Raw genomic sequence first — 233,677 nt, 5'->3', positions numbered from 1 at the left:
TCACTCTCCCTCTCCCCAGGAAGTCACTCTCCCTCCCTCTCCCCAGGAAGTCACTCTCCCTCTCACTCTCCCCAGGAAGTCACTCTCCCTCTCACTCTCCCCAAGAAGTCACTCTCACTCTCCCTCTCCCCAGGAATTCACTCTCCCCAGGAAGTCACTCTCCCTCTCCCCGGGAAGTCACTCTCCCTCTTCCTCTCCCCAGGAAGTCACTCTCCCTCTTCCTCTCCCCAGGAAGTCACTCTCCCTCTTCCTCTCCCCAGGAAGTCACTCTCCCTCTCCCCAGGAAGTCACTCTCCCTCTTCCTCTCCCCAGGAAGTCACTCTCCCTCTCCCTCTCCCCAGGAAGTCACTCTCCCTCTTCCTCTCCCCAGGAAGTCACTCTCCCTCTTCCTCTCCCCAGGAAGTCCCTCTTCCTCTCCCCAGGAAGTCACTCTCCCTCTCCCCAGGAAGTCACTCTCCCCAGGAAGTCACTCTCCCCCTCCCCAGGAAGTCACTCTTCCTCTCACCAGGAAGTCACCCGCCCTCTCCCCAGGAAGTCACCCTCCCTCTCCCCAGGAAGTCACCCTCCCTCTCCCCAGGAAGTCACTCTCCCTCTCCCCAGGAAGTCCTTTTCCCCAGGAAGTCACTCTCCCTCTCCGCAGGAAGTCACTCTCCCTCTCCCCAGGAAGTCCTTTTCCCCAGGAAGTCACTCTCCCTCTCCCCAGGAAGTCCCTCTCCCCAGGAAAACCCTCTCCCCAGGAAGTCACTCTCACCAGGAAGTCACTCTCCCTCTCCCCAGGAAGTCACTCTCCCTCTCCCCAGGAAGTCACTCTCCCTCTCCCCAGGAAGTCACTCTCCCTCTCCCCAGGAAGTCACTCTCCCTCTCCCCAGGAAGTCACTCTCCCTCCCTCTCCCCAGGAAGTCACTCTCCCTCTCCCCAGGAAGTCACTCTCCCTCCCTCTCCCCAGGAAGTCACTCTCCCTCTCCCCAGGAAGTCACTCTCCCTCTCCCCAGGAAGTCACTCTCCCTCACTCTCCCCAGGAAGTCACTCTCCCTCTCACTCTCCCCAGGAAGTCACTCTCCCTCTCCCCAGGAATTCACTCTCCCTCTCCCCAGGAATTCACTCTCCCTCTCCCCAGGAAGTCACTCTCCCTCTCCCCGGGAAGTCACTCTCCCTCTTCCTCTCCCCAGGAAGTCACTCTCCCTCTCCCCAGGAAGTCACTCTCCCTCTTCCCAGGAAGTCACTCTCCCTCTCACTCTCCGTCTCCCCAGGAAGTCACTCTCCCTCTCCCCAGGAAGTCACTCTCCCCAGGAAGTCACTCTCCCCCTCCCCAGGAAGTCACTCTCCCCCTCCCCAGGAAGTCACTCTCCCCCTCCCCAGGAAGTCACCCGCCCTCTCCCCAGGAAGTCACTCTCCCTCTCCCCAGGAAGTCACCCTCCCTCTCCCCAGGAAGTCACTCTCCCCAGGAAGTCACTCTCCCTCTCCCCAGGAAGTCCTTTTCCCCAGGAAGTCACTCTCCCTCTCCGCAGGAAGTCCCTCTCCCCAGGAAGTCCCTCTCCCCAGGAAGTCCTTTTCCCCAGGAAGTCACTCTCCCTCCGCAGGAAGTCCCTCTCCCCAGGAAGTCACTCTCCCTCTCCCCAGGAAGTCCCTCTCCCCAGGAAGTCCCTCTCCCCAGGAAGTCACTCTCTCACTCTCCCCAGGAAGTCACTCTCACCAGGAAGTCACTCTCCCTCCCTCTCCCCAGGAAGTCACTCTCCCTCCCTCTCCCCAGGAAGTCACTCTCCCTCCCTCTCCCCAGGAAGTCACTCTCCCTCCCTCTCCCCAGGAAGTCACTCTCCCTCCCTCTCCCCAGGAAGTCACTCTCACTCTCCCTCTCCCCAGGAAGTCACTCTCCCTCTCCCTCTCCCCAGGAAGTCACTCTCCCTCTCACTCTCCCCAGGAAGTCACTCTCCCTCTTCCTCTCCCCAGGAAGTCACTCTCCCTCTCCCCAGGAAGTCACTCTCACTCTCCCTCTCCCCAGGAAGTCACTCTCCCTCTCCCTCTCCCCAGGAAGTCACTCTCCCTCTCCCCAGGAAGTCACTCTCCCTCTCCCTCTCCCCAGGAAGTCACTCTCCCTCTCACTCTCCCCAGGAAGTCACTCTCCCTCTTCCTCTCCCCAGGAAGTCACTCTCCCTCTCCCCAGGAAGTCACTCTCCCTCTCCCCAGGAAGTCACTCTCCCTCTCCCCAGGAAGTCACTCTCCCTCTTCCTCTCCCCAGGAAGTCACTCTCCCTCGTCCTCTCCCCAGGAAGTCACTCTCCCTCTTCCTCTCCCCAGGAAGTCACTCTCCCTCTCCCCAGGAAGTCACTCTCCCTCTCCCCAGAAAGTCACTCTCCCTCTCCCCAGAAAGTCACTCTCCCTCTCCCCAGAAAGTCACTCTCCCTCTCCCCAGAAAGTCACTCTCCCTCTCCCCAGAAAGTCACTCTCCCTCTCCCCAGAAAGTCACTCTCCCTCTCCCCAGAAAGTCACTCTCCCTCTCCCCAGAAAGTCACTCTCCCTCTCCCCAGGAAGTCACTCTCCCTCTCCCCAGAAAGTCACTCTCCCTCTCCCCAGAAAGTCACTCTCCCTCTCCCCAGAAAGTCACTCTCCCTCTCCCCAGAAAGTCACTCTCCCTCTCCCCAGAAAGTCACTCTCCCTCTCCCCAAGAAGTCACTCTCCCTCTCCCCAAAAAGTCACTCTCCCTCTCCCCAGGAAGTCACTCTCACTCTGATTACTTCTTCACAAGGTTTCAAACACAATTACCTTGCAGGATAACATTTGAGTTGGTTCGTATTGCCACCTCTTTCACTTAACAGATTTGTGTGATGTAACGTGTAGTGGTACTACAGGTAAATTATTTGTGCCTGCCTCTGGGACGAATGTTGTCAGCCCTCCCTTGTTAAGAGCACAAGTAGATGTCTGCCTATCAAGACCAATGTTAATATATCCCATTCTGGCCATCAGAAGGAAATTCGGCACAAAGTAAGAAAGTATTTCGAAATACATCATTCAGCATTCTCCAGTGTATAGAAGACAACACAGTTCTAATATCTATTAGACGTGAGCATCTTCATCTTACAGGTCCTACAGTTAACTTTGAATCTAATATTTTATAAATAAGAAGATAGTCGTTGCATATTTTCCGACTATTGTGATTACAAATTTAGAACTAAACGGGCTGGGTTCAAAATTAACAAATATTTTTATCCTTTATCTGCAAATTCATCCCTTCCGTCTGCAGCTCTTTGTTTTAGAAAACATTAATCTGCACCGATGGCGAAGCATGGTAATCTCTGATTTTCTGTTACTATGTTACCAGATACAGAATGGAATTTTTAATGAAATGGCAGTTTATATAAAACAATGTCTCTTATTATTTTTCTGCACTTTAGACTTTTATTCCCCCTGAACATATAGATTTTATTTTCAATGTACCTTTCACTTTAGTTACACTGTGCTTTATAAAAGAACTGTTCACAGGATATTGCACCGCTCATAGGCAAACATATATAATAATAACAACAACAATATACCTTAGCATATCAAAGGTCGGCCATCGTCAGACTGAGCTACCTTGAGAATACCATAGAACTACGCAGAACTGGTGCATGCCCTTCTTAATTTAAAGGGTAACTAAACATTCAAAAAACTTCTGTCATGCTCAATAGAAAGTCTAGGAGCCCGTACACCAACTGTTCGGCTTTCCGAGAAAAGCCGATCAGAGACAAAGCGGCTCAAAACTCAGCCAACTGCTTCTGCCGCTTCGTTTTAGCGATCGGTGCTTGAACCCCCATCAATCAAAACTTGTGACATGTCCGAAGTTTTTTTGTACGTTTAGTTACCCTTTAGGGCAGGGGTCTCAAGCACGCGGCCCACGGGCCGCATGCGGCCCCTGGGGCTGTCATCTGCGGCCCGCTGGACACAGAGCCGCTAGACTCTGGAATTCCCTGACATCGCTGTCCACATATGAACAGCGATGTCTGGGGCTTCCCCAGAGCCGGAGTCCCGTGCAGAGGGCTAGTATCGGCTCTGCTCCGGGACTCTGTGGAATTCCCTGACATCGCTGTCCATATATGGACAGTGTGTCAGGGTCTTCCCCAGAGCGGAGTCCCGAGCAGAGCGCTAGTACAGGCTCTGCTCTGGGACTCTGTGGAATTCCCTGACATCGCTTTCCATATATGGACAGTGTGTCAGGGTCTTCCCCAAAGTGGAGTCCCGGTGCAGAGCGCTAGTACAGGCTCTGCTTCGGGACTCTGTGGAATTCCCTGACATCGCTGTCCATATATGGACAGTGTGTCAGGGTCTTCCCCAGAGCGGAGACCCGGGCAGAGCGCTAGTATGGGCTCTGCTCCGGGACTCTGTGGAATTCCCCAGAGCAGGAGTCCCAGTGATGTCAGGACCACAGCTGGAGTCCCAGGAAGAGCCTACTAGCGCTCTGCCCGAGACTCCAGCTCTGGGGTTGCCCCTGACATCTCTGTCCATATATGGACAGTGATGTCAGGAGCAGAGCTGGAATCCCAGACAGAGTGCTAGAAGCGGCTCTGCTCTGGGCAAGCCCCTGACATCACTGTGGCAGCATCTGCGAAGGGCACTGCGGCAGCATCCGCGGAGGGCACTGCGGCAGCATCCGCGGAGGGCACTGCAGCAGCATCCGCGGAGGGCACAGCGGCAGCATCCGCGGAGGGCACTGCGGCACTATCTAAAAAGGGGCTGCCCAATCTTGACATGTGTGTCTGCCAAACGCTGCCAACTGAGCCGCCGGACTGCATTTAGCGACACAAACTGGAAAACTGGATTGTTGAAATAATCATATGGAGAAATATCTCAAATTTTAAACCTAGCGGTATTATTATAGTAATAAAGTATTATTATTATAGTAATATAGTGTTATAGTAGTTCAAATAAGTAATTTGTTAACAAGAATTTTGTGTTGTATCAAATTTGAAAGTAATGTGGCCCGTCAACTTCCCATTTTTTCTATATGCGGCCCACTTACCCTGCAGAGTTTGAGACCCCTGCTTTAGGGTATGTTCACACGCTTAACAAAAAAAGTCTGAAAAATACGGAGCTGATTTCAGAGAAAACAGCCTCTGATTTTCAGGCGTTTTTGAAGCTGAGAATGAAATTTGGAGCTTCTTTTGAGGCTTCTTTTCAGACATTTTTTGAGGTGTTTTTTAAGGCGTTTTTCATAGTGTTCAATGGAAAATAAGCTCCAAAAAACGCCTCAAGAAGTGACATGCTACTTCTTTTTACGGAGCGTCTTTTTACGCTCCGTTTTTTGACAGGGAAGTGTAAAATATAGGCTCGTGGGAACAGAACATTGTAATTCCCATTGAAAGCAATGGGCAGATGTTTGTAGTCATATTAGGGGCGTTTTTTCAGGCGTAATTCGAGGCGTAAAACGCCTCCATTACGTTTGAAAAGAGGTCGTGTGCACATACCCTTAATCTTAAACTCTACTGTATCTCATTGGCCTTTTTGTGGCTGGGGCTCAGTTTCTTGTCAAGGCCTGCTGGAGGATACTCTTGACTTCTTTTCGGCCAGTCCAGCCTTGACCATGTTATAGTATTAAAAAATACATTGAAATGAAAAAATATATTAGGGAACTGTCCTTTAAAAAAAAACACTGAACATAGAAAATACCAAAAAAAATAATCTTATCAATGTCTCTCCTTTTGTTTGATCCTATTCTGTCTGTTTGATCCTATTCTGTCTCATACTGCAATCAAAATGGAGATATACAGTATGTGAAGAATTCTTCTCTATGTGTCCCATTTCCGCCTCCATCCTGTGTCTGGCTATAAGACAATAGATTGCAACCCCCCGCCCACTGCAATTGGAGACAAAGAACATCAAGCCCTAACCCTTGGATAAGCCCGGCCTCCTCAGCCATCTGCAAGACAAAAATTAAAGGGATGAGCAGGAAATTAACCTCCGTTTTCTCCGCAAGATTTCAACATAGCTGAGATCCTTGAAATCCTGCAGACATTGGATAAGTTTATCTGCTTTACTTTTATCATTCATTTCTAGGTTTAGTGTTCCTTTAATATCACATTTTGATTATCTGGGATAATATGCTTGTTTTAAAGGTGTTTTCCGAGTTATTTAAAAAATTGCCAACGGTAGGAAGGATGCAAAAAATTGTTCACCTCACACATTCCTGTCGTTCCAGCGCCGCCACCTCCGGTCCTCCCCGTCGCTGTGTATTGACATAGCTGCAGCGTTGATGTGCATGTATACCAACATGATCGCTCCAGCCAATCACTGGTCTCAGTGTCAATAAACAGCGGCGCTGGAACGAGGGGGATCTGTGAGGCAGGGCCGGACTGAGACAAAAAAACAGCCCTGGCACACAAGCCGCAGTAGCCAACACACTCTGTCCAAAACCGGCCCTGGCCCTAAGCCCCCCAGTGACAGCACACAGCGCACGTCGGTTCATTCAGTCTAAAGTGATTTCTGTTGAATGTCAGATTACCGCCCTTTTTTATGAGCTGAAAATGCGTTCCGGTGGAGCAGCTAGCTCACAGCTTATGTGCTCAACATTCAGCTTTCCCCTTAGGGCAACACCTATGGGGGGATGGAACGTGATACTTGATTGAGTGATATGTATATTGTTGAAATCTGCAATAATGTTCTGTAAAAGAGAACTGGTTCAGCCACATAAGTAACTTTCTTATGCAGCAACCTCCTCACTACACCGCCTCCACCCAGCGAGGTATTCTCACAGACAAGGCTGCCCTTCAGGATTTGAGCCAGGGTCCACACAGAAGACACTGCTTAAGCACCAGACCACCAGCTCAGGCTAATCTCTGAGATTTCTTATTGTCTTCATAAGACCAAATGTAAACGTCACTTCCAGAAGGAATAAGAAAATGTCATCTTTGGAAGAATTTGCTGCCAACGATTGAAAGCAGAGGTAGTGCACTGGTAAAGATTGCTGCTAATAAATTAGAGGTCTGAGGACCATGTGAGTTCTATCTCCAGGGTCTCCAGCCTTAAAAGCAGTTAGGCACCATGCTGTCATGTCCCAGTGTAAACCAAGGTTTTTTTGTGGAAGGTCCGATTACCCGTTTTTAAAACAGGTGAAAAATGTGTCTTTGTAAAGCTGCTGTGCAGCTAGCTCACAGCTTGCGTGATCTGAGATGAGCGCAAGAATCACTTCTGTACAACATGGGCTCTAACCTCCACGTTGTCCTCCTGGTGACCGTGGGCAGCTCCCCTTCCAAAGTGCCACCTATGGAGGAATGGATTATGATACCTGTTTGAGTGATAAGTATATTGCTGAAATCTGCAACAATCCACTATATAAACACAGCTTTCTCAAAAGAGACAGCTGCATAAGTAATTTTCTTTACATAATTAACTTTCTTACGCAGAAACAATCTCATTGCGCCACCTCCACACCACCCAGCAAATTATCATTTTGGACAATTCACACATCAGGATTTGAACCAAGGACTGCACAAAAGATACTCACTGTTTAAACACCGCTTAATCACCACACCACCAGCTCTTGTTGGCATCTCAGCTTTCTTATTGTCCCCCATAAGACCAAATGAAATCATTACTTCCAGCAGGAATAAGAACATGTCATCTATGGAAGAGTAGGTAGGTAGCTAGCTAGCTGGCTAGCTGGCTGGCTGGCTGGCTCTCGACAGCAGAGGTAGCACAATGTTCTCTGCTGGTAAACTAGAAGTGTCAGGGACATGTTGGTTCTATCCCCAGGGTCTCCTCCTTGTGTCTCAGTTTTGAAAGTCTTTCACCAGTGCAGGTTCACAAGACGAGGCATCCTTTTAAAGGAGAAATGCATTGCCCTGTTGAGCGTCCACTGCTTGCCAAAATTGTTGGAAAAGGGTCTTGAGGCAAGAAAAACAAACTCATATAAGTGAGGAGACCACCATCTACCACACAAGCAGGATGCTTTGAACCTAGGGACATAGGCTAACTCCATAACAAATTAGGCCTGGGCACTTAAGCCCCAAGCTGCCATACTGCCCTCCTTCCCCAATGTGATCTAAAGTTTTTCTTGTTGAAGGTTTGATTACCCATTTTTAAAAGATGTGAAAAATGCATCCTTGTAAGGCTGCTGTGCAGCTAGCTCAAAGCTTGCATGGTCTGAGTTGAACACTGGAATCACTTCTATACAATGTGGGTTCCAACCCCCATGTTGTCATCCTCGTGACCTTGGGCAGCTCCCTGTTTCCTAAAGTGCCACCTATTGAGGGAAGGGTTCTGATACCTGTTTGAGTGATGTTTATATTGCTGAAATCTGCTATATAAATACAGCAGTCTCAAAAGAGACAGCTGCATAAATAACTTTCTTAAGCAGCAACAATCTCATTGCACTGCCTCCACACCACTATAAACACCTTCCAGCAAAGTGCCATTTTGGACAATCCACACATCAGGATTTGAACTGAGAACTGCACAGAAGACACTCACTGTTTAAACCACACCTCACACCTCACGCCTCACACCTCACACCACAGCATCTTAGCATCTTAGCTTTCTTATTGTCCCCATAAGACCAAATTAAATCATTACTTCCAGCAGGAATAAGAACATGTCATCTTTGGAAGAGTTTGTGCCCAGCTCTTGACAGCAGAGGTAGCACACTGGTAATGTCCTCTGCTGATAAACTAGAAGTGTCAGGGTCTTGGTTCTATCCCCAGGATCTCCTCCTTGTGTCTCAGTTTTGAAAGTCTTTCACCATTGCACTTTCACAAGGCGAAGCATCGTTTTAAAGGAGAAATGCAATGCCCTGTTGAGCGTCAGCCGCTTGCCAAAATTGTTGGTAAAACATCATCAAGCACAAGCAACAAACTCGTATAAGTAAGGAGACTGCCATCTATCACACAAGGAGCAGAAGGATGCCATGAACCTAGGGACATGGGCTAACTACATAGCAAACCAGGCCTAGGCACTTAAGCCCCAGCCACCACGCTGTCATACTGCCCCCCCCCATCCCCCCTCCCCAATGTGATCTAAAGTTTTTCTTGTTGAAGGTTTGATTACCCATTTTTAAAAGATGTGAAAAACACTTCGTTGTAAAGCTGCTGTGCAGCTAGCTCACAGCTTGTGTGATCCAAGTTGAGTGCAGGAATCACTTCTATACAATGTGGGTTCTAACCCCCATGTTGTCCTCCTGGTGACCATGGGCAGCTCCCCATTTCCCAAAGTGCCACCTATGGAGCAATGGATTATGATACCTGTTTGAGTGATGAAGTCTGCAATAATGTACTATATAAAAACAGCTGTCTCAGAAGACCACCTCCACTATTAACTCCACCCAGCAAACTACCATTTTGGACAATCCACACAGCAGGATTTGAACCAAGGACTGCACAGAAGACACTCACTGTTTAGGCACCACTTAATCACCAAACCACCGGCTTTCATTGACAACTTAGCTTTCTGATTGTCCCCATAAGACCAAATTAAATCATGACTTCCAGCAGGAATAAGAACATGTCATCTTTGGAAGAGTTTATGTGTGGCTCTTGACAGCTGAGGTAGCACACTGGTAATGTTCTCTGCTGATAAACTAGAAGTGTCAGGGATGTGTTGGTTCTATCCCCAGGATCTCCTCCTTGTGTCTCAGTTTTGAAAGTCTTTCACCAGTTTAGGTTCACAAGGTGAGGCATACTTTTAAATGAGAAACGCATTGCCCTGTTGAGTGCCAGGCGCTTGCCAAAATTGTTGGAAAAGAAGTCACCAAGGAACAAACTCATATAAGTGAGGAGACCGCCACCTACCACACAAGCAACATTCAACATGCTTTGAACCTAGGGACACAGGCTAACTCCATAACAAACCAGGCATAGGCACTTAAGCCCAAAGCCACCACACTTCCTTACTGCCACCTCCCACCTCCCACCTCCCTCCTCCCTCCCCAATGTAATCTAAAGTTTTTCTTGTTCAAGGTCCGATTACCCATTTTTAAAGGAGGTGAAAAATGTGTCCTCTTAAGGCTGCTGTGCAGCTAGCTCACAGCTTGTGTGATCTGAGTTGAGCACAGGGGTCACTTCTATACAATGTGGGTTCTAATCTCCATGTTGTTCTCCTCCTGGTGACCTTGGGCTGCTTTCCCAAAGTGCCACCTATGGAGTGATTGATTCTGATACCTGTTTGAGTGATGAGTATATTGCCAAAATATGCAATAATCTACTATATAAATACAGCTGACTCAAAAGAGACAGCTGCATAAGTAATATTCTTCTTATAAGTAAATTTCTTATGCAGCAACATATTTACTGCACTGCCTCCACACCACTATAAGGACAACCAGGTACATCACACTTTTGTAGTAACAACACTACCTGACACAACACAGCCAGGTATTCCTATAGAGAAGGATACACATCAGGATTTGAACCAGGGCCTGCACAGAAAACACACACTGTTTAGACACTACTTAAGCATCAGACCACAAGCTCAGGTTAATAAGTCTGGGGTTTCTTATTGTCCCCATAAGACCAAATGTCAAGGTCACTTCCAGCAGGAATAAGAACATGTCATCTTTGGAAGAGTTTGTGATTGGGTCTCAGCTGCAGAGGTAGTGCACTGGTAATGTTCTCTGCTGATAAACTAGAAGTGTCAGGGATGTGTTGGTTCTATCCCCAGGAGCTCCTCCTTGTGTCTCAGTTTTGAAAGTCTTTCACCAGTTTAGGTTCACAAGGTGAGGCATACTTTTAAATGAGAAACGCATTGTCCTGTTGAGTGCCAGGCTCTTTCCAAAATTGTTGGAAAAGAAGTCACCAAGGAACAAACTCATATAAGTGAGGAGACCGCCACCTACCACACAAGCAGCATGCAACATGCTTTGAACCTAGGGACACAGGCTAACTCCATAACAAACCAGGGATAGGCACTTAAGCCCAAAGCCACCACACTGCTTTACTGCTGCTTCCCTCCCCAATGTAATCTAAAGTTTTTCTTGTTCAAGGTCCGATTACCCGTTTTTAAAAGAGGTGAAAATTATGTCCTCTTAAGGCTGCAGTGCAGCTAGCTCACAGCTTGTGTGATCTGAGTTGAGCGCAGGGATCACTTCTATACAATGTGGGTTCTAATACCCATGTTGTTCTCCTGGTGACCTTGGGCTGCTTCCCCCTTTCCCAAAGTGCCACCTATGGAGTGATTGATTCTGATACCTGTTTGAGTGATGAGTATATTGCCAAAATATGCAATAATCTACTATATAAATACAGCTGTCTCAAAAGAGACAGCTGCATAAGTAACTTTCTTCTTATAAGTAACTTTCTTATGCAGCAACATACTTACTGCACTGCCTCCACACTATAAGGACAACCAGGTACATCACACTTTTGGAGTAACAACACAGCCAGTTATCCCTATAGAGAAGAATACATATCAGGATTTGAACCAGGGCCTGCACAGAAAACACACACTGTTTAGACACTACTTAAGCATCAGACCACAAGCTCAGGTTAATAAGTCTGGGTTTTCTTATTGTCCCCATAAGACCAAATGTCAAGGTCACTTCCAGCAGGAATGAGAACATGTCATCTTTGGAAGAGTTTGAGGTTGGCTCTCAGCTGCAGAGGTAGTGCACTGGTAATGTTCTCTGCTGATAAACTAGAAGTGTCAGGGATGTGTTGGTTCTATCCCCAGGAGCTCCTCCTTGTGTCTCAGTTTTGAAAGTCTTTCACCAGTTTAGGTTCACAAGGTGAGGCATACTTTTAAATGAGAAACGCATTGCCCTGTTGAGTGCCAGGCGCTTTCCAAAATTGTTGGAAAAGAAGTCACCAAGGAACAAACTCATATAAGTGAGGAGACCGCCACCTACCACTCTAGCAGCATGCAACATGCCTTGAACCTAGGGACACAGGCTAACTCCATAACAAACCAGGCATAGGCACTTAAGCCCAAAGCCACCACACTGCTTTACCGCTGCTTCCCTCCCCAATGTAATCTAAAGTTTTTCTTGTTCAAGGTCCGATTACCCGTTTTTAAAAGAGGTGAAAATTATGTCCTCTTAAGGCTGCAGTGCAGCTAGCTCACAGCTTGTGTGATCTGAGTTGAGCGCAGGGGTCACTTCTATACAATGTGGGTTCTAATCCCCATGTTGTTCTCCTGGTGACCTTGGGCTGCTTCCCCCTTTCCCAAAGTGCCACCTATGGAGTGATTGATTCTGATACCTGTTTGAGTGATGAGTATATTGCCAAAATATGCAATAATCTACTATATAAATACAGCTGTCTCAAAAGAGACAGCTGCATAAGTAACATTCTTCTTAAAAGTAACTTTCTTCTTATAAGTAACTTTCTTATGCAGCAACATACTTCCTGCACTGCCTCCACACTATAAGGACAACCAGGTTCATCACACTTTTGGAGTAACAACACTACCTGCCACAACACAGCCCATTATCCCTATAGAGAAGAATACATATCAGGATTTGAACCAGGGCCTGCACAGAAAATACACACTGTTTAGACACTACTTAAGCATCAGACCACAAGCTCAGGTTAATAAGTCTGGGTTTTCTTATTGTCCCCATAAGACCAAATGTCAAGGTCACTTCCAGCAGGAATGAGAACATGTCATCTTTGGAAGAGTTTGAGGTTGGCTCTCAGCTGCAGAGGTAGTGCACTGGTAATGTTCTCTGCTGATAAACTAGAAGTGTCAGGGATGTGTTGGTTCTATCCCAAGGAGCTCCTCCTTGTGTCTCAGTTTTGAAAGTCTTTCACCAGTTTAGGTTCACAAGGTGAGGCATACTTTTAAATGAGAAACGCATTGCCCTGTTGAGTGCCAGGCGCTTTCCAAAATTGTTGGAAAAGAAGTCACCAAGGAACAAACTCATATAAGTGAGGAGACCGCCACCTACCACTCAAGCAGCATGCAACATGCCTTGAACCTAGGGACACAGGCTAACTCCATAACAAACCAGGCATAGGCACTTAAGCCCAAAGCCACCACGCTGCTTTACTGCCACTTTCCTCCCCAATGTAATCTAAAGTTTTTCTTGTTCAAGGTCCGATTACCCGTTTTTAAAAGAGGTGAAAAATACATCCTCTTAAGGCTGCCTTGCAGCTAGCTCACAGCTTGTGTGATCTGAGTTGAGCACAGGGGTCACTTCTATACAATGTGGGTTCTAATCCCCATGTTGTTCTCCTCGTGGTGACCTTGGGCTGCTTTCCCAAAGTGCCACCTATGGAGTGATTGATTCTGATACCTGTTTGAGTGATGAGTATATTGCCAAAATATGCAATAATCTACTATATAAATACAGCTGTCTCAAAAGAGACAGCTGCATAAGTAACATTCTTCTTATAAGTAACTTTCTTATGCAGCAACATACTTACTGCACTGCCTCCACACCACACCACACTAAGAACAACCAGGTAATTCACACTTTTGTAGTAACAACACAGCCAGGTATCCCTATAGAGAAGGATACACATCAAGATTTGAACCAGGGCCTGCACAGAAAACACACACTTTTTAGACACTACTTAAGCACCAGACCACCAGCTCAGGTTAATAAGTCTGGGTTTTCTTATTGTCCCCATAAGACCAAATGTCAAGGTCACTTCCAGCAGGAATAAGAACATGTCATCTTTGGAAGAGTTTGAGGTTGGCTCTCAGCTGCAGAGGTAGTGCACTAGTAATGTTCTCTGCTGATAAACTAGAAGTGTCAGCAATGTGTTGGTTCTATCCCCAGGATCTCCTCCTTGTGTCTTAGTTTTGAAAGTCTTTCACCAGTTTAGGTTCACAAGGCAAGACATCCTTTTAAAGAAGTAATGGATGGCCCTGTTGAGCGTCAGCCACTTGCCAAAATTATTGGTAAAACATCTCCAAGCACAAGCTCATATAAGTGGTGAGCCCACCATCTACCACACAAGCAGCATGGGCTAACTACATTGCAAATCAGGCCTAGGCACTTAAGCCCTAAGCCAGCACACTGTTGTATTGCACCACCTCCCCAATGTGATCTAAAGTTTTTCTTGTTGAAGGTTTGATTACCCGCTTTTAAAAGATGTGAAAAACACATCCTTGTAAAGCTGCCGTGCAGCTAACTCACAGCTTGCGTGATCCGAGTTGAGTGTAGGAATCGCTTCTATACAATGTGGATTCTGACCTCCTGGTGACCTTGGGCAGCTCCCCCTTTCCCAAAGTGCCACCTATGGAGTGGTTGATTCTGATACCTGTTTGAGTGATGAGTATATTGATGAAATCTGTAATAATCTACTATATAAATACAGCTTGTCTCAAAAGAGACAGCTGCATAAGAAACTTTATTTACATAATTAAATTTCTTATGCAGCAACAATCTTAGTGCATTGCCTCCACACCACTATAAACACCACCCAGCAAAGTACCGTTTTGGACAATCCACACATCAGGATTTGAATCAAGCACTGCACAGAAGACACTCACCATACAGACGCCACTTAATCACTACACCACCAGCTCTCATTGGCATCTTAGCTTTCTTATTGTCCCCATAAGACCAAATGCAATCATTACTTCCAGCAGGAATAAGAACATGTCATCTTTGGAAGAGTTTGTGATCAGCTCTCAGCAGCATAGGTAGCACACTGGTAATGTTCTCTGCCAATAAACTAGAGGTGTCAGGGACATGTTGGTTCTATCCCCAGGATCACCTCCTTGTGTCTCAGTTTTGAAAGTCTTTCACCAGTGCAGGTTCACAAGGCGAGGCATCCTTTTAAAGGAAAAATGCATTGCCCTGTTGAGCGTCAGCCGCTTGCCAAAATTGTTGGTAAAACATCACCAAGCACAAGCAACTAACTCATATAAGTGAGAAGACTGCCATCTACTACATAAGCGGCATGGAGGATGCTTTGAACCTAGGGACATGAGCTAACTCCATCGCAAACCAGGCCTAGGCACTTAAGCCCCAAGAGACCACGCTGTCATACTGCTCCCCCTCCCCAATGTGATCTAAAGTTTTTCTTGTTGAAGGTTTGGTTACCTGTTTTTAAAAGATGTGAAAAATGCATCCTCGTAAAGCTGCTGTGCAGTTAGCATGATTCGAGTTGAGCGCAGAAATCACATCTATACAATGTGGGTTCTAACCCCCATGTTTTCATCCAGGTGACCTTGGGCAGCTCCCCATTTCCCAAAGTGACACCTATGGAGGGATAATTTATGATACCTGTTTGAGTGATGTTTGCTGAAATCTGCAATAATCTACTATATAAATAAAGCGGTCTCAAAAGAGACAGCTGCATAAGTAACTTTCTTCACATAAGTAACTTTATTATGCAGCAACAATCTCACTGCACTGCCTCCACACCACTCTGCAGAGCTCCCTTTTAGACAAGAACAAACATGAGGATTTGAACCAGGGTCTGCACAAAAGACATTCACTTTTTAGGGTGCAACTTAAGCACCAGACCACCAGCTCAGGTTGATCTTTGGGGTTTCTTATTGTTCCCAGAAGACCAAATGTAATCGTCACTTCCAGCAGGAATAAGACTATGTAATCTTTGGAAGAATTTGCAGCAGGCTCTTGAGACCAGAAGTAGCACACTGGTAAAGTTCTCTGCTAATAAATTCAGAGTGAGGAATGTGTGGGCTTGATCCCTGGGATCTCCTCCTTGAAGACCATTTGCGAGTGCAGGTTCACAAGGCGAGGCATTCTTTTAAAATAGAAATGATTTGCCCTGTTGAGCATCAGCGCTTGCCAAAATTGTTGTCACTCTTAAGCACAAGCAGCAAACTCATATAAGAAAGGAGAACGCCACCTACCACACAAGCTTTGAACTCAGGCACATTGGCGAAATCCAAAGCAAACCTGGCCTAAGCATTTAAGCTCTAAGCCAAAGCGTGGTTATACCCCAATGTGATCTAAAGTTTCTCTTCATGAAAGTCTGCTCACCTTTTTTTATTTTGTTTATTTATTTATTTTTTCTTCTTTTTTTAACCCCTAGGCCCACAACGACGCAACTGTACGTCCATGTGGCCAGTGTCTTAGCACACGGGGACGTACAGTTACTGCGTGGTTCCTGGTGCACAAGGTCGCCGACAGGGACAGCTGGCTTCCCGGTTCCCAGTGCACACTGACAGCTGACACTCCACTGTATGCCGATCAGCGGCTTATTTTCGCTGATTTCGGCAATTAACTCCTTAATTGCGGTGATCGATTGCAATCACTGCATTTTAGGGGTTTCTAGCACATCGGCAGCCCTCACAATAAAATCGTGAGGTTTGCAGATGGCTAGCATGGCGACCGGAGGCCAAGTAATGGCCTCCGTGTCTGCCATGTACGGAAGTCTATCAGGACCAGCCTCTGATTGAGTCACAGGACGTCACTGTCGTTCGCGATGCACACTGTCGATGACAGTGTCGGTGACAGTGTGCATCGGGAACCGGGACACTCCACTGACACTCCACTGTTGCCGATCAGCGGCTCATTGCCGCTGATTTTGGCAATTAACCTATTAAATGCGGAGCTTGATTGCGATCTCCGCATGTAAGGGTTTTGTAGCACATCAGTAGCCCCCATGCAATTGTGGGGGCTGCTGATGCTTGTGATGGCACCCGGGGGCCAGACAACGGCCTCCGGGTCTGCCATGTATGGAAGCCTATGAGGACCAGCCTTATGACTTTAATCTGGGTTATTATAAAAGCCAGTCTAATCTGGACAACCTGGACAGACAAGCTCTTATCTCATTGATTGAGGATAAAGAACTGGTCATAAAACCGGCTGACAAGGGGGGAGTTCTGGTCATCATGGATAAGACTGACTATGCTGATGAAATTCAGAGGCAATTGCAGGACGACACTGTATATGCACACACTAACCATGACCCCACAAATCGTATTGCTCATACGATAGGGACTACCCTCAACAAATATCTACAGCTTAACGTAATAGACCAAGACACAGTCACCTACCTTACCAACATACATCCCATTACACCAGTTTTTTATATTCTCCCCAAAATCCACAAAAGGTTAGACAAACCCCCAGGGCACCCAATAGTCGCATCTACCGACTCAATATTGTCTCAACTGTCCATATTTTTAGAAAATTGCTGACACCTCGAATCAAGGAAACCACGTCCTTCCTACACAACACTAAATCTTTCCTCAACACCATACGAGGCATACACACCTTACCTCCAGGGACAATTTTGGTCACTTGGGACATCTATAGTTTATATACCTCCATCACACATGAAAAGGGCATCAAAGCAGTACATAAATTCATGAGCAAAAACGGGACAAACACCTCCATCATTGAATTGAGCATCAATCTGTTGAATATTGTCCTCAGCGAGAATTTTTTCCTATTTGAGGACTCGTACTACATTCAAAAACAGGGCACAGCAATAGGCTCTAACATGGCACCCCCTTACGCAAACAGCTATATGACATACTTTGAGGAACATCACCTATACACTAACAATCTTTACAAAAACCACGCACTTGTTTGGAAACGCTATATAGATGACATTTTCTTTCTATGGAATGGCACGCTAGAGACCCTACTGGAGTTTTCCCTCTATATCAACTCGGTATGGTCTGAGTTACAATTCACCCTGAACAATAATCAGAGATCGATCAACTTCCTTGATACCAGAGTCATCCAAAACGAAGATGGCACCTTGAGCACGGACCTCTTTGTAAAAGAGACAGGCAGAAACAACTTGTTACATTTCTCAAGCTGCCACCCACTAACCACAAAAACCGCCCTTCCGAAATCGCAATTCGATAGGGTCAATAGAATAGTGGATAACATTGACAATAGACAAACAAGAAAAGAGGAGATGTCTGATAAATTCAGAAAGAGGGGCTATGAAGAAAGAGTAACACAACAGGCCGAAATCCCAAAGAGACGTAGAACATCGAACAGCAACAGCAAACGCATTCCATTTGTCCACACGTATCACCCCTGCTCATACAAAATACATCACATTATTCGTAAACACTGGTCGCTCCTTCAAGAAGACTATCCCTCCATTGATTAATTCAAGTCCCCTTTTTTACCGTGTCAAGAAACCCCAAATCTTAAGGGACAAATTGGTAAGGGCAGACATAGGCTCCAGCAAAATAGTCTCACAACAGCAATTTCTTAGGACCCCTAAAAAGGGAACTTTCCCATGCCTGTCATGCATGCAATGCTCTAATGTTATTAAAGGTGACAAAATCTATCACCCACACACAGGACGCGGAATTCAAGTCCATGACTACTTTACATGCAACAGCAACTATGTGGTATACATTATTAGATGTCACTGTGGCCTAGCCTATGTGGGAGAAACCACACAACGAATACGTGACTGCATTAAACAGCACAAATCCACCATACGCTGCGGCAATACACTCCTTCCCATTCCTACCCACTTCATTGAACAAAAACACAATATATCTTAATTACATTTCCAGGTACTGGAACACATACCCATCCCCAGGAGAGGGGGAAACAGAATACTTACACTGAAACAGAGAGAGGCATACTGGATCCACACGCTACAGACACTGCACCCCAAGGGAATGTGAAATCAGCAGCTTCTTGTAACATATTTAATACTCGCCGCTAGATATTAATCAATGATTTTATCTACCTTTAGGATCTACTTATATATATGTAGTCTTAGCATCTCATAACATTGAGTCCATAATTATGCAAATGATACTAATTACTGTCATTTTATTACAGACTTAATAACATCATCAAAGGTCTCGGAATCCATTCAGGATAGTCTTCATCACCATGTATCCTTTCTACTTGACATGATTCTCTTCCACATTAGCCCGTTCATTAACCTCCTATCTACGAACGCTATACTCTATATATACCTATTTCTTCATTACGGTCCTTTTACTACCTAAACAAAACGTGTTCTTTCTTACATTCAATAATCACCTAAACAGAACATGTGTTCTTTCTTACATTCAGTAATCACCTATATATTCCCTAGTGCACACACCTCATCTTACCTTTACAACAGAATGTGTCCCCAGCGCTGTGTTTATCCTCACCATCCAATCAACGGCGATATTCTAATTAGCCATGTGCTAGCAGCACTCAGAACAGCCCGATTACCACTTCCAGTCACGTTGCTTTCCAAGCACCACGAGGCAACACATGTGACCCTACATCGGGACATAAATAGAAGACACTAGGGGTTGGGCCCCTATCCGTGCAAAACCCCACCCTTCCACGTATCTGGTGCTGTCTGAACCTATACACAAATTCATATATATATATATATATATATATATATATATATATATATATATATCATATATACACTACCGTTCAAAAGTCTAGGGTTACTTAGAAATTTCCTTATTTTGGCAAGAAAAGCAGTTTTTTTTCAATGAAAAAAGATAACATTAAATTAATCAGAAATACGCTCTATACATTGTTAATGTGCTAAATGACTATTCTAGCTGCAAACGTCTAGTTTTTAATGCAATATCTACATAGGTGTATAGAGGCCCATTTCCAGCAAACATCACTCCAGTGTTCTAATGGTACATTCTGTTTGCTAAATAAAACACTTGAAAACGCTTGTGCAATTATGTTAGCACCGCTGTAAACAGTTTTGCTGTTTAGAGGAGCTATACAACTGACCTTCCTTTGAGCTAGTTGAGAATCTGGAGCATTACATTTGTGGGTTCGATTAAACTCTCAAAATGGCTAGAAAAAGAGAGCTTTCATGTGAAACTCGACAGTCTATTCTTGTTCTTAGAAATGAAGGCTATTCCATGCGAGAAATTGCCAAGAAAGTGAAGATTTCCTACGACGGTGTGTACTACTCCCTTCAGAGGACAGCACAAACAGGCTTTACCAGAGTAGAAAGAGAAGTGGGAGGCCCCACTGCACAACTGAGCAACAAGACAAGTAAATTAGAGTCTCTAGTTTGAGAAATAGACGCCTCACAGGTCCTCAACTGGCAGCTTCATTAAATAGTACCCGCAAAACGCCAGTGTCAACGTCTACAGTGAAGAGGCGACTCCGGGATGCTGGCCTTCAGGGCAGAGTGGCAAAGAAAAAGCCATATCTGAGACTGGCTAATAAAAGGAAAAGATTAATATGGGCAAAAGCACACAGACATTGGACAGAGGAAGATTGGGAAAAAGTGTTATGGACAGACGAATCGAAGTTTGAGGTGTTTGGATCACACAGAAGAACATTTGTGAGACGCAGAACAACTGAAAAGATGCTGGAAGAGTGCCTGACGCCATCTGTCAAGCATGGTGGAGGTAATGTGATGGTCTGGGGTTGCTTTGCTGCTGGTAAAGTTGGAGATTTGTACAAGGTAAAAGGGATTTTGAATAAGGAAGGCTATCACTCCATTTTGCAAAGCCATGCCATACCCTGTGGCCAGCGCTTGATTGGAGCCAATTTCATCCTACAACAGGACAATGACCCAAAGCACACCACCAAATTATGCAAGAACTATTTAGGGAAGAAGCAGGCAGCTGGTATTCTATCTGTAATGGAGTGGCCAGCGCAGTCACCAGATCTCAACCCCATAGAGCTGTTGTGGGAGCAGCTTGACCGTATGGTACGCAAGAAGTGCCCATCAAGCCAATCCAACTTGTGGGAGGGCCTTCTGGAAGCATGGGGTGAAATTTCTCCCGATTACCTCAGCAAATTAACAGCTAGAATGCCAAAGGTCTGCAATGCTGTAATTGCTGCAAATGGAACATTCTTTGACAAAAGCAAAGTTTGAAGGAGAAAATTATTATTTCAAATAAAAATCATTACTTCTAACCTTGTCAATGTCTTGACTATATTTTCTAGTCATTTTGCAACTCATTTGATAAATATAAGTGTGAGTTTTCATGGAAAACACAAAATTGTCTGGGTGACCCCAAACTTTTGAACGGTAGTGTGTGTATATATATATATATATATATATATATATATATATGAGATATATATATATATATATATATGATATATATATGAGATATATATATATATACATATACATATATGAGATATATATATATATATATATATATATATGATATGATATGATATATATATGAGATATATATATATATATATATATATGAATTTGTATATAGGTTCAGACAGCACCAGATACGTGGAATGGTGGGGTTTTGCACGGATAGGGGCCCAACCCAAATATAAAAGAGTATCCGGCACACCAATTTTGAAACAAAGGTATTTTTATTTTATTTTTAATGCCAGTGGCAGAGGGCGACGTTTCGGTCTAAGTGACCTTCATCAGGCACTGGAATAATTAAATACTATGACTTTAGTGTACACACCTGTCACTATACTTACCAGATTCAGTCTGTCTTTGAGTCTATCGTGATGATCCCTAGTGATCGTTTTCTGAGTGCTTCTACAATTGGATCCTTTGATACTTGTACTTCCACTGCCATCTAGTGGATAGTTACACTCATGTCAATATTTTTCCTTAAAGAGGCTCTGTCACCAGATTTTGCAACCCCTATCTGCTATTGCAGCAGATAGGCGCTGCAATGTAGATTTTAGTAACGTTTTTATTTTTAAAAAACGAGCATTTTTGGCCAAGTTATGACCATTTTTGTATTTATGCAAATGAGGCTTGCAAAAGTCCAAGTGGGCGTGTATTATGTGCGTACATCGGGGCGTTTTTACTACTTTTACTAGCTGGGCGTTCTGACGAGAAGTATCATCCACATCTCTTCAGAACGCCCAGCTTCTGGCAGTGCAGACACAGCCGTGTACTCGAGAGATCACGCTGTGACGTCACTCACTTCCTGCCCCAGGTCCTGCATCGTGTCGGCCACATCGGCACCAGAGGCTACAGTTGATTCTGCAGCAGCATCAGCGTTTGCAGGTAAGTAGCTACATCGACTTACCTGCAAACGCCGATGCTGCTGCAGAATCAACTGTAGCCTCTGGTACCGATGTGTCCTCGCTCGTCCGACACGATGCAGGACCTGTGAGTGACGACACAGCGTGATCTCTCGAGAACACGGCTGTGTCTGCACTGCCAGAAGCTGGGCGTTCTGAAGAGAAGTGGATGATACTTCTCGTCAGAACACCCAGCTAGTAAAAGTAGTAAAAACGCCCCGATGTAAGCACATAATACACGCCCACTTGGACTTTTACTTTAAACAGGCCCACTTGGACTTTTGCAAGCCTCATTTGCATAAATACAAAAATGGTCATAACTTGGCCAAAAATGCTCGGTTTTTAAAAATAAAAATGTTACTGTAATCTACATTGCAGCGCCTATCTGCTGCAATAGGAGATAGGGGTTGCAAAATCTGGTGACAGAGCCTCTTTAACCTGTGTCGTCAGATATCACCTCTCAATTGTACTGCTTTGTTCAAGTCCTTTTTTATGTAATTCTTGTTGCGACAATGTAATGCTTTATCCGTATCTGTATTTGGATGTTTTCTACCTACTCCTGATTGTAGTTGTGTTTAATTTTACTCGTTATTTCACTTATTGTTTTCTCTGCCTTTTGGAGTTTGATAAGCCTTAACATCTGTATACACTTGTTCAGCGTAACATGTATTTATGTAGTTATTTTTATACCCTCCCCCCCCCTTCCCTTATATCTTGTGTTGTATGATATACATTCTCATATTGACTACTGTTCTTTAATTATTCCAGTGCCTGATGAAGGTCACTTAGACCGAAACGTCGCACTCTGCCACTGGCATTAAAAACTAAAACAAAATAAAAATACCTTGGTTTCAAAATTGGTGTGCCGGATACTCTTTTATATGTATGGCACATTCTACAGGGGGCACTATAAGGGGGGATGCTTGTGGCATTTGGGGTGGGCCCGGTCAAGAGTTTGCTATGGGGCCCAGTCTTTCCTAGTTATGCCCCTGGACTGGGGGTGTGTCAGTTGTCATGGCAGTTTGACGCTGTTGGGCTAGACAACGATCCTAGTAGATATCAATGGCTTAATATTGTACCAAATATGTGAGACAGTATTGCACTGTCTGCAGACAGTAAAACTCACAAGAAGCTGATATTTATTAGTTTGTTACTTTCATAATTAGAGATATGAGTTGATGAGTGATCAAATATGGAACTACCCACAGCTAGTTATTATATTAATGAATCCCACAGAGGATAATATTGGGTCTTAGTTCATTTATATTTATCTTGTGTTTACAACGCAAAAAAACGCAAACAATAGGCTGAAAATCGGAAAAGGCCTACCTGTAGATAGATAATGATCTAACACTAAAACCAGGTAGAAGGGTAACCTTCCTGCTCTGTGAATGGTGCATAAGAAATTGAATCATTAAGACCGCATGGTTTAACGCTGTTGAGTCGGAACGTCCATTGTGACTCTTTTCGTAGAAGCAAATTATCAAGGCCCCCACCCCAAGGAGATGGGCGAATACTTTCAATACCTTGGAATTTAAGGTATCCAGGGTCTCCTCCATGATGCTGCCAGACGTGCCTGGACAAAGGACGGTCTTCTTTTCTCTGAATATTACCCACATGATCGAAGATGAGTCGTCTTAGTTGACTAATGGTCTTACATAATTCTGGGAACATGGACATGTTACCAAATATACCACACCTGTGGTTTTACAATTGATGAATTCCCAGTTGGAATATTATTTACCAGTTGAACACTGGTAAAGGTTTTGCTTGTTAATATACTGGCATGCTTTGGAAGAATTACACCGATATGTGCCCTTTAGATTAGCACGTCCTAACCAGTTGTTTCCAACACTGGTAGAGGCCAAATGGCTCTTAACAAGTCTGATCCTCAAGTTACGACCTCTCCGAAATACGACAGCGGGTCTAGATGATATTACCTCTTTGATATCAGGGTCCATTTTTAATATCCCCCAGTAGGATTGGAATACTCTCGCGGATGTTGTTCACAAAATCACGGAACCATCAATTCGTCAGTAGTGCCAAGCCAAATGAAGATGTCGTCTATGTATCTTCACCACCTCAGTACATGTCTGAAGTGGTGGGATACATAGATTGACTCTCTCTCCAAGGTTGCCACATGAATGCTGGCATACATCGGTGCCACATTGGCACCCATATCGGTCCCTCTCCGTTGTATATAGAATTGATCCTGAAACACAAAATAATGTCTCAAATCCACCTCTAGTAATGAAAGTAAAAATTTGATGGATTCTGATGTGTACGCCCTATTCGATAGAGCTTTGTAAACAGACGACAGGCCTTTGCTGTGATATATCGATGTGTACAAACTGACTACATCGAACGAGCACAGGAGAGCCATCGTCGGAACTTGAACATCCTTGATTTGTAACAAAAAACCGGAGGTATCTCGTATAAAGGAGGGTACTTCAATGGCATATTGTCGTAATACTTTATCTAGAAAACTCGAGATGTTCCCCAAGATAGACCCGATACTAGATACTATCGGTCTCCCCGGTGGTTTATCAATGGGTTTGTGTATATGTTTGGGAGTACATACAGGATTAGTGTAACGAGATGTTGTACACTTGACGTTTTTTTTAAATTTTCATCAATAATATTGCTTTTAAACATTCTGTGTCATACTCTCTGAATGTCTCTCCCTATGTCAATTTTAAGGTGAATTGTCAACATACCATATACTTGCTGATCCTATAGCTGCCGCTTAATTTCATCCATATAGTCTCTGGCGTTCATTATTACGATCGCGCCCCCTTGTCTGCAGGTTTTATACTGATATTCTTATTCTCCATTAGCTGTGTTAATGCCTCTATTTCTAGTGTAGTCATATTTGGATGTCTGAATTTTAGTGTCTTGTTTCTTCTCTCAAGTTGTCAACATCTAATTTTACAGCTGTCATAAATGTTTCTATTGCTGCCACATTACAGAAAGGGACAAAGTCGCTTTTCAGCGACAGATCAAAATCTCCCAACTTTAATTCACCTGGCAATTCTACCCTAGATGAGTGCTTCTGTTCCGCAAACCAAGTTTTTAACTTAATGTATCTATACAACCTATGTAAATCAATTTCCAATTTAAACCAAACAGTTTTACTAGGACAAAATGACAAACCCTTGTTTAAAGAGGCTCTGTCACCAGATTATCAAATCCCTATCTCCTATTGAATGTGATCGACCCTGCAATGTAGATAACAGCAAAGTTTTTTGTTTTTGTTTTTTAAACGATCATTTCTGCCCAAGTTATGAGCAATTTTATATTTATGCAAATTAGCTTTTCAATGGACAACTGGGCGTGTTTTCTCGTTTTACCAACTGGGAGTTGTGAATAGAAGTGTATGACGCTGACAAATCAGCGTCATACACTTCTCATCGTTCCCACCCAGCTTCTTTCACAGCAGACAGCGTGACGTCACCCACAGGTCCATCAACCTTGGCGTCGGACAGAGAAGATACATGGGCTGCAGCCATCCAAGAGGGTAATATGCCCGTCTCTAGGTAGTTTACTATGCTTTCCTTCCACCCAGAGTGTTGCAGATTCAACTGTACTCTCTCGGACGCCTGGAGCCGATGTGTCTTCTCTCTTCCGACGCCAAGGATGAAGGACCTGTGGGAGACGTCACGCTGTGTGTCTGCAGTGAAAGAAGCTGCGTGGGAACGATGAGGTCACCCACAGGTCCGTCAACCTTGGCGTCGGACGAGAAAATACACATCGTCTCCAGGCATCCGAGAGGGTACAGTTGAGTCTGCAGCAGCATCACCGTGTGCAGGTAAGCATAGTAAACTCCCTAGAGACGAGCATATTACCCTCTCGGACGGCTGGAGCCCATGTATCTTCTCTGTCCGACGCCAAGGTTGAAGGACCTGTGGGAGACGTCACGCTGTGTGTCTGCAGTGAAAGAAGTTGGGTGGGAACGATGAGAAGTGTATGACGCCGATTTGTCAGCATCATACACTTCTATTCACAACGCCCAGTTGGTAAAAACCACAATACATGCCCAGTTGGTAAAACGAGAAAACACGCCCAGTTGTCCATTGAAAAGCTCATTTGCATAAATATAAAATTGCTCATAACTTGGGCAAAAATGATCGTTTTAAAAAAACAAACAAAAAAAAACAAAAAAAAAAACACTTTGCTGTTATCTACATTGCAGCGCCGATCACATTCAATAGGAGATAGGGATTTGATAATCTGGTGACAGCCTCTTTAATACAGATTATTGTACCTCTGTATGGCTGAGTTTACACAGAGGTTTTTGCAGGCAGAAAATCTGCCTCAAAATTCCAAACGGAATTTTGCTCTGCCTGCAAGCCGATTTTCGCCCGCGACTGATGAGACGCGGGGAAAAAACACCGCAAAATATGCTTTCTCTGCCTCCCATTGATGTCAATGGGAGGTCAGAGACGTAAACGCCTGAAAATAGGGCATGTCCCTTGTTCGCGCGAGCCGTTTTTCCACTCGCGGGAAAAAAACTGCTCCGCCTCATATTTAAATCAATGGGAGGCATTTTCGGACATTTTTGGGCACGTTTTCCACGTCAAAAAAACTTTGTGTGGACTTAGCCTATCAGTTTCTTTATCTGTTGACGATCAACTTCTTGTGCAGCAGGAACCACAAAGTTTCCGTTGCTTTGCGGAAACAGCACAGTCGACTGCGCTATGTTGTCAAAAAAATTTAAATCAATGGTAATGCAAACAGAAGCTATGGTTTCCGTTTGCCTTCCCGTTGATGGGTTCCTCGGACAGAAAGGTCTGACTGAACCCAGCAACGGATAACGAACGCTGATGTGAACACAGCCTTATCACAGTTGCGCCAATTAACAGAATCTGACAGTTTGAAGTTGGCTTCATCGGACCAAGTTATTTTTCTAATAATGACATCTTGTGTTTCTTCATTCAAAATCGCCTCACAAATTTGTAATTAGACAGTTTGAAAAATCACCCCCATTATACCTACTTATGCACCACCCTTTCAAGTTTTTATTGATATATACACACTTTAATGTCTCAAATACTTTGTAATGAAAGCAGAGAAAAAATAAATGAATTAAAATAATTTTAATTAACTTTGTTTCAACAAATTAAATCTAGATTTTTGATTGTTCAAAGTAGCCACCTCTAGCTAATATAACAGTTTGCAATTGTAGAAAGAATGCCTTGATTGTGTATTGAGATATTGTTCAGAAATTTCTTCCCAACATTGTTGCAGAAGTTCCCACAAACGTGTTGCACTTGTAGGTTGCTTTGCTTTCACCCTTATGTCCAGTTCATCCCAAACAAGCTCAATGGGGTTACGTCTGGAGACTGTGAAGGCCATTCCATTCCTTGAAACCTGCTGGCTTCTTCTTAGGGAGTTCTGACATAATCTGGAAGTTTATTTTGTATCATTGTCTTGCTGTAATAGGAACCCCTGACCAACTAGGCGCACGCTAGAGGGTATCGCATGGCGCATGAAAATGCTTTGGTAGCCCTTTTTTGTCCAGTGTGCCAGTAACTCTGTGCAAGTTGCCAACTCTTGATCCAGCAAAAGATTGAAATGGAAACGTGTTTATTTTTTGCTGCATTAAGCTAGGCTTGAAGATTTTGTGCTGTGAGGCGCTAATCACGCAAACTGTTGACTCAAAAACTTGTCCTCTGATTTTGTAGTGGCCTTTGATCTGCCAGACCTCTTCCCGTCAGTTTCCATGTGCCTTTTGATGGTATAGGAAACCGTACTGACTGCCACCATGGCAATCTCTCTGTAGCACTGACTTACACTTCTAAGGATTATAATTGTCTGTCATATTTTGTCTATTGCATTTTACTTGCCATTATTATAGCAATGTGCTCTGTCCTTTAGAGCAAAACTGTCCAAATCCTGCCCTACAGGTTGTTGTAATGCAGTCTGTTTCAACACTAGTTATATAGAATCATAGGGTTTGAAAGTAATCTCCATAAGTTGAGACACCTGTAGGAATAGTTAGCATCCAATAACAAATCATAGCTTGCTTTCTCTGCTGCAGAACAGGTTGTCCTTGAGGTCTTCCCTGAAAAAGCCCTTTGGTTAAAATCAGAAATTCAGACTAATTTTGCGTTTTGAGGTTAAAAAATTCATATTTTTATGTTTTTAACTTACTTTTGAACCATTTCACGTTATTTGCTGTACTAGAACTGTGTTCACGTCAAAAATAGCTGGAAAAATTGAGGTGTTCTAAAACTTTTGACCAATATACACACAAACATATACATATACACCCACCAGTCACTCTGCCCAGATTCAAATCCACAAGTTATATCGATATATCAGAGAGAAGTAAGAGACACAGTGACAATGCTCTCTATACCCAAATAAGCCTTCTCGGCTTTATTGATAGAATGTAATTAGTATACTATCAAAGTGGAGTAGGCTCAGCCAATCACTTCCAAATGGGACATTGGCTCTAGCTCAGCCAATCATGTACAATGGGGAGCTGTTCGAGCTAAGCCAATCACGAGCAAGAAAGGCAGATTTCCCCATAACTACCTTCACAAGTACATTGGATATTGTCCAACCAGAGCGGGTCTTCTGCATCACTGAGAGGCTGATGACGTCTCCTCCTCTCTTTACCTTTCCTCAAAATTAGAATATTAGTCGCCAAGCGGAGCAGGGTCATGGCGGGACAATGTGAGGACCAAAAAAAAATATTAAAATTACAGCGCTGGAATCCAGACGACGACGGGAATAAGCGGAGGTACGGGATTTTAAAAACTGATGACAGGTCCTCTTTAAGACAGAAAGACCGCCTTTGTTGTTTTATTACTTTATGGCACAGCAAAGATGTCATCTTTTGGGACAAGAAAACACAACCTATACTTTACAAACTAATTTCTATTTAGATGATTGTACTATAGAGAATCAAACAGATGGACATCTCTAAGTCCTCAAGCCTCCCAGCTATGAATCCTGACAGGCCTACTTTGTAAGACTAAAAATTACTGTCATATTTGTTGTGTGAACATGTCACTAAGTGCAGATCTAAAGTGCGACTGTCCGTTCAACTCTTGAGCATGCATGTTAAATAAACCCTTTGTCTGGTTTGTTCTTAAGTTGTCATTTCTTTTGGTTTCCACAATCGAAAAAATAAATAAAAAAATTGGGTAGAAGGGTTGTTACTTCTGGTCCCATTAAAAGTTAACCAGTAGGGTACCAAGAACTATTAGGCCATGTACACACATCGCTTATTTCTTGCAGATTCTGCAAGGGAATTCTGTAACAAAGTGAATTGGGTTGTAACCAACCCCATTTACAAACCGCATAAAAATTCCACAGGGGATATTGTCCTGTTACGGGTATTTGTCGTATTGCAACGTTCTAAATCAGGCTAGTTCCACAGCACACATTTTAGCAATGTGTGTCAACAGCCACTGTATCACATCTCAGGATAAATCGCTCATTTCTCCATCTAGTGCTGGTAGTTTTAGGGTATGTTCATATGTGGCAGAAATTTCTGCAACTGAAAATCTGTTTCAGGATACGTACAGAAATTCCACAGAGCTTTTGCAAAAGAAATTCCCATGCTGCAAATCAAGAATCTGCCCCGCAGGTCAATCCTAGCCAGTTTATTTGTGCACATTTTTTACGCCGCATGTGGATGAGATTTGTATAATACGCTGCAGAATTTCCTATCGAAAATTCTGTAGCGCTTACGTGTGTCTGTGGACGTACCCTCATACATCTAATTGGGGTTGTTTCTGTACTCTGTGCATGAATTTTTACAAAGTGAATTTAGATGTATGGGGCAGAAATGTACGTAGGCTGTTTAGCTCCCACCGCTACTGCTTAAAAAGACATATGTGATACCTGCTGCCTTACAGAGAGGTTGAAAAAAATAAAAAGACATGACCTTCAAGTTCACCTTTCATATAAAGTGTCTGAAACACCTTTCCTCCTTCAGTCTTGATGTATATCTTTCCATTACAGAGGCATCCAGAAGCTCAACGAGTAAATTAGAAAAAAATGTTTATTTCGGAAACAAAACTAATTACACGTGATTATATTTTTCCTATTTACACCTGAAGGGTTCCTTCTTTCACAATGGCACGAGCCAGGTTTCTTGCCAAAGCCAGTCTAAGCATCTCAACCTTTGTGACTTCGATGCTGCTGTCCTGCAAAAGACATCACAAGCCAAATATTTAATCAGTCAGAATAGAATTCTTGACGTGCATTTTAAGTTTATTATTTTACCACAAAGTGCCCAATGTGATTTACCTGCGATCTCCGGCTCTCCTCTGATTGGATAGGTTCCAGCTTTGCTGCAGTCCTGTCCTCCAAGCAGCTCATTAGCTGATATGTCTGCTCAGCAGAAAAGATCACCTATAAGGGGACAGTCTTGTTAGGCCAAACATAAGCTGGAAGAAGCATGCCAATAGTTTATAGAAAGAGTGCAAATGGCCCGCAGCAACCGGACACATACATGCTGGTCTGTGTCCCAATTGTACAGAAAGACACGGCTGTCAAAACTTAGCTGCATCCTGCTGATGCAGGGGAACAAAATGCGGATCATAAATATCAGTGCATGATGGCTATTCATACGTCGCTTCCACGTCAGAGAGAAGAGTAATAGCATGCAGCACAGGAGAAGGGACAGCTTAGTACTGGGGGACTGTGGCTGGCTTTTAGTAATAAGGGGCACTGTAAACTGCAAGAGTTCTATTTTAAACAACTTTAAAAGAAACCATGTAGGCAAAACTTTTACTGTGTTATGTCTAGTGCAGGACGATGCTAACTAGAAATCTTTCTTTGGCGCTACACTCCTTTCCCCCAAACAGTGCATCAGTATTACCCATAATGTTCCTTTAACCCCTTCCCGACTTTGGACGTATCCATACGCCAAAGTCTGGTAGGGGAAGCATGGAACGGGCCATACGATGCCGGTGTCGGCTGTATGTTACAGCCGACACTTCTGAGTAACGAACGGCATCGTGCTCGAGCGCGATCCCGCTCGCTTAATTCGTTAAATGCTGCGGTCAATAGCGACCGCAGCATTTAAATCATTAGAAAGAGGGGGGCGACCCCCTCTAATAGCTCATCGCGCCCCCCGCAACGCAATCGCGCGGGGGGGGGGGGGGGGGGGGGGAGTTGCTATGGCTACCTTGGGGCCTAATGAAGGCCCCCAGGTCCGCCATCTTTGTACACCTATTAAGCCTTGCCTCCGGCAGGGCTTAGTAGATGCCTGTCAGAATCACGATATACTGCAATACATTAGTATTGCAGTATATCGTGCATGCGATCTAACGATCGCTGGTTGAAGTCCCCTAGGGGGACTAATAAAAAAAAGTAACTAATTTTTACTTTTTTATGTCAAATTTTATTCCAATTAAAAGTTACAAAAAAAACAACTTTTTCCATTTTCCCCCTAGAGCATAGTAAAAAAAATAAAATACATAAACATAATTGGTATCGCCGCGTCCGTAAAAGTCTGAACTATTACAATATATCATTATTTAAGCCGACCGGTGAACGCAGTAAAAAAAAAAAAAAATTGTAAACGCCAGAATCTATTTTTGGTCACCTAATCCCCCACAAAAAGTGAAATAAAAAAAGTGATCAAACCGTCGCATGTACACCAAAATGGTATTATTAAAAACTACAGCTTATCCTGCAAAAAATAAGCCCTTATACCACTTAATTGACGGAACAATGAAAAAGTTACGGCTCTCGGAATTTGGCGACACAAAATAAAATTCTTTTTTACACTTTGGTTTTTACTTGTAAAAGTAGTAAAATATAGAAAAAACTACACATTTGGTATCGCCGTAATCGTATTGACCCGCAGAATAAAGTTAACATGTTGTTTTAATTGCACAGTGAATTCCATAAAAACGACGTGCAAAAAACAATGGAGGAATCGGTTTTTTTTTTCTTAATTTTTTACCCCACAAATAATTTTTTTCCCCGTTTCCTAGTACATTATATGGCACAATAAATGGTGCTACAAAAAAACTACAACTCGTCCCGCAGAAATAAAGCCCTCCTAGCACTATATCGACGGAAAAATAAAGTTATGGCTTTTGGAAGGTGGGGAGGGAAAAAACGAAAATGAACGTCTGAAAAAGGGCTGCGACGGGAAGGGGTTAAAAGGTGTATTCCCATCCGAAAAATTTATTGCATATCCACAGGGTTTTCCATAAATGTCTAAGTAGGGTTTCTATCTCTAGGTTTTAGAAGTAGCAAACCACTCAACTGGTTCGAGAATTACCACAAACTATAATAGAGATTGCAGCGGCACTCAGATTGGAGTACACATAAAATACAAGCAAACGGTTTATCTTCTCTAGGATGCAAAAAAAAATTTTAATAATATATGAAACCTGTCAAAATGAATAATGAGATTAGTTCTGTCAGAACTTTGTCTTTTATCTACAGTATGTCCTCAGAGTAATGACGGATTTTTGGCATTATAGTGTGCATTATTCTTGACTTACCTTTTGCTGTTCAAGCAAAGGCAGTGCATCCAGCAGTAAAGTAAACCAAAAGGAGCAGGGAGCGATGCGAGAAGTCATGAGAGAGAGCAGCAGGCAGGCAGCTTCTTCAAACTGCTGCTCATTGTACATCCTGTGAAACTCTCTGTATTTTCCTTTAAAAAAAAAAAAAAAACACAAAAAAAACCACATGATTTATATCAGACCTACAAAGCATTGCAGAGTACACACTTGTATAGAACTTCAGCTTTTCAGAAATGGACTCACCTAGGAATGTCAGACGATCACTGAGCAACATAGCAGGACCCAGATTGTCAATAAGATCCAAGTCTGAGAATCTGCCCAACTCACAGTAATCCTTCAGGAATCTTAAAAAAAACAAAAAACACACAACTTTGTTACACACAAAGTCAATGGACTCGTCAGATCAGAGGATGCACATGGACTTCAGAATACAGGGATAGTGGAAGTTCAAACTTGTGTGTGTTTTCCCACAATGCACGGTCTTGGCATATCAACTAAAACCCCTACCAATCCAAGAATGCGGGAAACCCAGTCCCCAGTTCAGGCAGAGAAGTGGCCATACATGCATGGTCACATTCTATCAATTCTTTTTACTGCTATAGCTATTCTGTACTCTTATTATAATCCTCAATAACTTCCATATTTTTTCCGGTTTGTTACAAGGGGACGACGAGACAGACCGTGGGTATATGCTGTTGCCATTAGGACTCTGGAAACGATTAAATAAACAAGTAACTGCTTCTACAGGAAATACAGACACTAAGCGAAGACTGAATAGCTCAGAGTCCGTAAGAGTCAAAAAAAATTCTGCAGAGTATCTACCAACAATTTTATGTTTATTTTACTTATTTTTTTCTTTTCATCATGAAGAACTAGGGTCACGTGGTCTACCTGTGTTCTTTCAGCAAGAGCAGTGTCATATGTAAATGCACTGATGTCCATGTTGTCTATGAAGACAAATCGAGACTAGCGTCATCTCCTCTGTCGCCCACCAGTCTAAGGAGCACCCCTATCACCTCTCCCACCAGTGTCCCCTTAGTAAAGGCGGTAACACAGAGGGTGGCACCAATACACCGGCGGCACCATTTTTCTCTTCACTGCACAGGTCGGGGGGGAGTGTCGGGACGTTTACAATATCTTATGCAATGCATACCGACCTCCTAGCCGAATGCCTGCGGCCTCTGCACCTCTACCACCCCCAGTGTTGCTCACCCCTTGTGGGTCTGCCCGCCCGCCGGATTCTTGTTCTGCCAGTCCTCTTATGGACTCCCCGTCCGTGTCTTCACCTTGTGGTCGACCCCGCAAGCGAACAAGAACATCTGGCTTGCCTTTATTTTCACTGTCCTTTTGTGTTTCACCTCCTACATGTGGGCAAGGTATTTCTGGTACTGAAGTCAGGTCTGGTGCCTCATCTCCTCCTAACGACGCTTTGTCCGATGGTGAATTATCAGATTCCTATTCGGATTCATTTGGTAAGGCTTCTAGCTCTAATTAGAGCTGTCTGAGACACGATTTACGTCACCGATTCTGTACTTTCCATGGACTCGATTTCTTTCCTTCAGCCCCAACTTTCTTAGGCTGTTTTTCCAGCCAACTCAGAAGAGGGTATGGTCTTTAAGGAATGGAAGCACCTGGACAAGAAGTTTTCCCACTCTAGCTGTCTGTATGTTTTCTACCCTTTTCAAGAGGGCAATTAATCTGCAGGAGTGCTGACTCCAGCGGTAGATTCTCCGATCTCTTGCTTAGCCAAGGACACTACCTTGCCGATGGCGGATTCCACACTTCCTTCAAGCATCTTCTGGATCGCTGAATGGACTCAAAAACTCCGTCAAGGCCTGCTCTCGGGTCCTCCTCAGGAGGAGCGAGTTGATCTCTCTCACCTAATCACCACCCTGTCCAAGTATATCTGCGTAGCTGCCCTTGATGCTGCCCATCTGGTGGTGCAGGCTTCTGTTCCCTCAGTCACTATTCCCAGGACTACATGGCTCAAGGCTTGGTCTGCTGATTCAGCCTCCAAGCGCTCAGACTGCGCTCCCTTTTTCAGGGTCTCATCTCTTTGCCTAGGTTGGAAGGGATTATCTCGGAAGCCACGGGTGGCAAAGCACCAATCTTTCTCAGAATAGACCTAATCACACTCGTAACACAGAGGCCTCAAAAGGCGGTAAAGGATTTCACAATGGGGGGTGTTTCCTATCCTTGGAAACTACGCCTTCATGTTCAGAATGAGCTAGAAAAACCATCTGAGACAATTGTGGATGAAGGAAGGAAACCGATTCAGGGGAAGGAGGGGCCGTACATGTATGGTGTCACGGACAACCCTAATAAGCACCTCAACAGAAGTAGGGAAGTGGAAAGACCCCTTCTGAATTGGAAAGTTGCTCCTCTAGGGGGATAGGAGGTACTGGACTGCACAAGTGGTCAGGCAGAAGAGGCCTGTGAAATGGAAGGGAGTCGAGAGGGCCTGGCCCGCTTTTGGGGCATGCCACCTGAGAAAGACGTAGACAGAGTTCAGGGGAGGTTGGTCAGAAAGGTGAACAGTCATGTGAATCATGGACTGAGTGATGTGTACCAGGTTACCTATACTTGTGGAAAGGGAATTGGCCCATTCTGGATCTAAATACACCATACCAGGCGTGGCCAATGCTGGGGGGGGGGGGGGGGGGGGGTCAGGGTGCAGGAGCCACAGGTGCTTGGCCAGGACGACGGCATAAATCACAGAGAAGTAGGCTGACCACAAGGAAATGTGGATCTGTAATCGATGTAATGGTTGCCTGGTGAGAAGGTTCTAATTTAGGGTCAGACATTGCAATAGAGAGGGGGGGGGGGGGTCACTACACCACACACAGGAAAAACCTGTGGCGGTAGAGAGACCAATAAACCCACTCAGGAACTGTGAAGCAAAAGACTACTCCGTCAGGAAGTAATGGCTGCCTTTACCTAGGTCTTTAAGGAAAGACGACACTCCTACAGTGAGCAAAGGTACGGAGGCTAGGGCACCTGCAGGACAAAGAAGGCCAAAGGCCAGTCCTACTCAGTTTCATAAGTGCTTTTTGCTTGTCCGAAGGCAAATTATAGCAAGGCACGGTCAGGAGGTCCTGTGTCCCCAGCAGCGTCTATCGGAATGAAGGGGAAGAGTGGGGAAACTAGGCCACAACCCGAACCACTGCGATTGGCCGCCGGCGTAGGGAGAGATACTGGAGGAGTGGGGGCCCGCCCCCTGCCTAAACACACATTGCCGCAAAATGGCGCATCCCGGCTCTATCCGACACAGAATGGCACCATCCTGTAGAGGAAATTAAAGTTGGAGCAGCCGGCTATACGGCCGGCTGGAAATGGCGCCTATTTAAGGAATAAAAACAAACATAAAAAAATGGTTAGTTCAGTGTCTGTAAGAGGCAGACCGTTCACGAAGACTGTAGGTTAGTGTCTGCCTCCTACAGGCACTAAGCTCAGTGTCTGTGGGCATGGTATATCCTGAAGGTGGGGCAACTTTTTTATATCTCTTAGACAGTGCTTTTCCACTAGGAGGCTTGACACTGTGTCCCCAAACGCAACAAACGAGAAATAGCAATGTCAACCACGAAAGCTGCAGACAAATTTCACGGATTTGGTTTTATTTAGCCTCTTCCCTGTCACATTACTACTATTACATCCTTAAGAGTGGAAGGGTTATGGAAGTGAATGAGTGATAGACAAATATATATTAGATCATTAAAAAAGCTGCACCATATAATATAAAACCTACAAAAAAGATTTATTTCACAACAATGTCCTAACAAATAAAGATGGATATTTTTAAGTAATGTAGATTATAAAACATTGATAAAACCAGAGGAACAGTACATACACTGACTAATAGCTACCCGGACCAACATGGATTTTGCTTTTGTTTCTTCTGGCGCACATAAAAAAAACAGAGCCAGAACAGGAGTTGGGCAAGTGATGGACAAACAGATTAAAGTAGCTGTTTATAGTTAAAGAGTTAAAGATTCATTGTCAGGACACTTTGAGTAACGTTAATGTGTGTGTATGTGGCTGCACATAGTGATCTAGTAAGATCACTATGTGCTGTGTAAATGAATGGGGAGAAGTGTATGACGCTGATTGGTCACTGATTGGTCAGCGTCATACACTTCTCTCCACAACGCCCACTTGGTCAAAAAGTAAAAACGCCCAGTTGTCTATTAAGAAACTCATTAGCATAAAGCTAAAATCGTTCATAACTCCGCCAAAAATGATTGTTTTTCTAAATAAAAACACAGCTGTAATCTACATTACAGCGCCAATCACATTATGTACAAGATAGGAAACTTATAATGTGGTGACAGAGCCTCATTAATGCTTATTGATTTTGTATTAATAGGTTAGGTCCATAATCGCGGGTGAATAGGTCCATTTGGAATAAATAAGATAACTTCTCCAAGAAAATGTGGTTAGTGGGGGGGGGGGGGTATTGAGGGAGGAGCTGCCAATCCAGACCTGCAAAACTGTCTTACGGCCGCAGAGATATTATATAGCAGTTTTTTTTATGATGCTTCGGGATTTGAGACAGAGGAGGGCAAGATGCCAAACAATCCCCACTCCAAAGTGAGGGGACATTGTATAGTGAATGGACCCCTTACAGACTGCTGTAAACTTTGCCAAGACATGGCAATCGCAGGACAGTACCAAAAACAATGTAACAGGTCTGCATGTGGCTAAGCTAAGGCTGTTTTGTGCACCGAATCAGTCGTTTTGCCTGAAGCCATAGCGTAATCCACTACGCTACTGCTTCCAGCAAAACGACAGGTCCGATGCACAAGAGGCAAACGGAAACCAGGGGCACCGCCTCAGTCACCATTGAAATCAATGGTGATAGAGACGGAACCCTCTGGTTTCTGTCGGTGTCAGTTTGTGTCTGCTCGGGGTCCCGTTCTGATGGAAACCTCCGTCAGAACAAGACCCCAACACAGATGTGAACAGAGCCTTAGCGCTATGATGCCGATAACTAACAGCCAAATAGGAGGTGCCATATGAAAGATTCAAATCTCATCTTTCATACAACACCAGAATCAGAGCCCGAGATATGGCTGTTTTAATTGATCCCCATCCCTCCAGCCTCAGTCTCTCACACTGTGTGAAGCAGCTTCATGGTAATAGGACAGCATCAGAGGCTGTGAAGCTCCCCCTCAGGAGAATTGCTGGTGTTGACACCCACTTGTCCAGTATAGTCTCATTTGCCTATTTAGAAAAAAAGCTCATAACTTTTAAAATAAACTTTTTGGGACAAAACTTTCACTAGCATTATCGGCGTGACAGTGTCTATTAGATTGGCTAGGAGATTGGGCATTACTAAACTAGTGACAGATCCTCTTTACAAATTGTCCCCACAATTTAGTTCTCCCGCTCCATCTCTCATGGTGTTGAGATGCAGGAGGCACGCTAGGCGGTACAGATGCAGAGGCAAACATACAACGCCCAATATCATTATAGGGACACTCTAATATTGCTATAATAAGTCAGTGTGCACTTACCGATCAGATACGAGTGTGGCGAATGAAGCATCTTTGGCTCGAATACTCCAGGACAGTGCTGATCCCAACCGTCTATTGCGCATGGCTTGCATTGCCATTGTTTTACAGATACTGCGAACTGGAAACGACAAATTATTTGTTCACCCTATAATTCTCAGCAGATCACAAACAAGATAAAAGTTTCCTCTTAAGCAAGCCCTGGGTGTCTTTAACGTTTGAGATTACAACACAAAAACCACATGGGTTTCTGATACACACCTTGCTCAGTCATTTGCCGCTGCTCACAGATGCGCAATGCCTTTAAAGCTTTCCTCTCCGTGCTCAGAGGAATCCTCTCCATGTGAAGCTCTAGGTAAATTCGACCCAGTTCAGGACAGTGATCTAAATAGTCAATCCCAAGCTGCCACAGGCTGCGAAAGAAATTTCCTCATCATATCAATAAGGGTGCGTTCACATATATCAGTTGCATCGGCATCTGTTTTTTTTGTCTCTCAAGTGATTACAACTGATGCAAAAACGTATCAGTTGCCATCAGGCTTTTTCACAATTTTTATGCTTCAGAATTGGGTTCAACTGTATATGCGTCCTGAGGACACACATACAGTTGACAGCGGGACATACCCCCGGCCACCTTGCTGCCTGAAGGTGGATGCAGCAGCACACGGCGTTCATCCGGCCATAGTTAAAATAGATCGGATACGGCGCTGGACCTCCCTGGGAGCTGGACCCAAAAACACTGCAGGTAACGTTTTTTGGATCCGGCTCCTGCACAGGTCCAGCGCCGTACAGAGCCACAACTGATGTCCCCTGTGCCAGGACAGACCCCATAGAAAGCTATGGGATACGTTCTAGCATCAGTTTCCCTCCGGCTGTTCTGCAACAGAACGGATGGAAACGGACAGGAGCAACAGACATATGTGAATAACCGGTTGTTACAAAAAAAAACAAAAAACCTTTGCCATGAAAAGTAATTATGACTGGTCGCTGAACAAAAAGCAAAAAACAAGCGAAGACACATCCGTGATTTGTGTAAAGGGATCTAAAACCAAATAAAATGTTAATCATCATACCTATGATGAGAGAAGAGACCAGAGGCATACTCCAATAGCAAATGTTCTCGCATGTTGGACCCAAAACTGGAAAGTAAATAAAAGGAACAGTTATAGTTGAGACTTAAACAAATGCTGCAAATCATTTTAAGGCTGGATTCACACACAGTTTTGGTGCGTTTTTTCATGGCATTTTTTACTGCGGCCAGATATTACATTGAAGTCTAGAGTAAAATATCAAATGCATTACTTACAACTGCGTTTTGGTTTGTGGCATTTGAGGCAAATTTTTTGGTCAGTTGCGTTTTCAAAACACAGCATGCTCTGGGTATAGCGCTTTAAGGCATTTTCCCCCATAGACTTCTCTGTAGGACTTCAAAAATTCCATAAAAAGACGCATTTACAAAATGACACTAAATGAAAAACGCCACTAAAAATTAGGGCTGGGCAATTATGACCTAAATCAAAAATAACAATTAATTGAATGATTATTTAGGCCACAGCACTTTTTGCATGCCACGCCCACTATATGCATGCCACGCCATTGAATTAATATTTATCCCCTAAGCTTGCTGTATACTACTGTGTATAATATACCCCTGACACTGCCCCCACACAGTACAATGCCCCCATAGTGCTCTCCACACATTACAATGCCCCCATAGTGCTCTCCACACAGTACAATGCCCCCATAGTGCTCTCCACACATTACAATGCCCCCATAGTGCTCTCCACACATTACAATGCCCCTATCACTGCCCTCCCCACAGTATAATGCCCCTATAGTTGCCCTCCACACAGTATAATGCCCCTATAGTTGGCCTCCACACATTATAATGCCCCTATAGTTGCCCTCCACACAGTATAATGCCCCTATAGTTGCCCTCCACACAGTATAATGCCCCTATAGTTGCCCTCCACACAGTATAATGCCCCTATAGTTGCCCTCCACACAGTATAATCCACCACATAACTGTCCTCCACCACATAACTGTCCTCCACCACATAACTGTCCTCCACCACTGTATAATGCTCCCATAACTGTCCTCCACACCGTACCCCCAGTCTCTGCCCCCACAGAATATTGCCCCCATAGTGCTCCCCAAACAGTATTATGTCCCATAGCTTCCACACACAGTATTACCATTGGATTGAACTGTATTCTGCATCCTGAAGATGCGCAGACAGTTTAAACCGATAAAAAATAATTAATAAAATCGAAATTCGCAAGACTACGTCAATTAATTGCGCTGAATTTCGATTAATTGCCCAGCCCTACTAAAAATGCATGTTTCATTTGAAGAACGCTAGCATTTTTAGAAACGTTTTTTTATGCAGTTTTAAATGCAAGACATTTTTCGTGTGTGATGGAGCCCTTAGAGGAGTTTTTAATTGATGGCATATCCTAAAGGTATCCATACACAATAGACAAATCTCAGCACGATCGGCCAATGATGTAATGTATATGGGGGCCACTGGTAGCAATTGTTGAATAGGGAAAAGATAAGCATGTTCAATTTCAATGATCCTCTGTTCCCACAGCCACGGGCAGCGCCTTTTTTTTGCCTCTCCCTATTGAGATAAACATGAACGCTCGGCCGAACATGCATGTTTATGGGGCGAGTCAGGAAAGATCAGTGGGGTCTGACCAAAGGGGTGTTCACTTAGATGGATGGGCCGAGTTGGAAAACCAGGCACAGCCAGCCCGACTTGTACATTGCGGTCTCTAGATAAACAAAGGGGCTGTAAGGTTACGACTCGTGGATCATACATTGATGGCCAATTTTATGGGTAGGCTATCAAAAGACCTCGACCACCCATTTTAGTATTATTGTAACAAAGTTTGTAATAAAGATTCTGAGAATAACCGCAATATAAAATATACCAAAATATCTCAGACATTTTTATTCTGCTTTTGCTCCCGCGCTCAAATCCCTTCCAGCTTACTATAGGTTGTGGGATTGAAAGAGCTGACAGTGATCCAGCAGGTCGGTCAAATGAGCCACAAACCACCAGTTATTTGTCACAATGCTGCAAAACAAGAAGAAGGATATAGAGTTAAAAAACATAACTTAAAGTACACTAAATGTACATTGTTGAGTGTCATAGGATGTTATTTGGTTGGGTACCTGAATTCCTTAATGACTTGATGAATATCGAGCTCAAAAGCTGCAAGCAGAACATTGTCCAGTGCCTCAGAACTGTCTCCAGCATTAAAGATGTCCAGGCAGGACTGGGGGTACGAGAGAACAGAGGGGTAACCATTAAAATAGAAAGTTTTTAATAACAATTCTTACTAGTGGCAGAAAATGAATAGTCTATGATCTTTTTGGAAAATAACAGGAGGTGGTCAGCAGGACTTGGCTTCTGGGTATGAACAGGAGAAAGGTTAGGCTCTGTTCACATCTGCGTTGGGGTCCCGTTTGGATGTTCCGTTTGAGCTTTCCATCAGAACAGGACCCTGAATAGACAGACGGTTCCGGTGCCCATGGTTTCTGTTTGTCTCGGTTGTGCACCGGTCCCGTAGTTTTGGTGGAAGCTATAGCGTAGTCGACTTAGCTATCGCTTCCGGCAAAACAACGGATCCGGTGCACAACAGAGACGAACGGAAACCATGGGCACCGGAACCGTCACCATTGAAATCAATGGTGATGGAAACGGAAACCTCTGGTTTCCATTCGTGTCAGTTTGTTCAGGGTCCCGTTCTGACAGAAAGCTCTGACGGACCGTCAGAACGGGACCCCAACGCAGATGTGAACAGAGCCTAATTAGGACATGTTACAAATATGATAGATATTATTATTACTATTATTTGAGGCCTACTTGTGCTCCCTGTACGGTCAGTATAGAGAGTGCAGCAGGATGTGTGTGCTTTATGGCAGCTGCAATGAAGGGAAACCATAGATAGATAAAGGGCCATAGATTATTACAATCTAAAGGAATTGAAGAAGTACAGCCTCCTCCCGCACAGAGTGATAGCATTCAAAACCTTTTGTGTGTGTATACAGTGTTGCTGCGGTCATTAAGCGGTTTTCACACATTACAATGTGGTCTCCCTTTGATATATATATACTCTGGGAAAAGCTCCCGACATATACTTAAAGCGGATCTGTCACCAGTTTATTAATTCCCCATCTCCTAACTAATCTAATAGGCGCTATGATGCCGATAATTACAGTGTGATTTGTTTTCAAAAACGTTTAGAATTTGCAGAGTTATGAACATTTTTCTAAATATGCTAATTTGGCTATACTTGCCAAATGGGAGGTGACTCTTTCTTTTCACTCGGGGGGGGGGGGGGGGGGGGGGTGTTGTTTTCTGTAGGACGCTGTCCATTGGTTAGACAGCTTCTCCCCCTTCCCTGCCCAGCAACACAGTGCGATCATATAGTATATACAGCTTCCATTCCCAACTGTGTATTCAGCTGGTGATATCTCTGGTTGTGTCACAGCTATAACTGCGATCCTTGTGCCATATGAAAGATTAGACTCTCATCAGAGCTGGGGATATGGCTATTTGAAGTGACCCCCCCCCCCCCCTTCCCTCCATCCTCAGTCTCCCACACTTTATGAAGCAGCTTCATGCTGATAGGACAGCGTCAGAGGCTGTGAAGCTCCCCCTCAGGAGAATCGCTGCTGTTGACACCATATTTGCATATTTAGAAAAAAGCTCATAACTTTTAGAATAATAAATGTTTTGGGACACCATTTTCACCACCATTATCAGTGTGACGCGTATTATATTAGCTAGGAGATTGGACATTACTAAGCTAGTGACGGATCGTCTTTACACGGAGGCTGTGACGAATGTTTAACGGTTAGGCTTCATGCACACGACCGTAGCCGTGTGCACGGCCGTGATTTTCGGGTCGGACGGCCGCGGAGTGTCACCCACGGGCCGCCCGCAAATCGAGGGCCGTGCATTCATTTCTATGAGCCTGGACCCCAAAACACGGCCGTAATAAGACATGCCCGTTCTTTTTGCGGTCCAGGCTCCTGGGCCATGAACGGACAATGGAAACCACGGTCGTGTGTATGGGCCCATTGAAATGAATGGGGCCGCAATTCACCCACAGATTTGCGAGTGAATTGCGGCCGCAAAAATACGTTAGTGTGCATGGGGCCTAAGGCATCCATCACCCATAAACTGTAATAGTCTCCATTTATTTTGTATCTGTTAAATGGATACCATTATATCCTATAGAGTATTAGAAGTTGTTATATAACAATGATTACTTCTGTACATGCTCTATAGGTTGTATCTAACCTGAGCATAGGAGTGGATTTCTGCCAGGGTGACTGTAGGATGCGTAAAAAGCAGCTGTGAAACAAGGAAATGATACCAAGTGCCCATCAGGTCTTTCTTCTCCAGCAAAATGTCCTCTGCGCCCAGTAAAACCTATTAGTAAGTCAAAAGGATCAGTAACAGGGTGATCACAACACACAAGTTAACAAGTCAATGTTAGATATGCTTTGCGACTAAAAAGAGGATATGCTGACATTTGACAGCTAATATTCTGTGGATATGGCATAAATGTCCCGGATGGGAAAACCCCTTTCAATACAGATCAAGAATATAGAAGGAAACACAATCAATATTAACTATTCAGTGAGTCAGCAAGATCGACATTTAACATCGGTGAGCCGAGCATAGATATGTTTCCATCCGCTTGCTGGGGGCAAGTGAAGAGCCAGGATCTAAAAGATGCATCAGAAAACAAATAGATCAATCTTATTAACCCCTTCCCGCAAAATGACGGCTCTGGTATGTCGGCATCGTCCTGTAGATGAAGCGGGTACAGGAGCTGGCTAGCTTCAGCGGGTGTCAGCTGTAATATGCAGCTGACATCACGCTGCAACGGGGGCGATCGCAGTTACTGACGATCACCGCCGTTTAACCCCTTCAATGCGGTGGTCAATGGGGTCCGCCGCATTGAAGTGGTTGACAGAGGGAGGAGACACCCATGGCAGGACCTAATAGGCTGTCAGATGAAGAATGACAGTTACAATACACTGCACTATTGTATTGTACCGGGGATCAGAAGATCAGATCTTCAAGTCCTCTAGTAAGTAAGTAAAAAAAAAAAATTTTTAAGAAATATAAATAAATAAAAGTTTTAACCCCTTCCCCCTGCTTGCATTCTGGGCCCTAATGACCAAACAATTTTTTACGTTTTTCCATCGTCACATTCGAAGAGCTCTAACTTTAATTTTTGCATCGACATAGCTGTATAAGGTCTTGTTTTTTGCGGGACAAGTTGTATTTTTTAATAGCACCATTTTTAGGTACATATTGATTGATTAACTTTTTTTTGGGGGGGGGGGGGGGGGGGGTAGAAAAAAAACCTGCAATTTCGCCACTCTTTCTTGCGTCCTAAATCTACGCCGTTTACCGTGTGGTATAAATAACACAATAACTTTATTCAACGGTTGTTACGATTGCAAAGATACCAAAATTTGTATAGATTTTGTATGTTTTACTACTTACACAGTAAAAACCCTTTTTTTTTCAAAATTAGTTGCTTTTGTATCTCCATATTTGAAGAGCCATAACTGTTTTTTTGCCCATGCAGTTGTATGAATTGTAGTTTTTATTGGTACCATTTTTGATTTGGCACCACATGACCTCTTCAAACCAGACAGGATGCCTAAAATATATTCTAATAAAAAGGAGGCCCCAAAATGCACTAGGTGCTCCTTTGCTTCTGAGGCCTGTCCTTGTATTTTATTGTGCAAAAAGTTATAAAAAAGTGCTATAAATTTGGTATTGCTGGAACCGTACTGACCCGCAGAATAAAGTTAACATGTAGTTTATATTGCATGGTGAACGATGTATAGAAAAACCACCTAAAAAAAACGATGCTAGAATTGCTGTTTTTTGGTCACCTTGCCTACCAAAAAATAGGATAAAAAGTGATCAAAAAGTCGCATGTACCCCAAAATGGTACCAATAATAACTGTAGCTCATCCCGCAGAGAAAAACAGTCCTCCTACCACCAAGTGTATCAAAAAATAAAATTAGTTAAGGCGCCAATAAGCCAGGAAATAAAAAACACGCAGTTGTGCAGGCCCGAGGGGAACATTTCTTCTGTTTCAAGAGGCGAATTATCAAGGCCCTAAAATTAGGGAACCAGGTAGGGGAGGGCCCAAACGTATCTGCTGGAAGCGAGGGCGCCCGTATTATACCAGGACAACACCTTCCCAGCAAAATTCCCCAAACTGATAAGGTGCGGAGTGTGGACCAAAAGAGGGATAAGGAAGGACATTTATCAGTGCGACACCGGCCTGTGCAGAAAGGATTCCTTCAGATCGTAACGAATATCTATGGATTTTTTTTTTTTACCCCATTATTATACCACCTGACTGTGCCCCTGGTATCCTCTAACCAGCAAAAATCTACCCCCACATTATAAACTGAAATACCAGTAAAACTCCAAACAAAACTACTACCAAGCAAAGTCCACGCTCCAAAAGCCAAATGGTGCTCCCTCCCCTCTGAACCCTACAGCGTGCCCAAACAGCAGTTTACTTCAACATATTTGGTATCGCCATACCCGGGAGAACCCTTTTAACAATTTTTGGGGTGTGTGTCGACAGAGGCACAAGTAGGGCACAACATATTTGCCACTGAAATGGCATATCTAGGGAAAAATTCTAATTTTTACTTTGCACCATCCGCAGCGCAATGATTTATGGAAAAGACCATTAATAAATGCCTTGAGGGGTGTAGTTTCCAAAATGGCGTCACTTCTCCGGGGTTTCTTTTATTACTTCACATCTGAGCCTCTGCAATTGTGAACCAATACTTTGTAAACCTCCAAATTAGACCTCAATTTTACATGGTACTCTAACTCCTTAGCCTGGTCGAATGTCCGGGCAAGAGATTAGAGCCACATGTTGGGCGTTTCTAAAAAAAAGAAAACAGCATAATAATTAGAGAGCTGTCCTGTTATGGTGGCACAAGCTGGGCATCACATATTGGCATATCTATGGAAAAAATCCAATTTTCACTATGCAACATCGAGTGCACACTAATTTCAGCAAAACACCTACGGGGTTAACATGCTCACTACAGCCCTTGGTTAATACCTTGAGGCGTGTAATTTCCAAAATGGGGTCACTTCTGGGAGGTTTCCACTGTTTTGTTCCCACAGGGGCTTTGCAAATGCGACATAGTGACCAGAAACCAATCCAGCAAAATCTACACTCCAAAAGCCAAATGCGCTCCTTCCCTTCTGAGCCCTACTGTGTGCCCAAACAGCAGTTTATGACCACAAATGGTGTATTGCCATACTTTGAAGAAATTGCTTTACAGTTGTTGGGGTTCTTTTTTTCCTTTTTCTGTTGAGAAAATGAAAAATTTTGAGCTAAAGCTACATCTTATTAAATCAATGGGATTGTTTTTATTTTCACTGCCCAATTCTAATAAATTCTATGAAACACCTATAGGGTCAAAATGCCCACTACTCCACAAGATGAATTCCTCAATGGGTGTAGTTTCCAAAATGGGTCACTTGTGGGGGGTTTCCACTGTTTTGTCCCCTCAGGGGCCTTGCAAATGTGACATGGCCTCCGCAAACCATTCCTGCTCAATTTGAGCACCAAATGCCAAACGGCGCTCTTTCCCTTCTAAGCTCTGCTGTGTGTGCAAACAGCCGTTTATGACCACATGTGGGGTATTGTTTTACACTGAGAAATTGCTTTTTCCCTTTTAGTCCCCGTGGAAATGAGAAAAAAAAAATTGCTAAACCAACATTTTCTTGGAGAAAGTTTAGATTTTCATTTTCATAGCCTACTTCCAATTATTTCTGCAATAAACCTCTAGATAGTTTCCTTGAGGGGTGCAGTTTCCCAAATGGTGTAACTTTTGGGGGATTTCAACTCTTTTGGCACCGCAAGAGCCCTTCAAACCCGGCATGGTGCCTAAAATATATTCTAATAAAGAGAAGGCCCCAAAATCCAGCAGGTGCTCCTTTGATTCGGAGTCCGATGCTGCAGTCCATTAGCACACTAGGGCCACATGTGGGATATTTCCTAAAACTGCAGAATCAGGGCAATAAATATTGAGTTGCGTTTCTCTGGTAAAACTTTGTTTTATAAAAACAATGGATTAAAAATGAATTTCTGTAACAAAAAAAACCCTTTTGCTTTAATTCCTGTGAAACGTCTAAAGGGTTAAGAAACTTTCTAAATGCTGTTTTGATTACTTTGAGGGGTGAAGTTTTTAAAATGGGGTGACTTATCGGAGGTTTTTAATATATAAGGCCCTAAAATCCACTTCACATCTGAACTGGCCCCTGTAAAAATAGCCTTTTGAAATTTTCTTGAAAATGTGAGAAATTGCTGCTAAAGTTCTAAGCCTTGTAACGTCCTAGAAAAATAAAAGGATGTTCAAAAAAACGATGCCAATCTAAAGTAGACATATGGGAGATGTTGATTAGCACCAATTGTGTGTGGTATAACTGCCTGTCTTACAAGCAGATACATTTAAATTTAGAAAAATGCTAATTTTTGTAACTTTTTTTAGCAAAATTTTGGTGTTTTTCACAATTAAATACTGAATGCATTGAGTAAATTTTAACAGTTACATAAAGTCCAATGTGTCACGCGAAAACAATCTCAGAATCGCTTGGATAGGTAAAAGCATTCCGAAGTTATTACCACGTAAAGTGAGACATGTCAGATTTGAAAAATAAGGCTCTGTCAGGAAGGTCAAAAGTGGCGGGAAGGCAAGTACCTGAGGATAACAACGCACCAGTACTTTGGACGTCGTTAAGGGTTTAAGACTGTTACTCTGAATACGTACAACAGGAAAAAAAAAAAAAAAAAAGATATAAAACACAAAACTACCTAAGGCCAAGAAGCCCTACGGATATTGTTACTGGCTCTTTGTTAACAGATCGCGAAATCTGATACAATCTCCACCCCCTCTTTTTTCTGACATTTATACACACAACCCCATGTGTAGATCTCAAATCAAAATCTTACACAGGATAGAATTCCCTAACAAGTTGTACCCAAGTCCGACCACAGTTAGTATATATTCCACTGGGTTCAGTAGTTCATGCCCTCGGTAAGCCTTTTCCCTCAGGTCTGGTCTGAATTAATAGCCATGGATACCAATGGTAAGAGTCAGCTCAACTGATATGGTAGATGTCCTCAGTTAAAGTGGCCTCTTTACACTAGGCTCTAAAGGATATTCAATTCTTCAAGTGCCTAAATAAAACTATTCATTTATAAGCGTAAACATTACAGTAGAGGTACGCACCTTACAGATGAATTCCATGTGAGGACTGGATGAGAAGGTTCCACACTGCAAATGACGTTCACATTCCTCCCGCCAGTGCTGCCACTTTAATTCAAACTCTGTCAGGGTCTGAGACTATAAAAGAGAAAAGGAACAAATATTTACTGTAGACCTAAAAATATTATTCATGGATATTGGAAGCATCAATAACCAAACTTTGTTAATGATTTAACCCCTTACGGACACAGCCATGTTTAGATTTTTTATTTTAGTTATTCACTTCCTGCTTTCCAAGAGCGCCGTAACGTTTTTCTTTTTCCGTCAATAGAGTGGTGAGGGCTTATATTTTGCAGGTGGAGTTGTAGTATCTATTGGTGGCATTTAAAGTACCACATAACGTACTGGGAAGATGAAAAAAAAATATTTGCGAGCTGAAATTGGAAAAAAACTGATTCCTCTAATGATTTTTTGGGTTCCGTTTTTACGTCTTTCACCGTGTGGTAAAAACAACTTTATTCTGTGGCTCAATACGATTACGGCGATATCAAATTTCTATAGATTTTTTTTATATTTTACTACTTTAAAAAAATAAAAAAAAACTTTGTTAAAAAATAGAAATGGTTTTGTTTCACCACATTCTGGGAGCCATAACTTTTTTTTATATTTCCGTGCATTGAGCAGTGTGAGTTTTTTGCGGGACGAGCTGTAGTTTTTATCGGTACCAATTGCTGGTACATATGACCTTCTGGTCACTTTTTAATAAAAAAATTTTGGGAACTAAAGTGACCAAAAAAACTTTTACATTTATGATATTTTACGGCGTTCACCGTGCACATTAAAGCGTCTCTGTCACCACATTATAAGCGCCCTATCTCCTACATAATGTGATCGGCGCTGTAATGTAGAGAACAGCAGTGTTTTTTATTTTGAAAAACGATCATTTTTGAGCAATTTTAGATTTATGCTAATTAGTTTATTAAAGACCAACGTGGCGTGTTTTTACTTTTGACCAAGTGGGCGTTGTACAGAGAAGTGTATGAGGCTGACCAATCAGTGACCAATCAGTGTCATACACTTCTCATTGTTCCAGCCCAGCTTCTTTCACTGCACAATCACACTGTGCTGTGGATCATGCTGGCAGGGCCTAACAGAGGCAGATTGAAGGCAGTCCTGGGGCCCTTGATTAGGCCCCTGGGCTGCCATCACAACCATCGCTACCTCCCATCTCATTGTGGGGGTGATGAGCTGCCCCCCCTCTTTTCAACATCTCAGATACTGCAGTTGAGATTGACCGCAGCATTTGAGGGGTTAAGCAGCCAGGAACAGCACGATCGGTGCTCCTGGAGGTTATTCCTGGGTGTCAGCTGTGAAACACAGCGGACACCTGCAGCATATGGAGCGCGCGCCATACTTCTCCCCCTGTACAAGGACGTACCGGTGCGTTGAGGGGTTAAATTAGATCAGGGGTCTCAAGCACGCGGGCCGCATACGGCCCCTGAGGCTGCCATCTGCGGCCAACGGGACACAGAGCCGCTAGTACAGGCTCTGCTCCGGGACTTGGTGGAATTCCCTGACATTGCTGTCCGTATATGGACAGTTTGTCAGGGTCTTCCCCAGAGCGGAGTCCCGGGCAGAGCGCCAGTATAGGCTCTGCTCCGGGACTCTGTGGAATCCCCTGACATCGCTGTCCACATATGGATAGTGATGTCTAGGGCTTCCCCAGAGCTGGACAGTGATGTCAGGAGCACAGCTGGAGTACCAGGCAGAGTGCTAGAAGCGGCTCTGCTCCGGTACTCCAGCTCTGGGAAAGCCCCTGACAGCACGGTCCACATATGTATATATTGCGGCAGCCTCTACAGAGGGCTCTGCGGCAGCCTCTACAGAGGGCTCTGCGGCAGCCTCTACAGAGGGCTCTGCGGCAGCCTCTACAGAGGGCTCTGCGGCAGCCTCTACAGAGGGCTCTGCGGCAGCCTCTACAGAGGGCTCTGCGGCAGCCTCTACAGAGGGCTCTGCGGCAGCCTCTACAGAGGGCTCTGCGGCAGCCTCTACAGAGGGCTCTGCGGCAGCCTCTACAGAGGGCTCTGCGGCAGCCTCTACAGAGGGCTCTGCGGCAGCCTCTACAGAGGGCTCTGCGGCAGCCTCTACAGAGGGCTCTGCGGCAGCCTCTACAGAGGGCTCTGCGGCAGCCTCTACAGAGGGCTCTGCGGCAGCCTCTACAGAGGGCTCTGCGGCAGCCTCTACAGAGGGCTCTGCGGCAGCCTCTTAAAAGGGTGCTGCACAAACTTGACGTTTGTGTGTCTGCCAAATGCTGCCACCTGAGCCGCCGGACTGCATATAGCGACACTTAAACTGGAAGACTGGATTGTTGAAATGCGGCCCGTCAACTTATAATTTTTTCTATATGTGGCCCACTTACCCGGCCGAATTTGAGACCCCTGAATTAGATGATCCCATAATCCAAAGACCTAAATTAATATAGAAATAATAAAGCACTAAGGTCCATCTTATAGAGGACTACTGCGATATAGAAAGCGTTTTACAGGAAAGATGTACAGTACTGACTAAAAAGAAAATTAGAAAAATGTGCATTATATTAGAGTGAACACAGATTCATCTAACTCATCGCTACTAAAAGCACAGAACGGTTCAAACTAAAAGTAGCCACCACCAGTTGATCATGGTCACATACATTGAATGTAGGCATTTTCTTGAGGAGATCATCGAGGACTCGGCACATGCTACGGGTGCTTGTGGAAACAGCTGCTTCTTTGGCCAAGAGTTGCCGGGCTTCATCCATACGAGCTTGCAGGACATATCCAGTGATCTGCAGTCAAGGTACAAAAGAAAAAAAGGTTTACAAAAACAAAACCTTAAAGCTAACCGTAGAGGCGCAAGTTTTAAAGATCGAGCCAGAGTAAAAAAAAAAAAAAAGAAAGAGCCAGACCGATCGAGCCAGCCAGCCAGTCAGAGTGTCAGCCAGCCAGCCAGACAGTGTGTCAGCCAGCCAGCCAGACAGTGTGTCAGCCAGCCAGCCAGACAGTGTCAGTAAGGGCATTTTACACCAGCCGATATTGTTCGGTGCTCGTTTGCTCTGGTCACATGGAGCTATGGATGGAGACAAGCGGTCGTTACGCCGATTGCTTGTCCCCATACATTATCATCATGTCTGCAGCGCTTCTCCCTGTTTACACAAGGAGACGTGATGCAGACAACGATAATAATTTACGTTTTTAAAATTATACAACCAGCAGATGATTGCGTTCTATGAACACTCGTCTGCACGATAATCTGCCAGTGTAAAACCCCCTTTACTTTTGGATCATGTTTTGAGAGAGAGAACAGACAGGCAGGCAGGCAGAGAGAACAAGCAGGCAGAGAGAAGAGACAGGCAGAGAGTGAGGAAAATAAAAGAAAAAAAATGCTAACTGCCTGTGTAAGCAAGGCATATGACTAATTTAAAAGGGTTATCCGGGAAAACTTCCATAATAAAATTTTTCTACCCTCAAACCATGCAGAATTTTTTTTATAAAATGTCCCGCATAAAAAAAAAGCCTCATATAGTAACGTCAATTACAAAAAGTCAATGGGAAGAAGGAAAGAGGCTGGCACTACCAAAACCGCACAGTCGGAATAGGAGTCAAAATATGGCTTGCTTACTGTTGGATAATTGCAGGTAAATTGCCACGGAGTTGCTCTTCGAAAGAATAGCACAAAAAGCTGAATATATGTGTAGAGGAATAATCGAGGCACTCACCGGAGCTGGCAAAAAATGGGTTCTTTATTACAAAAAAGGATCTAGGTCAGGATGTGGAATTGCAATTCCACATCCTGACCTAGATCCTTTTTTGTAATAAAGAACCCATTTTTTGCCAGCTCCGGTGAGTGCCTCGATTATTCCTCTACACATATATTCAATTACAAAAAGGCAGAGGCAGAGAGGCAAAAACATTTAGCTGGTCATTAAAGCCTTTTCAGGCCTGGTCAATAAGGGGTTAAGGAGGACTAGATGGTTTATAAAGCTAAGAAAACAGGAATATAAGCCGCAAGGATGGATCAATGCATAAGCAGAAACTCAAAACTTTCTAGTGTCTGACAGCACAGAAACATTTAGTAAAAAATCTTTTGTTTTTAATCTAAAAGAAAAAAATATATAGTTTCACCGAACAACTGCAGAACAGAATAATGGTTACCAACCACACAATGACACAATTAGTTGGCTTCATACTTACCAAATCCCAGAATCTGTCATGCTGCAGGGGGTTTTCACTCTGTAGAACCTCTTTAGCTATGTTGTCTATGTCACTTGAATGCAAACGTATCCAGCCAAGCAATAGCACCAGGAAGGAACCAGCTAAAAGTGCAATTTATAACATTGACTCCAGCATGTAAATAATTCACTTTAGGCTTCGTTCACATCTGCGTCAGGATTCCGTTCAAGGGCTCCGTCTGAGCTTTCAGTCAGGGAAACCCATGACCGGAGGAACCCCGACTGAAACAATATCGCATGAATAGCGCATTCTACTAAGGTATTGATTCAGTCAAAATGATGGAACCCTTGCACAACGGGGAAAAACTTATACCATTTGCACTGGATCTGTTACCATTGAAATCAATGAAATACAAAAAAATACAAATTTTTAACCCATGTACACGGTTTATCGCATTCCGGATCTTTACCGAATAGCGCTACAACTTTGCACATCTTCAATGCAAGTGTATATGGTTTGCTTTAATAGAAAAGCACTTTGGACATTCCGAGGTAGATCTAAGGCTCATTCGAAGGGCGGATTTACACGAACGTGATTTTCGTCCGTGCAACCCGCATGATTTTCATGCGGGTCGCACGGACCTATGCAAGTCTATGGGGCATTGCAGACTGGCCGTGATTTTTGCGCAGCGTGTGTCCGCTGCGTAAAACTCACGACAGGTTCTATATTTAGGCGTTTTTCACGCATCACGCACCCATTGAAGTCAAATCAAATTGAGGTCTATAGTGCAGTCGACTGCGCTATTGATTCCGTCAAAAACAACGCAACCCTGTCACAACGGTGACAAACGGAAACCAATAGCTAGGTTTCCCTCACCATTGAGTTCAATGGTGAGGGAAACGGAAGCCAAGGTTTCCGTTTGCCTTTCCGTTAAGGGGTTAACCCGGCGGAAACCTAAGACGGAACCCCTCAGCGGAAAGGAACGGTGATATGAACACAGTTTACTGCAATGTATTGGGCGATCAGTGAGATCTGTGCAGCTGCTGATGCACTTCGCACACAGAGCATTGCCTAAGTCAGGACTAGATTTACAGCATGTGAATGTAAAGAGTGTTCTTTTTCACTCACAGCAAAATAACATCTTGAAAATGTTAAGACATTGAGACACAAAGTATATTAAATGCATGTACAAGATTCACAGTGAGCAAGTAGAAATGAAGGGGAAGAAGCTCGTACGAACGAGTGCTACATCTCATTCAAAGCAGCTGATCGGCAGGGGGTCCTGGGAGTCGGATCCCGACCCATCAGCTATTGATGGCCTAACCTGAGGATAGGCCATCAATTTTTACTGTCTGGAAAACCCCTTTAACAGAACCCGAGTTGAAATTAGATAGATTAGATTTATAAGATAGATGTATTTCCCAAATATGCTCACCTGTGGCAGCTTCAATGAAGAGTATTTCACAAAGGTTCCAACATAGCTCCATGGCAGACAGGATAGCGAGCTAGAGCCCAGAAGAGACAACTCGATTAGAAAACCGAAAACTACAATCTATTTCTACATAATATAACGATCTACATCACAGGTAGGATTACCTGTACACCTCTATTATAAAGCTGGACACAGAAAACACAGGATCACAGCATTGACAGCAGCTAAATAACACCTCCCCTCCTCCCTGCACAGATCAAAGAGCATGCCCACCACACTCTCCGATGAAAGTCATGGGTCATCTCAGGACTACTGTTTCTATACATCCATGTGGCTGCTGTAAAGCATATCTGTAGTGCCGTTCACAGAGCAGAGGAGGAACTCAGGCAAGATGGCTGCCCCATAATCACGTGCAAAAAAGATTTTAGTATCTGGTTCTAGTTAACCCCTTCCTGCTTTGGCCACTTTTGACCTTCCCGACAGAGCCTCATTTTTCAAACCTGACATGTCTCACTTTATGTGGTAATAACTTCGGAATGCTTTTACCTATCCAAGCGATTCTGAGATTGCTTTCTCGTGACACATTGGACTTTATGTAACTTAAAATTAGCTCGGTACATTTAGTATTTAGTTGTGAAAAACACCAAAATTTGTGAAAAATTGCAAAAATTAGCATTTTTCTAAATTTAAATGTATTTGCTTGTAAGATAAGCAGTTATACCACACACAATTGTTTCTAATTAACATCCCCCATATGTCTACATTATGTTTTTATAGTTTTTTTGAACATCCTTTTAATTTTCTAGGACGTTACAAGGCTTTAGCAGCAATTTCTCACATTTTCAAGAAAATTTCAACAGGCTATTTCCCTACTCTGGAGAAGTTGCTTTACAATTGTTGGGGTGCTTTTTCTCCTTTAGTCTATGTGAAATTGAAATTTTTTTTTAAGCTAAACCTAAAATTTTATTGGAAAAAAGGTTGATTTTTATTTTCACGGCTTAAAAGGAAAATAGTCACAAAATTAGTTCTTTATTTATTTCATGGGTTTTACATTATGGGCCAATTATTTCAATGTGTTCCCATATGTAATTATATATTTTTCTCTTTTTACTCTGGAGCTAAAGCTACATCTTAGGTTATGTTCAAACTGAGTTTTTTGCAGGCTGAAAATTCTGCCTCAAAATTCCGTCTGAAATTTTGAGGCACATTTTTATCTGCCTGCACGCCGTTTGCTGCGTTTTTCGCCCGCGGCCATTGAGTGCTGCGGGTAAAAATGCAGCGAAAAACGCTTTCTCTACCTCCCATTGATGTCAATGGGAGGTCAGAGACGTAAACGCTTGAAGATTGGGCATGACGCTTCTATTACCCTTGCGCCGGCTTTACCGCTCGTGGGTGGGAAAAACCACCTCCGCCTCCCACTGAAATCAATGGGAGGTGTTTGGCAGTTTTTGGGCGCGGTTTCCGCGTAAAAAAACTCAGTGTAAACATGGCCTTACTGTAAAAAACAATGTAATTTTTAATTTTCAATTCCCAATTCTAATAACATCTATGAAACACCTGTGGGGTGAAAATTCTCGCTACACCCCTAGATAATTAGTAAAGTTTCCCAAATAGAGTCACTTTTGGGGGTTTTTCACTGTACTGGTACTTTAGTGGCTTTGCAAATGCGACATGGTGCAGATAAACCAAACAAGCAAAACCTGCGCTTCTTCCCTTCTGAGCCCTGCCATTAGGGTTGGGCAGTTATGACCTAAATCAAAATCACGATCAATTGAACATGTAACCTCGATTACAATTAATAAATTATTTTTAAGGCCACCCCCTTTATGCATGCCACGCCATTGAATCAATCCATATCCCCCAATTCTGCTGTATACTACTATAATATACCCCGACGCTGCCCCACACACATTATAATGCCCCTTTATAGCTCCAATAGTGCCCAATAAAAATTTTTTACAAAAATACATGCACCCCTGACACCGTTTTGACGACGAGTGAAGGAGATCCCTCTGCTCCTCCGGTCTATGTGGCTCAGCGCATTATTTTAAATTCCGCTTGACTTCTGCCACAAACCGGCGTTTCTGGCATACTACTGGTCCACAGTGTCCTCAATGCCCACCGCATTCACTTCTTGTATAGCCACAATGCCCATGCATCACAGCGAGCGGACAGTGCCCGCCACAATGGTATATACACGACTGATGGGGCTACGGCTGTAGCAATTTTTAACTTGATTCTGATAACTTGCTGCAGCGTGATATCACACAACAAAAGCCATCCAAAAGTCATTGAAAAAGTCAACATAAGAGATCTAGCCATTGTTTATTTAATGCGTTAAAAGTCAAGGTAGAGATGGCTACATCTGTATATACAGGGTTGATGGGAGTTACATACAAAGGTGATGGCGAGCTGGTATATACGAGGACGATGAGGGCCCTGTACATAACCCCCATCACCCCAGTCTATAACCCCCAAAACACCGGTCTATAACCCCCATCATCCTTGTATGATGCTGCGATATACAGGGATGATGGGGGTAATATACAGGAATCCCCATAATCCCTGTATATTACCCCATCAATCCTGTATATAACCGCCATCATCCAAGTATATACAATTGGGGCGAGCACCGTTCCCTCCCGGTGGCGCACGGACATTGAGACTAAAGAGGAAGTAAATAGGCCGAGCACTGAGGACACCGTGGACCAATAAGATGCCTGAAACGCCGATATAGGTCAGTGGTCCAGAAGACTCTGAATACATGCGCGCCAAGCCGCCCACGGTTCAGAGTAGACAGGCAGTAACGTCATTACGCCTGTCTGCGCTGAGCCATAAGTGGCTGGCATTACAGACAATAGTAGAGCAGGGAACGGAATGCTCCTTGCTCTGCTATAAGATTCAACTGCATCTGCGTCCTGAGGACACAGATACAGTTAAACTGAAAAAAACGAAATTTGCAAGATGTCTGTAATTTGCGTTTCACTGGATGAATACCAATGGGAATTTTTTGGGTTAGAGCCTAACCTTTAACCCCTTAGTGACCACTAATACGCCTTTTTACCTCGGTCACTAATGGGCTTTAGGCTAGGCTGACGCCTTTTCACGTCAGCCTAGTCTAAGTCCTGCACGGGTCTCCCGTGCAGGCTGGTGCCGGGGCTCTGCTGTCTGATGACAGCTGAGCTCCTGCTCCAACGCCCGCGACCCATCGGGTCTCCGATGGGGTGTCATGGCAGCCGGGGGCTTGATAAAAGCCCCCAGGTCTGCCCTGGACATATTCCTGTTAGGACGCGCCGGAGGCACGTCCTAACAGATTGCCTGTCAGATTTACACTGACAGGCAATAATGCTCTGGTATACGAAGTATACCAGAGCATTATAGCAGCGATCGGAATATCGCACAGTAAAGTCCCCTAGTGGGACTAATAAAATAAATCAAAGTGAAATAAAGATTATTAATAAAAAGTACAGTAAAAAAATAAATAAAACCTTTTTTTCCATAAAAAGTGGTTTTATTTAGTAAAAGTGTAAAAAAAAAAAAAAAGTACACATATGTGGTATCGCCGCGACCGTAATGACTCCATTAATAAAGTTAATATGTAATTTAAACCGCAAAGTGAACACCGTAAAAAAAAAATTTCCATTGCCCCCCAAAAAAGTCATAATAAAAATCAATCAATAAGTCCCATGCACCCCAAAACAGTACCAATCAAAACTACGTCTCGTCCCACAGAAAACAAGCCCAAAAAAATCACTACATTGATGGAAAATAAAAAAATTACAGCTCTTGGAAAGCGACGATGCAAGAACAAATAATTTTAGTTCAAAAGTGTTTTTATTGTGCAAAAGTCGTAAAACATAAAAAAACCTCTACATATGTGGTATCGCCGTAATCGTACCGACCCATAGAATAAAGGTAACATGTTATTTACGTCGCAAAGTGAACGGCGTCAATTTAAAAACGCATAGAACAATGGCGGAATTTCAGTTTTTTTTTATAATCCCCCCCAAAAAGGTTAATAAAAGTTAATATAAAAATTATATGTACCCAAAAATGGTGCCATTAAAAAGCACAACTAATCCCGCAAAAAACAAGTCCTCATACAGCTATGTAGACGAAAAAATAAAAACGTTATAGCTCTTTGAATGAGACTATAGAAAAACGAATAAAATAGCTTGGTCATTAAGGCCTAAAATGGGCTGGTCACTAAGGGGTTAATGTGAGATTTATTTCACTTTTTAGCAATTTAAGATAGTAATACAATTGTATCCATAAAATTCATTCACTAGCGCTTGTGCACTTTACATTGACATATGTAATAAGTTCAGATAGGACAAGGATGAGATTTCAATGGTTAATACCATCACACTCTAGTATTTATAATTTATTTTAGCATTTTCCTGGTTTTTATTTATTTTTATATTTTTTCAAAAAATATTATGTTTAAATATTTTAGTTCCAAGTTGGGACCGGTACCCTCCTTGTCACAAGGTGTGTGCCAGGAACTGATGCAACATGAGCAGCTGCTCTAGGAGTTCCTCTATATGAATCTCTTGTATTTCAGCTACTGCTGCTATAGAGATCTCTGTGCAGCTCTCTTATTAGCAGATCAGCTGCTTTATCAAGCCCTGTAGTGCCAGGAGCTGATACAGCTTCAGCTGCTGCTGTGGATTCCACTGTGAGGATCTCGTGTTTAGCAACACACTAATCCTGCCTATCTGTAGTTATCTAGCCCTACGCGTTTCCTTACTCATAATTAACCCCTTCCCTCTTTAGCCACTTTTGACCTTCCTGACAGAGCCTCATTTTTCAAATCTGACATGTTTCACTTTATGTGGTAATAACTCCGGAATGCTTTACCTATCCAAGCGATTCTGAGATTGTTTTCTCGTGACACATTGGACTTTAAGATAGTGGTAAAATTTGGTCGATATATTCAGTATTTAATTGTGAAAAACACGAAAATATAGTGAAAAATTGCAAAAATTAGCATTTTTCTCAATTTAAATGTATCTGCTTGTAAGACAGGCAGTTATACCACACAAAATTGTTGCTAATTAACATCCCCCATATGTCTACTTTAGATTGGGATCGTTTTTTGAACATCCTTTTATTTTTCTATGACCTCACAAGGCTTAGAACTTTAGCAGCAATTTCTCACATTTTCAAGAAAATTTCAAAAGGCTATTTTTACAGGGGCCAGTTCAGTTGTGAAGTGGTTTTGAGGGCCTTATATATTAGAAACCCCCAAAAAGTCACCCCATTTTAAAAACTTCACCCCTCAAAGTATTCAAAACAGCATTTAGAAAATGTCTTAACCCTTTACACATTTCACAGGAATTAAAGCAAAGTAGAGGTGAAATTTACAAATTTCATATTTTTTTGCAGAAATACATTTTTAGTACAATTTTTTTTATAACACAGAAGGTTTTACCAGAGAAATTCAACTCAATATTTGTTGCCCAGTTTCTGCAGTTTTAGGAAATATCCCACATGTGGCCGTAGCGTGCTACTGGACTGAAGCACCGGCCTCAGAAGCAAAGGAACACCTAGTGGATTTTGGGGCCTTATTTTTGTTAGAATATATTTTAGGCACATGTCAGGTTTGAAGGGCTCTTGCGGTGCCAAAACAGTGAAAATCCACCAAAAGTGACCCCATCTGGGAAACTAGACACCTCAAGGAAATTATCTAGGGGTGTAGTGAGCATTTTGACCACACAGGTTTTTTACAGAAATTATTGGAAGTAGGCCGTGAAAATTAAAATCAACATTTCTTCAAAGAAAATGTAGGTTTAGCGATTTTTTTCTCTCATTTCCACAAGGACTAAAGGAGAAAAAGCATCGCAAAATTTATAAAGCAATTTCTCCCGAGTAAAACACTACCCCACATGTGGTAATAAATGGATATTTGGACACACGGCAGGGCTTAGAAGGGAAAGAGCGCCGTTTGGCTTTTGGAGTTCACATTTAGCAGGAATGGTTTGAGAGGCGATGTCACATTTACAAAGCCCCTGAGGGGACAAAACAGTGGAAACCCCCCACAAGTGACCCCATTTCGGAAACTACACCCATTGAGGAAATTATCTAGGGGTATAGTGAGCGTTTTGACCCCACAGGTTTTTTGCATAAATTATTGGAAGTAGGCTGTGAAAATGATAATCTAAATTTTTTCAAAGAAAATGTAGGTTTAGCTAATTTATTCTCATTTCCACAAGGACTGAAGGAGAAAAAGCACCGTAAAATTTGTAAAGCAATTTCTCCCGAGTAAAACAATACCCCACATGTGGTAATAAACGGTTGTTTGGACACACGGCAGGGCTTAGAAGGGAAACAGCACTATTTGGCTTTTTGAGATCACATTTAGCAGGAATGGTTTGCGGAGGCCAGGTCACATTTGCAAAGCCCCTGAGGGGACAAAACAATGAAAACGCCCAAAAAGGGACTCCATTTAGGAAACTACACCTCTTGAGGAATTCATCTAGGGGTGTAGTAAGCATTTTGACCCCACAGACGTTTCATAGAATTTATTAGAATTAGGCAGTGAAAATAAAAACAGTCCTTTTTCTTCAATAAGACGTAGCTTTAGCGCAAATTTTTTCATTTTCTCAACAAATAAAGGAAAAAAAGAACCCAAAATTTGTAAAGCAATTTCTCCCGAGTACGGCAATAACCCATATGTGGTCATAAACTGCTGTTTGGGCAAACGGCAGGGCTCAGAAGGAAAGGACCGCCATTTGGAGTGCAGATGTTGCTGGATTGGTTTCTGGGCGCCTGTGGGCCCAAAACAGTGGAAACCCCCCAGAAGTGACCCCATTTTGGAAACGACACCCCTCAATGCATTTACCAAGGGGTGTAGTAAGCATTTTAACCCTGCAGGTGTTTTGTAGAAATTAGTGTTCACTCGATGTTGCAGAGTGAAAATGGGATTTTCTTCCATAGATATGCCAATATGTGGTGCCCGGCTTGTGCCACCATAACAAGACAGCCCTCTAATTATTATGCAGTGTTTCCCGGTTTTAGAAACACCCTACATGTGGCCCTAATCTTTTGCCTGGACATATGACAGGGCTCAGGAGTGAAGAGTACCATGCGGAGTGGAGGCCTAATTTGGCGATTTACAAAGTATTGGTTCACAACTGCAGAAGCTCAGATGTGAAATAATAAAAAGAAACCCCTGAGAAGTGACCCCATTATGGAAACTGCACCCCTCAAGGCATTTATTAAGAGGTGTAGTGAGGATTTTCACCCAACAGGTCTTTTCCATAAATGAATGCACTGTGGATGGTGCAAATTAAAAATTTATATTTTTCCCTAGATATGCCATTCAGTGGTAAATATGTCATGCCAAGCTTATGACACTGGAGACACACACCCCAAAAATTGTTAAAAGGGTTCTCCCGGGTATGACGATGCCATATATGTTGAAGGAAACTGCTGTTTGGGCACGCTGTAGGGTTCAGAGCCAAGGGAGCACCATTTGGCTTTTGGAGAGCGGATTTTGCTTGGTACTAAATTTGTTTGAGTATTGCTGGTGTTTTATAATGTGGGGGTACATGTAAGCGGGGCGGAGTATATAAGGGGCATAGTCAGGTGGTATGAAAAAAAAGTAATAATCCATAGATGTGTGTTACGCTGTGAAGCAATCCTTTCTGCACAGGCCGTTGTCGCACTGATAAATGGTGTCATTTCTTATCCCCCTTTTGGTCCACACTCGGCACCTTTGTAGTTTGGGGAATTTTGCTAGGAAGTGTTGTCCTGGTATAATACGGACACCGGCGCTTCCAGCGGATATGTTTGGGCCCTCCCTTTCCTGGTTCCCTAATTTTAGGTCCTTGATAAATCGCCTCTTCAAACAGAAGAAATGTTCCCCTCGGGCACAACTGCATATTTTTTTATTTCCTGACTTATTGGAGCCATAACTAATTTTATTTTTCATAGACGTAGCGGTATGAGGGCTGGTTTGTTGCGGGATGAGCTGTAGTTATTATTGGTACCATTTTGGGGTACATGTGACTTTTTGATCACCTTTTATCCTATTTTTTGGGATGCCAGGTAAACAAAAAAATGCAATTCTGGCACAGCTTTTTTTGTTTTTTTTATACAGCGTTCACCACGCATTATAAACTACATGTTAACTTTATTCTGTGGGTCAGTACGATTCTGCCGATACCTAATTTATAGCATTTTTTTATGTTTTACAACTTTTTTCACAATAAAATTACTTTTGTAAAAAGAATGTATTTTTTTTCTGTCGCAAAGTTGTGAGAACCATAACGTTTTAATTTTTTTGTCGACGGAGGTGTATGAGGGCTTGTTTTTTGCGGGACGAGCTATAGTTTTTATAGGTACCATTTTTGGATACGTGCGACTTTTTGATCACTTTTTATTCTAATATTTGTAGGGCAAAGTGACTGAAAAACAGAAACTCTGGTAACGTTTTTTACGGTTTTTTTTTACGCTGTTCACCGCGTGCAATAAATAATACAATATTTTGATACCTCAGGTCGTTACGGTCGTGGCGATACCAAATATATATGGTTTATTATTATTTCTCAATAATAAAGGACTTGATAAGAGTAAAAGGGGGATTGTGTTTTATTTGATTACTTGAAACTTTTATTGTTTTCAAACTTTTATTTTTTGCACTTTTTTTTACACTTTTTGATACTTTTTTTTACACTTTTCTTCAAGTCCCACTAGGGGACTTGAAGGTCCAATGGTCAGATATTTTTTTTTTCCTAATACATTGCACTACCTATGTAATGCAATGTATTAGATCTGTCAGTCATTCACTGACAGCAAGCCGATTAGGCTTCGCCTCCCGGCGGGGCCTAATAGGCTTCCGTAATGGCAGAGCAGGAGACCATTGTGTCTCCTGTTGCCATAACAGCAGTCGCCAGTCCCGATTGCCTGTCAGGGCTGGCGATCTGCTAGTAACCGCTACGATGCAGCAATCGCTTTCGATTGCTGCATCGAAGGGGTTAATGGCAGGGATCGGAGCTAGCTCCGGTTCCTGCCGTTACAGGTGGATGTCAGCTGTACAGTACAGCTGACATCCACCGCTGATGACGCCGGATCAGCTCCTGACCCGGCGCCATCTTGCCGGCAGCTACGGAAGCTGATCAGGCTCCGCCGCCGGGCGGATCTTGACCGGCTTCGGTGCTAGGCAGACCGGGAGGCGAGTATTAGGCCTCCGGTTGCCATTGCAGCCACCGGAACCCCGGCAATTTCATTTCTGGGGCTCCGATGAGCTGCAAACACCTTAAGTGCAGCGATCGCGTTTGAGCGCTGCACTTAAGGGGTTAATGGCGGGGATCGAAGCTAATTTCGGTCCCCGCCGTTACAGTCGGATGTCAGCTGTAAGATACAGCTGAGATCCGGTGATGATGGCACCGACTTCTGAGCCAGAGTTTCTGAGCCGGTGCCAAACATTTGACGTACATGTACGGCATTTTGCGGGAAGTCAATGCTTTCCATGATGTACATGTACGTCAAATGTCGGGAAGGGGTTAAAGAGGCTCTGTCACCAGATTTTGCAACCCCTATCTGCTATTGCAGCAGATCGGCGCTGCAATGTAGATTACAGTAACGTTTTTATTTTTAAAACAACGAGCATTTTTGGCCAAGTTATGACCATTTTTGTATTTATGCAAATGAGGCTTGCAAAAGTACAACTGGGCGTGTTGAAAAGTAAAAGTCCAACTGGGCGTGTATTATGTGCGTACATCGGGGCGTGTTTACTACTTTTACTAGCTGGGTGTTCTGACGAGAAGTATCATCCACTTCTCTTCAGAACGCCCAGCTTCTGGCAGTGCAGACACAGCGTGTTCTCGAGAGATCACGCTGTGACGTCACTCACTTCCTGCCCCAGGTCCTGTATCGTGTCGGACGAGCGAGGACACATCGGCACCAGAGGCTACAGTTGATTCTGCAGCAGCATCGGCGTTTGCAGGTAAGTCGATGTAGCTACTTACCTGCAAACGCTGATGCTGCTGCAGAATCAACTGTAGCCTCTGGTGCCGACACGATGCAGGACCTGGGGCAGGAAGTGAGTGACGTCACAGCGTGATCTCTCGAGAACTTGCTGTGTGTCTGTGCACTGGGTGTTAACGAACAGAAGTGGATGATGTTGATTCATCATACAGCATCATACACTCCCATTCCTAACGCCCAGCTAGTAAAAGAAGTAAACACGCCCAGATGTACACACACACAATACACGCCCAGTTGTACTTTTACTGTAAACACGCCCAGTTGTACTTTTGCCAGCCTCATTTGCATAAATAAAAAAATGGTCATAACTTTTAAAAATAAAAACGTTACTCTTATCTACATTGCAGCGCCGATCTGCTGCAATAGCAGATAGGGGTTGCAAAATCTGGTGACCGAGCCTCTTTAATTCATCAGGGGCTCACAGAGTTAATAGATTAGACCCTCTGGCATTCCAGAGGTCTGTGTAGACAATGCCCTGATTCTATGATCAAACGTGGACATAGTTGCTAGCCTTGTCCTATCTGAACTTATTACATATGTCAATGTAAAGTGCGCAAGCGCTAGTGAATGAACTTTATGGATACAATTGTATTACTATCTTAAATTGCTAAAAAGTGAAATAAATCTCACATTAAAGGTTAGGCTCTAACCAAAAAAATTCCCATTGGTATTCATCCAGTGAAACACATATATTACTCAAGGGAAAAACCACATATATTTACTATTGCACAGTGAATAAAATGTCTGTAATTTGCGGTTAATTTCTGTTTTGTTTTTTCCGATTAGTTGCCCAGCCTTACCTGCCATGTGCCTAAACAGCCGTTTATGACCACATACAGGGTATTTATGTACTCTGGAGAAGTTGCTTAAGGCCTCGTGCACACTTCCAACACAGTTTTCACGGCCGTTTTTGACGGATCCGTGTTCCCGTTTTAGCGGCCATGTGCACTCCGTGTTTCCGAGCGCCGAGTATGGTACTGTCCAGGGTGCTGAAAGAGTTAATGGGCTGCACTGATCGGCGGTAACTTTCTGCACCCTGGACAGTACCATGCTCGGCGCTCGGAGTTCATACTTACTTTCCTCCTGTCCGGCCTCCAGGGATGTCGTTTCATCCATGTCACCGCTGCAGCCAATCATAGGCTGCAGAAGCGGTCACGCACGTCAGGATGATGTCAGAAGGCCAGCCTCCAGGGATGACGCTTCATCCCACGTGACCGCCTCTGCAGCCAATCACAGGCTGCCGCGTCAGAAAGGAAGGCTGGACTGGAGGAAGAAGAGGGACTCGTCACCAAGACAACGACCGGGTACGTATGAACTGAATTTTATTTTATTTTTGATCAGCAGTGATTGAGAGACAAGTGGCTGCCGATTAGTGTAATATTTCTGCCCGCCCGGCCGTTGCTAGGCAACGGCTCCGTCACACACGGACGGCACACGGATGCCGTCCGTGTGGCTTCAGTTTTTTTGACGGCCCCATTGATTTGCATGGGCCTTGCGGTCACGGAATCTCGGACCAAAGTAGGACATGCTCTACTTTGGATCGGAACGGAGCAACGGGACCGTCAAAAAAACTGAAGTGTGCGTGTGCTAGCTGTCAGAAAAACGGCAAGCACCCTGAAGGAAAAAACTGAAGTGGGCATGGGGCCTAAAGGTTCAGAGCGGACTAAGAAGACAATTCTAGGTTATATAGAAATGATTTTTCACCCACTACCACCAGGTATTGCAAGTTTAATAGGTGAAATGCTGTTGACAGGTTCCCTTTAATTTTGTACCTATAATAAAAAACTTATAGGAAAAAAAGCAGGTTTTTGTTTAGGTAACTTATAACTTTTATAAAGCATTTTTTTAAACTTTTATTTTTTGTCCCACTATGAGACTTGAAGACCTACAGCTCTGATCTCTGCTGGAATACATTACACTACCAATGTAGTGGAATGTATTCCAACTGTCATTGTGACGTGACAGTCCCTCTGACATGACAACCATCGGCAGCCCCCGAAATTGGATGTGGGGCTGCCGATCTTCTCTAAACAACTTAATGTGGCGATGGCATTCGACCGCCGCATCTAAGGGGTTAATTGCCGAATTCAGCGGCGATAGGCCGCTAATCGGCAATCGGGGAGAGCAGGGCAGACACCCTGCAGTTAACCGCCGCTGTGGTGTAGTGCAGTGCTGGCGGTTAACTGTTAATGCGCGGGAGTAACTGCGCGCAAAGGTGCGCGAAGATACTGCTCACCTGGACGTGCATGTGCGCCAAGGTGCGCAAAAAGGTTAAAGGAAAACTATATATCCATCCTCAGTGTCACCCACAAACAGTAAAGGCAGCATAGTACAGTTAACTGATTCACTTTAAAACAAGCAGGCACGATGAAGCATTATCTTTTTTTGTCCAGGATATAGTTATTTTTTTTTATGGTGTTTTTTTTCAAACTAAACTAACACACATTATATTGCCCTACCTGCTCAGAGTACTTGGCGCTTTGACCTCCATCTCGTGTGAAGCCTAAAATAATTGTTTAAAAACATAAGTTACATTTAAATCGTTGGTGAGAGTTGTTTTCACAGGTAGGTCAATTATCAAATATATATTTCAATATACGGCCGGAGAATCACGCACACCACACGCGCACATCTCTCCCTCGCTCCCTTTTACAGAAAGTAAGCTGCTTAATTATGTTTAGAAGATGACATGATATTATCTATGTTCTGTCTTACATATTTACAAGTACTTTCTCAGCACTAAATCTTGTGACGTACAGAACAGTATTTTTATCTGTAATATCTCAGAATGCCATCTGCATCCTTCTGTGTGGTGGATAGAATTTGGTTCTTTTTAGATAGCTTATTTTACTTCATACAAGAGCCCATAATTATTAATGGAGTTATTACAGTTATTTTGATACATTAATAAAAAGTTATAAAATGTTAATCTCAATTACTCTTACATTGTTTTGAATAAAAGTGTGCACAACTGTGAAAAATGGGGCATGCAGAACTACAATATTGCATTTTTGTACGGACCATAAAAACCCTGTTTCAATACATTGGGGGACCCAGCACCATCGATATAGGCCCCTGCCATTAGGAGGCTGAAGTGAAGTAGAAAAAAAAAAAAAGGTGTTGGCTCCGCTCAGGCAGGCCATAGCCTTCCCACAGACACTGGCTATTCAGTTTGTACCGAATCAGTAGGAGAAAAAGAACACCACATATCCATGGTCCTAAAAGAACAAACAACCAGAACTATAGTCCCAGGCCTGGAAAACAAATAAGAGGCCGAAATCTGTGTCCTCCAATGAATTCAACAAGAACAGGATTTTCTTCAGATGAGATGGAGAGGGACAAAAGGAAGGAAGGATGATGTTCTCATTGATGTGGACAGCAGAGACGACTTTCGGGAGATAAACAGGGCGGGTGGAACACTGCTATTTCCTTATGGATGACAAGGGGACTTAAAGAGGTTCTGTCACCAGATTCTCAAACCCCTATTTCATATTGCATGTGATCAGCGCTGCAATGTAGATAACAGTAACGTGTATTTTTTTTTAAAAAACGTTCATTTTTGGCCAAGTTATGAGCTATTTTATATATATATATGCAAATGAGCTTTGAAATGGACAACTGGGCGTGTTTTTTTTTCGTATGTCCAACTGGGCGTGTATTGTGTCTTTAACTGGGCGTGTTTACTTGTTTTACTAACTGGGCGTTGTGGAGAGAAGTGTATGATGCGGACGAATCAGTGACCAATCAGCGTCATGCACTCCTCTCCATTCATTTATACCGCACATAGTGTTCTTACTAGAATGGGCGTCGGATAGCGACCGAATAAGCTGCAGCCCTGGCAGCAAAAACAGACCGACTCAAGGGAGGCCTACCATAAATACTTGGAGACATGTTCTAAGTTGGGAGGTGAGGTTGGTCAGATCCTCCTGTGAAGATCAGTCTAAAATACACTGGTGAAGTTGGTTAGCCCATACAGAACAAGCTTTACTCACAGAGGAAATGGTGCAGGGAACATCCTGCCACGACAAATGCAGAACTGGCCAGGGAATCCAATTTTCCTATGCCACATTTGACATTGAAACAGTGGTACTTTTGGACAGCCACTATACAAATCTATCAAAGAAGAAACAGCCCATTTGGAAAGAGCCTGATGAAGACTCCGGTCCGGCGTTGAAACGAGTAGCCTGTCGTCCCTGTATCCTCACATTAAATTATGAACTTTGCTTAGCCCATTGCCTTTATTAGCAGCGCCCTTTTGGTCCCTTTTTTCTCTCCTTTGTTATATTTACTTGACAACAAACTCGTTTTTGTTGTGTTTGCGGACCCGGCAGCAGCTTTTTTACACTTCTCCCCGATGTGATACCTGCCAGTGTCTACAACTTAACCCCTTAATGACCGGCCTATTTTGGACCTTAATGACCAAGCTATTTTTTACGTTTTTCAATCGTCGCATTCCAAGAGCTATAACCTTCTTATTTTTGCGTCGACATAGCTGTATAAGATCTTGTTTTTTGCGGGACAAGTTGCACTTTTTAATAGCACCATTTTTAGGTACATATTATTTATTGATTAACTTTTATTAACTTTTTTTTGGGGGGGGAATAGAAAAAAATCAGAAATTTCGCCACTCTTTTTTGCGTCCTAAATCTACGCCGTTTACCGTGTGGTATAAATAACACAATAACTTTATTCAGCGGGTTGTTACGATTGCAACGATACCAAATTTGTATCGTTTTTGTATGTTTTACTACTTTTACACAGTAAAAACGCTTTTTTTTCAAAATTATTTGTTTTTGTGTCTCCATATTTGAAGAGCCGTAACGTTTTTATTTTTTCGCCGATGCGGTCATATGAGGGCTTTTTTTTGGCGGGAAGACTTGTAGTTTTTATTGGTACCATTTTGGAGTAGATGCGACTTTTTGATCACTTTTTATTACATTGTTTTAAAGTCAGTATTCACAGAAAACAGCAATTTTTCCATAGTTTTTTATTATTTTTTTTACGGCTTTCACCGTGCGGGTTAAATAATGTAATAGATTTATAGTTCGGGTCGTTACGGACGCGGCGATACCAAATATGTGTAACTTTTTAACTTTATTTTGTTTTTTTAATAGTAAAGCATTTTGTAAGGGGAAAAGCTGGGTTTTTCATTTTTTTTTAAATTAACTTTATTAAACTTTTTTTTCACTTTTTTACTAGTCCCATTAGGGGACTATAATATGCGATTCTGCGATCGCATTTATAATACACTGCAATACTTTTGTATTGCAGTGTATTACTTCCTGTCCGTTTAACACGGACAGGCATCTGCTAGGTCATGCCTGCGGCATGATCTAGCAGGCATTCACTCCAGGCAGCCTGGGGGCCTTTATTAGACCCCCGGCTGCCATTAGAGACACAGACACTCGGCGATCGTATCGCCGGGTGTCGGTGGGGGAGAGAGGGAGCTCCCTCCCTCTCTCCAAAACCACTCAGATGCGGTGCTCGCTATTGAGCACCGCATCTGAGGGGTTAAACGTGTGAGATCGATACTAATATCGATCTCACACGACAGAGCAGGGACGCTCCCAGCCCTCAGCTGCCTCTAGCAGCTGAGAGCAGGGAGATCTGACAGTTCCCTGCTCTGTAAACTTATTCCGATGCCGCGACGTAGAAAGTCTATGGCATCGGAATAAGGCCCGTTAGTGACCGACGTAGAAACACGATGGGCCGGTCACTAACGGGTTAAGGTGAGCACTTTCTATTATATTAGGAGCTCTACTTTAATCTACCGTTTACCTGCACTATGTGGCGCCGTGTCTCCTTTACTCTCTCTTAGTTTACACGGCCAGCACTGACTGGACATGGTCAGCATACATTTTTTAATTTACTGTTTTGAATGGCATAGTTGACTATGCGATTTAACCCCTTAATACCAAAGGTATTTTAAACCTTAATGACCGAGCAATTTGTAGCGTTTTCCATCGTCTCATTCAAAGAGCTATAACTTTTTTATTTTTCCGTTGACATAGCTGTATAAGGACTTTTATTTTGCGGGACAAGTTGTATTTTATAATAGCACCATTTTGGGGTACAAATAATTTATTGATTAACTTTCTATTAACTTTTTTTAGTTGGGTACTGGAAAAAAAACCTGAAATTTTGCATTTTTTTGCACCTTAATTTTACGCCGTTTACCGTGTGGTAGAAGTAACATAATAACTTTATTCAGCGGGTCGTTAGGATTGCGGCGATACCAAATTTTATAGTTTTTTTTATGTTTTCCTACTTTTACACAGTAAAAACAAATTTTTTTCAAAATTATTTGTTTTTGTGCTGCCATATTTTAAGAGCCATAACTTTTTTTTATTTTTTGACCGATGTAGTTGTATGAGGTCTTTTTTTTGAGGGACGACTTGTAGTTTTTATTGGTATCATTTAGGAGTAGATGCGACTGTTTGATCACTTTTTATAAAAAAAATTTGAAGGCAGGATGAATAGAAAACAGCAATTCCGGCGTTATTTTATTTTTTACAGCGTTCACTGTGCGAGATAGATAATGTAACCGTTTTATAGTTGGGTCAGTTACGGACACGGTGATACCAAATATGCGTAACTTTTTTTCATAATTAAAGTATTTTGTAAGGGGAAAACGTGGGTTTTGAATTTTTTTTTTTACTTGGGACATTTCAAACTTTATTTATTTTTTTACTCCCACTAGGGGACTTTACTGTACGATCTTTTGATCGCTTTTATAATACACTGCAATACTTCTGTATAAAACTAACAGGCGATCATGCATGGCTTAACAGGCAATCACTAAAGGCAGACATGGGGGCCTTTGTTAGGTCCCCAGGCTGCCATAGAAACCATTGGCACCCCGCGACGCACGCAGGGATGCCAGTGGGATGAGAGGGAGCCCCTCCCTCTAAAATCACTCAGATGCGGCGCTCGCTATTGAGCGCTGCATCTGAGGGGTTAAATATGATCGGAGACAACTGCTAGTGGTCTCCCATCGTTGCCCTGAAGCCCGAGGCGGTTAGCAACAGCCCGGGCTTCAGTAGATCCCCGCACGATGCGAGAAAAGTTCTCCTGAAGTGCCTATGTGAAAAGGCGGCGCTTCAGAAGAACTACCCCAAACGGCCGACGTAAAAACACTATACGCCAGTCGTTAAGGGGTTAATAGAGACATCCTGCAAGAAAAAAAAAAACAACCACTTTGCTGAACATTTGACTTTTTTTTTATTTTAATAATGGGAGTCAACGGGCAATGTATGTCATATGGCATGACTACAGCCTAACAAAGAATACAGGGGACTCCTAGTTAGGCCGGATTTACACGAGCGTGTGCGTTTTGCGCGCAAAAAAGGTACTTAACAGCTCCGTGTGTGTGATGCGTGGCTGCGTGATTTTCGCGCAGCCGCCATCATTCTGACACTGTATGTTTGTAAACAGAAAAGCACGTGGTGCTTTTCTATTTACATTCATACTTTTTACTGCTGTTGAGCGAATCACGCGCGTCCCACTGAAGTGCTTCCGTGTGCTGCGCGTGATTTTCACTCACCCATTGACTTCAATGGGTGCGTAATGCGCGAACAACGCACAAATATCGGACATGTCGTGAGTTTTACGCAATGGACACACGCTGCGTGAAACTCACGGACAGTCTGCACGGCCCCATAGACTAACATAGGTCCGTGCGAGGCGCGTGAAAATCACGCACGTTGCACGGACGTATTACACGTTCGTCTAAATAAGCCCTAAGTACTCTGCTGTAGTAGCGAGGTGAGCGCTCCCCCACCCCTCTCACCTGTGACTGACAGTTGCCATGTATCTGCATGTATACACGGCGGCCGTCAGTCACTAGTGAGTGGGTCAGGAGGCAGGGAGAGGGCCCCCTTCATGAATATAGCAAACTCAGAATTAGGAGTCTCCTGTATTTTTGGTTAACGGCTCTAGGCCAAACAGAACAATATGCTTTACACTAATAGTAGAGTGGATCTGCCCCCACAAAATGTGACTGGAAACAGATCTGCTTTAAAAGCCATACATTTCTGCAGCACACAGCAACCACGAGTTGCAGCAAACTAAAGAAGTGTTTATGCAGGCTCATTGACTTCAATCAGATTGTATAAATCCATATTCCCTAAAACAGTAAGAGCCTTGTGATGTCCAAGGGTTACTCCGACAACACATATTTATGCATACCCATAGGAACCCGGGAAGTGCATGTGCGTGGCTCTCATTATAGTCTATGGGAATTACAGAAACCGTGGTAAACGCTGGCTAATATACGATATATCTATGGAGAAAAGAAAGCCATGCTTTAATATTTTAATAAAAGGAAGGGGGAGAAGCAGTGAGAATTTTGACACTTACTTGCCACTTTGTGCATTTCCTCCATACAAGCCTGAAGAACGGAGCGATATTGTTTACTAACGTGAACCAAACTGTGAAAGAGAAATACAAACTGCATTAAACACGCTGACAATAAATACATAGACAGTTAAACTAATGCATTTGTCTAAATATTGAATGTGTTAAATGCATATTGCACCAAAGTCCCTAATTTGTGCCCTAATTTATCTAGTTTTTATAGGGGTCATGTCAAGAGTCCCTCCTCCGATGGCCAGAATGAAGGTGCTAGGTCTTCCAGGTGCAGTGCCCCATGTTTTAGCTCCGATCTATAGATCCCTGCGCTTATGCTGATAAATCCCATAAATTTCCATGGGACCATAAAATGTACGTACACTTCCTAAGCTTCTGGGTTCCCATGTATGTTGCCAGGAAGGGGAAGTATGGAGCGGGCTCACGGGCTAAGCGCTCCATTCATATGTTACAAACAACACCTCACAGTAACAGACAGGATCAGAGAGAACTCCGATCCAGGCCATTTAACTACTTAGATACCACGGTCAATAGCGATTGCGGCATCTAAGGTGTTAGAAAGAAGGTGCTTTGTCCATCATTCCATTGATCCCCCATCGATACTATTGCACGGTGCCAATGGTTGTCATGGTAGCCTGGGGGCCTAAGGATGGTTCCCCAGTTCTACCATGTTTGTCCTCCTATTAAACCCTGCCCTTACATAATATGGCACAATAAATGATGGAATTAAAAAATAAAACTGGTCTTGCAAAAAACAAGCCCTCATTATGGCTACGTCGATGGAAAAATAGCAGAGAGGGAATAGGGACACGGAGAGGGAAAAACAAAAATGAAAAAGAAATTAGCTGCGGTGGGAAAATGTTAAAACAGGTACACACTTGTTGGTTATGGAAAAACACCAGGTCTTGTAATTTGATCTAAAACCACTACAAGAACAAATTTTCCAGTAGTGTTCTTGACTCATTCTGTACAATGACAGCTTCATAACATTTGTCACACGGGGGAAAGAGACCCATTGTTTGATATACTAGGTTTTGCTTTAGGCCTTCTGAAGTTTAATTTTTTTTTACTTATTTATTTGAGCTTGTTGAAACAGTGTGACTTTTAGGCCTTGTTCACAAGGCGTGAATAGTCGTGTAAACATGTCAAAAACACTAGCGTTTTTGTAAAGAGCTTTTTAAAACACAGGCGATTTTGTGCTAGTTTTTTTTGGAGCGCAATTAGGACTCATTGATTATGGGAATTAGGCGCGATTTACGCACCAAAGAACTGACCTGACCTCTTTTTTCACCCGACTCAATTTTTAAGCACGCGCTCGTAAAAAAATGCGTCGTACCCACTAACAAGGCGCTTTCCTATTAATGTCAATGGTTACCTTAAATCATTTTTTTTTTTTTTACGCGTCGAAAATCCAGTCAAACGCGTTGAGTAAAAACCAAATCTTCAGGTACATTTTTGGGCGCGTTAAACGTGCCTAATTCCCATAGTCATTGGAAACAGGGCCTAAAAGGTATCAGTTTTAACTCCTTCACCCCATCCGCCATATATATATGGCGCTGTCGGGCCGGGGATCCCGCAAAGCGCAGTACCATTATGTCACGGTGATAGTGCGGGCTCAGGAGCTGTACTTTACAGCTGGCACCCTGATGTAATGGCCAGGACCGGAGCTACCCTTCGATCCGTCGCTTAACCCCTCAGATTTTATGTTCAATAGAGATCGCAGCATCTGAGAAGTTCTTAGCCACCGGCACCCGAGCAATGTGATCGCTGGGTTGCCGGTGGCTGCAATGGCATTCGGAGGCCTGATACTGGCCTCCCGATCTGCCAGCAATGGAAGCATCATATGCCCCGCTCGGAGGCAGGGCCTAAAAGGCTTCCGGTACCAACGGCAAGATGGCGCCTGCTCAGAAGCTGAGCCGGCATCATCGGAAGTAGGTGTCTGCTGCATGTTAAAGCCTCAATCCCGCTGTAACGGCAGGAACCAGAGCTAGCTCCGATCCCTGCCATTAACCCCTTAGATGCAGAGATCGCTGCATTTTAGGCTAAGTTCACACTACCGTTCTTATCCGTTTACCTTTCTTCCATCAGAGGAAGAGAGGATCGATACATTAAACGGAAAGCAACGGTTCCGTTAGAATTACCATTGATTTCAAAGGCAATTCTTTTGTATCGGTTGCTTTCCGTTTGTCCCTGTTCACTAGGTTTCCGTTTTTTTGAACGGAAACAGTCTGCAGAACTTTTGTTTACGTTCAAAAAAACGGAAGCCTTACGAACGGAGACAAACGGAAAGCAACTGAAACAGAATTATCATTGGTTTCAACCGTTGCTTTCAATTTAATGTATCGATCCTCTTTTCCTCTGACACAGGAGTAGTAAACTGATAGTAACGCCAGTGTGAAAGAAGCCTTACTGGTTTGTATCAAATCGGCTGCCCCGCCATGCGATGGCAGGGCTGCCGACTGCTACTATGGCAACAGGAGACCTAACAATGGCCTCCTGCTCTGCCTATACGGAAACCAATGAGGCCCCGCGCGGAGGCGGAGCCTCATCGGCTTGTTGTCAGTTAACAACTGACAGTTCTAATACAGTGTACTACATAGGTAGTGCAATGTATTAGAACAGAAATTATTAAACCGTTGGACCTTCAAGTCCCCTAGTGGGACTAAAAAAACAAAAAAGTGTAGGATAGGCGATAATAGCCTTATCGCTGGGACCCCCCCCCCCCCCCCTGATCGAGAGAACAGGGGTCCTGAATGCGGTTGTTCCTGACGAAATCAGCAGGTTGGGCTGAAGTTTTGTCACCTTTACTGAGACAACCCCTTTAACAATTAATAAATGACCACAAGCAGCCATAACCCTTATACTTATCACATACTGTGATTTACGGGTCCTGCTGGACGCTTCTTCTTCACTCTTCTGCAGGGCCACAAATATACTATGTGACTCATTGAATAGCTTTCTCAAAACTGGCAAGTAGAGATCATCATCATTACGCAGAAAAGCTATGTGGCCTGAGGTTGCCAAATGTACATTGTCTGCAGATACAAAAAAAAAGTTTATTATTGACAGTATTCATAATTTTGGCTGTGGGGCAGATGCAAGAAACAGTCCTAAAAAATTCTAAAGAATGTTCATCAACTGAGCTTCAGGTAATCAGATTTCCAGGTAGCTGCATTGTTGTAGCAGGAGAGTCGGCTAATGAAAGATTTTCTAGTATATCACCCTTCAAACTGGAGCCACATGACAAAGGGGAAATCCAATCAGAAACCTGACAACGGCACAGCTTACATCTGCGTTGTGTTTTCAGTTATTCTGTTCCATCATAGGAACATAAAAAAAAGATTACTTAAGGTTAATCGGTTTTTTCATAACCCTATGACAGCACCCCTGGGGAGACATCCCATTTGCTGGACAGAAAGCCTGATTTAAAAAAAAAAAAAAGGACACCTCTCCACATACCCAGTCTTAATGAAGAACTCAGGATGATATACAGTTCGGTCCAGAATTATTTGGGCAGTGACACAATCTTCATGATTTGGGCTCTGCTGCCACCACATTGGATTTGAAATTAAACAACTGAGATGCAGTTGAAGTTTAGACTTTCAGGTTTAATTCAAGGGGTTGAACAAAAATATTTAAACGTTTAGGAATTGCAACCATTTTTCTACACCGCCTCCTCATTTCAGGGGCTCAAAAGTAATTGGACAAATTAACATTACCATAAATAAAATGTTTTTTTAAAATACTTTGTAGAGAATCCTTTGCAGGCAATGACTGCCTGAAGTCTGGAACCCATAGACATCACCAAACGCTGGGTTTCCTCCTTTGTGATGCTTTGCCAGGCCTTTACTGCAGCGTCTTCAGTTGTTGCTGGTTTGTGGGTCTTTCTGCCTTAAGTTTTGTCCTAAGAAAGTGAAATGCAGCTCGATCGGATTGAGATCCGGCGATTGACTTGGCCATTGCAGAATATTCCACTTCTCTTTGCCTTAAGCACTTAACGACCGCTCACCGTCTTTTGACAGCAGGCGGTGCATGTGCTTAGTCTACAGCGACGTCTTCTGGCACCGCTGTATAAGGGGCTGATGAGCGCTCAGCCTCTAAGCAGGAGCTGTAACTAACCGCTGCTCCTGAGCAGTCTGATGAATACAGCGGAGGTCGGAAAAAATTCCAACCTCAGCTGTTTAACCCTTTGTCCGAGACCGCCGCAAGATCAAAGGGTACTCCCCTCCTTGATCGCGTCACTGGAAACCCGGTGATGTGATCAAAGAGTAGGGAATCCCTCTACAGTAAGCCCATGGGACCTAGAAAGGACCCCAGGGCGGTCTTCAGTTTGCCTGATGTTAGGGCACACATGTGCTGCTTTAACAGCAGCCTGTGTCATAGTGACACAGTATGATGTATCAGCATACAAGAGTATGCTAATACATTACAAGTAAAAAATAAAGTTATAAATAAAAGCTATCCCTTAATGGAATTTAAAAAAAAAAAAAAAAAAAAAATGGACCAAGAGAAAAAGTCATTATTTTGAATAAAATATATTTTATTGCCCTACACTAAATAAAAAACAAAAAACTTACATATATTAGGTAACTAAACGATCGTAATAACCTGAAGAATTAATTGAACAGGTTATTTAGCATGAAACGTGAACGGGACAGAAAACAAAAAAACCGAAAAAAAATAATATCATTTCTTCCACATAACACAAGGCCACATCAATGAAAAAATAAAAAAGTTATGGCTGCTGAAATACAGAGGTAAAAACTGAAAAATGTAGCTCGTAATTAAGACTTTTTCATTAAGGGGTTAAAAAACTCCTGGGTTTCTTTCCCAGTATGTTTTGGGTCATTGTCCATCTGTACTGTGAAGCGACGTCCAATCAACCTTGCTGCATTTGGTTGAATCTGAGCAGAAAGTAAATCCCTGAACATTTCAGAATTCATCCGGCTGCTTCTGTCTTCAGTCACATCATCAATAAACACTAGTGACCAGTGTTCCCTATAAGTTGCTCGGCCACACACCTTCCACAGTCCCCCCGCTTACTGAACTTTAAAGCCTGCACACTGTCACGGGCGGCAGGCGAAAGTTTCTCAATCTCCTCCCTCACTCACCTTCACGGAGCGGCCACCCAATGAGATGTCCCGGAAGGTGAGAGAAGGAGGAGATAGCCCAGAGTATCAGAGACAGCATGCAGGAGCTGTGCGTGGCGCTAGCTACAAGGGGGGAGCTGTGCGTGGCGCTAGCTACAAGGGGGGAGCTGTGCGTGGCGCTAGCTACAAGGGGGGAGCTGTGCGTGGCGCTAGCTACAAGGGGGGAGCTGTGCGTGGCGCTAGCTACAAGGGGGGAGCTGTGCGTGGCGCTAGCTACAAGGGGGGAGCTGTGCGTGGCGCTAGCTACAAGGGGGGAGCTGTGCGTGGCGCTAGCTACAAGGGGGGAGCTGTGCGTGGCGCTAGCTACAAGGGGGGAGCTGTGCGTGGCGCTAGCTACAAGGGGTATAGGTGGGGAGGATGCTGGAAAAGAAACCAACATGTCTATGTTTCAAATTCTGCAGAGATGAGTCGTAGATGGAATAAGTCACCTAAGTTAATGCGGGAAAGCTACAAGCGGAGCCGTGATTGGTGATTCACTCCTAGCACACTGCACAGTGCATAGGCAATGATTTTGTAATGTGTCCGTAAAAATGTTGGTCTATCCGTGAATTTTAGCTCAGCTGTCCAGAAATTACTGAAGTGGAGGTTGGCAACCCTGCTTACAGCACGCCTCTATGCATGCTGTCTCCTCCCAATGTGGCCGTCATTACGTTCCGCAGTACTGGCACAGCATCTGCCTTCGTTAGTTTTCTATTGGCTGGCAGCTTATCATGTCATAAGCTGCCAGCCAAAAGCAGACAGGCAGGGAAGGGTTGGTGGTGGGTGGTTCATTGAATAAGTTAATTTTGGATTGGTGGGAAGTGTTAGGGGCAGGCTTAGCCTATGTCTATTTAAGGGATCTAGTAGCGAGGATCAGACATTTTTTTGCCATTTTGCAAGCGGAGCTGCGTTCTGTGTGTGCAGAAGCGCTGATTCTCAGGGCCCAGGTCATTTAAAATGGTGGATAATGGATCTTATTATTTCTTTTTTTGCACCACACAACCTTCCCTGCTGCACCCTAATGCCTTATTGTAATTGCTGGCAGTTTAATTACTTTTTTTTCTCTCTGAACTGCCCATGACGTCCGTCGCCATGTGCTTTGCTGGCAGTGTTGGCCCTGCCTGGTTGGCAATAAGGCAGCAACAGAGCAAGCAAGGCACATAGCGATGGACAGTACACAAAAAACCCTGTAATTTTTTTTTTTATTTTTTTTTAAGTAATTACACCTTCAGCTCCCTTGATGTGCCTTGAGGGCAAGGAGATGTCCTTTCACCTACAATGAACAACCTCCCTGACGGGCCTGACCCGCAGTCTTAATGAGACACCTCACTTACCCCAAATGTACCTCCTTTGATGGATCAGCACATCCACCCGGCATACACCTTGCGTATCCCTGCTTACCTTTTCTTTTTCCCCCCAGGATAAAATTGCTATCTAAGGCCCTGTTCACACAGACTTTGCTTTGCAAGCAAAAACATTTTCCACAAAAGAGATTTTTACCTGCCTGCACGAGATCACGCTGTGCTGGGAGTAAAAATGGACATGAATGGAGAGAAGTGTATGACGCTGATTGGTCACTGATTGGTCAGCGTCATACACTTCTCTTTACAACGCCCACTTAGTCAAAAGTTAAAAAACGCCCAATTGGGCATTAAGAAACGAATTAGCATAAATCTAAAATGGTTGATAACTGGCTGAAAAAATTATCGTTTTTCAAAATAAAAACCACTGTAATCTACATTACGGCGCCAATCACATTATGTAGGAGATGGGGCACTTTTTGAGGAAGTTGTCAGCCAAATGGCAGAATTAAGTATGGTTTTGCAAAAAAGTAATCTTACAACTCTTGATGCTTATCAGTATGTTAGGACCAAAATATCTAGACCATGTTCAGTTTTTGGGTGAAACGGCACATTGGAGAAAGTATGAAAAATAATGGAAGATAATCAAACTGAAATCAATATGGCTCCAATTATTAAGTTTGTTGAACGCTTATGTTTACATTTGGAGTGTCGTTTTCCAGAAAATGAGCTGATGGAGTGGAGAATTTTTGGGATCAAAATGTTCACTACACCCCTAGATGATTACCCTAGTTTCCAAAATGGAGTCACTTTTCAGAGGTTTCTACTGCACTGGTACCTCAGGGGCTTTGCAAATGCGACATAGCGCCCAAAAAACAAATCAACCAAAATCTACATGCCAAGTAGCGCTCCTGCCATTCTGAGCCCTGCGGTGTGTCCAAACAGCAGTTTATGACCACATATGGGGAATTGCCGTACTCGGGAGAAATTGCTTTACAATTGTTGGGGTGCTTTTTCTCTTTTATTCCTTGCGAAAATTTAAAAAAAAAAAATCTAAATTTTTACTGCCGAATTCCAATAAATTCAGCAAACAGTGGGGTCAAAATTCTCACTACACAACTAGATAAACACCATGAGGGGTGTAGTTTCCCATGGGGTCACTTTTGCGGGGTTTGCACTATTTTGGCCCCTCAGTGGCTTTGCAGATGTGACATGGCGCCGCAAACCATTCCAGCAAAACTTGTGCTCCAAAAGTCAAATGGCGCTCCGTCCCTTCTAAGCCCTGCCGTGTGTCCAAACAGCAGTTTATTACCACATGGGTTATTGCTGTGCTCAGAAGAGTTTGCTTTACAAATGTTGGGGTGCTTTTTCTCCTTTATCTGTTGTAAAAATAAAAAAATGTGAGCGAAAACTACATTTTATTCGAAAATAATTTAGATTTTCAAATTTCACAACATAATTCCCATCAATTCTGCAAAAAATGTGTGGGGTCAAAATGCTAACTATACCCCTAGAAATATTCCTTGAGGGGTGTAGTTTCCAAAATGGGTCACTTTTGGGGGGTTTCGGCGGTTTTGGTCCCTCCAGGGCATTGCAAACGCGACATGGCACTGGAAACTATTCCAGCAAAATCTGCTCTTCAAAATCGAAGTGGTGCTCCTTCCCTTGTGAGCCCTGCCGTGGGTGCAAACAGCAGTTTATTACCACATATGGGGCATTGCCGTAATCGGGAGAAGATGCTTTACAAACGAAAATTCAGAAAAAAAAAAGTAGATTTTCATTTTTACAGACTAATTCCAAAAAGTTTAGTAAAGAAACTGTGGTGTCAAAATGCTAACTATACCCCTACATAAATTTCTTGAGGGGTGGTTTCCAAAATGGGGTAACTTTTGGGGGGTTTCCACTGTTTTGGCACCACAAGACCTCTTCAAACCTGACATTGTGCCTAAAATATATTCTAAAAAAAGGCGGCCCCAAAATCCACTAGGTGCTCCTTTGCTTCTGAGGCCGGTTCTTCAGTCCATTAGCGCACTAGGGCCACACGTGGGAGGTTTCTAAAAACTGCACAATCTGGGCAATAAATATTGAGTAGCATTTCTCTGGTAAAACTTTGTTAAAGAAAAAAATATTACCAATGAATTATGGCAAAAAAAATGAAAATCTTACATTTCCCCTCAAATTTGCTTTAATTTCTGTGAAACGCCTTAAGGGTTAAGAAACTTTCTGAATGCGGTTTTGAATGCTTTGAGGGGTCTAATTTTTACAATGGTGTAATTTATGTGGACTTTCTAATATATAAGGCCCTCAAAGCCACTTCAGAGTTGAACTGGTCTCTGAAAAAATGGGCTTTTGAAATTTTATTGAAAATGTGAGAAATTGCTGCTAAAGTTCTAACCCTTGTAACGTCCGAGAAAAATAAAAGGACTTTTAAAAAACGATGCAAACATAAATTAGACTTATGGAAAAGCTTAACTAGTAACTATTTTGAGTGGTATTACTATCTGTCTTACAAGCAAATACATTTAAATTTAGAAAAATGCCAAATTTTTGTACATTGTCTCAGAATTTTGGGGTTTTTCACAAATAAACACTGAATATATCGACCAAATTTTACCACTAACAAAGTCCAATGTGACACGAGAAATCAATCTCAGAATCGCTTGGATACATAAAAGGGTTCCAGAGTTATTACCACATAAAGTGACACGTCAGATTTGAAAAAATTACCAGCGTCCCACTCTTCAAGTGCCTTCCAGAAGTCCTGCGGCACGGCTAGAAAAAAATCTGAGAGGCCTCCCTAAGACTCTGCTTGGGCAAACACTCAGAAGGGGTGAGAGCAGGGCACATTCTAGCAGCAACATATTGTGTCTCAAGTACAAGACAGATGTCCTTGTATTGACAACAATACACGGCCACACCAGTACCCATGAACGAGGTACCAGTACAGAGACCCCCAAACCAGACTGCATCCTGGACTACAATAGGTACATGGGAGGGGTGGACTTGTGAGATCAAGTTCCGAAGCACTACAGCGCCATGCGGAAATCGAGGGTGTGGTATAAGGAGCTGGCTGTGCACATCACTGTCACGTTGGGTTCGTGGACCCACTGGGCCGCACCTCCTCGACGTTATGGCAGCTGGCCAACAGGACACAGGTCACAGTCTATAGTTCGTATAGTCTACCTGTGGCAGCTCGGACAGCAGCAAGACAGGCTCAGCTGGGACTAGGCAGCAGGCAGACATTTTTGAGGAGGAATTTCAAAAAACTGGATATATTTGTAGAGGAATATAACTTTCATACCTGCGATTGGATACCGGGTCTCATACAGCAGCAATTCCCCTGCTCCCCAATTGAATCCAATTTGTGTGTTCTGCTGTCCAAGTCCTTGTACAACCTAGATTTTAAAATACATATATATTTAATGTTTTAATATGAAAGCGTTACACTAGTAAACTAAAAGCAGATATTAATTCCCAAAGTAGAGTAGGAAACTTCCAATGGCAACCTGGATTCTACCAAGTACAGACTGCCTTAGAATAGGTGCTATAGTTACCTGTTACGCCATGTTCACACGTAGCGTAAATACCTCAGAATTGTCGTGTGCCAATTCCAAAGCAAATTACAGTAGCAGCAAAGTGGATGAGACCCCAACAAATCTCATCCACACGTTGCGTTAGAAATACTCAGAATTGCCAAAATTGACCTGCGGTGCAGATTTTTTATCTGCAGCATGTATTTCTAGGGTGGTGTGACTATTTACTAGGAGTCCCTGCTACTGTATCATTTTGTTCAGTACAGAACAGCAGTTCTATGGGGAAGCATAGACAGAACGTTGTCAGATGGGGCAGACCAGGCAGCGGGACAGATCTTCCTCCTGCAGCATAGAGTGTGAGTGTGAACGGTTCTGGAACCGAAACGTCGTTTACTTGAGGTGGCATAAACAACCTTGTGTTCATCTATACTGCGGTCCTGGTGCCGTTCCTTCTTCTATGGTTTTGTGTGTTTATATTTTTCACATTGCTAACTTTAATTTTTTTTTTGTTTTACAGGTTCCGCTGGACCTATTGGACGACATCGTAGATTCGGTGGACTGCTGCGATGATAGACTCATTATTTTTGTTTGTTTTTTTTTTTTTTATAAAATGGTTAACGAGTGGTTTGTAGGGGGGTTTTTATTTCAATAAAAATATTTTCTTATGTCTGCGTTTTTTAATACTTTATTAGCGCCTGGATAATGGCAGTTATCTGTTTGACAAGGTCCATTATTAAGGCAGGGTTTAGTGTTAACCAGTAAAAAGGCTGCCACTAAACCCCCATTATTACTCCGGTACCCACTGCCACCAGGGGCGCCGGGAAGAGCTGGGTACGATCAGTACCCGACCATCTGTTGTGATGGTCAGGAACTGGGGCTGCCGCAGGCTGGTATCAGGAGGCTGGGAAGGGCCAAAAACTGTGGCCCTTCCCACCCTTGTAATGCTAGGCTGCTGTGTTGTATCTGGCTGCTTATTAAAATAGGGGGGGGGGACCCTTTTTTGTTATAAGATAAATTTGAAAAAAAAAAAAAATAACCAGCCAGATACTACAACAGCAGCAGCCTAGCATTACAATGGTAGGACGGGCCATGGTTATTGGCCCATCCCAGCCTCATAATACCAGCCTGCGGCCAGCCCAGTGCCCGACCATCACAACAGATGGTCGGGTACCGGATCGTACCCGGCTCTTCCCGATACCCCTGCTAGCGGTGGGTACCGAGGTAATAATAGGGGATTAGCGCTGGCCCTTTTTACTGGCTAACACTAAGCACCACCTTAGTAATAGACATCGTCAAGCAGAAAATGCTTGACGAGTATTTAAAGAAAAAACAGACATATAAAATATTTTTATTTAAATAAAAACTCCCCCCACACAACTCTCGTGAACCATTTTATTTAACAGAAAAAACAAAAACTTATATCTCAGTAGTCTACCGAAACTACGACGTAGTCCAATAGGTCCAGCAGAACCTGCAAAAAAAAGTTAGGCCTCAAGCACACCAGTGAAATGCTTCAGTGTGCTACCAGCTTTTTTTTAACAGATAGCTCACTGACCCATTCAGTTCTATAGGGCCATGCACAGTTTTTGTTTTTTTTGCAGTTTTTGAGTGCGCTTTTTGCAAGTTTTTGGGCGCGTAGTTAGGACTCTCACTGACTCTCATTATATGCACCAAAGAATTGTTCCAAAGCTGCTTTTTTACGCAACACTTTTTTTTAAAAAAAAACGCTTGCATTAAAAACTAACCTGTCAGCTGAAAAGTCATTCACCACAGGGTCTCCCTCTTGCCTGTCATTATTCTTAGCCTTTTACCAGTTGCCATTGTAAAATCACTCCCAAAATGGGAGCTGGACATTGCTTAGCAATTTGAAGACACCTTTTCCTAGAATGTATCCAAAAATAGGCTGGGGGGTGAGTCTCCCTCCTACATTTACATCACCTGTAAGTCATATGGACTTACGTGAGCTCACTCCATACTTCTCCCCCTGCACCAGGACATGCCAATACGTCCTGGTGACCCTTGGAGGTGGGGAATCCCTTCTGGTGGTGCTGTCGTGGAGGTGTAGAGGGAAACCTTTGCTTTTATGCTCCTCCCACATGCCACAGATAGGAGCTAGGTGCTTGAAAGTGTGATTATTTGCAGATCTTAGGACCTGTTCACATCAGCGTTGGCTTTCCGTTCCGGGGTTCCGTTGGAGGTTTACGTCGGGTAAACCCCGGAACGGAAAGTCAAATAAACTACAGCTTCTGTCACCATTGATAGCAATGGAACGGAAAGCCAACTCTGATGTGAACAGGCCCTTAATCTGTTAAAACAAGCGCACATAGTACAGATTTGCCAAACGTAATTTCCACGAAAAATCACCGCGGACGATGTGATCTCTGCCGCGGCTCCACACCTGGGCTAGTCCCATTGTAATTCAATTATTCTAATCCGCAGTAATAAAAAATATGCTGCAAATTTCCACACCCCACGTGCCGGACACACAGTGGCCACATACACAGCCCCAACTTCATCCAGAATTTCCCTGAAAGCGGGTGTAAAGATGTATGCAGCCTCGGCATACATACAATATAGCATACATTACGCCGAGCACGATGCGGTCATAGAACACGCGGCTCCCGGAACACAGCGGAGGGCTTCATGCTTAGATTATGATACAGTATGAAGAACAGACCCTGCTGTAGACGAGCACATGTCAGCGGTCTGTGACACCCCACACCCGGTACACGCCGGCGGTCTGTGACACCCGCTCCCCACACCCGGTACACGCCGGCGGTCTGTGACACCCGCTCCCCACACCCGGTACACGCCGGTGGTCTGTGACAGCCGCTCCCCACACCCGGTACACGCCGGCGGTCTGTGACACCCGCTCCCCACACCCGGTACACGCCGGCGGTCTGTGACACCCGCTCCCCACACCCGGTACACGCCGGCGGTCTGTGACACCCGCTCCCCACACCCGGTACACGCCGGCGGTCTGTGACACCCGCTCCCCACACCCGGTACACGCCGGCGGTCTGTGACACTCGGTCCCCACACCCGGTACACGCCGGCGGTCTGTGACACCCGCTCCCCACACCCGGTACACGCCGGCGGTATGTGACACCCGGTACACGCCGGCGGTCTGGAGTACAGGAAGCAGCGTAGAGACGCGACCACAGCTGTGGTGTAAGAACGCGCAGGTTTACCGTCTCTGCAGGCTGCTCGTCCAGCTCCTCCATTATTCTCGTTTACTTCCAGATTCCCGCTTGATGTCAGACCCGTAGCTGTTCACTCACTGCCTGCGCCAAGCCCTGCCCCGACCGGAAGTCCTGAAAATGTCTGCCCGCATTATCACTCATAAATCTCACATAATACTCTAGAGTTGCGAACGTCTAGAAAAATGTACATATTTACCGCCAAATTATATGAGCAGTTCTTTTTATAAGCATTTTACAGAAAGCGATTATTGGGTCTCATAGACTGTCAAACTGTCCTTATTTCCCCTCGCAACCAAACAGGTTTTCCAGAGGAGTTTGAAGGGAACCTGCCAGTAGGTTTGGAGCCACTAAGCCACCAACAGTGGAACCCACGAACGGAATTCATAGCTTTCCGTTAGCATTACCATTGATTTCAATGGTAACGCTTCCGTTGCTAATGATTCCCATTTATCTCAGTTTCGAAAGGTTTCTGTTTTTTTACAGCATCAATAGCGCAGTCGACTACGCTATTGATTCTGTCAAAAAAACTGAAACCTTACGGAACGGAGACAAACAGAAATCATTAGCACTGGAAGGCTGGGTTCACACGAGCATGGACGGAACGTATTTTGGCCGCAAGTCCCAGACCGAACACACTGCAGGGAGCCGGGCTCCTAGCATCATAGTTATGTACGATGCTGGGAGCCCCTGCCTCGCTGCGGGACAACTGTCCCGTACTGTTATCATGTTTTCAGTACGGGACAGTAGTTCCACGGAGAGGCAGGGACTCCTAGCGTCGTACATAACTATGACACTAGGAGCTCGGCTCCCTGCACTGTGTTCGGTCCGGGACTTGCGGCTGAAATACGTTCCGTCCATTACTGACGTAACATGGTCGTGTGAATCCAGCCGAAGCGTTACCATCTAAATCAATGGTAATGCTAACGGGAAGCTTTGGTTTCCCCTGACGGAAAGGTCTGCGGAATCTACGAACGGAACCCCGGCACCAAGGACAATACGCATCCGCAGTGAATGCAGGCACCAAGTTGATTTGGAGCGTGTAACTGGTCTGGAGGAGGCTGAACTCTTAATGGTTGGTAGGGGATCAAATACTTATTTCTCTGTGCACAATGCAAATAAATACATATAATTTTGACTATGTGATTTATTTTTATTTTTTTATATAATCTATCTCTCACTGGTAAAATTAACCTAGCCTAAAAATTCTAGACTGTTCATGTCTTTGACAGTGGACAAACTTACAAAATCAGCAAGGGATCAAATACTTATTTCCTTCACTGTACATCTTCACGCTATGTCTTGCCATCTTCGGCCCCATGCACACGACAGCGCCCGTAATTACGACATTATAAAATGTCCTATTTTTGTCAGAAAGTTTCTACGACACAGAAAGTTTCTATGGTCCGTAATTACGGGTGATTTTACGGTCGTGTACATGGGGTGGTCTTACTCGGCAGGTAAAGGCAGAACTGAAGTCTCCCTTTAAAATGTACCAGGGACTCGCCAATAAAAATACACTTCTCGGGGGTGTGTGCTAGGTCTTAATTTATGGCTTCTTCAGAAGCCCCATGTTCAAGAGCAGTCCCCAGAACTTGCCCAAATCGGCCGTATCTACAGTTGTCCACCTGTGGAATTGGGCATAAAATGATGTGGGGTTCTTGGTGGGGTACTGTTGGGCATATAAATTTGTCTGGTGAACCATTAGGCTCTATAAAGTTATCAGTGAAAAATAACTTGAAAAAGGCAATCTCACTGAGTCTGCAGTGTTAAATTTGATCCCCAGGAGTGCCCGTGTATTCTGGGATTTTGGGCTCATAATTGTCTGATGTGCAGGTTCAAATTGGGTCACTTTGCTAGGGGGTTTCAACTGCGGTGGGGGTCACTTCTCTCAGGAGTTTTAACTGTGGTCATGGTCCTGGGGCGTCTCCTAGGGTGTTCCTCCTCTTCATCACGATGAGGAGGTTGCTAAATAAGAAGTCTGTCTCGGAGGCAAGAAATCAATATGCCTCTTCGGCAAGAAAATTACTTTTGGGACATGTTTACTATGTTGTGCTTAGACACGTATAAAATGTATACTATTATAAAAAAACAAAAAACAAAACAGGTATTGGGAATACAGAAAAAAAAAAACAAAAAAAATAAATAAATATATATATATATATATACTTCCCTAACTATGAGCAAAAGGCTGCTACCTAAACTTTTTTTTTTAATCAAGTTTACTTTCCTGACACTAAACCTCACTAGGACAAGGGGTTCCTAACACTAGACCTAACTAGATTTTTTTTGTGAACTTTCCTGATACTAAGCCTAACTATGGCGACAATTCCTTGTCACTAAACCTAACTAGATTATTTGGTGCGATCTAATGCTAAATCTAACTATGGTGATGGGTGTCTGAAACTAAACCTAACAAGCTTCCATGACGCTAACCCTAACTACGGTGATGGATCCCTAACACTAAACCTAACTACGGTGATGGATCCCTAACACTAAACCTAACTACGGTGATGGATCCCTAACACTAAACCTAACTACGGTGATGGATCCCTAACACTAAACCTAACTACGGTGATGGATCCCTAACACTAAACCTAACTACGGTGATGGATCCCTAACACTAAACCTAACTATGGTGATGGATTCCTGTCGCTAAATTCCCTGATGCTACACCTAACTACGCTTTTTGACGGTTCCCTGACCGTAACTAAGCCTAATACTAAACTAACTAGCTGATAACTATCTAAACTAACTTTTTTTTATTATTTTTTATGGTTTTTTTAGTTTTATAAAGAAAAAAAATCCAAGGGACCAAAAAATGTGGCCCTAAAGACTGGTAAGTGGTCAGTGATAGGAGATCACTGACCAAAAATGTGGGTGTGATGAGGGGGACACAAGGAGCTGTCAAGGAGGAGGGGGACAGAAGTGGGCAGTGGCTTGAGGAAGCACCTAACACCCTCTCTGGACGACTCTCTAATACCTACAGAGAAGTTCTCTGTAACAATGGTCAGTAGTCACTGACTAATCAATAACGGTGTTCGGAGAGGCAGGACCACCGCAATTGGGCTGTAAAAGCCTGCTGTCCGAGATAGCAGTTATCACAGTTCATATACGCGGCGGGGGAAAATGGCACTTGATTAAAGCCACAACGAACGATGCGCTCAACTCGACATTGCACAGGGCGCATCACTCCAGCAGGTGGAAGGGGGTGCTGCACTGGCTCCCCTGCTTGTTTCAGAAGCGCCCAGGCCGGAATTCATCAGCTGCCTTTCCGCCCTGGCGCTTCTATCAGTGGCGTTGCTACCGCTGTAGCAGCCATAGCGGCTGCTAGCGGCGACACGGGCATGAGGGCGCCTGTGCCGCCCGTCGGGACGGGGCGCCACATTCAACAGTATCTGCGTCCTTAGGACGCAAATACTATTGAACATCATAGCAGAGCAGGGACGTATTTTCCTGCTCTGCTATCTACTAGCGCCGCTGTAGCTCCCTGAAGGAGCGGAATCCCCGTGTGGGCGGTTACGTCTTTCCTGACGGCACCGTACACTGAATCCACTGTAGCTTCCAATGTTGTCAGGGGCTTCCCCAGAGCCGAGTCCCGGGCAGAACGCTAGTATAGGCTCTGCTCTGCGACTCTGTGGAATCCCCTGACATTTTACTGCTCTCATTAGAACTGACATAATGGTTAAAAAACCCACTTAATTTGACCCCAGAGCCGGAGTCCCAGAGCAGGGCAGAGCGCTAGTATAGGCTCTGCTCCGGAACTCCGCTCTGGGGAAGCCCCTGACCACACTGTCCATATATGGACAGTGTTGTCAGGGTCTTCCCCAGAGCCGTAGTCCCGGGCAGAGCGCTAGTATAAGTTCCCGTGTATAGCTGGGTGTAGTAGGTGTGATAAGTCCCTGCTGCCAGCGCATTGCATGCTGGCTGGGACACAAGCGGTGCATGCCGGGAATTGTATGACCGGAAGAGCAAGACAACGAACATACAGAGGTAAACAAAGCTCTCAATGTAAACAATAGAGAATAATGGTAAATGAAAAAATAAAAATGTAGATAATGAAATTCAGGGGGGCATTAATAGATAAATTGAGAAGCGTTGCAGTGATTAAAAAAAAAGGTATTGGAAAACCCCTTTAATAGGAGGCAGAAAATACCTGCGGCGCTAGTTTGGAGCTTTTTTGCCTGCGTCTTTTGAATTTACTTAAACAGCTTAAAAAAAGACGCGAAAAAACCCCATCAAATAACGCTCTCAATTCAAAATTCCTGAAGGAATTTTGAGGCAGATTTTTTCTGCCTTACAAAAAACGCTGTGTGAACATACCCCAAGAGTGTAGTGCTTGTTTTTAGCCGTTTTCTGTCTTTCTCGAAACAATTTTTGGTACTGGTGCCCTGAGGACGTTTCTTTTTCCAGGGGTGCCATGAGTCCGAAAAGGTTGGGAAACTCTGTACTAGGCTGCAGGATCACGCTGGCCTATGCAAGGATCCCGTCGTGGAGCAGTTCAGTTTGTCTTGGGAACGGGGCCTAGGTGAGTAAAATTTTTGTTTGGGGGCACTGTCTACAAGGGAAGGTGGGGGCTGTATGGCACTGTCTACATGGGGGAGGTGGGGGGCTGTATGGCACTGTCTACAAGGGGGAGGTGGGGGGCTGTATGGCACTGTCTACATGAGGGAGGTGGGGGGGCTGTATGGCATGATCTACAAGGAGGTGTATAGCACTGTCTACAGGAAGGCTGTATGGCACAATCTACAAGGGGGCACTATCTACAAGGGGGGTTGTGTGTGGCAGCCAGGGGAGGGGGACATTATACTGTGTGGAGGCCACTAAGCGGACATTATACTGTGTGGGGGCACTACAGGGGGCAATATACTGTGTGGGCACAAAATACTGTGTCCTTGAAGGGGTTATAATATATTATATTAAATATTATTATTATACTGTAAGGGGGGCACTAAAGGGGCATTATACTGTGGGGGGGGTCATTATACTTTTTGGCTGATTGGCTGCAGCAGTAACATGTTGTGGCGACACGTCATCGCTGGAGCAGTAAGAACATAAAGCTGCGAGGGACTGGCGGAATAGAGGATTGATAAGGTGAGTATTATTTATTTTGTTATTTTACACCATTGTAAGGATTTTTTTTTTACAAAATTCATGGCGGACAACCCCACCATGGTACCAATAAAAACTATAGCTCGTCCCACAAAAAAGAAGCCCTCATGAAGCCCTGCTGACCAAAAAATGAAAACATTATGGCTCTAAGAAATCAAGGACACAAAAAAAAACAATAATTTTTTTGAAGTGTTTTTATTGTGCAAAGGTATTATTACGTAAAAAAAAGAATTGATAAATTTGGTATTGGCAGAATCGCACTGACCCCCAGAATAAATTTAACATGATATTCATACTGAATGCCGTAAAAATAACACCCCCAAAACTATGGTGGAATTGCTGTTTTTTTTCCATGTCCACCCCCCCCCAAAAAAAAAACGTATAAGTCTTCAAACACATTATATAAAACCCAAAATGGTGCAATTAAAAAAATACAACTTGTCCCGCAAAACACGGTCCCTTATACGGCTAAGGCTACATTCACACGAGCGGGACAGATATCTGGTCCGCGTGCGTTATGCATTAATGTGCTTTGCGAGTGGCGTATGTTTTTCATACCCTCGCAAAGCATTTTTTTTTTCAATGTAATTGATGCGCATATCACGCACAGCAAACGTATGTGCATGTGAATCCGTGTGCTGTGCGTGGTTTTCACGCACCCATTGGACTTCAATGGGTGATTAGGCGCGTGAAAACGCACCAATATTGATATGCAGTGATTTCACGCAACGGACTCTCACTGCATGAAAACTCACGCGTGTGAACAGCCCCATTGAAATCAACGGGTCCGTGTGCTATGAGTGATTTCCACGCGCAGCACACGGACGAGTTTTACGCTGGTCTGAATGAGACCTAAGAGAAAAAAAAATTCACACGTGGTAGGCAGGTGTACATAAACAATTTGGCGCGCACACACCACCCCTACACACACTACTGCGGTCCGAACACGTAATGTAAAGAAAAACCATAGGAATAGGACATGCGCCGTCTTCTAACCACAAGGTCCACAGAGCGGGATTCTGTGACGTTGTGTAGTGGGAGGGGCTAGTCAGGGCCGCGCACGCAAGCACGCAGTATTTCTTAGATTGTACGTGCGCTCTCCCGGCAGACGACCCGCGCGGGTTTAGGCTCTTTGTGAGGAGGCGACGCCACCGGATACCGGCATTATCCCTAGCATGGCGGACGATAAACCAAAGGTGGGGTCGTGTGGGGGTTGCATAAAAGGTGGTCGGCTGCCGTACTGCGGGCTGGATAAAGCAGAATGAGGCCTATAGGTGATGACGCTGGTGCAGACGATAGAGGCCTGGGATGGATAAGTCGCTGGGGGGGGTACTCTCTTCATATTCGGGGATGTAGAAGTTGTGTGGGTTATTTTGTAGCTGGAGGGGTGTCCTGAGCAGCACAGCTGTGGTGAATCCCTATATACAGCTATACTGATGGTTATATGGGGTGATTATAATCCTGCTGTCCGGTAATGAGTGCTACATGATCTGCATGGCGAGGTCGTTCTCAGCCTGTTAATGTTATTATCGTGGCTGGCAGACAGTCCTGTTCGGTGCTTGCTGTTATGTGCTGAGCTTTCCCAGCTTCAGAATTGGAGGTTCGCCGGCACATAAATGGTTTTGTTCATCTTCCCATGTCCGTGGTTATTATTGAATACATTTGTGTAGTATAATAATTGACATCACACCAGGTCAATGTATGTATTTTTCTCATCCAGGAGGGAGGGAGGGGGGGCAATATAACTCCCATGTTAGTGTATGGGATCATGCTTCCCCTGTGCTATGTGGTGTAATAATAAAGTGTATTACTTTGTTGTCTTCAGTCATCTACTATAGACTGTGTGGTGACCTCCAGTGCATGATGATTTGTGACTTGATAGAGGGTTTCTTACTCAGGGCTCTCAATCAATTATCCAAAACTGCTATAAAGAGCATCTCCTGGAGGACCCAGAGCATCCATGTACTACATGAACAGCCTATAGACGGCAAAAATCTGTGTGTAATACCTCCTTTCATCTACAGTGGCGCTGCAGGGGAATTGGACACTTGCTGCCTGGTTCACCTGCAGATTAATGCTGGACACTGATCAGTTTATTTTTCATCCCTTCTAATAAAGGTGCTTGCCCCCAGTGGACAGCCCACTAAGGCACACAAGTATTTAATAGTGTACCTGATATAGATTTACTTATTGCTAACATTTAGTTTTTACGCATTCAAGTTGCTACTGCTGTTAGGAGTCTCCCCTCCTGTAATCTGCTATCAAGCAAAAGCCATGCCTGGTAACCGCTGTGGAGATGGACTGCAGAAAGTGCGGGGTCTCTTCACTTCCTGCCGATAGAAGTCAATGGATAGAGGGAGGAGGGACAAATATGCTGCCCATAGAAGTCTATGAAGAGGGGGAGGAGGGAGCCAGAAATAGTGTTGTTCCTTGTGTATACACACCAGCTTATACTTAAGTCATCTGAAAAATTAGGTATGCTTAATCATTTAGCTTGTAATCTGTTTTTTTTTAAATTTTTTAGGATAAGTCTAACTTCAGCTGCACGTGCTTGGGTGCCACTCGGGCTGTGTTTCACTGCATCTGAGTGGCACCCGAAAGTTTTCGGACCCATTAACTTGAGTGGGTGAATTGGGTCTGTGAAAACTGACCTGATTATCCAATCCGTGGGAAGATGGGATGTGTCCTATCTTTCCACGGATCACTGACTGGACCCGGCTGATGCACTGTCGTGTGCGTGAGCCATTAGTTCTAGTTCTTTGCAGAACAGAAATGTAACTTCTAAGGTTTCTTGATGTTGCAGGAGAGTGTGAAAACTGAAAACAATGACCACATCAACTTGAAGGTAGCTGGCCAGGATGGCTCTGTCGTCCAGTTCAAGATAAAGAAACATACACCACTCAACAAGCTCATGAAGGCTTATTGTGAACGACAGGTGAGTTCTCTCCTATCACGCATACTCCGCACTAGGGATACTCTGCATCCCCAATTGGTTCGATACCGTTATTTCTTGTATTCCGATACTTAGCTGCGCGGCCGCAGAGCTAAGTATAGTAACACATGAATGTATGAGAGCGGGGCTGCGGCTGTGTGATAGTCATTGTCCCGCTCCTGAGTCCTGATAAGTGTGCGCCGTCAGGATGATGCAATCCGGCCAGTGCTGCACTAATGAGTGGCGGCACGGAAGACCGAACATGGCGGGCGCACTACAAAACACCCCCATGTTCTGTCTTCAGTGCCTGAACCGCCGCTCATTAGTGCAGCGCCGGCTGCATCACCTCAGGCTGACCTCGCACACATTTGATGTATTACACAGCTGCAGCCCCGCTCTATAATGGCGGAGGTTCGAGAAACCTCTCATCTCCGCCGCTATTCTACCATATTTCCTGTTAGGGCATACTTAGGTATGTCCTAGCAACTGCCTGTGTACGATCAGTACACAGGCTAATGTACTTGCATATCGATATATACCAGTACATTACTATCAGTATATAGATATACTAGTACATTACTATCAGTATATATAGATATATGCTAGTACATTACTATCAGTATATAGATATACTAGTACATTACTATCAGTATATATAGATATATGCTAGTACATTACTATCAGTATATATAGATATATGCCAGTACATTACTATCAGTATATAGATATATGCCAGTACATTACTATCAGTATATATAGATATATGCCAGTACATTGCTATCAGTATATAGATATATGCCAGTACATTGCTATCAGTATATAGATATATGCCAGTACATTGCTATCAGTATATATAGATATATGCCAGTACATTACTATCAGTATATATAGATATATGCCAGTACATTACTATCAGTATATATAGATATATGCTAGTACATTACTATCAGTATATATAGATATATGCTAGTACATTACTATCAGTATATATAGATATATGCTAGTACATTACTATCAGTATATATAGATATATGCTAGTACATTACTATCAGTATATATAGATATATGCTAGTACATTACTATCAGTATATATAGATATATGCTAGTACATTACTATCAGTATATATAGATATATGCTAGTACATTACTATCAGTATATAGATATACTAGTACATTACTATCAGTATATATAGATATATGCTAGTACATTACTATCAGTATATATAGATATATGCCAGTACATTGCTATCAGTATATAGATATATGCCAGTACATTGCTATCAGTATATAGATATATGCCAGTACATTGCTATCAGTATATATAGATATATGCCAGTACATTACTATCAGTATATATAGATATATGCTAGTACATTACTATCAGTATATATAGATATATGCTAGTACATTACTATCAGTATATATAGATATATGCTAGTACATTACTATCAGTATATATAGATATATGCTAGTACATTACTATCAGTATATATAGATATATGCTAGTACATTACTATCAGTATATATAGATATATGCTAGTACATTACTATCAGTATATATAGATATATGCTAGTACATTACTATCAGTATATATAGATATATGCTAGTACATTACTATCAGTATATATAGATATATGCTAGTACATTACTATCAGTATATATAGATATATGCTAGTACATTACTATCAGTATATATAGATATATGCTAGTACATTACTATCAGTATATAGATATACTAGTACATTACTATCAGTATATATAGATATATGCTAGTACATTACTATCAGTATATATAGATATATGCCAGTACATTGCTATCAGTATATAGATATATGCCAGTACATTGCTATCAGTATATAGATATATGCCAGTACATTGCTATCAGTATATAGATATATGCCAGTACATTGCTATCAGTATATAGATATATGCCAGTACATTACTATCAGTATATATAGATATATGCCAGTACATTACTATCAGTATATATAGATATATGCCAGTACATTACTATCAGTATATATAGATATATGCTAGTACATTACTATCAGTATATATAGATATATGCCAGTACATTACTATCAGTATATAGATATATGCTAGTACATTACTATCAGTATATATAGATATATGCCAGTACATTGCTATCAGTATATATAGATATATGCCAGTACATTGCTATCAGTATATATAGATATATGCCAGTACATTGCTATCAGTATATATAGATATATGCCAGTACATTGCTATCAGTATATAGATATATGCCAGTACATTGCTATCAGTATATAGATATATGCCAGTACATTGCTATCAGTATATAGATATATGCCAGTACATTGCTATCAGTATATAGATATATGCCAGTACATTGCTATCAGTATATAGATATATGCCAGTACATTGCTATCAGTATATAGATATATGCCAGTACATTGCTATCAGTATATAGATATATGCCAGTACATTGCTATCAGTATATAGATATATGCCAGTACATTACTATCAGTATATATAGATATATGCTAGTACATTACTATCAGTATATATAGATATATGCTAGTACATTACTATCAGTATATATAGGTATATGCCAGTACATTACTATCAGTATATAGGTATATGCCAGTACATTACTATCAGTATATAGGTATATGCCAGTACATTGCTATCAGTATATAGATATACTAGTACATTACTATCAGTATATATAGATATATGCTAGTACATTGCTATCAGTATATAGATATATGCCAGTACATTGCTATCAGTATATAGGTATATGCCAGTACATTGCTATCAGTATATAGATATATGCCAGTACATTGCTATCAGTATATAGATATACTAGTACATTACTATCAGTATATATAGGTATATGCCAGTACATTGCTATCAGTATATAGATATACTAGTACATTACTATCAGTATATATAGATATATGCTAGTACATTGCTATCAGTATATAGATATATGCCAGTACATTGCTATCAGTATATAGATATATGCCAGTACATTACTATCAGTATATATAGATATATGCTAGTACATTACTATCAGTATATATAGATATATGCCAGTACATTACTATCAGTATATAGGTATATGCCAGTACATTACTATCAGTATATAGGTATATGCCAGTACATTACTATCAGTATATATAGATATATGCCAGTACATTGCTATCAGTATATAGGTATATGCCAGTACATTACTATCAGTATATAGGTATATGCCAGTACATTGCTATCAGTATATAGATATACTAGTACATTACTATCAGTATATATAGATATATGCTAGTACATTGCTATCAGTATATAGATATATGCCAGTACATTGCTATCAGTATATAGATATATGCCAGTACATTACTATCAGTATATAGATATATGCCAGCACATTAAAGTTTAAAAATAAAGTAAAAACAAACCAATATTACATTTAAAAAAAAAATACACATATACCTTTTTTACAATAAACATCAGTTTTGCCTGGATTGATCCTTTAAGTCTCCGGCTACTCAGGGACCTTGGTTATATTCAGGTTTGAGTTGAAAAGCTGAATTTGTGATTGGTTGTGTCACTCTTGCCTTAAAGGGCTGTTTTAGAATAGACCTTGGTGGAATATTAAGTCCCGATTCTGCATTACTTCTATTATTTCTCTTATGTAGCCTGTATTCCAAAACACTGTACACAGAGAATCCAACTGGGACACACGTGAGCGATTACAATCTGATTATTGTATGTCAGACGCACAATTGGCCCTTATAACCTAATCAGTATGGTTTTGGATTGCTGTCATTGTATCAACCTCAAGAAGCAGGCTAGTGACATGCACTTTGGGGCAGGCTGGCGCATGAGTGCATGTCCATAAGATTAGAATACAATCCTGGGCATCTAGCATATTTTCATTGTAGCCTTGGCCCTCTGGCATCCCTGAGGTGTTTAGTAGCATGGTGTCTATACAGTCTGGAGAATGAGATATTTAACTGCTTGTAAATTATGCTGACTGTTTTATTTTAATTTTTTTCTCCACCCCCTCCTTTTTTAGGGATTGTCAATGAGGCAAATTAGATTTCGGTTTGATGGCCAGCCTATTAATGAGACCGACACACCAGCACAGGTAAGTGATTCTTGATGCAAGGGCATATACTGTGCCTAGATAGTGTAAGGGTCCTTTTACACCGGCCAGTTTTGTTCGTGAACACTAGCGCAGATCAAAGAGACAGCTTGTTGATCGGCGCTAGTTTGCTCCTTTATTTAACGAGGACTATGATCGCTTGTCCCGATGCATTTTCATCATGTCTGAAACACCTCTCAATTTTTACATGGGGTGATGTGCTGCCGACAGCGATAATGTTTTGTCCTGCATAAACTATATGATCAGCAGATGAACGAGCTTTTGCTCGTTCATCGGCTGATCGCTGTCCTGTTTACAGTTGTCCTGTGTAGTTGTTTGCCCGATCATTGACCAGTGTAAAAGGGCCTTAAAGAGGATCTGTCATACAGCTTCTCCTCTTTGCACAGCATGATCTCCGCTTCAATCGTGAGATCATTCTGTTTACACTTCTGGCTGCAGCTCCTTTAACACATTGCCTCAGTGCCCATGCGGGAAGACGGTCCCTGGATTGGCGCTGAGATGTTGAAGAAGCTGCATCAGAAGTGTCAACAAAGCATGATCTCACGATTGAACTGATCACGCTGTGCAGGGAAGGGGAGAAGCTGTATGATGCTGATTGGAAAGTGTGATCTAGACCACACAAACGCCTCCCACGTAGAGCAGCGTTAACGCCCCTTTGACTAGTATAGCCTCATTTGTGTATTTAGAAATAAGCTCAATTCCTAAAATAAACTTTTTGGGTCAGTGCTTGTTAGATTAGTTAGAAGATTGGGCATTATTAACCCTTTCAGGAAGCCGCCATTTTCTATTCATTTTTATTCCTCCCCACCTTCCAAAAGCCGTAACTTTATTATTATTTTTAATAAATTTGTTAACGAGGGCTGTGTGGAGGAGTTTTCTCAATAAAAATATTTCCTTAGGTTTTTTTATTTTATTTTTTATTGGTTAGTGTCTTTAGTAATGGCAGTTCTGTTTTACAGCATCCATTACTAAGGCAGGGCTTCGTGTTAGCCAGTAAAAAGGCTAGCACTAACCCACCTATTACCCTGGTACCTACAACCACCAGGGGTGCCGGGTACGATCCAGTACCGAACCATCTGTAGTAATTTCCGTGCACAGGGGCAGGTGCTGGCTGGTAGTATGAGGCTGGGAAGGGCCAAAAACCTTGGCCCTACTCACCCTTGTAATGCTAGCCTGCTGCAATGTTGTATCTGGCTGATTATAAAAAAAAAAAAAAAAGGGACGTGATACCAGCCTGCGGCTGCCCCAGTGCCTGACCGTTACTACAGATGTCTGGTACTGGATCGTACCCGGCTCTTCCTGGTGGCGGTGGGTATCAGGCTAATAATGGGGGGTTAGTTCTATCCTTTTTACTGGCTAACACGAAGCTCCGCCTTAGTAATGGACGTTGTCAAACAGACAACTGCCATTAGCAAGGAGCTAAAAGTATTAAAGACATAAGAAAATATTTTTATCGCTAACCATTTTATTTAAAAAAACAAAACCTAGATCATCACAGTAGTCCACCGAATCTACGACTAGTCCAATGGGTCCAGCAGAACCTGCAAAAAAAGTTAAGTTAGGCCTCAAGCACACTTCAGTAAAATGCTAAAAAAATAAATAACGGATAGCACACTGACCCATTCATTTCTATGGGGCTATGCACACTTCCGTTTTATGGCGGTTCCGACAAAAATAGATCAGGTCCAATTCCTGTCCGTTTTTTGTGAGACCGTCTCGGCCATTCCATTTACTTGGTCTGTTGAAGCAGAGCGCACACGGAAGCCATCCGTGTGCTGATTGTGTGTCATGGTGGTACGACGAGCAACAGATGTGTGCATGAGGCCTTAGTAATATGAAAAATAAAAATACTTCTACTCCCTACAGCAGACTTCTTCCTGTGCCGCAGTGTAAATCAGTGACCAATGGAAAATAATTCCATTATGGCATGTTCACACGGCACTTAGAAAAAAATGATGTGTGAACGTGTTGAATACACTAGTGGTTCTAGTGAAGCGGTTTTTTAAATACAGGGATTTTGTCTTTTTTTTTTTTTTACACATTTCATTAGTACCCTAAGTTAGAAGCAGGGCTTAACAGGAGATGAAGCAAGGCAGCACTGGGGGTGTCTACATAAGGCCCCTGGGCTGCCATGACAAGAATCTGCAGCCCCTGAACTCCTCATGGGAAGGGGGCAATGAGCTATCAGAAGGGGGCGCTCCCCCCTCTTTCTAATATCTTAGATGCTGCGATCGTGTTAAACGGCTAGGAACCGCGCGATTGCTGTGACCGATCCTCTTAACACAAATTACCATAAGGATATATTCACACGGCAAACTAAAAACGGCTGTAAAATACGGAGCGGTTTTCAAAGGAAAACAGCCTCTGATTTTCAGCCATTTTTTACAGCTGTATTTGGAGCTGGTTTTCTATTGACCCAATGAAAAACTGCTCAAGAAGTGACATGCAGTTTTTATGGGCTGTTTTTTATGCGCCATTTTCTTCAAGCGGCCGCGCAAAAAAACACTGTCGGAACGAAATGCCGATTTTCCCATTGAAATCAATGGGCAGGTGTTTGGAGACTTTCAGCTTCCGTTTTTTCCAGCTGTTTTTCTGGGTTTTTACGGGCTGAAAATAGGCTGTGTGAACTTACCCTCATACTGCCGCTTGCATCAGCAATTCTGAATCCTTTTCTCATTGATAAAAGTGCAGCACTCAGTGCGGGGGGAATTATTAAGCACTCTAGGCCAGTTTTCTGGCATAGTAAAGTCTACATTTTTATTTCAATGGTGGAAATTGATCAAAAATAGAATAACTGGCCTGGTTACCCAGAACGCAGCTTTCATTTTTCAAACTGAAAGGAAAACTGTGCCGTAGTTGGTTGCTATAAGCAATATGGCCTGTTTTTCTGTTGGCCAGGTTTGATAAATGAGGTCAATTAATGTGTTAACTTCTAAGCTTCCCACCGCTCATCCATTGCTACTCACCTTGTACTTGGTGTGTGCCTTTCTTACATTTAGAGGGCTAGTCCACTGGACAGATTTAGAAATCTTACATGTTTTGCCAATAGCAGAGTCATCTTCAAGTTGACTTGATAATCCACTTGTATGATTGGTGAAAGGTCTCCAAGATTTCGAAAGACTTATTTTTTATTTTTAGTAGGTTTTTCACATACCTAAATAAATAAAGGTGCCACATGTAATTAAAGGGAATGTGTTGCCAGCAAAACATGTTTTTTTTTTTTTTTAATTAAACATTTAGTGTGTAGGTGATTAAACATTGTTCAAATTTTTTTTATTTTTTTCACGAGTCAGGAAATATTATAAATTAGATTCTAATTTATAATATTTCCCATTGCTGGTCACTAGATGGAGCTATTCCCAAATTTGCAGCATTGCATGTGGTAAAGCAACCTCATTGCTTTTTGCTGCAAAATTGGGAAAAAAGCACTCGCTCTAGTGAGCTCTGAGAATCCCCCCTCCTTTATCCTGGCTAGTGCCGGGATAAACGAGGAGATTGAACAGTCTAACCTCCTACACTGTGTGTCGCCATTTTTTGAGCTAACACACAGTGTAGTAGGTTTACATACAGTAGTAAACACACACAAACACGAACATACATAGAAATCTCTTACCTGCTCCTGCCGCCGCGGCTCCCTCCGGCCCGTCCGCTCCGTCTGCTGCCGCTGGTCCAAGTGCACAAGTCCGGAAGCCGCGACCGGAAGTAGTAATCTTACTGTCCGGCCGCGACTTCCGGTCCACAGGAAAATGGCGCCGGACGGCGTGCATTTCAAATTGGACTGTGTGGGAGCGGCGCATGCGCAGTTCCCACACAGACGGCGTACACAGAAGTGGATGGGACGGGACCCGGTCGCAGTCCCTATGGGACTGTGGCTGCCGTATTCCATGTCTGTGTCGTTAATCGACGAATACAGAAATGGAAAAAAAATGGCAGCCCCCATAGGGAAGAAAAAGTGAAAAAATAGAAAAAAGTAACACACAAACACACAAATTAATCCAAACGTTTTTAATAAAACACTAACATTAAACTGACATGAAATTTTTTTTTTGTGGTGACACTGTTCCTTTAAGAGTTTACATTAACTTCTCAAATAGGTGATTATCTATTTGGGTTGCCCTTTAGTTCTTAAACCAATGTAATGGTACTGTGGGTCACTAGTAAGGCTATACTAGTGTCGTGGCTTCCTGGAGACTATGCCGGCCACATCTGTTTTGTAACGAATACCAATTAATCCTGACTGACTCCATTGACTTATAATGGGGTCCGTTTGGGGTTCTGGTGTTTTGACAACCAGAATATCGCTGCTGACTGTGCTGTTCTAAAATGCCAGGAATGTATAAAGTCTCTGGCACTCTATATGTAGCCTATTAATGATGGCCTATCCTCCTGAACAATTGATTGTCTTGATGTAGTTGCTCCCATTATACAGTTTCTGTTCTTGGCATAATCATTGTTGCTTTTTCTATAAAGGGAATGCTTCCTAACTTTTTTTTTTTTTCCCCCACTCTTTAGTTGGAAATGGAGGATGAAGATACGATTGATGTTTTCCAGCAGCAGACGGGAGGGAACTTCTAGAACAAGTTTTGTCCAACCCCTCACCCAACTGCCTCCACTGTTCAGTTCCCTATGTTCACCATCATCCCCCTTCCCTTACTGTACATAATATAGGGTGGATGTGTGTTCTAGGAGTTACGTTTTCACTCCTGCCCCTTTTCCCTTTTATCTCTGCTTAATATCCTTTATGATTCGGGACCAAGTTAATTTGAGATGGTGGGTCCTTTGCACCGTCTCCCACCTCATTCTGATATTGTTATGCCCTCTACTTTTATTCCAGTAAATTATTTTGCTTTCTCATTTTACAAGCCCGTCATTTGCTTACAGATAAACAACTACTGTTGCCTGGGGTGCCTTACTCGGCAACTGTGACACCTCGGGTTAGAATACTTAAAGGGAACCTGTCACCAGCATTTCACCTATTGAACTCTATTCACCCCTCGCTGGCCGCTGCTGTCAAAAGTTCATTGCTGTTATCCCCGCTCCTAAACTCCTCCTCCAAGCATTCCGCACCTTTTATAGTATTAATCCGGCGGTCTCTTTTGTTCCCCTTTAAGCCCGCCCGCCACCAAAAAATTACCTGTCCCGAATGCTAAAATCTCATCTGAGACAGCACGCATGCACTTGTCATGTATGGTCTGATACCCTTCCCTGCTTTGTCTAGGCCTTAAATCTAGTCACTGCACATGCACCGCTATGGTGTCCCGTTGTGCGCACGCACCAGGACAAGGATATCGATCCGCAGAATTTCGTGTGTCCTGGGGGCTTGAGGACTGAAGATATGACACTTTTCGAACGAAGATGGCTTTTATATTCATTAGCATACGGCGCAGGGAACACTAAAAAATGGAATACTAGAGGTACAGAGACTACTTAGAAGCTAATAGGTTACATAAAAATAATTTCTCACCCACTTCCACCAGGTATTGCTGGATTAATAGGTGAAATGCTGGTGACCGGTTCCATTTAAGGGAGCAAACCCACCTCTCAATTGTTTTTTTTATTTTGTTTTTTTTTTTTTTTATTTGTTTTTTTTTTTTGTTTGTTTTCTTAAACTGATTACGATTTTATAACTTTTTGTATGTAGCTGGGTGAATAGGAAAAAAATGTAAAAAGCTGAAGAATCTTAGTTAGAAATTCCCTTCCGGCATCTCGTTGTTTAAATAAACCTGGTTTAAAAGAAATTTGTCTTATTTATGATTGTGGATGTGAAATCTTAAGACTGTTTTTTAACCCCTTCCCGCTGCAGCCACTTTTGACCTTCCTGACAGAGCCTCATTTTTTCAAATCTAACGTGTCACTTTGTGGTAATAACTTTGGAATGCTTTTACCTATGCAAGCGATTCTGAAATTGTTTTCTCATGACACATTGTACTTTAAGTTAGTGGCAAAATTTGCAAAAATTAGAGAAATTGAAAAAATTTGCATTTTTATAAATTTAAATGTATCTCCTTGTAAGACATAGTATTACCGCACAAAATACTTGCTAATTAAAATTTCCCATATGTCTTCTTTAGATTGGCATAGTTTTTTGAACATCCTTTTCCTTTTTCTAGGACGTTACAAGGCTTAAAAGTTTATCATCAATTTCTCACATTTTCAAGAAAATGTCAACCAATTTTTTTCTAGGGACCAGTTAATTTGTGACGTGGCTTTGAGGGGCCTATACAATACAAACCCCCATTTAAAAAAAAAAACAAAAAAAACTGCACCCCTCAAAGTATTCAAAACAGCATTTAGAAAGTTTCTTAACCCTTTAGGTGTTGCACAAGAATTAAAGCAAACTAGAGGCATGTGGCCTTAGTGTGCTGATGGACTGAAGCACCGGCCTCAGGTGCAAAGGAGCACCTAGAGGATTTTGGGACCTTCTTTTTTTTATTAGATAATATTTTAGGCACCATGTCAGGTTTGAAGAGGTCTTGTGATGGCAAAACAAAAAAAGACCCCATTTTGGAAGCTACACCCCACAAGGAATTCATCCAGGGGTGTAGCGAATGTTGTGACCCCACAGGTGTATCATAGATTTTATTAGAATTTGGATGTGAAAATAAAAAAAAGTTAAATTTTTCCAATAAGTAATTTTAAAGTATAAAAAATAAGTTTCACGTTAAAAAAACACTAGCCTTTTTTCCCATAAGTCTTTTATTATAGGGAAAGAAACTGAACATTAAAAAAGTACACATATGTGGTATCAACTTGTTCGTAATGACCCGAACTATAAAAATCACGCCATTTTACCCACACGGTGAACACCGTAAAAAACTTCCAGAATCGTATTTTTAGTCACTACCCCTCCCAAAACAGAATAAAAATAAGAATCTAAAAGTTGCATGTACCCCAAAATTATACCATTAAAAACTACAGCCTGTCCTGCAAAAAACAAGCCCTCAGACAGCTTTTTTGACAGAAAAATAACAGTTATGGCCCTCAGAATATGGCGACACAAAAAAACGTATTAATTGAAACAAGTTTATTATGCAGACGCTGTAAAACATAAACTATATACATCTGGTATCGCTGTAATCCTACCGACCTGTAAAATTGTCATTCATAGTGCATGGCGCACACCATAAAAAAAAAAATCAGAATTGCTGGTTTTTGGTCACCTTGCTTGCCAAAAAATGAAATAAAAAGTGAACAAAAAAAAATCGCATGTTCCCCAAAATGGTACCAGTGAAATCTACAGATTGTCCCGTATCAAATAAGCCGTCCCACAAGGAGAAAAAAAATTAAGTTCTGGCTCTCCGAATATGGCGATGCACAATGTGCAGTGTGTTCCAAAAGCGGATAAGATTGGGCACCATTTATCAGTGTGACACCGGCCACATATCTATGAATTAGTATTTACCCCATTATTATACCCACATATATATATATATATATATATATATATATATATATCCGGATGTATCCTGCACAGCTTACATACGCCCCACATTATAAACTGAAATACCAGGAAAACCCCAAACAAAACTACCACTAAGCAAAATCTGCACTCCAAATGGCGCTCCCTCCTTTCTGAGCCCTACAGTGTGCCCAAACTGCAGTTTACGTCCACATATATGACATTGCCATACCCGGGAGAACCCGCTTAACAGTCTGAGGTATTTGTCTTCAGTGGCACGAACTGGGCACAACATATTGTGCACTAAAATGGCATATACCTGTGGAAATTTGCAATTTTCACTTTACACCATCCACTGAGCATTCATTTCTAATAAAAAAAAAAAAAACCTGTGTGGTCAACATGCTCACTACACCCCTTAATAAAATGCCTTGAGGGGTGCAGTTTCCAAAATGGGGGTCACTACTTGGAGGTTTGTTTTACTATTTGACCCCAGAGCCCTGCCATTGTTGGCTAATGCTGCCGAAATCACCAAAATAGGCCTCACATGTGCCTTTCACACCTAAGCCCTGTCATATGTCCAGGCAAATGATAAATGCCTTGAGGGGTGTAGTTTACAAAATAGGGTAACTGCTCAGGGTTTTACACTCTACTCTGGTACCTAAGGGAGCTCTGCAAATGCGACATGGCGCCCGTACACCAGTCCACCAAAATCTGTGCGCTAAAAGCCAAATGGCGCTCCTTCCATTTTAAGATCTGTCATGTGCCCAAACAGCAGTTTAGGGCCACACATGGGTATTGCCTTCCTCGGGAGAAGTTGGTTAACAAATTGTGTGTTGTTTTTTTTTCTCCCATTACCCCTTGTGGAAAAAAATTGGGTGCAAAACTACATATTTTTGGGTAAAAAAAATAACACTTTGTTTTCACTGCCTCATTCTAATACAATCTATGAAACACCTGTGGGATCAAAATGTTCACTACACCCTTAGATGATTACCCTGAGGGGTATAGTTTCCAAAATGGAGTCACTTCTCAGGGGTTTCTACTGCACTGGTACCTCAGGGGCTCCGCAAATGCGACATGGCGCCCAAAAAACAACCAAAATCTACATGCCAAGTAGCACTCCTGCCATTCGGAGCCCTGCCGTGTGTCCAAACGGCAGTTTATGATCACATATGGGGTATTGCCGTACTCAGGAGAAATTTCTTTACAATTGTTGGGGTGCTTTTTTATCCTTTATTCCTTGTGAAAATGAAAAAAATTCAACATTTTAGTTGAAAGAACGTAGATTTTCATTTTCACTGCCTAATTCCAATAAATTCACTTGACAGCTAGATAAATTCCACGAGGGGTGTAGTTTCCCAAATGGGGTCACTTTTGCAGGGTTTGCACTATTTTGGCCCCTCAGTGGCTTTGCAAATGTGACATGGTACCGCAAACCATTACAGAAAAACTTGAGTTTCAAAATGAAAATGTCTCTGTCCATTCTCCGCCCTGCCGTGTGTCCACAAAGCAGTTTATTACCACATATGGGCTATTGCTGTGCTCAGAAGAGTTTGCTTTACAAATGTTGGTGCTTTATCTCCTTTATCTATTGTAAAAATAAAAAAATATGAACTAAGACTACATTTTATTAGAAAAAATTTAGATTTTTCCATTTCACGGCATAATTCCCATAAATTCTGCAAAAAACATGTGGGGTCAAAATGCTAACTATACCCCTAGAAATATTCCTTGAGGGGTGTAGTTTCTAAAATGGGTCACTTTGGGCGGGGGTTTCCGCTGTTTTGGTCCCTCCAGGGCGTTGCAAACACGAAATGGCACTGAAAACTATTCCAGCAAAATCCCTTGTGAGCCCTACCGTGGGTCTAAACAGCAGTTTATTACCACATATGGGGCATTGCTGTAATCGGGAGAAGATGCTTTACAAATGTGTGACATGATGCCTAATAAAAAGGCGGCCTCAAAATCCACTAGGTCCTCCTTTGCTTCGGAGGCCGGTGCTTCAGTCGATTACCGCACTAGGGCCACATGTGGGATATTTCTCAAAACGGCAGAATCTGGGCAATAAGTATCGAGTTGTGTTTCTCTGGTAAAACCTTTTGTGTTATAGAAAAAAAATGGTATAAATAGGATTTTCTGACAAAAAAAAAAATAAAAAGTAAATTTCACCTCTGCTCTAAATTCCTGTGAAACACCGAAAGGGTTAATAAACTTTCTAAATGCTGTTGTGAATACTTTGAGGGGGCCTAGTTTCTAAAATGGGGTGTTTGAGGGGGGGTGTCTAATATATAGGCCCCTCAAAGCAACTTCAGAACTGAACTGGAACCTAAAAAATAAATAAATGAGGCAATACTTCGCTTCTTACATTATACTGATAATGAGCCGTGCCCACCCCGAGATGACCCAAGTTTTGACCGTTTGTATAAATGGAAACCCCTATTAGACCATTTCAGTGCCCGGTTTTCCCAAGCATACACCCCTGAGAATTGTATTTCGATTGAGGAGTCCTTGGTACATTTTAAAGGGAGGCTTCAATTCCGCCAGTACCTGCCGGGTAAGAGGGCAAGGTATGGCGTGAAGATGTATAAGCTGTGCGAGTGCATCAGGATATACCTACAGATTTAGGATAAATGAAGGGAAAGACAGCAGTATTCAGCCCCCAAAATGCCCCCCCTTAGTGGGAGTTAATGCAAAAATTGTGTGGGATTTGGCGCACCCACTGCTGGACCAGGGTTACCACCTCTACCTGGATAATTTTTATATCAGCGTCCAACTCTTAAACTGCCTCGCTTCCAGAAGTCCTGCGGCATGCGGCACTGCTAGAAGAAATCTGAGAGGCCTCCCTAAGACTCTGCTTGGGCAAACAAGAAGGGGTGAGAGCAGGGCACATTCTAGCAGCAACATATTGTGTGTCACGTACAAGAGAGATGTCCTTGTATTGACAACAATACATGCCCACACCAGTACCCATGTACCAGGACGGGGTACCAGTACAGAGACCCCCAAACCAGACTGCATCCTGGACTACAATAGGAACATGGGAGGGGTGGACTTGTCAGATCAAGTCCTGAAGCCCTACAGCGCCATGCCGTGTGGTATAAGAAGCTGGCCGTGCACATCATACCGATGGCGTTGTACAATGTCTACGTGCTACGTCAATGTACAGGCCAGAGGGGAACATTCCTGGAATTTCAAGAGGTGGTTATCAAGGGACCGAGAAGGGGGCACCCAGTACTTCTGGAAGCGAGGCCACACGCATCGTACCAGGAGAAATACTTTCCAGGAGAAGTTCCCCAAACTGGCAAGAAGGGCATAAGTCAAGAGGTGCAAAGTCTGCTATGAGGGGGATAACGGAGTACACAATATATTAATGTGACACGTGTCCCGAAAAACTAAGGCTCTGTATGAAAGAGTGTTTTAAAATGTATCATACATCCCTTGATTTTTAATCTACCCCAGTTTTACTTACCCTGATGCACTCCGCACAGCTTATCCCCCCTCGTCTTTCCCTTCTGAGCCCTGCTGTGTGCCCAGATAGCTGATAACAGCCACATTGAGGGTATTGCCATACCCGTGAGAACCAACATTAGAGTTTATGGGGTGTATGTCTCCGGTCAAAATGCTCACTACACCTCTAGATGAATGCCCTAAAGAGGCTCTGTCACCAGATTTTGCAACCCCTATCTCCTATTGCAGCAGATCGGCGCTGCAATGTAGATAAGAGTAACGGTTTTTGTTTTTTTTTTAAAAACGAGCATTTTTGGCCAAGTTATGACCATTTTTATATTTATGCAAATGAGGCTTTCTAAAGTACAACTGGGCGTGTTTAAAGTTCTGTACAAGTGGGCGTGTATTGTGTATGTACATCGGGGCGTTTTTACTTCGTTTACTAGCTGGGCGTTGTGACTAGAAGTGTATGATGCTGACGAATCGGCATCATCCACTTCTCTTCACAACGCCCAGCTTCTGGCAGTGCACAGACACACAGCGTGTTCTCGAGAGATCACGCTGTGACGTCACTTCCCCAGGTCCCGGCACCAGAGGCTACAGTTGATTCAGCAGCAGCATCAGCGTTTGCAGGTAAGTAGCTACATCGACTTACCTGCAAACGCCGATGCTGCTGCAGAATCAAATGTAGCCTCTGGTGCCGATGTGTCCTCGCTCGTCCGACACGATGCAGGACCTGGGGCAGGAAGTGAGTGACGTCACAGCGTGATCTCTCAAGAACACGCTGTGTGTCTGTGCACTGCCAGAAGCTGGGCGTTGTGAAGAGAAGTGGATGATGCCGATTCGTCAGCATCATACACTTCTATTCACAACGCCCAGCTAGTAAACGAAGTAAAAACGCCCAGATGTACATACACAATACACGCCCACTTGTACATAACTTTAAACACGCCCAGTTGTACTTTAGAAAGCCTCATTTGCATAAATATAAAAATGGTCATAACTTGGTCAAAAATGCTCGTTTATAAAAAAAAACAAAAAAACGTTACTCTTATCTACATTGCAGCGCCGATCTGCTGCAATAGGAGATAGGGGTTGCAAAATCTGGTGACAGAGCCTCTTTAAGGGGTGTAGTTTTTAAAACGGGGTCACTTCTTGGGGCTTTCAACTGTACTGGTACCTCAGGGGCTTCTGCATACATGACTTCGCACCAGAAAATCCCCAGTAGGCCAAATGGTGGTCCTTTCCTTCTGAGCCCTCCCATGGGCCCAAACGGCAGTTTATCACCACAAATGGGGTATTGCCGAAATCAGGACAAATTGGGCAACAAAATGGGGTATTTTATTGCTTTTTTTTAAAATTCCCAGCCCAATTCAAATAAGTTCTGTGAAAAAACTATGGGGTCAAAATGGTCACAACACCCATAAATGAATTCCTTGAGGGGTGTTTTTTCCAAAATGGGGTCACTTCTGGCGGTTTTCCATTGCTTTGATACCTCTGGGGCTCTGCAAATGCAACATGGCACCCGAAAACCAATCCAGCAAAATCTGGACTACAAAGAACAAATAGCGCTCCTTTCCTTCTGTGCCCTCCCATGAGCCCAAACGGAAATTTATCACGACAAATGGGGTATTGCTGCACTCAGGACAAATTGGGCAACACAATGGAGTATTTTATTTCTTGTGAAAATAAGAAATTTTGAGCTAAAACGACATATTATTGGAAAAAATATATATTTTTTAATTCCCAGCCCAATTCAAATAAGTTCTGTGAAAAAACTATGGGATCAAAATGGTCACATTAAAACCACAGAAAAGGCCATACTCACAGATTAGGTGGTGGGTAAAATACCCGTTCCAAACAGGACGCAACCAGGTCAGAGAATGCTGTTAATGGGAAGTGCCCAGGTGTGTTTAAATAATGATAGCCACTCCCACTAACCTTGAGGGGAGTGGTGTGTTGGGCATGGAAGTAAATGTGTAATAATAATAAATAAATAAATAATAAAGTACTGTGTATAGTGCACATGTGAGGTATAGGGAACATGACTAAATGTGATGTGTAGAAATCAGGGCTGTGAGTGAAACAAAAAAAGTGAGTGTAGAGTGTAAAACATGGAGGCATAGTGTTTGGATAGTGAGGCACAGCATATATCGCCGAATAGCAGCCTATTTATAACGCCCATACTGTAAGAGAGCGGGCTGCCCTGCATGGGAGTGGCTATCATTATTTAAACACACCTGGGCACTTCCCATTAACAGCATTCTCTGACCTGGTTGCGTCCTGTTTGGAACGGGTATTTTACCCACCACCTAATCTGTGAGTATGGCCTTTTCTGTGGTTTTAATTACATTCTATGTCCCATTTTTTTGTATATCCAAAATGGTCACATCACCCATAAATTAATTCCTTGAGGGATCACTTCTGGTGGGTTTCCATTGCTTTGATACCTCCTCTGGGGCTCTGCAAATGCGACATGGCACCCAAAAATCGATCCAGCAAAAATCTGCACTCCAAAGAACACATAGGGCTCCTTCCCTTCTGAGGCCTCCCATGGGCCCAAACGGCAGTTTATCGCCACAAATGGGGTATTGCTGCACTCAGGAGAAATTGGGCAACAAAATGCGGTATTTTGTTCTCTGAAAAATAAGAAATTTTGATGAAAAATTACATCTTATTGAAAAAAATATCATTTTTTTAATTTCACAGCCCAATTCAAATACGTGCTGTGTAAAAATTGTGGGGTCAAAATGGTAACAACCATAAATGAATTCTTTGAGGGGTGTAGTTTCCAAAATGGGGTCACTTTTGGGGCATTCCTACTGTTTTGGCACCTCTTAAAACCTGGCATGCTGCCTAAAATAAATTCTAATAAAAAAGAGGCCTCAAAATGCACTAGGTGCTTCTTTGCTTCTGGGGCTTGTGTTTTAGTCCACGAGCGCACTAGGGCCACATGTGGGACATTTCTAAAAACTGCAGAATCTGGATAATACATATTTAGTAGTGTTTCTCTAGTAAAAGCTTCTGTGTTACAGAAAAAAATGTAATACAATTGAAATTCAGCAAGAAAAAGGAAATTTGCAAATTTCACCTCTACTCTGCTTTAATTCCTGTGAAATGCCTAAAGGGTTAAATAAACTTTCTAAATGCTGTTTTGAGTACTTTGAGGGGTCTAGTTTTCAAAATGGCGTGTTTTATGGGGGTTTCTAATACATAGGCCCCTCAAAGCCACTTCGGAACCTAACAGGTACCTTAAAAAAAAGGCTTTTGAAATTTCTTAAAAATATGAGAGATTGCTGTTTATGTTCTAAGCCTTGTAACGTCTAAGAAAAATAAAAGAATTTTCAAAAAACGATGCCAATCTAAAGTAGACATATGGGAAATGTGAACTAATAACTATTTTGGGTGGTATAACCATCTGTTTTACAAACAGGTGCATTTAAATTCTGAAAAATTCTTATTTTCTCTAAATTTTGCAATTTTTCACCACTAAACACTGAATATATCGTCCAAATTTTACCACTAACATAAAGCCCAATGTATCATGAGAAAACAATCTCAGAATCGCTTGTATAGGTTTAAGCATTCCGACGTTATTACCGCATAAAGTGAAATATGTCAGATTTCAAAAATGAGCTCTGAGCCTTAAGGCCCAAACTAGGCTGCGTCCTTAAAGAGGCTCTGTCACCAGATTTTGCAACCCCTATCTGCTATTGCAGCAGATAGGCGCTGCAATGTAGATTACAGTAACGTTTTTATTTTAAAAAAACGAGCATTTTTGGCCAAGTTATGACCATTTTTGTAGTTATGCAAATGAGGCTTGCAAAAGTCCAAGTGGGTGTGTTTAAAAGTACAAGTCCAAGTGGGTGTGTATTATGTGCGTACATCGGGGCGTTTTTAATACTTTCACTAGCTGGGCGCTCTGATGAGAAGTAACATCCTCTTCTCTTCAGAACGCCCAGCTTGTGACAGTGCAGATCTGTGACGTCACTCACAGGTCCTGCATCGTGACGGCCACATCGGCACCAGAGGCTACAGCTGATTCTGCAGCAGCATCAGCGTTTGCAGGTAAGTCGATCTTACCTGCAAACGCTGATGCTGCTGCAGAATCAGCTGTAGCCTCTGGTGCCGATGTGGCCGTCACGATGCAGGACCTGTGAGTGACGTCACAGATCTGCACTGTCACAAGCTGGGCGTTCTGAAGAGAAGAGGATGTTACTTCTCATCAGAGCGCCCAGCTAGTGAAAGTATTAAAAACGCCCCGATGTACGCACATAATACACACCCACTTGGACTTGTACTTTTAAACACACCCACTTGGACTTTTGCAAGCCTCATTTGCATAACTACAAAAATGGTCATAACTTGGCCAAAAATGCTCGTTTTTTTAAAATAAAAACGTTACTGTAATCTACATTGCAGCGCCTATCTGCTGCAATAGCAGATAGGGGTTGCAAAATCTGGTGACAGAGCCTCTTTAAGTGGTTAACCCATTATATGCAGCGATCGCTGCATCTTAGCTGTTGGTAGCAAACCGGCATCCCTGCATGCGATCGCTATGGCAACAGGAGGCCTAACAATGGCCTCCTGCAGATTAGGCCCCACCAGGAGACAAAGCCTAATCGGCTTGCTATCAGTGAACGACAGACAGATACTACATAGGTATTGCAATGTATTAGAAAATAAATCAGACAGTTGGACCTTCAAATCCCCTAGTGGCACTAAAACAAAGTGTAAAAACAAGTGCAAAAAAAGTTGTAAAAATTATAATAAGGGTATGTTCACACGGCAGCGTCCGTTACGGCTGAAATAACGGGGCTGTTTTCAGGAGAAAACAGCTCCGTAATTTCAGGCGTAATGGCATGTTGAGGCGCTTTTTCGCTGCGTCAATTACGGACGTAAATGGAGCTGGTTTTCTATGGAGTCAATGGAAAACGGCTCCATTTAACGTCTGAAGAAGTGACAGGCACTTCTTTGACGCGGGCGTCTATTTACGCCCCGCCTTTTGACAGCGGGGCGTAAAAAAAATGACCGTCGGAACAAAACATCGTAAGACCCATTCAAATGAATGGGCAGATGTTTGCCGACGCTATCGAGCCACATTTTTGGACGTAAATCGAGGCAGAAAACGCCCGAATTACGTCCGTAAATAAGCCGTGTGAACATACCCTAAAAGTTTCAATTAATAAAATAAAACACAATCGCCCTTTTTGCCTTATCAAGTCCTTTATTATTGAAAAAATAAAATAAACCATACATATTTGGTATCACCGCGTCCGTAATTGCCTGAACTATAAAAATATTATGTTATTTATTCCACGCAGTGAACGGCGTAAACAAAACCCGTAAAAAACTTTGCCAGGATTTCTGTTTTTTGAACACTTTGCTCTACCAAAATTGGAATAAAAAGTGATCAAAAAGTCGCATGTATCCAAAAATGGTACCTATGAAAACTATAGCTTGTCTCGCAAAAAACAAGCCCTCATACAGCTTAGTCGAATTTTTTTTTTTAAAAGTTATGGTTCTCACAACATGGTGACAGAAAAACTACATTCTTATTATAAAAGTCATTTTATTGTGCAAAAAGTTGTAAAACATAAAAAAGTGCTAGAAATCTGGTATCACAGGAATTGTACTCACCCGCAGAGTAAAGTTAACATGTCATTTATAACGCATGGTGAACGCTGTATAAAAAAAGTATGCCAGAATTGCTGTTTTTTGGGCACCTTGCCTCCCAAAAAATAGGATAAAAAGTGATCATTAAGTCACAAGTACCCCAAATTGGTACCAATAATAACTACAGCTCATCCCGCAAAAAAACACCCCTCATACCACTACGTCTGTGAAAAAATAAAATTAGTTAAGGCTCCAATAAGTCAGGAAATAAAAAATATGCAATTGAGCAGGCCCCAAGGGGAACATTTCTTCTGTTTCAAAAGGCGATTTATCAAGGCCCAAAATTTAGGGAACCAGGAAGGGTAGGACCCAAACATATCTGCTGGAAGCGAGGGTGCCTGTATTATACCAGGACAACACTTTCCCAGTGTCATGCCCATGGCCGCGAGCCATCAGGCTCACTCATCTCCTGACGGCTGCAGCCATGGGTCTGTGAGCGCTGGCCCCCCATCTCCTCCTCAGGAAACGCCAGCCCTCACTTCCGCTTCTTTCGGCTGGGTCCCGTAGGGTGCGCTTGCACGCACGTGCCCACTCTTAAAGGGCAAGCGAGCACCTGAGTTAAAGTGCCAAATTGGCCCATGAGCACCCTGAACTATAAGAGGGGCCCAGCCCCTTCCTGCTTTGCCTGAGCTTTGTTGTCGTTACCCTAGTCTGTCTATGCAAATGGTCTCCTAATTGTTTTCCAGTGTTACCCGTTCCTGCTACCTGTAACATGTATCCAGTGCTATCCTGGTCACGTGCCGTACTGAGTTGGAGTCATGCTGCGCTGAGTACCACGCCTGTCCTGCTTCAACATGCCTGGTGCCTGCCTGCTGCCTAAGTCCCAGCCGAGCCTATCTTGCTACTGTCTGAGCTACCACAGGTACACCTATACGAACTATAGACTGTGACCTGTGTCCTGTTGGTCAGCTGCCATACCGTCAAGGCTGTACGGCCCAGTGGGTCCACGTACCCAATGTGACAGTAAGCACAGGCCATGGACCCCGCTGGTCGATCCAAGGCCAAGATGACGATACAAGAGATGCGGGCGGATATGCTAGACCTCCGTTTTCGACAGGACCAACTGCTCCAGGCATTGAACATTATTGCACATCAGCTGGAGGTGCAAACTGCCGTTCCTCCTACTACTCCTCCTGGCAGTACAGATCCACCGGCTACACCTCCTGGCAGTGCTGATCCCCAATTTTGTTTGCCACTACCTGACTGCTATGATGGAGACGCGAAGACCTGCCGTGGATTTTTGAACCAGTGCCAGATCCACTTTAGCCTGTATGCAAAGGCATTTTCGACTAATGGTGCAAGGGTCACTTTCATCGTCTCTCTACTCACTGGCAGGGCCCTAGCATGGGCGAACCCTATCTGGGAGAGACAAGGACCTGAGACCCTTGACTTCCAGGGGTTCCTACGGACATTTCGCACAGTGTTTGAGGAGCCTGGACGAGTCTTGTCTGCGGCCACCTCCTTGCTGAATCTACGCCAGGGAGACACTTTCGTGGGCGAGTACGCCATCCACTTCCGCACCCTCGGGGAAGAATTGTCGTGGAACAATGAGGCCTTGGTAGCTACATTCTGGCAGGGACTGGCTCCTGGAGTTAAGGACAAGCTTGCCGCCCGAGATCTACCATCTATCCTGGAAGACCTCATCCTTCTAGCCGCCCGGATTGATATAAGGATCCGAGAACGGTTCCATGAAGCTCGTCGGGAGGGAAAACTCCCTAGCCCGGTTACTACTTTGCAGCAACCCCTGCTGTCCTAAGTTGCTGATCCTCCAAAGGAGTCTGTGAGGACGGACCTGTTTAAGCGGTCTACGCAGGAGAGACTGTCTCAACCGCTGCCTGGTACAGATTAGTTCGGCTCAGCCTCCTCTGCCTCAGTCCTTGGCAGGATTGCCTTGTTATTATTCCACGTTCTCGGATGTCTTCAGCAAGAAGGAGGCGGAGACGCTGCCCCCACACCGGGCGTATAGCTGTCCTAACGAGCTGATTCTTGGTGCATCCATTCCCCATGGTAGGGTATATCCTCTCTCCTTGCCAGAGACTCAGTCCATGTCCGCCTATGTTAAGGAGAACTTAGAGAGGGGCTTCATACGGAAGTCTTCTTCCCCGGCAGGAGCCGGGCTCTTCTTTGTCAAGAAAAAGGATGGTTTTCTGCGTCCTTGCATCGACTACCGGGGTCCCAACCAGATCACGATAAAAAAAATCGATATCCATTGTGTAATGTCCGTGGCTGCGGGCTGTCAGCTCCGTTCCCCTCCTGACAGCCGCAGCCACGAGTCGGCAAGCGCTGGCCCCAGCCTCCTCCTCAGAAGACGCCAGCGCTCGCGTCCACTTACCTCAGCCGGATCCCGTAGGGTGCGCGCGCATGCTCGTGCCCGCTCTTAAAAGGGAAGCGCGCGCACTGGACATTGTGGATGAACTTTGACCAGTGAGTACCCTGGACTATAAGAGGGGTCCAGCCCCATAGTTCGATGCCTGAGCGTTGTTGTGTTCCCTAGTTTGTCTATGTGATGGCCTCCAAGTGTATTACCTGTTCCAGTCCGGGTACCTGTTCCAGTTCCTGTTCCTAGCATTCCACACATTCCTGGTCTAGCACTGAAGTGTGCCAAAGTCGTGCCGTGCTGCATCCACGTCTGACCTGCTTCACCTCACCTGACGTCCGCCTGCTACCTAGTAGCAGTCGAGCCAGCCCTGCTGCTGTCTGAGCTGCCACAGGTACCTATAGAACTATAGACTCTCACCTGCTCCCTGTTGGCCAGCTGCCTTACCGCCAAGGCAGAATGGCCCAGTGGTTCCATAGACCCTTCATGACACGTTGCCATTGATTTCTGAACTGTTTGATCGCATACGAGGAGCCAAGATTTTTTCGAAGCTAGACCTGCGTGGAGCTTACAACCTAATCCGGATTCGACGGGGTGACGAATGGAAACCAGCATTTAACACCCGTGGCGCACACTATGAATATCTAGTAATGCCCTTCGGCCTGTGTAATGCTCCCGCGGTCTTCCAAGAGTTCGTTAATGACATCTTCCGTGACCTCCTCTATGTTTGTGTTGTGGTCTATCTTGATGACATTTTCTCCAGATCCTATGACTCATCAGAGACATGTCTGTCAAGTTTTGCTGCGGTTAAGGGAGAATCGCCTGTACGCCAAGTTGGAGAAGTGCGTGTTTGAGAAAAATGCTCTACCCTTCTTATGCTACATCATCTCAGATCGGGGGCCTCAAGATGGACCCTGAGATGATAAAGGCTGTCCTGGAATGGCCACACCCTCAAGGCTTGAGGTCCATACAGCGCTTCCTGGGATTCTATAATTTCTACTGACTGTTCGTTCCAAACTTCTCCTCACTGACATCTCCTATCTCTACCCTCACCAAGAAGGGCATGAACGCCAAGGTGTGGACTCCTTAGGTGGAATCCGCATTTAATAGCCTGAAGAGTGCCTTCACGTCAGCCTCTATCATCCATCATCCAGATGTGTCTCGACAGTTCTCGTTGGAGGTGGACGCTTCCTGTGTCGGTGCTGGCGCACTCCTGTTCCAGAGAGGTTCCAAGGGAAAGACTATGGAATGTGGCTATTACTCTAGACTCTTTCCTTCCGCAGAACGCAACTACTCGATTTGGGATCGGGATTTACTGGCCATCAAATTGGCCCTGGAGGAGTGGATACATCTAAAAGAGGGCACAGTTCATCCCATCTTGATATTCACGGACCAAAAGAACCTCACCTATCTCCAAACGGCCCAATGACTGAATCCCCGTCAAGCCAGGTGGTCGCTGTTCTTTGCCCGGTTCCAGTTTGAGCTCCACTACCGTCCGGACGACAAGAATGTGAGGGCCGATGCCTTGTCCAGGTCGTTTAAGACAGAGGACACTATGGAGTCTCCACAGAATATCATTGATCCATCCTGCATCATCCCTGTCAACCCTCTGCAAGTTAGAGGCATTCCCCCAGGGAGGACTTTTGTGCATCTGGCAAACAGAAGAAGAATCCTCCGCTGGGGACACAGTTCCAAACTGGCAGGTCACGCGGGTGCCCGTAAGACCCTAGACCTAATTACCCGTCAGTTCTGGTGGCCCACGCTGCCCAAAGACGTCATGGACTTTGTTTCCTCCTGTACGATATGCGCAGCAAATAAAGTTGCCCACTCCAGACCAGCTAACTGTGCCTGATGCCCCCTGGCAACATATTGCAATGGACTTCGTCACAGATCTGCCTCTCTCTGCTGGATGCAGTGTGATCTGGGTGGTGGTGGATCGATTTTCCAAAATGGCTAATTTTGCTCCCCTGACTGGCCTGTCTTCTGCTGCTCGACTGGCCGATCTCTTCGTCCAACACATCTTCCGTCTGCACGGCTTGCCCCTGCATATTGTCTCGGATCGAATGGTCCAGTTCACCTCGAAGTTCTGGAGAGCACTCTGCAGTCTCTTCGGTGTAAATTTGGACTTTTCCTCGGGCTACCATCCCCAGTCCAATGGCCAAGTCGAGAGGGTTAACCAGATTATGGAGAACTATCTGCGGCACTTTGTCTCCAGGCGGCATGATGACTGGGTGCAGCTGCTCCCGTGGGCTGAGTTCTCCTATAGTAAACATACCAGTGAGTCAACCACCTCCAGTCCGTTCTTCAATGTCTACTGCCAGCATCCTCGAATACCTCTTCCTGTCTCTACTATGTCCCAGGTGCTTGCAGCCGACTCTACCTTCAGGGATTTTCTGCAGATATTGCAACAGACCCGATATTCTATTCTGCTGGTGGTGGACCGCATGAAGAGAAAGGCAGACACTAGAAGACGAGAGCCTCCCCAGTTTCTTCCTGGTACGAATATCTGGCTGTCATCCAGGAATATCCGGCTGAGGGTGCCATCTTGCAAATTTGTTCCCAGGTTCCTCGGACTCTTCGAGATTCTGCTAAAAATTAAATTAACTCTGTGTCTTACAAGCTTCGGCTGCCTCCTACCCTCAAGATCCCGAACTTCTTCCATGTCTCCCTGCTGAAGCCCGTGGTTCTGAACCGCTACTCCAGGACTCCTAGTTCCGCAGTGGCTCCTGGCCACCAAGAAAGTGGGAGGAAGGACGTTTTATCTTGTGGATTGGATGGGATTTTCTGCAGAAGAGAGGTCTTGGGAGCCAGAGGAGAACATCGATGATCCTATCCTCGTGTAGAAGTTTCTCTCCCGCTGTGGCCCCAAGAAGAGGGGGCGTAAGAGGGGGGAGCCGCGGCCATGGACATGTGAGTTCTCAGCGGCATCTTCCTCCAGGGAGATGCCGGCACTCACTTCCTGCTTCAGAGACTGTTTCCTGCAGGGTATATGTCTGCTGGCGGAGCCTTATCTTAAGCCTGAATCACCACTACTGTCTACATTGCCACAGGCACCCTTTCTGGACTATAGACATTGTATTGTACCTGGTTGGCCAGCTGCCTATCCGCTACGAGGTACGGCCCAGTGGGTCCCCACCCTGCACTGTGACAGTGGTAAATGTTAACTATCAACTATCTTGTGTTTTATGACGGTCTTACAAGCAGAATAATTGAAATTTTTTAAATTGCTAATTTCCACATAAAGTTACTAATGTCAGATTAGAAAAATAGGATTCCGGTGTTAAGGCAAAAACTGGCAGCGACGGCAAGGGGTTAATAACTACTGTATTAATACAGCAGTTAGTACTCTTTTAGACCAAATGTGACATCTCACCATAACCAGGGAGTTCTCGCGCTCTGTGCCTGTAGGCAGCTGCGGGGGACTGTAAGAGGATGTAGAGGATGCCGGGATTTACCAAACCCCAACGTTCGGACCCGACTCTCGCAGAGAGTCGGGTCATTTTTATATTAAAAAACGAAAAAATTCTTATGATATGCTTTACTAAAAAATTTTTGTTTATTAAGGGGCTCATTTTATTTTAAATAAAACAAGTATATTGGTGGTGATAGGTCCTCTTTAAAGGAGTTATCCGGTTGTGATTTTGTAAGGTTTGGAAATTAAATAAAAAGGAAAACTTTTTTTGCCCCCCGATAATCCAGCGCTGACTGTGGCACTCCCGGTGGTTGTTCACACGCATGCAGCTATGACCTCTGCAGCCAATCAGAGGACTTAGCGGGGCTCATTATGCCAGAAAAACGATTTGTCACAACTGCATGGCAGTTGTTAACTATGGGTTATGTTCTGATTCTAAGTCAAAGGATCCCCCAGAGGAAAAGGACTGATCCTGACAGCAAACAATCTCCCCATTACTGGTCCTAAGTGGCGCCCATCGCAAAGAACATGAGGAGAAGTGGGAACTATCTGGTTTCTAGGGTCGATGCTGGAGTGACATTAATCGGTGCCGCTATTTGGAACGTAGTGTGCTTGCTATGGTACTCTTTAGATAAAGATATGTTACAAAGAAGAGGGACAGACAACTATTAGAGTTTAAGAGAAGAGTTTCCTGCTGGTGGAACTCCACCTAGCACAAAAAAAGAGAGTGATTCTGTGAGGAAAATTTTTCATACACGCTCACCAAAGTGTTCAGGCATAGGCACGCATAGGCAAATCACCTGTTCATTAACCTTTTACATATAGTTTGGGCACTGGTACTCCGCATGCGAATACAGAAAATAGGTTAGGTGACCGGCAGTGAGGGAAGAAGAGTGCAGTGGACCGCCTGGTCTCCTGGCACCCACAGAGGCATGACTCGGCTTGCAATCCAGACTGACAACCAACCAGCAATTAAGGAGAAAAAACTATAGAAATAATACTCAAATTAAAAATTAGCAGCAGACCTGAGAATTAAGTCATGTCTGCCTCCTATGGACACCAGGGTAAAAACTGATTTAGCCATACCTCCCAACTTTCAAGTACTGGAAAGAGGGACAACCGATGCAGCGCTGCAATTTTTTGCCTTTTAAGCCATGCCTCTAACACCGCCCATACACATCCAGTTCAGTCCACACAGTATCATGCTCTAATAGTGCCTCACCACAGTATAATGCTCCATAGAACCCCACACACAGTATAATGTCCCTATAGCTGCCTCAGTGGCGGACACAGACTGCAAAAGGCCCCTGTGCAGATAATGTGCCAGGGCCCCCCCCCCCCCACCCCGCAAACTTCTCATGGCCGACGGTCCGCTTTCAGCTGCATCGCTGGGTCTCCTAAGTGACCCAACAATGCAGCACTAGCAGCCGGGGCGTCACTAAGGCTGGGTTCACACACACACTATTTACGGACGTAATTTGGGCGTTTTAGCATTGAATTACATCCGAAAATGCGGCTCAAAAGCGTCGGAAAACATCTGCCCATTCATTTGAATGGGTCTTACGATGTTCTGTGCCGATGGTCATTTTTTTTTACGCGCCGCTGTCGAAAGGCGGCGCGTAAAAAACTGCCTGTCACTTCTTCAGATGTAAATGGAGCCGTTTTCCATGGACTCCATGGAAAACCAGCTTCAATTACTTCCGTAGTGGACGCAGCAAAAGACGCCTGCACATGCCATTACGGCTGAAATTACGGTGCTGTTTTCTCCTGAAAACAGCACAGTAATTTCAGCCGTAACAGACGCTGCCGTGTGAACATACCCTCAGGGCTTAAAATGTCCGGGAAATAGCCCCAATACATATGTGTCCGCCCCAAAAAAAAGTGTGTGTATAGGAGACAGCATAGCATATCTATAGCACTACGACCCTATAAACTATGGATAGGATTAGATACAGTGGCTGAGCAGACAGTATCACACATGATAGGATTAGATACAGTGGCTCAGAAGGCAGTATCACACATGATAGGATTAGATACACAGCTCAGCAGACAGTATCACACATGATAGGATTAGATACAGTGGCCCAGCAGACAGTATCACACATGATAGGATTAGATACAGTGGCTCAGCAGACAGTACCACACATGATAGGATTAGATACAGTGGCTCAGCAGACAGTACCACACATGATAGGATTAGATACAGTGGCTCAGCAGACAGTATCACACATGATAGGATTAGATACAGTGGCTCAGCAGACAGTACCACACATTATAGGATTAGATACAGTGGCTCAGCAGACAGTATCACACATGATAGGATTAGATACAGTGGCTCAGCAGACAGTATCACACATGATCGGATTAGATATAGGGCCCAGCACAGTATCATACATGATTGGATTAGATACACAGCTCAGCAGACTGTATCACACATGATAGGATTAGATACAGGGCCCAGCTCGCTGACATTGCGGCTCCAGCGCTGGACCCAGGAAAGGTAAGAATAATAATTTTGCTTCTTTATGTGTTACTGATTATTTTTGTGTGTTTGTGTTTTTTTTACAGGTTCGGTTGTTGGACTTCGGATACGAGGACTTCAATGACGGCGTTTTTTTTATTCTCAATAAAATGGTTAATGAGGGTTGTGTTTTTATTTCAATAAAAAAAATTTCTATGTGCTTGTATCTTTTTAAACTTTATTATCACCGCCTTAGTAATGGCCGCTGGCTGATTGACAACCTCCATTACTAAGGCGAGGCTTAATGTTAGCCGGTGCAGAGTCTACACTAACCCCCATTATTACCCCGGTACCCACCGCCACCAGGGGTACTGGGAAGAGCCGGGTACAAACCAGTACCCGACCAGCTGTAGTGACGGGCAGGCACCGGGGTGGCCGCAGGCTGGTAGTATTAGGCTGGGGAAGGCCAAAAACAGTGGCCCTTCCCACCCTTGTAATGCTGCCTGCTGCTGCTGTGTTGTATCTGGCTGGTTATGAAAATTGGGGGGGACCCGACATCGTTCTTTCCAATTATTTTTTAAATGACGTGGCGTCCCCCCCATTTTCATAACCAGCCAGATACAATAAAGCAGCAGCAGCCTAGCATCACCAGGGTAGGAAGGGCCACTGTATCTGGCCTTTCCCCTCCTGATAATACCAGCCTGCGGCCACCCCAGTGGCCGACCATCACTACAGATGGTCAGGTACTGGATCGTACCCGGCTCTTCCCAGCACCCCTGGTGGCGGTGGGTACCGGGGTAATAAAGGGGGTTAGTGTTAGCCTCTGCACCGGCTAACACTAAGCCCTGCCTTAGCAATGGATGCTGTCAATCAGCCGGCGGCCATTACTAAGGCGGTAGTAATATAGTTTAAAAAAAACCACAAAGACATAGAAAAAATATTTTATTGAAATAAAAAAAAAAAACACAACCCTCATTAACCATTTTATTAATAAAAAAAAAAGCTGTCATCGAAGTAGTCCTGGAATCCGCCGTAGTCCAACGACCGAACCTGTAAGAAAACACACAAAAAATGATTAGTAACACATGTGTTAGGGTATGTGCACACACACTAATTACGTCCGGAATTGACGGACGTATTTCGGCCGCAAGTACCGGACCGAACACAGTGCAGGGAGCCGGGCTCCTAGCATCATAGTTATGTACGACGCTAGGAGTCCCTGCCTCGCTGCCGGACAACTGTCCGGTACTGAAAACATGATTACAGTACAGGACAGTTGTCCCACAGCGAGGCAGGGACTCCTAGCGTCGTACATAAGTACGACGCTAGGAGCCCGGCTCCCTGCAGTGTGTTCGGTCCGGTACTTGCGGCCGAAATACATCCGTCACTTACGGACGTAATTAGTGTCTGTGCACATACCCTAAGGCTTAGATACAGGGCCCATGTGTGATACTGTCTGTGGGACCCTGTATCTAAGCCTACCACAAGGTAGGCTTAGATACAGGGTCCAGCAGACAGTAATCTTATACAGTATAAGATTACTGTGTGCTGGGGCCCTGTATCTAAACCTACAGTGTGGTAGGCTTAGATACAGGGCCCAGCAGACAGGATCACGCATGGGCCATGTATCTAAGCCTACCATGTGATTGGCTTAGATACAGGGCCCAGCAGACAGCATCACACAATCTGTGATCCTGTCTCATGGGCCCCCTAAGCCTGCTACATCGTAGGCTTAGGGGTTGTGCAGTCCCTAAACATTGATGGCCTATCCTCAGGATAGGCCATCAATAGCTGATGTGTCGCCCGGGACCCGCAAATCAGCTGTTTTGAAGGGGCCGCAGCACTCGTACGAGAGCTGCTTCCCCTTCATTTCACTACTCGCCCACACTGTGAATCGCCGAAACCGATTCACAGTGTGACCGGAATGAAGTGACAGGAATGAAGGGGAGCAGCTCTCGTACGAGTGCTGCGGCCCCTTCAAAACAGCTGATTGGCGGGTCCCAGGAGTCGGACCCCGCCAGTCAGGGCTATCTTACCTTCCTCTTCGGCCGCGGCGGGAGTTCTGTAGTCTCGATGCTGTGCGCGGCGGCATAGCGCTGTGACGTCATGCGCTGCGCACAGCGCCTGACGTCAGGACCTCCGCTGCGATCCGGAACCAGGAAGGTAAGTAAAGTATGTTACTATAGTAACAGGGGCCCGCGGCCCGAGTTACTATAGTAACTTTTTATTGATGTGGTGCGGGGGGCCGTGGGCCCCCCTGGCTTCGGGGCCCGGTCGCAATTGCGACCGCTGCGACCCCTATAGCTACGCCAGTGGTCCACGGGCCTCTGTCTCAGTCCTCAGCATCGCGCAGCTGAGAACTGAGTCGGCCAGCAGAGGAACGGGCCCCCTTCCCACGCGGGGCCCTTGTGCAGCTGCACCGGCTGCACATGCGGTATGTCCGCCCCTGAGCTGCCTCCCACACAGCATAATGCCCCATAGAACCCCCCACACAGTATAATGCCCCATAGATGCACCCATACAGTATAAAGACAATACAGATGCCCCCATACAGTATAGTGCCCACACAGATGCCCCCATACAGTATAGTGCCCACACAGATGCCCCCACAAATTCCCCCATACAGTATAATGTCCCATAGCTGCCCCCATACAGCATAATGCCCAATAGCTGCCTCTATACAGTATAATCCCCACACAGATGCCCCCATACAGTATAATGCCTACACAGGTGCCCCCATACAGTATAATGCCCCCTAGCCCCCATAGCTGCCCCCATACAGTATAATGCCCCCCGCAGCTGCCCCATACAGTATATTGCCCCTATAGCTGCATCCATACAGTATAATGCCCCCTTAGCTGCCCCACACAGTATAATGCACCAGAGATGCCCCCATACAGTATAATGCCCCCTTAACTGCCCTAGTGCCAGTGTCCACATACAGTATAAAGTGCCAGTGCCCACACAGACAGTGCCCCAGTGCCTATGTAGATAGTGCCACATACAGTGCCCATTGAAGATAGTGCAACCTTCCCTGTATATAGCACCATTGGGGCTCCCGCTTGGAGCGGAATCCCCGGCCAGAAAATATATGGACAGTGACATCAGGGGTTCTCTCTAGGAGCAAAACACCTGGGCAAAGTGCCGGCAACGCTCTGGCAGTGGATTCCGCTCCAGGAGTAGCCCCTGACGCCATAGTCTAAATATGGCTGGTGATGCCAGGGGCTTCTTCAGGAGCAGAATCTCTGGCCAGAGTGTCGGCAACGCACTTGTCGGGGATTCCGCTCCTGGAGGAGCCACTGACGTCACTGTCCACAGCTTCCGTTGCTCGCACAATTATAATCACGGATATGCACGGCGGAATGTGCGAATGGCATGTACGTGATTATGCGCTAAGGTGTTAAAACATCACTTGTAACACCTCCCCCTTTTAGAGATGACATGGGAGATTGATTGTAAAAATGAAAGTAAAAATAATTTATCCCCCAAAGACCGATTTATCACACCTCCTCCCTTCATGATGTGGCATTTGAAACTGATTTTCAGGTCACTTCCCAAGCACATCCCCTGGGCAGGTCCTACTGCTGTGGCTTCTCTAGTGCCATGAGCAATAGCTTTCCTGTGCTGAGAAGTGACATTGTTCTGCTTCAGGGCCACACTCCACTGGAGCAACTAGCCAAGTGTATTGCGATCTGTGCGTACATCTAATCTGGGACTACATACATGATACCGGAGCCACTTCGCATCCATGGATAACGGCTGATTACCTTGATTATTGTCCAGGGATCCTGCCTCCTGGGCCGTGGAAGATAAGTCCATCCAAAGGTCCACCTCTCCCTCTGCAGGTGGATTGCAAACTGGCAGAACATTGGTACCCTGTTCTTGATAAACACATATTACAGGTATCAGGGCATATTTTTAGAGCATTACTGGTTACAAGGCTAGTACCGAGTACCTTAGCAGCATCACACAATTTTATGTCATTACGGGGTTCCACATGGTCACATCTTACATTAACATCATTAGACAATTCTACATGGCAGTGTCCAGGGAGATCAAGAGCTGAACATATTACTATATCATCATCATCATCATCATCATAACCACCAAACATTTCAACAGAGGTTAGAGGGTCATGAGCAACATCTGAAGCAACATACTGACATACTAACCATCCCAGGTCAGTATCTAATAAAACAATGGTGGGAATATTTTCAGACACTCCCACTTCTTTTAAACCCCTCCCTACATCCCGGTCAAGGTACACCCGTGCCATAGGCACAGCGGAAAACTCTCGCTCTACTTGGCGATCTTTTAAATCAAGCTGAATACGCAAATGGGGGTCACACTTACCCACCTGTTTAAGAATTAGTGGCAAACAAGGGTTACACTCTAGAACTGTTGCTACTGGTAACTTATCGGTCAGCCAGTTCCGGAGTGAGATCCATCGCTTGAACCCCATGCGCTGTATAGGTCTCTGGCCCAGCCTTGGTGCTGGGCATCATTGTCTATAAACGCCGGATCAGCATTTTTTTTGCTTTGTCAGTCCCAACAAGACCTCTGTGCTCACAAAGACTGATCAAATCGGCTTTTTCTTGCTTTGTAGAAGTAGCCGCATCTTAACAGATACTTGCCAAATAAAAATAGAAATGAAAAACAAGAAGGGGGAGGAACTGTTTGCAAGTATGTCTTATTAAAAAAAACAGGCACTGAGTTTTTCCTTGTAGACTGGTGAACTCCTCGCAAGGATTCTGCCAGTCCTTAAGTGCAAGGGTTAATGACTTAATTCAGGCACCTAATGCTCTAATGAAAAATGAAATTATCCCACCTCTGCTACTAACACCACTCACTGCACAAGTGACTTGGATGCTACTGTAAAGGGGTACTCCGCTTTTCCACTTTCACTTTTACACATGCCTATCGCAACAGGCTAATAATGTCCATACATCCACAAAAAACGCTGCCACCACTTGCCATAGTAGGCCGACAAGTGCCTACTCCTGGTCAGGGCCGATACTAGCTATTCTGCTGCCAGAAAATGGAAATGACGCCCCCCCCCAGATTTTGATTGACATCCCCCTGGCTGTTCTACATCACTATCAGCCACCTCCAACTCTTTTGGATGCGCCGTTGCCTTGTACTCCCCTGGCATACGCGGTGCAGCGATGAAGCTGGGCAGAGTACACCTCACCGCATGGTGCGTGCTCATGGAGTACAAGGCAATGGTGCATCAGAGCAAGTTGGAGGAGAATGGTAGTGATGTACACTACCGTTCAAAAGTTTAGGGTCACTTAGAAATCTCCTTATTTTTGAAAGAAAAGCACAGTTTTTTTCAATGAGGATAACATTAAATTAATCAGAAATACACTCTATACATTGTTAATGTGCTAAATGACTATTCTAGCTGCAAACGTCTGGTTTTTAATGCAATATCTACATAGGTGTATAGAGGCCCATTTCCAGCAAACATCACTCCAGTGTTCTAATGGTACATTGTGTTTGCTAACTGTGTTAGAAGGCTAAGGCTGGGTTCACACGAGCACATTAACGTCCGTAATGGACGGACGTATTTCGGCCGGAAGTCCCGGACCGAACTCAGTGCAGGGAGCCGGGCTCCTAGCATCATAGTTATGTACGATGCTAGGAGTACCTGCCTCACTGCAGGACAACTGTCCCGTACTGTAAGCATGTTTTCAGTACGGGACAGTTGTCCTGCAGCGAGGCAGGGACTCCTAGCGTCGTACATAAGTATGATGCTAGGAGCCCGGCTCCCTGCAGTGTGTTCGGTCCGGGATTAGCGGCCGAAATACGTTCCGTCCATTACGGACGTAACATGGTCGTGTGAACCCAGCCTTATGGATGATTAGAAAACACTTGAAAACCCTTGTGCAATTATGTTAGCACCGCTGTAAACAGTTTTGCTGTTTAGAGGAGCTATAAAACTGATCTTCCTTTGAGCTAGTTGAGAATCTGGAGCATTACATTTGTGGGTTCGATTAAACTCTCAAAATGGCTAGAAAAAGAGAGCTTTCATGTGAAACTCGACAGTCTATTCTTGTTCTTAGAAATGAAGGGTATTCCATGCGAGAAATTGCCAAGAAACTGAAGATTTCCTACAACGGTGTGTACTACTCCCTTCAGAGGACAGCACAAACAGGCTCTAACCAGAGTAGAAAGAGAAGTGGGAGGCCCCGCTGCACAACTGAGCAACAAGACAAGTACATTAGAGTCTCTAGTTTGAGAAATAGACGCCTCACAGGTCCTCAACTGGCAGCTTCATTAAATAGTACCCACAAAACGCCAGTGTCAACGTCTACAGTGAAGAGTCGCGGGATGCTGGCCTTCAGGGCAGAGTGGCAAAGAAAAAGCCATATCTGAGACTGGCTAATAAAAGGAAAAGATTAATATGGGCAAAAGCACAAAGACGTTGGACAGCGGAAGATTGGAAAAAAGTGTTATGGACAGATGAATCAAAGTTTGAGGTGTTTGGATCACACAGAAGAACATTTGTGAGCCGCAGAACAACTGAAAAGATGCTGGAAGAGTGCCTGACGCCATCTGTCAAGCATGGTGGAGGTAATGTGATGGTCTGGGGTTGCTTTGGTGCTGGTAAAGTGGGAGATTTGTACAAGGTAAAAGGGATTTTGAATAAGGAAGGCTATCACTCCATTTTGCAACGCCACGCCATACCCTGTGGACAGCGCTTGATTGGAGCCAATTTCATCCTACAACAGGACAATGACCCAAAGCACACCTCCAAATTATGCAAGAACTATTTAGGGAAGAAGCAGGCAGCTGGTATTCTATCTGTAATGGAGTGGCCAGCGCAGTCACCAGATCTCAACCCCATAGAGCTGTTGTGGGAGCAGCTTGACCGTATGGTACGCAAGAAGTGCCCATCAAGCCAATCCAACTTGTGGGTGGGGCTTCTGGAAGCATGGGGTGAAATTTCTCCCGATTACCTCAGCAAATTAACAGCTAGAATGCCAAAGGTCTGCAATTCTGTAATTGCTGCAAATGGAGCATTCTTTGACAAAAGCAAAGTTTGAAGGAGAAAATTATTATTTCAAATAAAAATCATTATTTCTAACCTAGTCAATGTCTTGACTATATTTTCTAGTCATTTTGCAACTCATTTGATAAATATAAGTGTGAGTTTTCATGGAAAACACAAAATTTTCTGGGTGACCCCAAACTTTTGAACGGTAGTGCATGTACTGAGCTTGGTTCTGGGGCTTTATTTATGTACTGAGCTTGGTTCTGGTGCTGTATATATGTACTGAGCTTTGTTCTCGGGATGTATATATGTACTAAGCTTGGTTTTGGGGCTGTATTTATGTACTGATCTTGGTTCTGGTATTGTATATATGTCAGAGCTTTGTTCTAGTGCTGTATTTATGTACTGAGGTTGTTTCTGGTGCTGTATATATGTATTGAGCTTGGCTCTCGTGCCGTATATATGTATGAGCTTGGTTCTGTTGCTGTATTTATGTACTGAGCTTGGTTGCGGTACTGTATATATGTATGAGCTTGGTTCTGGAGCTGTATTTATGTACTGATCTTGGTTCTGGTATTGTATATATGTACTGACCTTGGTTCTGGTATTGTATATATGTCAGAGCTTTGTTCTAGTGCTGTATTTATGTACTGAGGTTGTTTCTTGTGCTGTATATATGTATTGAGCTTGGCTCTCGTGCCGTATATATGTATGAGCTTGGTTCTGTTGCTGTATTTATGTACTGAGCTTGGTTGCGGTACTGTATATATGTATGAGCTTTGTTCTGGAGCTGTATTTATGTACTGATCTTGGTTCTGGTATTGTATATATGTACTGACCTTGGTTCTGGTATTGTATATATGTCAGAGCTTTGTTTTAGTGCTGTATTTATGTACTGAGGTTGTTTCTTGTGCTGTATATATGTATTGAGCTTGGCTCTCGTGCCGTATATATGTATGAGCTTGGTTCTGTTGCTGTATTTATGTACTGAGCTTGGTTGCGGTACTGTATATATGTATGAGCTTTGTTCTGGAGCTGTATTTATGTACTGATCTTGGTTCTGGTATTGTATATATATATACTGACCTTGGTTCTGGTATTGTATATATGTACTGAGCTTGGTTTTGGTGCTGTATTTATGTACTGAGGTTGTTTCTGGTGCTGTATATATGTATTGAGCTTGGCTCTCGTTGCCGTATATATGTATGAGCTTGGTTCTGTTGCTGTATTTATGTACTGAGCTTGGTTGTGGTACTGTATATAGGTCAGAGCTCGGTTCTGGAGCTGTAATTATATAGGATATATTTATAATAACAAAACTGCAGGGCAGATGGAATTGTTTTCAATTTATTGTATATTTAATGGGAACCTGTCTGGTAGTTTTAACCATTGAACCGCCACCATGCGGTAATACATAACATGACAATATTTCCAAATATAAGTTTTTTTCAGATGAGGCTAAATCTATAAAATCAACTTTTAAACGGTGCACACTATATGCTAATTACTCATTAAAGGGTCATGGGGCGCTGCCGCTATCCTAAAGAGTCACATAGTTCTGCCTCCAAACCCACCTTTCCATGTTTGATTGACATCCCCCTGGCTGATACAACTTTCTCGGATGCACCATTGCCTTTTGGCACTATACACTAGGGGGGTGGGCTGTGTGGCACTATACACAAGGGGGGGGGGGCTGTGTGGCACTATACACAAGGGGGAGATGTGTGACACTATACACAAGGGGCTGTGTGGCACTACTAAGGGGGGGGGGCTGTGTGGCACTATCTACAAGGGCAGGGCTGTGGCTCTATCTACAGGGGGCTGTGTGTGGCGCAATCTACAGGGGTCTATGTGTGGCACTATCTACTAAAGGGGGGCTGTGTGGCACTATATACAAAGGAGGGGGGCTGTGTGGCACTATACACAAGGGAGGGGGGCTGTGTGGCACTATATACAAGGGAGGGGGGGCTGTGTGGCACTATATACAAGGGAGGGGGGGCTGTGTGGCACTATATACAAGGGAGGGGGGCTGTGTGGCACTATATACAGGGAGGCTTTATAGCGATATCTTCAGGGGGGGTTGGGGGCGCTATCTACAAGCGGGGTGTGACACTGTCTATAGGTGGGGCTGTATAGCACTGTCTACAGAGGGAACTATCTATATGGGGGGCTGTGTGTGGCACCTGGGGGGGCCCTGTCAAATTTGTTATGGGGCCCAGTCTTTCCTAGTTACGCCCCTGATCTGCTTCACTGTTTCCTTGGCCGACCTCTGCGTCTACAGTCCTCAACGTTGCCTGTTTCTTTATGCTTCTTCAAAAGAGCTTGAACAGCACATCTTGAAACCCTAGTCCGCTTTGAAATCTGTACCTGGGAGAGACTATGCTTATGCAGTATAACATCCTTGTGTCTTCTTGCTGTGCTCAGTCTTGCCATGGTGGACAAACCGTCTCCCACAACCTCACCTTTGTAGCAGAGTTTGGCTGTTCCTCACTCTGTTTTAGCCTCCTACACAGCTGTTTCTGTTACAGATAATAACTGTGTTTCAACCCACATATGAAAGTGATCGTTATCACCGGTTTGGCCTAATTGGTTAATATAGTTATGGTCCGTTCACCGTACACTTAAATCCAGGACACCACGTTTGTAGTACATCGGCGCTTCGGACAAAACATTCACGTCGGTAGTAGATAGTAATGCACAAAAGTAAGGTATTGACATGGTTGGAAACACGTTTTGTTTTTACTTGGATTGTGTGGCGGACAATACCTTACTTTTGATAATTGGTTAATCGTATAACTGACTATAATCCTACTAAATTCATGACTTGCAAGTGTACTTAGCAGAATTGATGCTGTTTTGAAGGCAAAGAGTGGTCACACCAAATATTGATTTGATTTTGATTTCTCTTCTGTTCACTTTGTATTTTGTTAATTGATTCAAAAAAAACCTATTAACACTTCAATTTTTTTTAAAGCGTTCTTACTTTGCAGCATTTTTCCACAACCGCCTAAAACTTTGCACAGTACTGTCGCGTGTGATTCCCGACCATGAATTACGGAAACAGCGTAGCACAAGCCGCACCCCAAACCACGCCCTTTTATTGCGGCCTGTATTTTTTAATGAAAACTGTGGCCATCCTAATATTATGGTTGTTACCAAGAATAACGTCACTAACCAATAAACCACCTATGTATTACCTGTGGCGTAACATACGTAGAAAATTGGTAGTGACTATAAAGGTGTTGGTGGGGCATTTTGCCATCTCTGCACTGGGCATTTACGAATTTGGACATTTCCTTTAAATAAACTACGTTTGCTTGTTTTCCTCCCGTGCCTGATGATACATTTATACCCAAACACGGTCGTCACAACTCGGCCGTATGTACCGCATAGCTAACAAATTCCTCATACGAGCCAACATCCGTCTCCAGGCACCACACCCATCCTATTCTTCCTGCGGGATCTCTCCCTCACTGTGACCTCACTGCTGGAGCGCACCAGCATTTACTCACAAAGAAAGACTGGAAAAATGACTGACAGCTCGCGCTAGCCAATAGGAGGACGGAAGGGAGACCGGCTTTTTCTTTGATTCGTGGTTTATTGTCAGCAGGCGGGACTTAACGTCACATTCGCAGACATCAGGCGCTGTTCCTAGACTGACAGCAGTAACGGCCAATAGTCTACGCTCAATAGAGCATCTAGCCAATAAGATGAAGGGTAACGGTTCGAAGCGACTAATGAGAGACCACCAGGGGCGTAGCCCTTCATATAAATGCGGTAACGTTGCACTTGGGCTGACAGTAGCTGCTGGTAGAAAATGACGACGACTTCTACTTTCAAGGGTCTTGACCCCGATGGTCGTAGCAGTTCTAGGTAATTGCAGCCGGCACTGGGAGGACTGACTAGCAGTGATGTATTCTGTGCTGGTCTTTGTGCACATTACGCGGCGTTGTGCGGTACGGATTTTTCTCTTGGCACTGATTTTTATCCTGCGTTTAGCTCATTTGCACGCTTTCTTCGGTCTGCGTCTCTTTACTATGGTTTCCTGTACATGGATGTTGACGGTAATTCGTGTGTAATCTCAGTTGAGCGGATTGTAATCTGGTTTCATCTGTTAATCTTGTTTAGTAGTTAACTCTATCCTATGTGCTATGACAGGTGTCCAGATGAGTGGTGTTTGTGTGTGTGTCCCCCTTCCCTGGCAAAGATGGGGTGCATGGAGTAGTGGCCTGTGCCGCCTTGGTGCGTTTATTATGTTAGTGACCCGGTGGCTCTTCACATGTGGGGCTGTGGAGGATCCGCCGGTTTCTACGTTAGGTCCCCTGTCTCCTATGCCATGGGCACGTGGTATGACTTGCATAACTAAAATGGCCATTTTCTAGTTAAATTGATAGCCACCTGCGTGGTGAATTGCCTTCTTGGTTTACTGCGATCCGCTTTTCCTTCCTGCTAAAATCTGTGCCGGCTGATGCCCAAAAGCCACGTATGTAATATCTGCAATCCCGGCATGTGCTGTGCGCCGGCCCTCGCTGTAATAATGGGGCTTCTCTGAGGAAACCCAAGTCTGAAATGTATGCTGCGTGTTGGCTGGAATCCTAGACAACCGAATACTCAGAATTGTCTGACCCTATTTAGATGGTGCGGTTTGTGCTGTAGAATCCTGGTATTCTGTGTTTGACTTCTATTGTCTGTTATGGTTTGCATTCGTTTTTCTGGGTGTGGTTCTCATTTGGGATTTAGTGCTGCTGTCAGCTGTGGTCCTGATTCCTCCTCCCTTGTTGGGTAGGTGATCGGTCCATATTTGTCCTGTTATGGAGGGTAAAGCATCAGCTGCTCTATCCCCAGATAACATTTAACAAAGGAAATCTGAGTCACGTGTGTTAGCAGCATGGCTGGACCTGCTGCTGGCTCCCTGTTAGGGTGTGTTCACATATATCCGTTGCAGCAGGTTTTTTCTCTTAATTGATTACAACTGATGCAAAAATGTATCCATAGCCGTCAGGCTTTTTCACAATTTTAACTACAGCACCATCAGTTGTCTGAGTTTTTACCACAATGGTCCACCAAAAAGGTCGTCTAGGGTGTGATGTGCCGACTATCAGTGATGCATGGCTTGTGATTGGATACATGATAGATTAGATACTTGTGTACTGTCAGGGATCTCCTCGGCGTCACACTGAAGTCTGACACACACATTGTAATGTCATGTGTCACATCCGATGCAGCACCAGGGCCGGCACTGGAGGGAGCCCAGAACACTGACCTCAAATCCTTGTGAACCTGCTAAGACTCCTAACTTCAGAGTAGTTTTTGGTCCCTTTACAGTTGCTGAATCCCACCTGCATCACCTACCCTACCCACACCACGCTGCGACTGCTGCCCAATCCCACCCGCATCACCTACCCACACCACGCTGCGACTGCTGCCGAATCCCACCCGCATCACCTACCCACACCACGCTGCAACAGCTGCCAAATCCCACCCGCATCACCTACCCTACCCACACCACGCTGCAACTCCTGCCTAATCCCACCCGCATCACCTACCTTACCCACACCATTATGTGATTGCTACCGAATCCCACCCGCATCAACTACCCTAACCACACACAGCTGCCAAATACCACCCGCATCACCTACCCTACCCACACCACGCTGCGACTTTTGCCGAATCCCACCCGCATCACCTACCTACACCACGCTGCAATAGCTGCCGAATCCCACCCGCATCACCTACCCTAACCACACCACGCTGCAATAGCTGCCGAATCCCACCCGCATGACCTACCCTACCCACACCACGCTGCAACAGCTGCGAAATCCCACCCGCATCACCTACCCTAACCACACCACGCTGCGACTGCTGCCGAATCCCACCCGCATCACCTACCCTACCCACACCATGCTGCGACTGCTGCCCAATCCCACCCGCATCACCTACCCTACCCACACTGCAACTGCTGCCGAATCCCACCCGCATCACCTACCCTAACCACACCACGCTGCGACTGCTGCCCAATCCCACCCGCATCACCTACCCTACCCACACCACGCTGCGACTGCTGCCCAATCCCACCCGCATCACCTACCCACACCACGCTGCAACAGCTGCCAAATCCCACCCGCATCACCTACCCTACCCACACCACGCTGCAACTCCTGCCTAATCCCACCCGCATCACCTACCTTACCCACACCATTATGTGATTGCTACCGAATCCCACCCGCATCAACTACCCTAACCACACACAGCTGCCAAATACCACCCGCATCACCTACCCTACCCACACCACGCTGCGACTGCTGCCCAATCCCACCCGCATCACCTACCCACACCACGCTGCGACTGCTGACGAATCCCACCCGCATCACCTACCCACACCACGCTGCAACAGCTGCCAAATCCCACCCGCATCACCTACCCTACCCACACCACGCTGCAACTCCTGCCTAATCCCACCCGCATCACCTACCTTACCCACACCATTATGTGATTGCTACCGAATCCCACCCGCATCAACTACCCTAACCACACACAGCTGCCAAATACCACCCGCATCACCTACCCTACCCACACCACGCTGCGACTTTTGCCGAATCCCACCCGCATCACCTACCTACACCACGCTGCAATAGCTGCCGAATCCCACCCGCATCACCTACCCTAACCACACCACGCTGCAATAGCTGCCGAATCCCACCCGCATGACCTACCCTACCCACACCACGCTGCAACAGCTGCGAAATCCCACCCGCATCACCTACCCTAACCACACCACGCTGCGACTGCTGCCGAATCCCACCCGCATCACCTACCCTACCCACACCATGCTGCGACTGCTGCCCAATCCCACCCGCATCACCTACCCTACCCACACTGCAACTGCTGCCGAATCCCACCCGCATCACCTACCCTAACCACACCACGCTGCGACTGCTGCCCAATCCCACCCGCATCACCTACCCTACCCACACCACGCTGCGACTGCTGCCCAATCCCACCCGCATCACCTACCCACACCACGCTGCAACAGCTGCCAAATCCCACCCGCATCACCTACCCTACCCACACCACGCTGCAACTCCTGCCTAATCCCACCCGCATCACCTACCTTACCCACACCATTATGTGATTGCTACCGAATCCCACCCGCATCAACTACCCTAACCACACACAGCTGCCAAATACCACCCGCATCACCTACCCTACCCACACCACGCTGCGACTGCTGCCGAATCCCACCCGCATCACCTACCCACACCACGCTGCAACAGCTGCCAAATCCCACCCGCATCACCTACCCTACCCACACCACGCTGCAACTCCTGCCTAATCCCACCCTCATCACCTACCTTACCCACACCATTATGTGATTGCTACCGAATCCCACCCGCATAAACTACCCTAACCACACACAGCTGCCAAATACCACCCGCATCACCTACCCTAACCACACCACGCTGCGACTGCTGCCGAATCCCACCCGCATCACCTGCCCTACCCACACCATCCTGTGATTGCTGTTTCTATTCACACAACAAGGTCTGGATGTTGGCTATTAAAAAGTCTGTCTGGTTTTTGACATCCGCTTTGCATCTCTCTTGTATCTTTTTGATGACTTTCATGTGTAGATGGCGCCACCCCCACAGTTTATAGCACTACCCCCCCCCCCTTCCCCCTGTAGTTGGCACCACTGTAGCTCCCTCTAGCAGCAGATTCCCCTGCCCAGGTGTTGCTGTGGCTGGGGATCCCCTCTAGGAGTAGCCCCTAATGCCAAAGTCCATATATGGCCTGTGACATCAGCAGTTACCTCTAAAAGTGGTATCTCTGGCCAGAGTGTTGCTGACGCTCTGCTGGCAGGGGAGTCCACTCCAGGAGTAGCCACTGACATCACTGATCAAATATGGACAGGGGCAACTGCTAAAGCAGTATCCTTGGCCACAACGTTGCTGGGGATTCTGCTCCAGGAAAAGCCTTGGATGGCACTATCCATATATGGACTGTGGCATCGGGCTCTTCCTGGAGGGAATCCCCTGCCACAATATCAGCAATGCTTTGGCCAGGGTGTAGTCTACAGGGAAGGGGGGGCGGTAGCGCTATCTACAGCGGGGCAAGAATGGCACTAAATTCACTACTGCTCCCCAGCCATAGCATCAGCAATGCTCCTGCCGGGGATTCCCACGCTGGGTGCTGCCGCAAGGTGGATGTGGCAGCACCTGGTGTTCATCCGGCTACAGTGTATTAAGATAGGATACGGCACTGGACGTCCCTGGGAGCCAGACTCAAATGCTGCAGGTGACTTTTTTTGGGATCTGGCTCCTGCGCTGTTAGAGTGCTGTACTTATTTCCCATGTGTGGGTGGCAGGATTCTCATCCCAGTGTCCAAGTCAGACATTATTTAATTTGGAATTCTAAATACTTAACACTCAGGGTTCAATAAGAAAGTGATTGAACTGGTTTTCCAGGACTTTTATACTGATGGCCTATCCTTAAGATAGGTCATCAATATAAGATCAGTGGGGGATGATGCCTGACATCTCTGCCGATCAGCTGACTAAAGGGGCTGTGGCGTTAGTCACCATGTCCTTTTCCCTGCTTACAGGCACACTAGGCACAGCCGCTACAGAAGCGTATGGCAATGTTGTAGTTCAGGTACCATTCAAGTGAATAGGACTGAGGTGCAGTACCAGGCACAGCCCACTACAGAAGTGTATGGCGCTGTGCCTGGTAAACACTGAAGAGGCAGCAGCCGGCTGATTGGCAGGCGTCAGACCACCCCCCCCCCCCCCACTGATTTCATATGGACTACCTAGCCTAGGGTATCAATATAGAAGTCCTGGAAAACCTCTCTAAGGTTTTGTTCATACCAAATATTCTGAATGTATCCGTAGACCTGATGTATACCAAGCCTCACACTCCTAAAACTTTTTTTTTTTACTAGGATTCTGAGACCTCCTGGCGGGGGTTCCAGTTTCTCTTTCGGTGTTGAGGCTTCAAAGCAGCAACAACCGGTCAGACGACACAAGATGGCGTCCAACATATTTGGCGTACCAGAGAATGAGCCAGCCCTTTCATCCCACGCTGCCGAGCCAGGTAAATCATTCCGGTGTTCCATTCCTTGTATAAAGCTGCATATATTTCACGGTTATTGGCACCAGTAGCAAATATCTGGGTGGACTGGTTACATAGCTACTGGAATGTACAGCCCTTATCTGTATAATGAGGTGGAATTGTCTGACGATCGACTACGTTGCATATTTTGCATTGTAGAGCAAGTTCCACCTTTTTTCCTGGTTTTAACAGATTCCGTAATTTACCCTATAAGAGGAAGAGGTTTTAAGAAACTTCCCAATGTATGAGGAAATGTATTAACGGATTTGCCCACTGTATGTTTACCGTGGGTGATCCTGGCCCTTAAAGCCCATGCCATAGTAGATCTACAGCACTGATTTAAGCCAGAGACCCTGGACAGAAGGTAGAAGCGGTTTTCACCACTTCTGTCTACTCTATTCTATACAAAGCACTGTATAAAAAAAAAAACGGAGGCCCTGCCTCTTTTGGTCCTGGTGGCCATGTGACTAGTCACATGATCTTTGGGATTCTGGTGGTAGGGGACATCTAACTAGACACAGCTCTAGCAGTGACAGTCACTAACATGGCTGATTTCCCCTGTAACGGGAGCTATTGTGTGGCCCCAGTTACGGTGGATAGTGTGAAAATAAAACCTTGCTGGTATAGTCCCCCAATGGTCTCTTCTGATCATAAGAAAGAGAAGAAAAGCAAAAATGAAATAAAAAAAATGCAATTAAAATATCCCCCCTAAATCAGTTTTGTAAAGCTAGCCCTGACCCGATTACCTTAAAGGGAGTCTGTCACCAGAATGTCAGTTAAACTAGGACGAGGGTAATGTAGAGGAGACTAAGCTGTTTCTAAAGTTTATTGCCTGCTCTGTAGAAAAAAGTTTTACGTTTTTGCTAATGAGCATTTAGGTGTAATGAGGGCGTTACCATTGCATCTAAATGATCTTACTTCGCTCCCCAGTTCAACCCCTCCCCCCTCCCTCCCTCCCTCCCTTCATTCATTGAATGACGGGCCAGGCAGCGTAATCCGCGCATTCATGCCTGGCCCGGTACTATCTGTAACGCGTGTACGTCCCTGCTCTATACTTGGCGCATGTTCAGTACGATCTTTCTGCTCGATGTTCTAATCGGCAGTACTGCGCATGCGCAGCGTCCCTGCTCTTTATTTGCCGATTATAACGTCGAGCAGATAGATCATACTGCGCCAAGTGAAGAGCAGGGACGTGCGTGCATTACAGGTAGTACGGGGCCAGGCATGAAAATACAATAAAAGCAAAATAGGTTTTGTAAGTCTTCTTAAATGTGAGAGATTGCTGCTAAAGTTCTAAGCCTTGTAACGTCCTAGAAAATAAAATGTGAACATAAAGTAGACATATGGGAAATGTTAACTAGTAACTTTTGTGTGCTATTACGATCTGTTACAACTGGATACATATAAATTTAGGGAAAATGCAAATTTTTGCAAACTTTCTAAATATTTAGCTCTTTTCACTAACTTTGTCAACCAAAATTTGTACAAGGTTATTGGAAATGTCACGAACCATCAGAATTGCTTGAATAGGTTAAAGCTTCCCAGTTATTACCACACTTGAAAAAAAATCAACTGTACAACAGGCTTTGTTCTGAATGGGGCTGTACGTATCTGACATTTTAGAGTGCGGTCGGTCTGGGTGCTTGGACCACAACCATCACTGAAAGTGCCAAAGCGCTGGGTTGAGTGCCCCGCACTTTCTATGCCAGCCGTCCTTCCACCTAAAGGGCACCAATCACAGCTGAGTGAGCCAGCCTAACTAGGGACACCGTGCTCAGCTGAGCATTCTGTGACTGTTGGGGTCTCAGGACCAGGACCCCCACCAATCAAAACATCTAGTATGTCTTTACAGAAGTATAGTTACTCTAATTCTATTTTGCAGTGCGTTCCTGTTCCATTTTTGCGATGTCATCCATGCAGCACTGATTAAATATGTCCTTTACCTTCTAGGAGCTTCAGAAAGTGCAGCTTGTGGAGATGATCCCCACAGAACATGTGCACAGGCTGAATACTGTGATGCAGCAGAACACACGGTTAGTATTATCAGGCAATATTGCTTTGACCGTAGACGAATGAAACCATCAAAACTGTGTTCACAATTCTTATTACCTATTTCTCAGTGGCACTTGTAATTGGTAGAGGTCCAACTATCAAACATGGAGCTAGGTGGATTTTTTTTAAATTTTTTTTTAAACACAGCGGACTACCCAATGAGCCCATTGGATCACCGGAAAGTGACTTGTCATTATTTGAAGTAGGGTAGTCACGATACCAGAATTTGGACTTTGATACCGATACTACTTGTAGTGTTGTGAAACTCTAAACCAAAATGATACTTTTGCCAACAATAAAAAAAAATGAATACAATTTTCTGACGTGAGGCACGTGGTAATTTTGAACCTCCATGTGCCTCATGTTTGTAATTAATCCAATGTTCCTCTTTCATAATGGACAACATTGGGTTAATGTGTGAGGTACATGATGGGGTTAATTACTATTAATGTGAGGCACACGAAGGTTCAAAACTCATAATATCTCGTGCCTCACATTAAGTGAATGAAAGCAGTTTTTATTTTATAACCGCAGAAACATAAATGATGCAATAAATGTTACGGTCGCAACGATATCTAATGTGTATTTTATGTATTGAGACTTATTTAAAAAAAAATGTTTGTTGTAAAAAATGTTTTATTTAACATTGCTTTATTTTTTTTACTTATACTTTAATGTACTCATATCTAAATACCAGTACATTAGCCCATGTACTGATAGTACAGGGGCAGTTGTTAGGGCAGACCTCAGTATGCCCCAACAGGAAATATGGTCAGACATCCCTGGGGTCCTTCAATGGACCCTGGGCTGTCTGGCCATATATGGTATGGCCCTCGTTCCATCACAGGGATTCCCTGTGACAAAATCCAAAGGTTATCCCCCTTATTTACCCCTCTAGTTCTGCAGTCAGCTTTGATTGCAGCATTCAAGGGAATAGCGGCAGAGATAGGTTTCTCTGATCTCTGCCATTACAGCGGGACTGCGGCTATCTGATACAGCCATTGCACTGCTCCTGACCATAAGTTCACGGCCAGCATGAGGAGCAGCGGTTCGGGCACTGAAGACAGAACACTGGTGTTTTGTAGTGCGCCCGCCATGTTCGGTCTTTGGGCCGCCAATCAGTGCAGCACTGGTCGCATTGCCTCATGCTGACCGCACGAGCACGTCAGAACTTGGGAGCGGTGCAATGGTTGTATTAGACAACCGCAGCCCCGTGCTGACTACATTCATGTGTTACTATACTTAGCTGTGCGGCCACACAGCTTGGGGGATCAATGGTGAAGCTAAGGTTTCCTTTTGCCTCTCCGTTCAGGGGTTCCCTGACAGAACCCCTCAACTGAAAGACTATGATGTGAACAGGCTATAAATGAAAGGAGGCATTCCTCAGAAAACAATGTTGTGAATACTGATCTCAGCACTCTTGTCCCTTTTGTTGTAATCAAACCTCTCATCCTACAAGTATAAAATGGTCCTACAGAAAAATGTGTTTGACGGTTTTAGAGGCATTCATATTAGCATCCACTATCTTCGAAGCTAAAGAACATGGAGGCGTTACGCCTAGGCTTATCCCTACATACTCACTCGTATCATACCTCTAGTGTCGCTATATTGATTCATCAATTACACTAGTCCTTCTCTATGAACTAGAATATCCTCAAAGGTAATTTATTTCAGCAATTCAATAAGTAAAGCTCATTATATAGATTCATTAGAGGGATCTATTTCCAGCATTTTTCTTTTGTTGATTATGGTAACAGTTAATGAAAATCCCAAATTTTATGTCTCAAAATTAGAATATTAAGCCCAATTTCAAAAGATTTTTAATACCGAAATGTTGGCCTACAGAAAAGTATGTACAGTATATGCCCTCAATACTTGGTCGGGGCTCCTTTTACATGAGTTACTGCTCTAACTGGTAAGATCGATATCCGTATATCTCTCCCGTTTCACCCCTCAGATGCAGCACTCAATGGCATGCTCTGCATCTGAGTAGTTCTGTAGACTCCCTCCCTCATGCCACCGGCACTAATATCGCCGGGTGCCAGTGTCTTCTATGGCAGCCGGGGGGCCTAATAAGGGCCCCCAGGTCTGCCTGTAGTGTATCCCTGCTAGGCCAGAGGCATGGCCTAGCAGTCTGTTTTACATGGACAGGCACTAATACACTGCAATACAGAAGTATTGCAGTGTATTATAAATGCGATCGGAGGATCACATAGTGAAGTCTAAAAATGTAAGCTAAAAAAATTGTAACCTGCAGAACCCACTTTTTTCCCCCTTACCAAATGTGTAATTTTACTTTATTTTGTTTAAGCCGTTTGTATCACTGTATCCGTAACTACCCCAGCTATAAAGTTATTACATTTGTACACAATGCAAAAATTAATTTCTTTGAATCCTGCCCTAAAAATATGTGATCAAAAAGTTGCATCTACTCCAAAATGGCACCAATAAACTACATGTTGTCCCACAAAAAAAGCCCTCATACAACTGCATCGGCGAAAAAACAGTTACGGCCCTTCAAATATGGACACAATAAAAATGTGGAAAAAACTGTTTACTGTGTAAAATTAGTAAAACATAAAAAATCAAAATAAATTTGGTATAGTTTCAATTGCAACAACCCGCTGAATAAGGTCGGTTATTTATACCACACAGTAAATGGCATAAACTTCGGATGCAAAAAAAGTGTCAAAATAGCGTTTGTTTTTTTCGATTTCCCCCCCCCCCCCCTCCCAAAAAAAAAGTTAATAAAAGTTTAGCTAAAGATTCAACAAGCTTCTGACATATCATAGTGACATGTCAGAAGTTTGTATTGGTGGGGGTCCAAGCACTGAGACCCCCACCAATCGCTAGAACGAAGCAGCTGAAACGTTAGTGTGAGCGCTCAGCTGCCTCGTTTCTGTTCGGTATTTTCTGGAAAGCCGATGTATCAGAGTACGGGCTCATAGACTTTGTATTGAGTCCATACACGATACATTTATTTCTGGAAAAAGCCGAACAGACATGAAGCGCTTCAGCTGCTTCGTTCTAGAGATTGGTGGGGGTCTCCGTGCTCGGACCCCCACCAATCCAAACTTCTGACACGTCAGAAGTTTGTCGAACATTTAGCTACACTTAATCAATAAGTTCTATGTTCCCCAAAAGGGTGCTATTAAAAATTAGGACTTTTCCTGCAGAAAACAAGACCTTATACAGCCATGTCGATGCAAAAATAAGTTATAGCTCTTTGAATGAGATGGTGGAAAATTATAAAAAATTTTGCAGGTGTTTTGTTTTATGGTTACACTCTATTCCGCTTAAGTCTACAATTCTTTTTATTTTTTTTTAACCCAAAATTCAAATTTTATGAGACTAAATTTTAGGTTTTCATTAACTGTTAGCCATCAACATTAAAAGAGAAAAAAAAATGCTTTATGTAATCTATATAACGTGAGTTTCACTTCTTGAATTGAATTACTTAAATTAAGTTTTTAATTCATTGAGGACTAGTAAGGCTAGTCATTCATGGATTGTGTATCAAAATAATAAAATTCCCTGAATCATTCCATGTTTCGACACACAAAATGGCATAATCGGGGGAGAATGGTGTCTCTTTAAATACACTTCCCCCTTGTTCCAATCCAAATCAATTGGTTTACCTGATAGGCGGCCAGTTACAGCTGTCACTATAGTCAGGGGTTATCTGACTTGCTGATTGGTTCCTGGTCAGTAGTGTACCTGGAAGTACCAGAGCATCATAGGCCATGGCACTGTATGACTGACTAGAGGGGGTGGGGAGGTAGCGTAGCGCCTCTAAGGAAGGATGCGTCGCTATGTGAAGTAGCAGGAAAAACGGCAGCGCCGACCTCTCACAGGGCACATCGCTCACCCTGTATACATAGAACCAATAGGAGAAGACAGATGGATATTATGGTTGATATATAGACTTAAATAAATTTGTCAGGGTATGTTCACACGGCCGAAAAATCGGAACGCCTCCAAACATCTGCCCATTGATTTCAATGGGAAAAATGGCATTCTGTTCCGATTGGCTTATTAATTTTTTTTGTTTTTAATTTAACAGCGTTACAAATCTACTTTCTAAAGAGGATTATCCTTTGACGCCACACCAGATATGGACAAACTTATGTGGTTAGACCTAATTGCGAGAAAATTGGCTTTACATATTGCACAGACAGCCTAAGAGCTATATTCTTGCTCTTCTATGTTCACACGTTTACTAAACGTCTGAAAATACGGAGCCGGTTTCAAGGGAAAACAGCTCCTGATTTTCAGCAGTTTTTAAGCACATGTTCACAGCATTTTCTATGGCTGTTTTTGGAGTGGTTTTTATAGTCTATGAAAAACTGCTCCCAAAAACCTCTCCAGAAGTGACATGCACGTCTTTTTACACACCATTTTTCTAAACTGCCACGTTAAAAAAAAATTCAGTTGCACAGAATGCTGTTTTTCCTGTTGAAATCAATGGGCAGATGGATGTTTGCAGGCGTTCTGCTTTCTTTTTTTTTACAGCCCGAAAAACAGCTGAAAATAAGCAGTGTGAACATACCCTAAGAAGAAAAAAAAGCCCGCCTTGCATTAGAAGAATTTTTTTATAGAAAATGACGGGCTTTATAGTGTGGAACACCATTTTCTGATTTACATCCAAAATCAACTAACCAGCTTTCAGTCCAGCCAGTAGTATTGACACTTTCATCACAGGAGTAGAAATATATTTAAAAAAAACAACTTAAACCTTCCAAATTCATTAGACGTAACCTTCTAAATGTCAGAGGAAGAAATAAAGTCTTGAAGACCATGATCATAAGGCGGGAACATCCTTCTCATGGATTGCCCCGATTATGGCCAGATGTGTCTAAAAATTGTAATGACGCTACTTATGGTTATCGCTTAATCTTGAGCCCAATTCTCAATAATGCACTACTTAAAGAGGCTCTGTCACCACATTATAAGTGCCCTATCTCCTACATAAGGAGATGGGCGCTATAATTTAGGTGACAGCAGTGCTTTTTATTTAAAAAAACTATCTGTTTTCACCACTTTATTAGCGATTTTAGATTTATGCTAATGAGTTGCTTAATGCCCAAGTGGCCGTGTTTTTACTTTGTACAACGCCCACTTGGTCTAGAGGAGTGTATGACGCTGACCAATCAGGAGTGCATGATGCCGATTGGTCACTTTCTATTCATTTAGGCAGCGCATGGGGATCCTTTTAGATCCTTATGTGCTGTCTTATACTGACACATTAACAATACTGAAGTGTTTACAGTGAATAGACATTCCATGGGATGTCTATTCACAATCTCTGCTCTTCGTTACTGTTTCTGTGGTAGTTACAGCAGAGCACAGCGTAATCTCACGAGATTACATGGTAAATGACTGGTTACAACGAGATCATGCTGTAGATGACAGGTTACAACAAGATCACGCGTCCTCTGCTGTAACTACCACAGACACATTAACCAAGTGTAGAGATTGTGAATAGACATCCCATGGAATGTCTATTCACTGTCTAAACACTACAGTATTGTTAATGTGTTAGTATAAGACAGCACATAGCGATCTAAAAGGATCCCTATGCACTGCCTAAATGAATAGAGTGCATGATGCTGATTGGTCGGCGTCATACACTCCCCTGTACAACGCCCACTTGGTCTAAAGTAAAACACGCCCACTTGGGCATTAAGCAACTCATTAGCATAAATCTAAAATCGCTAAAAGTGGTGAAAATAGATCGTTTTTTTAAATAAAAAGCATTGCTGTCACCTACATTATAGCGCCGATCTACTTATGTAGGAGACAGGGCACTTATAATGTGGTGACAGTCTCTTTAAAAAAATAAAAATAAAAAAAAAATCTCAAATCACTAGAGGAGCACAAAGTTCTCTAACAAACCCAACGATTTCCACATTTTACACACTTCCAAAAATGCACAAGGACAAACCCCACTGCCAGCCAGACCCATAGTACCGGAATAATAGATTCACTGAACAGCGTGATAATTGTCGACATACACACTGATATTTGTCTGGACACAACCATCTTCAGAAATTAAAAGGGATTTCAGTAAACCCCACCCCCCGAGGACAGCAGTTTCTTTTTTTTATTTTATATCCACACGTGGTAGACATCTGAAAGTTTACAATGAATCTTCTAGAATTTGCTTCAAAACATCTTGCCCCCCCCCCCCCCCCCCACCACACACTGACACCTTTTACCACCAGCCAAGGGGACCTCCTGTGCTCCCTCATATGTCTACCTCCTAGGCTGGTGGGAGGACAAGGATGTCTTCAAGGAATATCTTATGTTCTATGCACGTCACATAACCACCTGGGGTTTATCCATCAATGTGACACTCTGGGATTCAAATGTATTCTTAGATTTAAGTTTCTATGCAAACTTTTTGTTTTTTTTTTTTTAACATAATGATTCGCTACATTTCTTGCATTTGACAGCATGGGTTGATTTGATCAAATACAAACCAACTTTTTTCATAATCCAACGTTGACTAATGTATTCGCTTAGATAAGTTGTCACCCAGAAAGATTGAAAAAAGGCCTCCCTGCTAGGCAATATTTAAGAGCTAAGAGAAACTGTTCTAGAGGAGGATTTTGAAATGGTTAGGCCTCATGCACACGACCGTGCTCGTAATTACAAGCACGGGCAGCTGGCCGCTTTTGCGAGCCGTGCTCCCATTATAAAGTATAGGAGCACGGCCCGTAAAATGAAAAAAATAGAACATGTTCTATTTTTTTTAACGGCACGGGCACCTTCCCGTGAGAAAATGGGAAGGTACCCGTGACTAACAGAAGTCTATGGGCCCGCCGTTATTGTGGGTCGTAATTACGACCTGCAATAACAGGTGTTTTTACGGTCGTGTGCATGAGGCCTTAGTAGAGATTTCTACTTGAATTTCCAGTCAAGGGGCTATTCAAGTAAAACTATGGAAAAAAGCATACCATAGGGCAAAAAATATTGATCGGCATAACCATAAATGGCAATGTATGAGATGAGCAAAAGCGGGTTTAGATTTATAGGGGCCTTTGACAAACCAGATTGACAGATAAAAAAAAAAAAAAAAGTTCTAAACATTGGGATACTTTAACCCTTCCTACCCCACTCCAGGTCCTACTGTTAGGTCAGGCGAAGTACAGCCTTCATGCTCCGTGACCTAATAGTAGGTCGTGGGAATAACTGCCCCTCCCGGCACTCTTATGAGCTGTGACAACTGCTGTCTCGTACAGCACTCCTTCAGCAAGGACCGTTCGTGTTGTCCCCGCTGACTAGAAGCGGCGTTCAATAGCAATCGTGACTTAGGAGTTAAAGCACCATTGACGTCCCACGACATGATCGCAGGCGTCTGTGTTTGCTATGGGAGCCGGAGGCTTAACAATCACCTCCGGCTATGCCATTTACAGAAGCCTAACAGTCAGGACCCACTATGCTTTATGTCACCTCCAATACACTGCATGTAGTGCAGTGCATTAGAATAGCTTAGTGCAAACAGGGCTTCATGTTTTATTTTGGTCCCGCTAGGGACATTTATTTATACAAAGTAAAAATCCCACCTTTTCCCTTAGCAGTCCTTTTATTATTTAAAAAAAATAACTATACATAATTGGTATCACTGCATCTAACGGCCTGAACTATGTACCCAAAAATGGTACTGATTGTTGCGTAACGAACTGTAGCTTCAAACAAGTCCTCACAGATTTCTTGATGGAAATATAAAAAAGTTACGGCTCATAGAATATGGCAACCCAAAGTTTTGTGTTTTTAAAAGGTTTTATTGTGCGATTGCCATAAGACCTAAAAAACCCAGCTGTTATCGTCTTATTCATATCCCCATGCAGAATAAAGTGAGTCATTTATAGCGCACGTTCAATGCTGTAAAAAAGGAATTTAAAAAAACAGCAATTCTATATTTTTTTTTTATCACCACGCCTCTTAAATAGAATAAAAGCTGATTTAAAAAGCAGCATGCACCTCATGACAACTACAATGAATTCCTCAAGGAGTCTAGTTTCCAAAATGGGGTCACTTCAAGGTGTTTCCACTGTTTTGGCACCTCTTTAAACCTGACTTGATGCCTAAAATATATTGTAATTAAAAGGAGAAGCAAATGAGCACCTAGTGGATTTTGGGGACTGAGGCCCATTAGCACACTAGGGCCACATGAGATTTCTAAATTGCAGAATCTAGTCAATAGTTTTCTATGGTAAACTTCTGTTGCAGAAAAAATTGTTTACAAATGAAATTTACAAAAAATGTTAGCAAAAGTTATCTACATTGCCTTAATTCCTGTGAAACGCCTAAAGGGTTAAACTTTCTGAATGCTGTTAAAGAGGCTCTGTCACCAGATTTTGCAGCACCTATCTGCTATTGCAGCAGATAGGCGCTGCAATGTAGATTACAGTAACGTTTTTATTTTTAAAAAACGAGCATTTTTGGCCAAGTTATGGCCATTTTTGTATTTATGCAAATGAGGCTTGCAAAAGTCCAACTGGGCGTGTATTATGTGCGTACATCAGGGCGTGTATTATGTGTGTACATCGGGGCGTGTTTACTACTTTTACTAGCTGGGCTTTCTGACGAGAAGTATCATCCACTTCTCTTCAGAACGCCCAGCTTCTGGCAGTGCAGACACAGCGTGTTCTCGAGAGATCACGCTGTGTCGTCACTCACAGGTCCTGCATCGTGTCGGACGAGCGAGGACACATCGGCACCAGAGGCTACAGATTCTGCAGCAGCATCGGCGTTTGCAGGTAAGTAGCTACATCGATTTACCTGCAAACGCCGATGCTGCTGCAGAATCAACTGTAGCCTCTGGTGCCGATGTGTCCTCGCTCGTCTGACACGATGCAGGACCTGGGGAAGTGACGTCACAGCGTGATCTCTCGAACACGGCTGTCTGCACTGCCAGAAGCTGGGCGTTGTGAAGAGAAGTGGATGATACTTCTCGTCAGAAAGCCCAGCTAGTAAAAAGTAAAAACGCCCCCATGTACGCACATAATACACACCCAGTTGTACTTTTGCAAGCCTCATTTGCATTCCAAAATGATTACCACAAAGTAACATGTCAGGTTTGAAAAAGTCTGTCCTTTTAGGGGTGAATGTCAAATTTGTAAAATATATATTTTATTTTTCAGGGTGAAGCAGAAGTACCTGGTGAGTAATACACCATTACTTGTCTATTTTTATTATGTTCACACCAGCATGTTCTGCTAATAGTTTTATATAATGCCACAATCTGTCCTGATTCCTTTGTAGAAATGGAGCCCGCAGAAGAAGCTTCTGGAGAACCTGCACAGACCGCTCCACCTGTAGCTGTACCCAGCAGAAGAAACCCTCCCGGAGGAAAGTCCAGTCTGGTCCTGGGCTAAATTGTTAGTTCTATTTTTTTTTTTATTTTATATTTTTTTGTCTCATCCCTTTATCATGTATGACTGTACATCTTTCCTTGGTTTAAAGCACTTTGTCCTGACTTGTACAAATGGTTATGTATTTTACCTATTCCCTGGAGCTACTGGAAGAGGCATGAATGTGGGTTTTCTAGTAGCAGTGTCTGTTTTATTAATGTTTCACATAATAAAGAATATTTAAGTGTTTCTCATCTTTAATCAGCAGGTGTCGGCTCTCCATTTGTTTGCCTGAAACAGTTTTTGTCTGTTACGTTTCCCCCTTGTTCTATCGGGTTTGGTTACTTTATGCTATAAAGTCTTTGACTGATGAGTACAAGATTCCTACGTTCTAGAAGTGTGTAGAAAAACCATGATTTATACTCCTAAAAAAACAACTCATCATAATAGACGTCTTGGAAGATGCACATTTAAAGAGGCTCTGTCACCACATAATAAGTGCCCTATCTTGTACATGATGTGATCAGCGCTGCAATGTAGATAACAGCAGTGTTTTTTTATTTAGAAACTATCATTTTTGACGGCGTTATGACCTATATTAGCTTTATGCTAATGAGTGGCTCAATGGACAACGGTGTGTTTTACTATATGGCCAAGTGGGTGTTGTACAGAGGAGTGTATGATGCTGACCAATCAGTGACCAATCAGTGACCAATCAGTGACCAATCAGCATCATACACTTCTCCCCATTCATTTACACAGCATATAGCGATAGTGTTTGTGGCTGCACATTGCAGTAACGTTATCGCTGTCCTGATAATGAATATACATTACCTCCAGCTGGGATGTGTAGTCACAATCCTGACGCTTCTATAGCGTCTGATATTTACAGCAAGGAAAGCGTAATCTTGTTTTAAATGACTGGTTACATCGTAATCTCGTGAGATTGCGCTTGCCTTGCTGTAAATCTCAGACACTACAGAAGTGTCATGATTGTGAATAGACGTCATGTCCTGGCTGGAGGCAATGTAAATTCACTGTCAGGACACTTGAGTAACGTTCTAGTGTGTATGTGGCTGCACATGGCGATATAGCTATGTAAATGAATGGGGAGAAGTGTATGACACACTGGTTACTGGTCACTGGTCACTTATTTCCAACGCCCACCTGTTCAAAAAGTAAAACCTGCCCAGTTGTCCATTAAGAAGCTCATTAGCATAAAGCTAAAATAGGACAACTCAGACATTGTTTTTCTAAATAAAAAAACACTGCTGTAATCTACATTACTGGTGTGTTCAGATAGCACCGGTATCCTTGGGTGCTCGAGGTAGGGTCCCAACCCGGATGTAGGTTAAGAATTGTAGTCGGCACACCTTGCTTGTGTTTCAAAAATTATATTTATTGGATTCTCAAGATGGATGCCAGAGGCTATATGTGCACAATTCGTAATCTACATTACAGCGCCGATCACATTATGTACCAGAGGCCACTTATAATGTGGTGACAGCCTCTTTAAGGCCAAGTGCAGGGAATGAGGCTTCAATGACAGACTCAGATGTGAAGATCTGGCATGAAACCAATTCATCGTGGTGTCTTTCATAATTGGTGAAATATATGCATGTCAATGGTGTATTCAACAAGCTGCATAATTTAATAGTACAAGTAAATATAAAACTTTGTGCTATTAGAGGAAAAACGCCTGTCTCCTCTTATCAGGCCCTCCCAACTTACTGGTCACTCACTCTGAACTTACTGCTTTTTCCTGTCAGACTTCTACAGGAAACATGTAACCTAAACCCTCAAAGGGATAGTCTAAGGAGAGGAGGGAGCAGAGACACTGCTGCTCATGGTACGTGTTATCTTGCCCCAGTGCTGGATTCACAGCTACAATTCTCATTACTGCAGTATAATCTCTGAGTTTCTGCAGCTTCTATATGTGTTTAGAGTAGGATTCTGGTCTTCTGTGTGCAGTTTATAATAGACATGCAAAGATACTTCTAAATTTATATCTCTTTGCTCTCAAAGGTTGGGTATGCTTTGAAACCCTATTCATGTACATTGCATATATTAGCTGTGGACTTGGGAAGCAGCTATGCCACTAAAGATCAACCCTTTGTTAACCCCCTTCCCGACATTTTGTCGTAAGTATACGACATGGAAAGCCAGTGCTCCTCGCAAAATGTATATTTATGACAAATGCATGGCACCAGCTCAGAAGCGGAGTCGGTGCAATCACCGGATGTCAGATGTATCTTACAGCTGACAACCTGCTGTAACGGCGGGGACCGAAGTTAGCTTCGATCCCCGCTATTAACCCCTTAAATGCAGAAGTCAAAAGCGATTGCTACATATAAGAGGTTTGCAGCTCATCGACACCCCAGCAATGAAATTGCTGGGGTGTCGGTGGCTGCAATGGCAACCAGAGGCCTAATACTGGCCTCCCGGTCTGCCTAGCAGGGAAAACTTCCAACCCCTGCCTGAAGGCGGGGCCTGAAAGGCTTCCGTAGCCGCCGGCAAGATGGCGCCGGCTCAGGAGATGAGCCGGGCCGGCGTCGTCAACGGTGGATGTCAGCTGTAGGTTACAACTGACATCCACCTGTAACTGCAGGAACCGGAGCTAGCTCCGATCCCTGCCATTAACCCCTCAGATGCAGTGATCGCTGCATCTGTGGTTGCTAGCAGATTTGTCAGCTGTGCCTTGCAATCGCACAATTTCAGACTGCGATTACATCAGGAGACCTCACAATGGCCTGTCTGCCATTACAGAAGCGGATTAGGCCCAGCTCTGAGGCGAAGCCTAATCTGCTTGCCGTCAGTGAATGACTGACCGATCTAATACATTGCACTACGTAGGTAAATACACCGTCAATCAGTGTGACACCGGCCTGTGCAGAAAGGATTGCTTCACAGGGTAAAACATATATGGATTATTTTATAGTTTACCCCATTATTATACTACCTGACTATGCACCTGATGTTCTCTGCCCAGCTAATGTATGCCCCCACATTATAAACGGAAGCACCAGCAATACTCAAACAAAACTACTACCAAGCAAAATCTACGCGTCAAAAGCCAAAGGGCGGTCCCACCCATCTGAACCCTACAGTGTGCCCAAACAGCAGTTTACTTTCACATATATCGCACAGCCATACCAGGGAGAACCCTTAACAATTTTTGGGGTGTCTCCAGTGGCATAAGCTGGGCACCACATACTTGCCATAGCTGGGGAAAAATGTTAATTTTTTCTTTGCACCATACACAGTGCATTTATTTTTGGAAAAGATCTTTGGGGTGAAAATGCTCACTACACCCCCTAATAAATGCCTTGAGGGGTGTAGGTTCTAAAATGGGGTAATTTATGTTTTAATTCCCATCTGAGCTTCTGCAATTGTGAACAAATTCTGTGTAAATTGCAAAATTAGGCCTCAATTTCGCATGGTATTCTCTCACTTCTGAGCCCTGTCAAATGTCCAGGCAAAAGATTAGGGTCACATGTAGGGTGATTATAAAACTGGGAAACAGCATAATAATTAGGGATCTTTCTTGTTATGGTGGCACAAGCTGGGCACCACATTGGCAGATCTATGTTTTGGTCCCACAGTGGTTTTGCAAATGCTACATAGCAACCAGAAACCAATCCAGCAGAATTTGTACTCCGAAAGCCAAATGGTGCTCCTTGCGTTCTGAGCCCTGCTCTGCGCCCAAAAATGAGTTTATAACCACATATGGGTTATTGCCGTACTGTAGAGAAATTGCTTAACAAATGTTGGTTCGTTTTCTTTTGAGAAAATGAAAAATTTTGCGCTAAAGCTACGTCTTATTGAAAAAAAAATTAATTTTTATTTTCACTGCCCAATTCAAATAAAATCTGAAACCGCTGTGGTGTCAAAATGCTCACTACACCCCTAGATTAATTCCTTAAGGGGTGTAGTATCCCAAATGGAGGTCCCTTTTGGGTCGTTTCCACTGTACTGGTACCTTAGAGGCTTTGCAAAAGCAACATGGTGGCAGGAAAGCAAGCCAGCAAAATCTGTGCTCAAATCCAAATCTGTGCTACAAAAAAGGCACACCTTCTCTTCTGATCCTTGCTATGTGACCAAACAGCAGTTTGACCACATATGGGGTATTTCCGTACTCCTGAAGTCGCTTTACAAATGTTGGGGTTCTTTTTTTTTTCCTTCGAGAAAATGAAAAATTTTGAGCTAAAGCTACGTCTTAGTGAAGAAAGGATTGGTTTTCTTTTCACTGCCCAATTCTAATGCTATGAAACACCTGTGTGGTCAAAATGATCACTACACCCCTAGATGAATTCCTCAAGGGGTGTAGTTTCCTAAATGGAGTAACTTTTTGGGTGTTTTCATTGTTTTGTCCCCTCAGGGGCCTTGCAAATGTGACATGGCCTCCGAAAACTATTCCTGCTAAATTTGAGTTCCAAAAGCCAAATGGCGCGCTTTCCCTTCTAAGCCCTGCCGTTTATTACCACATATGGGGTATTGTTTTACTCCGGAGAAATAGCTTTACAAATTTTGCGGTGCTTTTTCTCCATTAGTCCTTGTGGAAATGAGAAAAAAAATTAGCTAAACCTATGTTTTCTTTGAAAGAATGTAGATTTCCATTTTCATGGCCTACGTCCAATAATTTCTGCAAAAAAAAAAAAACACCTGTGGGGTCAAAATGCTCACTATACTCCTAGATAATTTCCTTAAGGGGTGTAGTTTTCCAAATGGGGTCACTTTTGGGGGATTTCAACTGTTTTGGCACTGCAAGAGCCCTTTAAACCTGACATTGTGCCTAAAATATATTCTAATAAAAAGGAGGCCCCAAAATCCACTAGGTGCTCCTTTGCTTCTGCAGGCGGTGCTTCAGTCCATTATCACACTAGGGCCACGTGGGATATTTCCTAAAACTGCAGATCCTAGGCAATAAATATCTTTATTTTTTATCCTTTTTTCAAATTTTATTTTTCTGTTTTCCAACACAAATATAATGATGTAGACATAAGCAGCACTGACATCGGCCCACACAAAGAACAACAACATACAGCTGAAATCGATATTGACAAAAACTCTGTATGCACCCTGAACCCGCAGCCATGAATAATAACCCGTAAGAGAACAGGAAAGAGAGAAGCGAAAGAGAAGAGGGGACAAAAAGGAAGGAGAGAGAACTAACGTTACATATTGGGCCTAGGGATTATGCTCAAGAGGCCATGATGGGCCTATACTCCAGACGATTGAAACCTAATCCAGTGACGCCATGTAAGGAATTTAGCGTGGGACCCTCTCATCGATACCGTGAGGTCCTCCATTCTCATAATCTCCTGAATTTGGCTGATCCACATGCCCACCGACAGAGGGCAAGATTGTCTCCACAGCGCGGGGACGCACGCTCTAGCTGCATTCACCAGATGGTGAACCGCTGAGCGTCGGTACTTAGACAATGGAACATCACACAGATGGAGCAGGAAAAGGGCCGGAGATCGCGGAAGGGGGAAATCCGTAAATTTCGAGGAAATGCGCCACACCCCAGACGAGAAATCGGTCAACTGGGGGCAATCCCAAAAAATGTGTCAAATTGTACCCACATGGTCAGCACATCTTGGCGAGACCACAGGTATCATCGCATGCAATCTGGAAGGCACTCTATAGCATCGCGACAAGATCTTAAATCCCGCCTCCCGAAATTTGCTAGCCATGGAGGATTTATGTGTCATAGTGAACAAGCGATCCTTATGTTCTGTAGTGAATGTTAGACCCAAGTCCCTCTCCCAGCTGAGCAAGTAGGAAGGTGTGGAAAGATTGGATGGAGAGATCAGGAGAGCATAAAGTCTGGACAACGAGTGACGCACCGTGCACATGCAAAGGAGTTCGAAAGGGGAACTATCTCATGAGTATGCCGATGGGTTAGGTAGAGACGCGAGGAAGTGTCTCAACTGGGTGACCTGCCATGTAGTAAAGGAGATAGGGTCTGACAAAGACTCCAACTGTGAGCTAGTCATCCATGTCGCGTCCTGCATAAAGTGGACGGCATGTCCCTTACCCGCCCTCAACCAGAGCTGGAAGGTTTCCCCACCCATATGAATTTGTGGAGTAGGGACAGCAGAGCTTGAAAGAAAGGGTGTGGGATGTGTATCGGCAGCGCCTAGAAGAGATGCAAAATCCGTGGCAAAATATTCATTTTAAATATTGCACACCTACCAAACCAGATAAAGGTGCCCGTCGTCCAAGAATCCAAATTGCTCTTTACACGTTGAAGAAGCGGAGGGTAGTTCACTGCCTAAAGGCGAGACAGATCACGGGGAAGCCGGACCCCAAAATATTTAAGCGAATCTCTAGCCCATTTAAAGTAGAAGGACTCTGACAGATCATCCACCAGGGTCTGTGGCAACGAAATATTGAGAGCCTCCTACTTCTGGTAGTTGATATTGAAGTTGGACAATTTCGAGTATTTACTCAACTCCGCCATCAGGTTGGGCAAGGAGATCCTGGGTGCAGTGAGAAAAAAGAGCAGGTTATCTGCGTAAGCAGTGACCTTATGGGACCTTCCTCCCAAAGCTACACCTGCTATATCTGGATTGGAGCGAATATGGCACAAAAAGGGCTCCAAATATAAAATTAAGGGGGACAAGGGACAGCCTTGCCTCGTACCATTAGAGACAACGAGTGAGGAGAAGTGACCATTGACCTTAACCTGGACCGTTGGGGAGGAGTAGAGACCAGAAATCCATTTCATCATATGCGTGCCCAGTCCCACATACTGTAAAGTAGCCAGCATAATATCCCAGTTGACTCTGTCGAAGGCCTTCTCCGCATCCGTCGACAGAAAGCAAGTCCGAAGGGCCGAGACAGCCGCTTGATACATCAGGTTAATTGCCAGAGTGGTATTATCTCGAACTTCCCTTAGGGGCATGAAGCCCACCTGGTCGTTATGTATCGCAGTATGTAGTAGTGGGGTCATCCTATGGGCTAGAATCTTAGCAAACAGCTTTAGATCGACGTTTAACAGAGATATGGGGCGATAATTTTTGCATATGGATGGGTCCTTCCCCTCTTTGGGTATCACCATGTTGTGGGCCCTCAACGTGTCTTGAGGAAGGGAACTCCCCTCTGTGAGTGAATTGAAGGCGTGTAGGAAATGGGGCGAGAGCATATCTGAGCAGGCCTTATAATATTGTAAAGGTAGTCCATCCAGGCCCGATGCCTTCCCCGCAGGCGAGTCCTTCAGTGCCCACGACAACTCCTCCAATGAAATAGGAGCCTCCAGGGCATCAATAGTCTCCTGGGGGATACATTTGATCCCCGAGGACCGGAGATACGTCTTAATCCTCTCCAAGTGGCTCCCTCCATCCGGAGAAGAAGGTGCTCGAGGGAGATTATAAAGAGTGGTAATAGGCACGGAAGGCCTCAGAGATGTTGTGTGGGAGCTGCAGGCGCCTATTGTGTGAGGTTTGAACATGGGGGACATAGGTGCGAGAACGTGTTTTCCTAAGTGCCTGCGCCAGGGTCCTACCAGGTTTGTTACTGAATTCGTAAAAGTGCCTCCTGCATTTAACTAAGGAGGCCCTAGCCTTGGAAAGACAGAGCGAACGAACCTGCACTCTCAACTGCCCCACCTCTGCCCCCACAACCCGGTCATGGGAAACCTTATTGGACTGTTCCAATCTGTGTATACGGGACAATAGGTCCAGGAGGTGGCCGTCCGCTCCTGCTTTACTTTGAACCGCGCACTACACATTTATGTGCCTCCCAAATGCAAAACGGGTCAACCCCCGGCAAAGCATTTGTGGCAAAGTACTCCACGAGGTCCGTGCGAATGTCCGAAATCACCGTAGAATCCTGCAAGAGCGATTCATTCAAGAGCCACTACCAGGAGCGAGGATGGACCGTTGGAGGAGAGAGAGGGTAAGAGTAATAAGAGCATGGTCAGAGAATGTGATATCGTCTATGGAGGCAGATGTGAGGCTGGGAAGATGTGAATGGCGTAGAAAAAAGTAGTATATTCGGGAATATGAGTTGTGGGGAGCCGAAAAGAATGTGTAGTCTTTGGTCGAGGGGTGCAGGAGCCGCCACATATCGACTAGTTGATGCTCATGCAACAGCCGACGTATACGACGGTGAGCTGGCCTGGATAAAGATGAATGCACTCGTGAGGAATCTAATGTGGGATCTAAGGTGACATTCAAGTCCCAGTATTAGAGTGCCTTCCAGAAAGTCATCCAATTACACCAAGACCCTCTCCAGGAAGGCAACCTGACCAGTGTTAGGGAGATAGTACGATGCCAGTGTGAACAGTGTTAGCCAGCTTACCCTTCATGAAGAGGTACCGTCCCGCTCCATCTGTGCGAGTCTCCACATGTTCCCAATGGAGAGAGTGTGAAATCAGGATGGAGACCCCCTTAGTCTTGGAATCAGGGGACACACTATGATACCCCTCTGTATAATGGGAATCCGTGAGTTTCGGTATGCAGTCAGCCCGAAAATGAGTCTCCCGTAGAAATGCCACTTGGAGGACCTCTTTTCCTGGATATTCAGACCCTGTGCATTCAGGGAGACAATGGTTATGTCAGTCATAATAGGAGATGGAGGAGAAGACAGAGGTGGGAAGGGGAAGAAAGATAGAAAAAGAAAATCCCCTTTACAGGGATAGAAGTACCGGAGCTGCGGAAGATCCCCGTCCCTCTAATAGCGGAGTAAAAAAACCCTCAACAACTCGTCGTGTGCTATGAAGGAAAAATACCTTCTTACCGCGACACAGCAACACGGAACCCTAATGGGGAACGAAGAAAGGCAGCGATGCGACAAACAAACAGTTCCTCAAAAATACAACAATAAACTAGCAATCTCAAATTGAGCTCAGTGAAACCCGGACTCACCTGGTTAACTACAGTGGAAACCTACCCTCCCCCGCTTGACTAAACAGTTGAAAATCCCCACACTGGAGCAACCCCCAGACCAGCATCCTGTACAAATGTCCCATTCAAGAACACCATCAATGCCGTCCTCTGCATCTCTTCAAGAACTCTGCGAAAAAAGGAGGTAAGTGCAAATAATGTTCAACTATAGCCTGTGTCCCAGTGAAAGGCACTAGGCTACACAAGAAGGATGTAGTAGATCAGTCTCTGCGTGGGGATCGCCGCCCTAAGGTCCGGAGCTCGGCTGGCCCGACTCCGGGGTGAGGCGGGATTGGGTGAACAAAATCAGGATATGGGCCTCCTCTGATAAAGAGCGGTGCCGGGGCCTCTGTCCAATCCGGCAGTCACATCGGTGAGATCTCCAAAAACCGGAAGGCCTCCTCTAGGTCATCCGGAGACCGGAGTGCAAACGATTGCACCTGTTTGCGAAGTATCATGTGGAAGGGGTGGCCCCATCTGTAGGTAGCTCCCGCCGCTTTGGTCGCCTCCAGCAAGAGTCGGACAGTCCTACGCATGGAAAGGGTCAGTCTGGAGACATCCGGCAAGACTGTAATCTTGGAACCATCTCTAGTCTGAGGGCTCGCCAGTCTGTGCATCCTGTCCATCTCTATGGCCATATCACGTGGTCTGTCCAGGAGCTTATTAAAGATATGCGTCACTGCATCATATAGGCCATCCAGGGGCACAGATTCCGATATGCCTCTCAGTTTCAAATTGTTCCGTCTCCCCCTGTTCTCGACATCGTCCAGGTGAAAGGAAAAGTCTTGCATTTGCGTAGCTTCAGTGGCCAGGGTCTGGGAAAGGACTGAGATGTCCATGGAGGATATGGAGTTCTGGCGCTCCAATGTCTCCACCCTTGCGGTCAAAGCACGTACCTCCTGTGAAACAGCGCCAATGGCCTCGTCATGCTTCTCCTCCAGCCGGGAGAGGTGCAGATCCAGATCGGATTTGGTGGGCAGCACCCTCACCATTTCCCAAAGTTCCGCCAGGGTCCGTTCCATAGAGAGCGGAGGACCCGGAGAAGGGGCTGACTGGTGTTCCCCCGACCCCGCTGACGGAGTGAGCGGCCCCCTTAAAATTGCAGGCATCCACTGACTCAGCAGCATCCAGTCCGGTGGGGGAGACTGCCGTGGGGCAAGAAAAGATGGCGCCGGGACCGCCCTGCCTGGCGGGACTATGCGGTCCTCACCCTGTCTGGGTACTGACTTGGGCTGGAGGGGGGGAAAGTCCTCTACCAGGGCTGGAGGAGCCGACCCCAGGGAGTCCTCAGTGCACTGACCTCTCTCCGGCGTCGCCATGACAGATCCGGGAGTAGCTGTTGGTACTCACCAGTCCGGAGGAGCAGGAAGACGGCGAGTGCCCACGTGGTGGCGGAGTCTGGCTGCGGCCTGCTGGAGGAATGGAGAAGCACCGCGGCGAGTTTCCGTCCAGCGTGGAACGAAGATACCTGCCGATTGACAAGGAGCCAGGAGTGACCGCGAGGCTCTTGCGACTTCTCCCCTTGGTCATCGTATGCTGTGGTCAGGTAAGTGAGCCCTCTCGGGCGATTTTCTGTGTGGTGAGTCCGGAGCTCCAGAGAAATGCGTCCTCACACCGCCATGCTTAAGCCACGCCCCCGGGGGGGTCTTATCCTAACAAGGAAGGTGCATTGCTGTTTTGAACTGCTGCCTGTGTGGTAAGGATAGCTGTTAATCAGACTAATTTGGTGTGGTGTGTAATACAGTTCCAGGTAAGTAATATGTGCATATAATCTAACACCTGTGCTGGATGCTGGTATACTAAGCCGTTACATAAACTTGAGAATATAGCTAAATACTATGGAGGATACACAGACTTTTCACAATCCACTGAAAAGCACTGATGCAGTTAGGTACCTAATGACTCAGATTAAAACGTCCACTATAAACAAAAATTTGAGGAGTTTTAAAACGATATCGCCCTTGTTCCAACTCATGCAGGGTTATCCGAATGGAGTAGTTTTAGCGGTCACAATGCATGTGTTTTTGTTTCCCCCGCAAAATCAAGTGTATTCAGTGCCTGCTGTCCCATTTTGTCCTGAGACCAATGCAATGCGTTAAAATATAACGGTTTGGGTGTTTTGCCTATTATGATTTAGTGAGTTAATAAAAGAAATACAGCTTGATGGATATCCTGCAAAAAAGTGTTTGCACAACCACCTTATTAACTCTTCGATATGGTGTGCCCAGTCACCACCCCGACCCTCAAGAAAGAAAGCCGAGGCTTTCAGGCCAGATTCATGGGGGATTGAGGTATATAAGGATTCAACATCCAAGCCTACTAATAAGAAGACAGACTCAAAATGTAAGTCATTGTTTTTTCGCAGGAGGTCCCCAGTATCCAGAACAAAATGATGGAAGTTGGGGGACGAATGGTTTGAGTTTTTCATCTACATACTTCCCAAGGTGATCAGTAGGGTCCCCAACCCCGGAGATAATAGGTCACCCCGGTGGTAGATCCTTGTTTTTATGCACCTTGGGAAGTATGTATATTGTGGGCATGCGTGGTTATCTCACCAACAGAAAGTTATATTCGTAGCGATTTATCAAGCCCTCATCTAGTGCAAAGAGTAATTTCCTGTTTGACATATGGGATATATTCTCCATTGGGTTATCCTTCAGAGAAACATAACAATTGGAGTTCAACTGTCTTTGGATCTCGCGGACATCGTATTCCTCCCTGAGAATGACATTACCACCTTTATCACTGGGTTTAATAACCATATACTCAAGTTTACGTAGTTCCATTAAAGATGTTCTCTCTTTACTAAGGTTGTCCATACTCAGGGAGGAAGACCAGTCAATGAGACCCATATATATGCATAGCTTCAATGAAAGCCTGTGTATATCTGTTTAGGTTGACATTGGCCATAGTACTACTCTTTTGACGTAGACTGGTAAATGCTGGGATAAGGTCCTTCCCACTGGTCTCATAGTGTAACTTCATGTCACCAATCTTACCCTCTTTATGTATAGTCTCCCTGAGTCAAAGTTTCCCTTTGATCCAAATCAACATCTGTGTTTTTTTTTAACCAATTCAATTGTCATTTATAGATCCTTATTCCTTGGATTTTGAGTGTTATATTTCATTGAAGGACACGGTATCTATTACACCTTTTAATTAATAAATATTTTTGTATTTCTTTTGATACTAATTTGCCTTACCTAGAGTGTGCTGGTTTTGTCCAATAATCTTTTTTGTTTTGTTTTGTGTCACTTAAAGAGGTTGCCCAGGATTAGAAAACATGGATGCTTTCTTTTAGAAAATGCACTAAACAGACCTCCAGGGGGCGGGGCATCTGGTATGGCCGCTTTTAGATAGAGGTCCAGCCAGACACCACGACATCGGCCGCCATCTGCTAAACGCAAGGTTGTGGCTGGGGAAACCTACATCATACCCGCAGAGCTTAGGAGTCGACATCTTCCCGGAGGCACACTGCTTGGATATCACAATACAGTCAGTCGGGTCGCGGCAGCCATCTTTCGGCCAACTAAACTGCGTGGCCTCTCATCAAGACAGCTTCTCCGCTGCTCCCCCCATCACATTTTCCTGCTTTGCACATACAGCGGATGCCGACCGGGGCTAAATCCTCTGCTGGACTGTGCTGGGAGGTGGCGGATCCCAGACGGAGAGAGGTACGGTCAGCCATCTTTTGGCCTACTCATCCAGAGGTGCTGGGGAGAAGAGTGCTGGAAAGGCGCAAATGCTGGCAACATTGCTACAGCTTCATAGTTGATGGTACGGGTGCATCTTGGAAGGAGCCTCATCTCATCAGTGGTGCATCCCACCACCTAGGGAAAGAGAGGGGAACGGCCGTACTGACTTTTGAGTCAGGAGGTAGCGACAGTGGAGACACTTCAAGGCGGCCACTAACAGGCTGATAAGTTTACTACCATTATTACGTTTTTCCTGGCCTTATTTTGCAGATCTTCTCTGGATTAGAGCTTGAGTTATACATATAACAAGATGCTGAGCCTATCGTTGGCGCAAAGGCCTTTATTTTTTTCTACTCATTTATTACCACAGTCAGTAAGAGCCGTACAAATCTTTACAGATTCTCATTTCTTATACAACAGCGCCACCAGCTCGTTATATTTGGAATGTACTGCCTACATATACTTGGGCTTTCTTTGGTTCAATAACAGTCCAAATCTTTGCAGATTGTCATTTCTTATACAACATCGCCACCTACTGGTCATATATGGAACGAACAGCCTAGTGTTTGAATTTGCCTTCCCCATGGGGTGGACGCTGGCTGTATCTCTCTCCTGGCATTTGACCATGGGTATGGTATATCCTGTGTAAATATACGCTACCTCTATTGTTCATTTATTGATTTCTCTTTCAGTACATATCTGATTGCTTGTATGTTGACCGTATTTGTGATATATACTGTTGCATCTACTTATTTATCAGACATTTGACCATATTTATGGTGTATCTATTTTTTCTTGTGCTCATGCAGTTTACCAGTATTTTTCACAAATGGTTTATTTGTATGCAACCTAGTGGTATATTTACATACGGCCACCTTCCATTATGCTATGGGCTATATTTAGATCCGCAAGTCTAATGTAACATCTCTTCATTCACATATGGTCTCTCTTTACATATCTTGTTGGCTGGAAGTCAAATCACAGATACAAATCTGCAATTTATAAGTATTTGGTAGATACACAGCTCAGTGTCCCTTTTTTAACTGTTGGTCTGTGGATTTTTTCGCTTTTATGCATTGTTCATTGTCTCATATTATGTATGCTAATAAAGTATTTTTCTATTTTGAATACATTACTTGTTTCTTTAGCATCCTTCTTTTCTAGATTATGAATATTTATAGCTGTAGATCGAGCCGCCATAAAGCCAGATTGATCCGAATGAACAATAGTGGATATTACCTTGGATAAACGGATAGCTAAAGCTTAGGCCAAAGTTTTAATATCGGTAGTGAGCAATGAGATGGGCCTCTAAGAGTCCGGTAAAAGAGGGTCTTTAAAAACAACCCACTCTTAATCACGACATGGAGGGCATGGCAGAAAATGGGATCTATTAGATCTCTCCACCCTAATTACTCCTCACTTTGACAGATAACCCAGCGTTCCAGTTTCGCATGTCTCATGTTCATTTTTTTCACTAGTATAAGGAAGGAATTGTAAACATTAGCCGTCTTGTTGGCATACATGCCCACATATGGCTTTCTCTTTTCTTTTCATACTTACATGCGCACAGTTATATCACTAAGATACTTCCACACCTGCATTGGAATAGATCATTGCCTTTAATGCATAATTAACTCGCTCTATTTTGGGTAGGGTGTCACACTTGCAGATGTTACAAGTTTATACATTGTCCCTTAGACGATCAGGAGTCTCAGGTCGCCCTGACTAGATGGACGACTGACATTCTGCAACTTACAATGCAGACGCTTCTCTCTGCCCTTGAACATAGCATCAGATACCTTCCCTCTAGTCCATATACTGAAATGAACTTACAGATCTAGCATAGAGAATACATCTCCCCGTTCGGGGCTTTAATATGACAATATTCTCCACTAACAAATGCTTTAGATTCCAGGCGGATTTGGCAGATACTTATCACTGTCTTTGGAGCTTCCCAAAGGTGCAGACCTTTTGGATGGAGGTGCATCCTCTTGTTGCCACCCGTCTGGTTAATTATGCCCCCTTTGATCCTAGCTGGTCCATTTTTGGCTACATTGATGTGGAGAAAACCCGTGTACCCCGGGGAGTAGGAAATTACTCTATATGACCTCTGCAGTGGGTCTTAAAACTATCTTATATACATGGACCCACCCTATAACCCCTTCCTTTAGAAAAACTATCTTTCCTGATGAAAATGGACTGGGTGAAGGAGTGGGCCAAGAAACCCATGCGCAGCGTTTTTTTGAGAGTTGGGAAAGTTTTATAGCTATATTGCCCATAGGTACTCGACGCTTGATCAGGGACTGTTTTGAGTTGACTTTATGGTTCCAGGAAAGACTCTTATTAGGAGACCCACCAATTGCATTGGAGTAGTAATTATGTATACAGTCACGGTGCTGAGGAGTCCTGCCGGACACATTGGTCCGATGCAGGACAGGTGACACTTTTGGTACAATATGAGAGATTATTTAATTGTTTTGTTTGATGTTCTTATTTCTTCCTTGCTTCTCACAGAGTTGTTATGTGGATAAGTTTATTTGAAATAATACCCATCCCCCCTTCCCCCTTATCCATATCTGCCTGACTGCTTCTTTTTTTATTGTTCTAATATCTTTACCATTAGCATAATTTGATCATACAGAAAACACACAATAAATACAATATCCACCCATCCCCTCCCTGACACCCAAGAAGTTGAGGAAGGAAGAAGAAAGAAAAAAGATACATGGGGCCTTACGGCAATCACTTTATCCCCAGGATCCAAATGATCAATACAAACTCTCCATTTATTACAAAAATATGTGTGCCGTCCCTTTGAGATATAGTAAGCTCTTTCATAAAGTAGCACTCTAAATACTGCCTTCTGCTATTCGATCACTACAGGAGGATTTTTTATAAACCATTTCCTAAGAATTTGTATCACCAAATCACAATCATCCGCCTTCTTTGGACCTGGTAATCTTGAGAGATCTCGCAAGATCATTAAACCCTGAGAATCCTCCAAAGCTATACTACATACAGATTCAATAATGGCAACTACCGATGCAATTCGGGCATCGCCACATCAAATCAGCCTGATCTATATTACACCTAGGGCAAGTGTCATTTTCTCTACATCCCATACTGTATAACAGTTTAGAAGTAAAAATCAAGCGGTGCACCAACATAAATTGGGACAATCTACGTGAAAAATTAACCCCTTTAAACACTTCTCTCCATGTGACTAAATCATCATTCCCCAAATCTTTTCAATATTTCCTATTTAAGTCTGCTCTCACTGGACTATCTCTATTTGCAAACATACTTAATTCATTATACACCAAAGACATTTTATTTTCCCCCTTTTATATCATTTTATAAAAAGTTCCTCTGAACCAATCTTAAAAGATTCTCTATCAGGTGTTGCTTCCCAAGCGTGCGTTACTTGAGAATAGTGCAAAAAGTGGGAACCAGATAAAATGCTGAGCTCCCTCTGTAATGTGTCCAATGTTTTGATTACCCCATTAATAAATAGTTCAACCTTAATCTATTGTCCTCTATCTTAGCAAATTCAGTGAACAGTTCATTCCCCCATAAAGGGTTAAAGGAAAAACACTTAACTCCCAATTTATGTTTCACCGCACTCCAAACTTTATACAGCATGCTAAAGACTTTATACTGTACCTAAGAGGCGTTTTATTAAAGCATCCTGCCTCCAAAGCCTGAAAAATATTCTCCCTCCGTACAGTGCCCCCAGTGCCCAATATAAATCTATTTGCCGTAGAATAATCCCAATCAATAAGATGCTGAATCTGTGAAGATAGAAAATACAGTCTAAGGCCTCATGCACACGAACGTATTTCTTCCCTCCCGTAAATACGGGTCCTTGGTCACACGTATTCGACCCGTATTGCACCAGTATTTAAAGAGGCTCTGTCACCAGATTTTGCAGCCCCTATCTGCTATTGCAGCAGATCGGCGCTGCAATGTAGATTACAGTAACGTTTTTATTTTTAAAAAACGAGCATTTTTGGCCAAGTTATGACCATTTTTGGAGTTATGCAAATGAGGCTTGCAAAAGTCCAAGTGGGTGTGTTTAAAAGTAAAAGTGGGCGTGTATTATGTGCGTACATCGGGGCGTTTTTACTACTTTTACTAGCTGGGATTTTCTGATGAGAAGTATCATCCACTTCTCTTCAGAACGCCCAGCTTCTGGCAGTGCAGACACAGCGTGTTCTCGAGAGATCACGCTGTGACGTCACTCACAGGTCCTGCATCGTGTCAGACGAGCGAGGACACATCGGCACCAGATGATTCTGCAGCAGCATCGGCGTTTGCAGGTAAGTAGCTACATCGACTTACCTGCAAACGCCGATGCTGCTGCAGAATCATCTGTAGCCTCTGGTGCCGATGTGTCCTCGCTCGTCTGACACGATGCAGGACCTGTGAGTGACGACACAGCGTGATCTCTCGAGAACACGCTGTGTGTCTGCACTGCCAGAAGCTGGGCGTTCTGAAGAGAAGTGGATGATACTTCTCGTCAGAACGCCCAGCTAGTAAAAGTAGTAAAAACGCCCCGATGTACGCACATAATACACGCCCAGTTGGACTTTTACTTTTCAACACGCCCAGTTGTACTTTTGCAAGCCTCATTTGCATAACTCCAAAAATGGTCATAACTTGGCCAAAAATGCTCGTTTTTTAAAAATAAAAACGTTACTGTAATCTACATTGCAGCGCCTATCTGCTGCAATAGCAGATAGGGGCTGCAAAATCTGGTGACAGAGCCTCTTTAAGGACCCGTGCACGTAAATACCGGTCCGGTGTCACCCGTATTCCATACGTATTTACGGGCACGTTTTCGCTGCAAAATTGCACTGCAGTAATCGGCAGCCCCTTCTCTCTACCAGTGCAGGATAGAGAGAAGGGGCAGCCCTTTCCGAGGTAAAAGTAAAAGAAATTCATACTTACCCGGCCGTTGTCTTGGTGACGCGTCCCTCTTTCAAAATCCAGCCCGACCTCCCTGGATGACGCAGCAGTCCATGTGACCGCTGCAGCCAGTGATTGGCTGCAGTGGTCACATGGGCTGAAATGTCATCCCGGTAGGCCAGACTGGAGGAAGCAGGGAGTTCTGGGTAAGTATGAACTTCTATTTTTTTACACGTTGATTTATATTGTGATCGGTAGTCACTGTCCGTGGTGCTGAAACAGTTACTACCGATCGCTTAACTCTTTCAGCACCCTGGACAGTGACCATCCCCTGACGTCGCCTAGCAACGCTCCCGTAATTACAGGCGCACACACGTCGTCACCCGTAATTCCGGGAGCCCCATAGACTTCTATCGGCTGCCCGTGCCGTAATTACGGCCTGAAATAGGACATGTTCTATATTTCTCAACGGCCCGGGCACCTTCCCGTAAGAATACAGGGAGGTACCCGTGGCCAATAGAAGTCTATGGGCCCGTAATTATGGACGTTTTTGCGGTCGTGTGCATGGGGCCTTAGGGTTAGCCTTTTCCCCAGCTAACACGAACACCTTATTATCCAGGTACCCACCACCACCAGGAAGAGCTGGGTACAATCCAGTATCCGACTTGTAGCAATGGATGGGCACTGGGAAGTAGACACCCCCTCCCCAACACATACCAGACCCTCGAGCAGTACCCCTCCAAGTCAGACCAGACACCCCCTCCCCAACACAGAACAGGCTCTCGACCACCCCTCCCTGACGCAACACCCAGAGCCGGCCACCCTTCCCAACACAAACCTCCCATCACCCAGAGCAGACCGCCCTCCCCAACACAACACAACCCCAGACGAGCGATTCACAGCGTGTCCCGCTTTCTGCGCGCTCTGGAAGAAAACAGGAAAAAGCATGAAAGCGGTCACGTGAGCGCAGAGACATGTGATCGTGTGACGACACCCTCCTCCAGGAGAGATACTAACGCTCGGAACGTGACCTCACTTCCGCTTAGCTTACAGCTTAGTTACCATTCCCGGTCCTCGGGTTGTAGCAATAGAAGATGAACGGCGGACAGTGCGCAGGTGTAGATCGCTTCCAGTACCTGCAGTCTCTGGTCACTGAGTTCCAGGACACGGATAGTACAGGTGACCACCACACATACTATATATAGAAGCGCCTGACACAATCACTTGTCACCAAGTCATTTACTAACCTCTTAAGTGTTAGCCATTTTTTTTTATCTTTCATTTGCATTGTTGACTCGCTGCCTTCCAAGAGCCATAACCAGGGGCGTAGCTGAGGGAGGGGGGGAGCCGGGCGAAGGTACTATTGAGAACTCCTCCTGGAGTGGAATCTCCCCTGACGTCACTATCCATATATGGACAGTGATGTCGGGCTCCTCCTCCAGAAAGGGAGTCAACTGTATCTGGTCTTCAGGACGCAGTTACAGTTCAACTTAATGCTGTAGCAAGGAACAGTAGGCTCCCTGCTTCAGCAGTAGTTTAGAGTGGAGGAGCAGAGGGTGCTCTTCCGCTTGCCGAAGGCTCCCTGGGAACAGCGCTACTTAGAGCGCTGTGCCCGGGGCAGCCCTTGACGTCACTGTCCATATATGGTCAGTGGCTCCTCTGAAGCGGATTTCTGATGCTATGGCAGGGGATTCCCCAACAGGAGAAGCCCCTGATGTTACTGTCCATATACGGACAGTCACAGTGACGTCCGTGGCTCCTCTGAAGCGGAATCCCCATTGCTAATGCTACAGGACCGTAACGTCAGGGGCTACTCCTGGAGTGGAAACCCCTGCCATAGCGTCGGCAACGGGGATTCCGGTTCAGAGGAGCCACTGACGTCATTACTCCTGGAGCGGAATCCCCTGCCATAGCGCTGGCAACGGGGATTCCGCTACAGAGGAGCCAATGACGTCACTGTGGACAGTGATGTCAGTGGCTCCTCTGAAGCGGAATCCCCGTTGCCGACGCTATGGCAGGGGATTCCGCTCCATGAGTAGCCCCTGACGTTACTGTACATATGTGGACAGTGACGACACTGTCCATATATAAATAGTAGCATCTATGAGTGTAATCCCTGCCCTATGATCTGGCTGGGGGGAGGGGGTAGCGCTATCTTCAAGGGGGTGTGGCACTATCTACGTGGGCACTGGCACTATGTAGGGGCACTATCTACAGGGAATGCTGGCACTATCTACATGGGTACTGTGGGCACTATCTACATTGACACTATCTATGTGGGCACTGGCATTGGGGGCATCTAAGGGGGCATTATACTGTATAGGGCAGTTATTGGGGCATTTTACTGTATGGGGGCATCTAAGGCGTCATACTGTATGGGACAGCTATAGGGGCATTATACTGTATGGGGCAGCAGTGGGGGCATTATACCGTATGGGGCAGCTATAGGGCACTATACTGTATGGGGCAGACCTCTTTATTTATTTTATTTTAATTTATTATGTTTAAGAGGCTCTGTCACCAGATTTTGCAACCCCTATCTGCTATTGCAGCAGATCGGCGCTGCAATGGAGATAACAGTAACGTTTTTTGTTTTTTTTTAAAACGAGCATTTTTGGCCAAGTTATGACCATTTTTATATTTATGTAAATTAGGCTTTCTAAAGTACACCTGGGCGTGTATTATGTGCGTACATCGGGGCGTTTTTACTTCTTTTACTAGCTGGGCGTTGTGACGAGAAGTATCATCCACTTCTCTTCAGAACACCCAGCTTCTGGCAGTGCAGACACAGTGTGTTCTCGAGAGATCACGCTGTGTCGTCACTCACTTCCTGCCCCAGGTCCTGCATCGTGTCGGCCACATCGGCACCAGAGGCTACAGTTGATTCTGCATCAGCATTTGCAGGTAAGTAGCTACATCGACTTACCTGCAAACGCCGATGCTGCTGCAGAATCATCTGTAGCCTCTGGTGCCGATGTGTCCTCGCTCGTCCGACACGATGCAGGACCTGGGGCAGGAAGTGACGTCACAGCGTGATCTCTCGAGAACACGCTGTGTCTGCACTGCCAGAAGCTGGGCGTTGTGAAGAGAAGTGGATGATACTTCTCGTCAGAACGCCCAGCTAGTAAAAGGAGTAAACACGCCCAGATGTACGCAGATAATACACGCCCAGTTGTACTTTAGAAAGCCTCATTTGCATAAATATAAAAATGGTCATAACTTGGCCAAAAATGCTCGTTTAAAAAAAAACAAAAACGTTACTCTTATCTACATTGCAGCGCCGATCTGCTGCAATAGCAGATAGGGGTTGCAAAATCTGGTGACATAGCCTCTTTAACTCACTTTATAGAACTATATTGCTTGTAAAATGTACGAATGGTTTTATTCTCACGTTAGACCTTATTCACATGACAGTGAAAAACAGCCGTGTGATGGCCGTCCTTTGTATCGGCCGTCACACGTCCGTTTTCAGTACAATGATGTTCTATGGGTGTATTCACATGGCCGTTTTTCTAACGGCCCGTGAATAATGGGCGTCAAAAAATAGGACGTTTTATTTTTGGCCTTTTTCACGGCCAGACAGTCTCCGTAGAAGACAATGGATCTGTTTTTAACGGCTGTCAATACATGTAACAACCGTTAAAAACGAATCTGTGACATGGGGATTGGCAAGGGAACTACTAGTTCCCTTGCTGTCTGTCATTGGCATACTCACCGATTCAGCGCTGTCCTCTTCTGGTGTGGTCTCTTGTCTACAGGGAGGTGTGTATCATCGTCTACAGGGAGGTGTGTATCATCGTCTACAGGGAGGTGTGTATCATCGTCTACAGGGAGGTGTGTGTCATCCTCTACAGGGGGTCTGTGTGGCATCATCTACAGGGGGTCTGTGTGGCATCATCTACAGGGGGTCTGTGTGGCATCATCTACAGGGGGTCTGTGTGGCATCTACAGGGGGTCTGTGTGGCATCATCTACAGGGGGTCTGTGTGGCATCATCTACAGGGGGTCTGTGTGGCATCATCTACAGGGGGTCTGTGTGGCATCATCTACAGGGGGTCTGTGAAACAATCATGATAATGACCTTACTTTGAGTGTTTTCAGAGGGTGGGGACAAAAAAAGCCTGACATGAAATGAAGGCTTATTTTTTTGCGGAAGGAGTTGTAGTTTCTATTGGTAGCATTTAAGGTACCGTATAATGTACTGGGAAACTGGAAAAAAAATCTTTGAGGTCTGAAATTGGAAATAAAATTTTTGGGATTTCGTTTTTATGGCTTGCACCGTGCTGAAAAAATTACAACTTAATTTATTCTGTGGCTCGTATTAGTCCCGAGTGTCAGCTGTAAAACGCCCGCAGCGTATGGAGCGCGCTCAGCGTGTAAGCGCGCTCCATACTTCTCCCTGCACCATGATGTACCGGTACGTCCTGGTGTGTGAAGGGGTTTAAGTTTCACAACACTTTTCTATTCAGAAAAAGCACAGTCCAGTAATGTACACAGAGTGATTACGGTGATACCAAATTTATATAGTTTTTTTAAAATATTTTACTACTTTTAATTTTATAAAAAATACTTTTTGTTAAAAAAAATAAATTGTGTTACTACATTCTGAGAGCCATAACTTTAGATTTTTTGGTACATACAACTTTTTGATCACTTGTTATTACATTTTTATTTTTTTTTTAAAGCAAAGTTGACCAAAAAAACTGTGATTTTGGCGTTTACTTGTTTCTTTACGGCGTTCACTGCGTGCATTAAATAACGCTATATTGTAATAATTCAGACTTTTCGACTGCTTCCGATTTTTCGGCCGTTTTTCGGGCCTTTACAGCTTGAAAATGGCCGAAAATAGGCCTTGTGAACATACCCTAAGGGGACACGACAAATTTTGGCCTTGATGATAGAACAATTTATTTTTTTCCTCCTTGCATCCCGTCCATTTCAGGTATGTCCCTCAATCACGTCACACGGATTCCATCCTCATTTTACCCTTTAAATGCCGCAGTCGGCTTTGATTGCGGCGTTCAAGGGAATAAGGGCGGAGATCAGAGATTTCTTCAATCTCCACCGTTAGAGCATGGTCTGCAGCTGTGGCCGTGCGATTAGCGTGATGCGGCCGGCGCTAGATTAATGAGCAGCAGGCACTGATAACAGAGAACATGGGGGCGTTTTGCATTTCACGCGCCATGTTCTCGGTCTTAAGGATCTGCCGCTCATTAGTGCAGTGGCGGCTGCATCACATCATGCTAGTGACTTAATTAATGTATTACAATTCTTAGCTGTGCGGCCGCACAGATAAGTATCAAAATACATGAATTCATGGTGTTGAACCGTTTGCGGGTGCACCCTTGTTTCCAGTGCTAGATCTTCAAAATACAATGCTAGGAACCTGTGATATTATAAGGACACTGGATTTCAAGCATGGGGCAGTCAAGGGAGACCAAATAATCTGTCCATCTCCGGCCATTCCCGTCTGTATTATTCAATGCTTGCTAGGCCTACTCTTACTGATATATATTTGTTTTCTAGATGCCAAAGAACAGGTCCTGGCAAATCTAGCTAACTTTTCCTATGACCCGAAGAACCTCACATATCTTCGACAACTGCAGGTTCCAGATTTGTTTATGGATATGTTGACTGAAGATAATGAAACCTTGGTGGAGTTTGGGATAGGTATGTAGGTACGTACGTACGTACGTACGTACGTACGTATGTATACATTGCACGTTCTGACTGAAAAATGAATATATGAAGTTGAATAATAGTCTTTTTATAGCACAAACATACAGTATTACGCAGCACTTTACTATTCCGAGGGAAAAAAAAATAAATCAGACATTACGTAGCCACAAAACGAATAACTTGAATTGTTAAGCCCTTGAAAAATACACTGGGGACAATCAAACCTATACAGATGAAACTATGCAGTAAATCCTATTTACTGCAGAGTGGACCTCCTATCAATAAAATACAGTTATCATTAGGGTTGTCATGACACCAGGATTTGGACTTCGATACCGATACTTTGTGTAGTATTGCGATACTCGATGCCAAAACGATACTTTGCCAACAATAATGAAAAAAAAAAATTCTTAAATTTTCTGATGTGAGGCGCGTGGTGTGATGAATTTTGAATCTCCATGTGCCGCACATTAATAGTAATTAACCCCATCGTGTTCCTCAGTCATAATGGACAATATTGGGTTAATGTGTGAGGTACATGAATTACTATTAATGTGAGGCAGATGGAGGTACTAAATTCATAATACCTCGTGCCTCACATTAATGAGTGAAAGAAGGCAGTTTTTATTTTATTTATATATTTTAATTATTGAGGCTTATTTAAATTTTTATTGTAAAAAAATGTGTGTATTTTTGTATTTAACATTACCTTTTTATTTTTTAACTTTAATGAACAGGCATATATCTATATGCCAGTACATTAGCCTGTGTACTTATAGTACATAGGCAGTTGTTAGGGCATACTTAGGTATGTCCTAACAGAAAATATGGTCAGACCGCCCTGGGGTCCTTCAATGAACCCTGGGCTGTCTGCCCATATATGGTATGTCCCTCGATCGCGTCTCAGGGATTCCCTGTGGCGCACTCCAAAGGGCACCCCCCCTTCTCATTTTCCCCTTGAATGCTGCGGTCAGCTTTGATCGCAGCATTCAAGGGAATAGCGGTAGAGATGAGCGGTTTCTCTGATCTCCGCCATTAGAGCGGGGCTGCGGCTGTGTGATACAGCCATTGCCCCGCTCCTGAAAATAACTGATGTGATGTGGCCGTTGCTGCACTAATGAGCGGGGGCGCAGGCACTGAAGACAGAGCACGTGGGGGTGTTTTGTAGTGCGCCCACCATGTTCCGTCTTCAGTGGCGACGCTTATTAGTGCATCACATCATGCCGACTGCGCGCACACACTTTTCAGGACTCCGGAGTGGGGCAATGGATGTATTACACAGCCGCAGCCCCGCTTTAACAACATTCATGTGTTACTATACTTAGCTGTACGCACAGCTTAGTATTGAAGTACATGAATTAACGGTATTGAGGGTGCACGGTATCGAGACCGTATCGAAATTTAGATTCATCGTGCAACTCTAGTTATCATACAACTGCAGGACTTGGATAGCCTAATACCTATTCCCTCAACTCATAGTAATCCAGAAGTGAATGGGACAACCCTATTATTTTAATGATGTGGTTAAGCTGTATGAGCAAGACACAGACCCCCTTACACCACATCAATGAAGGGTACAACACCAGTAATGCAGCTTATAGGCCACTCTCACGTTGCTCCTAAGTACCAAACCCTATGCTAAATAATCGCCAGTTCACACAGAGTTTTTTGGAGCTCATTTTGAGGCAGAAACTGCATCTAAATCAGCATCAGAAAATGCCCCCAATCCCGGCCCCACCCATTGATTTTAATGGGAGGCAGAGGCTTTTTTTCTTTCCCCAAGCAGCTTTTGACCGATAGCAGCATTCACTTTCTTGTAGCGGTTTCCACCTCTGAACCTCCATTGAAATGAATGGGAGGCAGAACAAGAATGCGCCGCTCGTTTGAAGTGTTTTTTGCTGCGCTTTTTGACCGAAACCGTCTGCGGTTTTTGCAATGGATTCATTTTCCAAAAGCTTTAAAAAAAAAAAAATAGCGCTGGCATTTCAAAATCCCATTTTTTTTTCTGCCTGACAAAAAACTCTGTGTGAGCAATACCCTTAGGGCCTGTTCACATAGAGTATTTTGACTAGCTTTTTGGAGCGGAAACCGCTCCGCAAAACTCGTCAAAAACAGGCCGAAAATGCCTCCCATTGATTTCAATGGGAGGCGTTGCGGTTTTCTCCCGCGAGCAGTAAAACCACCTCGCGGGAGAATGAAGGGACATGCCCTATCTTGGCGCATTTACGCCTCTGACCACCCATTGACCTCAATGGGAGGCAGAGAGCGCGTATTTCGCTGAGTTTTTTTGCCCGTAGCACTCAATGGCTGCGGGCGAAAAATGCCACGCAAATCGCGGCAAACTACAAAATCTGCCTGAAAATCCCAAACGTAATTTTGAGGCAGAATTTTCGTCCTGCAAAAAACTCTGTGTGAACAGGGCCTTAGTGTTCAGGATTTCTTGCAATGTCCTAACACATCTGTAAACCTCACTTATGACTTCGGATAATTGGCTTTTTAGATGCAGGGTCCCTTTTAGATTTGCAACTGTAGTCCAGGAGCATGTAGGAGATAAGTGTTTTTTGTATCATATAGGCACTGTTGTAGCAACCTATTTAACCCTAAAAATCCCAGACCGTTGGGGTGATTTTACATTAAATTGTGTTTTGGACTATTTTTAAGAAAAAATGTCGTCCGAGCAGTAAGATCCTCTGATAACCGGGAGCTGAAGTTTAATAACAAACTTTTTCTTTCTTTTCAAAGGAGGTCTTTGTAATTTATGTCTGGATAAAGCCACCAAGAGTCACATATTGACTTCGGGAGTTTTGAGACTTGTGATTAATTGTCTCTCCAGTCATCGTGAAGAGACTGTTCTCTCTGCTGTAACCACACTCATGTACCTGAGTACAGCCGCTTCCAGGGTGGAGATTACCACACCGCCTGTTGTTGAGTGTATGCTCAGACTTTCACTCTCCACCAACCGGAGACTTAGCAATCTAGCCAATGTTTTTCTGGAGGATTATTGCAATGAAAAACAAGTACAGGAAGCACGGACTCTAAACCATCACACTGCACTTGGAATACCTCTCCCCAAAGACTGAGCTTAGCAATGATTTCCCCTATGGACTTTAACCCTTTCAGGACTGAGCTCATTTTGGCCTTCAGGACCAGCCCCATTTTTGCAAATCTGACGTGTCAATTTATGTGGTAATAACTCTGGAATGGTTTTGCCTATCCAAGCGATTCTGAGAATGTTTTCTCGTGACATCTTGTACTTTATGTTAGTGGAAAAATGTGGTCAATAAATTCATTGCTTATTTGTGAAAAACACCAAAATGTAGAGAATGATTTTTTTATGATTTTTCTAATTTTAAATGTATCTGCTTGTAAAACAGATAGTAATACCACACAAAATAGTTACTATTTCACATATTCCATATGCCTACTTTATATTTGCATAGTTTTTTGAACATTATTTTAAGAAAATTTCAAAAGGCGATTTTTACAGGGACCAGTTCAGTTCTAAAGCAGCTTTGAGGGCCTTATGTACTAGATAGACCCCATAAATCACCCCATATTAAAAACTGCACCCCTCAAAGTATTCAAAACAGCATTCAGAAAGTTTCTTAATCCTTTAGGCGTTTCACAGCAATTAAAGCAGTGTAGAGGGGAAATTTACAAATTTTATTTTTTTTGCTGCAATTCATTTGTAATACATTTTTTTCTGTAACGCTGAAGGTTTTACCAGAGAAATGCAACTCAATATTTATTGCCCAGATTCTGCAGTTTTTAGAAATATCCCACGTGTGGCCCTAGTGTGATAATGGACTGAAATACCGGCCTCAGAAGCAAAGGAGCACCTAGTGAATTTTGTGGCCTCCTTTTTATTTAGAATATATTTTAGGCACCATGTCGGGTTTGAAGAGGTCTTGTAGTGCCAAAACAGTGGAAATCCCCCAAAAGTGACACGGTTTTGGAAACTGCACACCTCAAGGAATTTATCTAGGGGTACAGTTAGCAGCTTGACCCCACAGGTCTTCTGCTATATTTATTGGAATTTGCCTGTGAAAGTGAAAATAAAAAACACCCCAAAACTTGTAAAGCTACTTCTCCCGATTACAGCAATACCCCATATGTGGTACTAAACTACTGTTTGGACCCACGGCAGAGCTCAGAAGGGAAGGAGCGCCATTTGGATTTTGAAGCGCAGATTGTGCTGGATTGGTTTTCAGTGCCATGTCGCGTTTGCAACGCCCTGGAGGGAGCAAAGCGGTGGAAACCCCCCAAAAGTTACCCCATTTTGAAGACTACACCCCTCAAGGAATTTTTCTAGGGGTATAGTTAGGATTTTTACCCCACAGTTTTTTTTTGCTGAATTTAGTGGAATTAGGCCGTGAAAATGAAAATCTACTTTTTTTCTGAAAAAACATAGAAATGTTTAATTTTTACAATGAATAAAGGAGAAAAAGCACCCCAAAATTTGTAAAGCAATTTGTCCTGATTACAGCAATACGCCATATGTGGTAATAAACTGCTGTTTGAACCCACGGCAAGACTCAGAAGGGAAGGAACAATATTAGGCTTTTGGAGCTCAAATTTAGCTGGAATGGTTTTCGGGTGTCATGTCGCATTTGCAAAGCCCCTGAGGTACCAAAACAGTGGAAACCTCCCAAAGTCCCTTTAGGGGACTGGAATTAGCGATCATTCGGTCGCTGGTACAATACACTGCAATACTAATGTATTGCAGTATAATATCATTTTTACAAGCTCCTGTAACAGCGCGATCACTGTTTCTGTCCGTTAGTCCCGGGTTTCAGCTGTAATACACAGCTGACACCTGCAGAATATGGAGCGGGCGCAGCGCATGAGCCCGCTCCATATATAACCCCCCGCACCACGACATGCTATTAAGTCGTGGTGTGTGAAGGCGTTAATGCACAGCGGATAGTGCAAAGTGAAAATTAAAATTTTCCACTGATATGCCATTTTAATGCACAATATGTTGTTCCCAGTTTGTGCCACTGAAGACAAATACCTCGTACAATGTTGAGCGGGTTCTCCCGGATATAAAATATCATATATGTGGACGTAAGCTGGTGTTTGGGCACGCTGTGGGGCTCAGAAGGGAGGGAGCACCATTTGGCTTTTTGGAGCGCAGATTTTGCTTGGTAACTGTTCTGTTTGGGGTTTTGCTGGTATTTCAGTTTATGATGTGGGGGTATGTGTAAATTGGGCAGAGTACATCAGGACATAATAAGAGGGTATAATAATTCGGTAAATAAATAATAATCTGCAGATATGTGGCCAATGTCGCACTGATAAATGGCGCCCGATCTTATCCGCTTTTGGACACTACACAATTTCTGTCGCTGTATTCTGAGGGCCAGAACTTTTTTTATTTTTTCTTCACCGGAGCCGTGCGAGGGCTTATTTGTTGCGGGACAATCTGTAGTTTTCAATGGTACCATTTTAGGGTACATGTGATTTTTTTTTTTATCACTTTTTATTAGATTTTTTTTGGCTAGCAAAGTGACAAAAAAAACAAATTCTGACAATGTTTTTTGTCTTTTTTTTTTTTTTACACTTTTCACCGTGCGCTATAAATGACATTTTACTTTATTCTGCGGGTTGATACGATTACGGCGATACCAGATGTATATAGTTTTTTTTATGTTTTGTGGCGTTTGCGCAATAAAATCACTTTTCGATAAAATTATTTATTTTTTGTGTCACCATATTCTGAGAGCCATAACTTTTTCATTTTTCAGTCAAAAAAAGCTGTGTAAGGGCTTGTTTTTTGCGGGTTGTAGTTTTTATTGGTACTATTTTAGGGTACATGCGACTTTTTGATCACTTTTTATTCTATATTTTTGGAGGGGTGATGACCAAAAAAATAGTGATTCTGATATTGTTTTTTAAATTACTTTTTTTGCGCTGTTCACCGTGCAGGAAAAATAATATAATAGTTTTATAGTTTGGGTCTTGTGAGCGCGGTCATACCAAATATGTGTACTTTTTTTTAACATTTTCATTTTTTTCTTATATTAAAAGACTTATTATAGGGGAAAAAAGCATTTTTTGTTTTTGTAACTTATAACTTATTTTTACACTTTTATAAAACATTTTTTTTACTTGTTTTACTTGAAGACCTGATCGCTGCTATAATACATTACACTGCCTAGGTAGTGTAACGTATTATAAACTGTCAGTGTGATGCTGAGAGTCACACTGACAGGAAGCTTATGAGGACCGACCTCTGGCTGGTTCTCATAGGCTGCTGTGCATGGCAGACTCGGGGGCTGTTGTATGGCCCCCGGTTTTGCCTTATAACCGATTGCAGCACCTGCAATCGGTCCCCGGGAAAGTTTGTTGTAGCAACAAACTTTCCAGTTTGTTGTAGCAACAAACTTTCCAGTTTGTTGTAGCAACAAACTTTCCAGTTTGTTGTAGCAACAAACTTTCCAGTTTGTTGTAGCAACAAACTTTCCAGTTTGTTGTAGCAACAAACGTTCCAGTTTGTTGTAGTAACAAACTTTCCAGTTCGTTGCTACAACAAACTTTCCCTGCGATCACATGACCGGGACCTGAACCAATTAGGTCCCGGTCATGTCTCCGGGACTAGAGGCAGGGGATAACAGCGTGATCCGGGTGTCAGCGCTACTCTGAGACACCTGGATTGCGCTTTTAACACCCACCGTGAATTCACGTCGGCGCTGCACAGAGCCCAGCAAGCGCCGACGTGAATTTACTGTGGGCGGTTGGGAAGCGGTTAAACATGTTCTGCCTTCATGAGAACCGGTATAGTTACCATGCAATTATTTCTGCTTTTGACATCTTTTATATGTGCTGCTCCATCCAGTCTCAACACCTTAAAATATACAGTGTGCACCACAAATCTCTAACTAGAGTGCCAGTCAACGTGTACAAAAAAACATGGTGACTGATCAAGCAAGAATACACGTATGTCAGACTGCACCTCTTACATCGTACAAAAACATACAACATTTAAAAACATTTTATAATGCACGACCATGTGTCGGACCCAAGTCCTGGCCTCAGATAAGGCACAGGGACAAATCACTCATGGAGAAGAAAATACAAATAATTACAAGTTATGAACCATCATTCCCGTCGTAAACAACTTTCAGATTTTCATTTTCGTTTTTTCCTCCCCTCCTTCCAAACGCCATAACTTTTTTTATTTTTCCATCTATATAGTCCTATGAGGGCTTGATTTTTGCGGGACGAGTTGTAGTTTTTCGTAGCACCATTTATTGTGCCATATAATGTACTACACCGTGTTCCAAATTATTATGCACACTGGATTTAAGTATCATAAACATTTAATTATTAGTTTTTCAATTAAACTCATGGATGGTATTGTGTATTGGGCTCTTTGGATCATTGTAATCAACCTCAGACACCTGTGATAATTAGTTTGCCAGGTGTGCCCAATCAAAGGAAAACTACTTACGAAGGACGTTCCACATTATTAAGCAGGCCACAGGTTTCAAGCAATATGGGAAAGAAAAAAGGATCTCTCTGCTGCCGAAAAGCGTGAAATAGTGCAATACCTTGGACAAGGTATGAAAACATTGGATATTTCAAGAAAACTTAAGCATGATCATCGTACTGTGAAAAGATTTGTGGCTGATTCAGAGCACAGACGGGTTCGTTCAAAGGAAGGTTTCTGCCAGAGAAATTAATAGGATTAGGAGAGCAGCTGCTAAAATGCCATTGCAAAGCAGCAAACCGGTATTTGAAGCCGCTGGTGCCTCTGGAGTCCCGCGAACCTCAAGGTGTAGGATCCTCCAGAGGTTTGCAAGTGTGCATAAAGCTATTATTCGGCCACCCCTAAATGCTCACAAGCAGAAACGGTTGCAGTGGCCTCAGAAATACATGAAGACTAATTTTCAAACCGTGTTGTTTACTGATGAGTGCCGTGCAACCCTGGGTGGTCCGGATGGATGGAGTAGTGGATGGTTGGTGAATGGCCACCATGTCCCAACAAGGCTGCGACGTCAGCAAGGAGGTGGCAGAGTCATGTTTTGGGCTGGAATCATGGGGAGAGAGCTGGTAGGCCCCTTTAGGGTCCCTGACGGTGTGAAAATGACCTCTGCAAAGTACGTAGAGTTTATGACTGACCACTTGCTTCCATGGCACAAAAAGAAGAACTGTGCCTTCCGTAGCAAAATTATCTTCATGCATGACAATGCACCATCTCATACTGCAAAGAATACCTCTGTATCATTGGCTGCTATGGGCATAAAAGGAGAGAAACTCATGGTCCCCCTGACCTAAACCCTATTGAGAACCTTTGGAGCATCCTCAAGGAAAATATCTATGAGGGTGGGAGGCAGTTCACATCAAAACAGAAGTTCTAGGAGGCTATTCTGACATCCTGCAAAGATATTCAATCAGAAACTGTCCAAATACTCACAAATTCAAAGGATGCAAGAATTGTGAAGGTGATATCAAAGAAGGGGTCCTATGTTAACATGTAACTTGGCCTGCTAAGTTTTTTTTTATTGAAAGAGCTTTTGATTTCTGTAAATATGACCTCCTGATGCTGCAAATTCAACAAATTACCATTTTAGTTCTCTTTACAACCTTTAAAATGTTTTGATCTCTGTTGTGCATAATAATTTGAAACAGTGCATTTTGAGTTTTTTACTTCTAAAAAAAAAATCTGTTATCATTAGGAGATTTGTTCAATAAAATTTGCATTATACTCCAACGGTTGATGGCTTGAAGATTATACTGACTGTCATTTGCATCGACTATTTAGGAAAATCAGCGAAAAATAACATTTGCATAATATTTTGGAATGCGGTGTAGATCAAGAAATGAAGGGAAAAATTAAACCACCTCCCTCATTTATTTTTTGCAACCTCAAAACCGCGTGTCATAAGGGTGGAATATGCGCGAAAATCACGCAGCCACGCACCAAACACTGATGACACACGGAACTGCAACGCGAAAAAAACTATGCATTTTTTGCGCACGCAAAACTCACACGTTCGTGTGAATTTCGCCTTAGAAAAAAGGTTTGGCACCTGTCCCCAGTCTCCTATGCCGTGTGTGTGCCATATGGCACCTGTGTATGTGTTGTGCAGAGACACATACAAAAATGCTAATAAAGATGACTGCAGCCACAAATAGAAAAAAATAAATAGTTACATTAGGGAACACATTAAATAATTAGAAAGAATATGCCCATAACGTAAAACACAAATTAAAAAAAACAATAATTTCGTAAACATTTTTCCCTTGAGACCTAATTCACACACAGTTTTTTGTCCATGTGCTGTGCACAATTTTGCGGATAGCAGACAGACCCATTAGTTTGTATGACCCCCCATGCATTCGACCGTGATGTTCATGCATCCATGTGGGGGCCGCGAGTTCGGGCTGCAACAACTCATCACATGTCACTTTGCTGTCCGTATTTGCTGATCATGTGACCTACTCAGGGGGTTCCAACCTCTCTTTCTTTTGTGGATCCGTGAATATTGATGACACACTGATGCACTACGGAATTGTTGTTTTTTTTTGCGGATAAATGGACCGCAAATACAGACAATGGATCCGGGGTGGTTTTGCAGGACTGCAAAATCACTACAGTCGTGTGCATTAGGCCTAAGCAGTCAGACCCTTGCAGTATAAAAACTTCTGAGGGCTCTATGGGGAATGGGGGATTATACTGAGTGGGGGATTATACTAAGACATTTCTTATGTCTCTGATGGCTCTGTGGTGGGAAGTTATTCCCCCGAATAGAGACCTCAGCAGTAAGATGCTCTGACCCTCTCCTCTTGAAGTATAACTACTGAAGGCTTTATATGGGGGATTATGATGCAAGGGGGGTCTGAGCAGGGCCGGCTCCAGGTTTACGTCGGCCCTTGGGCAACACAGACTTAGTGGGCCCCTTTGCAGGGGAACTCACTTACAGCTGGAGTAAAATGGCAATTTGTGCCCGCATATAAAATGTAGGCACTGTTTATGTCCCCATATAGAAGTTAGGCCTCCAGTTTGTGTCCCCATATAAAAGTTAGGCCTTGTTTATGCCACTATATATACAGTTCCCTATGTAAATAATGCCACAGTGCCCTCTATAGATATTGCCACACACCCCCCTGTAGATAGTGCCACACAAACCCCTGACAATAATGCCACACAATCCTATGTAGATAATGCCACACACTGCCCTCTGTATATAATTCCACACAGTCCCCTGTAGATAATGCCACACACTGCTCTCTGTAGATAATGCCACACACTGCCCTCTGTAGATAATGCCACACACTGCCCTCTGTAGATACTGCCTCACAGCCCCCTGTAAATAATGCCACATCCCCTGTAGATAATGCCACCGACCCTGTCGATAATGCCACACAGCCCCCTGTAAATACTGCCACACACAGCCCCCTGCAGATACTGCCACACAAAGCCCCCTGCAGATACTGCCACACACAGCCACCGGTAGATAGCGCCACACGCAGCCTCCTGCAGATACTGCCACACACAGTCCCCTGTAGATACTGCAACACACAGCCCCCTGTAGATACTGCCACAAACCCCTGTAGACAGTACCACACACAGCCCCCTGTAGATAGTGCCACACAAAGACCCCTGTAGATACTGCCACACAGCCCCCTGTAGATAATGCCACACAGCCCCCTGTAGATACTGCCACACACAGCCCCCATAGATAGTGCCACACATGCTCGAGTAGATACTGCCACACACTACTCTCTGTAGATACTGCCACACACAGTCCCCTGTAGATAATGCCACCAAGTCCCTTGTAGATAGCGCCACACACTCCTGTAGATACAGCTACACACTGCTCCCTGTAGATACTGGCACAAACCCCACTGTAGATATTGCTGCTCACAGCCCCCTGTAGATAATGCCACACACAACCCTTGTAGATAATGCCACACCCCCTGTAGATAAAGCCACACACACCTCCTTGTAAATAGTTCCACACACACCCCTACCTGTAGATAGCGCCATTGGGGCTCCCTCTAACAGTGGAATCCCCAGCCAGAGCATTGCCAAACTCCCTGGCCGGGGATTCCGATTCAGGAGGAGCACTTGACGTCACAGTTCATATATGGACCGTGACATCAGGGGCTGCTCTAGGAGCGGAATGCCTGGCAAGAGCATCGGCAACGCTCTGGCTGGGGATTCCGCTCCTGGAGGAGCCATGATGGCAGTATAAGGAAGCACCCGGCGGCCGAGTGAGCCCCGAAAGTGCTGCGGGTGCTGACACCAACCCTGGCTCTGAAGATCTGACTGACTGCTGAGGGCTCTATGGGGAACAATTATACTGCAAGGTTGGGGTCTGACTCTGACTGCTGAGGGCTCTGAGACCTGAGCAGTCATGGACGCTCAAACCCCCTTGCAGTATTATAACTACCGAGGGCTATAATCACCCCATAGAGCCCTTTGCAGTCAGTGAGATGCTTAGATCCCCCTTGCAAACAGCCAAAATCCCCCCTTGCTAACAGCCAAAATCCCCCCTTGCAGCCAAAATCCCCCCTTGCAAACAGCCAAAATTCCCCCCTGCAAACAGCCAAAATCCCCCCTGCAAACAGCCAAAATCCCCCCCTTGCAAACGCCAAAATACACCACTTGCAAACAGCCTAAATCCCCCCCTGCAAACAGCCAACCCCCCCTTGCTAACAGCCAAAATCCCCCCTTGCAAACAGCCAAAATCCCCCACCTCCCTTTCTAACAGCCAAAATCCCCCCAATCCATAGCATCAGCCGGCGATGACTTTTTTAAGTTAATAATGGACAGGGGGGCAGGATGCTGAGTGCAGTGAGCGACACTCAGTTTTTTTTTTAGACAGCACTCACCTCAGTCTCAGCCCGGCCAGCCACTCCTCGGTGTCTTCTCTCTGTCACTCCTGCTGCGCTCTAGCGGTGCGGGCATCATCAGGGGAGAGGAGGGGCGTGTTCTATCAGACGTGCCTATCACCGCACGTCTGTTCGATATGAGATCTTAAAGGCATAGCGTGTGGGGGGAGGGTGGGGGAAAAAAATGGAGAATGGGCCTAAAAGTTTACTGGGGGACCGGCCCGGGGGGGCATTTCTCATCATTACTAAATATATGATTTACAAAATTACAGCTCCGAAGAAGAGTGGCAGGCTCATTTCCAGATGTTTATCTGGTTGCAAACATGAGGCATTAAACACCTAGTAGGCATTAAAAATGCAGGAAGAATAAATGCTCACGTAAGGGAGGTATTTCTGATTAATTAATTTTTTTGCCTTATTGAATATTTAATACACCCATGGTGTCAAATGAATTTTGTGAACCATGGGACACGCAAATAGTGAAACTTATAGCCACTTAAGTGCTGTGACATTTTTAGTATTCAAGAGAATGATAACTAAAAACCCTAGAAAATCACTGGCAGTTTAAAAAATGCTGTTAAAATGGCCATTGTTACTTACATTTACTATACAAGAGGAGTTATAAAAATGCAAAACTACTCATAAATCCCTGTTTTCTGATGGAAACGAACTTATCTGACCTTAAAAGTGGCCTCTTAAGAAATGACACAAATTTCAGAGAGGCAGCCACTGGTGCTCTTCAACAGAATGCGTTGGGAGCTGGCAGTCAGCCAAGCCCAGCTCTCTATCTCTGTAGATGATAATTTTTATGTGGAAGAGATCAATCCACTTCACTTATCGTTAAAAAAAAAGCCTGGTTCTGAAATAAATTCATTTTTATTTATCAAAGCATAAAACAAACATGTATTGTTACAAAGAGCTTGAACAAAAAAAAAATCATACAGCTCAGCAATTATTTACTAAAGGTTTATTTAAAACTTCCCGCTAATAAAGGTTTGCTATTACATTTTTGAACCTTAAGGATCCTGCTATGATAATGGCCTAGAAATACAATCTTGAGAAAAATAAATAACAAATGATTATTTAATGGTCGGTTTGAGTCCGATTTCTATTTCATAGAAATGCATTTGTTTCTAAAACAAAAACATTTGATTTGAAATTCTTAACAAAGTAATGAGAGTTTTGATCAATTTTTTTTTAATACATTGAGGGTATGTTCACACGCAGTGTTTTCAGACGTAATTCGGGCATTATACGCCTTGAATTACACCTGAAAAAACGCCCCTAATACACCTACAAACATCTGTCCATTGCTTTCAATGGGAATTACGATGTTCTGTTCCCACGAGCCTTTATTTTAGGCATCACTGTCAAAATATGGCGCGTAAAATGACGGCTCGTCAAAAGAAGTGCAGGACACTTCTTAGGCTGGGTTCACACGACCTATTTTCAGACGTAGATCTCTAATGCAAATTTCCAGGCGAACAACATGCTCACATCTGCCACAGAGGTATTCAGCCTGGAACTCCGGCTCCAGTCGTGCATACATATGGCAAACTGTGCACTGAAGAAAACCTCCAATCTTGCTGTCCAGTATCCCAGTTACAAAAAAACAGTGAACAATTGAAAAAGTAAAAGAAGAGTATTTACAGGGACTTTAACTCCTCTTTTTAACTTCGGTTTTATAACTCCACTTATATCACTTATATCACAAGCTATCTAGTCCACCAAGGTCAGAACAGAGCTAGCTCAGAGTGAGTCCTGCAGGCTAATTTATATCACCTGAGAGAAATTAACCCCTCCCCCTAGTCAGCTGCTTGGCAGGAAGGACGCTGCAAAGCACTCAATTCAGTTATCTCGCACAAATTCACACACAGAACACAGCAACACAATCCGGTTTTATAACTCCACTTATATCACAAGCCACTTAGTTCACCAAGCTCAGAACAGAGCTAGGGATAAAGGAGACCATTATAATTTCCCACGTTTGATGCATCTTTGAGGTCTTTTGCAGTCCTACAGGAATAACCCAGAGGCACCCCTTTTCATTAGCATACAATCAGTTGTGCGCCTTTGAAAGATCTCTCTTTGCTCAGTCAGGCCTTTTGACACAGGCTGGCCTCCACAATGGAACTTCCATTCAACGAGACTCTACAAGTGAAGGCTATTTCCCAGACTTTACAAATAAGGTCACATGACGTATAAAATATACACAGAATACCAAGAGTACTATCTATTCAGGCCCCCTGTTTCCCACTTTAGAGGCCGTTTCTTGGCTTCAATAAAAACACTATTATAGCTGACTTAGGTCATGACAGTGATGATCTATTTTAAAAAGGTCTGTCATAGTGACATGTTGTCTTCAAGAAGCTGAATGTGAATCAAGACAGATTCATTCCCACAGAATGGGTAGTCTTAAGGGAGAAATTAATCAGTGAGGGTCAAAACAAAGTTACATCTGTGCAGTTCAAAGACAAATATTAAAAGTCATAAAACATAATGATTTTCAGGAACTTAACGTCTCAGGCAGCTTAGGACTATACAGTCATTTTAGAAGCTAATTTGGAACATTTTATATCAGCATCAGCAAGTACATGCTTTTTTTTCAACTCTGTTCTCTTATTGCTTGTATATTAAATACACAAAAAAAATCCAGAAAAAAGTTATGCCCCTCAAGTGCTGTTTGATATAACTAAAGATGACTAAGCACATTAGATCAGTGGTTCCCAACATTTTTATCTAGGGGAACGTGAAATTTCCACTCCCAGATAATATCCCGCTCTCATTCTTAACTCAAAGAAGCTTCGTATAGAAGTATTACATAAACTATTTTCTGGCCAAGGTTTGTTAACTGCTTGGATGCCCTAATTTAAAGGAACCCTAGGGACCCAGAGAACCCTGGCTGGGAAACAATACATTAGATAAAGATAATAACCTTTATTGATTTAGCACCAATATATTTTGTAGCAATTTACAATCAAGGGAAGCAGTTATGCCCCATGCACACGAACGTAGCAATACGTTGCCAGGGGGCATTGGGCACAGGCAGCGGCTGGAGCAGGCCAGCCGATTTGGAGTGGGCAACTTTATTTGCTGCACACACCGTGCAGGAGGAGACAAGGTCCGTGATGTCTTGATATATGTACTGAGCTTCTCTTTAATGCTGTATATATGTATTGAACTTCCCATTGGTGCTGTATGTATGTATTCAACTTGGTTATTATTATGTATATAACTCCAGAACCAAGCTCAGTACATATATATACACAGCACCAGAACCAAGCTGAGTACATATATACAGCACCAGAACAAAGTTCAGTACATATATAGAGTACAAGCAAAAATACAGCTCAGTACAGAGATCATTTGAAAATTCAGTCTAACCTTTGGCATAAAACTAGAGCTCCCTCCCAGAATAGCATGAACAATGGTAAGGATATGCTGGGAGTTGCTGTTTCACCAAAAATAATTATATACCCATCATGCAGGGAAAATAAACATTTACATTTGGTGACTCAAAGGTGACATCTTCTGAGATTGGTGTAATTATTTTTCTTTTCCATCCGGTCCAGACCTCTATGATGACGCCTCCTGGCCATGACCCATTTCTGCAGAGTTTGCCGCTCTGTCTTGCTTTGTCTTCGGCCGCTTTCGTTTCAAACATTTCCTCAACTATAAACGAAGATAAAATTCTCATGGTGCCACACTCTATGCCCCTGAATATAATAGTGCTACATACTTTGCCCCAGATTATAACGGTAGCATACACTATGCTCCTGAATATAATAGCACCACTGTAGCGTCCATGGCCATGGACCGCCGGGTTTACTTACCCTGGTGGCCGCAGCCATGGATCTGTGAGTGCTGGCTCGAATCTCCTTCCTATGAGACACCAGCGCTCACTTCTGCTCTGGTCCACTGTGTCCCGTAGGGTGCGGGAGCACGCTTGTGCCCATCCTTTAAGGGCCAGCGCGTGCACGAATGGAATCATCATTATCAACTGTCCATGATTCCCTGGACTATAAAAAGGGCCCTGCTTTTCTGGTCCTTGCCTGAGCATTGTTAGTGTTCCCATGTCAATCTTGCAAATGATCCCTTAGTGTTATCCTGTTCCTGTTGTTACCCGTGCCCTGTATCCTGTATCCCGTACTGTGTCCTTGTTCCAGAGCCTGTTAGTGTTGGAGTCATGTCCCTCAGCACCTGCTGTCATCTGCCACGTCCAGTGCCATCTGCTACGTCCAGTGTCATCTGCCACGTCCAGTGTCGTCTGCCACGTCCAGTGTCGTCTGCCACGTCCAGTGCCGTCTGCCACGTCCAGTGCCGTCTGCCACGTCCAGTGTCATCTGCCATGTCCAGTATGATCCGCCACGTCTGGCGGAACCTGCTGCACCTGCTGTCATTCGCCACGTCTGGCGTAATCTGCTGCAGCCATCTCCATCCGTGCCAAAGCCTCGGCCACTGTCTGGACTATTCAGGTATCCTAGTGCGGGACTTTGTATTGCTGGGGTACTCTGTTGTTTGGCCAGCTGCTTCCCCGCTATGGCGGTGCGGCCTAGTGGGTCCACATACCCACAGACCGTGACAACCATACACTGTGCCCCTCAATAAAAACACTGTAAAGTAATGCACCAGACACACACAGTGCCCCCTGTCGATAGTGCCATACACAATGCTCCTTGTAGATCGTGCCCCTCATAGAGCCCCTGTAGATCGTTCCCCATTATAGAGTTCCCTGTAGATAATTGCCCTCATAGAGCCCTCTGTAAATAAAGCCCATCATAGAGCCCTCTATAAATAGTGCCCCTCATAGAGCCCTATGTAAATAGTGGTCCCCATTCAGCCCCATGTAGATAGTGCCCCGTGTAGATAGTGCCCCGTGTAGCCACGGTCCCTGTAGAGAGGGGCCTCTGTAGATAGTGCCCCCTGTAGTCTACAGGCTGCAAATAGTGCCCCCCTGTAGAGAGTGCCCCTGTAGATGTGGCCTTCTATAGAGAGGGCACCCTGTAGAGTCCCCAGTATAAATTACCCCCTGTAGAGTCCCCTGTAGATAGGGCCCCCCGTAGAGTCCCCTGTAGATAGGCCCCCATAGAGTCCCCTGTATAAAGAGCCCCCCTGGAAGAGTCCCCTGTAGATAGGGCCCCCCATAGAGATGCCGATAGTGTCCCCTGTAGATTCCCCTGTAGATAGGGCCCCCTGTAACGTACCCTGTAGATAGAGCCCCTGTAATTTCATGCCCCCAGTAGTGTCTCCTGTAGATAGGGTCCCCATTAGAGTCTCCCGTAGATAGTGCCCCCTGTAGTGTCCCCTGCAGATAGGGTCCCTGTAGATGGGGCCCCCTATGGGGTACACTGTAGATAGGGTCCCTGTAGATAGGGCCCCCTATGGACTACACTGTGGATAGTGCCCCCTGTAGATAGCACCCCCCTTTAGCATCCCCTGTAGATAAGGCCCCTGTAGATAGGACCCGCTAGAGTCCCCTGTAGATAGTGCCCGTTGCGGCATACTCTGTAGATAGGGCCCCCTATAGAGGCCCTTCTAGATAGTGCCCCCTGTAGCCTCCCCTGTAGATAAGGTCCCCTATAGAGTCACCTGTAGATAGTGCCCCCTGTAGCATCCCCTGTAGATAGGGACCCTGTAGATAGAGCCCCCTATAGAGTCCCCTGTAGATAGTGCCCAGTTTAGCGTCCCCTGTAGATAGGACCCTCTATGGAGTACCCTGTAGATTTTGCCCCCTGTAGCATCCCCTGTAGATAGGGCCTCCGTAGAGTCGACTGTGGATACGGCCCCCTTTAGAGTCTCCTGTAGTTAGTGCCCCCTGCAGGGTCCCCTATAGATAGGGCCCCTATAGAGTACACTGTAGATAGGGCCCCCTATAGAGTACACTGTAGATAGTGGCCCCTGGAGATAGCACTCTCTGTAGCATCTACTGTAGTTATGGCCTCTGTAGATAGGACCCCCTAGAGTCCGCTGTAGATAGAGCCCCCTATGGAGTCCCCTGTAGATTACGTCATTTATGCTAAAGCGCCGAATGGCGAGGTATCCTGTGCCTTGCCAGCGCAGCGCTAGACAGATCAATTGTATCTGCGTCCCAAGGACGCGGATACAATTAAGGTCAGGGGACCAGTGCCAGGTTCCCACTTCACCCGGGTTCATCGAACTAGCTGTAATTTTAACAACTGGTTCGGGAGAACTGTGGCAAACCGGCCGAATACCTCTCCTGGGTGTTGGCATTCTTTGCCTGGTACGGATTAGTCTGGTATACAAAACCCATCAATTTATTTTATAAATGGTCACTTTGGGTGGGTCTAGATTCTCACGTTTGACTCCTTGAGCAGCATTAGTATGACAACTCAACTGCTTATTCAGGGGCTATCACCTCTTATCTTTTATATGTTACATGTTATATGTTTCTAGGCAGAACTCCACCCATTGACCATGACTGCTTAATGACTAAGACCTCAGTCCTGACTTAAAAAAACTTTGAGTCACCTCTGAAACATCCCCTGTTTGTAATGGACTCATAGCACATTTCCCTGTACTACCACTTGAACTAACAGATTTGCCATCCTATGATGAACATGGTGTGAACACTGTGGCCAGTACCATTGTAAACCTTTCATCTTGCTACCATCAAGGAGACTCTGCTTCAACTCAAGGTGAGCCCCCTAAGTCCTTGTATTTTATTAGAGGAGGAATCTACTACTATAGCTTTTTTACCCACTCCATGGTGTCTAGAGTTTCCATGAGTAGCTTTATTCAACCCATTTTGTAGCATTAGTAGCATCTTTTGACCATCCATCCAGGCTTTGGAGCAGATATTATAGGTAGTAGCAGCAGTGACCATCCTTGTATATAAACCTAGCCATGCCATGCACTTTTTTTTAATGCCCTCCCTTTGCTACTATTTATAACCTGTAATGTCACAATTGCATACTTGCTGATAAAGAGATCATAACATGCTACTTCCCGCATGTTAAAAAGTTAAATAGCAAATCATATACAGTATTATGTAGAATTCTCTATTATTTTTTTGGCTATTAAACTGTAATGATCGACTTAATACTTTGTGCCTTATTACGAATTGTATTTTTATGCAAATGTTAAAAAAAGCATGGAAATTTCTCAAAAGAGCCCAGCCTATTACACAAACTGATATGTTTGTCACAAGTAAGGCTTCGTTCACATCTGCGTTGGGGGATCCGTTCATGGGTTCCGCCAGACCTTTCAGTCAGGGGAACCCCTGGACGGAAACCAAACAGAAACCATAGCTTTCCATTTGCATTACCATTGATTTCAATGGTAACACGCCTGTTGCTAATGATTTCCGTTTGTCTCCGGTCCGTAAGGTTTCTGTTTTTTTGCGGAATCAATAGCTTAGTTGACTAGCTATGGTTTCTGTTTGCTTTCTGTTCATGGGTTTCCCTGATGGAAAGGTCTGACGGAACCCATGAACGGAACCCTGGCGCAGATGTGAACGAAGCCTAATAGAGAAATGTGTGTTTTATCATTGTTCTAATCTGTGGATGAATATATACATTACTCAGATTATAATTATTTTTTGGTTTAATTGAACATGATGTGGCTAAATAATGAGAGAGGCAGATTCACAGCATACATAATGCTTGCCACCTTGGTTAAACATTACTATATTTTCCGGGCTTCAACTTAAGTCACTGTGAGTTAGATGGGCACAAAAATTAACACGCCACTCTCTAATACACAACAATTATGTCTTTTTACAGCAATTTTGTGTATATGCAAATGTGTTATTAGAAACATTGCAACTAATTAATGTAATACAATATCTGTAAGATTTCTGCTGGGATTTAGAGCTTAATTAACCCTGCTATGACCTCATTATTCATTAGGGAAATGATTCCAGTCATCATTTCAGATGACAAACGCAACCCCCTCCCTTGAATATGTTGGTATTAAAGTAAGCAAAGTTATTTATTTTCTAGTCTTTTGCTTCTCAACAGCCATTAGTGTGGGGTTTCACATTGTTAACCCCTTCAAGGGGTTTTTCTACATAAGACATTTACTTCTCCCACTTATTGGGAGAAGGGGGGGGGGGGACTAATGACCCCTGTCCTGCTAGATGAAGGGATTGCAGGCCACCGTATACAGTTACAGAGTGAATGAAGAGCGAAAATGGCAACTGTAAAGGATCTGCCAGGTACTACGTCTGTGTATACTCCCGGGATTAATCAGTCGACACCTGAGGCCAGACCTCTTAGACTGACACCGGCTCCCACCAACCAGGGTGGCAGGCTCAGGAGTGGGAGAGCCTATCGCGGCCTGGTCAGTCGGAGTTAGCTCCGCCCCCTGTCCATTTATACCTGCCGTGTTCTCTTCCTCAGTGCTTGTTATTCTTCTTGGATTCCTGGCCCCACTGCTGCCTTGCTCCAGCCTGCTTCTGCCGTGCTTCTGCCTTGCTTCAGTTCCGCTTATCCTGCTTCGCTTTGCCCCTGGCTTGCTTCCTGCTCCGTGCTCTCGTTGGTATACTCCACTACATCCTGATCCTGACTGAATCATTCACCGCTCCGTTTCCTCGCGGCGTTCTGTGGGCTACTGCCCCTTCCCTTGCGTGTTCCCTGTTTGTACTCCCTTGCACTTAGACAGCGTAGGGACCGCCGCCAAGTTGTACCCCGTCGCCTAGGGCGGGTCGTTGCAAGTAGGCAGGGACAGGGCGGTGGGTAGATTAGGGCTCCCTTGTTCCCTTCACCTCCTTCCTGCCATTACATAATAACAAGCCCATACCTAGTCTACCATTTCTCCTACGCTGACGCTATCATGGACCCCCTTGAGACCCTGACCCAGCAGATGCAGGGCCTCTCCCTACAGGTCCAGGCCCTGGCTCAGAGGGTCAACCAGGGTGACGCTGCCTTAGTAGTACCCCTCACCTCACCTCTAGAACCCGACCTCAAGTTACCTGACCGGTTCTCAGGGGACCGTAAGACTTTTCTCTCCTTCCGGGAGAGTTGCAGACTTTATTTCCGCCTAAAACCTCACTCCTCAGGTTCCGAGAACCAGCGGGTGGGTATCATTATATCCCGACTCCAGGAAGGGCCCCAAGAGTGGGCCTTCTCCTTGGCTCCTGACGCCCCTGAACTTTCCTCCGTTGATCGTTTTTTCTCTGCCCTCGGACTCATTTACGACGAGACTGACAGGACTGCCTTAGCCGAGAGTCAGCTGGTGACCTTACGTCAGGGTAGGAGACCTGTTGAGGAATACTGTTCTGATTTTAGAAAGTGGTGCGTAGCTTCTCGGTGGAACGACCCGGCCCTAAGGTGCCAGTTTAGGTTAGGATTATCTGACGCCCTGAAGGATCTGCTGGTTAGCTACCCCTCTTCTGACTCCCTAGACCAGGTTATGGCCCTAGCAGTACAACTTGACCGACGTCTCAGAGAACGTCAGCTTGAACGTTTCAATGTGTTCCCCTCTGACTTCCCTGCGATTCCCCCCGAGGTCCCGTCTCCTCGCTCTTCCACGGAGGACTCGGAGGTACCTATGCAACTCGGGGCCTCCATGTCCCCTCGACAACGTAGAGAGTTTCGCAGGAAGAATGGTCTCTGCTTCTATTGTGGGGACGACAAGCATCTACTGAACACCTGTCCCAGGCGCAAGAATAAACAGCCGGAAAACTTCCGCGCCTAAGTGATCATCGGGGAGGTCACTTGGGCGCACAGGTATTTCCCGTTAATATGAAACGCAATAAAATTTTGCTTCCCTTTCAGGTCTCGTTTGCTGGCCGGTCTGCCACGGGCAGTGCCTTCGTGGATTCTGGCTCATCTGCTAATATCATGTCTGTGGAATTTGCTATGTCTCTAAAAATGCCTTTTATTGATTTGCCTTATCCTATCCCGGTAGTGGGTATCGACTCCACTCCTCTTGCTAATGGTTATTTTACTCAGCATACTCCTGTTTTTGAACTCCTTGTTGGCTCCATGCATTTGGAGCAGTGCTCTGTACTGGTGATGCAGGGATTATCGTCCGATCTGGTATTAGGTCTTCCCTGGTTGCAGCTGCATAATCCCACGTTTGATTGGAATACTGGGGATCTCACCAAATGGGGTAGTAAATGCCTGATGTCATGTCTTTCGGTTAACTCTATTTCTCCCCGGGAGGAGGTAAACACGCTTCCTGAGTTTGTTCAGGACTTCGCTGATGTGTTTTCTAAGGAGGCCTCCGAGGTGTTGCCCCCTCATAGAGATTACGATTGCGCCATCGATTTGGTGCCTGGTGCCAAGCTTCCTAAGGGTAGGATATTTAATCTTTCATGTCCTGAACGTGAAGCTATGAGGGAGTATATCCAAGAATGCCTGGCCAAGGGTTTCATTCGCCCCTCGACTTCTCCTGTAGGTGCTGGCTTCTTCGTGGGGAAGAAGGATGGTGGTCTTAGACCGTGCATTGATTATCGGAACCTGAATAAGGTCACCGTAAGGAACCAGTATCCCCTTCCTTTAATTCCGGATCTTTTTAATCAGGTTCAGGGGGCCCAATGGTTTTCTAAGTTCGATCTACGGGGGGCATATAACCTTATCCGCATCAAAGAGGGGGATGAGTGGAAAACTGCGTTCAACACACCCGAAGGTCATTTCGAATACCTGGTCATACCCTTTGGGTTGTGTAATGCCCCTGCCGTCTTCCAGAATTTTATTAATGAAATTCTGAGAGATTACCTGGGTAATTTTCTTGTAGTGTACCTTGATGACATACTGGTGTTTTCCAAGGACTGGTCCTCCCACGTGGAGCATGTCAGGAAGGTCCTCCAGGTCCTCCGGGAAAATAATCTGTTTGCGAAGACTGAAAAATGTGTGTTTGGGGTACAGGAGATACCATTTTTAGGTCAAATTCTCACTCCTCATGAATTCCGCATGGACCCTGCCAAGGTTCAGGCTGTGGCGGAATGGGTCCAACCTGCCTCCCTGAAGGCGCTACAGTGTTTTTTGGGGTTCGCTAACTATTACAGGAGATTTATTGCCAACTTCTCGGTCGTCGCTAAGCCTCTTACGGACCTTACTCGCAAGGGTGCTGATGTCCTCCATTGGCCCCCTGAGGCCGTCCAGGCTTTTGAGACCCTCAAGAAGTGCTTTATCTCGGCCCCCGTGCTGGTTCAGCCCAACCAAAGGGAGCCATTTATTGTGGAGGTTGACGCATCCGAGGTGGGAGTGGGGGCCGTCTTGTCCCAGGGTACCAGCTCCCTCACCCATCTCCGCCCCTGTGCTTACTTCTCTAGGAAGTTTTCGCCCACGGAGAGTAACTATGATATTGGCAACCGCGAACTTTTAGCCATTAAATGGGCTTTTGAAGAGTGGCGTCACTTCCTGGAGGGGGCCAGACACCAGGTAACGGTCCTTACTGACCACAAGAATCTGGTTTTCCTAGAATCTGCCCGGAGGCTTAATCCTAGACAAGCTCGTTGGGCACTATTCTTTACCAGATTTAATTTCTTGGTTACCTATAGGGCTGGGTCCAAAAATATTAAGGCTGATGCACTGTCACGTAGTTTCATGGCCAATCCTCCTTCCGAGAAGGATCCTGCTTGTATTTTACCCCCTGGTATAATCGTTTCTGCCACTGATTCTGATTTAGCTTCTGACATCGCGGCTGATCAAGGTTCAGCTCCCGGGAACCTCCCTGGGGACAAACTGTTTGTCCCCCTGCAATACCGGCTAAGGGTACTCAGGGAAAACCATGACTCTGCACTATCTGGTCATCCTGGCATCTTGGGTACCAAACACCTCATTACCAGAAACTATTGGTGGCCTGGGTTGCCTAAAGACGTTAGGGCTTACATCGCCGCTTGTGAGGTTTGTGCTAGGTCCAAGACCCCTAGGTCCCGACCTGCGGGCTTACTACGTTCCTTGCCCATTCCCCAGAGACCTTGGACCCATATCTCCATGGATTTTATCACCGATTTGCCTCCATCTCAGGGCAAGTCGGTGGTGTAGGTGGTAGTAGACCGCTTCAGCAAGATGTGCCACTTTGTGCCCCTTAAGAAACTACCTAACGCCAAGACGTTAGCTTCTTTGTTTGTTAAACACATTCTGCGTCTCCATGGGGCCCCAGTCAATATAGTTTCTGACAGAGGGGTACAATTTGTTTCCTTATTTTGGAGAGCTTTTTGTAAAAAGTTGGAGATTGATCTGTCCTTCTCCTCCGCCTTCCATCCCGAAACTAATGGCCAAACGGAAAGGGCTAACCAATCCCTGGAACAATATTTAAGGTGTTTCATCTCTGACTGTCAATTTGATTGGGTCTCATTCCTTCCCCTCACCGAATTTTCCCTGAATAACTGGGTCAGTAACTCGTCAGGGGTCTCCCCGTTTTTCTGTAATTTCGGGTTTAACCCAAGGTTCTCCTCCTTTTCTCCTGGTTGTTCCAATAATCCCGAGGTAGAGGACGTTCATCGGGAACTGTGCACAGTCTGGGCCCAGGTTCAGAAGAACCTAGAGGCGTCCCAGAGCGTACAAAAGATTCAGGCTGATAGTAGACGTTCTGCTAACCCCCGGTTTGTCGTCGGGGATCTGGTCTGGTTGTCGTCCAGGAACTTGCGCCTTAAGGTCCCGTCCAGGAAGTTTGCTCCCCGATTTATTGGACCTTATAAGATCATTGAAGTCCTCAACCCTGTATCCTTCCGTCTGGAGCTGCCCTCATCCTTTCGCATACATGACGTCTTCCATGCCTCCCTCCTTAAACGCTGCTCCCCGTCCTGGTCCCTCTCGAGGAAACCTCCTGTTCCCGTTCTCACCCCTGAGGGGGTGGAATTCGAGGTGGCCAAGATTATGGACAGTAGGATGATCCAGGGCTCCCTCCAGTACCTGGTCCATTGGAGAGGATACGGGCCGGAGGAGAGGACTTGGGTACCTGCTCGTGATGTTCACGCTGGGGTATTGATCCACCTTCTCTTCCCCACTAAACCGGGTCCTCTTAGTAAGGGTCCGGTGGCCCCTCATAAAAGGGGGAGTACTGTAAAGGATCTGCCAGGTACTACGTCTGTGTATACTCCCGGGATTAATCAGTCGACACCTGAGGCCAGACCTCTTAGACTGTCACCGGCTCCCAACAACCAGGGTGGCAGGCTCAGGAGTGGGAGAGCCTATCGCGGCCTGGTCAGTCGGAGTTAGCTCCGCCCCCTGTTCATTTATACCTGCCGTGTTCTCTTCCTCAGTGCTTGTTATTCTTCTTGGATTCCTGGCCCCACTGCTGCCTTGCTCCAGCCTGCTTCTGCCGTGCTTCTGCCTTGCTTCAGTTCCGCTTATCCTGCTTCGCTTTGCCCCTGGCTTGCTTCCTGCTCCGTGCTCTCGTTGGTATACTCCACTACATCCTGATCCTGACTGAATCATTCACCGCTCCGTTTCCTCGCGGCGTTCCGTGGGCTACTGCCCCTTCCCTTACGTGTTCCCTGTTTGTACTCCCTTGCACTTAGACAGCGTAGGGACCGCCGCCAAGTTGTACCCCGTCGCCTAGGGCGGGTCGTTGCAAGTAGGCAGCGACAGGGCGGTGGGTAGATTAGGGCTCCCTTGTTCCCTTCACCTCCTTCCTGCCATTACAGGCAACTAAGCAAGCTACCATTTACTAAAATAGAGAGAGCTGCATACATGCGCAACCACCTCTTCATTCACTCTACACCTGAATGCTAGCAAAATGAGGATTCACTCGATAGTTTGGGGGTCCCAGAGGTTGGATCCCCGCCTATCAGACATATATGGCATATCCTGTGGATATGCCTATATGTCTACTTAGGAAAAACCTTTTAAACCTTGATATTGAAATACAGTACTCATTGATTTTCAATAAAATAATTTGTGGGGATGTGTGTGTTGATGTGTGTGTGGGGGTGTGTGTGGGTGTGTGTGTGTTGGAATGTGTGTGGGGATGTGTGGGTGGGGGTGTGTGGGGATGTGTGTGTGTTGGGGTGTGTGGGGATGTGTGTGTGTGTGGGTATGTGTGTGTGTGGGGATGTGTGTGGGTGTGTGTGGGGATGTGTGTGGGGATGTGTGTGTGGGGATGTGTGTGTGGGGATGTGTGTGTGTGTGGGGATGTGTGTGTGTGTGGCTATGTGTGTGTGGGGATGTGTGTGGGGATGTGTGTGTGTGGGGATGTGTGTGTGGGGATGTGTGTGTGTGGGGATGTGTGTGAGGGGAAGTGTGTGTGGGGGTGTGTGGGGATGTGTGGAGATGTGTGGGTGTGTGTGTTTGGGTGTGTGTGTGTGTGTGTAGGGATGTGTGTGTGTGGGGATGTGTGTGTGTGTGGGGATGTGTGTGTGTGTGGGGATGTGTGTGTGTGTGGGGATGTATGTGGGGAAGTGTGGGGATGTGTGGAGATGTGTGGGTGTGTGTGTTTGGGTGTGTGTGTGTGTGTGTGTGTGTAGGGATGTGTGTGTGGGGATGTGTGTGTGTGTGGGGATGTATGTGGGGAAGTGTGGAGATGTGTGTGTGGGGATGTGTATGTGGGGAAGTGTGGGGATGTGTGTGAGGGGAAGTGTGTGTGGGGGTGTGTGTGGGGATGTGTGGGTGTGTGTGTTTGGGTGTGTGTGTGTGGGGATGTGTATGTGGGGATGTGTGTGTGTGTGGGGATGTGTGTGTGGGGATGTGTGTGTGGGGAAGTGTGGGTATGTGTGTGTGGGGATGTGTGTGTGTGTGTGTGTGGGGATGTGTGGGGAGATGTGTGTGGGGGGATGGATGTGTGTGTGTGTGTGTGTGTATGTGTGTGTGTGCACTTATATGTATTTCATAACTTATATAGTAATTCAATTAGAAAAAAAAATGAAAATGACAAGTGCTTGTGAATTTCTACATAGTATTTCACTATCTTTCATTTTCTGCTGAAGGGTTGTTTTTCTTAATTATCTGAGGACAGAGAAGAGTGACTGTAGTGATAGTTATCACCAAGACACCCACCTCATACAAGCATGCACAGGTGTCTGGCGATGGTGTGTCTGTATTCCTCTAGCAGCATTGGATTGGCCTTCTTGTGGCACTGTTACTGCACAGCAGGCTTCCTTGCTCAGGAGGTGTTGTGTTGACATGGCAACATGATGTCTCCTCGTCCGCTGGCTACTTGGTTTTAACTCTGTCTGTTCGTGATGAGGTCATCCATTTTAACCTTAATGCCAATGTTTGTCCCTAGCTGTATCTGGCCTCTGGCCATTGTTCCTTCACTTTCAGCTCCATCTCTGGTTCATGGCTTGTCTTTTCCTTTGATTTTTCACTTCAGCTTGGCTCACTTTTCTGGTTTGACTTCTAGCCCTGTACTCTGACCCGTACTCTACCTGCACTTCTGTCTACACAGTGGCAGCGCATTCTGCACCTGTTGGTATGAACTTGGTTCCCATCTGACTATAGGAACTCCAACCTAGGGATTACTCCAGAGCAAAATACAAACACCCGAAAGGGGGTCAAGTGTGAAGACTAACTATTTTTTTTAGCCCCCCATAACTCTTAACCAACGTAAGTCTGATAGTAATATAGAGGGTTCACTATCTTCAGATATCATGGTCAGGGTGAGTGACAGCATGCTAGTGCCAAAGTCATGACTGTTCATTATGTGCCCACTTGGATTACAACAAATGGGGAATGCCTGTGGTAATATAGGAACACCCATATGACCATATACACCATGGGAGCTATGCAAACTCCTACTAGGGTTTCTGTTCATCTTAACAGAGGTTACAGTCCAGTGCAGAGTTTCCCAACCTTTTCAGGCTCGAGGCACCGCTGGAAAAAAAAAATTCCGCAGGACTACCCTAACAAAAATTGTTTGCAAAACGGCAAATACCTGCTAAAAACCGCACTACACTCTTAGGGTATATGTTCACACAGCATTTTTTTGTGAGGCAGATTTTGAATTGACAGCGTTGTTTGACTTTTTTTTATTTTGCTTTTTTTTTTGGGCCGCATTTATTTTTAAGCCGTTGAAGCGAATTCAAAAACCGCAGGCAAAAAAGCACGCAGCTTTTTTCTGCCTCCTATTAATTTCAATGGGAGGCCAGAGGCGGAAACCACTCGAAGACCATCAGCCCCCCACTCACAGTAAAATGACCATCAGCCCCCCCAGTAAAGAGACCATAAGCCCCCTCCAGTAAAGCGACCAACAGCCTCAGCCCCCCCCAGTAAAGTGACCATCAGACCCCCACTCACAGTAAAATGACCATCAGCCCCTCTAGTAAAGTGACTATCACAGACAGAAAGTGTGCTTACTCCTGGGGAAGGAATAAATAAGGAGGTATAAGAGGAAAGGACTACAACTCCCAGCATGTCCAGGCTGTTATTATGGGATATCAGAGGACATTACAGGGAGAAGGTATAAGAGGAAAGGACTACAACTTCCAGCATGTCCAGACTGTTTTTATGGGATATCAGAGGACATTACGGGGAAGAGGTATAAGAGGAGAAAACTACAACTCCCAGCATTCCCCTGGCTCCAGTTCTCACACATTTGCAAACAAACTATATAAGAAATACCCTGCCTGCCCAGCATTAATGGCTCCTCTCCCTCCGTCAGGCTCTTTTAGTGGGAAGTGGGGGGCATTACTTGTAGCAAAACTTTTTTTTTATTTTTTGCAGTGGATGAGCGGAGTGCCGCAGCACCCCGGTTGGGAACCACTGGTCTAGAGGAAAGAAATGTAAGAAAAGGTGAATGGAGTTTTAGTTCACTCTGAGGTACATATCTACAAGACACTGTGAATAAATAACTAGAAATTTACTTTAAGGCCAACAGGACTTATTTCTTACTGGGTAATTCAATAATTATAACTTTTACATTTGATTTTCAAAAATAAATTGTCCACCCAGGAATTTAAAGTTCAGTTGTAAGAAACTAGAACATTTAGTCTTCAAGAAGCTAGTAGTATTCTAGCACATATCTTGTACTGTATATTTCTCTAAATAACATCTGTTTTCAATCTTAGGGCTAATCTTAAAATATTCATATAAAGACATCCAAGAATATTATAGATCTTCAGAGTGCCACAATTCTAAAAACATTGGACTCTAGCTTAAATTCTTAGGAACAGGCGCCATTATGCGCCAAGAAAGGAAATGTCACTTCAATTCCACACCGTATGAATAACCAGATAGTTTTGTGGCCAGTTTTCACGCCAAAATTTACTTTAACCCATTAAAGGGGTATTCCCAGAATCGACAATTAGCACTTATCCACAGGACAGGTGATAAATGTCTGATCGCTGCCCCCCCTCCTGCTGGGACTCCCACTGGTTGCGAGAGCGGAGGTCCCTAACTCCTGTTTCTCCTCACCTCACCGTTCCCCCCCGCGGTGAGGAGGCGCTTGAATGGGGTGGCAGTCTACAATGCCTTGATGGTCTTTTTTCAACCATACTAACTATGTAACTATGTAACTCTGTAATGCTCCCGCTGAGCCATTCGATCTCCATGAGAATAACGGAAGCAGCTAAGTGCTGTACTCGGCTACTTCCATCATTCCCATAGACGTAGAATGGATAGGCATCGAGCATGCTTGACCGCCGCACCATTTAATGTCCTCCTTACTGTGGTCAAGCAGTGAGGGGTAATAGGTGGTCCCAGCAGGAAGGGGGCAGTGATCAAACAATTATCACCTAACCTGTGGTACTCTTTTTTTTAAATATATTTGCAAAAAAAAAACAATATTACAAAGAAATATAATTTATGATCAATATAATATGAAACATCTAATTTTCCCATTTTCTTACCTTTTTTTTTATACATACTGCATCTCTTTCTCTCGCCCCCTAACCACTAATTTCTCATGCTTCAATTTTTAATCTTATTTTATATTTTTCTAAAGGGATACTAAAGTTATAATACAACCTATTCACTATAAAAAAAAAAAAAATGCATTTCTCACCATTTTTCTTAGATCATTATTTACCATCCTACCCCCTTTCTACATCTTTCCATGATCTCATGTACTGGCAATATTATTCCCAATTCCCTGCATCATTATTTCACCAAGCAATATTCTCCCTTTGTCCGCTCATTCTTTTTAAAATTTGCATACATTTTTGCCAACGAGACAGAAGTTCCAAATACAAATAAGGATTCAAATAGTGGGATTAGTCTAAATCGATTCATTTTTCTTTCCGTCATCTCTTCATAGAACTCGGTCAATTGTTTATATGTAAAATAATATCGATCACCAATCTCAAATTGACGGTGTAGCTCCTGAAAGCTCCTTAATTTGCCTGCATGATCGAATAGATCTTTTACCCACACAAGCTCCTTGTTTTCCCTTTCATTTAAAATTTTAGGCAAAGATTTTAAAAGATATACCAAGGTGGTCTTTATTCTTTAAAAGGCCACAGTTATGAATGGAAAGATCGCACCATTTCAGAATTTATTGCCACGCGTATCTGTATCTGATATAATAATTATGTTCTTTACAGACATTATATCTTTCAAGTTGGCGTGTAAAATACCTACTAATGAAAGTGGTGACACTAATTCACGAACTTAGCTTTTGTATAAATTCAGTCTATAAAGTAACAATAGTCAAACAAGCCATATTATATTTTGCTCTATCGGGGGAATTTCTCTGGTCATCATCAGTCTCCTTAAAGCCATATGTGTTCACGTATTTTTCCATAGAAATTTTTTGAAATATTTTTCAATCTGGAAAATATCTTTCGATTTTAATATTAGCGGGAGTGTCTGCAAGGGATACAATAAACGCCTAAATCTAACCATTTTTATAAGGTCCCAAACAGTAAGATCGGAAGATCTTTCCATTTATGCAATTCTTTTTTCATCTTTTCTATTGCCCCACCGATATTGAGATCATAGATCTCTTGATTCGAACGCGCTATGACTAACCCTAAATAAGTAAATTTCCGCTCTGCTATTTTAATAGCAGAGTCCCGGACCCAATTCCTATCCCCTACAGACTTTAAAGAAAAAAATCCCACTTTTCAATCTATTAATCCTGTCACCCAACTGAGTCTCAAAGTCCTCTAATATATGCAATATTCTTTCCAGGGAATGCCTCAGGTGTGACAAAATGACCAAGAGTTCATCGGCAAACAAGTTAATTTTTACTTCTTGTGTATTTATTTTAATACCTCCAATCAGTATTTGTTTTGCCATAAATCTTGATAAGGGCTCTATTGACAAATTGAAGAGGAGAGGGGACAGGCTACACCAATATAGTCTGACCCCTCTCTCCCTCCGGGAGACAGTCTCTGAACCAGGAAGTGAGTGCCGGCGTCTCCCAGGAGGGAGATGCCGCCGAGAACTCACATGTCCATGGCCGCGGCCGTCAGAGGGTAAGTAAGAAGGACGGGCCACGGCCATAGACGTTACACCCCATTACCACTATCTAGGGGTCCTACATGTTCAGACCTTGGCTTTTTTTTACATTTATTTACTTGAAGAATTTTTGGGGATTTGTTTTACTATCCTTGGCCACCTGCCTTTCATTTAGTATTTTTGCTCATTTTATTGACATTTTTACAGATTATATTAAGCTCTTTATAATTTAAAAAGGCTACAGCTGTACCCTCAGATTTGTATTTTTCAAATTCCCTTTTTTTTGTCATGTATTGCCTTTTTTACATAAGGTGTAAGCCTTGTGGGGTTTAATTTTAGTCGTTTAAACTTGTTACCTATAGGAATACATTTTGCACTATAATTACCCAACAAAAAATTTTCTTGGACTTTCCAAGGCTTAGAACATAAACAGCAATTTCTCATATTTTCAAGAAAATGTTTAAAGCTTTTTTTTTATGGTACCTGTTCAGTTCTGAAGTGGCTTTGAGGGGCTTATGTATTAGAAACCCCCATAAAACACCTGATTTTAAAAACTAGACCGCTCAAAGTATTCAAAACAGCATTTAGAAAGTTTTTTAACCCTTCAGGCATTTCACAGGTATTAAAGCAAGTGGAGGTGAAATTTGCAAATTTCATTTTTCTTGCTGAATTTTAATTTTATTCTATTTTTTTTCTGTAACACAGAAGGTTTTACCAGAGAAACACTACCAAATATGTATTGTCCAGATTCTGCCGTTTTTAGAAATGTCCCACATGTGGCTCTAGTGTGCTTGTGGACTAAAACACAGGCCCCAGAATCAAAGAAGCACCTAGTGCATTTTGGGGCCTCTTTTTTTATTAGAATATATTTTAGGCAGCATGCCGGGTTTGAAGAGGTGTTGAGGTGCCAAAAAAGTAGGAATCCCCCAAAAGTTTTGACCCCATAGTTTTTTCACAGCGAAAAAAAAAAAATGACATTTTTTCCAATAAGATTTCATTTATGATCAAAATTTCTTATTTTCACAGGGAAAAAAAAATGCCCCATTTTGTTGCCAAATTTGTCCTGAGTGCAGCAATACCTCATTTGTGGTGATAAACTGCCGTTTGGGCCCATGGGAGGGCTCAGAAGGATAGGAGCGCTATGTGTTCTTTGGAGTCCAGATTTTGCTGGATTGGTTTTCGGGTGGCATGTCGCATTTGCAGAGCCCCAGAGGTATCAAAGCAATGGAAACCCACCAGAAGTGACCCCATTTTGGAAACTACACCCATCAAGGAATTCATTTATGGGTGTTGTGACCATTTAGACAGAATTTATTTGAATTGGGGTGTGAATTAAAAAAAATGATTTTTTTTCCCCAATAAGATGAAGTTTTGGCTCAAAATGTCTTATTTTCACAAGGAATAAAATACCATATTTTGTTGCTCAATTTGTCCTGAGTGCGGCAATACCTCATTTGTGGAAAGGACCACCATTTGGCCTACTGGGGATTTTCTGGTGCTAAGTTATGTATGCAGAAGCCCCTGAGGTACCAGTACAGTTGAAACCCCCAAGAAGTGACCCCGTTTTAAAAACTGCACCCCTTAAGGTATTCATCTAGAAGTGTACTGAGCATTTTGACCCCAGCTATTGTGTAAAAGATAGTGCGCAGCAGGCAGATGGTGCAGAGTGAGATTTGCAATTTGCTATACATATATACCATTTCAGTGTCCGATATATTGTGCCCAGCATGTGCCACCGGAGACATACACCCCATAAACTGTAATGTGAGTTCTCCTGGGTATGGCAATACCCTACATGTGGCTGTTAACAGCTGCCTGGGCACACAGTAGGGCCCAGAGGGGAAAGATGAGGGGGATAAGCTGTGCAGAGTGCATCAGGGTAAGTAAAACTGGGGTAGATTGAAAATCAAGGGATGTATGATAAATTTTAAAACACTCTTTTATACAGAGCCCTGGTTTTTCGGGACACGTGTCACATTGATATATTGTGTCCTTCCTTATCCCCCTCTTATAGCAGACTTTGCACCTCGTTTGACTTTTTCCCTTCTTGCCAGTTTGGGGAACTTCTTCTGGAAAGTGTTGCCCTGGTACGATGCGTGTGGCCCTGCTTCCAGAAGTACTGGGTGACCCCCATCTTGGTCCCTAAACATTAGGTTCTTGATAACCACCTCTTGAAATTCCAGGAAAGTTCCCGTCTGGCCTGTACATCGATGTAGCACGTACACATTGTACAATGCCTTCTTATACAACACAGCATGGCGCTGTAGGGCTTCAGGACTTGATCTGACAAGTCCACCCCTCCCATGTACCTATTGTAGTCCAGGATGCAGTCTAGTTTGGGGGTCTCTGTACTGGTACCTCGTATAGGTACATGGGTACTGGTGTGGGCATGCATTGTTGTCTTGTACTTGACACACAATATGTTGCTGCTAGAATGTGCCCTGCTCTCCCCCCTTCTTGTTTGCCAAGCAGAGTCTTAGGGAGGCCTCTCAGATTTCTTCTAGCGGTGCCGCATGCTGCAATACTTCTGGAAGCGAGGCAGTTGAAGAGTGATACGCTGGTATAAAAATAATCCAGGTAGAGGTGGTAACCCTGGTCCAGCAGTGGGTGCACCAAATCCCACACAATTTTTGCATTAACTCCTAGTAAGGGGGGCATTCTGGGGGCTGAATACTGCTGTCCTTCCCTTCATATATCCTAAATTTGTAGGTATACCCTGATGCATTCTCGCACAGCTTATACATCTTCACGCCATACCTTGCCCTCTTACTCGGCAGGTACTGGCGGAATTGAAGCCTCCCTTTAAAATGTACCAAGGACTCATCAATAGAAATACACTCCTCGGGAGTGTATGCTTGGGAAAACCGGGCACTGAAACGGTCTAAGAGGGGTCTCCGTTTATACAAATGGTCAAAACTGGGATCATCTCGGAGTGGGCGCTGCTCATTATCAGTATAATGTAAGAAGCGAAGTATTGCCTCATTTTTATTATTTTTTAGGTTCCAGTTCAGTTCTGAAGTTGCTTTGAGGGGCCCATATATTAGAAACCCCTATCAAACACCCCATTTTAGAAACTAGACCTCTCAAAGTATTCACAACAGCATATAGAAAGTTTATTAACCCTTTACGTGTTTCACAGGAATTTAGAGCAAAGTAGAGGTGACAATTACATATTTATTTATTTTTTGTCAGAAAATTCTTTTTATTCCATTTTTTTCCTGTAAAACAGAAGGATTTACCAAAGAAACGCAACTCAATGCTTATTGCCCAGATTCTGCCGTTTTGAGAAATATCCCACATGTGGCCCTAGTGCACTAATGGACTGAAGCACCGACCTCCGAAGCAAAGGAGCACCTAGAGGATTTAGAGGCCTCCTTTTTATTAGGCACCATGTCCGGTTTGAAGAGGTCTTATGGTGCCAAAACAGTGGAAATCCCCCAAAAGTGACCCTATTTTGGAAAACTAGACCCCTTGAGGAATTCATTGTAGTTTTCATGTGGCTTTTTGATCAGTTTTTATTCTATTTTTGAGTGGCGTGGTGACTAAAAAACAGCAATTCTACTATTGTTTTTTTATTCTATTTTTTTAACGACGTTCACCGTGTGCTATAAATGACATATTCACTTTATTCTGCGGGGCGATACGATTACGGCGATACCATATGTTTATAGTTTTTTTATGTCTTATGGCGTTTGCACAATAAAATACTTTTTGTAAAAAATCATTAACTTTTTGTGTTACCTTATTCTAAGAGCAATAACTTTATTTTTTCATCAAGAAAGCCGTGTGAGGACTTGTTTTTTGCGGAACGAACTGTATTTTCGATCAGCACCATTTTTAGGTACATCCGACTTTTTGATCTCTTTTGATTCCATTTTTTGGGAGGTGAAGTGACCAAACAATTGTGATTCTGGTTCAGTTTATTATTATTTTCTTTTACGGCGTCCACCGCGCTGGATAAATAATGAAATAATTTAGTAGTTTAGGCGGTTATGGATGCGGCGATACCAATTATGTATAGTTTATTTGTTTATATATTTTTAGTAATAATAAAGGACTGATACGGTTAAAAGGGAGATTTTTACTTTTATTACTTTTAAAACTCTTATTTTCTTATTTTTACACAACTTTTTTTAACTTTTTTACACTTTTTTACTTTGTCCCACTAGGGGACTTGAGGGCAGGAGGCCCTGATCGCAATTCTAATACACTGCACTACATGCGTAGTGCAGTGTATTAGAGCTGTCAGCTACTCACTGACAGCAAGTATAGTGGGTCCTGACTTTGTCAGGACCCACTAGGCTTCCGTAGATGGCATAGCTGAACGCCATTATTAGGCGTCCGGTTGCCATTGCAACCATCGCTGCCCGCTTTCATGTAGTGGGCTGTCGATGGTGGTTTAACTCCCTATTATTACCCCGGTACCCACCGTCATCAGGGGTTCTGGGAAGTGCCGGGTACGATCCAGTACCCAACCATCTGAAGTGATGGTCGAGTACTAGGACGGCAGTAGGCTGGTATGATCAGGCTGGAAAGGAACAAAAAAAGTGTCCCTTTCTATCCTGGTAATGCTAGGCTGCGGCTGCTTTATTGTATCTGGATGGTTACAAAAAAAATGGGGGGGGACCCCACGTCAAATTTTTTTCAATTATTTATCTTTTTTAAAGAAGAACGACGTGGGATGCCCCCATTTTTCATAACCAGCCAGATAGAATAAAGCAGCCGCAGTCTAGCATTACCGTGGTGGAAAGAGCCATGGTTTTTGTCTCTTTTCAGCCTGATAATACCAGCCTGCGACCGCACCGGTGCCCGACGATTCCTTTAGGTGGTCGGGTACTGGATCGTACCCGGCTCTTCCAGGTACACCTGTTGGCAGTGGGTACCATGGTAATAATAGGGAGTTAGTGCTAGCCTTTATACTGGCTAACACTAAGCCCCACTTTAGTCAATCAGACAACAGCCATTACTAACGCAGTAATACAGTATGAAAAAAAGACAGACATAAGAAAAAAAATGTTGTTGAAATAAAAACTCCCCAACACAACCCTCTTTCACTATTTTTTTTTTTTTAAACTCGGTTTATTGTAAAAGTACATACAAAAATCATCAGCAAATGGAAACAGAATAATGACATTAACATTAACATTCCTGCATACCATGGATACACATTAGAAACAAGAGTTTGCAATTTACATTTATACATGAAAGCGAGTCACAGGAGACTCCAAATACTCACTGCACGCAGGCAGGTCAGTGTCACACTTATTTGTGAATCTATAGACATACAGGTCGCAGTTATTTACCAGGATCAAGCTCCATTCTCACATCTAGGGCATCAAAATACCCGGTCATATAGATCTCAGATCCCTCCTACCTGAAGTGGTAAGGATTCTCTAAGGTCACCCACGCTGAAAGAGGCAAGAGGTGAGGAGCACCACTCTCCCCAGATTTTCAAGAATTTATATTGACATCCTCTATGTTTATATACTATATTTTCATATGGGAGAATAGCATTGACCAGGCTTTTCCATTGCGATGTATCCGGAAAAGTGTCCCCCATCCATCGGATGGCTATCGCTTTTCTGGCTAAGAACAGGGCTTCTCGCAGGAATATACCCTCATAGTGTGTCCGGGGTCTCTCTCCCAACAGCCCCAATAAACATAGACCTGGTTCACATGGAATCGGGTTGGTCATAATTGAGGACAGTATTTGCGTCACTTCTTTCCAGAACTTGGCTATGACTGGGCATAACCACATCATGTGATCAAAGCCAGCTTGATCTTGAGAGCATCTAGGACATTGTGTGTTAGGTGCCCTTCCCATCCGATATAATCTAATGGGGGTAATATAACATCTGTGTATGATGTACAATTGTGTCAATTTATTGTTCGCTGCAGGCGAGACCAAGAGATGTGATCCCATGGCCTCCCCCCAGTCCTCACTAGATAATGTAGGAATAAGACCCCTCCATCCAACCTCAACCGACATTTCAGCGTGAGCGACCCTCTGCGACAGGAGGTAAGTATAAAGTGCAGACACCATCCCCCTTGGTCCCTGTGTTCTCAGAATACCAATGAGTGGAAGTGAAGAAATGGATCTCTGGTCTTCCCTGAACTGGGATTTTAAAGCATGCCTAATTTGTACACAGCGGAATGCGTCTCTCTCAGGGATCCGGAATGTATCCTGTATCTCTCTGGCTGATATCATATGTCCCTCGTCATCTATCAGGTTTTGCACCTGCGCTACACCTACTTCGATCCAAAAATCAGAATCCTGCATCCCCTTAAAATGAGAAAGACCCTGATGAGACCAAAGTGGCAGCTCTGCAATTATGTCCTCCCATCCCAGAACTTTCTTAACGTGTGACCAAACCTGTTTGGCTAGTTTAATTATTGGCAAGGAATGCCTGGGGCTATATCCATGCGGCTCAAGTATGGGCCACAAAGAGGGAATCCTAAGAAAATGGGCCAAGTGGAGATCTGCATTAGGCATTGGTTCCTCAGCCACCCATGTTTTAATAAATCTTAATTGGCCTGCCAAGTAATACAGAAACACGTCAGGTAGAGCAGCCCCTGCCTGTTCCTTGGGGCGTTGGAGCGTGCTAAGTTTAAGTTTGGGGCGACTTTCCCCCCATACAAATGAGGAAAATAAGGAGCTTACCAAGTTGAAAAATCGTTTAGGGACCAGGGTGTCCGCGTGTTCTAGGAGGTATAACATTTTGGGCAGCACTATCATCTTAATTAAATTTATTCTTCCTGCCGTCGATATAGGGAGCGCCTTCCAAACAGCAAATTTATCCCTCAGATATGTCAACAGGGGATATATATTTAGATCATATGAAGCGCAACTATCCCTAACTATATGGACCCCTAAGTATTTAAAACAGGAAACCACCTGCAGGCCCTGGAAGTCCCTATCCCACCCACAGTTATCGGGTCTAAGGGGCATAAGAAATGACTTACTCCAGTTGATATATAGGCCTGAGAACCGTCCAAACTCTTCCAGTATTGTCATTGCTCTTGGTAAGGAGGCGTTTGGATTAGCCATATACAAAATCATGTCATCGGCATAAAGACCAATCCGATCCTCCCGTGGTCCTATGCGGATACCCTGAAAAGCCGCATCTAGACGGATGCGGATAGCCAGGGGCTCAATGGCCACTGCAAACAGAAGAGGGGACAGGGGGCATCCCTGCCTCGTACCTCTATGGAGACAAAAGGAGGGAGACAAAATCCCATTGACCAACACCGATGCCTTCGGATCTTTGTATAGGATGTTAATCCATTTAAGGAATCTCTCGCCAAATCCAAATCTGCGAAGGACCTCAAACAAATAAGGCCACTCTACTGAATCAAAGGCCTTAGCCGCGTCCAGCGAGGCCAATGCCCAGTCTTGCTGCTCCCACCACCCTATCTGGGTCACTACCTGAGCTCTACGGATATTATCCGATGTTGATTTGCCTGGGATAAAACCGGACTGGTCCGGATGAATAATATCTGTGATAGCACCACTAAGTCTATTAGCTAAAAGTTTGGTTAGGATTTTATAATCCACATTGAGTAGGGATATCGGGCGGTACGACTCACATTGCTCTGAATTTTTTCCCGGTTTCAAAATGACAACTATAGTGGCATCCTTCATCGAGACTGGCAATTCACCCTTCTGAAAGGCGTCCTCATATACAGTTAATAGCTGGGAATTTAGAGTATCTGCATATTTAATATACACCTCTAGAGGGAGACCATCCGGACCTGACGCCTTCCCTTTTGTCATGGAGGCTAAGCATTCTTCTATCTCCTGTATCGAGAAAGGGGCCTCCAACTTGATTCTATTCTCCTCTGACAACCCTGGGAAGTTTGCCCCATCTAAATAGGAGTTCAATTCCTCCATCGAATACTGTGCCTGCGAAGTGTAGAGTTCCCCATAAAAATCTGTAAATCTATTCAGTATGTCTAATGGTGTATTAGCTGTACCCTTGTTTGGTTGGGATATACGTAGCACTGGGGGGGACATGGTATTCTGTTTCGCTATTTGTGCAAGCAGCTTACTCGACTGATTACCGTGCTTAAAAAAGGATTGTTTAGAGAAGAATATCCTTCTTGCTGCCTTTTCTTTGACTAGAAGCAAGTATTGTCTACCCGCTGCCAGCCACGCTTCTCTGTTACCCTGGGATGGGTCCCGTACGAAAGTATCCTCTAAACCCCTGCATTGTTGTGCTAAATCCATTTCTTGTTTGGCTGAGGAGCGTTTAACATAGGAAATAGAGGATTTCAAGCACCCTCTCAAATACGCTTTTAATGTATCCCAAACCAGTGCACTATTTTGTTCTTGTGAATGCGCTTCTAAAAAGACATCTAGTTGGTCAGGTATTCTATCACTTCCCGTAAACAACTGCAACCAAAATGGGTGTATCTTAAGAGCTCCCCTCCTTCCCTCTTCCCGTTGATGTAACTGTAAAAGAATCGGGCTATGATCCGACACCCCTCTGGGCAAGTGCTCTATAGAAGCCATGCTTGAGAAAATGGCGGGAGATCCCAACACGTAGTCAATGCGAGACAAAGCGTTAAACTGCGGAGTATGGCACGTGTATTCCCTTATTCCCGGGTGGCTCACTCTCCATAGATCCAACCATCCTATCTCCTCTATCATAGATGCTAGCGGAGTGGGGCTCGTGGGGTCCCGGGGGCCCGACCTAGCAGTAAAGCGATCCAACAGAGGGTCTATGGTAAGGTTCAGGTCCCCCATTAGTATAACTCGCGCCTCCTGATAAGTGGATGCGAATGTGATGGCCTCTCTGAGTATACTTATTGAGCCCTGTGGCGGGTTGTAGATACCAATTATGACATAAGGGACAGAATTTATATTAGCATGAACCATCACATATCTACCATCAGTATCTATTCTTGTATGCAACGCCTCCCAGCGTAAGTTCCTATGTACTAGCAATGATACTCCCCGTGATGCTGAGGATCTAGTAGCATGCCGCCCCCATTGAATCCAAGATTTACTCAGCATATGCACCTTATCTGCCGTAAGATGCGTTTCCTGAAGGCATATAATATGAGGCATATGCCTCCGTAGAATAGAAAAGATCACATTTCTCTTACCCGGCGTTCCCATCCCCCTCACATTCCAGGACATAAATTTAAGTGTCGCCATATTCCACTCTATACCATATCTCTATGTGAAGGCACCATCCCCCCACAATCAGCGAGCAGTAATAATGGGACCCTGTTCCCATGTCATCATGTAGCAGGCATGCAAAACCGACTTGAACCTTAAACCAATAACTTTGAACAATTAAGCTCATCAGGAGCTGCTTAAGCCTACAAGGCATAAAAAATGCAAAGTGTATAAAAACGGGGGAAGTTTCCACTGCTTAGGTTAGTAACACAGAGGAATCAAGATAAGCAATAGTACCTTTTCAATGGCTTCACCCTTTGTTAAGCTGTATTCCAGCCATATAAGATTCCATGTTTCTTTCCTTATAACTTAGATAAACGTGAGGGTAATTAATCCTGTTATTTAAACTATAACATTTTACTCCTCTGCCGCCTCAATGTATCTGCCCCTCTCCCTTTATCTTCTTCAAGGTTTAGTACATACATATATTCAGTACATCAAGATCACTTATATACACTTGTATATAACCCACATGTGTGTGAGATTAAACATCCACTGCATAGGGACCCCTCAATAAATGCACATTGCAATCATGTAAACTCACTGTCCCCTTCATATACAACGTGGTCTTCAAGTCAGCGTCGAGGAGACCGTCCATGTCTGGTGAGCCACTCATCTGCCGCCTCAGGGGTAGTGAAAAACATGGATCTCTCTCCATCCACCACTCTCAGTCGCGCAGGGTACGCCATAGAATATGGGATCTGACGCTCCCGAAGTCGTCTCTTGACGTGGATGTACGAGGCCCTCTGTCGTTGTAACTCCGGGGAAAAATCAGGAAAAATGGACACCGTCGTGTTCTCCACTCTGATCACTCCTTTGCGCCTTGCCGCCTGCAGCACCAAATCTCGGTCCTTGCAATTTAGCAATCTCGCCAGCAATGGTCTGGGATTCGCCCCGGGTGGTGGTGGTTTCGCTGGCACCCTGTGCGCCCTTTCAACTGCAAAGGCCATTGAAAATACTGTATCCGGAAATAGGTCTTTCAGCCACTTCTCCACAAATTCATCTGGTCTAGGCCCCTCCGACCTTTCAGGGAGGCCTATTATCCTCAAATTATTTCTTCTCAGTCGATTCTCGAGATCATCTGCTTTTTGGCGCCACAACTCCACTTTCCCCGACAGGTCTCTCAACGTGCGTGGTACTGCTGCCGTCACATCTTCCAGGTCCGAAACCCTTGTCTCAACCTGAGTTACCCGGTCTCTCAGATTATGGAGATCCTGCCGCATCAGCCCGACATCCACCTTCACCTCCTCCACCTTCGTTGTTACCGAGGTACGTGTCTCCAGAATCGCCGCCAGGAGCGTCTCCGTCACCTGCTTCAGCGTTAACTCAGGGGGCGCCGCTTCCCCTGCCTCGGCGAGTGCAGCAGGCCGTCTCTCCTGAACATGTGCCGACGAGGACTGCTCCCCCCGGGCGCCATCTTGTCCCGAGTTCCTGGCGAACTCTTTCAGTTTTTCCACCGCTCCCGATGTCTTGGAGGGTCCCATATTTTGTCGAGTGGGTTTCCTACCCTTCTTTCTCAACAGGTAAGGAATCTTGGCTGAAATACTTTCTCCACAGGATGAAATACAGGGTTCAGCACACGGAGCTAAGGTTCAGTGCGACCGCTCACATCAGTGCCTGGCCACGCCCCCCTCTTTCACTATTTTATAAAAAAAAAAAAGTGTAGATCAACTAATTAGTCCAACAAATCTACGATGTAGTCCAAACATTCCAGTGAAACCTACAAAAAAGTTAAAAAAATGTAAATGAAAAAACTTATCCTTACCTACAGCAGTCTTCTTTCTTCTCCCCTGCATAGCAATAGAAACTAGAGGTCAATGAAAAATAATTCTCCTTCATGTAACTCTGCAATCTGTCAATAGAAAAGTAATCTATCACAGGGAAAAATATTTACCATCATTTCTAATTCCCTGGCGGATAATTTTTGTTCATTGACAGGTAGCAGAGTTCTCCAGGGGCAGTGTTAGGGGGCAAACTGGGCAATTGCCCAGTGTTCCCACAGTCAGAGGTGGAAAAAGATGAGCTTGCTGGCATCTCATGGCCACCTTCCACTTTGGGCCAAGTAGCACCCCCTAAAACTGTGACTGGGCCCGAAGGAGAAGGGGGCCCGCCAGTGGCAGTGGGTAGGTATGTGTCCCGGAGCCAGGATGCAGAGAATGTCATTTATTTGGAGCAAATGGGGCATTATTACTTTGTGGAGGCAATAAAGTCATTTTTTTGTATGGGGGTACAAAGGGGGCACCAAAGGAGGCATTGTTACTATATGGGGGCACAAAGTGGGCATTATTACTGTATGGGGCACTATTAATACTGGGGCACAGTTACTCAGGGGCACTTTTATTGTGTTGGGGAACCAAAACGAGCCTTTTTTTTTTACCATCTGGGGAACTGTGAATGAGAAATTTGTTTAGAGGATAGGATATAGGTGGTAAGGATGCTGGAAAAGCGAGAAACCAATATGTCTGTATTTTAAATTCTGCAGAGATGAGTCGTGGCTGGAATAAGTCATCATAGCGGTCTAGGTCAGATGGAGAATAAAAGGGAAAGTAAATGACTAGAGAAGACGTCACTAAATATAACTGTACTGTAATCATTTATATGGTCTGCTGAGCTAATGTGTAGGACTGGTATCTACCACTCTATGGACACTGTATACTGGTAATAATGTATAGTAGTTTTCATTCAGTAACAGTATGGGGGTATTATTCAGTCACTATGTGGTCATAGTGTGGCGGTATTATTCAGTAACAGTATGGGAGTATTAGTCAGTCACTATTTGGAAATAGTGTGGGGGTATTATTCAGTAACAGTATGGGGGTATTATTCAGTCACTATGTGGATATGGTGTGGAGGTAATACTCAGTAGTATTATGGGGGTATTATTCAGTCACTTTGTTGTTATGGTGTGGCGGTATTCTTCAGTTTCAGTATGGGGGTATTATTCAGTCACTATGTGGTTATGGTGTGGCGGTATAATTCAGTAACAGTATGGGGGTATTATTCAGTCACTATGTGGTCATGGTGTGGCGGTATTATTTGGACCTTATATAGTGTTATTATTGGTAATATTGGTCTTTGTATAGTGAGTTGTCTTCAGCTAAAAATAGGTTCAAAATGGGCCGCTATTCTTGGGCCAGTGCTGTGTGCTTGCCCCCCCAGGCTAAAATTTGCCAGCCAGTCCCTGTAGGCATCCCAATAAATGTCCATCCCGTCACGCGTTCCATACTTGGCGGGTGATGACTATGTTGCACAGCTGATACATCACTCCACCGGGTGGAATTAAAGTTTACGTGACCGCGGCATTTAAAGTGTTAGAATCATGGGGGCACTCCAAGAAACATGCCATCGCGCCCCCCCGAGGTGCAATTGGCCGTTTACAATAGTTGTCATAGCAGCCTGGGGGCCTAATAAAGGCCCCCAGGGCTGCCATCTTTGTACTCCTTTAAAATTCTGCCTCCATATCACGATATACTGCAATACATTAGTATTGCAGTATATCGTGCAAGCGATCCATCCATCGACGGTTCAAGTCTCCTAGGGGGACTAAAAAAACAGTTAAATAAAGTTTTTTTTTTATGTTTAAAAAAAATACGTTTTAGAGTTAAAACATAACAACTTTTGCCATTTTCCCCCTAAAGTAATTAAAAAAAAATGAAAGTTAACATAAGTGGTATCGCTTCGCCAGTAAAAGTCAGAACTATCACAATATAGCGTTTTTTAACCCGCTCGGTGAACCCCCGTAAAAAATAAATTATAAAACACGCAAATTGCTGTTTTTTGGTCACCTTAGCTCTAAAAAAAAAAGTGATCAAAAAGGCACATGTACCTCAAAATGGTATCGGTGAAAACTACAGCTCGCCTCGCAAAAATTAAGCCCTCACATCGCTAAATTAATGAAAAAATTAATAAGTTATGGCTCTCAGAACATGGTGACACAAAACATTGTTGTTTTTTTAGCAAATCGTTTTATTTTTTTAAAGTGGTAAAACATAAAACAAAACATATAAATTTGGTATCGCTGTAATTGTATCAACCTGTAGAATAAGGTGAACATGTGGTTCTTACTGCCTGATGGTCGCCGTAAAAACAACACCCCCAAAAAAATGGCTTCATTTTTGTTTTCCCATTTCAACCCACAAATATTTTTTTTTCAGCTTCCCAGTACATTATGCGGTACAATAAATGGTGCCATGACAAACTACAATTGTCCCGCAAAAAACAAGCCCTCATACAGCTATGTTGACAAAAAAACAAAGAGGTTATGGCTCTTGGAAGGCGGGGAAGTAAAAATAAAAATGAAAAAACTGAAATTGGCCATGTCTCCAAGGGGTTAATAGAGGTTTTTCAGTGACAATCAACAACATTCTTGGACAAATATAATTTATTCACTTAAATAGGTAAACCATCATGAGTAAGCAAAGAAAATGTAAAGTCCGTATAAAGAACAATAAAAGTGAAGAGAGGTAGTTCTTGGTGAATTTATGTTCTACGACCGACGGCCTGTTCATTATTATCTTGTCAGTGATAACATATTGCAGCAGCTGCATTTGTAATGCTAATGTGGTTTTATCATAAAATTGTGTTTCCTTTTTACAAAATATTACTATTTCAGTGTTTAACTTTCCTTTTTGACATTCACAACACAATGCTGGAATAGGGAGACCTGTATATTATTTATTTGCATTCAGCTATATTACGCGAAGGTTTGTAAATAAGTATTTGAGAAGAACATTCTAAAAGAGTTGGAAAGTAAATAGTTGCATTGATTTGTGTACTGATGTGTAAAGTGTATTAGAAAACACACATATCTGCAAATATAAAACTCAATCTGCACCAAATTCCCCCCTAGTTGGAACTCAATTTCCCACTGCATTCAATGTAAACCATTTGTTGAAGAGCTTTTCCGCCAGAAAGCATTAAAGAGGTCGTCCCACCATAATTACTGTATATCAGTTGAGCTTGGGATGTTAATAACTTCTGCAATATATACTAATTAAATATTGTGTATGGTTTGTGAGAAACACAGCTTCAATATCTGAAACGGTGCCCCATGTGTAAGACCATATTCAAATGTCTGCATCCATCGGATGTGACCGTTCTGGGTGGTGAAGTATGCATAGATATATCAGAAAATACCTGTCAATTAATTTCATGACAACATTCCTTAGGCATGTCAGCTCCTCTCCCCTCATGCTTCTTGCTTTAGTTGAGCAGTCATGTGGTTCAGCGCATTTACCCACTCACGCCAAAGTGAATCAACTGTACTGCTGATAGAGCCACCAAAAAGCTTGTTTATGGGTTAAAAAGGGTATACCATCCAGAATGTGACCACACTTTTCTGCTCTTTTGCTTCATACAAACTCTATGGGAGTTGAAGAAACAGCCAAGTGCAGCGGTCGGCTGTTTTCCATAGCTACCATAGAGTTTGTTTGGATCAGCAGCGTGCATGCTCAACTGCTGTTTTATATAAATATTTTCTCACTGTGCAAAAATAATCTTTGCATATAGGCTTCACTAAAAAGTCTTATTGCCTTGTGTCTACAGATGCTATGCAGATCAATGTGTCTCCATGGTAACAGACAACATACAAACCCTTTGTAGTCTGATCCTGCATTTATACTCCCTTCTATCTGTCACTGACCTCTTGCTAATCTACCAAATATATGTTAGGAATAAGAAGAAGGGAGAAGAGAGGGAAGCAGGGTGTATGATGGCAGGATCAGGTTACACAGAGTTTGTTTGTAGTATAATGAAGATCATTTGCAAAGTTACTTCATTTTTGTTATTTTGGATGAGTTGGAGAAATAAAGAAATGGTTGCAAAGGTGACATCAGTTACTCCTGCTGAAATTGGATCCTCAGGGGTACCTCAGGGGCATTTTTGACCACCAGAAATCTTATTAATAATTATATGGCAATGTTATTAAATTACACATGAATCTGCTATTTGATGACTGTATGTTGGTATTATTTGAGTACTATATGGAGGTATTTACTTATGTGGAACTGCTGCTTAGGCAGTATTCAGTATACTATTTTTGCAGTGTATTATGGTGGTGCCTGCACTGCGCCCTGCACTGCACTGCACTGCTTACAATCCCCTTTTCCCCTCATGGTTCAGGACCAGGATATCTTGGTTTGATGCAACATTCTTTTTGCTACATGCTTCATATATAGAACGCTTGTTGAGGGGTTTAGGTGAGTGAGTGGGGGTTTCTATTGTTTGCCACTTATCAGTGTGCCCCCCCCCTCCCAGAGATTTTTTTTTTTAGCATTTCTATTCTCATTTTAAATGTTTTTATCATTCATGTGGTGTATTAACTTTAAATAAATATATTTGTTTGTTACTAATACAGTTATTTTATGGTATTTTGTGTGCTTCATATACATACCCATTTGTGTTTGCTGCACTGTATAACATTGCTATATAGGCTACTGTATAACAGTGTTATTTGGCCAACTCATGGCACTGTATGGTACTCATAATTAGGCACTGTTTGATATGGTTATTTGTACACTCTATGACAAAACACTATATGGGGAAGTTGGCAACTTCCAACATAAGGCCAGCCCTGCAAGAATGTCTGCAGTCAAACACAAATTCAGCGAAGATGCTACTTTAAATAATGAAAAAATTAAGTTAATTATGTTTTTTAGATTTAATACTCACTAAAAATTACTTTAGATTCGACAATGACTATTAAGGCCCTTTTACATCGGCCGATGCAGCGAGCACTGATCAACGAGACATTGTTGATCGGCGCTCGCTTGCTCCTGTCACACGGAGCTATGGAGTGGGACGAGCGGTCGTTACTCCGATTGCTTGTCCCCATACATTATTATCATGTCGGCAGCGCGTCTCCCTGTTTACACAGGGAGATGTGCTGCCGACATTGATAATCTTTTACTTTTTTTAAATGATACAACCAGCAGATGATCGAGCGTTTGCTCATTCATCTGCTGATTGCTGCCCTTTTTAAACAGGGTCATTATCGGCAACTAGCGTTATATTAACGCTCGTCTGCCTGATAATTGTCCTGTGTAAAACCCTCTTTACTTGCAATTACAAGGAACTTCTATGGGTTCTTCTGCAGCTTCAGGATATGCAAATATTTTTATGGCCTCTTTTGAATCTTCAGCTGTACCCAATAGCCCTTTCAACTAATGTATCAAATTGTGGCTAAGATATGTAGACGACGCCTTTTTATTATCAGAATGTAGTAAAGAAAACTTTGATAGATTGATTTCTTATATTAAAAAGTTTCATAATTAGATTCAATTCTCAATTGAGTGTAATCTCGAAAGCATACACTATTTTGACGTCAAAATTAATAAAACAATAGATAATCACTTGATGACAACTTTGTTTTATAAACCAACAGACAGAAACAATTAATTGAGACAAGACAACACTCACGCCCCCCAAACATTTAAAGGCTGTCTGAAAGCCCAATTCATCAGGGACAGACGTATCTGCAGTGAGGATACAGAATATCAAAACACAAAACCATAATTACTGATAGGTTTGTTGAAGGAGGCAATTGTAGAAACTAGTTAGAAAAAATAAGGTCAGAGATCGAAAAACATAAAATAGAAGATTTACGGAAAAGAAAATATATAAATAAAAAAAAGGTAAAAAAGACATTGCTTCATCTCCACCTATGACAGTCACTCCAAACGCATTAAGAGAACTATAAATAAACATTGAGACATGTTAACTTCTTCCAGCTTTGGCCACTTTTGAACTTCCTGAGAGAGCCTCAGTTTTCAAATCTGAGATGTTTCACTTTATGTGGTAATAACTTCAGAATGCTTTTACCTATCCAATCGATTCTGAGATTGTTTTCTCATGACACATTGGACTTTATGTTACTGTTAAAATTAGCTTGGTACACTTAGTATTTAATTATGAAAAACACCAAAATTTTGTGAAAAATGTCAAAAATGAGCATTTTTCTAAATTTAAATGTACACTACCGTTCAAAAGTTTGGGGTCACCCAGACAATTTTGTGCTTTCCATGAAAACTCACACTTATATTTATCAAATGAGTTGCAAAATGACTAGAAAATATAGTCAAGACATTGACAAGGTTAGAAATAATGATTTTTATTTGAAATAATAATTTTCTCCCTCAAACTTTGCTTTCGTCAAAGAATGCTCCATTTGCAGCAATTACAGCATTGCAGATCTTTGGCATTCTAGCTGTTAATTTGCTGAGGTAATCAGGAGAAATTTCACCCCATGCTTCCAGAAGCCCCTCCCACAAGTTGGATTGGCTTGATGGGCACTTCTTGAGTACCATACGGTCAAGAGGCTCCCACAATAGCTCTATGGGGTTGAGATCTGGTGACTGCGCTGGCCACTCCATTACAGATAGAGTACCAGCTGCCTGCTTCTTCCCTAAATAGTTCTTGCATAATTTGGAGGTGTGCTTTGGGTCATTGTCCTGTTGTAGGATGAACTTGGCTCCAATCAAGCGCTGTCCACAGGGTATGGCATGGCGTTGCAAAATGGAGTGATAGCCTTCCTTATTCAAAATCCCTTTTACCTGTTACAAATCTCCCACTTTACCAGCAACAAAGCAACCCCAGACCATCACATTACCTCCACCATGCTTGACAGATGGCATCAGGCACTCTTCCAGCATCTTTCAGTTGTTCTGCGTCTCACAAATGTTCTTCTGTGTGATCCAAACACCTCAAGCTTCAATTCGTCTGTCCATAACACTTTTTTCCAATCTTCATCTGTCCAATGTCTGTGTGCTTTTGCCCATATTAATCTTTTCATTTTATTAGCCAGTCTCAGATATGGCTTTTTCTTTGCCACTCTGCCCTGAAGGCCAGCATCTCGGAGTCGCCTCTTCACTGTAGACGTTGACACTGGCGTTTTGCGGGTACTATTTAATGAAGCTGCCAGTTGAGGACCTGTGAGGCGTCTATTTCTCAAACTAGAGACTCTAATGTACTTGTCTTGTTGCTTAGTTGTGCAGCGGGGCCTCCCACTTCTCTTTCTACTCTGGTTAGAGCCTGTTTTATAGCTCCTCTAAACAGCAAAACTGTTTACAGCGGTGCTAACATAATTGCACAAGGGTTTTCAAGAGTTTTCTAATCATCCATTAGCCTTCTAACACAGTTAGCAAACACAATGTACCATTAGAACACTGCAGTGATGGTTGCTGGAAATGGGCCTCTATACACCTACGTAGATATTGCATTAAAAGCCAGACGTTTGCAGCTAGAATAGTCATTTAGCACATTAACAATGTATAGAGTGTATTTCTGATTAATTTAATTATCTTCATTGAAAAAAACTGTGCTTTTCTTGCAAAAATAAGGAAATTTCTAAGTGACCCTAAACTTTTGAACGGTAGTGTATATATATATTGTGACAGGACCAGGGGAAAAGTAGTGGACGGAGTATACATCTCACCCAGTTTCCTGTCATATACATTTTAAAACAGCCAGGGAATTGAGCTAGAAGGAAAATGTGTTTTCCTTGCTCAAGGGTTTTCTGGAAAACCTGTGTAAAAGGGCCTGGTTGTAGGAATAGGGAGAGTTGGGAGGGTCCCTATTCCACCAGCCACTTCAGGTATTGCATTGTGGCTAATTACCTGCACAGCTGAGGTGTGCTTCAAAACAGAGGCAGAGTTCTCAGTCTCTCTCTCTGCTCCTGGGAAAGCTGGATGTGAGTAAAGCAACTGTGGTGTTGTGTTTGGGAGTTGGAGCTCTAGGCTCAGCTCTTTGTAGTTAGGAACTGCATGTTTAGTTAGTGGACAGATGGCCTACGATTTACTTTTATGTATTCATTTGTTTTCTGCTACGGCTTTTTTACCTAATAAAACTGGCTGAGGCCAGTAGTACCAAACTGCGACTGGACTGTAGTCTGTTCTTACTGTGCCAAAAGTGCCTGTCTACCCCAGGAGACAGCGATCCGGTGGGCGGCCCCTTACAATATCTATCTATCTATATATCTATCTATCTATCTATCTATCTATCTATCTATCTATCTATCTATCTATCTATCTATCTATCTATCTATCTATCTATCTATCTATCTATCTATCCTATCTACTCCACTCCTCTCTACCAATGTATATATTGCAGTGTTACTTAAAGGAAATAAAAGGATAAATGACTAAAAACTTGCCACAGTGATATGGCTAATTCCAAGTATATCAATAATCAACTGGTTGAACTTGAAAAATAATTGTCCATACCACATGCAGCGACAGGCACATTTAGGAGTATTTTCAGACTAAAGAGCTGGAAATAAGGTAATGTATTCCGTCTAGAGATATGTTTAACACTTCCAGGCCCTACATTTTATATTATTTTATTATTTATGCCCCAATATGATTAATTTTAATATTCAAACGAAGGTTTGGATTTGTTTTAGGGTTTGGCAGAAGTTTTTGTAAAAAGATCTGGTATTCAGCAGAATGAAAAATATGGATTAGATTCCAGTGCCACCCATAGCCCTAGCTATAATTAGTTTGTGTTCTATCACCCCAAACTGCTTCCGTTTCCCTGTGTGCTTCTTCAATTAAATGGTAAGCTGTTAGGAGCAGGGGGAGCCTGCTCCCTGTGTTGCATGTGGTTCTGTACTATTTATTCAATGTGAATTATTTATTTCCAGTAATGTATTTGTATTGTGATGTTTGTTAAAATGAGAAATCACGTAGTACCTTGTGGCGCTACAAAAATATGCCTGCAAAAATTATACACACAATATCAAGGCAGCAGGAACCAGTCTATGCACCACAATGACAGCTGACAGACTATGAATAGTAATACTTGGAAGGCGAAATCGGAAAAAAGTGTAACAATGGATTGTTTCTCTTGCAAACCTCAATATTGAACATGCACAAGAAGAATCAATGGAGCTCAGCATTCAGACAGAGAACGATCTCCCTGGGGACACACAGATAACACAAGTGCTCACATTCAGAGCTGATTCATTAATGCAGGATTTATGTTCTGTGGGACTTACAGAGGATGTATGAAGCCTGACAAAAACATCTTATTGGAAGATTTTGGCTGTGTTTTCCTGGAAAGAGGTCCATACAGTACCTGCTGGAGACAAGTCAGTTTGACACTTCACCAGCTCAATGTGAACGTTGTATTACAGGTACATGTTGTTCTCGAAGACCGTAACTGTGCTAGATGTTGCCCTCAAACTTATAGGAGAACTTTGTATAGTCTGGCTTCATAACATTTACAGGACAAAGACAGACATTTTAACAGTTTTCTTATTTTGTTTTACATGTTTTGACAGACCAGTATCCTTTTCCTCTACCTTTCTCCACTATTTGACAAATTCTTCTCTGAATAGTGGGGCTTGGGAGTCACCTTCCTGGATTTAAAGGGGTTGACATTAGGCAGTGGCCCATGTGTAATGTCATTAGCCTGGCTGTTAAATATTTTTTTAACTGCATTTAAAAAAACAAACAAAAAAAAAACCTCTTCCCATTACTACCAGCCCCATAGCTTGTGTTGACATTTGTAAACTTTGTCTTGTCTCACTACTCTCTGACCACCCACGTCTGACTGTCTATCAAGTTGTTTCCTCACCTGAGACTTTAACTTGATTGCAAACTGTGGCCTGTACAAGACTACTCTGGAGGTTGCAAACTAAGCACCCATCAGAAAGTTTGTGAAAGTTTGGAGTAATGAATGGAAAGTTACCATAGGCTTTTTGCCTCTTACCCTACTGAGATGCAAAAGTCAAAATTACCCACAATGTTAGTATTCATAAGCCTCCAAAGGGAAAAACGCAACTGTCCTAATTTGATGCCACAAATTCATTTTTTTCTCAAGTTGTTTATTTTTTAGTTAACTTTATTAATACATATCCAAAGAATTATTACACTCAAAAATATATTCTCTATCATGAGACAGCAGAGTCCACACTCTACATTATATAGATACATAGTTACAGCCCTTAAACCCTGTTCTACCACTCTGTGTTCCCGCTTATGCTTGTGATACCGGACCATGTCAGAAGAAAACGGGGTTGCTCACTGAGCTACGCTGTTTCCGTAACTAACATAGTAGTGAATGGCAGTTATAGAAATAGCATAGCATGAGATCTACGCTGTTTCCATAACTGCCAATCTTTTCTATGGCACATATGGAAACAGCGTAGCTCAGCGAGCTATGTTCATTTTCATCTTACATGGTCGGAAATCACATGCATCTGCGGGAACACAGAGTGGTAGAACAGGGTTTAGGGGGTCCCATTCTAGAGATGGGACCCACATCTATCTGTCATAAATGTCCCTGATAGTGAAACCCCTTGAAAGGCTTTGTACACCTTTGAAATAGTTTTAAATTTTTTTTAATTAAAAAAAATGTATCAGTGTGATTGGTGCAACTTTCAAAATACTTTTTATTGCTTGGCATTCTGTATACAGAGCAGCTGTATTGTGCGCGAAGACCTAAATCTGTCAGGTCCGCGGGACTGACGGGTTCAGTGAAAGCGGGTCCTGCGTGTCTGTGACACACAGAATCCACCCGTAATCGATCAGATCTAAGTTATGAACCTAGATGTGATCGATAGCAGCTCGGTCCTGACAGATACAGGATTCAGCACACAATACAGTTGCTCTATATATAGTATAGCTATATGTCAAAAACTAAAAAAAACTTTTTAATTGAAAGTATTTTGAAAGTTGAACCAATCACAATGATAAACATTTTTATTAAAAAAAATCTAATAATAATTGAAAGAAGCTAGAGCACCAGGAGCAAATCCATTTAAACAATACTGAGAACAAATAGTTGTTTATTTGTTCAAGCATCGGGCCTAGTATTTGTTAACTTTTCGATTTTAAAGGAGATAATACATGTTACATTTAATATGACCAGATAGTCCCTGCACTGATGCACTGATCTCTCGATAGACAGAAGAGAGGCTCCAAAAATATTCTGCTGAGGGTTTCAGGCAAGCAGACACTGGGGTCCTGATTTTATGTGCTTGTTCTCCCCTATTAGAGGAACTTGTACAATGAGTAGCAAACACCGGACCTTTCTGTGTTGGTTGATAAAACGCAACACCTATGAGTAAGCATACCATCTATGGAACCTATGTGGCCACACAAGGGACCTGTAGGTAAAGGGGCGCAGTGCCACCTTCAAAGACAAATCATAGTGCTTCCTACTAACTATTAGGTTGCCTTTAAAGGACGGAGCTAATACATTTCATGACTCACAATTACAGGTGAATTGCAATCCACCAGAGCAATTATCTTATGTGTGACAGATTTGCTGGAGAGACTTGAAAGAGGTGATCTATGATAAGACGTTGGCGAGCAAAAGGCCTGTATATTGTTCGTGCACAACTGATCACTATTGTCTGTGTCCTCCTGTGCTAACAGCATAATGGTAACCCATTTTGATCTTTGCTACACCACACAACATTGTATGGTTCACTGTTATTTATTGTTTTAAATATTTACTTTTATTTTTATATTTTTTTAACATAAATAATCAAATCCAGGCTGCTGAAAGTATCATCGTGTCTACATGGCCATTTTGGACTTCTACTTATGATATTGATAACAACCATTTAAGATGTTTCTAGAGTCAGAAAAAGAGGAACATCAGACAATGCTTCAAAATTTCCCAGTCCCAATTTTCCAAGATCTTGACAGTGTTACGTGCAGTGAATGGCCGGGCATTGTCAAGAAAAAATAATGCACCCTTGGATAGCAATTTACGCCTGCTACACACTATTCAATATGGTAAATGCTCACAAACAATGTCGACCTTTGTGCCTTAAGAAACATTAAATCTCTGATCCTGCTGTTGCAAAAAAAACAATGTATTATCTCGCTTTAAAATGTCTTCAATCTCTTGAACATAATCAGCTGACCTAAAAGAATGCTAACTTCTTCGTCCATCAGTTACACTTAACCACCTATCATCATGAATTCACAGTCATTACATTAGGACCACAATGGTTCACAATAAATTTTATATTTCAATTGCCACAGTGTCCTACAGCTTACTGTCCCTATCTGTGGGTTTGTGGACCCACTGGGCCATAGCGCTGTAGCGGGATAGCAGCTGGCCAACAGAGTACCAAGTCAATATATTAATAGTCCAAGCGCAAGGGTACCTGTAGTGGTTCAGACAGTAGCAACGGCTAGGCATAGATGGGACCTTGACAGCAGACAACAGACAACAGACGTGGTGTAACACAGCTGCATTACCGGTGGCACAACACGACTCCAACAGGTTTAAGGCACAGAAACAAATTTCACGGGGGAAAGGTAGCAGGGCACGGGAACAGGACAACACTAAGGGACCATTTGCTAAGACTAACATAGGAAAACACAACAACGCTCAGGCAATGAGCAAAGGGGCAGTGCCCTCCTTATAGTCCAGTGTGATCATGGGCTAATTAGTGATAATTCCCATGTGCGCTGGCCCTTTAAGGCTGGGCACGAGCGTGCGCATGCACCCTATGGGACACAGCGGACCAGAGCGGAAGTGAACGCTGGCATCTCCTGGGGAGGAGATGCGGGCCAGCGCTCACAGATCCATGGCTGCGGCCGCCCCGGGATGAGTAATCTCGTTGATCCGCGGCGATGGACGCTACACTTACTACACATAGGAACTCTTCTTTCATCCACTCACACAGCATGGTTGCCCTTTCTAAACTGGCTGTTTCAACAACACATGGCTAGGTCATCAAGATGTTCTAGTGATAAAAATATCCAACTTAGTAACATCACATATGAGGACAGTGGACCACCTATACTACGATCATATTGGTGCAGGCTATCTTGTGTTGTGGAATATAGGGGGGTCCATTTCATCACTCTTTATCCCACAAAGAGGTATGGTCTTTGCTGTAGAGTACTTCCCAGGTCACAGCTCCAGGATAGTCCTCAATCAGTGGCACTTCAGGATCAGATAACAGTGGTTTCCCAGAAAGAGACAACAGACAAAGTCGAAATCAAATACAAGACTCCGGATTGGAAGTCCTCAGCCAAGACATCATCACCATAGAGAAGTGCAAGAACCAGAACCAAGAAGTGAGCAAAGCCAGAACCAAGAACAATCAGAAAAATCAATTAATTTTGAACACTTTTATAGTTCGGTTAGGCCCCCTGCACACAACCATAGCTGTGTGCACAGTCCGTGATTACGGGCACGGATGGCCGTGGACTGTCACCCACATTTACGGACCCTGCTTCCATTATAAAGTATAGGAGCACGGTCCACAAAATAAAAAAATAGGACAAGTCCTATTTTTTACAGGTCATTTCTACGTACACTTATGGGAAGGTATCAGTGGACCATAGAAATGAATGGATCCATATTTTGATCTGCAATTACGTATCCATAATTGGGGATCAAAATTTTGGTCGTGTGCATGGGGCCTTATGCAGGGAATAGAACTACTAAATTGTACATGGTAGGTGGGTGGTCTTGTTACAGATTTGGATTGGGGCCCAGGAGCCTTAAGCCTTTCCTCCATATAGGTATAGAGATACCTCCATAAGACATATACAATTTAGATCCAGCTGCAAAGTCAGGAGGGTCAGCAGTGGAGAATCCCATTAACAAGATGGTTATATTAGTTGCTTAGAATGTTGTTGCTGTTTTTTTTTAATTTTTAAAATTAATCGATTCAAAGTGCTTGAGATTTTAATATAGCAACTCTTATTGTAAAGCTCTATAATCCATAATTGGGCAAAGTGAATCCATAACATGTTTTATAGATCATATTTTTATTATTATTAAAAATTGATTAGAATAGTGAATATCTTATGTCATGCATCTTCTTGCTGCCATAAAAAAAAAATCTCCAGTCTCCATTTTTCCTCTACGATTTGCAATGATCCCTAGTGGCTTGCTGCCATAATTTAATATATAATACATTTTCTGAGTGCAGAACAGAAGGAGAATAAGAGTTAAATTTTATTTTCAGTGTCATGAGACAAAGGTTGCCAACTTACCGCCAGCAAATGTAAGTAAGTTTGGAGACATCCCTTCCACAGTCATCTGCTATTATTCAATAGTATCACATTATGATACATCATGGGAGCTGTCTTAATGAAATCACTGTTCCTCACAGCTTGTCATGTTTCTCGACCAGTGTGTGATAGTGACGGGAGTGAGTCCTGGGCACCTTCCTGAAAGCTGCATCCTGCAAGCAAAATTAATATCAGTTTTAAACCTGATTCAGATAAGTGTGGTCAAATTCAATCAACGGGAATAGCATTTCAGCAGAACAGGAAATTGATGAGCAGACTGTCCTTACAAATTCACTTTAAATATCCATTTTTCTTTTACGCATATTATCTCTACTTGTAGCCTTAGCTGAAAAAGGAACAATGAGACCACAAAAACCTAAAGCATCAATTTAAACATACAGTCGTTAATCTAATTTATCTTGCATCTGAAATATGGTGACGTTTTATAGGGCATACATAGTAAAAGCAATACAGAGTGTCTGATAAACAAAGGCGATATTCAGGAAAAAACATCAAAAACGTGGATATAATAGGGCACTGCATACTGACAGAAAAGCCCTCCTATGTGATCATAGTCAGAAGAGAATGACTGATGACTCATCAAAAAATATGGCCCTAACTCCTAACATACAAAATAAAGTCAGCTTTATATCCAAATTTGGACAACACTGGGGAAAACTAAGAGAGATTCTTCAAAAGAATTGGTCACATCTGACATTGTGTAATAATATACAAGACATGATTGGCGAATATCCAAGTACGACCTTTAGAAGAACACCGAATCTACGCAATCTCTTTGTCAGAACAGAGTTCAGAAGGTCAGATATAACAGTATGGCCGTCTCATCCTCTAAAGTGGATGTTTAAATGTGGCACATGCTCACAATGTAAATTCGTAAGGAAATCCAACATGTTCTCCGATTCCATCGGTTTTAAAAGATTTCATGTACAAGGTTTTCTTGACTGTCGCTCTTCGATGGTTGTTTATTTCATTTATTGTCCCTCTAGTAAATTCTATGTGGGGAAAGCTATAAGGGAAGTACAACTGAGGATCTCTGAACATGTAAGAGAGATTTTTTTTTTTACCATCAATATTTTTATTGCATTTTTTTTCAAAATGACATATAATACACAATAACCACAAACACATGGTTGTACAAAAATGCAGTATAGCACATAATATACTTAGTACATAGAACTAGCATAGTGTCGTAAATGGGCAACTCAGAATCATGCTAAGCGTCCCCACATTTATACAAAGTACTAACCATGCGAAGGGAGAAAATACATTAAAACATGTTGCATGTGGTCAACACACACAGAAAAGCCCTGAAAATAGGGCAAAAAAAAATATATATACAGAAAACCAAAAATAGAGAGTTTCAGGTTTAAATATATCGGTTTCAAACATGCATTACGGGGATATACAATTTTGAGGAAAAAGATGCCAATTCTTCCAGGTCTCCACATACTGCGGGTATCTATGATCTTTATATGCCATCATTTTTTCGTAGGCACATGTAGTATTTAGCATGTCATATATTTCCCCAAAAGAGGGAAGGTTCACACTCTTCCAATACCTAGTTATCCCCAATTTAGTAGCCAAGAGGATATGTGCCACAAGTGCCCTATTTTCTATAGACATCTCATTTATTCCGAGAAAAAGAAGTGCTAAAGATGGTGATAGCGGAATGACCCTGTTGCACAACTCGGAAAGCAGTTGAAAAATCGATGACCACAGAGGAGCGAGACAAGGGCAAGACCATAGTATATGTATGAGAGTGCCTCTGTGCCCACAACCCCTCCAGCAAAGATCAGAAGAACCCGGGTACATGTGGCTCAATTTATCGGGTGTATAATACCATCTGAGAGCTGTTTTGATAGCGGCTTCATAATGAGATACACATTTAAAAGTCGAAACAAGGAATTTCAAGGAGTATATCCATTGGGATACAGCAAAAGTCTGGCCTAGGTCCCTCTCCCAAGCAAGGAAGGGGGAAGTTTTAACAAATGAGCATTTAGAGGCTATTACAGAATAAAGAGGTTTAAGGTGGACTGGGGTATCTGATGGGGCTGTAAGAGATATTTAAAATGGAGATGAAAGGAGCCCTCTGGCTATGCATTTCAAGGAATGTCATGGACAATCGCCAGATGGTTTAACGTTTATGGCTATGTATCAGCTTCTCATCTGAGGCCTCAGCTACTGTCTGGACTATTTCAGGTACCCTTGTGTTACGAACTGTTAGAGACTCTTGTTTAGACTGTGACTAGGCCAGCTGACTCTCCGCTATGGCGGAGCGGCCTAGTGGATGCACATACCCTGTGACCTTGACAGCAGCCTTAGTTTGCTGCCAGATGTGAACAAAAGCGCCAAATGAAGAGTTAGCTGCTAGTACTTGTGTCATGGCATAGGAAGAGGATGGTGGCTGTATACAATGTAGAAGGGAGACAAGGCGGTAGACCCACTTGTGTGGTTGTTGTATGAGAATTCTGCCCAAGGCAGGAGTTGCTCCCAATTGTCATGTTGGGCGGAAAAAAGTGGCCAAGATAATTCTCTAAAATTTGGTTGGTCCTCTCCACTTGACCATTGGACTGAGGGTGATAGGCAGAAGAGAAGTCAAGTTTAACGTACAGCAGGTTGCACAGGGCTCTCCAGAACTTGGATCTAAACTGTACACCCTGATCCGAGACAATGTGTAGAGGGAGTCCATGTAGCTGGAAGATGTGCAAAATAAACAGGCTTTCCAGGTGAGGAGCAGATGGGAGGCCAGTCAGTGGAATAAAATGTGCCATCATGGAGAAACGATCCACCACTACCCAGATTGTAGTACATCCAGCGGGAAGACTTGTTCGAGGCACAGTTCATACATGAAGAGACATAGTTCACAACATCCCTAGGCAACGTGGGCCACCAATACTGACGGGCCATGAAGACCTTAGTCTTTCAAACACCAGAGTGCCCCGCCAATTTAGAGCTGTGTCCCCAGCGGAGAATTCTCCTACTGTCCGTAAGGTGGACAAAAGTCTTTCCAGGACCAATGTCTCTAATTTGCAACGGGCCCGCAACAACAATCCTAGACGTGTCTATAATATATTGGGGAATCTCTCATCTCAAATGATCGAGACAGGGCGTCAGCCTACACATTCTTATAAGCAGGGCGGAAGTGAAGCAGGAATCTAGCGAAGAACAACAACCACCTGGCTTGGCGAGGATTTAGTCGTTGTGCTGACTGTAAGTATGTGAGGTTCTTGTGACCTGTATAAATGATAATAGGGGAGGCTGCGCCTTTCAGCAAGTGTCTCTCATTCCTCTAATGCCAACTCCCGATCCCCGATGGAATAGTTGCACTCTGCAGGAGAGAACAATTTCGAGAAGGAGCCACAAGCCACCATATTGCCCTTAGAGTTCTTTTGACCTAGTAGTGATCCAGCACCAACGAAAGATTCGTCCACTTCCAGAAGGAACTGCCTAGAAGCATCAGGGGGATGGAGAACAGATGCTGAGGTGAAAGCGCTCTTGAGCTTAGTAAATGCCGATTCTGCCTCTGGAGGCCAAACCTTGGCGTTCGCCCCCTTCTTGGTGAGGTCCCAGATTGGGGCAGTCAGAGTTGAGAAGTTTGGGATAAACTGCCGATAGAAGTTTGCGAATCCCATAAATCTTTGTATGGGCCGAAGGCTCTGTGGACGTGGCCACTCCAAGACGGATCTCATCTTCTCAGGGTCCATCTTGAGGCCACGGTCGGACACAATATAGCCCAGGAAGGGCAGAGAGCTTCTCTCGAACACACACTTCTCAATTTTAGCGTATAGGCGGTTCTCCCTTAACCGCGACAGAACTTGGCAAACGTGCCTCTAATGCGTTATTAAATCCGGCGTGTATATCAGGATGTCGTCCAGATAGACCACTACACAGACATACAGTAAAAATGTTATTTACAAACTCCTGGAACACAGCTGGAGCATTACACAGGCCAAAGGGCATCGCAAGGTATTCGTAATGGCAGTCTCGGGTGTACAATGTTTTCCTTTCGTCTCCTTTGCAGATACGGATAAAGTTATATGCTCCGCGTAGGTCCAGTTTTGTGAATACCTTGGCCCCACGGATTATGTCAAAAAGTTCTGAGATAAGCGGCATGGGATATTTGGGTCATTTGGGTCATTGTCCTGTTGTAGGATGAAATTGGCTCCAATCAAGCGCTGGCCTCAGGGTATGGCATGGCGTTGCAAAATGGAGTGATAGCCTTCCTTATTCAAAATCCCTTTTACCTTGTACAAATCTCCCACTTTACCAGCACCAAAGCAACCCCAGACCATCACATTACCTCCACCATGCTTGACAGATGGCGTCAGGCACTCTTCCAGCTTCTTTTCAGTTGTTCTGCATCTCACAAATGTTCTTCTGTGTGATCCAAACACCTCAAACGTTGATTCGTCTGTCCATAACACTTTTTTCCAATCTTCCTCTGTCCAATGTCTGTGTGCTTTTTCCCATATTAATCTATTCCTTTTATTAGCCAGTCTCAGATATGG

At 43.8% G+C, this 233,677-nt stretch overlaps 4 protein-coding genes across 5 annotated transcripts; 3 read left to right on the top strand and 1 right to left on the bottom strand.

The window, feature by feature from the left end:
• Positions 1–29,815: 29,815 nt before the first annotated feature.
• On the bottom strand, positions 29,816–132,673 carry NUP85 (nucleoporin 85). 2 transcript variants are annotated; one of them, XM_075846722.1, is made up of 20 exons: positions 132,580–132,673; positions 125,964–126,072; positions 81,858–81,951; positions 75,002–75,161; positions 72,118–72,188; positions 66,219–66,262; positions 53,770–53,839; positions 52,356–52,477; positions 50,816–50,950; positions 48,148–48,261; positions 43,147–43,278; positions 41,010–41,113; positions 40,828–40,911; positions 38,902–38,967; positions 38,090–38,241; positions 37,832–37,949; positions 32,562–32,662; positions 32,298–32,449; positions 30,082–30,186; positions 29,816–29,978 (listed from the first exon to the last, which is right to left on the bottom strand). In XM_075846722.1, the coding sequence occupies exons 1-20, from the start codon at positions 132,612–132,614 to the stop codon at positions 29,880–29,882; spliced, it is 2,067 nt and encodes a 688-aa protein (XP_075702837.1). In that variant the 5' UTR covers positions 132,615–132,673; the 3' UTR covers positions 29,816–29,879. The 2 variants fall into 2 exon arrangements, with proteins under 2 accessions (XP_075702837.1, XP_075702838.1); XM_075846723.1 differs by lacking the exons at positions 125,964–126,072; positions 132,580–132,673 and adding an exon at positions 85,281–85,418.
• Positions 91,479–103,219, top strand: SUMO2 (small ubiquitin like modifier 2). The gene is made up of 4 exons (XM_075846724.1): positions 91,479–91,597; positions 93,205–93,336; positions 97,392–97,463; positions 101,994–103,219. Exons 1-4 carry the CDS (start codon positions 91,577–91,579, stop codon positions 102,054–102,056), a joined length of 288 nt encoding a protein of 95 aa, XP_075702839.1. The 5' UTR covers positions 91,479–91,576; the 3' UTR covers positions 102,057–103,219.
• Positions 132,674–132,956: 283 nt separating the features above from the next.
• Positions 132,957–149,976, top strand: JPT1 (Jupiter microtubule associated homolog 1). The gene is made up of 5 exons (XM_075846899.1): positions 132,957–133,066; positions 138,135–138,286; positions 140,255–140,337; positions 149,506–149,524; positions 149,627–149,976. The coding sequence occupies exons 1-5, from the start codon at positions 133,011–133,013 to the stop codon at positions 149,737–149,739; spliced, it is 423 nt and encodes a 140-aa protein (XP_075703014.1). The 5' UTR covers positions 132,957–133,010; the 3' UTR covers positions 149,740–149,976.
• Positions 149,977–168,232: 18,256 nt separating this feature from the next.
• On the top strand, positions 168,233–176,174 carry ARMC7 (armadillo repeat containing 7). The gene is made up of 3 exons (XM_075845266.1): positions 168,233–168,388; positions 172,735–172,878; positions 175,630–176,174. Exons 1-3 carry the CDS (start codon positions 168,304–168,306, stop codon positions 175,965–175,967), a joined length of 567 nt encoding a protein of 188 aa, XP_075701381.1. The 5' UTR covers positions 168,233–168,303; the 3' UTR covers positions 175,968–176,174.
• Positions 176,175–233,677: the final 57,503 nt, after the last annotated feature.

Source organism: Rhinoderma darwinii, chromosome 13 (assembly GCF_050947455.1).
Source record: "Rhinoderma darwinii isolate aRhiDar2 chromosome 13, aRhiDar2.hap1, whole genome shotgun sequence".
In the NCBI taxonomy this organism is placed as follows: domain Eukaryota; kingdom Metazoa; phylum Chordata; class Amphibia; order Anura; family Rhinodermatidae; genus Rhinoderma; species Rhinoderma darwinii.
Note: the sequence above shows the minus strand (reverse complement) of the source record. Positions and strands in the feature narration are given on the sequence as shown.

Bases quoted from the DNA above. Each gene is read 5' to 3' on its own strand.
- ARMC7 (XM_075845266.1), top strand. From the start codon at position 168,304: ATGAACGGCGGACAGTGCGCAGGTGTAGATCGCTTCCAGTACCTGCAG. The intron at 168,389-172,734 runs GTGACCACCACA...TTTGTTTTCTAG, and splicing joins CCAGGACACGGATAGTACAG to ATGCCAAAGAACAGGTCCTG. The intron at 172,879-175,629 runs GTATGTAGGTAC...TTCTTTTCAAAG, and splicing joins CTTGGTGGAGTTTGGGATAG to GAGGTCTTTGTAATTTATGT.
- SUMO2 (XM_075846724.1), top strand. From the start codon at position 91,577: ATGGCGGACGATAAACCAAAG. The intron at 91,598-93,204 runs GTGGGGTCGTGT...TTGATGTTGCAG, and splicing joins TGGCGGACGATAAACCAAAG to GAGAGTGTGAAAACTGAAAA. The intron at 93,337-97,391 runs GTGAGTTCTCTC...CTCCTTTTTTAG, and splicing joins AGGCTTATTGTGAACGACAG to GGATTGTCAATGAGGCAAAT.
- NUP85 (XM_075846722.1), bottom strand. From the start codon at position 132,614: ATGTTGGCTCGTATGAGGAATTTGTTAGCTATGCG. The intron at 75,162-81,857 runs GTATGAAAGTTA...TTGTATCTGCAG, and splicing joins GACCCGGTATCCAATCGCAG to ACAATGTACATTTGGCAACC. The intron at 72,189-75,001 runs GTATGTGATAAG...TCTCTTTCACAG, and splicing joins AGCAGGACCCGTAAATCACA to TTTGGTTCACGTTAGTAAAC.
- JPT1 (XM_075846899.1), top strand. From the start codon at position 133,011: ATGACGACGACTTCTACTTTCAAGGGTCTTGACCCCGATGGTCGTAGC. The intron at 133,067-138,134 runs GTAATTGCAGCC...TTTTTTTACTAG, and splicing joins GATGGTCGTAGCAGTTCTAG to GATTCTGAGACCTCCTGGCG. The intron at 138,287-140,254 runs GTAAATCATTCC...TTTACCTTCTAG, and splicing joins ATCCCACGCTGCCGAGCCAG to GAGCTTCAGAAAGTGCAGCT.